Source organism: Nipponia nippon, unplaced genomic scaffold (assembly GCF_047370975.1).
Source record: "Nipponia nippon isolate SJK-2023a ecotype South Korea unplaced genomic scaffold, ASM4737097v1 scaffold_2, whole genome shotgun sequence".
Taxonomy (NCBI): domain Eukaryota; kingdom Metazoa; phylum Chordata; class Aves; order Pelecaniformes; family Threskiornithidae; genus Nipponia; species Nipponia nippon.
In genome coordinates, this window is record NW_028262336.1 from 97,802,868 (window position 1) to 98,091,225 (window position 288,358).

At 39.4% G+C, this 288,358-nt stretch overlaps 2 protein-coding genes across 17 annotated transcripts; both read left to right on the plus strand.

Annotated features, from left to right (window-relative positions):
- The first annotated feature begins 17,247 nt into the window (after nt 1-17,247).
- DGKH (diacylglycerol kinase eta) lies at nt 17,248-190,119 on the plus strand. Of its 3 annotated transcripts, XM_087757192.1 has the most exons (32): nt 17,248-17,366; nt 25,038-25,217; nt 106,883-106,993; nt 108,778-108,858; nt 126,278-126,382; nt 126,710-126,842; nt 133,919-134,025; nt 135,140-135,265; nt 136,459-136,561; nt 138,258-138,420; nt 140,872-140,980; nt 141,275-141,414; nt 142,987-143,071; nt 145,458-145,543; nt 146,211-146,310; nt 147,604-147,880; nt 148,332-148,460; nt 152,948-153,082; nt 154,576-154,650; nt 154,806-154,923; nt 156,391-156,501; nt 156,647-156,743; nt 158,589-158,696; nt 161,828-161,941; nt 162,231-162,365; nt 163,893-164,059; nt 165,629-165,734; nt 167,309-167,401; nt 171,045-171,164; nt 171,527-171,635; nt 173,041-173,171; nt 179,237-190,119. In XM_087757192.1, exons 1-32 carry the CDS (start codon nt 17,310-17,312, stop codon nt 179,324-179,326), a joined length of 3,801 nt encoding a protein of 1,266 aa, XP_087613318.1. In that variant the 5' UTR covers nt 17,248-17,309; the 3' UTR covers nt 179,327-190,119. The 3 variants fall into 3 exon arrangements, with proteins under 3 accessions (XP_087613318.1, XP_087613315.1, XP_087613316.1); XM_087757189.1 differs by lacking the exon at nt 154,576-154,650; XM_087757190.1 differs by lacking the exons at nt 154,576-154,650; nt 173,041-173,171.
- Nucleotides 190,120-207,373: 17,254 nt separating this feature from the next.
- On the plus strand, nt 207,374-263,480 carry AKAP11 (A-kinase anchoring protein 11). Of its 14 annotated transcripts, none has more exons than XM_087756746.1 (14): nt 207,374-207,505; nt 214,212-214,319; nt 220,048-220,164; nt 223,888-223,935; nt 225,440-225,574; nt 226,566-226,830; nt 227,294-231,956; nt 234,322-234,477; nt 239,149-239,262; nt 240,006-240,052; nt 242,541-242,701; nt 249,132-249,251; nt 253,658-253,813; nt 258,933-263,480. In XM_087756746.1, the coding sequence occupies exons 2-13, from the start codon at nt 214,260-214,262 to the stop codon at nt 253,724-253,726; spliced, it is 5,955 nt and encodes a 1,984-aa protein (XP_087612872.1). In that variant the 5' UTR covers nt 207,374-207,505; nt 214,212-214,259; the 3' UTR covers nt 253,727-253,813; nt 258,933-263,480. The 14 variants fall into 14 exon arrangements, with proteins under 14 accessions (XP_087612872.1, XP_087612859.1, XP_087612858.1 ...); XM_087756733.1 differs by lacking the exon at nt 258,933-263,480 and adding an exon at nt 254,731-254,956 and having other exon boundaries at nt 249,132-249,453; XM_087756732.1 differs by lacking the exons at nt 253,658-253,813; nt 258,933-263,480 and having other exon boundaries at nt 249,132-253,603.
- Nucleotides 263,481-288,358: the final 24,878 nt, after the last annotated feature.

A 288,358-nucleotide genomic window follows, 5' to 3' on the forward strand; every position in this document is an offset into this window, starting at 1 on the left:
TCAATGTTTCTGTTTGTATCCTGCTAATCCTATTTTTTGCATTTTTTTTTGTTTTGATTACTTTTTATGAAACAACCTGAATTTGGAGTCTGTTCTGTACTAAAGGTTACTGACTTCCAATTCTCCTCCACCTCAATGAAGTTTTTATTCCTTCAGGATGAAAATCTAAGAATTGAGTCCATCTGTGGTTGTGTTCAAGATGTGGATGTGACACACAGCAAAACCTAATGGATGGATGCTAGGCATGGGCAAAGAAAGAACACAAAATAACAAGATTGGATTGACCATTATCCATCAGAAAGTTGTCTGGCATGATTCCTCTGCTGCCTTTCATGTCTCTCTAATTTTCTTCTGTCTTGAACAAATAAGAATGGGTATAATAACTTTGCTTGTTTTTCCTGTAGTTTCTGGGCTTACACACCTCTACTGTATTTTTCTAAGCTATTTTTCCAGCTTTCTTCAAAAAGAGGTACTTTTTAACTTTGATTTTATCACTCCGCAGCTCTTTTCTACCGTTTTTTCAAAATAATTCTCTCATTGTACTAAAATTTTCAATCAGATACTTCCTTGAGCTTGCAGAATAACCATGATCTAACAGAAGTAAACAAACGAAACACCTCACCCTTAGGACTGAGCATAAACTATTTATACTGCATTTTATGGATGCCTAAAAATCACTATGCAATACCGTAATCCATGCATGAAGGACTAATTTCAGCTTCATTGCCTTCCATGGAGCTGCAGAAATGATACATTTAGTCTCACGATTGTAAGAGTGTGAAGGAGTGTGTCTTTCTTACATTCTCATTTATTTCTGTCTTCTTGTATCCACTTGCTTACTTGAGGTGGAAAAGAATCGGTATGGTTGAGTGAATTAGAAAGCTGTATGTGAAAAAGAAACCTATATACTCTGTTCACTTCTTTCCTGATGGGAAGGCACATAGAGCATGACACCAACTGTAACATATGTATAGACAGCGTGATGACTGTTGGATACATATGCTCCTCCTCTGTTCAGCTCCTGTCTTCCCTTCCCTAGATTCCCTTCAGTAGATTCCCATTTGCATTTTTCCTCCTTTGAAATGTCACCTCCTTCCTGCTGCTCAGTTCCACCAGCATACCTCTCCTCATTACTTCCACTTCCCTTCCCGTAAGGGATAAATATAGCTGAATAACTGCATGCCTTGGCCACTTTTACATTGTAGTTCCAGTCCCCTGGATAACTCTCACCGGCTCAGGCATAGGCTTTGCCCTGGAGAATTCAAAACCACTGGCTACGTGGAAGCAGGAGGAAGTATGAAAGGAGACGCACTCTGCCCAAGTACAGAAGGTGAAGAGTAATAAAGTCTGCTTTATGGCAAAACAGGGGTTGGTGTGTTGGGACTCATCTTCCTATGCACACCTATGGCATGAAACAGCTTTGAATGGATGACTGAGGTCTTGGACTTCTCCTCCCTTCTACACTCAATAGGAGAGTCGATGATTAAAAAAAAAAGGAAGCTTGATGCACCCTTGAGGGAAAGTTAGCTGAATAAAATCAGTAATGAAGTACCTCTCTCTTGCTGTTTGTCCTCATTTCATTTGCTAAGCAAGAATTTTCATGGGTCCGTGTGATGCCTTAATTTAAAAATGTTCCCATTTTTTTGGCAGCTGCCGCTTCCTCAGCTTCAACGATTCAACGTGTAAGATTGATATCAGCACTAGGCAGGCTCTGCATGCTTTTACCCCGTGATCTCAGAGGGAGCTGATCTTATCCCTGTAACTGCGGATTACTAAGGCTCCCCAAGAAAGTGGAGGCTACAGACACAGGTGGATAACCTTTTTAGACAGGTCCACTTCAAAGGAGTCGTATCTGAAATAGTAAGATGCAAGTAAGCAACACGTTTGATCTCATAGTAAACAACCAGCTTATGAAAACAGAAAAAAAAAATCATCTTACAGCTTCTGCACAACCCTGTTTGAAGTAACATTAGGTAGAAAACACCGGCTCAAGGCAAAGCTGGCAGCTCTCCTTCCCTGCTCTGAGAAGCCTTCCCTCTCTTGAAGGCACTGGTCTTGAAGAAGCCTGGTAGGGCTTGTCTTCTTCACCCCCCTGGAAGATGTGAGTAAGGGTTCCTTCACCCTTCCAGAGGCCAAACAGAAAGATTTCCACAACCGGAGCAGAGTGCTTGAGGGCTGCTTGGAGCTTTGGTGCTATTTTCTTTCTCCCCATTAGCCTAGCAGGGTTTTTTTTTTCCTGTTTTGATGGTAAGGGAGGTTCTGCAAAGTTCTGCATGTCAGTGTTGTATTTGTCCCTGAATCTGTTGTTGCAACCCAATGCAAAATAGGCTATTTGTGTGGCTTTCAGGAAGAAGTGAAATCCTACAAGTTCTAATTATACACCTAGATGAGTTGATGAAAGGGGTTAACTGTATCCCAAATACTTGGAGTACTGTGTTCAGTTTTGGGCCCCTCACTACAAGAAGGACATCGAGGTGCTGGAGCGTGTCCAGAGGAGGGCAACGAAGCTGGTGAAGGGTCTAGAGAACAAGTCTTATGAGGAGCGGCTGAGGGAGCTGGGGTTGTTTAGCCTGGAGAAGAGGAGGCTGAGGGGAGACCTTATTGCTTTCTACAACTACCCGAAAGGAGGTTGTAGCGAGGTGGGGGTCGGTCTCTTCTCCCCAGTAACAAGCGATAGGACGAGAGGAAACAGCCTCAAGCTGTGCCAGGGGAAGTTTAGGTTGGATATTAGGAAGAACTTCTTCACTGAAAGGGTAGTTAGGCATTGGAAGAGGCTGCCCAGGGAAGTGGTTGAGTCTCCATCCCTGGAAGTATTTAAAGAACGGATAGATACGGTGCTTGAAGACATGGTATAGATGGACTTGGCAGTGCTAGGTTAACGGTTGGACTTGATGATCTTAAGGGTCTTTTCCAACCTTAATGATTCTATGATTCTATCATTAATTATTGCATCATTAATAGCAGCAGCAATGCTTTGCACCCCATTAGACACCTGGGTTTCCAATGATTTGTCAAACAGAATGTATTTTCTTCCCTGTTCAAAGGGTTTGGGTGGTGGGATTTTTTTCTGCAGTCTGGTACTGATAGGTGCCTGCTCGTGGAAAAAATGCAGACCTGGCATTTGGATGAAAGTCTGCTTCTCCCTGGGACCCATTGCTACAAGTTTCAGTTCTCTGAAGGCAAGAAGGATGATGGAAGGAGGGACACTCACCGAAGAGCTTCAGTGCATCGGGAAGCAGGATTTTGTACTTCCCCCAAGAAAATAACTCCACCCAGTAGTTCAAAGGTGTATGGCTCATGAACAGACACTGCTGATGTTTTGATCAAGTTTTCCTTCCTGTGGCAGTTGTGAGGGTGATGCTATGTGAGGCAGAAAAAGAGGTAGTAGCATCTTTGGGCTTGGCTTGCATAATGCTTTCCACTGTTAGGGATACCAGGGCCTTGTTGTTTGAAAGGAGGTGTTTGGAAACACAGCAGAGAAATTCCTTAAAAAACAGATGAGTTAATTTGCATGTCCCATGAAGAGGAGGCTGAGGGGAGATCTTATTGCTCTCTACAACTACCTGAAAGGAGGTTGTAGTGAGGTGGGGGTCAGTCTCTTCTCCCAAGTAACGAGTGATAGGACGAGAGGAAACAGCCTCAAGCTGCGCCAGGGGAGGTTTAGGTTAGATGTTAGGAACAGGCTGCCCAGGGAAGTGGTTGAGTCTCCATCCCTGGAGGTATTTAAAGAACGGATAGATACAGTGCTTGAAGACATGGTATAGATGGACTTGGCAGTGCTTAACGGTTGGACTCGATGATCTTAAGGGCCTTTTCCAACCTTAACGATTCTATGATTCGATGATTCCATGATCTGAACACAGCTTTGCCACACCAGAGAGGGAAGGTATGCAGAGAGGATCAGAATCAACGTGGTTCGTTAACTAAGCCATGTTCACGCTGAGTGACTTCTCTACTTTTAGTCCATATGGATGGGAAGTAAAACATAATGTGTCAAGCCACTGAGAAGGGTTACTACAAATGAAGAATATAAAGCAATATCAAGTAGCTTCCCATCTGGTGAATAGCAAGTACCTGTAGTTGGAATGAATCAGGAGTAAAAAATAGGCCCTAATGAGAGAGTGGCTCAGACTGGGCATTTGCACAACAGGACCATATTGAGTTTTCACAGACTGCCTTAATTTTGGCATTTCTCACCTCAATGACTGCTTCCTTTTGTAGCGTCAACATTCTTTTAGGGCAATTATTCCACCATATGCAATGCACAGCTCATATTAGGAACTTAGGCAGCTTATTTATGGATGCACAGTCTGTCACTGGAAACATTGAATACCGTGTGGGTTAAGGAATGTTAAAGAAAAGTCTCTTGAGGGACACATGGGTGGTATTCCCTGGAAAGCATCCTGAAGTATTTTTAGCTATGTATTTTCTCAATGTGGGATGAAAATAAGCCAAAAAAAAATAGGCAAGATGTATCCTATGTACTGTATGACTGTATGAGAGACTCTGCATTCTGAAACTACATGAGAATGGGAGCCCTTGGACCTCCTAGGAAAAGAAGAAAAAGACCATCAGACTTATTGTGTATTTTTATTAAGTGGTGCTTTCAGGCGTCTTCAAAACAATGCTCCAAAAACTACCCTGTAACATTGTGAATTTTGTGCTTTGAGGACTTGGCACGCAACTGTTCTAGCTACATGGAGGTTAATGCCTCTTCATAAAGACTTGAGCCTTTGTGGATTCACACAATAAAAGCCATGTGAAGTTCAGCAGATCTGAAGGTGACACTCCCCTGTCTGGGACTGTTCCATGCCCTGAAACATGTTTTTAAAATTCTTTTTCAAAATGTAGAGTAATGAGATAGAACCTGATCTGGCTTTCGCAGGGGCAGGTTCATCTACTACCATGAAGATCAGTGGTCTTGTTCCAGATTTCCGCCACAAAGACTGCGCTCCTTATCTGTCCAGACTTCTTGAAGTCCTTGTTTCTCATGCCACCTACATTGTAAATTCTGATACTATAATTGCAGACTGTCCAAGGCATTCACCCTTAAAAATCAGTCCACCAGAATTCATTCATATACTGACCATACGGATGCTTATATTGCTGGGTTTTATGGAATATTCCCTCCCAAGCTAATTTCAAAGTGCACCTTTGTCACTGTGCCTCCTTCTGGCTTTGAAAAAATAATATAATCATTGTGGCCCAACCTCCAACCAACTCACCTTTATGGTTTCTAAAATTGTTCAGCCAGTTGACAAAGAAGTTATTCATTCTTGCAGATCATTCATTACTACGACTACTGCCATCCTTAAAATTAATCGGCGTGCCCAGCTCACACAGCACCCTCCCAAAGCCCAGAACTCAATGTAGGTCAAACATGAGGAAATTTAACCTCTTCCAAATAATGGCCTACATCTAAAGAGACACAACTTGACTTTGAAAGAGGAAGTTCAAAGTAAACCATCCTTACCTCTGGCTATTTTCCTGAAAGTGTTCCTGTTTTGGCTGGAGAGTTTTGTTTGCTTGTTTTTTTCTTTTCAGGAATCACTAGCAATTTCAAAGGTATCCCAGGGCTTGGCAGTACTACCAATTGTTGTTGGAGAGCAGGGACAATGAGATTACTCTTTGGTGTCTCCGTTTTAACTCTCAGTTCAGCTTGGCTCTCAAGCTGTGGTTTGACAATACAGTGAATCTGTTTTTTGGGGCACTTGTGTCAGATCTCAAAGCCACTGTAATCATAAGAATGCAATATACCGGTACAGAGTCACTCCACTGATTCAGATTTGTTAACAATATATTGAAGAGAGAATTTTGTCCTGGCAGATTTAATGTAGAGCAAGTATTCTCTGTCTAGGCAACTCTAACTTCATGCTGTCTTCCTGCAGCCAGCATAAAATCAACATAAAATTATAAAGTGAATGTAAACACTGTGCTGTGTGCTCTGGCTAAACCAACCGAAATGGAATCATATGCTCTTCCCTGATTCTGATCAAATTTGTACTGCTACATGACGTACAACCGCATAGAGCTGGTATTAAATGATCACAGAACTGCTGTCTCAGTAGTCTACCAAAGCAACAACTCTGTGGTTAGGAAATTAAAGACATTTCATCTTAGCATCTGGTCTTTGCTTAGAATTACAAACACCCTCATCAGTGGAAGCTGTCATATCTAATAAATAGACAGCTTCAATCATTACCATCTAGGATGTCATCGGGAGCATAAGATGGAAGATGCAGAAAATGTGCCTCAGCTACAGGATTGTTAATGCTCTGGTTTTTATAGTGACCCAGACCTCCTCTAATGACAAAAAAATATTGCTTTTGGGGCAGGATAAGGATAAGGATATTTGTATGCTCTAATGAAATAGATTTTTTTCTAACCTACAGAAGATGGATCATATTTCCCTGTTATAAACTCAGAAGATTCCCTGGTGATTATCTAGTCAGTAGAGATTGTACACTATATATGCTATAGAAGATTTTACATGCGTAGAATAGTGGTCGTTGATTATTTAATTCTCTATAGAGCAAGTCATAAGATACACCTGAGTTTGAATGAGAACTTCTTTTAAAATAACACCCAGTCTTTTGTTTAAAAATTTTGAACAACAAACCTTAGTATGTTATTCCAATGATTAATTTATCCTTCCTTTAAAATCTGTCTTTTTTTCTAGCCCTAATTTTAAACTTATAGTAGGTAGAGTTTCTGATAGCTCATATGTAGAATGAAGAACGCCCTTGACCTCTTTACTATTTTGGGATCTCCAAGCTTTGCTTAAGTCATCTCTCAACTTCTCTTGTTAATCAGAACAAACTCCTTGAGTCTTTAACTATAAAGAATATTTTGTGGTCTTTCAGGTGCTTTGCAGGCTCTTCCTTGCACCCTTCCTAAACAATAATCATCTGTCTCGCACTGTGGACAACAGCACCAGATGCCATACTGCAGCTGCATGTACCTCAGTACCAAGCACAGAGGCAACATCACTCACTTACAAGTACCAGAAATTCTTCTGTTCATAGGTCCAATTCTACCTGTAAATCCAATCTACCATTTGATTCTTGCTGTAGGTCTGACACAGCTGATTAATCACCATGGCCCCTAAGACCTTTTCAAAATCAAGACATCCCCTAAAGAAACCCTCATAAAGATAAGTGTTTCCTACAGACTTTTTTTTTAAGTGCACAGCTTTGCATTTGGCTGTTTAGGAATGTAGTTGCTTATGTTCATCTCACCAGCCAATCCAAATAACATATTTCAGTGATTTGCCCTTTTCATGATTTACCATCCCCTCAGTCTTCATGACATCTGAAAACATTATCACTTAAAGGCTGCCTGTCTCTGATTCCTTCTCAGCTTTTTTCCATGGGATTGAGATGCTTTCATGTCATGGTTTAACCCCAGCCAGCAACTAAGCCCCACACAGCCACTCGCTCACTTCCCCTCGGTGGGATGGGGGAGAGAATCAGAAGGGTAAAAGTGAGAGAACTCGTGGGTTGAGATAAAGACAGTTTCATAGGTAAAGCAAAAGCCGCGCACACAAGCAAAGCAAAACAAGGAATTCATTCACTGCTTCCCATTGTTCAGCCATCTCCAGGAAAGCAGGGCTCCATCACACATGACAGTTACTTGGGAAGACAAACGCCATCACTCCGAACGTCCCCCCCTTCCTTCTTCTTCCCCCAGCTTTATCTGCTGAGCATGACCCCATATGGGGTGGGCTATCCCTTTGGTCAGTTGGGCTCAGCTGTCCCAGCTGTGTCCCCTCCCAGCTTCTTGTGCACCCCCAGCCTCCTCGCTGGTGGGGTGGGGTGAGAAGCAGAAAAGGCCTTGGCTCTGTGTAAGCACTGCTCAGCATTAACGAAAACATCCCTGTATTATCAATACTGTTTTCAGCACAAATCCAAAACACAGCCCCATACTAGCTACTGTGAAGAAAATTAACTCTATCCCAGCCAAAACCAGCACATTCTGTCTTGGAAACTGGTGCCTAATAAATCTAGTTGACCAGGAGCTGCTCAGTCTCTTTTAGGTTCATCAGGTTTGTACTTTTCCATTCAAACCACAAACATTTCCTCCTGGCATAGCTTCACCCGCAGGTCACAAACATGAAAACCCCTCTAAGTTTCACAAATCTCATGCAGGAAAAAAGGTTGGTTGTAAATCATATCCCTGTTCATACACTGTATGAGTGCAGAAAAACATAAAGCAAAAAGCATCTCCAAACTTTGTCCTTAATTTACCCTTTTGCTATTCATCTGGTCAAAAATGTATTTGCTAGTCACCATTGCCTTGCTCCACCCTTCCTGGCAAAGGAAGAATTAGCTCCTTAGGTATTTCACGGCCCGGCGGATCCGTTCACAGTGACACAAGCAAACAGACCTATCTCCCACCTTGTGCAGCATCCCAGCTGTACCACACTCCCAGCAAACAGGGAGGCCAAAAACGCCTTCCCCATCATCCCACGCCCTCTGCGCACGGGGCTGGCAGGACCCACCAGCAGGCACGCTGCTTCTTCCATCCAGCCACGACAGATTTCCCTTATTGCAGGAAAAATCTGACAGGTCTTACTTCACCTCCCTGTGTAGTAAGATTTTAGGACCAACCGAATTCCCTAGAATTTGGTTGGTCCTAAAATACCAAGGAGGAGGGAGAAGTATACATGCCTGGATATGCAGTAATGCGGCTTGGTAAATTCTATTGATAAACTACTTACACCTGTAAGCCCTAGTTGCAATACATACTTGTTCATTACACCTCACTGTAGTACTAATAATGTCAAAATTTTAACTGTGCAAATCTTCAGTAAGATAGTAAAATGTTTTTCCCTAAAATCAAAGGTAAACATTATTCACACGTGAATTCTGCAGTAAATGACAAGATGACGATCAACTTTGGAACATACTATTTTTAACATGAGTCTTCAATAAAAGTATTTATAATATTCAGCCCTGTACATTTCAGCTTTATTAATGTAAAATACACGGAAATGTCCCTTTTATTTACTTTTTCATTTATCTAAACTAGGCTTGGCTATGTCTAGCCAATGTTAATTTGGAGCTCTCCCATATGATATGGTTGTTTCATGGATTAAGACTCCTTCATTAAATTACAAATACAACTTGAACAAGGTTAAAGTAGCAAAAATGTATTTTCTTTTCTGGTAAGTCATGTGCCATCCTCTCTTTACTGAAGAGTGAAAATAGCTATACGAACCATCTGATGGGATCCCTGGAAAGTAATGTAGGAACACTATTAGAGCAATGCCAGAGTTTCAATTCCACGTTAAGCAAGTTAATAGACTCTATGAAAAACTTTGTGGAGCAATTTGTCCCTGAGATAATTGAATTTAAATCATAGGAATTATAGTAAGAACTAATTTAATCTTGTTACACTTGGCTCAATTACTAAAAGCATCAGTTTTACTTAATGTTGGTATTTGTGGAGTTACTGACTTACTTGATTTGCTACTGTCAGAAACATGTATCATCTTAGAAAAGTAAACAGACACATCCTTCATTCTCTGCTCTGTTTCTCATAGCCATCTCCCGTCCTTCCTTTCATGCTTTCTCTATAGATCAAATATTTCTCTTCTTAAATCTGTCAATTTGCAAGGTTCCCCACGGAGAGTATGTGCTTTCAGCATGTGCTGGAAGTGAAATAAATAGGACAAACTGCGTGTTTAAAAGTAAGCATATACCTCATTGGCTTGGCCGCAAGAATGCTCTGCGGTTTTCAGCACTACATCCACCAACTCCAGTGAAAACTAATTATTTTTTTGCTATGACAACAATATTTGTCTCACTATTCTCTATCTCATCTTCAAAGAAGATCAGGACCATGGCCACGAGTCCACCGTACTTATTTGAGATGACCACACGGCTGCATTTATACTCTCCCCCCCCACTTCACATACATCTTGTCGGTTCTTCCTTTCACTTGTGCAAGCAATAAAAACTCCACTGGGATAAGTCTGTCTCTTTCTCTTTCCTCTATTAAGCAGGGGTTTTTATGAAAAAAGGTCTGGTTTAATTTTTATTTGAACATGTACTGTGATAGACTGCAAGGAGAAAACTGACCAAAATAGGAATTTTATATATTGATTTGCTGTAACTGGAAAGCTCCCAAATATTGTGCTTAGTAGAACACATAAAAAGATAAAAGGAGCGGCTCCATCTCAGTGCCAAGTTGTTGGGTGGGCTAAATTCTTTCCATTTTCCATACAAATAATTTTGTCACCTGGTTTCTCCTTTTTAAGCATCAGGAGGGAGGCAAAGCTCTTTTCTCCCACCCCAGTTTTGCCATTATAAACCTTTAGTGGTTTAGAGACTGTTTGAATAAAATGTTTACTTTTGTTCTGAGCATTTCAGAAGTGATATATTTATTAATTTGTATGTGATTTTAAAGTATCACATTAGTAACCCTTATGCTTTATTTTTTGTTTCTCTTTCTCTTTTAGAATAAATGTTTGTCAAAAAGTTGCATCTGGAAGGTCTGAATGAATTCAAAGAAGCAGATACTTAAGTTTGTGCCAGGCTTCCCAAAGTCTGTAACCACAAATGCAAAACTCCATCAGAGGTATTTGGCTCACATGTAAAAATGAGGTGAAGATACATCCTGTGTTTAATCAGTTCAGTTCTTGTATTACGAAGTGAAACTTTAGAAAAGAAGAAAAAGGAGGAACTCGGGAATTACTGATCCATCACATAGACTTACACCTAAATTCTCTCCAAAATAACAATAAACTATTTGTAAGTACTCAGAAGATAGCAGGGAGGGGTGTAACAAATACAGGTTTTTCAAGGACAAATAATGTCAAACAAATCAGACCTGTGGATGAGGTAGATGCCACGTACATCAGTTTACTAAAGCTTTTGACACTGATGTGACATTTTCCTAGGAAACCACATTTCAGCTGAAATATTCCCTGGAGCTCGCAGATCCAATGACACACCGTCGGGAGGAAGCCCTGCTTCACATACAAGCTGGAAGAACGTTTCAATACCCTCATTAACGGTGAGGATGATCAACCAAGGAGCACGTTCATCACACCTGGACAAACCCAGACTGATGTTATTTAAGGTGAGGCCTCAGCTGGAGCGTGGTGCCCAATGGACACTGCATGTCAAGCGAGGCACAGGCAACACCTTTGGAAGTGTGAGCTGAGAGGTCAATGATGAGAATGAAACTGGGCTGGTTTAGGGTAGAAATGTGTGACAACAGCCTCCAAATGCACCAAAAGTTATCACTGACGAAGCGTGGAATGGGTTCTCCATATTCATGGGGGATGAGATGAAAAGTGCAGCACAGCAGATTTAGGTTGTTCACTAACTACATCCTCTAGGAAGGATATAAAGCCCTGGTCATCAGGGTTTGAACAGGCAATGCCTGTTGAGGATAGTTTGGATACAGCTGGTGCTGCCTTGGGCCTAGAGATCGGAGCGAATGACTCTTTCCAAAGGTCTTTTTATGAAACCATCCATGGCAAACTAGACTGCCTTAAATCTGGCTCAGCAATATCCTTAAGCGAGAGGGGATCGAGTGCACCCTCAGTAAGTTTGCAGATGACACCAAGTTGGGTGGAAGTGTCGATCTGCTGGAGGGTAGGAAGGCCCTGCAGAGGGACCTGGACAGGCTGGACTGATGGGTCGGGACCAACTGCATGAGATTCAACAAGGCCAAGTGCCTGGTCCTGCACTTGGGTCACAACAACCCCATGCAACGCTACAGGCTGGGGGAGGAGTGGCTGGAGAGCTGCCTGGCGGAAAAGGACCTGGGGGTGTTGGTCGACAGCCACGTGAACATGAGCCAGCAGTGTGCTCAGGTGGCCAAGAAGGCCAATGGCATCGTGGCTTTTATCAGGAATAGTGTGGCCAGCAGGACCAGGGAGGTGATAGTGCCCCTGGACTCGGCACTGGTGAGGCCGCACCTCAAGTACTGTGTTCAGTTTTGGGCCCCTCACTACCAGAAGGACATCGAGGTGCTGGAGCGTGTCCAGAGGAGGGCAATGAAGTTGGTGAAGGGTCTAGAGCACAAGTCTTATGAGGAGCGGCTGAGGGAGCTGGGGTTGTTTAGCCTGGAGAAGAGGAGGCTGAGGGGAGACCTTATTGCTCTCTACAACTACCTGAAAGGAGGTTGTAGCAAGGTGGGGGTCGGTCTCTTCTCCCAAGTAACAAGTGATAGGACGAGAGGAAACGGCCTCAAGCTGTGCCAGGGGAAGTTTAGGTTGGATATTAGGAAAAACTTCTTCACCGAGAGGGTGGTCAGGCATTGGAACAGGCTGCCCAGGGAAGTGGTTGAGTCCCCATCCCTGGAGGTATTTAAAGAACGGATAGATACGGTGCTTGAAGACATGGTATAGATGGACTTGGCAGTGATAGGTTGATGGTTGGACTCGATGATCTTAAGGGTCTTTTCCAACCTTGACGATTCTATGATTCTATGATTCTATGATTCTATTAGTACGTGCCTTCAGCCAGGAGCAGAGGCCATTAGTGAAGGTTAGCAGCAGTTTAAGAAATCGCCAGCTGTGGCCATCTGTGCTTTCACGTCATTTTTCTGCTGACTTTCAGGGTACCTGTTGTAAGGTCAGGGTGGCCAAAGGGGTGGGATGACAAACACACCCCACCCAGATGTCTCTGAATGAAGTCCATAAAGGAAAACACACTTCGGCCCTGTTAGCCCCCGATGCTGCCACTCAGAAGGAGGTGTTGAAGTGGTTATCTGTGCCAGCAGAACAAGCAGGAGATGCCGACACTGGAGGTGACAAAACCGAGAAGGGAAAATAAAACTGGTGGGAGGGCAATGAAGGGGATGGTGGATTGTCCCTCCACAGCTCTGCTGCTGCTCCAGTAAAGCACCTTTTTCTCCAAGCTTTCTTCTCACTGTGATTTCTTTCTTCCTAAAGCTCTTTGTTTAGAAAGTAGACAAATTTCTGCCAGCTGCATAAATAATTTCCCCCCTGTGAAACCCCAAACTCCAGGGAACTGTTTAAAAGCATCCTGTCTCTTACAGGTACACGCAGAAGCGGCTATTAAAGTAACAAGAGGAATAATAATAAAGAAGAGAGAATGCACATGGTGGAGAAAGTCTACGAACAAAAACTGTAGGCTAAAAACATTTCTCAGGTCCCACGTGCAAGACAGTCCCAAGCAGCAGGCATTGTAAACTGGGAGAAATGCAGAATTTCTACAATAACTTGGATGCTCTCACAAACAGAAAGTAGTGGGTTTCAAGGCAGCTATCAGGATTTTGCGTATAAATGTTACTGAAAAATTATACCTTTATTTTTTAAATGTTTTCCTTAACTCATTCTGTTACTTTAGTTCTATCTGAAGTGTTACCAGATTGAGAAGTATGTGCATTTTGCTCTGCTTTTAATACATTCATCATTTTAAGCACTTACTGTGGGTTGTTACTACCTGTCTGTCTGGCAGGAACTACCCAGCTACCATGTTGATGAAATCCTACCTTCAGATGTTATGCAAAATTATTTAACAGAAAAAAAAAGGCCAACTGGCATGTTTACAATGAAGAGAATGAAGAACAACATCTCCTTGACGAATTTACTCAAATTAGGTTTGCATACCATGTGCCAAGAAAAGAAGGAAGTTTCATGTTAGCATAAATTGATGAAAATTAACGTACACTCTTTATGTGATACACGCTAAAGGCAATGCTGGTGGAAAACTACAGAAAACTCTAAAAAATCTCATCCTTTTAATGTCTTTCTACCTCAAATTAGGAAAAGAAAAAAAAAAAAAAGGGAAGTTCCTTTTCCTCCCCCCAGGGAAGGGAAATACTTATGGAGGTGGGGGCTTTCTTGCGAATGTCTAAACACAACACTGGAATCAAAATGTATATGTTTCAGTGTGTCCAACATATCCAAAGTATTTTTCTTAGAAAAGGCAGGCATGTGTTACTATTTTCAATGTGCTTCATGTAAAAAAATGTCAATAATGAAACATTCGCTTTGTTGATCCAGTTTTCACTGAGTCATTAAGGGCCAGGAACAGAAGAGACAGAGGGAGATGAGGCATCTTTGAACAGAGTAGATAAAGCAGACTACCAAGAAATTCAACCCCAAATGTCTAGACTAAGTGGAAAAACTTGAAAAAAAAAACCCAAAGAACCCAAACAAACAACATGACTTGGAACAAAATCAAAAAATCAGAATGAAATTAAACCAGCCCCCAGGCTGTGTTGGAGATGTTTTGATGCAGTTTGGTAGACCAGCTAGGAGAATCACTGTCTGTTCCCAAGATGGTTGTGAAGACCTGCCTCCGTTGAGCTCTTCTCCCAACCCAATGTCCTCATCTTCTCAAGGGGACAGTTGGTCACTCCTTGTTTTAGCAGGCAGCTCCTCTACCCCCTCGCTAAAGAAGCTTATCCTTGCCTTGGGACCGACTTCAATTCCCTTCCCCCTCTGTAAATGTGGCAGCACGCCCCTGAACAAAGAAAAAATAATCTTGTGATTCTGACATCTGTCCTCAAATTCTATGTCGGCTTTGACAGAATTACATTTTTAGCAAAATACATTTACATTTTTAGCCCATGGTTTTCAGCCAGTTCAACCAAGCAGCAGAGACTTCGGTCTCGGCAGAAACTGTGCTCTTCGACCTGGTGAGCAGAGCTCACAGCCAAGGAAATCATATGGGGCAGGGCTCATCAGCAAGGGCTGAAATCTGCCTCCTTCACAGAAAGAAGTGAAAAATCAAATTTGGCATTCAGGAGTGTGAAAGGGCAGGGCTGAGCTGAAGTTGCATTGCACAGTTTTCATTTAGACCTAGCAGGATCCGTACAGCGGCTGATGTCTGTCCTCCTTATCCAACAAGACCTCCTTGAAACGTACCTTCAACCTAAGTAGGTTGTTGTAATCTTCTGGGGCCTATACTAGCTTTCCACTTATGGAAACCAAGCTTTGGACTCCAGGGGATGAAATGAGGTGAACGTAATTGCGGATCTAGTCACAGGTATAAGATTCAGGGCACATGAAACAGAAAATGGGGCTGAAGGCACAGCGAGAATCTCTCTGAATTTCAGGGCAAAAGGGTACGGATAGCGCTTGAGCTGAAGAAGTAACTTCAAGTCACTTCAAGTTCCTGTATATGAGTTTTCAGTTTTTGTGGTTCAGCAAGCAAGGAAATGCACGGCGCTAGCATGACATATATTTAATGGCAGGCCACTTTCACCACAAAGCCCCAGCATGGCCAAGGCTAAAGAGGCCAGATGTCGAGAGGTACAAACAACCGTCATGTGAGATCCTCCGGACCATCATCATGAGGAAAGGAGGGGAGCTGACTAATCTTACTCTGACACTCATTCTTAGGGTAAAGCCCTTTATAGTATGACATTCCTCAGCAGTATCTCACACTCAAGGGACAAAGGGAAGGAGACCAGACATCCTTGGACAACTGTTGCTCACCATCAGCTTCAGAAAGCTGCCTTCCAAAAAGCAAAATGCTCTAAGTCATCTTGTTTGCCTCCTTCTGAGGTTACACTCTTACCATCAAAGCAGTTCATCAACAGACCACTGATAAACTTATTATGAACAAAAATAGTTCCTTTTTCTACTGCTGGAAGAAATGCAGCAATTTCGGTTCCTCAAAAGAGCTGTGGCACTTCTTTGGGCCTGGCATAGGGGCACACCGTCTTAACTTAATGGGATTTTTCTATCAGCTTAGTTAAATGCCTAGGTAAGACTTCGTCTTTTTTCAGCAGTAGTGCTACTTTTTGTCAGTTGCCAATGTAAATTTTGCAAAAGCTAGAGCTCAGGTGGCAGTGTGCCATTTTTTGATATGAAAAAGCTTTAAAGCACGAAGAAAACGAATATATATATATTTAAATAAAACTATTAGAAATACAAGTTCCTTTCTTCTTTCTTGTGAAATCTAACTCCTTTTCTGATGTTTGCACTTACCAAGTAGATGACCCAGAGATTACTTTTTGTAATCAAGCATGATAGCTGCAAATTCAAAAGGGCAGGCTGGAATGAAAAGGAATATAGCAAAACTGGGGTGAAGAACACCATTATTTTGGATGGCGACTGAGCTTTATTTTCGCACTCTCTCCCCTAGTCCTACTCTTTCACGTATCCCGCTATTCTGCAACAACAGGGAGAAACAAATGAGTGAAAGTCTTGAGTTTGTAGGAGATACAACATCCACTTGAAGAGTCGTAATATGTTGGCTGGCGTTCAAGGGTATGCTGGTAACTAGTAAACTGAGAAGGCTGAAGCATACACACTGTGTATTAATAAAAGGCGTGATGGAGGGCAGAGAAATCCTGCTACTCCGTAAGGCAGGAGTGGTGGCCCTGGAAACGGAAGGCGCCCCGTGTCAGACATGGCCTATACGTCCGTGCTGTCTTTTCCGCAGTGGCCACGCCATGTCCCAGCTCCTGCTTGTCTTAAGGTACGTGTGGGACCACCCGGCACCTCTGCAGGGGAAAGAGGCTGTGCAAAGGGGGTTAAAATGTGCGGTACTGCGTTCTCAGGAGCTTGGTGGGAGGGCAGAGGGCTGCCTCAGCACCAGGGCCCTGACCTTGATGACCCCTGGCCCCCAGAAAGGGGACGGCTTGGGGCAGGGTGATGCGAGGGACCCCCGGGGCGCCCCGGGACACCCAGCCCGGCCCGTGGGGGCCGCAGACCCCGCTCTCCGCCCCCGCACCAAGCCCGCAGGGCCGGGCCGGGCTGGGCCGGGGGAGAGGGAGGGAGGCATAGCCCCGGCGGGGCATGAGCGGCTCCGGCCCACCGAGGAGGCTTGCCCCCCGCCGGCCCCGCGGGGAGCATCCTCGCCCGCCGGCCCCGCCGCGACGCCGACAGCCGAAGCGGCTGCAAACCGGCTTATGCCCAAGGCGATTTGCCCGTAAATCCCTTGGGCTTCCCGGGACGGGGGTGCAGGGCGCCCGGGGAGCCCCCGGGGCGGTGCCGCGGGCGGGCAGGGGGCGGCGGGGGCGGGCTCCGCGCCCCGCACCAAAGGACGCGGCGGCGGCGGCGGCGGTGATGATGTGAGCGGCGCGGCAGCTGCAGGCCGGCTCCCCCGGGAACCGGGGCTGAGCCCGGTGGCCGTGGGAGGGAGAGGAGCCGGGCGGGGAGGGAGGAGGGGGCCCGGACGGGGCCGGGGGAGAAAAAGGGAGGAGCGGGGCCGGGGTGGGGGGGAGGAAGAGCGGCGCTGGGGAAGCGCTGCCGGCCGGAGGAGCGGCGGCGGCGGCGGGAGGGAGGGAGGGAGGGAGGCGCAGCCCGGCGTAACCGGCTTGGCTGCCCGTCGGCGCTCGCCCCGCGGAGGCAGGGGACCTGCTGCGGGGGGATGGAGGAGCACGGGTACCCTTCCTATAGCGCCCGCAGCCCCGCCTGGGAGGAACTGGTAGGTACATGCGTGCCTTGCAGTTGCACAGGCATTTCCTACCCTTTTTCCTGCCTGTATTGTTCAGCCGGGGGGTCGGGCTGTCATCCTTATCGGCGTCCCCCCTCCCCTTCCCTTCTCCCGACCCCGCTCCGCGCCAGAGCCCGGCCGCCGGCTCTCGCCCCCTCCCCGCGGGGCGCGGGGGGGTGGGAGCCTTTCGCCCCCGCCGTGTCCGGCCATTTGCTGGCGGGCCCGTCCCTCGGCGGGACGAGGAGTTCATTGCCCTTTCCGAGTTTCACTGCCCGGGTGGAAAGCCTGGGATTAGCACCGAGAGCCTTGCCTTTAACTTTGCCGAGGGGGGTTGGATGTTGATACCGTTAAACGCCTTCTCTTAGCACAGCAAAAGCAACGTGTCCAGCGTTGGGAGGCAGTTTCCAGAAAGAAAACACTCTTTTTTTCCCTTCTTCTTCTTCTTCTGTAGCCAAGCTGGGCATTGCCCCCGTCGCAGCGCAGCGGCAAAGGGGGCCGGGGCCGGGGTACCCCACTGCCACCCTGCTTTCTGGGGTGCGGGGAAAGTGCGTGCCTTTGGGCTGCTCCGAAGGGAGGGGAGCGGGGAGGAAAGCTGCGGTGTGGTGGCTTTGCGGTTTGTTTAAGCAACTTGGAGACCCTCCTTCCAACTGAAGGAAATCATGTCATCGGCATCCTCAGCAGGCGATAAAATCAGATTTCCCTTTTCAGGGCCATCTGGTCCCGCTCTTGGGCTTTTCTCCATTGTGCAAACACACACACACACACATCAGGCAGGGAGGGCTAAAAATAGGCTTTGGGTAGCTGCTTGGGAGATTTCAGGCTGTCTGAGAGGTCAAGGCTAGGCTGTCTCTGGTCTTGAACTTGGTGAGGCGACATGAAGCACGGACCCATGCCGCTGCCAAGCTCCCCTTTAGTTGGCTGTGCCGTATTTTGCTAACGTCCAGGGCCCCTGGTTTTACTTGTAAACCCCGTTTTAAAGAGCAGCTGGGGGAGAGCCACGCTCTGCCTGGCTCAGCGTGCTCGCTCCCAGGAAAGCAGCAGCCCAGCCCTGGAGATACCCACAGTGAACTCAGTTCACCCCCTTCCCTCTTAGGATTTGTAGCCCTCCCAAATACATTTTTACTAGCCTCGTTTTTGTTGTGAAGTTGAACATCCCCCTTCACTGCCCTCTGCAGTTCTCAAGCCCCGAAAGCTGCTGCCGAAGATGCAGCTGTGATAGGGAAAACAGCTGTATGCGTGTTTCGGTAACATGGAGCTGACACCGAAAGGATCAGGCAAGGGAAACCCGAGATTTTGTTGCCTGGAGAGATGAAGACATCGTGGGAGGAAGGCGACGGAGCCGATTCCTGCGAATGCATTATCCTATTAAACAGTGACATTTAAATTGGCTGCTGTCATTCGAAACTCGGCTGAAACTTGGGAGGCAGATGGATTGCAGCCCCTCCGCTTGGAAATGCGGAGTCCTGGCTGAAGCATCCAAGCCCATTTCCTTCTGTGCACAGGGCTCAGATAAACAAGGAGCACATCTTTTTTTTCTCCATTTCCCCCTCCCCCAGTAAGGGCCAGGATTTGGGTCATGTTTATCATTTCACTGCTGCATTTGTTAAAGAGTACATCCATGAATGCAGTTTTAAGGTTAACCACTGCACTGATTTCCTTTACAAGACTCTAATTTCAGCTAAACCACTCAATCCTTTACCTGGTAACCTGCTGATAAAATACATAGTCTTTGTGGCAAAAGCCACATCGTTCTTCTTTGTATCTGCTCATAAGCAGGCTTTTTATTATAATGGGGGCAAAGGGAGATTTAGGTGAAGGGAAGTGATGAACGGAAAAAAAAGTGCCCAGACCTCTCCCTCACTCTCAAAACACAGAAAAAGAGCAGCAGGATAGAGGAAGCTATTTATTGCAGGTTTTGAATCTGTGCAAGTTAATTATCTGTGCAAATTGTCAGAAGTCATTGGGAAGCGCTGTCCCTATAGCTGTTCTGAGAAATAAGTGATGGATATCAAATGGAGCCACAACTTCTCCTTTGCCTGTCAGGGTTGGACTTGTCTGTGTGCAATTTCAAATTTCTATAAAATCCTTTCCTTAATTCACAGCTCACTTTTGAATGGAAACCCTCTTCCTGACTCCAGTAAGGATTGCGTTAAAGCCTCCATGGTGGAGCTAAATAAAAGTAACAGAAAATGTAAGGCTCATCCTGCATTCTCCCAAGAGAGATTTGGTGGCTTTGTACTCAAAATATACACAATATATGTCTTACAAAGTTCTAGACCTGACTTTCATATTTTATATGAGACCTCAGTCTTGACTTCACCTTTCCCTTGAAATGCATAGATGAGTCCTAACACATTTGCAAAGTGACTCTTTATTTTGATGACCTACACTGGTTTATATCTGTTCACTCCAAAGCATACAACACATTTTTGTAACCTACAGGTTACAGGATTGCCTCAGCTACCCCTAAAGCAGCCATGAGCAATGCAGTTACTCTCTTTAACAGTGGTATGCATACATTGTGTTATATTTTGGTTTCCCTTTTCGTAAGTAAGGAAGCCAAGAAAGAATAACATCGCTAACTCGATCTGCAGAGGGAGTTCAGACAGGCAGATCTGAAATTAATTTGCTCAGTGTGGGGAGCCCAGTTAAAAACTATAGTTACCACTAACCATCAAAATTAGGAAAGATTCAATAAAGTCTTTTAAGCATGATGAATTGTTAACCTGACACATACACCATTATTCATCCAGATCCCCTCAGAACAACTTTTCAAGGTGGAGGAAAAAAAATGTATTACCCTTCAGCTTATAGATGCCAAAGTGACCTAGAGAAAAGGAGGTAAATACGCTTGTTATGGAGGGAATCAATATTAGAGCTGGAATCATTTATGTTCCTGGAATCAAACAATGCATTAATCTGCATTATAAACTATAATCTCCAGCCCAGCTAGAGCGCGTGTGTATTTGGTTTTTTTTCCTACATTGCATATTAGCGACACATATTCTATTATTGGGACTGGATGTGGTTGAGTTAAAACGCTCTCACAGTGCATATATGTACCCAGCACTTTGGGATTCTTTGAATATAAAGGGCAGATCATCAGCTGATATCAACTGCCGTAGTGCAAATGATGTCAGCGGAGCTGTTTTGTATCAGTTGAGCATCTCCCTTTAAATGCCAGCCTTTCTTTACGCTTTTCACCAGTCTTCCCTTGCTTCAGTTAGGAAATTCAAGGCAATTACTAAGAAGCGTGAAACTGAGTATGTTAAATGAAAGACATAGCGCATGCAAATATCGTATGTGTTTTTAATAGCTGCATATATCCCCATATTCTTCAAGAATTCTTCATATTCAGAAGTTTAGGGGATTTTAGTGGTACCACTTGTACCACAGTATTCACAGCTATATTCACTGAGCTGAAATGTGCTATTCAATATTTCTCATACCGAGTCTGACATTGATCACCTGGAAGAATTTCAGCTGTGAGATGAAGGGATGGAAGTCAAGTTGGCAGTCTTCATTGAGGCAAAGCTTCATGGCTATCTTAGGCAGCTTTACCTGAGTGAAGGCTGGAACTGGACCCTGATTATCTATTAATGCCTCTGAAAAGAAGAACAAGTGGAAATGGTGAGATCTTTAAAACTGTCTTTGTGCATGGACAACGTATATGTTTGTAGAAACAGCTTTCTACGCTAACATAAATGAGTAACTCGGGTACTTTCAACAATGCTTAACACTTGCTTGGTTTCTCCGTTTGGAAGAACTCTGCACACATTAGGTGATTGTGGATTTTAGAACCCATAATTTTACAGATTCCAGTACGCACTTCGCCAAAACCATAGTCTCATTGAAGTGTACTTGTGGGACACTTCCTACCACGTCCAGATTTAGGTTATCATTACTAAAATCTTCACATTAGGTGACCTGAGAGAACATGCTTAGTACTTCAAAATTTTTTCATAGCACTCTGAAGTTTATCAAGATATGAGGAATAAGACTCGCTTGAAAGTGAAAGGCTGGTGGATTCCCTCCTTGTAACCCAATTTTTGTGTTTGGGCATTCAGGAGAGAGGGAGATGACAATGGGGTAGCCCACACGAGGATGCATGATGCCCTCTGCATGGTGCAGAAAGCACGCAGAAGCTAGGGTTGATAGTTAAGCTCTGAAGGTGAACAGAAGTTGAAGAATTGTATTTATTGCCCATTTCACCTACACATAGTCTTTTACCAGAGTTTATGTGTTTGAGATGAAATCTAGATCAGAGGGCTGGAACACCTCTGCTGTGAAGAAAGGCTGAGAGAGTTGGGGTTGCTCAGTCTGGAGAAGAGAAGGCTCCGGGGAGACCTTATTGCGGCCTTTCAGGACTTAAAGGGGACTTATAAGAAAGACAGGGACAGACTTTTTAGTAGGGCCTGTTGCGATAGGCCAAGCAGTAATGGTTTTAAACTAAAAGAGGGTAGATTCAGACTAGATATAAGGAAGACATTTTTTAGAATGAGGGTGGTGAAACACTGGAACGGGTTGCCCAGAGAGGTGGTGGATGCCTCATCATCGGAAGTGTTCAAGGCCAGGTTGGACGGGGCTCTGAGGAACCTCATCTAGTTGAAGATGTCCCTGCTCATTGCAGGGGGATTGGACCAGGTGACCTCTAAAGGTCCCTTCCAACCCAAACTATTCTATGATTCTATGAAATCTGAGCTGTCCATACAGATACCTAAGGAGATCTCCAGCTCCTCTGGAGCTTGCACTGTAATAACCATTGGATGTCACGGGAGCTGTTACCTTTAAAAACCAAATTATTAACTTGTTTCTATTTTTCCATGTAATATATGATGAAACAATGTATTTACATCCATTGCTAAAAGGCCCAATGTTTTATAAACCTGAAGACGAGTTTTTAAATTAACTTGCAGTGTAAAAGCAGTGTGAAAGCAGTTTGAAAACAAACCAAATTAGTGTTTTGCTTTGGAAGATACCGGTGCTGTGCATTTATTATTCCAAAACTTCAGTGGAAGGTGTTTTTGAAAATACACTTTAATCACCTACTGTATCTAGGATCAAGGTCTAAATATGTAAGGAACAAGCAACCAGATGATGTTTTATTAAAAAAAAACCCCAAACACCCAAAGGTGCAAATCTGGGGTCATCAACATAGTCAGCTTCATGATCTCCCCGAGTTCAAACGTCCTAATCCCAAATTATACACTTGAGGCCTTTGTGTGCCTTTCCCCCTCGCTGTCTCATCTCTCCTCTTCAACTGAATTTGGAAAGGTATTTTCTGTGGGGGAAATGTCTACTTGTCAACAGTTTTGCATGTAACTTTGCACAGGATCCTAGTCCTGTGATGCAAATACATGGCAGTCACATGTGCCGATATTTTGAATGCTTTTTCAGTATGGGAACAAATCTAACAGTAAGTAGTGTTGTTCAGCTAGCGCTGTTTAATTTAGTTGAATTAAATGGAGTTAGTCAATCTTGCTGGCATTCTGTTAGCACTAAGTGTTCCTCAAATCATAGTCACAATTACGTGTAATATGTGTCAGCATTAATTAGCAAACTCTGTCTTGTCGTCCTCTTGCAATGTTTAGTTGTCATTTACCTTCAAAAGGCTCAAGGAATTGCAGTGAGACGTGTTCTGGCGTAATTTGCTATTCCTGAAATTAAGGAGGAGAAGAGGAAGAAAGGAGGGTGGAAAGAACAAGTGTCCATAAACTTTGTTCTTAACCTATCTTTCTTCCTAGCCGTGCCCTAAATTAATTCACTGAGAGCAGTACATACTTGTGCTTGTCCAAGTTTGATCCCGTGTTTTTGAAAAAGGAGAACTCTTTCTCAGGTGAGGAGTGAGACAAGGCAGAGTCATCCCTTAGTTTCACAATTAGCCTGTAAGGAAAAGGGACTATAGGAGAACTTCATCTGTTTTGAGATGTGGTATTAATGGTAGGATTTAGGCCCTATTATTATTCTAATAGGGAATGTAGGTAACATGACCAAAATTCCTTTAAAATATAACTTAATAGAAATATTGACTTTTTAAATGTAACTTTTGAAAATTTTTTAATATAACTTAGTAGAAGCGGTCCTATGTGGAGGAGAGTAGTAGAATCTCATTTGAAGTACCTGATGCAGTAACACAGAACTAAGATGCAAAACCTGCGAGGCTTCATGGAAATATTTAATTTCACCTACTACGAATAAGTCCCAATAAAATAAATGGGGTACGCCAGAGTGTATGAAATTAAGCTCGCGGCAAGGTGTCTGCAGTGTGCGATAGGTTGTACACTATGGGTTTGTTTTTCTTTCTCATTAACTGCTTTGTATTTAGGTACTGCGGCATTATATTAGCATATTAAGAGATGTCAGTTCCCTTTCTAGAAATATAAATAGAATTGTGGGAATATAGAAGCCACAAGTATTGGTTGCTTTCTTATGTTTAATCCGGTCCATGCAGCTAGGGGTTGTGTGTTTTATTTAGTATTGCTGTGATTTAAATGCTTATTTTGAACACTGACTACATACAAGCCACAATAATTTCAAAGTCCCACAATTCAGAACATGTGGTGACATTTCGAGACCGTGTGAGCTGCCAGATCTGAGATTAAAAGGGAAAACTGACCCTTTCTTTCCCCAAAAGTAAAAGCTCCTCTTTTACAAAGACGAAAATGAAGAGAGCAATAAGAAAATTAAACTAAGAGGAGAAAACAACTGGAAAGCAATGTATGCGTTTGCCGAAATTGTCCAGCGCTTTGATGCTGAAGGATACCACGGGATTGACTGGGTGAAGGCGTGGATAAGGAGCCCCTTGCATTAGATGCCACCTATCCGGTCCCCAAAAGACACCCAGTGGTCCCAAGGGAGAGCAACGCGGTCCTCAGCCGTGACCGGACGGCACGGGCGACGGCCACCCGCGTTCAGAGCCGGACGGCTTCGCTGTGCTTGCGTGAAGACTCGGTTTCCCCCCGCCCGCTGACGGTCACCGGGCTTTACACACCCACGGCGGTGCTCACGGAGGGCTGTGGGGGGAAGGCGCTGGGCTGCCAGCGGGCCGCTCTCCGCCGCTGCCTCGCCCCCCCGCCCGCACCACGCGGGCCGCGGCGCAGGCGGGACGCGGGGACGCCCGGGCCGGTGCGGGGGCGCCGGGGCCCTCCCCCCTCGCCTTCGCCGCTTTCGCCCCTCGGACTCACCTGCGGCGCGGGCCCCCCCGAGCCGGCCCGGCCGGCGGGGCGGCACCGGCACCGGCACCCGCCGCCGCTGGGCGCCCCCTGGAGCCGGCGGCCGCTCCCGGCCGCTCCCCGGCGGCTCCCCGGCGGCAGGGGCGCAGGGGGCCGGGCCCGTCCGCCCCGGCTCCGCCCGCCGCCGGGTGGCGGCACCCCAGCCCCCGGCGAGCGGGGAGCGGCGCCCGCCGTGGCCGGGCCGGGCGCGCCGCCCTTCCCCGTCAGAGGGGGCGGCGGAAGATGGCGGCCGGGCGGCCCGCTCCGCTCCGCCAGCGCCCGGCTCCGGCTCCGTCCCCGTCCCCGTCCCCGCCGCCGCCACCGCCTCCGTCTCCTCCCCCCCGCGCCGCCTCTTTCCCCACCCTCCCGCGCTGCCTCCTCCTCCTCCCCGGGGAGGGGAGCGGCAGCGGCTGCCCTGGCTGAGCCGGGCTTGTGTGCTGTCTCTCGGCAGGAGTCCGGGAAGATGGCCGGGGCCGAGTCGGGGATGAGCGGCGCCGGGATCCCGCAGCAGCCCCAGCCCGCGGCGGCGGCGGCGGGGCCGGCGGACGAGTCGTCGGACAGCGAAGGGGAGCAGGAGGGCCCCCAGAAACTCATCCGGAAAGTGTCCACCTCGGGCCAGATCCGCAGCAAGGTAAGGGGGGCAGGAGCCGGCGAGCCCCGCTGCCTCCGGGGCGACTTTGCCCCATGCCCATCCAAGAGCGGGGCCAGCCCGGAGCCGGGGGCGGCCGCTGCATCCCGCCCGCATCCCCGGGAGCGGCGGCGGCGGCGGCGGCGGTGGTGGTGGTGGGGGAGGCAGCCGTGCCTCTTCCTTCCTTCCCTCTCCCCTCCTCCCCGTCCAGCTGTTGCGTCCACATCTGTCCCCGGCTGGCAGGAAGAGCCCCCCGGGGCTCCGCGGGGCCGGAGGGGAAGCCGCCTTCCCCGGCGGCCGGCAGCCGCCCTGCCCTGCCTGGAGTCCTGGGTGTGGGGGAAGCGGCGGGCTGCCTCCCTCCGGCTCCTCTTCCTCGGCGGCGGGCACCGCTGCCGCGGGGATCCCGCCCTGCCTCCCCACGGCGCGGCTGGGCTGCTTCAGCCGGCCCTTCCTCACCAACTTTCCTTCTCCCCCCCCGCCCCGCTCCGTCTGCTTCACCCCCGGCCCCGGGGGGCCGCCGCCGTGCGCTCCGCCGGAGCGGCGGGCAGCGGCGGGCAGCGGCGGGCAGGGAGCCCGCGGTGGCGCGGCGGGCTCCCGTTTGGGAGCGGCGGTGGCGCGAAGGAGGGAAACGCGGTGGCCGCTTTGAAAGGCACCTCGCGGGAGAGGAGGGAACTTCTGTACATCCTCGCTCCTGGGGCTGGAGAAAAAGCAGCTGTCAGAATTTTAGGTTAATGCAGTTTTTTTGGCTGCCGAAGTCATCCTGGTGGAATTAACTTTTTGATGGATGCTGTATTTATATCACGTTTTTTTTTTTTCCTGTAAAATGAACTTCAACAAGCACGCATTTAAAAGTACATAAATAATGAGACCTGACTTACTTTCTCTGTAGAAGGATCCCATGACTTTCTATAAAGCGTGGTCCACATTCAGTGATGTGGTCTGCAAAAAACCCCGTTGGGGAGAGCCTGTGGGTGCAGTGACATCAAGATCAGGGTTTTTGCTGGAAGCGTCTGGTTTGAGGAGCAAAGTGACTCCATGCAGGCCCAGACAGATCACACTTAGGGTTTGATTTGTACACAGTAGGTCATGTGGTGTTGTTTCCTTTACAGAGCACCCATTAAAATTAGTAAGGAGCTGTTTGTGGAGTCCCGTCAGATTGTTGCTGTTCTTCCTTTGAGCTTTCGCTTCACACGGTACATCCAAAAGGCAGCTGCCTTTAAACAGAAAGCATTGGTTGTTAAACAGTAGCAGTATCCCGTTATGCGAGGTGGAAAGCAATTTTTTCCTGAAACTTCCTAAACATGACGTGTCATCCCATTTTATTGCTAAATGTTAATTTTGCATTTGCAGATGTTAGGCCTGGCTGAAGGGTCAGGATAATAAATAATATACAGCTATTGCATTGTGTTGAAAACATAGCCCTACACAAACTTTCAGCTTGAACACCGCTTCTGTGTGGCGGTCTTCAAAATGTTTTAAAAGTGACGGAGCGTGATGCTTTATTAGCTGTAGTGGTGTTAAGTGTATTCGAGAGATTGCTCTCTTGGTTGGTACTTGTGCAAGGAAGGCATGTGGATTATGAACGTTATTGAAACAGGTCTGTGAGCATGAGATCTCAGCCAATCCTTACCAACTGTTACGGGTTGGTGGGATATTCTGTATCTGGGGGCTGTGAATGAGCGCAAAGCTGGGATGGCCTGAAGTTCTAAGACAGCTCTGCAAGTGATGCTTTTGCTTATCTTAGTTAGCGTCTCAGTTCTATTTCTGTGAATCAGATATATATAGGAAAAACTGGCTGCTGACATAATGGGAGTCATAAAATGTTGCTGTACTGGTTGCAGTTTACAATAATGTGCAACCCCAAATATAAACATCTTTCTTTCCATTTAATTAAAACTGATATATCTTTGTTAAAGATGAGACCCATGTTAAATAATTCAGTAGCACTTTATTTTATAACTCGCGATGCATTATTTAAAAGTAGCTATATTTAGACAGACAACTCCCATTTAGTTTAAGGGTGTTGTATGTTTGCTGTTGTAGTAGTTGGTGATCAGTGGTTACATGAAACCACTAGAGCAAGGAACATCAGGGAGCTACTCTTTTACCCAGCTAGTCCCTTTCATTCAAATTAGATTTCTTAAGCTTCACTTACTCAGTGAATGTGTTTGTAAGCTAAGGTTTTAATTAAATGGATTGGGTTGTTCTTACAGCTAAGAATAGACTTTTGAAAGAAGCCAAAACATGTATATTACATTTATCATTGATGCTTGCGGGCCGTTTAACGCTGTGCTATTTTTCTCTGGAGGTTGCTTATATACTTACTTGAAACATTTCAGCAACGTGGTATTGATTCCTTAGCTCAGAACTATACCCCAAAGTCTCTGCTGGTAATTGTTTTTATTTTACTTAAGGAAGAGGTTATTTTTAGATGTTTTGGTACAGTTGATCATTTGTGAAAGCTACCATATGGTGATACTTTGCAGAGAGAATCATTCAGGAGTGGGTTTTTTTTAACGTGTGTACAATAAGATTTAGCGAATGTATGTATAAGAGCAAACCCCTTCCGCTAGCACAAAGAAAGTCCAAAGATTTCTAACACCTGTAGTGCTCAAAGGGAGTTTTTAAGTTTTGCCCTCTTCTTCCTAAATAAAAACAATTAATTATTTGGCTGAAAACAGAAGTGGTGAGAAACAGAATGGGAAAATGAAAAAAAAAGGATACTACATTGGCAGATGTAATTACACTGAAGTTCATTGCTTGTTTGTGATACGCTAATCATATGCATACAGTTCTACTCAGAAATCTGTTGTCCAGTTTTACTACCACTTGCCCATGTTGAATAGCAACTGCCTCTGCAAATTGCTCGCTTTATTTCAGTGGAACTACTTTTACAGTAAATCGCTACGTGAAATGGATGGGTGATAGGGCCAGATGTTTATGTAACTTCTCTTATGGGTGTATTTTTAATTTATGCATATGTGTTCCTCACATTTTTAGAGTAATTTAAAGGCCTGTGTGTGTCACAATATGGCCATTATTAATTTCCCAAACAGAAAACTTGAAGATCAACGTGTTTTGGTGTCTGCAAACCTGAGGAGGAGAGAACAAGTTGCAGCGCAAAGGACTAAACTATTCTTTGGGCCAACACCTTGTTTGTACCTAGGAGCTGTTTGCTCAAGCCCCGTGTTTGGTTATAGAGTGGCACTGTGGCAGTAAATGGCTTTAGGGGAGTCAGAACCGAAATTAATTAGTAATTCTGTGAGATTAAAGCCAGCATCTATAAACCTCATCCTGGAAGCTGTGGCATCTGTGGAGCTTGTATGTGTTCCCTGGAGGAAATGCAAGGGAATAAATAGGTAGCAGGTACCCTGTGAAGTTCGAGCAGTTTTGAGCTGAAATCCCCAATGGAAAGCGTTGAAACAATTCTTGACTTCATGCTGTCTACCCACAATTTCCCCATCTCTGGGAGACCTGAATATTTAGTACACAAAAAATGTCTCGGTAAAACCATTTTTGGAATATGCATTTTGTTCTTATGAAGACTTTGGAAAACTGTCGTCAGACAGTTTTGAAGTAGTATATATCATGCTGTACAAACAGTGTTAGATTGGGGATTGAAGTCGTGGAAAGTTCTCCATGCGTCTGTGTTAAATTTGTCTTCTTAACTTTTAAAGATGCTGGTTAAGACAGGCAGCATCGGTGCCTTTCCTAAATGAAACAGATGACTTCAGATCTTTGGGGCTGCAGCCTGAAAACTCTGCCTGTCATCAGCTGGGTTGTAGTTTCTTTAAAGTTAATCACTGTAGTGCCAAGTATGTTCCTTAAAAAGATGGTCTTGCTTCAGTTCTTTATAGCTGGGACCTGTCAAGAAGGGAAGGTTCGAATTAGAGCTGGCACTTTTTCTCTTTAAATTCTGCTCATCTTGGGGGCAACCACAAGATTAATAAATAAAATGCTCCCTGGATACTTGGAAGTAGGGTCATCAGATGAGCACAGTTACAGTTCCTACTCTTGTCTTGAGTACTCTCTGCTAAAAGTGGATATAAAGAATAGCACTTTCATCGCTGACCTGGCTGGATACGTGTTTTGCTCTTAAGTCTGCAATTGGGTGTCATCTGGCCTGTGTTTATTTTTGGATGAAGCAGACATTCTGGAGCAGAAAGTATAAATCAGGAAATGCAGGAAAATAGGGTGTATTGAGCGAGATAAATACACTTGTAATGTATCTGGGAGAATGGTGTCTTCCTCTCCTTCACCCCCAGTGGTTTTTGTTAATAATTAAATTACTGTAACGTGGGAGATGTTCAGAAACACCCGTGTGTTATAATTAGTGGAGATGATACAGTGTTGTTTAGTTAAATGGCAAGAGTTGTTACTACAATTATCTTACCTGAAGTCTTAATATGTTTTTTTAGATATCCTAAATCATTATGGAGTAATAAAAGTAAATTAATTCACTTCCCCACTGTGTTTTTATTGGCCTTAGTGGGTAACACCAGCCATTTAGGCACTGAGCCTTCGAAAAGTTTCTAACCTCTTCCATATGGTGACATTTGCCGGTGCCAAGCCCCTGCAGTCACTTCCTGTTTGTTTCTGGCATACGTTTCTCTCCGGTGACCATAGCTTGTTAATTCACCTAAGTGTAAAGTGCTGTGGTCGGTACTGGTGTTAGACTTCACGAACATCACGCTCTGCAATGTAACCTGCTTTTTCTAGCTTTGATAGTTCCTGATTTACTCAGCTAAGTAGTGGTTGATTCCTTTCTGGTTAAGGAAACACGATTTTTATGTACCAGAAGTTCTCAGGAGAATGCCACGGTAGCAAATTTAACCCCATTGGGGATCCTGTATGTGCATTAAGGTTGTCTGAATCTGCATAGCTTCAAAACGCGTTGTAATTTGCAATTTTGCAACAGCAGTAACATGTATAGTGTCTAAACTTTATCGCTGTGTTCACACAGCATGGGGCAGAACTAAAGTGACCAAGTGCATAGAAATTGTCCTTGAGTTCTTGGCATCTGGCAGTGCTTACAGAAAAGACTGAAGGGTGCTGCAGGATATCTGTCTGCAGTATTCGTATTTTCCATCATTTTCACTCTGCGATTAAATTCGTTATTCAGTGAATGCATTGTATATCCATCCTTAGTAAAATGTTTCACCAACTTTTCTCCACAACTGTTGTAAAATCTCTGGTAAATTTGATTCCCTCCCCTCATCCCGGGGTCTTTAACCTAACTTTAAAGTGAAATATTCAGAATCAGTTCTTCAGTGTATGCTCCTCATACATGCAGACACACATACTCATGCACAGAATAATATATTTAAGGTTTCATATACTTATATATATATATTATTCAGTTCTAGAGTAGGCCTGGATGAAGCAAACCAGTTTTTAGGGTGAAGTGGTGTGCAATATTTATTGCTTCTCGTACTTGCTGTATCTTTACATAAGCTTTCAGAAAAGTGTCCATTAATGGAAAATTTCAGCCAAAGACATGGTAGTTTTGGGAAGTTAAAAATGACTAAACGCGCTATGTAGAAGCGAACAGGCTTAGAATGGAAAGAGTTACACCATTTAAGGCATAGTGGTCATTACTACTCCAAATCCTGACACATGTTTGTATAAAACTGAAATGAAATCTGCTAAGGCATTTTAGTGATGCATGTAGTGGCAAAGCTTAAATTGCTAGCGAAGTACCAGAAAAGAGGATCTTGTAACTTTTTAGTAGATATTTGCAAGCAGGTCTTCGAAGAAAATGTTGCTTTTGGTCTTTTTTTTTTTTTTCTTTCTAGAATCTTTAAAGGATTAATGCTATTTTGTACTGAAAAATAACAGGAGTTATACTTTTTTTCCCCCAGCCAGCTGGTGAGCTGTGAATGCGAAAAAAGACAAGATAATCACACTCTCATCTTTAATATAAAAGATGTTGATTGTTTTGTGTTTTGTTCCACGGAGCTGAGGAATGCTTTTCTGCCAAAAAGATCAGGTGAAACACATTGAGCTTCTTGTTTAGTTTAGAGAGAATTTCTGGTTTTAAGAAGCACAAGAAGAGACTAATTCAAGAACAAATGACAACTGGGAATCCCTTTCTGAGATGCCTTATCTTGTGAACTTCATGCGCACAGTCCCGAAGACACGTAACAGCCATGCCAGAGCTCAAGAAAGGACTATTCTATAGCTGGATCTTTATCCATGTAAGGCTATATAGATAATTTGTGGACATTTTGAATTACATCAGAATCCAAATGCAAGACTGCTGTATGACTGCTGTATGACTAGCTGGACTAGCCAAGTTAGTTTGGATGTCTGTAGAAGAACATGTAGAATTAGTGATTTTATAATTGAAGTAGTGATCACAAGAACAGTCTGACTATCACAAAGCCTTTATCCGAAGGGAAGTTTTGAACCCTCTTGACTTACTAAAGACGGTAAAAGGCAGTTTAGACCAATGTTCTTGCTGTGGAACGCTCCAAAAGGCTAAGTTTGTTTTTAAACAATGTTACTCTCATTTTCTTTGAACTTTGACCAACCGTGCTTCTGGCAAGGGATCTAGAGAGCAACATATAGAGTCTGGAGACCTCGAAATCTAAAGCGCAGCAAGAAGGTAATGTGCAGTGTTGTGTGTTTGTGTGTGGATTCATTGAAGGTCAGAATACGGAGTTTTGGGTATAAAAGAATGCTTCTGTAGTCATTCTGATGTTTTGGATGTTTTCCTTTGATAGGGATAGTTAAGACATAGTTTGGTGTCTTGCGAAGGTGCTTCAGTAGCTCACTTGCAAAGGAACCACAAGACCAATATTTTGTTCTTCCAATATTTTGTTCCTGTTGGCCATTAGATTTTTGAGATTCTTTATAGTTATTTGTAACGTAGGTGGATGTGATGTTATAAAGTTATTGACAGCATGGCTAGCTTTGTTCATTTTTTTCAGTTTGATACTTTGGTACCCGGACTTTGTCTTCTATGAAGAGAGATAACTGTTTCTTTCACTTTTGTATTTGCTGCCATCTTACGTTACTGTTTTATCCTTTCCCCTCCTGCCTCCAAAAAGTAAGTTACATTCTCCAAAATCTTATTTTAAAAACCTAAGAACAGGCTACTAAATAACAGTGCAGTAACCGTAGCTCTATTATACTAAGTTCAAGCCACAACTCTGAATTCGCTAGCAATGGCAAAAAAAGCCTAGCTTGGGGACATCCATAACTTACATCCTCCACATGATAATGAAAAGAAACCTCATTCTTTCTTAATGTAAACATTGTATTTATCACAGCAAACAAGCTTAACGCTGACCCAAAATAAATATTATTTCATTGATATGCTAAAAATAAGACCACTGCATTAGATGCTATTTAAAATGAAATAAGAGATTTATTCTAGTAAAACATTTAAGCACATACTGAAACACTTCAGTTGTCCTGTACACTTTTATATGATTAATTACTTCTTAAAATTAAGCCGGCACTTAAGTGCTCGTTGGATGTGGGCCATAAAGGTTTTGTACACGAAGTCAGAACATAGTTGACTTATAAAACTTTTGCTGTGTAGGAATTATCCTGATATATTGCACAATTATGAAGAAAGAGCAAATAATTTTTTTTTTCCAGCTAAGTTTCTCATTCGACTGATGTTCCTGTTTAGGAATATTTCAGCGCTTAGAGACTGAAAGCACGATCAGAAAAAACCTGAGCTATACTCCTGGGAGAGTTAACATTATTGTTATGAATTCGGCAAGGCTTTACACTTGATGAGAATTTATTTGTTTATTAGATGGGCGGTGTGAGATTTATGATGATCTGAACCATTCATTTCCTTGCCTTTAAACGTTTGGGGGTTGCAAATGGTGTGAGATCGCGCTACGTTATTGTCACTTAGCAACCTTAGTAGGGTTTTGAAGCTGAACAGTAGCTTGTGGGTGGTGAGTCTCCCGATGTATTTGCCGGGTGGGAAGCAGCACGAGTCCCTCTGTGGGCAGCCACTGGGAGGATGCATGTCCAGCCCATGCCAGGGTCTGTCTGGATGTGCTCGCTGACGAGAGCCGGCCATGCCCTCGGTGTCGTTTTGCACTTCTGGCATAGTTTCATGCTGGGAAGATCTGCCGAGGTTTTTCATGCCTGTGGAGATTTAAGTGGATCTAAAGGGCTGTCATGCTGCTCTGGTCAGTTATGTCCTGTTGTGTGGTTGCTTAAATTTAGCAACCGAGTTTGACTGGCTTCAGTTTGACAGCTGGTAGTCCTTATTGCCGCTGTGATGCTCCGGAGTGAGAGGGAGGTCGGTGTCTTCCCAGCTCTTGGTGAGAAGGGTGGCTTGCTCTGGTTCAGCTAAGGATGCCAGAAAGGATCAGCGTGGCTAACCAGCAGTCCTGGCCGCCTGTCGGGCAGAGACTTCTTCCCTCCTTGTGCACACTCTGTTGATCGTGAGGACGAGCACATACTTCTGTGTTTGTTTTAATGCTCCCATAGAGACATCTTGCTTCTTGTTCTCTCCCTCCTTTCTTGCCTGCTGCTGTCACGTTTTTTTCAGGAATTTGAACAGAGGAAGGGTGACATCCCTTTTCCTTTCAGCCTGTAACTCTGCAAGGTTTCTCCCAAGAAAGAGAGGACCTTCACACGAGTTACTCTATAGACCAACATTGATTGGCCTCAGTCTCAGAGGTCTGTTAAAGTGGAAAAAAGAGAGAGCACAAAGGGTAAAAAGGGGTTTAGTGAGTCAAGGATCCCATCACTGAAAGAATATGGTGGTGTTCATGGTGTAAACAGTAATTCTTTCTATTGTATATTAACTTGATATATTTATAATACGTGGATTCTGCCTGGGAGGAATGCTGAGAGGACGCAGGTCTGCAACAGGGACCTAGTGTAAGTGAGTTACTTGGGTGTGAGCTGAAGAGCCAATGTTTCTGATTAAACCAGAGCTTTTAAGGAAATAAAAAATATTTTTATCATTTACACAGCTTCTCATTACAGACAAAATAAGCAGGAATAACCTTCAGAGCCATCTATCTGATGTTGTTAAACTTTATTTTCTTTCCCCTGAGTGAGTGAACTTGTTCAAGCAAACTTTGCATGTATCCTGGAAGTCTGCATTGTAATGCTTTTGTAGGGGGAAAACAGAATTTAAGAAAACTTCTTCATGTAGCTCAGTTGACTGCATCTTGGGGTTTTTTTAGTTATGAATGAATGCTGGGTTAATACACGTTTGTATGCTGCTTTTCGTCTGCTTCTGGAAGCAGGCAAGCTTTAGGAAGCAAAGAAAAGGGTTTTACCTGTACTGAGTCCACTGGTTTGCATTTTGTAGAGAGAACATTTTGGTCAATGTGCCTCAAAACTATGTGCAGGCAAGATAAAATTTATACCTGAGACACTTTACTGCTTAGGCCGGTGGCCTCCAACCTTCCCCAATCCACGGCAAATAAGCTTTCAAAAATTGAAAGGCAGTTACACAAGTTAGGGTCTGTGCTTGTATCCTGTCTAATAGATGACAAGCTTTTTCCCTTGCCCTACTTGGTAATTTTATAAAATACATTAAAAATAAATACTCTGGGCTTCAGAGGGTTGTCAGATTTCTATCTATGCCCCTGATGCTGCATCGCAAAACTCTGTTCTGCTGCTTCTTCAGCATTTCAAAGGAAAAGATCCTAATAAGTACAGAACTTCTGACAAGCTCTTGTCAAAAGCAAGCTATTAAATGTGCTGACAGTGTCAAGCTGTATGCTTAAAAACCCATCAGTGCTTTTGTGTATTATCTCATGTTACCTGGTGTTGCCAGGTAAATGCAACTAAAGTGAATAGCTTTTTTTTTTTTTTTTTTTTTTTTAAGGAATACATAATCTTTATTCCAGCTTCTTAAACTTTGCATTTTTCCACAGTTCTGATTATATGTACACTTCAGATGATCTTACTTCTTACATAAAGAGATCAGTAATTCTGTGCACGTGTGTGTGCGGGTGAACCAATACTGAATTTTTTTTTGCTTACACTGTTTAGGGTAAAAAAAAATTTAAAAAATCAGTTTTTCACTTGATCGGTGTGTGCACCACTGAGGAGGAGATAAAAGGAGTTAACATCACAGGTTCTACTCCTTCCCCACCCTTCCTCAGCCAGGGATCTGCTGCCAACAGTTTTACAAAGGGCTCCTATTTCAAATTACCCTTTGAGCCCGTGATAAATCTGTGTCCCTGGGAGGTTGTCTCACAGTGAGGAGCTGGAAATGAGGGGAAAATCTTATTTTTTTCTATTTGAGTTAAAAAAAAAAAAAAAAAGTCACAGCCAGGGCAAGAGGCAAATGAGCTGCTGCTGAATTTTATGCTAAGGATGATTATACCTTTTCTTTGAAATATACACCAAGGTTATTTATAGCTAATCCACAGTTTAAATTACTGTGTGTAGGTATGAGAGGTTATAGAGAGGGACTTTTTCTAGAAAAAAAAATATTTATGGGGGTTGTTACAGGATCATAATAGTAATCTGGGTTGGAAGAGACTTTGGGAGGTCCCACCCCCATGCTCAGAGGAGGGACATTTTCAAAGCAACATTGGGTTGCCCAGAGCCGTGTCTCTCTGAATGTCTTACAGATCACTAGAATATGGTTCCTGATTGATTTTGAATTAAGTATTCTTCCTTTTGCACAAGTGTCAGGGATAACCTGTGTCTGCTGAGGAAAATTTGTCAGTATTTAAAGGCCTGGTTAAATACCTTCAGAAGCAAAAAAAATTACTTCTTTTCAATGGTACAACTTTAAGAAAGGTCTTACAAAAAGGAAAGTGCCTTTCTTCTCCCCCCCACCCCTCCCCATACCTTCTAACATGGAGCAGGAGTGAAATGTTGTGGTTGCTGTCTATTTATAGATTCAGTAATGTGCCAGTGTACACTTATTATACCTAATTAGGAGTATTCTAAATAACTTTCTGTTTGCATTACAGATAAAGCTATGTGATTGCAGATCAATGGCATGGAATCATGTCATGTCTTATCAAGGTCTAAAGTCTTTCTCCTCTCTCTAATTAAACCTCCCTGGACTGTTTGCTATTTTGAATACTCTCCCTACTATAGCCATGATTTATTTGCTGTAAGACCGTTTGTATGCTGCTTTAGTTAAAATTTGAAAGCTAGAGTTTTAAGAGGCACTCAGGGGAACTGGGAACTAAGCTAAATTAAAATTTCCTACAAAAGGAAATTGCAAGAACTTAAGTTATTTCCACGTTTTCTTTTGTTTCTGATGTCATTCTGCATCATGTTTGATGACCTAGGGTTTGACCGAGATGCAGTTGGTCAAGATGCAGTTGAGGGTGTCTGGATAGCGCTGCACCTTCTTCACCATTCTTTCCACATCACTGGAGGTGGTTCTGCACCTCTTGCAGGTGGTGACAGATGACTCAGAGGTCATGAGTATGGTAGAGAATAGGACCCATCTAAATGCACCAAAGGAACGCTTGGCAGAGGGACTTGATAAAATGTAGGCTTCTTGACCCTTTGTGTCCTGGATATACTTTCGGTGCTTTCCCTCTGGTAAATTATTTGTTGTGGAAATGATTACAAAACTTCTCAAACTATGCAATTTAGTTGAAAGATTGTATGTCTTTTGTTTGAGCCCAAGCTTGGCCTTCCCTTTTACTTGACCTTGGACCACTTAAACTTTGTCGGTTGCTGCTAATAGAGTTTTACCACAGCATATAGTGATGGAGAAATACTGATTCCAACTCTTCTCCCCAAGGTGTTAAGCAATACTAAACCTCTGATTCTTGATGTGTGCAGAATTTTGCAGTATACAGAAAAGCACTTCTGTGTCTTTCTTTCATCGGGGAGGTATGTAATATAACTTACACAAAAAAAAATTTATACTAAGCTGTATGACAAAAATAATATGCAGTATCCACAGAGAGAAGTGGTTGGTAGTGCTGAATTTTGCTTGAAAAATTTGATCATTGACGAATGCCTAAGAATATGTGCAAGGCTGTAGTACTGCTGTCTTAGAAACACATGCAATAGAACTTTTGTTCCCTAGCTAGCTGCACAGTGTATAAAATTATTCATCTGATAGGTATAAATAAGGAAAAATGTTCTGACACCTAAGGTTTAATGGTGGCTTTTGTTTTAATTGCAAAATTACCTTATTTTTAGTTGGAAAGGTTGAAAATCACTAGCAGTATCTTGTTAAATGGTATAATAGGCTGAATTTTTCTGTTCTTTAAAGCCTCCTAAATTTGACTGAATCTGCACTTAATTTTTACCCTAGGGAATGGAGGTTAGAGGGGGAATTTCTATACATGCTATTTGAAAATCGCTTATTCTCAGATTTTTTTCTTTATTTATTTATTCTTAACCATTTTCTATAGCTTGGTCATTCTCATCTTCACAGATGTTTCTTTCAGGTTTAAAATTCAGGAAAAGCAGTGCCAGGCATGAAGCCTGAAGTTCAGGCAGTTCCCTGACAAAGTTCAGAGTAGCGCCTATTATAGAAGCACTGTTTATATAGTTCCAGTTAAGAACATCATAGCATGTCTATTACAACTATCTCCTTTTATATATCGGCTATAAAAACTAATTCTAAACTGAAACAAGAATGTGGTCTTGATGTTTTATTGCTTAGAGTTAATATACAGTGAAAGCCCATTTGAGAGTATTCAAGAATAAATGCTGCTCATCATTGCAGTCTCTTGGCAACCTGTGCCGGGTTCATTGCATCTAGGCAAGCAGCTGCCTGAGCATTGGTGGGAGGTTTTTATCTTCTTTGTTATTTTCACGAGTTGCATAGAGAAGAGTACGATTTGAAATGTCAGCATCCTGGGATTTGGACAATGGGGATGGATACGCTTACTGTTCCTAAAAGCTTCTGCGGAAGAGAGTGAAGGATGGAGAGGACACCTAGGACGTTTCATCAGGGCAGTTTAAATGGAGTTTAAGGTGTGGGACAGCTTCCTTCTGAAGCTAGATCAAAGCAGAGGTAGAGGATTGTTTGCAAACAGCAAAGTAACTTGGGAACAGCTTTTTGGGCAATGTCTTGGCGACCTGGAACTACACATCCCAGTGAATGCTTAGCTTGACTGTCTCTTTCAGTGACCTCTAAGTCCTTTTTTTTTTTTTTTTTTGGCCTGGACGTGGGCAAATATAACTGTTGTAGCTTCTAGGGTGTCTTCATGTGTCGTCACAGCCAACAGAGGCTTAAATGAAGGCTCAGTGGAGGAGAGGGTGTTCAGTGCATCAGCAAGGAAGGATGTAGTACTTGATCCACTTGTGTGTAAGCTCCTGCTCTGGACAGAGAACCAGATGTAAAGAAATAAGGAGTATCTCTGGAGTAGGAGAGAGTGCGTGTGATTTTAGTGCTTTGTGCTCTATGCTTAGTGCACACCTAACCTTCTGCGTACATAGTAAGCAGGTCACACTGAGGAGGTTTATAGCAAACAAGAGACAGGATTTAAGTGCCTGTAGATTGTGCTGGCTGCTGCATGCGTGTGCCTAGAAATATTGTGGGGTGGCTTGATCAGTAAGGTGGGTGCTCCATCTCTAGCACTGTATCAGGTATGGCCTGTCATAATGGCTTTGGAACAGCTTTTCTCCTGGAAGCTAGTGATGCTTATGGGACATGCTTAATTCTGTGGGTGGATCTTAAAAGGGAGGATGTTGCCTGCAGGGCAGCGTTCAGCCTATGAAATCGTTCATAATTTTTCTGCAATCTGTAGCTCCTGAGGCACTCCATTTTTTGTTTTCCTTATTTCTACTCAGGTGGGTCCCTACCCATGAATTCATGATGTCGTTTCAGTTAAGAGTATATTTTTAATTGCTGCTGTTGGAGTCCAAATAGTGAAACATGACTGCCTATCTTCTTAAATATCCAGCTAACCCTTTCCATCTTTCAGGAGTGAAATGATGATGTTCTAAGCCTTGTATGTCTCCTGAAGATAAGAACTTATTTTAATTTAAAAACATTTATTTCCCTAATTGTCTGCTACGCAAACGTGGAAGGTGTAGTAGGCTAGTGGGATCAAAGGACTGCAATGCGGATGCAGGTACTAGAAGCCCTTCTGTAACTATTATGAAATTTTCATTTTGCAAGGCATATGTGTTCTGAAATGTGTATTCGCATGCCATAATTATCTGTACTTAGGACATGAACTTGTATTTTAAAGCCTATATGTAAAACTAGAAAGGCCAGATTCTTTTTTTTTTTTTTTCTTTTTCTTTTCTTTGTCTTCTTTTTTGTTTCCCCTCCCAAATGAACTTGGGGGTTCTTCAGAAAACATTTTAATTCCTGAGGAGAAAGTTACAACTCCTAAGCTGAGACAGGTACTATGGAATCTATTGAGCACTTGCTTAAAATGCCTTTTAATTTTTTTCTTTAGTCGAATTGCATACCACTTAGCCATTATGTCAAACGCCTGTGAGGTCTGTTGGTTACAGTGGTGGGAGGGGGGAGTGGCTGCCATGAGTGAGCTGTTTAAAGTTGCTTCCAGTTCTTGTGGCTTTTCTTTTCTAAAGCAACTGGATAGCTTCAAAGGACTTGTGTGTTGAAGTGGACACCAGGGTAGGGTGCTGGGCCATAGTGATGATCAGATACGGCAGAACGCCGATCAACAGCTATTTTCTTGGCTGGGATAAACATCATGACCTGTTGTGAAAGCAGCAGTGTAGGAATCTGGGCTCGCCTGCTCACGTGTCAAACAGAGGAGTTCGCTCCCAGCTTTGGTAAAAAACCCAACATTTTGCGGTGTAATTGTATGTTCTCACATTTCTTTTTTAACAGCATGTACTTCACAACTACTTTTCCAGTGAAACTGCACCTCTTCCTGTGATGGTGATGATGATGATAATGATAATTACTATTATTTTTGTTGTATCGTGCTTTACATCTTCAGTTGGTACATCAAGGAGGTGTCTGTCTGGAGGACGGTAGTGCCATACTGAGGTGCCCTAGCTAGCTCTAAATGAACTTGCTTGCCCTCTGGATCCAGTGCAGCTCTCAGGCTTTGTTCCTAACGGAGCTAATTAGCTGGGGTGTTACATCATGCTAAAGCGGTTATCTTGCTTCCAGTTCCAGTGTGCTTCGTTTAGCGATAGCTCACATATCTCTGCAAAACACAGCATTGTATTGTTTAGGCCTGTCCCAAAATACTTACGAGGAGAGATTTATAACAGGGTGCTCAGTTCTGCTTCCTTATTTCTTTGGTCTTCGCACGGTCGTGAATTAGCTCCTCAGTTTGGGGTGAGTTCTTCCACGCTGCTGAAGGCCTCTTTTTGCACGCAGGGAGCCAGTCTTGTCTTGTTTGTCTTCACGTGCCTCACCATCAAACTCACCTTTCCACATCCTAACCGTCAGGGCTTCACTCACTCAAGGTAACGATAGCCCTAGAGCAGCCTGCCTTCACTTCTCTCTGTGCTTCCTTAGGAGCACGGTATCTGAAGGATTACGTGAAGAGGGAGGGGGAGTTGTGTGCTTCCACTTTACCAGGAGAGGAGAATCCAAAACCTTGCCTGCTCGCTGTAGGGACATTATTTGCTTTTTCCCACCTGCATGGTGCAATAAAATACTGCTAACTGGTGTGCAGCAAAACTCCAGGAGCATCCTGGTAATTGCCTTAATTCATTCAAGGACCTAGATCAGTGGATATGGAAAATGCTATAAGGACGAACAGTCTCATGTTTTCAACCTCTTCATTTTTTGTGATCTCTGTCCCCAGTAAACAGTTAATGTATAGCTGAAGCAGAAAGAGATTCAAAGTGCCCTAGCCCAAGTGAAAATGCCGACACTATGAGATGGTCTAATCAGGATCAGAGCTTCCCCAGTTCAAAATTTTCCAGCGTGTGTTTGTTGCTTTTTTTTATTTGTTTGTTTTTTTAATCATCCATTGACCTAAGAAATACAGTTATTGTAGTTAACAATACTGTTATAACACACACTGACAAAATCCAGATAACTCGAAGTTGGGCTGACACTTGATCCTTTACTCATACTATTGTTCCATAATATTTTTTCCTCCATGACATCATGAACTATGAAAGTGCCAACATTTTTTTTTAAACCGCCTAGCCTTTTCTTCCTTCACGCTGTAACCTTTATGTTTAAAAATAACTTCTTTATTTTTTTTTTTTTCTTGTATTTAGTGCACAGTTTCAGAGGAACCTGATGGCCATGTGAGAATGTTTAACATCTGCAGTGGTTTTCCCACCGCGTATTCCAAGCAGTTGGCACATGCATTTATCTGCAGGGGTACAATGACATTTTTCTCAGCAGCTGTATCCATGACAACAACTGGGAATGTCCATGCCTCCTCTTTAGTTTTCAGAAGAATACGAATTCTTACCTTCCTAACGAAAGGCCTGGAAGCAAATGCTGTGCAATTTTAATCATGGCATATTCCCTTCAGCCATTCAATAATAGCCTCTCCCAAGTGTTTTAGTATCAAGAAAGTATCAAACAAGCAAAATTAAAACACATGTGCACTGAGAGAAGAGCGAGTCTGTTCCATGATCACCTGCTACAACCTAGGATGAATTGTGCAAGTGTTTGAAAAATGAGGGTACTTGGGAAGTTAATTTTATTTTCACTGTTTCACTGTTGACACCTGTACAAAGTATGTAATTTAAACACTTAAGTTCGGAGATGTGAGGAGGAGTGTATCATTATGAAATGCATTTTTGTACCACGACAGAACCGTTCTCCCTGTGTGCCTAACAATCAAAGTTACTCCTGAGTAGTGCACTGTCTGCCTATTGATGTCGTCTTTAAATCCAATGAGTGGTATGTGAAGTGGTACAGAAGTAGTAGATGGGGCAGCTCTTCAGGAGCACTCAGCATCCAGCAAATCCAAAGTGACTTATTTACATGCCTAAATGGGAGTTGTTGATGCTAAATTCTCTTAAAAATCTGATGGTGTTTAAAGCAGTCTCTTATCATGAACAGAGCAGAAGTTGGAGAATAAAACAAAGGGCCTGGGTAACTTTATTTTCTCTTAAACAGAAATCTGAATTCAAGGATGAGGCCAATACACACATCCTGCTAATATATAGGCTGCCAAAAAGCAGTGATTTCTTAGGAGCTGAGATTTGATTGCTGTGAAAATGAAGGTACAAGGCTTATTGCTCTGGGAGACTTAACATCCGTCGTAACACCTCTTCTGCGTACTCTCTACTATGTTCTCACGAGTAGTTTCTGGACCTCCAAGAAGAGCCAACTATACCTCATACCAGGTTTTCAGATCTTTTGTTGCTTTAGGAAACAAGAAACACTACGGCAGATGGTAGAAGTATTTAAATTGATTTATTCATAGTTACCTGTAGAAGTGTTGTCTATTTTTTCTTCAGATGAACAGGAGTGTGGGAAACGGTAGAAGACAGCTTGCTTACCATTTTCTGCCCCTTGCTCTCTGGCAAGGAGAGGAGAGGGAGGGGGAGTTGGTCCCTTTAGCTTTTGGAAATTTGCAGGAGAACAGGGGAGCCATAGAAGGGATGGAAGGAGAGACTTCTTAGAAGCCCAGAGGGGCTTCTGAAGAACATGTTCAATTGAGGAAAGCTCTGAGAGCTGCTCTACAAAGCAGGGACTTGGCCTCTAAGGCTGTAGGTAGTTAGGGGGAGGTTTGTGTGCAAAGCTTTCACTTGGCAGTTCTGAATTTTCACTGTTTATAGGTATATTATATGTTATAATAAAGTATTAGTTCCAGGGTTCAGAGTTGTTTGGTGACTTTTGCTATGCCCACCTAAAGGGAAAGAAGGTGGAGGCCAGATGGCTAACGGCTCTGTCACACCACCAAGCCTCTGTTTATGACTGTTTAGGCTAAGATCAAAAGCTTTTCCATTCCCAGGCAAGAGGAAGCAGCTATGACAAACTCAGGAGTCCCTAAGGACCACCTGGATTCCCCTCCAGAGAGAAACCGTTCTCCGAAAGAGAGAACAGCATGTCTGGAGAGGCTGTTACAGAGCCATTACATGGAAGAACTGTTTTCCCATCAGGGTATGGACAACCCTGGCTTATCTGATGATTTCTGAGAGAAGCTGGAGGCAGGATAGAAGCCCTTGGGAGGGGGAGAGGTAGCCAAATGTACGTGGGTTTTGGCGTGGAATAAAGAGAGATCTTCTCCGCCTCGTTGCGGAGCTTCTGAACTGTTCCACGGGAGGAAGATCAAAAGACTTCTTGCTGGGAAGGGTGTCGGGACGGTTTCTATTTTGTTTTGAGCTCCCAGACTCTCAGTGAAAGACCTCAGTAGATCTGACCTGGTAATTCAAACCCTGAAGCTTTAATCCTTTCTCAGAAACTGCTTCTTGTGAGTTTAGTGAATGGAGTAAATGGAATTTCTCATTCTGAGCAAAATCTTGGGTATGATAGAGAATATGGCCCTTTTATCCTTTCAGGAAATGAGGAAAGCCTTGGAAACCAATTAATTGGAAAACCAACTAAGAAAAGATCGCTTATGTTACATGAGCATAGTTGCCTCTAAGAGAACTTTGATTTTACAAACAAAGGTGGCACAATTAAATGTTTTATTGTACTGGGGTAAGAACTGGCTATCCTTTTTGAAAGCTCAGTTGCTGAAGTAGCTCTTTACCATGGGCCTTGTGAAATGTCTGCAGTCCTGGATATGCATCCACAGACACCTTTTCTTATCTCACGTGTTTAACCAGAAGAAAAGGATGTACAGAAACTGTCGGTGACTTTTCAAGAAGGTGACCTTGGAGAACGACCTTTGGGTGCAGCACGTTGGCTGGGTGTCCACCGGGCACATGAAGTTTCTCTCTGTTCCTCAGCTATGGGTGGCATGGCTGGAGGGGTCACCTTCCCTTTTTGCGGGGCACGGAGGGGGAATTGATGGGCAGCACCTGCCGCGGTGAGTCAGCAGGGCTGGACTGGCATCGGCCGCGGCGTTCCTGCACCTGTCGAGAGCGGGTGCCAGCCAACCTTTGACAGTGTCAAAAAAAAATAACGATTCAAGAAACAGCGGCAGACTCCACAGTTGGTATTTTGTTGCTGTGCCCAGAGTTAGTGCCCTAGAAATCTCCCATCCCTGCGTTATTGGGAGCGCCGTGCTTGATTCTCTTTCACAGCTTCTTTTTCTTTTCGCTTTTACATTTGTTACATCATTTCGTTGCCAGTGATGTTTGGTTTATGCTGAATACATACCTGATGGAACTACTCATTTGAGCGCTTGGTCTCTATGCCAATAAACAATATACCTTGGCAGCGCCCAGCATTTTTTCCCAGTGAATGTGTCAATGGTTGCAGGGACTGGATGGCAATAAAAACTCATGGATGATCTTGAAATAAGATGCATATTGTTAATGGTTGCACCACTTTTTTTTTTACACTTTGTAGCTATTGTGTCCAACAATTTTACCAAAGCCAGTACCACAAGTTTTCTCAGAAAAAACTGTATGCGGCCATAATTCAGCAGTTCAATGAACTTCTTCATTTTAAACCTCAGTATTAGTTTGGTGAATCAATTTATCAATAGAACAGGCTATTTCACTAGAAAGATCTAAAAGAGGGATAATTAACTCTGTGGCTTATTCTGTCTGTCTGTCTTTTGTCCAACGGAGTCTGGAAGCAACTTAATAGAATATAAAGTATTTAAAATTTCATTATCTAAAATTGCTTTCCCTAATTCCATTCACTTTGCATGTTGCAACACCGAATTAGCGTGTATTCTCTTCAGAGCTGCTAATGAACTACGTTCCATTTACCTGGTTACTCCTAGGCTTCTCTAATAAAGTCACTAACTAATAAACTTCAGAGTTGAGGTACAGCAGATGTATCTGGAAAAGTGTCTGGTAATAATGGACTGATCTTCATCTGTTTTGTTACGACAACATGGAAAAAGCGTATAAACTGTGGGGTTTTTTGAGGGAAAGGTATCTTTGGTTTTTGATATCGATACAATTTTCTAGCTAGATCTTGTTGCCACTTAGGTTCACGTTGTCCAGGTATCATGCCCATGCAACGTTTATCAAGCAATCTTTGAATAATTACTTCTAAATACTTACAGTTTCATAAATACAAATATTAATACCTCTTTCATTAGAGAATTCATGCTTCTTTTATCATGCTTTGCCTTCAAGAAACTTCTTTGTGATGCAAATAAATATAGATGATATCTGTCATCTGAAATGCTTTTAACCATCAGTCTGAATATAAAATCCATAGTGCTTTTTGAGGGGAAAATAGATTGTCAGAAAAGCTATATGAAAAATTAGTTAAAAAAAACTACTTTGCTGAGCCAAATTGTTTTACATAAAAATTTTGCAATACATACAGCTAACAGGGCATAATAGAGGGAAATTTAGCTTTTGTACTGTGAATATAATCACCTTTTTATAACCTCTGAAAGCAGTAGGTAAAGTGGTATTCACGTCACTTCATTTCACTGATACCAAGGTTAGTCATCTACCTTGTCACCCAAACTCACTATATCCAGTGGAAGGGAAAAGCTGCCTCTCCAAAGGAATTTGTCCCATTTCCCCATCATCTTTTGGGTGTCCCTTTTCTTTTTTATCACTTTCTATTATCTGGTCAGATTTTACTTTATCCACATGACAATCAGTCAGCAATGGGACTTGCTAACACGGAGCCCAATGGAGTAGTTTGCTGTTGACGCCCGAGGTTTCTGTAGGATATTACTGCATTCCTTCTCCTCCCTCTTCCCAGTAATTTAGTTTTTGGGTGTGCATTAGCCATTCTGGGGTGCATTCATTCTCTTCTGCTGTAATATACATAATTTCTCCGGATAGTTGGGGGTGATCTGCTCTGCTCCCAAAAAGGTGACTGTGTTGGTGCTCGGTACGGAGGGAGTTACCAAGTCCTACCTAGCATTTAGGTCAACTGGTGAAATGCTGTATTAATTACCTTAGAAGAGCAGGTGAAATAAGAACCTGAACAAGGTAGCTGTGTATTTGGATAGCAAGAACAATTCACTCACAAATAGCTCTCTGAATGCTCATGGTTTCACTCACTGTTCAAGGCAAATCTCACAGATCTAATCTTTCCCGTGCCCTTTTCCACTACATGAAAATGACTTTCGGTAGGGCAGTTCTACCAGTTTAAGACTGCTGTGTAGAAGTACAAAGTGTCGAGTGTTTCATGATTGATTTTGTTAATATCTTCATGGAAAGTATGAATCAAAATAGCATAGGAAAGAGAATTGTATTTTCATTCGCGAAGTATATCAGTGGATTGACTTTACACGAGACTTAGGAGCTCAGCTGGCTTTTGCAGGAGTGCACACACTGTGTGATAGGCATTAAAAAAAGATGCTTGCAAAACAGGGAAAATGCATCTTGTAATGAACACCTGAGCCATTTCACTTCCCTTACAGATAACTAAGTAGATAATATGTGTAGATGAGGTGCATTTGATGAGAACAAAGGCAAGTGCAGCTCTTTGATGCTGGAATATAAATAACTGATTTTTCCTTATTAGAAGATTGCTTTAATCAACTGCTGTTTTAGACAAGGAAAAATGATTTTTTTTTTAATATAGGTGTTAGTTAAATATGTTAGTAGAAGTTTTTAGGATGTGTAGATGAGTCAAAAGGTCAGGTGTCAACTGGTTGAGGTGACCTTGGGAGGTGGAGGGCTTTTGTTCAGTAAAGGTTCCGGTATTTCCACTTCATGTTTCTTCCATGCTTTTTCTCCCTCATCCTTCACTCCAGTGCTTTTGGACTTCAACCACCTGTGCCATTGCATCCACCCCCCATTTTTCTTTCTGTGTCCCCCTGTTTCTGTATTTTGGGTTCCCACCTCTATCACTTGTGCCTTTCATGTTTCAGTCCTTAGAGGTCATCCATTGCAAGAAGGCTTTTGTGTGAACACGAAAGGTGCTGGGAGATGGGAGGGGTGCTTTCTTTTTTGTGTTTCATTTCTTCTCTTCATAGCCCCCATCTCTCACCTGACCCTGGGCAGGCAGCGAGGAGGAGCAGAAGGAGTGGCTGCTCCCTCCTTTGAGCTCCGCACTGGTTCAGTCTCACGTTTCTCTCCAGTTTGAACTGCACTGATGCTGATAAGAAACACAGATGTTTAAAAATATCTCAAATAGCTGCAAATATTTGGAGTGTAGCTTTCTATTTACTCGTAGATGGAAATTTTCGTTTCCTTCATAGTGTCGTGCTCATGGAACATCCCAAACTGGAAGCTCAAAATATTGCTTTATATAGAAACATTTTGCTGTGCAGTTTAGCCAATCGGGTGAATTCTTTCTATATTAGATTATGTGGGGAGTAATAAATCTGACTGAGGGCAGTGGCATATAAAAGCCTTGAGAGGCAGAATAGCCACAGTACATACTCAAAATCTTGTGTTTAGCAGATTTGTGAGGAAACTCCTGGGAAATAAGAGTTAGACTAGACTCTGGGTTTTGTCGAAGACATAATTCTAGAGAATCAGTGAAGCAGTAAGTATTGTAAGAAAATTAAGCCTGCAAACTATAAATGTATATCTGTAAAACCAGATTTCTACGTAAAGGCAAATATATCTAAGAATGACGGATTTTAACTGAGCTGATTTCAACAGTAGCATTTAAGTTCAGTTGTGCAGTGAGCATAGTTTCTTCTAAAATAGATTTGTTCTGTAATCGTCAGTATATTGGAGGAAATCACATTGGTCTCAGTATTTCTCAGCTCTTTCTGGTCTTGTGTCTATTTATGCTTTATCTTTTGTTTAATTTTAATTTTTTGTTATTTTTCAATTAATCTACAGCTGTCTCTCTCTCTGTAATATATGCTGTTATCTGTAACTGGTTTATTTTAATAATATGCAGTGGATACCTAGTTCTTCGTGCAGCACCTGTGTTCTTAAATTTTCTTTAATTTGAGGTATATAAATGTCACTTACCTGAAACCATCTTCCTCCCTTCCTTATAATGTTTTCTTCTCAAACTTTTCATATTCACTGACAATAGCAAAGATCCAGAATATTGCTGTGCAGGAATCAAACTTATGATTTTGTGTTGCTGCTGAAGGTACAAAAATATTATCCTAGTTTTATTTTGATCCCCATTTCTGTGAAGATGAAAATCGTTAGTTATGAACACTTAGTGTAAAACATTGCATAATGAGTTATTACAAGAGAAGCGCTCAGTGGTTTGTGACTGCCTTCATACTAATTTTCTTAATTATAATGTCAATTTTAAAAAATACATTTTGGGAACAGCTAGATCATCAGCTTCCTCTTGAAGCTTTTTACTCAAAAGACAAGATACTTGGGAATCGTATTTTACTAAAATAACTATGTACTTGACATTGCAGGAACAGGTATTTAGACTCTGTCAAGGAGCACATTATACCGTGTTGCTGAATACTTACTGATGTGTACTAGTAGATAAATTGATAGTTTAAAATGCCTTATTTTCAAAGCACAAAGAAGCAAGATAACAGTTCCCTGTTGAACACACAGCTGCTTTCTTCTTTTACTTAAGTTACTTTTAAATGTCACTATTAAATAGCAACTTCTAGCATTGCATATAGTATTAAACAATTTAATAGGTTTGATTTATTGATGTTTCTATTATAATCTGTATTGCATTGTCTGCCTTGCTATGGAGCAGAAGTGTTCCTGGATATCACCATCATCAAAAGTATCTTCTTTAAATTGTTCATTTCATTAAACGGTTCTAGTAAAAAGCTGTAAAATACTAAACATAAAATTAAGTAAAAAAAAAAAAATCCAGTCTCAGTCTTGACTAAGTTTCCCACTTAAGTACTATAAAAAGTATTATAAAAATAGGAAGCCCATTTGGAGTCAGTGAGTGTGTTCTGGAAGTTACTGGCAGCACAGAAGTATCCCCACAGGAGAAAGGGGTTATTTTATATTGTCTTATCTTCTTATATATTATCATATACATGATATGACCGATTTCTCAAAGATTAAGGTAGATTAAGTGCAAGGGTTGTCACTGGGATGCTTAGGTGGTTATGGCAGATTAGCTTACTAGGATGTAGAGTGAAAACACAGGTAAGGAAAAGAAGGGGAAAACCTGAGATGAATCCATCAAAAAAGTGCACGGGTGAATGCATTGCATTTTTTGCGGAAAGGGATTTCAGGTAATTCAAAACTTGTATCAAAGCTATGAAAACCAGCAAGCTCCACCATGGAGCTCCTCCTAGTCCTGTGTTTGATACGTCTGCCTTGCAAAAGAAGTTACTCCAGTGTTGTTAACTAATGTCATTAAATGACTTGCTAACATGTTTGAAAATACTATCTGATTTTCCCTCATCTCAGGTTCACTGAAGAGGATACTTTAATCAGAAAGCTTACCATTTTTCCCTGGTTTGGGCAGAACTTTGCAAAACCACTAGGAATTGCACTTTCCTCTGATTTGAAGTGAGATTTTGCAAGCTCTTTCTCTTTTGTGTCTTCATTACAGTGTTTTTCACTCAAACCACTAGTATGGTGAAGCCATGCTGATTCTATTCACCATTGGTATCACCATTGAGACATGAAACCCTGTTAAGAAATTTATGCCTCCCACAGTGGTCTCCTTCTATGTCTTTTTTTTTTTTTTGGTGTTGCCATTTGCTCCTTTTAGTTACACTGGTGCAGTTTCTTGGTTCGCTCTATAAATAAGATTCTTGACATGATCCGGGCTGAAAATAACTTAAAAAGAAAATTCTTTTTTTTTTACCTCAGTCATTTCATTGATCCAGGTTGCATCAGCATAGTTGACAGGGGGGTGAGATACAGGTCAGTATATGGGTGATGGGGAATGAGAAGGAGAGAATGAGCATCTTTAGGCTGAGTTTGCATGCAGGAGCCAACCTGTTGTGCAACCAAGTGAAGTTTCCTACCTTGTCAGGAGAGAGAGGAAGATGCCTCTGAAGGCCTCCAGAGGGAGATCCTGTCCACCTCAGTTGAGGTGCCTCAATTTCAAAGGGGAATTCAGAATAAAGCTTGTAGTATAATTAAGATTACCAGTAAATTCTGTAGCAGCTACTGCAGCTCCGTTGTTAAAAAAATATATATCTAAAATTAAGTGGATTGATTTCCCATGAAAAAAATCTGTATAAGTTGCCAAGTCATAATAATCAAATTTTTAGTTTAACCTTACGATGCTGAATTTCACTCCTTCTCAGTTCAGATATTTCTATTTATAAACTTAAAATTCCATGGCCCTAAATGTATGTGAAACAGGGAATATGTTTTATTTTTCATCTGCGTAGTTCTATGTCGATATCCAGATTGCTATTTAAGGAAATAAACTGTAAAGTAAGGCAAAACAGCTAAAAATAGGACCCACTAACTAATACACGCTCATCCAAGTAGAACATGTGGAAAACTTCCGTTGAGTGTGCTGGAGATTAATTTTACAAAAAAAAAGAATTATGTTAAACTGGGGATAAACACAGGCCTTTTAACAGAGAAGGGGAGCTATGTCAGTCTATTAGTTTAAAACTAGAAAGGAAATGGGGAAAGGAAGAGGGAGGTTTATGCAGCCCGCGTGGTGAACTTTTATCTGACTCAGAAATAAATGGGAAAAAATTGGGAAGCAGAATCAAGTGAGAAAAAAGCCGGGATGTTCGCTTGGCTGTGTCTGTATATCTATCATTTTCGTGCTGTCTCAGCCCAGCGGCAAACTTAAACAGAGTATCTCCAGTTGAGCAATTGGAATTTGGGAAATAAATTGGAGATTTCATGACGCCTGTACAACTGCACCATCAGAGCAAATACCTTAATTCTGTTTTTTATGCATTTTGCACACACTTTTTGTTTTATCCCTTTTTTTTAATGTCCAAGCAAATGTTTTCATCTACATATAGCATTTTCTGCCCACTCGTGCTAAGAAGTATTTTCTTGGATTAAGTGTAGTTAAAAAAGGTCGGATAGAGAAGAAACAATCCATTTTGAAATGAGAGTGGGAGAAAAAAAAAGATTAGTAAAAAGTAAATATGCTTTGTCGAAAGGGCAGAAGACTAGGGGGAATGAATAAGAGGGAAAGGCATGATCTGCCCTGCCAGCGTTGGTTGTTACAACCAAGCAAGTTGGGACAGCCCTGCCGTGCACCAGGAAGTGAAAACCAATTGTTTGTAGAGCATGAATTGTGTGGGAAGGGGAATAAAGTCCAATCTTTCCGCTTCATTTAACCCGAGCGCTGAAATTTGTACAAAGGCCTGGTTTAACTGCCATCCTGCTCTATCACTCGAGCAAGGATGAGGTTAAGATTTCCATCATAATAATGGCAATGGAGTAGATTCCAGTATCTTGAATTCTGTTGTTAATTTAATTCACAGTTTAATAAGCATACCTCCTTATTTTGGGGCTCTTGATAGTATAATCAGTCTTCACCACTAGGTTCAGTTCCGCTTGTATAAATGCGAGCAGTTTTTGAGATATAAGAAAAAAGGGAAGAATTTTTGCCAACAGTTTTAATATCTCTGATTCTTTCAGAAAACTACTTTTGAAGAAGGTTTCATTTATCCATTTTTATAGGATATTGACCTACTGTTCAGGGGAACAATTTCAGCTTGTATATGACGTAAAACATAGAGGGAAATTTATTCTCTAATTGAGAAAAAACTGCAGATTAGATGACTGTTACACATTGAGCAGATGATGTTTGGGACTGGGATATTTTATTTCTCATGAAATTTTAAGTTTAAAACTTTTCCTAACCGGATTACCAAGGACTGTTTGCTCATTCGTCCAGAAGAACACCTGTATGCATGGGACCATACATATGGTAACTGTACCTAAAATTCATATTGTTCTGAGGCATTTTACAGTGTATGAAATTCTGACGCACAGAACTGAGCCAGTTGACCGTGCTGATCAATAAAAACAAGAAACACGGATCGCTTGAGATAGAACTGAGAGTGTTTACAATTTGTAAAAAAAAAAAAAGTGATAAATGGATGCAAGCAAAAAGCAGTAACTTGTAGGAAATAGAGTCAGTCACTCTGGAGACAGGGAGCTCTTGCTGTTTGTTGTGATTACTCTGGTTTAATAATTATAACTCCATGTTAATTCAGAAACCAGATGTTAAGCTGATGAGAACGAATCCATTGTTATATTTTGCCAGTTCTGTTGTGAAGTTTTTGTTCAACTTCAGTAAATAAAGTCCCAGTGCAGTTAGTGGAAACCTTAGGGTAGGATTCAGATGAAGCCCCCAGACTCTGCTCCACTTCCCTTAGTGCATTACACAGCTGGGTAAAAGTCCGCATCTGTGAAATGGCCGTGATAACCCTTCCATCTCCCCGCGGTGTGGGAGCGCTTTTGAAGTGCATCAGATAGGATGGTCTAGTGAATTGGAGATAACCTGGTACTGCGCCCTTTCCCCAAATCCACTGCTTATTTTCATTTTTTAAAATAGTTTATTTATGCTCTTCTTTTGCTCACCTACTTCACCTACTGCTTGTTCATGATAAAAAGTAGGGGGTCAGCACCTGACGTGGAGTAAAAAGCTCATGTTTTAAAGAAACTGGTAATTTTAAAGGATGAGGTGGTGAGTGTGATGAAGGGGTAGAATCTGAGAGCTTAGTTTTCTTTGGGTGTAAGTAATACTTAAAGCTGATGTTCCTTGTTTTGTAAGCACTTTTAAGTTTTGAGGTATTTCTCATATGGTTCGATAGCTTTAAATAAATTTAACAGTTGAATAAAGTAATACAATATAGAGGTTAACTTAGAAATGTAGAGAGGCCAGTGTGTAAATCCTACAAGTCAAAAAAGGAAGAGTTTTTCCTTTGCTTCCATTAAGTTTCAGATACCCACTTTCATAAATTTCTAAGCTATGGCCTATGAATTAACTAGTGCTTTTGGGGTTTTGGAGGCAGGAACACAGTGTAGTAGCTCTCCTCATTTCCAGGCTTGTCAGTACAGAGCAGCAATGTGAAAAGAGAAGAGAGAAAAAGACTGGAAATAAGAGTCGTTAATGCGCTCTGCTGTGGAAACAGGTAACAGTCCAAATTATATTAACTATATAGTAATAGATAATATATTATTTATTATCTGGTTCTCTTCAGCCAAACTTAATCTTATTCTTGGGATGCAAATTTTGAGAAAGAGACGTGGCTGAGATTTTGTGTGTGTGCACATATATAAATATATATACAAATATGCGTATTAACAGATACAGAAATATATACACAAATATACATACTTCTAATATAAATTCATATGTTTTTGAGATTTTGTTTATTTTATATACATACATAGCTATTTTTATACATAAAACACTGTACACGGACACATCCTCACATATGCATGTGTGTATGTATATATGTCTGTGCACACTATATATGGATGTTAGACATGCATGGAAGTTTTTAGGGGTTTTAGAGGTTTTGGACATGTTTTCCCAGCAGAGGAGCATAGGTTTGGTTTTGTTTCATGTTTTCCCCATTCTTCTCTTTCACCCAAAAGCCATCAAGGTGAATCAACACGTAGTGGCATCCCTGCTTTATCTCAAAGAAGGGAAATTGTTTGGACATTCATGTTGGTTTGAAAGGCCATGTCTTCACTGCAGTTTTTAAACAGATGTGTAATTGGTGGATAGGGTTGCTGCTTTCCGTCAATATTCTGTCAGTCACTACAGCTGCAAGCTGGCAGCATCTTCTGGATCATGGTTGTTTTCCAATTATCCATTTCCAGCATCTTCTCTTTTAACTTAATTCAATTTGCCTTTTTTTTGTGTGTGGTTAGGACTGAGTTGTTAGCCGTGTAACTGTCCCCTAAGTTTATTAATTTTGCTTGTAGATGCATATATTTTGTACATAAGTATCTGCTTAAATACTATTTAGTAATAACCCATTTTCCATCTTCTTTGGGGGGTTGCATAGCTAGTTACGTATGTTGATATGAGAACCTAGGGGTAACTTTTCCTTTGAGACTGGTCGGGAAAGAGTCAACAGAATCGTGGCTTTAGATGGTCTTACTGTATTAACTGGGATGCTGTCAGTTCATTGTAAGGAAATGTTAAAGCCAGTAAAAAGGGTCTGAGAGCAAATGCCCTTTCTTAAACAAACTGCTGATGAATACCTATACAAGATCCAGTGAAGGAGTCAGTGAAGTAGGGTAATCAGACTGACAAAAGGATGTTTCCTTTTCATATACCTACTTGATTAAGGATCTCAAATAATTTTAATGGTTTTAGAAGCTGTAAGCCTTTAATGTAGTATTTTTGTCAGATTGTTAGTGCAATGTTCCACCATAATCGATCCAATTTAACTATTCTTCATAGTTTTGCATAATGCCTGCTTTCCATCTACAATGCCTTTACCTCCAGCCCACAATCCTTTCCAAAACTGGTTGTGTGCTAAGTTAAAAGATATGCAAACCTTGGTCTGATCTCTAGCTCCGATTTAAACTTAAATTTGTCGTGCAATATATTCTGGATGGTGTGAGAAGATAATTTGTGTGGTATATTTTTGATCATCTCATTTAATTTTATTTTGCTCATAATCTGCTGAATAATATTGCTCATAATCTACCTTGATTTTGCTCATTTATTTTGCTTATAATTTACCTTGATAATTTTTAGGGAAAAAAAGCTTTAAAAACTTGGTTTTATCTGCGCCTGTTTTTGTTTGCTTTTTGCAGTGGTGTATTAAGAACTGCACGGCAGTACATAGACTTTTAGCATTAGTCAGAGATGGTTCACCTAGTTTTTGCAATTTTGCATCTAAATTTTCATATTTAATCTAAATTTCTGCTGAAAAGCTAATAGAGCTTTATAAGTCTCCATTTACCTTGCTAGGGAGTTTTTATGCACTGAGACTGCAGTTAAGGCATGTTTGTCTTAGGTAAAAAAAGAGGTGTACCTTTAATACCCATAACATTTGAAATTATCTATTCTCAAATTACTTGTTTTGCAGTTTACTTACTTAAGTTGAAACGTGTTGCTGAAATTTAGCTGAAACTTTCAGTGATTAAAAAAACCCTTTAAATTTCCTCCCTTTAGTAGCCAGTACATCTTAATTAAAGTGAAAGCAAGTTGATCTCCCTCCTGCTCAGTCTCCAGCCTCAGAGATTTTTTTATAAAATGTAAGGCTGTACTGCCAGTTATACTTAGTCTTTGAGAAAGGTCAGGTTAACATTTTCAATAATAAGTAATTTTTTTAATATCTCCCATTTTCCCTAGAAGTACTGGAACCCACTATCTCAGTTGTTAATTCATAGGATTTGTAGATGTTTAACATCTCTGTTAAAAGTGAAATTAGACAAGTGAATTAGAAAGTGAACTAGACAGAAAAGTATTAGCCATAAATCTCTTCATATGTGGATTTTCAACTGATCGCTAGACTGCATTAGAACAACTATATGAAGTTTGAAAACTGTCTTTGGGTACAGCAGTTTAATAAATGATCTGTTTGTCAGTTATACTCTATATCAGTTTTGTGTCTTCTGTGTTACGTTTGTCTAAGTACAGCAAGAGATACTTTTACCTAACAACTGGTAGCGTATGGAGGAAAGTCATCCATGTAATATTAATATTACTTTTTTCTAAGAAAAAAAACATGTCCAAATTGCTAGAATAATCTATTCAAACGGGCTTATTTTTTTAATTAATTTCTACTCACCGAAGCGCAGTGATTATTTCGTGTATCATTCCTTTGATATGCGAGGTTTTTTAACGTCAAATTGATGTTTGGGTAGAGAAGCTGCTTGTAAATACAGAGTGACATAGAAATGTAAATTCTGGAATGATAGAAAAAAAATATTTTTAAAACTCTGCTTTAATGTTTCAATGATTTACTTTGAGGAACAAACACTTCATTTTTAAACATCCTGCTAAATGTAACTTTTACCAAATGAGCTGGACTGTGACTCTACGTGCGTCTCCTCGTTGCTCTCGTATGCTGAATGTCCAGATACCTTCTCTCTAGAGCGTACAACCGTATTTCCAGCTTGTGAGGGTATGTGAAGGCTGACATATTTCATAAACTTGCCTGCACTGATCTGAAGCATGAGATTAAAGGCCGAGTGTCCCCAGTATAAGTATTTGATATTCTAGACATTTCACTGTACGTTTAGAAAAGAGTTTAAAATCCCATTGCTTTAAATAGTCAATCCATCAGCTCATTTGCTTGGTCCATGTAATAGTTCTAATGAAGAAAAAGTGCAAGAAATCGGAGAATATGTTTTTCTTATCGTTGACCAAGTTAACCTGAGATTTCCCGCTCTTCAGAATTATTGATGTTAAGATTTTTACAGATGATAATTTTTTTTTTCATAAAAACAATTCAGACATATTTGATTTAAGCACTGAAGCATATGTAGAACAGCAGAAAATACTCCTTTCTTCAGAACAGTCTAATTTAGTCCTGTTACTTCTGTGTGTGTGTGTTTTTGTGGGTGACCATGATCATCATCTCTTCCTGTTCTCTCTGTCTTTACTATTAACCAACAAATGTGTGAATTGATATAGTCCCTCCCTTCTGAAACTGAGAAAACAGCAGCTCAGAGAAAACAGCAGCTTACAGTTGTTGTTAGCAATCTGCTGAGGCCTGACTGTTAAAATACATATGAAGACTATTTCAGCTGCTTGAGTCCTAATCTTCATATGCTTTATTAAAGCAGCAGAATGTGAGAAGTAAGTGGTTCAAGCCTGATGTTCCCTATGGAGCATATTCCTTATTCCTGTCCAAAGGGAAGAAGTAGCTAGGCAAGCTAGAAGCAAAAGAGGAATGAACACAGTGATATACACGTATAATGTACACATGCAAAAATCCCAGGAGTATGAAAACTAATGATGAAAACCTACAGTGGGTAGTAATAGATAAAGCCTAGGTCTTTATGTATTTATCACCCTTTTGCAGTGACTCTAATCCCTGCATTGGATGCATCATCAAGCACTTTGGCAATTTGTATGCAGACAGGATTCTGCAAAAACAAGTCATCTGCTTGGATTTTCACTGTCAGGATTGGCTTTCATCTGCCTTGATCAAAGTAAATCCCAAAGTTTACCTGTAATCAAAACCCTAAATCCAAATATTACATTTATAATTAGCTTTTGTGTTCATTAGTTGGTTTGGGGTGTGTGTGTTTGGTTCGTGTTTGGGGTTTTTGTGTTTTGTTTTTTGTTTTTTTTTTTTTAACTAAGATACAGTGGTTTTCATGCAGAGAATCCAACTGACATTTGGTAAAAGTGAATCTCTGGTGGTGGAAAATTGATATTGGAGTTGTAACCCAGAGAGAGAATTGGCACAGAAGAGCAAACAGAAATGAGAAGTGTACAGGTTATGCTATTCACTAACAGGGAAAAAAAAAAACCAAAGCAGAAATGAATCTAGACCAGGAAAAATGACAGTCAGAGGTAATATTCATCTTACCTAATAGTGAGCCGGTCACTTCCACTTTATAATCAGTGGAGAGAAATGGGCACCTTCAGGTTGATGTCTGGCCTGGTTTAGATGCCTGCTTCAGGATAAACTGCATCAAACGGTAGAAAACGCTTTTCTCCGCCGTCTGCCCAGGCAGGCTAGGGGGACTGGCTGGGATGGATCCCACAGTACTGCCTGCCGCTTGCGTCAGCTTTTGCAAGGATAACAAAAGGGTATCAAAAAAGATGCTTTGCTCACAGAGGATTTTTACTGTGTCTCTTGAAGTCAAGCTTGTGGTAGGATCACAGGTAGGATTCTGAATTACAAAGGAAGCAGCCTAATGACTCACAAAATGAAACTCATTAGAGGAAAAAGTCTTATAGCCTCCAACAATAGGGAGAAACCTAATGAAGTGATGACAGAGGGTGAAATAACATTTCCCAACTTCATCTTGTTAATAGAGTTCATCCCGTCCTTCCAAAAGAGGATCCAGCTGTACTCTTCAGTGTGTTTACCAAGCCCATGCTGAAAGCACAGTTAAACATCAGCCAGTTTTTTTCCTGAGTGCATTAGACTGGAGAAAGACCTTGTGCCTTTTTTTGTGACGGAATAATCTATTGACTAAATTATTCCTGTGCTTGATTTGAAGGATGAGAGGTGGTTTCCTCTTGCATAGTGTTGGGTAGCTTTTCTTACCCGTACCACTGCTGGGGCAGATTTACAAGGGGGACAAAGGACATACTCATCCCCTTTTTTGCCACTGTTGGTGTGTGGACCACTGATCACCATAGGGGAACAGCTATATAGTGGTTCTCCATGTCCACATTGTGTCCGCATCCAGCTGTGTCACTTCTGTGCTCTGCAATTCCTATTACATGGCCAACTGGTTTTTAGGGACAGCTGAGAACTTGATCGCAGTTCTCAAAGATGCTAATGGACCAAGTCACAGCTGTATCAGAGACTGCCTTCTGTCTACACTTAGCAAAATAAATTTCATTCTAGTAGCTAATCGGCGATTGGGGGGAAAGTGCTTGAATTTCAAGAAGGAGTTTCTAGGCTAAGGATGTGCATTTTGTCCTCGTCCCAAGAGAAGACTAGATGTGTGGAGGAATGCAGATGTAATTTCCCTGTTGAGTCATTAGCAACACGGTGCTGGCTGTTTTAGGACAATCTAATGGTATATTGATGTTTCAGAGCAATGAATCTCCTACAATTCAGAGCCAAATCAAACCTGTTGAATACATTTAAATAATGAAAGTTTTGAAGAAAGATGCCTCTATGTGGATGTTTTGTGAATGCCAAGAGAATGATTTGACAAGATCACTGAAAACTAAGCCATTCACACAGCTTTGAAACAATTAGTCATAATCCTATATAGTCCACATTTTTAGACTTTAAAAACACTCCTTGATGTAGTTCTGCTGAAGGAGGGCTGCTTTTTCACTGGATTTAATATTTTTAGCACCAGAACAAGGAGATTTCAGTGTTGTAGGATAAACAGAGTTTGGGGACTTTGGTTTTTTTTTTCTCCCCACAGCTATAATAAAATATCCTGCATTGTAGGATATTTTCCATAGAAACCTCCATGGAGATTTCTTTGTACAGTTTACTTTGTAGTTCAACACTTAGGATCAAAATTGTGATGTTTTTCTGTGGCAGCAGCTGCGCTTTTAGTAGCTACTGATTCAGAGGTGGTGTCTCTCTTCTCTTCTGAATTTGAGCTCCTAGCTGGTTCCCTCTTGTTTCCCTGCCTTGTCTTTGGGGAAAAAAAAAAAAACAAAACAAACCCCCAAAAAACCCCAAACCCTATGAAAGAAGTGATACAGCCTCAGGCAACGTTATTTTAATTGCACATAGTTGGTAGACCAGGAAGAGTGTGGGATGGGAAAGGAAGAAATGAGGTCAACGTTGCATGGATGCGGAAGTATCATTTCACTGAGGTGAACTTGGGATTTGCACATTATCTAGCCCTTGGCTACTGCTGCTGTCTGATGTACTGCACTTTTAATTATTTTTTAAGGGCACCAAGAGTCTGCTGTTCATGTCCTTTTATTCTAGGCTAGGTTGCCTAACACTTTTCATTGTAAAAGATTTTTGTACCTCTATTATTTTTTAAAGGACATTCTATTAAGCCTATTAATTACTGCAGGTCTTTGGAATTCAGCAGAGATAACTGCAAAGCCAAAAAAAGTGCTTTTTCTTTCTTGCTTGAAATCCTAGAGTGTTTTTTTAGCTCAGTTACGAAAGATTGAAAACAGATATTCTTTTTCTCTTGTTGCTTTTGTTGTCTGCAGAATTTTGGCAGCTTGTCAAAACACTGCCTGAGCACAAATATTCCTATCAAAATCTGGTCCTGCACTGCTGTCAGCAGTGCACAGGGAAGCATTACTGGGAAGGAGTGGGTAATGGTGGCACTGGGAAGAAGAAGCTGCGAGAAGGGCAGATTTTTTGTTAAATAATACATGGTTAACAGATGGGCAGGGCTCAAGAAATTTGGTAAGGGTGAGGGCAAGCCACTGGGGCTGTAGTTTGTAGGTCCTGTGTCTCACCTGATAGGTCACCATGTGTGTAGGGAGTGAAGCCGGAGATTACAAGGACAGGTAGGCTGTTCTTATGAATTAGATGGATGATATACAGAAGAGGCTGTATATAAGCCTTGCTTCCTCTTTAAAGGATTAGTTAAAGCAGTTTTAGGATGGATGACCACTAAATTTGCAAGTCATCCCCTTTTCGGATGCTCTTTATGACAGAACTGGACTCTTCTCACTTCTCCTGAGGTCCATGGGAACATTAAATGCTAAGTCTGTCTGTGACCTACAGGAATGAGAAATCTGCGAATCTGTGACTGGAGACAAGTTCGGAAGTTCTGCCCTCAGCTCCATCAGTGATTCATTGTCCTTATTTATAAAAGGAGAAAGGTAGCATGTTCTTACTCCACAGGGCCGATAAGAAGATAACATGCACTGATGCTTGAATGACATGATGGTGAAAAGTGTCTTATTAAAAGGAAATTAAGAGTTCTGAAGCCAACGTAAAGACTGAGTGGCGTGGCATCCCCAAATGATCAGGATAAAAATTAATACACATTTTTTTTGCTCTTTGAATATCTTATATCCTGCTCACTGCCTCACCTGCCTGGAGTGAGGCTCCAGTGGGAAGAAATAGCGTATCATTTTGTAATTACAGGTCTTTAAAAAAATGTATGTGATTTAAAGAGCTAAATTATGATTGCTCAGCCAAATTATTCTGGTTTTGCTTAGTTTCTGAGTGCTTGACTTTGTCACTTAAAAAAGTGTTCAGTGAATGTAACATGATCTTACTTTTGAAATAAAGATAGAGCCAGCATAAATAGTTGTTTCTTTGTTCCTCTTTTCCCACCTGTGACTGTAAAATGCTTCTCTTGCTCTGAATAGGAACATTTGTGTTGCTAATGCTGATTGTATAATTAGGGCTTTTAATTTCCTGTATGAAAAATGGGAGTGGTTTTTATTTTGTTTGTTGTTGTTTTGTGTAAATAGCAAAGTGTTACAGAGAATAATTAGATGTCTCTGATGGCCTGTTTTATTCCAGGCAGTAGCTTCTCTATTTGTTTTTGGATAAAGTTTGGCTAGAAGTGGATATTTTGCTGGTTGCAAGGGGATCATATCAGACTTTCTCTCAGGCTTCTTTCAGCTAAAGCTGTTTACTGAGAAATTCTAGCAATAATTTTAGTAGGAAAAATTTCTATTTATAGCTCAGCTCTCTGTTAGTACTCCTGTGTTTTTTTGTTGTTATGTTCCTAGAGAGCTTTAGGAATGAAGGAAAGTACATCTACCAAAGTATTCCTTATACAAGCTGCTTAATATACTATGTACAATATGGTGAATGTTTAAACAGACTTTTTTCCTCCTGTTTATTTTGAGAAGACATTACCTGTTTTGAGGTGAATACTTGGCAGAAAAAGCACTATCGGCTGCTAGTAGGGACGAGCAGCTTCCAGTTATAAACTCATGACCTCCTTACTCACAGTTTTGTGGAGAATGTGACTGGTGTCATTAGTTTAGGATTTTCCAGAGTGTGCCCTGTATTGTAGGATTGATCCTCTTTCTCTCTATATTTAGTTTGTTCTTAGAAAATAAATTCTTTGCTTAGCAAAACAAAAGAACAGAAAATTTCTATGGAAGGGAAAAGATATTAAATACTTGAAATCATGCTCTGATTTAACTCAGTTTCTGCTCTTGCAGTGCAATCTCTCTGTTTGGGACATTGCACTGTGAAGAATTGTTCTCCGAGGCAGTTCTCCAAGCTGTACATGCATATCCAAACCTGTTTGGCTGCTGAACCACTGTTTATTGTTTGATTAGACTAAATTTGTTTATAAACCTCTCGGAGTTTGGTTACTTATTATATAATAAGAATGATCCAGTAGCCTGAAGATGCAGAGGGGGGAGAATATTATCTTTATGTGTCTTGATTTCTTTGGTGATTTTTTTTGTTTAATTTTATTTTTTACATTGTATTTAGAGGATAAATGAATTTTAATCTGATTTAAAATAGAATTTGATTCTTTACATATGCCCTTGTCTATGACACCTTAACTGAACATTGAATGAGTTCCTCATTGTAAGGGGAAGTGAGAGAGCAATTAATGTCTTTCTCTTTAACGGTTTTCATGTAATGATTTCCCATCTGTGAAGCCTCCAAATTCTTTCGGTTTTCTTGGCTGAGTTAGAACTTTCTTTCAATGGAAATTTGGGCATTGAAGGGCAGTTGGCAAACTACACAGTCTGGATGTGGGAAAGGAAAGAGAAAGATAGAAAAGTTTTAAATCTTGCAGTTTGGTAACCAAGAGAGCTTGTTCTTTGGAACTGAACTTTTGATAACATCACTGAGCCACAGAAAAAAGAAAAAGTGTATTAATGAAATATGTTTTGGACTAGGGTGATGTCCTAGAGCTTCCTTTTGTTTAGTAATATTCTACATTTTCCGTCTTTCCTTGAACACTTGACCCACCTTGTACAAGGAAAATTTAAGTAACTGTAACCTACTGGGTGGACTTTATTCAAATTTCTAAGCTCTTTTAAAAAAAAAAATTAGTTGGTTTTATGACCAAGGAGATCTGGAAGATCTGCTTCACGAGAACACAAAACTCTTGTGGTGCTTAACTTGTTCCAGTATACAGGCTTCAGACTTCTGTTGGTAACAGCTACATGTGTTAAATTTGATATACATGACACACATACATGAAACTTCTATCCAATAACCTAAAGCAAAACTTTTCAAAGATGTATCCTACTCTGGCAAAATTGCTGAACCAGACATTACATGCAAAGTAGCAGTAGTTCTAACAACCTCCCACTCGAGTAACTACTAAAAGTATAATTCTTTTTAAAATCAGCTGTATTGTGGCTTGGGTTATCAGCTGTAAATAGGAGAGGACACCAAAGAAAACAGTTTAAAACACAGATGATGTACCACATTTTGCTGATGTAATATAATAAGTCTCTGTGTCTTAAGAACCAACGGCATACATCAGGTGAATAGGATCATGCAATCTCTTCAGTTCCTTCTTTTAGTGCTTAACATCCTTAAATTCTTTTGCAGTCTCTGCAGGCACAGCTTATACTTTGCGTTCTCAGGCAAATCTGTAGAATTATATACCCTATAGTGTATTTTGCTTATATTTAATAGTAAGATTGACATGTTTATCAAATACCCACTGATACTTGCTATTGTGAGAGCACATCTTTCAATTATGACCTTCAAATTCATAAAGTTTGTAAATAACCCATATTACTTTTTTAAATGTCATGTTTCCATTTATATTTTCCCCAAGTAAAGTTTCCCAGCCACTTTTACAACCATGCAAGACTAACTTCATATCTTGCAAGAATGTCACAAGGGATTGCCAAAAGGTTTTAGAACATGTTGCGTTTGCTGTACCCACAGGTTTGTTACCCTATTGTATTTTTCAATACTTTCCTAGGAAAAATACCTTGACCATTATTCTTTGGCTCTTCCTTCAATCTCTTTTTAAAGACAGAGATGATGTTTTTCTCTTTGGTCTTCCTGACGTGTAGTTCCCTGACTCCCTGACTTCTCAAAGGTTATTGCTGATGTTCTGGCATGAATTCTGTCAGACTGCAGCCAAACGTTGAGAACTGCTGTCTTTTGCCCGTCATTTTTGGGAAGGTGGGAGAAGGGGTTTGGAGTCTGTACTTGTGCAACTGCTGCTTGACAACTTTAATTTTCCCTCCTGCGCCTTCTCCAGCAAGAGAAATCTTAATCTCCCTGGGGCAAAATAAGATCTACAGGTTTTTTTTTCCCTTCATTGCCATTTTTTCATCATGTATTAATTTTGTTTTAATGACTTGCTGCAAATAGAAGAAAATGATACAGTGGAAAAGCTTTCCATTTGAAGCAGAGTCTCGGTTAGAATCAGATTAAACGATGAAATGATTGTTGTTTAATGGTCAAATGATTTCAGGAATAAATGTCATGTTGCAAAAAATAACCTCTTCAGTGTCCTTTGGTTATCTTAGGGTTATAAGCTCATTTGCCTATGTCTCTGTAGTCTGGAAATCAGTGTCAGTGGAGATAGCAAGTATGGGCTGTAATAACTGGTTCGTGGCAGGATGTTGAGTGTGAAAATAACTGGGTGTCATTGAAGAGGTTAGATTAACTGTTAGAGCTGACAAGATATAATTGCTTATGAACCACTTTCTTTAACAATGGAAATTGTGTTACTTGAGGCTGTTTCTTCTTAGCATAGTGTCTGCGTCTGGCCGTAGAACTGGTTTTAATTAGAGGCTGAAACAGCTGAGAAGTAAGTGCTCACTTATTGTTAGCCAGGATAAATATCAACTAAACCAGATTGTCCTCAGATTTTTCCAATTATATGAATAAAGGGTAATGACAGACAAATATTTGAAAATGGAGATACCGGTAGCTTAATTGAGTTTGAAATAAATTACTTCAAGCCCATAATGTATATATAGAATGCCTGTCTTTTGATTGATTTCACCTTGATAGTGCTGAACACTGAAGTTATCACACTTTAACCTGAGTTTCTTGATTGTGTCAGTGTGTAGACTCTCAATAGACCTTTTCAGTTGCCTGGTCTTGAGTGGCAAGTGGGGGTTGTTGGTGGTAAAGTGTAAACCTCACCCACATTGTCACAGCTGTTTTCTTAGATGCAGGTTTGGGGAGGAAGGTTTTGTGTATCAGGACTGGTGGTGGATGCTAACAGAGTTCTGAGGTTTTAAAGTTGTGACAAATGACATATACAAAGAAGCCCCAGTTAATTTCACATATTGTTCCAGACTAGACTTTATCAGTAACTAATGCATGTTTCCTCCTTGATTGTTATTTTTCCCTTTTGTGGAGCAGTACTCAATTTGCTGCACTTCACAGGGGCTTGCGTTCTTCAGAGAGATCAATCACTCTTATGTCTCACTTTGGGCATCCAGAATGTGTTGAGGATTTTTGCCCATCTTCTGTTAGTGCCTTTGTATCAAAACTACTCATGCAATGGGAGAGAATCCCTGAAAGAACGTAAAAGCCCTTCCCATAGTGAGAGTGGTGGCCAGAAGGCAGCTTACAACACAGAGCTGACCCCATCAAGCTGGGTGCTACATGAGTTGTTCTGGAGGGTTATGCCTATTTCTTAGACTCAGGATGACTGTGCCTGGTCTACAACATGAAAACTTCAATACACAGCCCCATCCTGTTTTGTGGTCAGCGCTAATGTGGTGGGTCCCCAATTCTTGAAACGTTTCATGTGACGGTCTGGAGTACCTAAGAAAGGCGGTGATGTGCAGTCCACCATTTCATAGTCCAAATGCAAGTAAGCCTTGTGTTTTGAGAAAAATGTAGTATGGGAAGAAGTTCTGTCGCTCCTTCTTGAGTTGACTGATTTTTAGATGACTCTTTACAGATTGGTCAGCTAACTGTAAACATTCTTACATGTTACTTGCACTAATGTTTCATCCTGTAGACTCGACATATTTTGTTGAAAAGTAGCTCAACTTTCTACTGTATTGTAAAGAAAATTTATCAAGGCTTTTAAGAGAAAACATCAACTTTGGGCTCATTCCTTTTTTCCTCAGTCTTTGAAATGACCAGTGGATCCAGCAGCATCTTATAAAATATTTGCTGGGTTCTCAGGCCTGACAGATTCCTTGGCCTAATCTTTCCATTTCCCTTTCTTCCTCTGATCTCTTTCTTAATCTCCATGTATGTAGATAACAGAACTGCACTTCCCATGGCTATGTGTCTTGAAGGAGCTGGGCAGGTCTTGAACCAGTTTTAGGAGAATCATAGAGTCATAGAATGGTTTGGGATGGAAGGGACCTTTAAAGATCAACTAGTCCAACCCCCCTGCTGTGGGCAGGGACATCTTACACAAGATCACGTTGCTCAAAGCCCTGTTCAGCCTGACCTTGAACACTTCCAATGATGGGGCATCCACAATTTCTCTGGATGACCTGTTTCAGTGTGTTACCACCCTCATCGTAAGAAATGTCTTCCTTATGTCCAATCTAAATCTACCCTCTTTTAGTTTAAAACCATTACCCCTTGTCCCTTGTACCATAATTTTTTCAATATAACTTCCTTATAACCAAGTCTGACCCCCAATTTGTTTTACTTTTGTGCTTAAAAAAAAGAAAAAGAAAAAAAGAAAAAGGAATCACAGAAGTCTAAAGTCCCAACGTCTGGGCTTGCAGACAAGTTGTACAGATTAATGCAAAACAGCTTTTCAAAACAATTTAGTTGAACTTGAACGAATCCTGTGTGACAGTGCTCAATTAATTTTAAATTCAATTCATTTCAGTATAGTTTATTTTAGTAAAAAATACTGGTGTGAACAGAATGGATATGTTTTAAACTAGTGCGCATGCTTGGCTAGATCCAAATTAGGGGCTACCCTGCACTTTAAATGAAACTTCACCTTTAAAAATGTCAATATATGCTCAGGACATCAATGTAGCATATGTTGGCTGGCAGAGGAAGAACCTAGAGTGGGTAAAAAAACATCAGGGCTGAAAAATTGCCAGACATTAATCTCCTCAGTGCTGATTTTAACCAGGCTGCTGTGAGTCCTAGTTCAACTTCTGCAACACAAACCAGAGTGGCAGGGGACTGGCAGAAAGCATGCAGTTCGTGAGTGGATGCTGCTTTGGAGTTTTGCTACTAGCAGTGAGTGAGAAAATACGAGATGACTTTCACAGGTATGAGAAACACTTTCCCAGAAATCTGAACTTGCCTTGGAAATACAGAAGCAGGTTATCTGTTAGTGCTCTGAGGCAGGCAAGGAGCATAAAACTTTTCACCTTGACATGTCTAGTTTACTTCCCATGTGCTTCTGATGAGTAGCTGACCAGGTTGGTGTTCGTAGGTGGAAATTCAGAGCTACTGTATTGAGGAAGTCTGTGCTGTTATCAAAGGACACTTTTCTTTCCTGATCACAAGCTGGAGTACCATACGGAAAGTTTTACTGGTAGGATATTAAGGCTGAGCTTTCCGATTCTGTTGGCGCCATCGGCATGTCTTTTCCTGGAAAGGAATCTTAAGGTGAAATTTTTGAATGGTTTAGATTTCTTTTGTAGTGACAAAATTTTGCTTCTGTGGCCTTTTTGGGAGGACACATGGGTGGGAGAAAGGTGCTGCAGCTATTTTCTGAGTAGTTATGGAATTAGAACAGAATGTGCATTTGCAAAACTGAAAGGTGAACTGCAATATCTGATGGCCACGCTCTAAGGAGAGGGAAAATATCTGCCTTTCCCTGGATGCCTTCTGTTTTTTGTTCTGTTTTGGTAAGACTTCTCTGAGAGCAAGGAATCCAAGCCTGTGGATATTGGGAGAGATGGGTAGCATAATGAGCTGTTTAATGAATGTTTTGAGCAGCTGGAGGGACTCTTTCTGATGATCACATGCCAGGAAATGTCTTGCTTTGCTTTTGTGTGAAGCCTTATTGGCAACACTGCCCACGCTGGTGTGTGTATTGTGCAACGTTGGAACGCTTCATGTGAGATTTACACAGTTCTTCACGAACTGCTCCAGCATGGGTCCCTTCCATGCGGTGCAGACCTTCAGGAACGGACTGCTCCAGCGTGGGTCCCCTGCAGGGTCACAAGTCCTGCCAGCAAACCTGCTCCAGCATGGGCTCCTCTCTCCACGGGTCCACAGGTCCTGCCAGGAGCCTGCTCCAGCATGGGCTTCCCACGGGGTCACAGCCTCCTTTGGGCATCCACCTGCTCTGGCGTGGGGTCCTCCATGGGCTGCAGATGGATATCTGCTCCACTGTTAACCTCCATGGGCTGCAGGGTGACAGCCTGCCTCACCATGGTCTTCACCACGGGCTGCAGAGGAATCTCTGCTCTGGTGCCTGGAGCACCTCCTCCCCCTCCTTCTTCACTGACCTTGGTGTCTGCAGAGTTGCTCCTCTCACAGATTCTCACTCCCCTCTCCGGCTGCAGTTGTGCAGGTTTTTTTTTCCGCGCTTCTTAAATATGTTATCCCAGAGGCATGACCACCATAACTGATGGGCTCAGCCTTGGCCAGTGGCAGGTCCGTCTTGCAGCCAGCTGGCATTGGCTCTATTGGACATAGGGGAAGCTTCTAGCACCTTCTCACAGAAGTCACCCCTGTAGCCCCCCTGCTACCAAAACTTTGCCATGCAAACCCAATACACACAGTCAATACACTAATACAGTGCTTCTTAAGATCCATGAGGGCAGAGCCTTCTGTGAAAGGGAAAAGCATTAAAGCAATGTAGGAATGGATTAAGGGAGGAAAGGGAATTTCTTGTTGCCCACAGCTGTAGAAGAAGACTTGTTTGGAGAGCATTAAGGGACACATCTGGTACCTCAGAAGTGTTGAAAGACTGAGGACTGCAAGAGTACATATGAAGTATGTGACAATCATTAACCACGTGATCTTCTTGTTATCATCCAGCCAAGCTTTGCCATTTCCAAAAATCATGTCTGTGAGATCATCTGTTCTTTTGCCTCTCCTTAATTTGTCTCTCCTTATCTGTTCTTTTGTCTCTCCTTTGGGAACCCATCCCTTCAATGTTTCTCTCCTTCCCTGGAGATCCCAAGAATGGAACATGTTTGATTCTTCATAGATGATTTACCTGATATTAAGGAAGTGCCAGCAGCTGTAGGAAAAAGAAAAAGAGAGGGTTGGAAACTGATTCTACTTGCACTCACCTGTCTTACGACAACAGAAATTATGGCTCTCAGGAGAGTGTCTGACATCATGACTTGGAGTTGATTTAATAAAAAAATGAAATTTGGATCCTACTGCATTAGTCTGGTGACCCTTAAGAAGTATGCTTGGCCAGATGTGTGAACTTTATGAATGGTCTGCCTCACAGTCTCATCTCTTGATATTGTGTTATATCATCCAGCATTTGCATTGAGATTCATGGTCTTCATAGACTTATGTCTCGTTTGTCTTGGTGATAAGATCCAAGAATTTTGTTGTTGTTGTTGTCACTGATGGGGAATTTCCCAGAAATTGCACTTGTTGAGCAGCGAGATGTTTTTACAGTAAATACTCTCATAGATACTGCAGCCCCAAGAGCTGTATTGGAAATTGGAATGTTATCTTCTAGCTTGTTGGAGTGCATTTCTCAAAAACCAGCATTTTTTAGTTTGTGTCTAGGGACACAGGCTTCCAGAAAGTTGTAGAGAAGGGCAAGCCTATTGTCAGACAGTGTAAAACCGCTATTCAGAGATCTATACCTTTGTTTTGGGGGCCTTCAGGTAAAAAAAAAAAGGTTGAAAACCGCTGAGATGGAGCTGCACTTGAGTACACTGGTCCTACGCAGTGATCTGGAGGTTTATCAACAAAGCAGGACAGAATACAGATGGACTTTAAAACACTTCTTCCCAATGGCATGGTGGTCAAGAAGTCCTGTTGATACTCAAATAATAAAGGATATAATGCTGCATATGAATTCTGCATCAAAATGGTCACCGACTATATGTGCTCGCACTTAAATTGCAAGCTAATGTTGGGTCCATGATGACCTAATACAATGCATAAATTCTCTAGCTTTTATGATATTCAGATAAAAAGCTGGGATGTCCATGTAGCCAGAAAAGCATGAGGACTAATAATTGGAGGACTTGGCAGATAACCAACCATTACTTTAGGATAGTTAGACATACACATTTACTTTGCTGAAGTTGTTGGCGAAGGTACTTCAGTCTCAAAATACACTTTCAAAATCGATATAATGATGTGTAAAAAGTCAGATGTTTTGTAGTAAAAAAATTGTAAATTCAAATGACTATGTTGCAGGTTAACTTGAGTGATTGTACTTTTGAAGTGTAGATAACCCTTTAATTTAGGCTGTAAGTACTACTGGGAACATCCTTAAGTCAGGTACTTCATTTTGATGCTTTGCTTTGGGTTAAAACTCTGTTCCGAGATTCTGCCTATCTAGGCTTCATTCCATCTGTTACGTATGTTAGAGTATCTGGCCTTGTTATAATTTTTAATTTCTGATTAGACTTGAACAACTTTGCAGGTATTAATCTAAACAGTCTCAAAACATTCTTTCTAGGGTTCCTGCAGCTAAAATCATGCTCTCCATCTAAACAGTTCAGATGAATATTGTCTGCTTTGTGTAAAGTTTTTTAAACATACACAGAGAAAGGTTTTATATTTAGAAATAAACTGTGTATTCTACTCTAGAAAGTCCCCGATTAGAGTTATACTCTCTCCCTTGCGTAAAGGTAATCAATGCTTCCACATTGGTAGGCTAGTGAAGTAAATGAAGAAGCTGTTGTCATCTGTGCAGGCATTGAACTAACTCTGGATGCTTCCAGAAAATATAAAACCACTTTCTTAAATTATTTAGGAGGATGTATATTAAAAACATTTAATAGGACAATGTACTATTTAACACTGTGTTAAATTCATCATGCCATACAGTCTTTTCACTTATCTGGAAATCTTATATGAATGCTCTTTAAATTAATAGATGGTTCCTTTCTGATTGTTCGATAGACTGCAGTATAATTTGATATTGCATAAGGATTATTTGAAACTTCTGCCAATAACACCTGCCTGTCTAACTTATTTTGGATATTAGAATGACTCCCATGGCTATTGTATCTGAATGAATCATCAAAATAACTAAATTTATCTTTTCCCTCTTCTATGAATAAAAACGTATTTTTGCTATTTCCAACTGTGAAATGAAAGTAAAAAAGAGAAGTGAAAACTTGCCTAATGCAATCATCATGAAGTCTGTGGCAGGTGGGAATTGAGTCTCCATCCCTGATTCACAAGTCATGCCTTTGCCACGCTGTTTTTCCTGGGCTTCTTGTAGTGTTTTGTAAAATTCATAATTTTTTTCAGTACTGTCTATATTCCGTCAGAATTCTGTACTTGTTAATTTACTTTCAGTTTTGACATAAGATTGAGCAAGGCATAAATTGCATTTCCATCCACTGTGTCTTTCAGGTTCCTCTTTTGTGAGATGTTAGCAAAGAGACCTCGAAGCCTCTAGACTGACCCTAACGTAGTTGCCCATGTGAGCATTTGTAAGAAGTGTTTGTTTTTTAGAAATAATATGACAAATACAAGATAAGAAAAACAGGCGTGAAATACAGAAACCTTATTTGCACTTGCAGTCGATTTTTGATGCAAAATTTGAAACCTTAATCTCGATTGCACAGGCCGGTTTTGAAATTTTTGTTCTTTAAAACCAAATACCATAGCATATCAACATTTGACATTCTCATGGGCTCTTGGATCAGGTCTGATTCTGATCAGTATTTTATTATCTACAATATAAGTGAAAGCCAAGACACCGGGGTCCTAAATGGTATCACTGTATTTTAGTGCTAATTTTTCTTTCTTCTTTCTGGCAGAAATGTTAATGAAGTAACATAATGGGTAATTGTGTTTACTAAATATTTATGATTGGCATTTCAGTCTTGGTTGCTTACAGTTTAGAAGGAACTAAAATGTATTTCAGGAGCTAGAAATTACTTCTTAAGAGTTAACACATGTGAACTGCTATTAAATATGCAGTGCGATAGGTCTATTGTCTCCATTTAATTAAAGAAAGAGTAAAAAACATAGTTCTTTTAAAATACAATTATTTTTACATTTATTCATTGGTCTAATGCATAAAACTTAATTTTTATTCAGTTCTTGCAGACTACAAATAATTTAACAAACACGATTTGCAAACCAGTAAGTTGCCAAAGAAAACATTTGTAACATTGTCTGAACAGCAGTCCCTATCCCAAAGTATAGAAAAATGTACAATTTTAGTCTCTCGCATTGTTTTTTGTCACAAAAAATCATTCCGACTTTAGGTGGCAAGAAAATGAGATGTGCCAAACTGTGTTCTGGGCTGCTCTGAAGTGCAGTAGGCAACAGATGGGGTAACACAGACGGTTAATTCTTCATGTGTGTCTGAGTTAGCATGAAGTTCTGGAGGGCTCCCAAATTTGCATCTAAATGGAGTATGCACCCCATTTGATTACAAACATGCATGGAGATTTGTCTGTTCATACAGCTGAGCTGAGAATAGGGAGGGGGAAGATGAGATAGGGTGCTGTGAAGAGCCATGTAGGTCCTGGGGTGAAAAGGTACTTAAAAGGGAAGCTGAACTGCAAATTCTTTGGGAATCTAATCCTCCTCCCATCAAAAACAAAGGAATTTTTGCTGTTGAATTGGAGGGGACCTTGAATCAGATCCGGGCATAACAGGTTGCTGCGTCTGCCTTTGGGACTTCTGTATCAGTGCAGAAAAGGAAGAAGCTGTGCTCCCTGTTGGAAGCTCGTGCTGGAAAAAAAATGTAATTTGGCAGCCGTACTCAGAATTGCTTCCCTGTTCATGGCAGTAGTATCCGGATGTACAGCACAGGATATCATGTGCTTTTGTTGTGTCTTAAACAAATGTAATCCTCTCACTTGCCTTGGCGCTAAATGACTCAGTAACTCATGAAAGCATCTATTTAGGATTATCTGCAGCCTAGATATTAGAGCGCTAACCTGGTAGAAATGAGTTGTTTTTTTCTGTGATAGTTCATTTTAAATAAATCAAAATTTCAGCAACCAAAGTACTTGTAGAGATTAAAATAGACTTGAAAAATTGTAAACTGGCGTGCTAGAACCAGAATATAAATTGGTGAATAGACTGTCAAATATAGCATTGCACATTCAAAAATAGTTATTTTTAGGTACTGGTGGTTATTTTAAGGTAATTGTCTTGTTGACAGCATAAGAACAATAATGACAGGGCACTCAAAAAGGTACAGATGTAAAACTGAGATGCTAATGTACAAGATTTTGTGATCTAAATACATCTGTAAAACTACATTTTTATTATTTCAGTCTGGAAATATAACTGTGCTTTTTTTTTGTAGACTCAGTCAAAGTTTGTAGATTCAATAGAGGTCGAGTAGCATTTCTGGAGGTACAGCACTGCCCCACCAATTCTGGATAAAAAATACAGTTGGAGGTCGTATTTCTGCAGAAATAGAAGGAAAATAAGGACAAAGCCAGCAGAAATTACTGGCTTTCTTACAACTTCAGAGATGCAGATTTTGGTTTAAAAGTTTTCTCTGGTTATGTTTTAGACATCGAGCTCACTTCCCTCAAGAGTTAAGTGGCAAAAGATGTAATTATGATGTTATGGCCTGAAAATCATAGTATTAAATCCACAAAGTGATGCATCCAATGCAAAAAAATACATAGCTGTGTTTATCCCGTGACTGTATAATATACACTGCATAAATGCTCAACAGAGCAGAGGTCAGAACCTAGGTCTGAAGTAGCTGTTGGTGCATGGAGTCACGCTGATTTTTCAGAAGCCCTTTGAACATGGCTAAGTACTTTTTACCAAGTGGTGCACATTACTGAAGGCAATTGCTTCATGGCTAAACAGCTCCTAGTGAAGTCCTTATCTTCAAAAGGGATGTATGGGTTTGGGCCCCGTCCAGCTGAAAAACAGAGTGCAATCAGAGGTTTCTTGCATCATGGACCAACACTTTAAACTGTGACCTACTGGACCATCAATGCTTTTGTGTGTTCCTCAATAGCAGCGATTGTGATGGCTCTTTTGTGAAAACCTCTTTCCTGGTGGTATGGGGTAGGTTTTGCACACATTTGTGTTGACAACACCTGCCAGATCAGACACTTCTGGGTTATTATGAGAATTCCAAGCACGTTTCGATGTGAGGGAGCATCTGGGCCGCTCACTGCTGCCAAAGTGAGGCCCAATCTGGACACTTGTAGAAACAGAGCTTTAGCTCCCCCAAACAGTACTTTACTATTTGGAAACTGAGGAACCTGAAGAACCAGGTGGTGTTTTGTGCAGTCATGTTTTGGTGCTTAAGTACTTCATAAAAATTGTTTTCTCCAAAACCAGAGAAATCAGCTTCTTAGTCCACCAGCTTAAATGTCTGTGGAGGGTATTTGTCAGCTATCAGGATCATGCTCTGGGTTTGGTTTTGGCTTTTGTTTTCTTGGGAGAAGAACTTCCACTTTTTGAGTACTTTTCACCTAAAGGCACAGTTTCTGTTGAGAAAGGTTTGCTTCTCTATGTCCCTCTCCATGCTTGGTGGAGATGAGAAGAGCAGAAGGAAGGTACTTATTAAAACTTATTTTGGACAATGTGTTTTAATGAACGTAGATATTAGAAATGTATGGTACTTAGGCTAAGACGATTTAAAATTTGTGGGGATGTGCTCCTTATTTATCTTCAGTGCTGATTGATGGGGTGAACTGCAAGCAGGCACTGTACTTTCAAAAGTGCAAAACAGTACCTGTATCAGTTGTGGTATTTATAGATAAGTTAAGGTAGCAGGTACACTTTCAACAACTGTAAAACTCTGTTCCTTTACCTCTTGCACTCCTGCTATTCTAGAAAGAACAATAAGCAAACAAAACTTTTGGAACATAACCTCTTTGCTTTCCAGCATGGTTCCCTAGTTTGTCATGAAATTGCTAATTTTGCCTGTCCCCATGAATTGTTCTTGTGTGTGGTGAGCAATCGGACATCATCGGGATGGGCGGCACTGCAGACCTGTACAGTGCACTTGCATCCTTCTGTACTATTTCTTTTTTTTCACTCCTTCTTTTTGATAACCTATGTCTTCAGGCTATTACTCACCTGTAGGTTGAGGTCTTGTATAAGATTCAGGTCCCCTAGGTTATGTTTTCTGTAGTGTTACTACATGGAAAGACAAGGATGGAAGACAAGGATGTCTTGAAATTATGTTCATGGCTGAGAGTCCACCTTTTTACTCAAGTTTTCCATATTTAGGAAGCATATGTACATGAGGTTTGTCTTAAAGTGTGTTCCAGGCTTGGACTGTTGGCAGTATGATTATATGAACTTTGCTCTTGCCTTTGGGCATTTTTTTGAGAGGGTGTCAATTCTCCGTCTTTCTTGTATGTCCCCATGTTTGTTAGCTGTTCACATATCTTCCAGACCTATGATGAAGTCCAGTGTCACATCTGTTGTTATTTTCCTTCCCCTTAGAGAGATGTATGCATGTAAGGTATGTAGCCTCTATACTGCTGCTACTATATAGTTCCTATGAAGAAACACTAGCTTTTCTTATGATTATTTTTTACATTTATCCTTATCTTTGATCTTTGCTAAATGGGATCATGATTCTTGTTAAATGCTGTGGCTGTTCACTGATGTAATGTTTCCAGATATGTCTGTATGGGACAAGTAGAATTCCTGGAAGAAGTGTCCCCAGTGATGTACCTGAATATTAAGCTCCGTTTTGTTAACTATGAGGTTTTTCTGTATATTTCTTTACTGAAGTAATTTGTGTAAAAAATTCAACTCCTTTTTCACCCCCCCCCCCCACTTTTATTGGTACACCCACAAAAAGAAAGGATCCGTATTAAACACTGAATTCTTCCAATAGAAGAATAGGTCGTGGTGTACCTGTTTTTCATGCTTGGATTTCCCAGCGTACAGTAACTGGGACCAATAACTTGTCCAGTTTATCACTTGAGAAAGGAAACCTTGGCACATCAGTGTAATCAGCAGCATGATTATGTGAATCATGAGCATTACATAGACTTAAGAGGTGCTTAGGGATTTGGGGGGAGATTTTTTTTTAATTTTACCTTTTTTCACTTTACCTCTGGCATTTTGCCTGCTTGATCTATAACAGTGTCAGAATTTTGCCCGGTAGGAAACCTCTCTGTATCGCTAGTGACAGATTGTTTTTATTTTGCAGTATTTATACATGCTGTGCATTCTTTGGAAGCGCAGTATTTATGATTCCCTTTACGGAGCCACGTTCTGTTCGTGCTTGCCCGCGCGTGCACCTTTGGTTAACGGCGTGCTGGGAGCAGCACAGCTGCAGAGGAGGAATGGTTTTCGTAAAGTGGAGAAGCGGAGGTTTTGGCAGCTGCCTTTTATTCCTGCCTGCCAGCCTTCCTCTTTAACTCAACGCTAGGCACGAACTCTGCTGTTTCTCCAAACTGTGCAGTGGGGTTCCTGCTCCCCCATATCCCATGCTAAATGAATTTGTAAATGCCTATAAGCAAACACTTTCAGGTCCTCTGTTGAAAAGCTTGGTATTAAGCTTTAAGCATTACTAATACTTCTGTTAAAATGCCAGCTGTACATCAGCAGCAGGTGTTTTCATACGAATGAAAAAATCCCGTTTCTAAGAAATCTACAGTACAGTCTTTGCCAGTCAGTCGTGAATGGAGTGGTGGTTTCTTGAGGGTGTTTGCTCTTCTTGAGTAACAAAGTTCAAAGCTACATCTCAGTTCTGATTGATCTGTCGAGGGAATGTACGTGAGAGAGATGCACATCGTTCCCCTCATGGAAGTGTGGCATGGAGAGTGCGAGTGGATATTTTATGGTTACTAAACAAATATAGTGTGACCCGTGTACTTAATTATCGATGTCTTTTTTTTTTTTAATTTTTTTTTTTTTGTAGAAAGAAATTGCTCCACTTAAAGCCTGAGATTAACTAAATCCTCCCACAATGGGTCACATTTTAGCCTTGGCCTCTGTTTCCTGTGACCGTGATGCTTAGAGATGTAAGGTTGGGTTATTCCATCATCTTGACATAGCCCTGTACTGCTGGCTGTTATCCAGAAACCTTAAAGAAATATTTTTTCCTCTAAAAATAACAGCTTTTGAAATTTTTTTTTTCCATTGAGAGATGTGACAATACAATCTGGTTAAGGCCAGATTGCATCAGTCTGGTGAATAAATTAGGTTTGTTATAGCACTACTTATCCCCATTTCTTTTGTGCTGCGAGCTAATATTCTTTGTTGTATCCCTCGGAGTTTAGTTTACTAAATGCTCTTGAAAAAACTCCTTATAACTCAGTGTTTCATGCCATGAAAAATTCTAAATTTTACTTCTAATCACAGTTTTTATTGCGTTAAACATTTGTAGCAGCTATTGAGTGTGTTGACTGTCCATTTAGAAATATTCTGAGGTGCCCTTTAAACTGCCTCTGTTCTCTCTACAAAAGTTCACCTCCCACCACCGAACCAAGTAGATTATGGAGTCTTGCCAGTGAGAAATCTTAAGGGAAAAACACTGTGTTCAGAAAACGCTGCTGTATTCGGAATCCTAGGACTTGTTCTAAAAATAAACTTAATTGAAAAGATTTGTTTTCTTTTCTAATGTGGTTTACATCACTGTTTTATTAATATTTAAATAACAGAATGTTGTAACCCAGAGTACAGAAATACTTCTGTACAGAGCTCCCACCAGAATCTCGGAAACCTTACATGAAGCATTATGATGTTTATTTTGCCACTGGCAATTTTCTTGGTTTAATGTTGCAGTGCAAAGGAAGATGAAACTCTGGGCTTCCTCCAGAATGAAAACCAGATGATTAATGGGTTAAAAAGGAAAGTAATTAATTTTACCAAGTCATTATGCATACTCAGGAATAAGGCTTTATTTGCCAAGGTTATCACTTGTGAGAATCTCTTTAGAAATTACTTGGAAATTTTTGCATTTTTCCCCCAAGCCACCAAAAATCTGATGCTTGAATACGAAGAGTAAACCTGCCATTTTTCTTTGTATCCGCAATATTGCAAACATAAATGACAAAATGTGGATGTGATATGGTCTCATGTATACCTGCAAAAGGGAAAGTCATGTTTGAAGAACCTGGCCCTACATAGCTTCTATGGGTGTTTTGGTGTAACACGTTTTTAATGTAGAGCTACCAAATTTTAGCATTTTAGTTGAGTAGGAATCGATAAAATTATACTTCTTTTTGTGTTAACTTTTCTACAGCAGACAGCCAACACTAAGCAAAGCCCTCTGACTTTAGGCACGGGTAGCAACAGGCAGTTTTAGAGTTTCCGATCTCTATGCAAGAAGGTGGAGGGCTGCCGACTGCTTGTCTGATTTGACTGCCGAAAGCTGTATCAATGTGATACAGCCAAGGTTTCCTTACAGGTGTTTTTCCTGCGTATGTGGGATAGAAATAGTGGCATAGAAATTTTGCATTGCAAAAATTCATTAAAATGGCTTCTGCTTGATGGAAGAAGTCGTTTTGCCTGGCTTTTGGTTCCAACCCCGGTTTCACAAGGAGAGTATTTAGTCTTCAGAAGCCTCTTTTCCTCCGAGACTTGGGTCAGAAACTGGGATGTTAGTCAGGGGTGGCCACCAGCAGCGTCCCTGCCTTGGTGTATGCCCTTGCAGAGGTGTTGGGGAGGGGATGGGAGCAACAAAGAAATATTTTTCTCTCTGAACATAAATACTTTCATGTGATCAAAGAAGGGCACATCACTGCTTGAGTGAGCTGGGTCTGGATGGCAAAGTGGGCAGCCAAATCGTGTGCTGGCTGATGAGCAAGCTCATGGTTTGGTAAATCTCAGCTCACCAACTGAGCAATTGATCCAGATCTTAAAATAAAACAGCCTCCTGCCTCAGTTTCTTGAAAAATGCCACTAAGGGATAGAAGAAACAGGTTTTTCACATCCTTCCCCCTCTGGCCCTGGGCTGTGCTTTGAGAAGAATATGTTCAACTGTCTTCAGCCTTTCCAAAGGTTTCACCAGCTGTTTGTCAGGTAGTTGGAGAGAAACTAAAATGGGATATTTTATTTTAAAATATAAAAATGGATGCTCTACTTGTCTATCAGGATCACAGAGTCAATATGTGTTAATTTTTTTGTCACTCAGTGTGGTTAGAAAATAATATGCATAGTTATCTTAACCAGATTTTTTCTTCTTATATTTAAAGGATGGAGCCTTTTAAAAACTCTTTCCTCTCTGCAGTTCTGTTTTAATGTGAAGACTATTGAACCAAACCTTGCACCCTGACAAGAAGCTGAATATAGATAAGGCAAATTTTGATAAATTATATTTTTAGTTTGCAATTATTTCACTATATTAAACACAAATTGCCTAGCTTCCTACCTGTTTCCAAATAATTATCTTTCTATATTGTCTTTCAGTAATGTGAAATGAAATAATTGGATTGATGCAAAACTACAATGACTAGCTTGTAAATGAAAATCAGTTTTTCCAAAGGAAAACATTATTTTTAGTAACTTCCGAGTTGCAGCTTCTGCTGAAAGCTTATGGCAAGCTGGCATCTCTTCCAGTGGCTACCTTGGATATATTAATGTGTATCTGTTGAATGCACCTTTTTTCCCTGCTGTATTGTCCTCCCATAACCTGGTATGATTATTATAAATGTGGTCCTGACAAAAATAGGTGCTCAATAAATTCGGATGCAATGAATCTAAGGTCAGTTTAACATCATCAGGCACTTGCTTGTGAACAGGTTTATGACAGAGGTTTTATCTTGCAAAGCTTGAGAGAGAGTACAGAGCAATTTGGGGACCAGCCAGGGATTTCTATTTGTCTTTGAGTACTAAAATAACAGTAAAGCGGTGAGCAGTGGTGCTTTATAGTCACTCTTCAAACAATTACTTTGTATGTGTGTATAAAAGTTTCAGTTTTGTTATTATTTGATAATTCGGTGTATAAACTTGAGGATTTTCTTTAAATCATTTTTAGCTATGTGAGAAAATAAGAGCAGACTAGAAATGATGGCAAAAGTGAAAGCTTTTCTTAAGGCCAAAAGAAATCATGTTCATTACTCTTTTTAAAGTAAATCATTACTTAAATGTGATAAAAATGAACCATTTGGAGACTGTATATTTGTTTCGGCTCCAGGCATCCATCGTTGACTGTTCTATTTGAAGCGATGTTGAATGTGGTTGTAGAGGTGAAACTTCTAATGGACATTTTTTTCCCATAACTCTCAGCTGTAATTCTGCTGATGCTGCACCACCCTATTATATTTTAAAGACTTTTAAACTGAGTTTTAAAATATTGAATTATCTAACATGGCAATGTAAGGTACCAGCAGATGGAGACAGAAAGTAAAGCAGACTGTGGTGAAGCCAAGTTTCTTGTGTCTGAAGTCACCTCCACTTAAAAAAACAGTACATTTTCATTTTTCAGCTGTCTAGTGCTTCAGATGAGCTGCTATTTTTAGCAAAATATAGCAAAATTTAGCTGTTTGCCAGAGATCTTACCTCTTGCCATGATAAGATCACTTAGCTAGAATTAATTAGATGATGGCCTTTCTTTTGGTTTTTATGCTCCCCCTCTTAGGCTGTGTGGAAAACTCACTGTCCTCTCCTGTTCATCTGTCTTTTTGGAAGAGGGTTCAATGTGAGTGATACAACGAGGAATGTTCTAGCTCTGATTTTTCCCTTCATCCCTTCCCTAAAAACATAATTTCCCTGCTTTCTCTAGCAGTAGCATGTACGTGGTGTGCAGTTCCTCAGACTTCCCATGAAGTTGTCTACAGATCGTGATTTTTGTCCCAGTTCCCACTTATGCTTTTTTGTTGGGTGGTTTGAACCTGCTGATCCCAAAGACAGGTGCCACAAAAAGAAGATATTGCTTCGGCATGACAGAAAAAATCTGGTCTCTCGATGTCACCTACAGAAGAGGAAATGGAGATGTGGCCTCTCTGTATGCGGATACGCTTGCAGCATAGGAAATTTTTGTGTATCACTGGCACTTACGAGCTCACACTCATGTATCCGTATGAAAACCTCTTCTTCTTCCATAGTTCAGTGACACTGGAAACTATTCTGTATGTTCACCTCATGTATACATAAGAATTTTACTTAAGCCTTTTAGTCTGGGTGTAAATGTTCAAAAAGACTGTATTTCCTTAGGAAGCTATTATAACGTTAATTTTTAAATGGTCTTCTGATGAAGGATATTGTGAAGTTGAAGTAAAACCAATGTAATTGGCCAACAGCATCCTGGCTTGCATGAGAAATAGGGTGGCCAGCAGGACCAGGGAAGTGATCGTCCCCCTGTACTTGGCACAGGTGAGGCCGCACCTTGAGTACTGTGTTCAGTTTTGGGCCCCTCACTACAAGAAGGACATCGAGGTGCTGGAGCGTGTCCAGAGAAGGGCAACGAAGTTGGTGAAGGGTCTAGAGCACAAGTCTTATGAGAAGCTGCTGAGGGAGCTGGGGTTGTTTAGCCTGGAGAAGAGGAGGCTGAGGGGAGACCTTATTGCTCTCTACAACTACCTGAAAGGAGGTTGTAGCGAGGTGGGGGTCGGTCTCTTCTCCCTAGTAACAAGTGGCAGGACCAGAGGAAATGGCCTCAAGTTGCACCAGGGGAAGTTTAGATTGGATATTATGAAAAATTTCTTCACCAAAAGGGTAGTCAGGCACTGGAACAGGCTGCCCAGGGAAGTGGTTGTGTCCCCATCTCTGGGGGTATTTAAAAGCCAGGTAGACGTGGTGCTTAAGGACATGGTTTAGTGGTGGACTTGGCAGTGATAGGTTAACCAATGATCTTAAAGGTCTTTTCCAACCTAAACGATTCTATGAAGTACAATTTCTAAAGTTTTATTAAAGTAATAATTTGGCATAAAGCATCTGATTAATGCAAGTGTGGGGTGAAATTTTCATTTGAAATTCTGACAGAAATGCACACCTAACATCCAGACTTTTCCATTTTTAACAGGTTACTGAACTCTAATATTCTCTACTTCACAACTGGAAAGGAGTAATTAATTGAAGTAAAACACTTTTGTGAATTCGATTGAAAAATAGGAAGAAATGTCAGAGCCTTCAGAATTTTCACTGTGCTTTTATACTCATTTTCCAAATCACTTTTCCCTGCCGATTCTAAATTTGGGGACAGTTATTTGTTTTTAATTTAAAATGGCCTGATGAGTTGAAATTAGCCAAGTTACACAGAATTGCTTTTGGTTTCCCGGTTGCATAAGCCTACCAGGAAGGTTGTGAGAGGTCATGCTGCTGGGGAGAGCGTGGCTGCAGTTTGGGTGTGCTCTGGCTGAACTAATCAGAAAAAAAAATGTTTGTAAAGCAGGGAGTGGTTCTGTGTTAGTTTTTGCATGAGGAGAGGAACTACTTGCATCTATTTTCCTTTGTTTTCTAAGGCAACTGGAGAGGGCTCAGTGGATGTGGTTACTGAGTGTCTTTTGCATTGCAATATGACATTAATTTAGAGGCACCTATAATATCTGTCGTCAGGTTCTTGATGTGCCATAGGCACATAGTTTTATAAAATTGTCAAAAGCAGTGTTAGGGTCCTGCTGTTCCACATTATTGTTACGAGTAATGTAGCAATTTGAGAAAGTGGTATTCCTTCAAATGTAGTTCCTCCTTATCCTTGTCTTCTTTGCTGAAAAATACTTTCAGCAAACTTCATATAAAGTCCTCCGCAAGAAGGGATGTACTTGGAGTTGCCCTCAGCCCTTCCCTTGCAATCATCATTCCTTTTACTTGCAGAGAGGGAGGATGGATAACTTGAGAATATATTTTTTCAGCAATGAAAGGTAGATCTAATGCTATTCTGGATCAAGCAGAGCTAGAGGAAGCGATTTAGCAAAGGAGCTGTTGCACCCCTAATTTTGTTGTGTAGATGGAGATGCAAATTTCTGATGGCAGTAAATAGAATATACTGATTTGTATATTCCATAGTTAGAGACATGACACTTACATCAGTGGGAAAAAACCCTGTTCTTCACATGCTTGAAAGGTTTTATTAACTAGCTTTACCTAGTGCAGGGATCTGCTTTATTGAGGTAACTGAGAAACAAGAGCAGAAAAATTGTGCTAAAACCTGTCTCTTTAGATGTGCTAGAATATGGAGATTTTGCACAAATGAGATATTAAAATTACACAGTGATGACTGTATTACACCTCTACATCTCCTGAAATTAATATGTTTCAGTTAAAAAAAACCCCACACTTCTCATAATGTTTTCAGATTTTTTTCTACTTAGGAAACTGATCTTCCATTGGAGTTTGTGAAACATACTGGTCTTGTGGTATGAATAGTCCCGTTTTTAGAACATTTGATCATAAGTATTTTGAATGAGCGATAGATAACGCACATATTTTGGTAAACTGTGGATCCTAACATTCCTTTTTAAATATATGGTAGTGTTCTGTGTTAGAAAAACATAGAAGGAGAAGGTATAAGGATGATACTTCTGCTTCTGGAGGTTATGACTGTAAAGCTGGATCTTCTGATAAGCAAAAAGTAGTGCTTTCTCTAGGAGTTATGATCATTTGGTTTATATCCATTGCAGGATGCATTGAAAATAACCTGGCACACTGTAAAACGCGTGGAGATCAAACTGTGTACAAAGGCTAAATAAAGGCTTCCTTGCCTTCTCTGATGGCGGAGGCGTTGTCCGCACTTAATATCATGGGAAACTTGGGTGCTGGAAGATGTTAAAGGCTTTCCAAGGTTACTTAGTGAATCAGTGGGGAGGGTTTTTGAATCTGGAAAGCTTGATCCCAGTCTTGGTTTTCTAAAAAACCCTCAACATTAGTCCAAGATAAATAATTGGCAATACATAATTTTTTTAGACTTGTTTCAAAATCGGACCTGCCCAACCAATGAATACTGTAATCACATCAATACTTGGTTTACTGGTCTAGGGTATTTTGTGCTCTGAGCCACTTCGATTTCTTAAAACAGGTATGTATTTTCTAAGCATAGAGGAGTGCTTTTACCACTATATTAGTGGTAAAAGTATATATAGTCTTTAATTCACAAGTATTTTCTGTCTGTGTGTCAGAAGGCAGCGTGGAAGAGTGCAGTCTGGGCTAGCATTTTGTGGGGTTCGTTACTTCCATGTTCTCTCATCAAATACATTGCATTTCTTAAAGATCTGTGGACAGTTGATATTGGAGTTGTTCTCCTGGAAATGGAACATAAAGGTCTTGAATTTGGATACTAGCTCAAACTAATTGAAACCCTGTGTTCTGTCCAGCTTTATAATTATGAAGTGAGTGGAGTATGCAGTCTGATAATCTCTTTAACATGGATTTGACAGAAATTTGTCAAACTTGACAGTTCAGAAGACCTTTTTGGACTTGTTTCCTTCGGAGTTAGGGTTAGACAAGTGCTCTTGCAGAATTCGTTCAGGCAGTGTTTGTGCATCTGCAGGTTTGGGATCTGTGAAGCCCGAGAGAAACTTGTGTCATTGTGAGTGTGGGGTCAGTGATTACTCTTATTTTTTCATCAGGAGGCTAAACAAACTGTATCAAAGAACACCAAAAAGCATTCTAGTACAGTTTGTTAAAATTCTTTACTAGTACAGCTTATAATTCTTCAGACAACTGATATAACTTATGCTGGCAAAAATTCAGTTTGCTAATATGTCTGTCTGACTTTCACAGCATCTGTGAAAGTCTGTTGTCATACAGACATGTGTGTCATTACACCTCTACCAGTTTCTAATGCGATTAAAATGGAGTGGTTTTGAGATTGCTGTCTTAAAAACCTTGGTGAAAGCTGTCAGTAGATTTTTCTTCTGTTTCTCTTCTTTCTTTTGGGCTTTGAATGTTTTCTGCTGTAGTACCCATGAGTTCACATCCTTTTTCAAGGAGTAACCCATTAACACCTCATGTGCTCGTGTGTAGCAGCTAATTTTCCAGCTCTTGAGCAATTGGTAACAGAAAGTTTCACATCGGTAGCTTTAGGGGAGTGAAGAGTTCATGTGTAGGAAGGACGTCCAGTGGCCCCGTAACCGCTGTCTGCTCGTCTCTATTCCAAATATTGTGTTCTTTACCTTTCTTTGGTTTTATATGTTTGAATTTTCTCACATACTAGGTTTGCTTTAAATATTTTTAAATATATTGTCAAACATAAATAAATATATTAATTATGTTATTATAGTCTTTTAGGTACTGTAGAGGGCCTCATATTCACGAGGATGTTCTTAAACAGTGAAGTAACGATGTCATAGCCTCCAGACTGCTTAATGCAACCAGGTGTATCATGCATCTGATTTTTGCTCTAGAAATGTAACATACAGCTTAAGAAATCTTTGTGTGATGACTATCTCCAGGCAGAATTTCATGTCTTTCCTACTTTCCATAATGTGACTGATAGTCTATGCTGCCACAGCCTTGGGAGGTATGAGGAAATTGCAACAGAATGATAAGAAATTCAACTATTTCCTATATGCAGCAGTTAATATATTAACAACTGAGCTTTTTGTCCCTTCCTTTGTGGCATTTGAGGTAATGCCAGAAAAGGCTATCTGACTCCCCAGCGACCCTCAGAGTCAAGTTTTGGGTTCTTCCTTAATCTGGCTGGGCACGTCCTTTGGGTACTTACCAACCAAATGCAGTTGCCTTCACCTAGCCCTGAGACCTGCATGGCTTCTGCTGTACAGGAATGGATTCACTGCATTTATGACACTCTTCTTGACTCCCTCAAAACTTTCAATGTTGACAAGGGAAGCAGCTCTTACTTCTCTCAACGAAGTTTGAAATATGCAGGTTTACAACTTCAGATAAAGTGCGGAAGGGAAGCCCTTGGTATTTGCGTAGACTCTTGATCTATGTTGTCCATAACAGTTGGAGGCAGAGTAAGACACTGCCCTTTTTTCAGCAGATAACGCTGGAGCTTTCAGTGATCAGATCCAGGCTAAGCTGGTTTTCATTCAGACTTCTTAAGTGCTTTTTTCTGCAGGGACCTTTCATGAGATTGAGAGAGCGAACTTTCTAGGATCTTTGGCATCATTTATTAGTACCTTTTGACATTTTGAAAGGGTCAAGTCATTTTGTATGAAAAAATCTTAAGGTATGTTATGTTTTTCTCTAAGCCAGAGCAGTTGAATCCTGAAGGATATTGTGCATTGATTTACAGGTATGATGATATCTAGGTTTTGGCTTGTTTATTTTGTGATCACGGTTTTTGTAGAAACCTATTCCTAAGAAGGTGCATTGAAACTATTGTATATCAGTCATCCGGAATGCCCAACTTGAGTCATTTATCTAGCATTAAGCAAGGATATACAGTATGACATGGGAAGTGAGATCACAGAAGTTCATTAAAAAGTAATGAAATGTTTCCTTGATTGATTTACAAGAGTGGGCTGTAACACAAAAAATTCCATTTACAGAAGCAACTTCATGATTTGAGTGGGGTATTGCATAAAATACAAGCAGAGTAACTGGATGTGGGAAATGAGTCAATCCAGTAGTTTGAGAATGGGATTAGGATTTCGATTCACGGTTCTGTTGATGCTGACTCACCGTGACCTTACACACGTCAGTTAAGTTTTCTACATATCAGCCACTCAGCCTAAAAACACACTATTCCTCTTACCTTCTTTTACTGCCTGCAAGCTTTTGACTGTTGCAAATAAAAGGGCAGAAGTACTTTAAATAATTCTAAGAAATTTTCAATACTTGTCATGTTCTTAAAACGCTCTGTGTGGTTTTTTTAAGTTGCATTTTCCTGTTTTATTACTGTTTTGCAATGTCTTTCTCTGCTGCACTGTGGAGAGCTTTACAAAGGGGAAGAATTGACTCTTTACCATATTTTACAATTAAAGCAACTGTTTTGTAAAAGATTTAGCAAACACATGAAGTAAAAACAAGAATAGCTTTTCTAATCCCCTTTGATTATGGTCATTTTAAGCCTGTTTAACACAGGCATTTTAGTTACCAACATAGTTGTGCCCGCACAAACTACTCAGCCTCGTCTGGCTTCACAAAAAAAGGGTATTAACTAACAAATGAAGCCCTTAGGTATTACAGTGGTAATATTACATTAATTAATATTAATTAATTAATATTATATTATTATAAAATGGTAAAATTATTTAGATAAAGTGAGATGACATTGTATTTAACCAGTCAGTTGAAATTCCTGTTTAGAAGCAACCTCTTCTTCTTCAGAGAGAGTTGGTGTGGCAGATAAGTTTCATGCTCTTGAATTTTGTCGTGTTTAGCGGTAACTGCTGAAGATGATGCTGCCTTCACTTGTCCACCCTGACTTTTTCTGTTTTTACCATGAGATACCTTGCCCATTCTGACTTTTTTTCTCTTCCTGTGTTTTTCTTGGGTTGTCAGAGCTGAATTTGCTCTATTGAAGAATTATTTCAGACGTAGCTGTTCATTTAATGAATCATCCTGACAGCAAAGAAGTTCTTTATCTGGGGATTAAGCAAAACAGGAATGTGACGCTTTTGCTTGAGGGTAAGAGTGACTGCACATTGGGTTATGGACCAGCTATTAAGCTTTAGTGTCAAACACTCCCATAATCTGCATCAACTTTCAAGTCTGGGCAAGCCCTTAACAATACTTCTTTTGATTTTAGTACGAATGTTGCCTGTACACAGATTGTAGGAAGGCTGGAGTTTATTGACTTTGAACATATTACCTGCAAAAGCATTGGGGAAAAAAAGGTTGGAGAGGAACAAACTGGTGGCCTGTAGCTCAGCTTGGCTTGCCAACTTGAAGACTTCTTTCTTTTCCTTCCTTTATTCTCTCGGCAGTCTCTGACCATATTTAACAATGCTATCAAATGCATTTGGGACCCCTGTATATGTAAAACTAATACATCAAAAATAGAATATATATGAGTAAAATAATAAAAAGTATGTGAATCAACATAGCTGAGTAAGAACAAATCATATGGCACAACCAATTTGTTACAAGGCTTAGCTGCACTGTATGATCTTGTAAGTACTTAGAGCTATTTATATAGCAAGTAACCACTTTCGCCTTTTTTCTCCTCTATTATGTTTGCGTGCGGTACAAATCTAATAAATATTTATACACTTATCTTAAAAAAGACAAGTGACTTTCACAAGACCAACTCTTGTGAGTTATTTATGATCCTGGCTGATGTAACTAAGAGAAAAAAAGATAGACCCTATTTTACACTAAAAAGAGAATAGGAATTAACTTTTCTTTTTATAAGAGTAAAGCCCGAGCATCCTCTTTTATGTATAGAAAATTCAAATCTATATTTAAGGCCAGAAGTGACTAACCACTGATAACTTACCAACTTGCCTTAGCAAAAATGATTACTGTTCTGTAACTTATGAATTGAAAATGTCAACTTTCAGTAAATGACTGCCAAAACTCTTTTATTTATTTTCTCACTAAATGTTAATTTGTGACTGTTCTGTTTTTCTACAACAAATCCTTTTTAGAACGAAAGGATAACTTACAACACTTCTTCCCCGAGTCTCCCAAATTTCAGATTTTGATCCTGCAATTGCCCACATGTATGTACGTCCTATAGTTAAAATATGTGTGCTATAAAGAATCAAAACCCCGCTGCAGAAATGCACTTATTTCACACAGCCACTATGCTTGCGTTGCCGTGTGCTGCTGGGCAGAAGACACTGTACCTGAGCATTACCATCACACTACTACCCCCGCGTGGTCATTAGCTATAATCCAATTTTTATAAAAAGGAATAAAAGCTTTTGTGGATTATTTTCATTTAAAAGGATATTACCATTTTTAGAAGGACACTGTGTTTGTGTTTTATCTTAATAAGTGTTCAAGACATTAGGTGTAGAGTATTGGGAGATTATAAAAATCAGCATGTGCTCTCCTTTTCACATAATACTGTGACAAAGTCAGTGTTACTTAGGAAGTTGCTATAAGAACTAGCTTTTCCAACAGCTTTTATGGCTTGATTAGAGAAACAACACCTGGAAATTTCAGGTACAAAATCTACAATCATTTTAATCACCCGTAAAACATAAAAAAAATGGAACATATGTAAAGAAGATTAACATGAGATTTCATTGGCATCAGCTATTTTGTATGCAAAATATTAGGCGCGGTATTTACTTCCAAAGTAGTTTTTATGTCCAGAAACAGTCTATGCCTTGGAAGTGTCCGTGACATCCTGCTATGTAAAAGAGTAGTGTAAAGAACAAGAGTACTCAGAAGGATACGCAAGAGACATTACTGAAATAAATGCTTGCTTCAAAGCAACAGATAACTTCTAGGAAGGTGTGGAAGTACTCTTTGTTTGTATGACTTGTCTGTTTATTGTAGAAAGCAGAATTACTAATTATAAACCAGTTATCTCTTTTATTATCTCTTTTCAGGAATTATGCAGGCAGGTATTAATTATGCAGAGTGTGAAATGCTCACATTAAATCACAAAAATAATTTTTATTGTTTTCTAATAATTTCTTGTCATCGCAGTATGTAATAAATTTTAGAAATAATTACAATCTATTTTTTGAAACATTACAGGAAACTTCTGCTTCATAGCGATTTATTGCTTCAGAATTGTATCTTTTAGAACTTACAAAGGATTACATTATTTTTGTGCATGCTAATGATATACCTTTAAAGTAGAAATTATCACTGTCATATCTAAATTCTAAATTCTATCTAAATTCTATCAGAATTCCTTACAGTTAGTACCAAGTTGATAGTGGAGCTGTCTTTGTGTCTTGCATTGTAAGCTAACTGATTTGGTTATTGGGATTGTATATTCTCACCTATATGTGGGTCCCATGGAAAGGTAATATGTGGTTCCTTCATATAGATAGCTTCCATATTATCTTAATCCTCACTATTGGCGCAATTATAGCAAGTGATTTCTAGTCTTTGCCAACCATCAAGACCTGGAGTAACTCTGTTGCATCTTGTGCGTAAAATTTAGCATCATGTGGTGTGCTAGGGCAGTTGGTGGTGGTGAGGGCTTTTTATTCCGTTGGTTTCAAGAACCTGTCTCAATCTTCACTAAATACAAAAAGGCGGTCAGTGGTCATCATTTATTATTCAAATCCTAATTTGTAGATAACAATACATGAATCGTTCTTAAGAGACAAAAAATAAAAATTTTCTGTATTAATATTATCCAACATCTGTTCTGAAACAAACAGTGGTTTCCACTTTTTCCTTTTTTTCCCAGTTTTTGCTGTTAACATATCCAATTATACTCTAGTTGGACTCTGCTCATAGATTATTTCTCTTTCATACTAGAGGAATGTTAGTGTAATTTTAAAATTGTTTTTTCACATTTTTGTGGATCTTCGTCAGACAACTGGTCAGAACCAGTTTCCAGATATCCTTAGAACAAGAATATTCTACTTTGCTTACCAGTAGATGAGGAGCTGTACTTCATATCACTCTCCTGTTTAATACTGCTGAGGCTTGCTTATCCCAAAAGATGTCCCCCCTTCTGATAGCAATGTTAGGGCACATTCTCTCTGTGTTTCAATATTGATCCTATTTGCTCATTGAAAAGGTTTCTAGGTAGGTGAATTAATTCAATTGTATGTCTTCAGTGACACCATGTATCAAATGATAACAAATGTTAACAACTATAAGCAGAGACTCCAAAGTGTTTTTCTCAGTTGTCGATTATTCGTAATGAATATGATTATTCATTTGAATAATTCTTGATTATTCATAGCATATGTGAATGGTTACTGTAAATGAGAGGATGTAGGCTCACACTGCAAGAGACCGTTGCTGATATGTGTGTGGCTTTTCCCATCATTGGCAATGATGCTAGACTTAATAATCCTGTCTTTTTCTTCCTTGTCCTTTTTTTCTGCCAGTGGTGCTTTAAGGATCCTCTTTCTCACTTCATGCATATCTCACCACTTTTCTCTCTCCATTTAAATGCCTTCATCTCCTTTTGGTATTCAAACAGTAATACAAATTTTGTTGCTTCTTAGTTAAAAACTGACGTATTCCGTCCTCAGGGTGTCTTAGTGCATCCTTGTTGTATCTTGATTGTTTAAAGCTGCAGGCTCTTTGGAGCGGTAACTCCTTGTTTTGTGCCCTGGACCAGATTCAGCCCATTTTTTGTCCAAATATAAATGGCACCAAAAGGATGCTCCAGGGCACAGCAGCCTCTGCATTCATCTTTCATGATTAAGGCAGCAGAAAGTAAAACCACTGTAAAACTTCTTAAAAAAACCCCACCAACCTGCAAAGAAAACACTTCCCCCCCCTCCAGTCACTATGCTTTATGTGTCAGAATATTTATTTTTAGTTAAGTTTTTCATTAACCTCCCACCCCACTGAAGTTGAGTCTTAAAACAGATAGAGGATTACAAATAATAAAAAAAAGACATGTTCTGTATTGGAAATGTAAAAATTACAACATCCCTGATCTATGTCTCAAACCTGGACAGTCAATTTTTTTACATATAGAATATTAGTATTTTCATTCTGCTGACCTTAAGGTATATTAGAAAACACATGAAGAAACCTTCAACCTTCTAATTCAGAATTATAACAACCCAACCAGTTTCTAATGCAGATAAAAAGCAAATGGCCCGGTGCCTAGCAGGACCCATTAATTAAATGGGCTTCTGTGGCTCGGTGCTGTGTTCCGGATAGATGGGGTAGGCACAAGGAAGATGGAGGAGCCCATTAGCCTTCAGTAACCAACCTACCTCCTAACAAGGCCTCCTGGCGTTCTCATCATCTATTAGCTTGTCAGCGCCTGTCCGTGCGTTTTCCCCCACGGGCTTCTCCTGTGCATTTAAGACCTTCATTAACTAACAGGTATATAAATTAAACCATGACTTCCAGTGGAGAATAAAGCGGTTTAAGGCTGTTGTCGGCGACAGCGCCTGTGGTATTGTGTTGACAGGCCATTTACTATGCCAGTTGATGGAAGGGAATGTATGCCTAGACCTTGATATATTCTGCCCCTTCTGAGGGTATGGAGGTACATTTTGAAGTGCAAGTGAAAACCTCTGAGTGTTTAGCAGTTCCGATTTGTAGTTTAGAGAGAAAAGTCTGGTGAGAAGTATTTTCCCTTTTGTAAGTGAAATACCTTACGGTTTTGCTGTATGCTCATATTGCATATGGAAAACCTATTCAACGTCTTGAACGATAGTTTGAAAGCAGCAACTACAACGTCATTAGATGAATAATCCTCTATCAGTTTGGGTAACTGTAGAGCAAATGAGCACCCTTAGAGGCTGCTGCTCAGTGAAGCTTGATCAAATGCCCTCTTGAAATCTCTGGCTGCCGTTAACCATTTTCACTGATTGAACACCTTTCAATTGGCAACCTAAAAACTGGCTAGTAGCTTTGGTGTTAAAACACTTGCAGTTTCTGCAGCTGATGGGGTAAATCAATGGAATGCCTTTAAAATCAGCACTGCTGATTTGAAACTTGTCTTAGATTGTAGGAAACATCCGTTTTTTTGTGGTGTTAACTGCTGTGGCTCTAGAATTGCTAGTGAGGGTAGTTTCAGCCCAGATAAATAAAGCCAGCGTATCATATATATAAACAGGCAAGTGTAGTTCTCCTTCCGTTTCTCCAGATGAATCAGTGGGGCTAGCCTAGCAAGATATTAAGCGTACAGATGGTTTAACTGTTTGAGAAGCACCTCTTTAGTGTAGAAAAAAAAGGGGGGGGGGAAGGGGAGGAAAAAAAAAAGGAGTATTAATCACTTTATTCCCAGACTTCTTGCTAGTATAAGATCATATCAGTAATCTGGTTGGAAGAAGTAAGAGAGATAAGTTCAGGTGACTCAGAAATTACTCTTGATGTGGGTGCTTTGACTTTGTTGTCACCTTTCTCTCATCCAGGTCCTTGTGATCAGCACCTCTAAGTACTGTCTGCAACCAATTAATAAACTCACAGTGGCTTTGTGCAAATGAGATTTTGGACTAATCATTTTTTCTTAAAATATTCCATCTAAAGGGGTTTTCATTTTTTAGCAAGAAAAGCATTATAACAAATAGCTAGAATTATTTTTCTTGGAATTAAGATAGCATAAGACTATAATTACCTAGCCTTTTCTTTGAAGCCTAGCTAGTTTGAAAGACGATGGAAGATCATCCTGTAGATTTAAAATTGTCATCATACAACTTAGATCTGATTAATATATTTTTAATGATTTTAGCTTGTTTTCTATGACTTCCTTTGTGCGTGGAGAAAGTTCTAACATAACTCAGCCTCCAGCACAAGTGTGCAAAGAAAATGGGGGTGCTCTGACTCAGAGTTTTGGTGCGTTTAGTGCTAAGGAGCACCTGCCCTGCCTTCCTGCTCCAAATTACTGGCCCTGAAATATGTGTGCTTGTGCCTCAGTGATTGAAGCTCCTAACGGTGTTGTCTCAGCTCAGACTTACTGTTGTTGGCTGCTTAGCCTGAAACATTGCACAGTGGCTGCATCTTCCCTTCTGTGACTGTCACAGCATAGGAGACAGCATGGGAAAGATTTTCTAGGGCTTATCTGGCAAAGTCCTCCAGCTCTTATCACAGGGAAAAGATAGCAACTGCAGACGTTCCTTAAGTACTTAATGCTCAGAAATTGGATGAATCTCAAAAGTTTATAGTACCTGTATTAAACACAAGTAAGCTATTATGAGAATAAAAGTATTTTAAACAGAAGAGAGTAGATACCAAAGAAACATGATCAGGAAACATAAGAGGAAATCTGATTAACCACATCTATTTTTAAAAAATATTTTCCATGCTTTCTGATTTTATGTTAAAGGCCAGTGAAATAAATAGGACACACGATCTGCATCCCGGAGGAGAGTAGAGCTTCTTGCTCATAAATGCTCTTGAAGATGGCACTTCATTGAGAGGTTTCACACAGCATAATCATATCTACCTCAAGGGCTGTATGCTAAGCCTAATCTTAGTACATAGCAGGATATAAGACTTTCATAAGCTATACCCTCTGTGGAAAAACATTTGCAATTCTCCATCTTTGTTCTGTTTAAAAATACTTCTAGATGTAAATTTATTAGTTTGGTCAAAAAGCAGAACAACCTTATGACTCATTTAATAACTGCATGTTCATAATATTTTCTCCTGATGAAAAGTTAGTATGATTTGAACAAAAGAAATTTGGGGCATGCCAAGTGAGGAGCAATAATAGTTGTCCTGTCGAGTGATTGCTGTTCTCCCTGTTTTTCTCCTTCCAAAGTACTGTGAATTAGGAATGGCCTTTGAATTTTGAGTTCATATATTGATGTTTTGCATCTGTATCATTGTTCTACAACAGCACTTTATGGGTTTAAAGTGCAATAAGGGAGGTTTACACAAGGAAAAACATGTCAGTGGTAGAGGATCTCTGTAACTGCGGACTTTAAGAACATCTTAGGCAAATGTCTTATGGGAATAGTCTAAGGATGGCTGACAAAGGCAGATGTGGACCTCATTTAAATAGAAAGGGAAGAGGGATGGTGTATTTTTGTAATGACAGTCAGGTCATGTGAAAAGCTGGATTTTAGACCCCCCATTATTCTGTCTAGGGATTCTGTGATTGGGAGCTGGACATGTGAAAATTAACTCTGCAGAAGCAATGAATGCAGGCTTATGAGATACAACTCCTCTACTACTCGTGTTTCTGTCTTCTGATGCAGATGTTGGATGATAGTGGCCTTTTTGCCAACAAATGGGCCAGAAAAAAATTTCAAGTGAAAAAATGGGACACCTGAATAAGATGATAGGTAACCTGTTTCTGCAAGTCTGTATACAGTTAGTATTACCTTGGAGGAGAGTGGGGACTATAAGATCTTTTTATGCCTCTTCTAGGTCCTTTATGAGTCTCTGATTTTGTTACTGGGTATGGAGGATACATTGTTAAACAAAGATTTCAGAACATTTTTGAGGTTTTATTGACGCTGAAATACAATTTGCCTTTTTTAGCTCCCCTGGAAAGTAGCTTTTGCATCACAATCTGAAGGCAAGCACACTGTAAAACACATAAATGCTCTTACCTTCAAGGTGCCAAATCTTCTTACACAATGGATATGTAAAGTGACATGTTTTATAAAACTGAGAATTTACATGGAAAGTACTTTCCTCAATAAAAAAAACAATGACAACTATAGTCAAGTTTTATTCTAGCACATTTTTATTTCCATATTTCCAGTTTTACTTGGTTTTATGCTAGGACTGTTTTGTTAATAGCAATTTAAATTGTTTAAATGGAAAAAATTACCATCAAGCTGTTTAAAACTGAAAAGGCAAAGTCCATACTTAACTGCTCAACCACTGAAAGAAGAAAAGCGAGTGACTACTACATTTGTTATATTTTAGCAACAAGAGCTGTTGAACAGCAAGTGGAATGGGATGTGCTATGCTATTGTCTGATGCAGGGGTCTTTTAGAAAAGATTCCCTGATGGTCAAGCATGATTTACCTTTGGTAAGTCCACGCTAACTGTGTCCAGTTATCTCCTTCTCCTTCACGTGCCCAGAAATATATTTCAAGAGGATCCACTCCCTGATTTTCCCATGGACTGAAGTAAGGCATTGCGTTGTATTCTGCAACTCAAGGGTTTGGACATGGAGTAAAAGCCGGAGCCCATATAGGGCTGGAGAAGAGGTTCCTTGATGGATAGACAAGCATCAGCCATGCTGTATAAAACTCTGAGAATTACTGGTCTGCCCCGTTCCGGCCAGAGATGTGTGTTTTGGGAGAAGAAGCTTTACTGTGTTTGCTGAATGAGAGAAAATAGCATGTACATGAATGAGCCTGGTCACAAAGGGAATGTGAATTCAAAAGTAATTACAGGCTTTTATTTCCCATCAGTAAACAGAGGGGAAGGGAGGGTCCGATGTATGTTATTCTTTTGCTCTCCAGTCTGGTCATCTCAAAAGAGAGAATTCCCTCCTCTCATTGTAATATGAGAATTCTGCTTCCACCAGGATTGCTGCTAAATACTGGGAAGGAAAATAGGATTTTACCATGAGAATCGCTAGAAACAGCTGAGACCCTGTCCTTTACTAAAAGTGCCTTGCTGTTTTGGGGAATTTGTCAGTACTCTTGTAATAATCTGCTTCCTAAATTTATAGTGGTTCAGTAGGTACACATGTAATGTTTATATGTACACGCACACATATATGCACAAACAAGTGAATGTATCAGCATAACATCTCTTTGAAGTGAGGAAGCGTTATTCCTTTCTACCTGTTCAGAATTGAAGTGCAATGAATAAGCCACCTACCAGAGGTTAGAGAGGATTGTTAGTGGCCTGGGAAGTAAACTTCAGATCTGTTTGGCACTTACTCAGTACTGTATCACAAACTGTTTTTTTTATTTTCCTCCAAAATACACCATGCTAGAGAATATTTACCTACTAAATTTAATAACTCCAAATTAATTAAAATACAGTAACTGGAACTGGGATTTTTGGTGCCAATTTGGGCTCCAGACATTGTCTAGAACTCCTATATTTTCGTATAAGAAAATCCTGATTGGGAGAAATTGTGCAAGGGGTGCCTCAATAACATTTGTAAGGAATTATAGGAAAAGCAAACTTAGAAAAAAGGTGTGGTTTTGCTACAAGGATTTTCACTTTTAGAAGTAACAGAAGGTAGAGTGAAAGACTGAGTCAGAATCTGGCTGTTTGTGATAGTCCTACAATCTTAAGAGCAGTCTACTGCATGGATGAACAAGGCACTTCCAAAAAAACTCAGACTTAAAAAGGAAGCGTACAAAAGGTGGAAGCAGTGGCAGGTGACCCAGAAGGAATTTAGAGAAACAGTCATCCAGGGATGGGGTTAGGAAAGCCAAAACTCACCTGGAGTTGAATCTGGCAAGGGATGTGAAGGCCAACAAGAAGGTCTTCTACAGGTACATCCGCAGAAAAAGGAAGACTAGGGCAAATGAGGCAGGGAACCTGGTGGTAAAGGACATGGAGGAGGCCAAGATACTCGATGCCTTCTTCACCTTGGTCTTTACTGGTAAGACCAGCCTTCTGCAATCCCAAGCCCCTGAGACCACTGGGAAGGTCAGGAGCAAGGAAGACTTACCTTAGGTGGAGGAGGATCAAGTTTGGGAACACTTAAACTGCAGGTACACAAGTCCACTGGACCTGATGGGCTACACCTCCAAGTGCTGAGGGAACTGCTTGATGGCATTGCAAGGCCATTCTCTGTCACCTCTAAAAGGTCATAGCAACTGGGGGCGATTCCTGAGGACTGGAAGAAAGCAAATGTCATTCTTATATTCAAGAAGAGCAAGAAGGAGGATCTGGGAAAGTACAGACCAGTCAGCCTCACTTCAATCCCTTGGAAGGTGATGGAGCAAATAATCCTGGAAACCATTCCCAAACACATGAAAGACAAGACGGTGATTGGGAGGAGTCAGCATGTGTTTATGAAGAGGAAGACATTGGCCTGATAGCATTCTGCAGCGAAGTGACTAGCTCAGGGGATGAAGAGAGAGAGCAGCTCGGCAGAGAAGGAGCATGGGGCAATGAAAGCCAACAGTATGCTGGGCTGCATTAGAAGTATTGCCAGCAGGTCAAGGAAGGTGACCCTCTACTCAGCACTGGTGAGGCCATACCTGAAGTGCTGTGTCCAGTTCAGTGCTGCTCAGTAGAAGTGAGACATGGACATATTAGAGAGAGTCCAGAGAAGGGCCACGAAGATGATTAAGAGACTGGAGCATCTTTGATATGAGAAGACGCTGAGAGAGCTGGGACTGTCTAGCCTGGAGAAGAGAAGGCTCAGGGGGATCTTATGAATATGTACAAATATCTGAGGAGTGTAAGGAAAACAGAGCCAGACTCAGTGGTGCCCAGTGACAGGACAAGAGGCAATGGGCACAAATTGAAATACAGAAAATCCCATTTAGAGACAAGAAAAAACTCCCCCCCCCCCCTTTTTTTTTTCCCCTGTTTTGAGGGTGATCAAACACTGCAACAGGTTGTCCACAGAGGTTGTGGAGTCTCCATCCTTGGAGATATTCAAAACTTGACTGGACATAGTCTTGGGTGAACTGCTCTAGGTGACTCTGCTTTGTGAGGGGGTCTGGACTAGATGGATCTCCAGAGGTCCCTTCCAAGCTCAACTGTTCTGTGATTCTGCCACAACTATGCTCCTTAATTGTGAATATATGTAACCTGAACCTACAGTACCAGTATTAGTTACGGAGTACAAGCATTAAAAAAGTTCTGTGTTATTCCTTGTCTCAAAATACAGCTTTTTATCCTGCAGCTTTGTTTACAGTTCTGTGCTTTTCAACATTTTTTCTATCATTCTGACCATAAAGGATAGGGATTGTGAATTTTTTTAGTTCCGCTTTTATTACTTCTGAAGTCCTCATCGTTCAAAAAGTCAGTCATGAACAAATTTGATTAAAATGAAATGCCACTTCTAGTGAGATGCTTAATAAAATGGTAAGAAATCACAACCCGACTCTTGTGGAGGAGAATAAAGAAGGTATTTTTTGCAGTGTGGAGACCAAAGAACACACAAGAACTGATGTGCCCCAGGTCACACATAAAATCTGCGGTCAAACTGGGAAATAGATGTCCAATCTGTGGCGTATCTATCCTGTATTTCTGCTTTCTCTAAATAATTTTGATGATAATCAAAAGGATTTTTCACTATCTGTAATACATTAGCTCTTCTAAGTGCCTGTTGCTGTACATTGCTTTGTTTTCCTTGTTGCACATTTCACTAGTATGACTTTACCAGTCACTCAAATTAGATTCCCAGCCTTCTCACTTTTAATTCATCTTTAGATGAATTTCTCAATAGTAGGAAATAGATTATTGTTTGTCTCCCCATGCCTGAAAAGTTGTATAGGTAAGCAAGAGATCCTTGCTTTTGAGTTATTATGGAATAAAAGGTTTTATTGATTTAACTATTCTAGAAGTAGAGTATTAAGCTAAGACTGTTAGTGGAAAAATACTAGAAAATGTAATTCAAAACATGATTAATGTGTATCCAGGATTTTATGTGCCATCCAGTAAAACAAAATTGGGGCCAATATAAACTTGCAACAGAGTGCAGCCACTGAATTAGATTAAAGCGTGTAATCTCTGTATCTGCAGCAATCAGAAACACTGCAAAAATTCAGGAATGCTTGGGTATTCAGTTAATAAACTTCTCTGTAATTCTAAACATATCAGGAATCTGCAGATCACAGGGCTACAGCATCTGTGAAACTGGTGTCTCTATAGACTTCAGCATTGAGTAAGATATCAACTGCAATGACTGATCACTTTCTAACAATGACTGGTAATTCAGAAAAGGTTAAGGAGTGAATAGATGGCATGGTATTTTTACATTTTTCATCTCTTCGAAAAAGTGAATAAATATAAAGATTCTAAGAACTTACTCTTTTTAAACACATTTGTGTGATACTGAGATTTCTTGCAATTGTATGTTTACAATGTGTATGTTTTGGACTAGGTGATGGTTGTAAGTCCCTTCCAACTGAACTATTGTATTCTGTTCTACAACTCTTCCTTGTGTGAATTCTGTTGCTACAAGCTTTTTCTCTTTCCTAACTTGACCGGTGAAAGTCAGATAGAGATGTGGAAAAAGCCTGCAAGAAGGAAAAGAGTTGTTCCCCAGCTTTCCCCGGAGAGCCACAAGCTCTAAGTGGCTCTGCGTAGGCTCCTTTCTACCCAGCGTAGCTCCTAGGAAGGCTGACAGCACCACTGGAATTTGTTTAAACATTCTTGGAGAGGCAAAAATTAAAACTGCAAGAAGTAAAACACAGGTTTGTTACGACAAGCTTAACTTATGATTTGTTTTAAAGAAAGGATCACTTAAAAGTTTGTAGCGGTGTTTAATATATTTTTGTTATATGATGCTGTTGTAATTTCCTCAAGTAATTGAACAACTGTTATTTGTATGTTAACACTGGACAGAACTAGAGGAAGAGTTTGCTCTTTTCTGTGGAAACATAACAGGATTTTTTTTTCCGCATTTTGCTGTGTGAGGTGGCAAAATGGTTTATTTTGGACCTATACTGCATGTACTTTACAGACTGGCAAGTGTGTTGAGTGCTCCTCCTATTTAGTTGAGACCAAGACCTAAATAACTCTGGTAAAGAAAAAAACCTTGCCAGCTGAGTGCTTTGACTGTTTATGACGGGTTTTATTTTTTCCATTTTTTTTCTTCCTGAGATACGTACCATTTATATTCTTCTGTCTCAAAACCAGTTAGACTTAGTTGGTTTAAATCTCTTTGCTGAGAGCATGTATAATTAAAAAGGAACAGCTACTAAAGCTCCAAATGGTAGCTGTATACTAGTCTAAGACTAAGTTAGCGGAGTTGTGTAAAAACACCAAGACCCTTAAATCTTTGGCACTAAGTCATAGTCCTATGAAGTGTTTTAGCCCTTTTCAGTGTATTACAGCTGTTTCATGCCCTGATTAATGAGAACAGAGAGTGAGATCAACATGTTGTACATGCATGGAAGTTAGGAGTCTAAATACTTGAGCTGCAGATAAAGTTTCTTTTCCGGTTCTCAATCCAGTATCAAGTTTATATCTAAAATAGATTTTTGTTTGTTTCTTAATTCCCAGTGTAATGTTTCATCCTAATATGGCAATATCCTATTCATTTTTGATATGTGCCATAATCTCTATTTTTAAATGAATCTGCTAATTGACCTTCACCTTGCTACCAGGATATTTTTGTTATGGCAATTTCTCTGCAATTTCATTCTCTGCAATTTACTTCATGTTTTACTATACTACCATATATTCCAAGCAGAGGAAGCTGAAAGCTATTTTTTTCGTTATTTTAACAACAATAATGCAAAATCTGTTTCCTCAGCATAGGCTGGAAGGGAACATGAAGGGAGAACAAGGTTGAGGAAAAAGTGCACTGCATAAGCTGTATAATTGCATTTATTTGTATTACAGTTTCACTTAGGCTAGAGTCCATCCACACAAAGGACCCCAAAATATGGAATATAAGAATAACTTCGGAAGAACAGACTGTTTTATTATTACACAAAAATGATTATGCTTAATCACAGGTTAGTGTTGTGGTGGGGAGTGGGGGGAGTGTGGCTGGCTTTCATTCTGAGATTTTGGAAAGCTGTTTTCTCAAAGCTAGCTGGACTGTTTTTTTCTTTAATGGGACAGGGGTAGCTGTCATCAGCAATGACAGACTGAGCATATGCAACTTGCCACTTTTTCTGATTTCTCTGTCGCTAATGTAACGTGGAGGATGGGTTAGTGGCAGCAGCCTGGGACATCTCAGTTGAGGCAAGCATGGTGCTTTAGGTACCCCATGATATAGCTCCACATGTTCCACTGAGTGATCAGTTCTTGATGGTACTTCTTTTTATTAAGATTTTCTTGAAATTAAAGCAATGTTACATAGTCAACATGATCATATTGATTTTTGATCTTGTTTTGACCATTTTTAGCTGTATAAATTCATAGGTATAACATAGTTCTTGGTTTGGTTTTAATTTTCAGATGTCAGGCTCCCTTCACTGTGATCAGGGATCTTCAATAAAAATGTACCCTTGCACTGAGCAGCTGATGAAGTTTTTATTCTCCGTAGATAAAAATCTATTTTTATTTTGACATAGTTCTAATGAAAAATCTGTCAGCATAAGTGACAGTAATGGAAGCTGCTGTACAGAGATTGTCAAGAAAATCACAAGCTTGGAATTTCCGGGTCATAATTTTAATCAAAATCAAGAGTTTGATCATCACATTTTTTAATAATAAAAGTAATTTTCAATCTGCTGAACACATGGAATATTTTAAGGGGCTCCGAGTTAATATGAGCTGTGAGACTTTACCTTGTAACATAATGAAGACTCTGCCTTAAGCCGTATCTGTGCAGAAGGTGAAAATGTACCAGACTCTCCATAATACTAAAAAGAAGAGGGTCAGTTTTATTTCAGTACTCAACTTTGCGAAGTCATATGAATAGGAAGTGTCACAGGAGGGCGTTAAACAATATCAAATACTATAATCTCTTTTTTCTTTAATGACCTGGTCTATCAACAATCTGAACGTTAATTATTTTGGTAAATGAGGGCCTAAGTCCACTTACAAACACAAACATCAGACTTTAAAGCAAAAGAGATACTATCAACATAGTGGGAAAAACCAAACCTGCAAAATTTTTTGCTGGGTCAGACAATAATCTGTCTTCAACAGTGGAATAGGAAAAGCTGTTCAGGAGCAGCATGTGAGTTTGGCTGCAGTCCGTTCCCCTGGTACTTCCCCATGGTGGATTAAAGGGGCCACATGTAGAGGTGGTGTTCTTGAATTTGTCTAATCCTTTTTTTGTACTTGCTGACGCTGTCTGCCTTTACAATCTCTTGTGACAGCAAGCTTCATAAAATCACCACCTGCTATGTAAAGATGTGCTGCTTTTTTGTCTTTGTTAAGCTGATCTCAATATAGTTTCATCACATTCCTCCTTGTTATGATGTTGTGGGTAAGCAATAGTTCTGCATTCACCATACTCTGCTGTAATGCTTTTATAAATGTTGATCATATTACCCCCTCAGTCTTCTGCTCTTCAAACTGAAGAGTTTTCCAGCTTTTTTATTCCCTCTTTGTAAGGCAGCTGCTCCGACCTCTGAATCATTTGAGTTTTCCTTCTCTGTACCTTTTCTTAACCCTGTTTCTTGAGTTGGAGAGACCAGAGCTGTCTGGTACACCAGTGTTTTATATAGCAACAAAATGACATCCTCCGTCTTGGTTTTGTTACTTTTCTTGGTGACAACCAAAGTTTTTTGGCTTTTCTGGCTGTGGTTGAGCACAGAGAGCTGTGAACTGTGATTCCCAGATCTCTTCTCCACTCAAAATTGATATGAGAATGTTAGTGAGGTTTAGATTTTTTCCCCAAAGCAAAGCATCTTACATTGACCTGGGCCAAAGCTCATCTTCTGCCTCTTTGCCCTCTTGCTTAGTTTTATAACATCCTTTGAGTTCCTCACCATTGGCATGGAATTTGACTGCTCAAAAGAGCTTAGTATCTTCTGCAAATCTGAAGGTTTCGTTGTGTGATCCTTCTTTGGGTCACTGAATTTGAATAAACCTGATGCCTTGGGAATTCAGAAGAGAGAGTGACTGTTAAGCCCATACTTGTGCCTCCTATCCCTCGAGGAACTTTCAGTCCACAAAAAGCCCCGTTTTCCAATTCCATTCTAACTTAATTTCTTCAATAGTCTTTGGTGGAAAGCCTTGTCAAAGGCTTTCTGAAAATTTGAGTCCACTGGATCTTCATTTATCCACATGATTTTCTCTCCACCCTCTCAACTCCCTGCAGGTAGTAAGGCAGTATTTTCCTCTACAAAAGCTCTGTTGACTTTTCCCATCGGATGTGTATGAGCTCAGCAATACTATTCTTTTGTATGGACTCTACTGTCTTACCAGGATTGGAAGTTAGTATCAGTGGTTCTTTCAGGACCTTCAAGGCTCTCAGGTCCACATGACTCAGTGATTTGGCTGGTCTAGTACTTCCTGTGTATGTGCTTCATGTTGATGTAGCTGTTCTGATGCTACGAAGAACATGTTGTGTGAGATACCATCTCATCATCTTCATTGGTAAAGACAGATGCCAAGAATTTGATGAGCTTCTTTGTTGTGATCTTCTCATCCTTGAGTACCCTTTTCATACCTCTGTTGAAAAATGATCCTGCCAACCCCCTAGCTGTCTTTCATCTTTCAAAGTATTTAAGGAACATTTTAGTCTCAGCATGAGCATCTGTTGCAAGGTGATCTTAAAATTCTTCTTCACCCTCTTAATTTCCTGTTTACATTTGACTTGCCCTGTTTTGTGGCCTTTCCTGTTCTCATTTTCGTTCTTCTCACTTTCAGAAATTTCCTGATGTTCTTTTTTTCACTCTCCTGACACATTTTGAGCAGCACGTCCACTTACATACCTGAAAAGGAGTAGAGAGGAGAGTTTTATCTTCAGTCATTCAATGTTTTAGTTTGCAGTTGCCAACAATGCATCCATAGTCAGTTTACTGTTTTCTAAATTCAGAATATTTTCTCCTTTCTTTGGGTCTTTCTAGCAGCAACATAAGTAAAAAATTTGACTTCTGCACAAATGTGGGACTTACTTCACAAACTGAGTGAATTAGAAGTAAGGCAATGTGGTTGGTTATCTTTGAAATTAAAACTGTAAGTTTTGAATTTTCAAGTGTTACGTACAGAATATTTAAAAATCTGCTGATGGAAAAGAAGATGCCTCTCATTTTTTCGTGATCAAAATACCCACAAATCCCATTTATTTTTGTCATTTAGATTGTGACGATGTAGAGTTGCACTGAACATTCTTGGCTAATTGAACACATATGTACACCTTCTTAATTTTATGAAACGTGGCTATGATTTTTATACTTAGATTTCTTCAGGAAAATATACCACTGTGGAGCACTGTGATGTTGTGATTGTAATATTGTGAATAATTTTTCTATTTGTTAATGGCTAAAGTAGTAAAGATTGTTAGTGATTCTATAATAGTGATTCTATTCTGTTCTGTTCTGTTCTGTTCTGTTCTGTTCTGTTCTATTCTATTCTATTCTATTCTATTTCTATTTCTATTCTATTTCTATTCTATTTCTATTTCTATTCTATTCTATTTCTATTCTATTCTTTTCTGTTCTGTTCTCATTATAGTCCCATACTTCTGGAGGGATGCTGTATTACTAGATGATACAAGATGCTGTATGGGGAAGCCAGAGGTTTTGGCAAGCAGATGAGAGGTGATTCTGTAAAAGTGAGAAGTAGCGTGGGATTGTGGGATGTGCACTTCTTCTTTCTCCTAAATTACCGTAGGAAAGTAGTTAATATAACTGGCAGTGATTATTGCTTATGCTTCAGATTTAATGTCCAACTGAGATTAATTAGAAGAAGGTTTCTCAGAACAGCAAGATCCTGGAGCACTGTCTTAATTGCCGTTGGGAGAGGAAAAGGTACCGATCGCTTTCTTAATGTGTAGCTATAGCTTGATTAATGCTTTTGAAAAACTTTGTATGACCTGGTTGTAGGCAATAATGTGGACCCAAATTCAACAACCTGAAAGGTCCCTTCCAATCTCAAATTGCTGTGCTGTGACTGTGTGTAGATTCAGGAAAGCATTATTAACAGATTACCTAATGACTCAGTTGGCAGCTGGAAGTTTTTTGCACATTTTAAAGGCTAAATGAAGTTAATTAAGGATAGCGGGCCAAAGCTTTATGCTCAATTTTGATGCCTGCAGCCATGGAAGTGTCTATTTAACATGCTCAGACCTCAGCCCAGTATCTCTCTTTGTGGTAAAATGTAAATTTCAGATGTATACTTCATGAAGTGCTTACATTTCTTGGGTAAATTTTTACCAGTCTAGTATTTTTTCAACATTTTGATATAAAAATACATTCTGAAGAGCCTGCGTAGTTATTGACTGCCAGCTTTAGGGAGTTAATTTTAAATGGCTGATTTACAAAATAGATTTAATTTTGAAGTTATTGGTTTGGTATTAGGAATACTGGTGTTTTAAGGGGTGAGTAGAAATAGGGGGAAATTAAGCAAAAAATGACATGAAAGAGTTAATTCTGTAGTGAGTAATAGCTCAAGGTTTAGGGAGATTTATGTTCTTTGAACAGATTTTGAAATTCCTGAAAATATTCAGTAGAATGTATGTTCTGTGTCTCCTAGTACACATAGCGCGTTTCAGGGAACATGGATTTCCTTCCATTTCGGACATTTTTCCAGTAAGGCAGTGCCTGCTGTGTATGTGGAGTACTGTTTCCTTGGAACTGAATTTCTCTAGTCTTACATCTTCTGACCCTTGATAAACACACAACTCATCTACTCCCATCCCGTGCGATGAGCTTCCAAAATCTCAGAGAGCGATATGAAATGGCTACAACAAATAGCTTTGAATAAGTGCTTGTATTCGTTAACTGATTCAATCTATTTATATCATGTAAAATTAGCTTATCTTAGGGTCTCATCAGCAAACTGCAAGCAATCTTAAAATGGTGTGCGGTGAGCAGACCCTTGCAGCTGGGAATTGCTACCCTTAGCTAGAGCAGGAGGGCTGACCGAATGTGTTGGTCCAGGTTGTTGGCATGTGAAGTAAAATGAGATAAATCCAAACTTTCAGCTGCGACCTTTCATCTGAGAGGGTTGCTTTTTCAAGAGCATTAATTCAATTGCTTTGTGATTGTTGGACCATATTCTTAGTTTGTGATGTTAGGAGTATCTAAATGAAGGGTGTGATGTATGAATGTAACAGCGATGTTTCTCATTTCAAGGAAATGGTAGGAACATTAAAGTGCTTTCTGCTTTTTCTGTATTTTCATTACTTGCATTAAAGTTAAGGAGAATTTGCCATCTGATAACAGAAGGAGATGTTTATGAACTTCAGGTCAGGTCTTGGTTAAGTCTCTAAAAGGTCTAGAATAACTTCAAATGATGTTCATATCACATTGTCTAGAAATTGTGTTATAAAAGATTTGCATCACATTATTACAGTACAAATTGGAAATATTCTGGAAACATTAGAGACCATTTTGGAATATAATGTCCAAATCTACTTGCTTTTTCTCATACCCTTTGTGTGTTTCAAAGCTGAAGAAAATGAATTGCGAGACTCATGCAATTAGTATGCTGTGTCATGTCATTTCATCTGATTAAGTGGAGAATTTCTGTAATCAGTTGGATGAATCCCACACACGCTGGCAAAAGCAGCATACACATTTAAAATATACTAATTTGTGTCTTACTCATTTCAAAAAATGGGCTTTATGTAGGCAGGGTTCAGTCTGCAGTGGAAAGGTTTGGATAGGCGAATCGTTTTTTGACTAAAAATATTTGCCTGGTAAAAATATCCCTAGCTGTTACTGTTCTCACACTTCCCATATAATAATTATTCTTAATGGTAAGCTGATTTCATGCTGAAGGCTTCAGTTCAGCAACGCATTTGAAGTCATGCGTGACTTATATCATACTGGATCATTCCCTCTATGTTAAAGGCATAATTCATGTGCTTGAATCAGACACACGTTTAAGTACCTTGTTGAATTCGTGTCTATGTGGAAATTGTTTTTCTCCTCAACATAATCAAATTTGGAACTGGAAATGACCTTGTGTAGATGGTTTTTAGCATTTTTTTTCTGAATTGTGGCACCATCAGTTGTTGCTTACTTTAATATTTGTGGGTTTGCAGCTGTCCAGACAACTGAATTATTTTGTGTTCATCTTCACAATAATTACATGCCTCTCGACTGCCTTTTCAGTTTACATGTAAAATTAGCATTTTGCCAATATTGTCATTGTTTAAAAAATAGCAATGCAAACTCTGGTTGTCCAGAGAATTAGTCTCAATTTAATGTGAATAGATACAAATTGAAATTCACAGTTATATGAGGTGTAACATAAATTTAAAAAAGCGTAACTTTCATCTATATGCGTAGCTATTTAGATATGTATTTACCTTGTGTTCTGTATTTTAATATTTTTCAGACAAGTATAAAAGAAGGATTACTACTGAAGCAAACCAGTTCTTTTCAGAGGTGGAAAAAGCGTTATTTCAAACTTCGAGGTCGTACCCTTTACTATGCTAAGGATTCAAAGGTAATTCTATGCTATTAGTGTCTAATGCCATATACTTGTAACTTCAATTTTGTTTAGATTTGTAAGTGCAACAACAACAACAACAACAACAATAATAATAATAATAATAATAATGATAATAATAATTTAATGATTTGTTAGTGATTGTTTAATTTAAAAACTGCTGTATATAAGGTGTAGTGTATTAAATTAACTTTAACTAAGGAAGACTGGTGATTTCTCTTGATTTTTTTAAAATGAAATTTATCACAGTTATTTTAACCTTTTTGACTATTCAGACAAATAATAAATTAATCTTAAGGAGTTGTGGGGTTTTTTTGGGGGGTGGCTCTCAGGCAGTCAAATCTAACTTTTAAAAAAAAGGTAAAAATGGGATAATGCTCAGAAGTTATCCCTCAAACTGCATTGCATTGAAACTCTTCTAGCTTAATGCCCATGTTGCTGTTAAAGAAGTGGAAATGGTTACGTGAAATCAAGATAGGAAGATTTTCTGCCAAAACTGATACATAAGGGAAAAAGCTGTTTCCCATCAATCGAAATTTTTGGTGGGAAAATTGGGGGTGGGCAGAGGGGAATATTTGTCTTCTTTCCGAAAGGCGTTTCCTCCCTCCTCCTCAAGGCCGGGACTGAGAGCACTTTGGCCTCTTGGGCTGGCTCAGATTGTGCTGTTCCATAGCGGGGGGCATTACTTTTCTGTACCCTGCGAGGTTGCAGCAACTCATGGGAGCTGTAGGTGAGATGCTTCAGGTCTCTATCATCTTCTATAGCCTGGTCTTCTCAATAGAACTATTACTAAGGCATGGAGACCTCTCTTTCTAGGGCTGTATGACTATAATTGCACAGTTGTGTCGCTGTGATGAATCAAGGAAAACATCGTCTCTCCAGGGAGCCTGGAGGTACTGCAGTACCTCCGTTGTCACGGTTCTCTGCACATGGTGCTACCACGAGCAGTTTATATAAAGGCTTAATAAACATGGCAGATAAGAGTTCTGAGAATGGCAACGTCATCTATGCCATAAAGATGAGAAAAGGAGGTGTAACGAGTAGGCAATTGTACAAATACTCTGTAAATCCAGAGTACAAATAATCTGTGAATCCAGAGATACTGAAACTCCCCCAACATTGCTTCTCCTTCCCATGGCATGGAAGAGGAAGAACATGGTACGGCTTAAAAAAAAAGGGGGAGGCATTTTTGTTGGTCTCCCCTTCTGTGCTTCAAAATCCATCATGAGTTTAACAGAACCTAATTAAACCTTTGTTAGAGGCTGGGGTGTTTAAAGAAGACATATATTTCTCTTGCTGGAATATAAAACAAAGGAGTGGAAGGGATCTCTTCAGGCCCTTGAGCTCCATTTTCTCATATGAATACCATATCATAGATTCCCCTTCATGAATTTAGAGTTCCATCCTAAAGCTGATTAATTAATTTATATTTTACTAAATGTGAATCTCTTTCCTCTGACACCACATTTATGCTACACAGTAGACACCCCAAAGCTGCATCTATTTAAAAAAAAATCTTCAGAAGAGATTTTAGAGCAATATATATTTTTGGAGCCACTTTTTTATGCTCTCATGTAGCACTTAGCAAATAGGACTGTGTTTAGGGGTCAGATAGGAAGTTTCATCACATTATCAGTGTTTTCTATTTTTTCACCACTTTTTTTTCCTATTTTGATTTTCCAATTGGAATGCACACAAAGAAATGAAAGCACAGACTGTAAGCATACCTGAAAGTGGACTCCGACTATATTTAATGTTTTTATGTTCTTTTCCATTCACAGTCTCTAATATTTGATGAAGTTGACCTGTCAGATGCCAGCGTAGCTGAATCGAGCACAAAAAATGTCAACAACAGCTTCACGGTATGGAACCATTATAATACTGGTCTTGAAAGCTGTGGATAGGCTGTTACTAAGAAAATCAAGAATCCTCTGAATTTCTTCTTATTTTCCTCTATTTGGAAATAAAATGTCCTTTATTTGGAAATGGTATAACGTATCAGAACAATATCACATCAGCTATTGATAATTTTGTTTCTGTGAGTTTTTTTAGCAGAAATTAGAAAGATAGCAGTTGCTTCAAGAGCAAGTCATTAAAAATTTAGGAAGATTCAGTATTAGTACTTCATTAGTACTTATTAGTACAGCTTGGGTTTATGCTGTAGTTTGTCTTTCAGGTGACATGCTGAATGGATTAAAATGTAATTCTGTTATTGTTTTAATTTCTTATAGTAACATTTTTGGTTTTCTGTTGTATTGAAGTATATTTTATTTTTTTCATGGCTGGTTATATCCCTATATGTTTCCAAGTCATGTGGAAAAGCTGTCTTCACAGTCGTACCTTGATTCTGATACTGGTATAAGAAACAAAGAATATTCATAAATCCCTGTTTCTGTAAGTTCACAAGTGCTTTTCACACACAGGTCTTGCCATTTATTGTTCAACTGCTCTGTTGGAACTAAGTGATAGCATCTGACACAGTTCCTCTGCTGATTCTTAACCTCTGGAAAAGTAAATTCTTTGAACAAGAAGTAGCTATGAGGAAGATTGTGTGTAAAGTTGTCCTTCTGAAGGTCTTGAGTTCTCCCACTGACTGCAATGGCATAATTTTTCTTAACCTGCAAATCCCGCTATTCTCTATTAAAATGACGATTTTCTGTTTTCCTGAGGATTTTGGTTTCACACATGGTCCATGTTACCAGTGTTGGTTGTTCTCCAAGGCAGTCCAACGCAAGCCTCTTGAAAGCTTCATCAGGTCTTCCTTGCTGTGGTACCTCCCAGGCAGCTACTGAAGTAGTCAGAGCACTTCAAAGATGTGTTCACGTTGGCCCGGACAGTCCAGTGTGTTATGTCAATCTAAGTTTCTCTACTGACTAAGAAGGCAATTAAAAAGACTACTTTGACGGAAGGTCCCGGATGAGGGGGTGACTGTGTGAGGTACCAGCTTGCCTTTTGAAACGGTTCTTTCTGTTGCTTAGAAGCTCTGCTTCTGCCTTACTCCGGGCCAGAAGTAAAGCTGTCATGCAGGCATCAGGATAGCTGAGGAATAATGAGGCATACAAAGATGTTGAGTTGAGGATCCCAGCAGTCATGGTTGTCACTTATTCTTCAAGATGGGATATAAAGCTCAGCATCTCCTAAAGATACAAACTTCCTTCACTGTAGCCTCCATTATGGGAAAAAGAAAATTAAGAAAACTCTGGCTATAATGTTATTACTGATCACTGAATCATGAAATAAGACATTCATCTAGAGATCTGGATAGACCAGAGAGCTGGGCAATCACCAACTGTATGAAATTTAACAAGAGCAAGTGCCTGATTCTCCACCTGGGACAGGGTAATCCTGGTTATATGTGCAAATTGGGGGCTGAGAGGCTGGAGAGCAGCCCCTTGGAAAGAGATCTGGGGGTTTGGATTGATGGCAAGTTGAATATGAGTAAGCAGCATGCCCTGGCAGCCAAAAGGGCCAGCCATGTCCTGGGGTGCATCAAGCACAGCATAGCTAGCCAGTCTTGGGAGGTGATTGTCCCACTCTGCACTGCACTGGTGGGGCCTCACCTCGAGTACTGTGTGCAGTTTTGGGTGCCTCAGTATAAGAAGGACATCAAACTATTAGAGTGTGTCCAGAGGAGGGCGACCAAGATGATGAAAGGTCTTGAGGGCAAGGGGAACAGCTGAGGTCACTTGGCTTGTTCAGCTTGGAGAAGAGAAGGCTGAGGGGTGACCTTATCGCAGCCTACAACTTCCTCAAGGGGGACAGTGGAGGGGGAGGTGCTGATCTCCTCTCTTTGGTGACCAGCGATAGGACACGAGGGAATGGAATGAAGCGGCACCAGGGGAAGTTCAGATTGGACATTAAGAAAAGGTTCTTCACTGAGAGGGTGGTCGGTCACTGGAACAGGCTGCCCAGGGAAGTGATCATGGCACTAAGCCTGTCAGAGTTCAGGGAGCGTCTGGACAATGCTCTTAGTCATATGGTTTAGTTTTAGGTAGTCCTGCGAGGAGCAGGGAGTTGGACTCGATGATCCTTATGGGTCCCTTCCAACTTGAGATATTCTGTGATTCTGTGATCTTGGTGTAATTTTGTGTAGGGAAGAAAAATGGCATGGGGTTTTTTTGTGGTTTTTTTTTCCTTTTTTTTTTTTTTTTGTTTTGCAATGCTTGGTGGTTTGGTATCCTTTATAATCCTTTAGGCCCACTCAGTATCTCATTCTTCACCAAAGGCATGTTTTGTATCTAGTATCAAGATTTCTAGGGGAGATGGTAGTGAAAAAAGAAGTCTCAGGGGCTACAGCTTTAACAGCTTTGGAGACACTATTTATTTTCATGTCCTGGGTAATTTAGGGCAAACAGTGTTTTCTCTAAGGAGCCTTCAAATTCATTTTGAAAAATTATTTGAATTTATAGCTCTCCTGGATTGAAGTGTCATCTGACTTGACTGTGAAATATGGTAATAGTCGTCATCTCACTTAATCTTTTGGCTTCTTTCTTTGTGTTTGCCTAACCCAGTCTCCCAGCAACATAGCTTAGTGAAGACAGACATCTCTGGCCTTGCCTGCACTGGTTTGGAATTGGTTAGCTTCCCAGCAATACTCCTTATAAATAAAAACCCCCTTTTTTTTTGCCTTTTTTTTCTTCCATCTTAAAAAAGATAATCCAGCCTTTCTTAAAATTACTTATTTTTTTATGTTCTAAGTGTTCTGTTAGCATTCTTTTTGTTAAAAAAGCAGAAATTAAATCCTTAACTTTAGCTTTCTCTAGTTAATGTACTCCTCTTGTTTCTTTGTCCCAATAGAGAATATTTTTAACACAAACTTCTGTAGATGGAATATACACCAAATGACCATTTTTCCAGGAAAACACACCTTTAAAAATTTACATTGAAATTAATTTTTTTTTATAAATCCCTTTGTCATTTCACTTAAATACTTCCCTCCCCTCAGTCTGCCACCCCCAGCTTGTTGAAGCTACTGGTTTGCCTTCTTTTGCTCTTTCCAGTTTGTCTGTTTGGAGACAGAGGTGTGCGTGTCAAGATTTTCCATGCTCTTTTTTTGGATAAAACTCAAGTCCTAAAATTAGTCATAACACACAGATTTAAGGTTGAGTTTATTTGTAATGCGCATGCTTGCAGAATATTTTATGTAACTAAATATCAGTGTTTATTGACCAGAATTACTTTTCCTTTCTTACTACAAACAAATTGAGGTTAAGGGGAAAATTGAGATAAATAAATATCTGCTAATTAAAATGAGAAGCTGCTAAACTTGAACCAGCTCATCTGTTTCAGTTTTTTCTTTATTGCTGATATTACTTTTCAATGAACAACCAACTAATTTCTAGCAAATAGCTCCTAGTGCACAAGCTTGCACTAGGGTGCATTGCAATAGATTATAGGCATTTTGAGCATCCTCATCTAGAGGCTATTAAAGAGAGGAAAAGCTGTCCCTTGACTTCAGAGTCTTTATATGAGCCCCTCAAGGCCAGATTCTTCCTACTTGCTTGTTAGGTAGCAGTCTCCTAAGTCTGTGGGAAGAGAGGGAAGAGGTTCAAGAAGTCAAGTCAGCCCGTCAAAGATGTGCATCACCCTCTCCGTCAGCCACATCAGGAGCCCACGGGGGCTTTTGCACACCCCATGCCTGCAGTTCAGTGGTGTGGGTGGGCACTGAGTCCTCGTAATGTTCTTGGGTACTCTGCTGAATGTTTTTTCCACAGTGCTTTGCTTCTGCCTCAGAGGGTGGTTTTGTTGTCTCAGCAGAACCTGAGGAGTGTAGTTGCACAACATGTTACCTCTTTGGGGAAACTTTGGGGATGAATCAGTCTCCCATCCTTATTGCACGCAAGCAGATGGGCCAGTGACCAATTCTGCTGAGAGCCGTAATTCCTTATGCATTTTGGTTTGCAGTGATGGCTTGTTAATATCAAGTGCATTTAGAAAAATCTCTTTATTGTTCTCAAAACAAGACTTGAGATTGAATGAGGCTGAATAGTGCTCTGCAGCATGCAAGCATGGGCATGTAGAACATTGGTGGCATGCTTTTGTTCTAATAGGTATAAGGAACGGGAATTTTAAATACTAAAATGATTCTTGAACAGGCATACTCAGTTAATGAAGTTCCTCAGGGCAGGAAAGGTGATTATGAATTGTGATTTAAAAGGAGATTTTGACAGGTTAGCTTTTGGCTTAGGTTTCTACTTCTGCCTTGCTTTTGATGATGAAGAACTGATGCACATTGATGGGGGAAAAAAATCTGTAGATGTTAACCATGCTGCCTTTCAGTCATTGACCAACATGGATGTATAAAATGCCCTGGGTTATTATAAATCTGTCCTAGAGTTTCATGTAAAATGCACATGCATCGTGAGGCAGCACCTATATTTAATCCATCCGAACTGATGTTTGAAACATTCAATTCAGTTATGGGTTTTTGTGGTAAATGTGAAGGAAAATAATAATTTTAGGGTGGAGATACTGGCTTTGAGGCATTACTTTGTGTAACTGGCTTTAGACATTTGATTTGGGTTAGGTCAACTTCTAGTGCATCTAAGAATTACACAAAGCCATGGACACTCAATTTCTTACTATATATATATTCAGAAAAGTGAAAATCCTGGCTAGATTAATTCTGTTATCTAATTATGTCTGAGACTAACAGAGGAAGTAATTTCACTGTCGTTCTGGAAGGTGCCCTCCAGGAATATGAGAATTAACATGCTAGATGATACTCAGGATGGGGATTCAGCTTGCCCTAACTTCATGGTGGGGCTCAATGATGGGTTTATAGAACCCTAAATTTAGATATCTAGGATAAGATTAATAGCTCTTTAAAGCAGAGTCCTGTAATTGCTCTGTTCAGTATAATTATATGATTATTAACTAACTCTTCCTTAGCTATGATAGGAGCTTTGTCATCCAGGGCATCTAAAATGTAGACCCCTGCTTTCTGATTTCTGAATCAGGTGCTGAATCAAGTACTTTTTGTTGAATATGCATCTTCTGAAAGGGGTCATCTTGAGAGGGAGGAAGCTGCAGTAGGCAGATCTGCTGTCCTGGAAAGCCTACTGCAATTCTTAGTAATTAGAAATTGGCTGGAAATGAGACTTTATATTCCAGCCAATAACATTGATTACTAGGATTCTGGGTATGCTTGCAAAAATGTTTAATATCATAAATTTTTGCTGATTTCTTGGTTTTAGTGATGCTATAGACCATACAGACCACAGAGTCTAATTATTTATTCTGTGAAAAAATACTTCTTTGGAGAACTCTTAATGTGCTGGGCTTTAATTAAAGTATTCTCACCTAGTGTTATGAGGCAAAGGCAGCAGAAACCTATAAACCGTCTGTTCTTCATTTTATGGTTTTTATTACCTCCTTTTGATTTGACTGTTTTCCAAGGTAAATAATCTTTGTAAATATTTTTCTATACTCTTATCTATTCTTGCTGTTCCGACTTTTTCTGCAGCATCATCTTGTAAGTGAAATGACTAGTTTGGCATTCAGGGAGCACAAGTCACGGATATTTGGGACTATTTCCTAAATTAACGCTCATTTACATTCCTTATGGGTTCCACATTTTGTCTGTTTTCTGCAGCACCAACACATTATGCATTTTTTAGTCCTCTGTAATGATGCTAAGATCCTTTTCCTGTTAATTTGGAGCTGTCTGTAATTCACAAATACTTCTTCTATGCTTCTGTGGTTTTTCTCTGGTGTGTATTTCTTTTTTTTTGTTTACTAACACTGAACTTTTTCAAGTCACTGTACCGTCTGTTTAATGCCTTGCTTGGCTCTCTCTGAAGTGCCTTGATGATCAAGGGGAGGAACTAACTAATCAAAATTCTGTGCTGTCTGTAAATGTTCCCCTATCACTACTCCACTCACACTTCTCTTCCAATTTAAGAATTGCATCACAAAATTTTGTAAGAGAATAATAAGGTGCTTATTATCTATTAATCTTTTCCCATATTAAAAATTCCTATTATTCCTTCTTACTTTTTTTATGTCCCTTAGCTTTTCATCTCATCGCATGATTGGGACATAAAAATAATCGGTCTTTTCAGTTCAGTGACTAAACTAAAGATAATTCTGGGTCAACCGGATGTTTTAACTTTTTGAGCAAAGTACTTAGTTTAAATTAAAGGGATTAAATATTGTTTTAAAGTATTTTTTTCATATTATATAAAGAAAAAAACAAAACATGAATGGTATTTCATTAAAGTTAGTTCTTGAATGTATTTTGTTACAAAAAGTTAAAGGTTTTTTTTTTTCTCTCATTTCCACTTTTTTGGTCAGACTTATCAGTTCACTTTGACCTGAGAGCAGATGGTTCTGCTTAATATGTTTTTAAACAAAAAAATTTTTATCCAGTTGTCTGCAATTTCCTTGATATTCTGTAAATTTGGATAGATTTTGAAAAACTAAACATTTATATTTGCTGATTTTCCTTTGACCTATTATTTTGAGATGGTTAGGTATTTTTTATAGGTTAGTGAGGCCAAATACTCCACTGGAGCAACTGTGCTTGAGCTGTGGTTAAAATTTATATTGTTTTCTTCCAGTTTATATTGTTTTCTTCCAGAACTCTGATTACCCTATTTCCTATCCATATTTCTGAATGTAGCATATCCTACATCTTGGCTGGGGATGTAAAGTTTACTGGCATATAATTTATGTGGAACCAGCTTAAAGCATAAACCAATTCTTTTCATCTTTGAATCCTCCTGTACAGCCGCTGTTTTTAATGGGAGGTTGCCCAGCTGTATTGGAAACTCAATTCTTGCGATTCATCAGAATTTCAAGTTGAATATTACAACCGGGCCTGAAGGCATATTGCTTTTTAGCAGTTTATTTCAGCCCTGCTGCTTCTGACATCAGTCAGCTCTTTGCTCATTGTTGAGATTAGCTGCTTCTAATTGATTTTAGAAAATTAACTTTTAATATTCTTGATGCACTTGGAAAACAGGATGCGTTGCCAGACTTTTGCAGTATGTTTGAGAGTGTTAATTTCTTAGAGTTGGACGTATTTTGCTTCCTTTCTTGCCACCCAGATTTTTTTCAGAGTTGTTACTGAGACTTTTCTTCAGGGACTACAAGAACTTCAGGGAATGTGAGAACTGCTTAACCTTCCCCAAGCCACATCAAGAAGAAATGAGAAGAGCCTTTTCCCAAAGGAGTTTAAAACCTTTCATCTTTGGGCTTGGGCATTTCAGTCTTCTATCTGTTTGAATATCAGAGACAAAGAGAGATAGTACCAAAGCTGGGAATAATTATCCTAATACTGTTTTTTTCCTATTTAAATAATCTACCATCAATTCAGTTTTATTACTGACTCTTGATTTGCCCAAAGTTCAGGGCCTTGAGCTTTATTTAAGTGCAGAAAAGCTTATGGATGCCAGTGGAGGTATTTCTCTGATGCTGTCCCGCTTGTTTACAAAATCCAATTTACTGCAGTTCAGTCTCCGTGGACATCAGGAGATGGCTTCTTTACTCATAGCCTCAAGCCTCTTTCAGACACTATTCTGCTTCAGTCTGTTTGTTTCTGAGGGCCACTCACCTGAAGATTGCACTGACCTTTTCTGGGCTTTCTGCTGCTTCCCTTTCAGTGTCTTTCTTATTTCTGTAGTTTGGTGAAATCACTTGCTACTCCTGTATTGCGAGACTCCTGGGATCACAGGGTCAGCAACCACCTTCAAGGCTTTGGCTTGTTCCATACTTGAAGTGGTTTCCCCTGGTTTCAGCTATTGCTAAGCAAACTTTCTTCACTGCCTTGTTCTTAGCCTGGGTGATTAAACTTTCTGGTTTGCTCTGTAGGAGTACTCTGGAGCACAGCTATCTGCAACTTTTTTTCTTTGTGAAAAATGTATTTTGAGTAAGTTCTACATATAGTCTCTGCTGATGTTTCCTTGAAGGGAGACACTCTTGGTTGACTTCTCCTTTTAATAAACCACAGGGACACGAAGGGAATGGATTTGTGTTTGGAAACATGTTTTTGTTTCTTGATGAATTTACATAAACCACATTTCAAATAGTTTACACATTAAATTTGCTTAACTGAACACAATCTTGCGTGAACACTCTTTAGTCTGCATGAACCTCTGCTATAGGTGTTCTTAACTCAATTGCATACTAATTCTAATAATAATAATGATAATAGTGATCCAGGTATGGATAATGAGCTTATGTTAGTACTATGAAATTATTTGTGTGAAGGGTAACAAAAGACATATGACTGAAGTGCTATGTACTGTGTGTGGTACTATCTTTAGGATTCCTCTCAGCATACTTTACATCAGATTTATCCTTTAGATGTGCAATAATTTCCTGGGTTTGGGTATACTTTGAAATTTCCTTTGCATTCCAGTTGAGTGTTAACATTGCTAACAGTGTAGACTGATGATGGTGGGAGTTCAGACACATTTATAGATGTCTTTCCTTAAAGTGCCTTCCTCTCTGAGCTGAATCCCACTCCCAGAAACATGGCATTTTAAATTTTGCCCTTGGTGTTATCAGAAGGGTCGGTGCATGGCACCATTTCAAGATGGGAGCTGTGCTCCATTTGCAGTCTAGCACAGGGCTGACAGAGGTGCTGGAGTGATATCCGTGAAGATCTTGGGGCCTCTTGTTATCTCCGGGGGGTAGAATATGTCTGGAAACAGCTTAAATTCCTGTGCTGGCCTCACCAGTGTGACTCAGCTTTGCACGGGTAGCTAACTCTTGGGATGGATTTAGTTTTTCCCTAGTTGTGAACTATCTGCTGTTTCATACAGATACTGATTAGCCTCTAAATGACAAAGGCTTTTCGATGCTCCCAGCCCGAGCAATACCCAAACCACAGAAGGACAGGGGAAGTGCTTTGAATTCCATTTTGTTCAATTTTCCACTCATGGTTTTATTTTTTTTTTTTTTTTCTATATTCAGGCAGCTTAGAAACAAAACAAAAACTGAAATAGCAAATTAATATGCTGAGGAAAAAAAAAATTAGACAAAAGCAATTAGTGTGCACTTGCGATGCACTTAGGTTTTTTTCCTCCATTTAGCATTTGCTCATTTTCCCCCGCCCTCTTACAATGACAAAAAAAACGTAATGAAGCTGAGAGCTCTTTGGGTAGCTTTGGGTGTGACTTTCAAGTTTGAAGCTTCTTATCTCTGACTTGATGCACTGTCTCCCTTTCCCTAGAGTGTCTGGAGATGGTGAAGCTTTAAGTTTCATTATGAAAAAGCAATAAAGCATTTCAGCTGTGAGGCTAAAATCCATAGATAAATTGCTTGGGATTGAGCTATTACAAGAAAGCTGCACACTTTTCAGAAGAGGAAAAGAAGGGCATGCTTAAAAATGTGAGCATTCTGGGCTATATTTACATTTGCTTGGAGCTTCTTTTCCACAGATTTTGAGCTTAAGCAGAAATTTTTCAAAAATAGCTCACAGAAAATGTCTCTTTTTCTTCCTTTAGTTTTCTAAGAGGTTCTTTAATTTGTGAAACACAATAAGAAGATTTGCATAGAAGCAAATGCATTAAAAATATCTTTTATTTCCTTGTCTGAACTCATGGTATAGCACCGGTGAAGCAGTTGGGGTCTCTGGAGAACAACCACTGAGCATTGCCAGATTTCATTCTTCCTGCAGTTTTATACTTACCTGTTCTCTGACATTTCTTTCTCTTCTTGCTTTAAAAGTGATTAAAATACCTGGAGAAACCTTAAAAAGTATCCCTCAGTGCAGTTCCTGTATACCAAATAATTTTGTAAACAAAGCCATTGGTGTAAACTTTGAATAAATTTCCTGCTTCTAGTGAACAAGGATCCTGGGCTTCAAGCAGCTGGATCATGTTTAAACAGGCATCTGTTATTACAGATGAAAAAAAATAGTCACTTACTGTTTTATTTTGTATAACTTTGCACCTAATGCCATTAAATATATAACTAAATGTTTTCCTTTAAGCACAGAAGCCATCCCATCTGATAGACATGGAATGAGCTGGTGAAGCAGTAGTGCAAAGTAACGTGCTTAACAAATCTTTATGTAAAGACTTTAAAGAAGCGTGCAGCCCTTGAACTATATAAAGCAGTTTCCAGTTTACATTTACAAGAATGGTTTATTGTTTTTGCTATATTTAAATACTGATTTAAGAAAGATTTCCAATTCTTCAGTCCAAATTCATGAAACTTTCCTGCCCTGCTTCTTGTAACTGTCTCATTATAAAGTTATACTTCTGAAGGAATAATATTTTTCTGTTAGCAGTTGGTTGATGGTGGATACATGAGGTCAAATTTGGGGAACTGTAAATTTCTGACAAAGTGACCTTTGCTGGATACTTTTTGCATCTGTTTTACAGTTCAAGGCTGGACACGTCGTAACTGGATTACTTGATTTACCTGAATTCTGTCTTCACAGATTCACAGAGTGATTTGGGGGTTGGAAGGGACCTCTGAAGGTCATCTGGTCCAACCCCCCTGCTAAAGCATGGCCACCTAGAGCAGGCTGCCCAGGACCATGTCCAGACATCTTTTCAGTATCTCCAAGAATGGAGACTCCACAACTGCCTTGAGCAACCTGTGCCAGTGCTCAGTCACCCTCACAGTAAAAAAGTGTTTCCTGATGTTTACACGGAGCCTCCTGTCTTTCAGTTTGTGCCCATTGCCTCATTGCTTGTCACTGGGCACCACTGGAAAGAGCCTGGCTCTGTCTTCTTTGCACCCTCCCTTCAGGTATTTACATATATAAATAAGATCCCCCTGAGCCTTCTCTTCTCCAGGCTAAACAGTCCCAGCTCTCTCAGCCTCTCCTCATATGTCAGACGCTCCAGTCCCTTCATCATCCTTATGGCCCTTCCCTGGACTGTGTCCCATACGTCCATGTCTCTCTTGTACTGAGGAGCCCAGAGCTGGACACGGTACTGCAGGTGTGGCCTCAACAGTGCTGAGTAGAGGGGCAGGATCACCTCCCTCGAACTGCTGGCAACACTCCTTTTAAAGCAGCCCAGGATAATGTTAGCCGCCTTTGCCACAAATGTACATTGCTGGCTCATGTTCAATTTGTTGTCCAACAGGACCTCCAGGTCCTCCTTTTCTGCCAAACTGCTTTCCAGCTGGGTGGTCCCCAGCATACACTGATGCCTGGGGTTGTTCCTCCTCAGGTGCAGGACTTTGGGTTTCTCCTTGTTGAACTTCATGAGGTTCCTCTCAGCTCGGTTCTCCAGGCTGTCGAGGTTCCTCTGGATGGCAGCACAGCCCTCTGGCATGTCAGCCACTCCTCCCAGTTTTGTGTCATCAGCAAACTTACTGAGGGTACACTCTGCGCCATCATCGAGATCATTAATGAAGATGTTAAACAGGACTGGACCCAGTATTGACCTCTGGGGTACACTGCTAGACACTGGCCTCCAACTAGACTTTGTGCCACTGATCACCAACCTCTGGACCCAGCCATTCAGCCAGTTTTCAGTCTACCTCACTGTCTGTTCATCCAGCCCATACTTCAGCAGCTTCTTTATGAGGATCTTAAGGGATAGTGCTGAAAGCCTTACTGAAGGCAAGGTCGATGATATCCACCTTTGTCTCTTCATCCACCAAGCCAGTCCTTTCATCATACATTATCAGGTCGATCAAGCATGACTTCCCCTTGGTGAATCCCTGCTGACTACTCCCAATCACTTCCTTGTCCTTCATGTGCCTGGATGTATTCTGGGAGATGCTCCTTCATTTTTGCTAGATGTGGTATAAGGAAAATTACCACCTAAATTACCCGGGCTGGATTCTACTGCAGAATGAAGTCAGAGTAGACCTTATACCTGTTCCTGTGATGTAACCGCTTTTGTCCTGCCTTTTAGTTAAGCCCACTTGTCCTAGGGTACTGGTGCAGGAGATGCTGTGTGGGAGTAACCCTTTTCTTGTCCCTCCTAAGAGTTTTTATCGTGGTGGCCAAAACCACACATTACTTCATTACTTGTGAGCTTGGCAACACTGAAATAGGAGAAGGCCAGCAAAAAGAGGGAAGCAACGTTTTAGTGGAGTAGACAGAGCTAATTGTTCTGATTATAAATTCTGTATTGTACTCAGGCAAATATAATAGCCATTTATTACTTGCCTTGCTTTTAAATCCTCTGCTCCCTTTGTAATTTATACTTTTGCCTGGCTTGGCTCATCTTGAAAAATAATAGTGACGATTCACTATAAAGCACCAACTACACCTTTGACGGTGACACTACTGTTATAATTAATTTAGCATCCTGAATCCAAGAAATTAAAGTACTGTAGAAAGCTGCCCAACTGTTTGCACTGTGATTTTTGCAGACAAGTTCTGGTAGGGACGGGAGCATCGATGATCCCAGCAGTCTACTCTCACCACTGTGATGGAAGTGCATTCATCCGTTGCATTCATATGGACCCACCTGCATGAGGACAGGGAAATGGAGGGGCAGACAGAAAGCAAGGGAGGCATAACATGTTATCTTGGTATTTGCCAGAACTCAGTTGCCAAGGTCTAGAAGCACAGAGAAGTTACAAAGAATTAAATCTGTTACATTCATGCCCCAGGCTTTGGGTGTGGTCCCTAAGAGGGGAGGTGGGGATGCTTGCTCTCTTTACATCACGCTCTCTTCATTAGTTGCAGAAAGATATTTTAAAAATATCTCTTCAAAGAAGAGGAAAACCATTTCCCCGCCTGTTTCAGATTCCAAGTGATGTTTCTACATTACTAAGTCAATTCAAGATCGGCCATACAAAGTGCTATTAGTGGAATGCCTGATAATAGTTTAGAGCAGCAGAAGGTGCTTTAATGCAAATATCATGTTGCAGGAAGCGGGCTGCTTTACAATAGCTGCTCTGTTGCTGCTGAGATGTAGACCATTATTTTCTTGATTAGCAAATGTAATATCTGCATTTTTTCTTTGAATCAGTAAAGGAAACCAGAAATGTAGCCACCAAGCTTTGGGAACTGTATTTTCTTATATATTGCTGATATGATAAAATATGTTAAAAATCAAGCTCTCTATGATTTTATTTTACAGATCATAAGTCTAAACCCATTGGTTTGAAGGCATATAGAATGCTATCAGTAAAGTTAGCCCCTTTGAAAGCGAAAGGTGCTTTCAAATTTACACTGAATTTAATGGCGATTTTATTTCCTTTCAAAATGTTAAGCTTGTTCCTAATAGGTGCTGTCTGAAAGAAATGTTGCAGTAGTGGCCCAAGACTTGACTGTGTAATTTTCATCGAAGTAATTTCCAGATGTGTATGTACATATATATGAGCATGTGTATATTTCTAGAAGCCAAATTATCCTAGAGTCAACATGTGTGAAAATCCCAATTTATGGCAAGACCTATGTGGTGGCAGACTGAACAATGTCCTCTTGTTCTCTGCTTCATTCCCCACTCAAAAAGCTCCCTGTTTTTCTGAACAGAACATTATCACAGTAATGGGCCATTTTTCTTCCTATCCAGACATTCTTTATTCCCTATGATGTTTTAGGACTTGTGTTGCTTGCCTTCAACTTTTAAGACTCTGTAGGCTCACTCTTTCCCTATGCCTACTGCGTTAAAAGCGTTTTTTATTCCCACTACCTCAATTTCATTAGTTTCCAATATACTGCAGTATCTGGCTTTGATAACTCTCTCTTCCAAAATCAGCAATGACTTCTTCTTGGCTACTTGACAACAGTGAAAATTTTGAAAGTAACTTAATCTTCTAAATTAAATCTGGTTGATTTATTTATTTTTAAGGCCTTTTGTCTGTCTTCATCCTCCTTGATTTGTCTCCTGCTTTGTCAGCGTGTGAACCATTAGCACCTGAGTTCCTTCAAGATTTAAGAGTTTTCTTATTCTTATGTTACCTCAATGGTCTTCCAGTGGTTCCTGTCACACTTCCTTTGTCATTGTATTATACGATTTCTTCTTGTCTGTTGAGAGTTTAGCATATTCAGAGTGATATATAAACAATAATATCTGGGGCAGCAAGCATTAATTTAAAAAAAGGGTAATATGTAATAGAAGAAAAGATACTGACTTTGGTCAGTAGAAGAAAAGATACAGGACTTTGAATATGACTACATGCAATGAGATAAGATTACTAGTAAAATCCAAATTTATATAGCTGGAAAATAGTTTTAAGGACAATTAAATCCATTTTAATTTTGATTATGCCAGAATACAGGTTCAACTGTCTTTAATGAATGTACTCTAAACATCCCACTGAAGTTAGTTAATCATAACTTTCTGTAAGCACCCATAAGAAAGCATGCCTTCTGTGTAAATGCAAATAAGAAGGTATAGGAAGTCATTCTCAGTTTAGGACAAGCAAGAACAGCTGAACTGAGTTAGCGTAAAGCTCATAAAACCATACTGAATCAAAGTAGTATAACAGCAGTAGCAGGCAGTCAAGAAAGGAGTATAAGGAGCAGAGCACGTACAGTGATTCTTCCTCTTGCGTAGCTTCCCAATGTTCACTCACTGTTGGATTTTGAGGACTTGCTAAGTTGAAGGTTTCAGATATTGTGTTGTCTAGTATATGATGCATCTATTCATGATGAATTTGTCAAATACCTTTTTAGACATTTATACTTCTGGTCTCCTCAACATCCTTTGGGAATACTTTTCAAGTCTAAATAATGCATTACATTTAGGAAAAAACACTTCTTGTTGTTTGCTAATAATTTCCTTGGTTCACTGAGTTCTTATGTTACATGAAATATCTAATAAATAATGAGAGTACATCTTTTCCGTGATTTTGTAGACTGAAATAGATGAGAACCTAAATGGACTGCTTAGTTTCTCTTTTTTTTTTTTTTTTTAAGAAAAATTCCAAATGTCAATATTTTTTGCATATAATGCGTTTTGTCTTTTTTCATGTTATTGTATACCTTCTTTAAGTTTGTTGTTAAAAATATGTAAATCGAAAGAGAATATGTAGTTTAATCATCATGTTATAGATGCTGTATTTACAAATATGTATGTCTTTCAACTTTCCACTTTATTTTTATAGCACTAATAATAATTGATCCTACATTCAGGTGATCGTCAGTATATGATTTAACTTTTAGACTGTTGAAATGCTCTGAACTTTATTAAGTTTATTATGCTCTGAATTTAATAAGAAGTTGGGATATAGGAATTTCTGGTATGTTTACATGCATTAGTTAGCAATGTTTGGTGACATGATTTGGTTGCCAACACGTGGGTGTGTAGTACCTGTTGAGATGGCCTTTGGTGTCCCACCTGGTTTATTTATAGCTGCTGTTCTGGGTGCTATGGTCCTCTGTCATATTTACCTGCCCCATGCCGATGCTTTGGGTACCAAAGGGCATCTCCATTGGCACTAGATAACTATGTATGAACAACTGAACTGAGACCTTGATTTTGGGAGGGGAGAGTGGGGGGATGGACAGGGGATTTCTGTGATCAGTAGTATTAAAGACATGAGTAATATAAATAAATATTACTCAAAAAGATCAAGATTGTCAGGAGTCTTCAGCAATAAATGGAGCTGTTGTTGCTTAACGGCATTTCACAACATCTGGTTACAGGTTAGCATCAGTAATGAGCATGGGGGAAGGATGGACGCAAAGTGCAGAATTTTGGGTGGACTTGTCCTTACTTAATCCGTATTATAATGCCATACTATATAACAGGAAATAATCTGGTGTGTGTATTTGCCCAAATAAGATTCATGAGTCCACTGAAACCTGGAAATTCCAGCAGAATGCTGATTGTTGTTGGAGCCAGGGTTATATTATGATTTAATGGCTTTTCTGGGCTTCATTTGATGACCTGGCCTAGAAAAACATTTTGAAGTAATAAAGCGTCTGTTTGGCTCCAAACTAATGAGAGAAGCATTGCTCTTTGCATTAACTGTTCTTTAGGAAGAGCCACGGAGAGCTACTAATAAACCTTATTAAAAACCTTAAGCACGATTGAAGGAAATAGAAAACAGAGAAACTATTCCATTCCATGTGAAGTGAGTACATAAAAAAAAAAAAAGGGAAAAAAAAAACCCCAAGCCCACAGGGCTTTTGCCTCCCCTCCATGTGACTTGCAGCTTGCTGCACTTCAGTTACGTTGCCTCTGAGATATGTTAAAGTGCAGCTCAGTTTAATGAAGAAGTGGATAGGACAAATCAAGGCTAGAGACTATTTACAGCAGAGGTTGGGTAAGTAAATGCAGCTGTAGATAAGTGTTTACTATTATTGTGCAAATGTTACAAAATATCTAGCCTGTAGCATTTAATACAATACTCAGAGCTATCGGGTTTTGGTGGTCCTTTCTTTGTTTTACTTAAGTAATTTGCAAGTGTGGGTAGTACATACTATGCAATAGATTTATGCATAAGACTGATAAAGGATTTAGTTTTATTTTTCAGACTTCCTACAACAAAACAAGTAACTTTAATTTCAGGTACTTATTTTGTTTTAAATTCTTTGCTATGTAAGTAACTGCTTTGTCTATTTTAGAGCAGTGCTGAAAATAATTTCAGTGGGAGTTAGCTGATAGTTTCTGGTGCCTTCCTGTTATTTTAATTATTTTTCTACTGGTGAGGGAAAGGGGAAAACAGCTTATACTCTGAACCTCCTAGATACAGCATTTTCAGATTTCTAGAATCCAGCTCCATACCACTGAAAACTCCCCAGCATCAACTTGTTCCAGGAATTCATTCAACCATCCTAGTAGGATATGATTTCAGCTGTTTGCTTTTGTTCTCTGTATCTTTTTATAAAGAGTTGTATGTGTTCTTATACTGAGTTTTACATAGAAAGTTCTGTTTTAAATTCATATATGTTTAAATTTGTGTAAGTTTAAGATCAATATACAAGATAGAGAAATGTGATGAAAGCTTTTGTTGTTTAAGACTTCCAGGCTTTAGATTTTGACATGTTTTTGTCTCTAGCAATTGGAATTGACCTTGCAGTTACTATAATGCTGTTATGAAATAGGATTGCAATCTTAGTCAATTAGTAATTTCCAGAATGGTTGTTTTAGCAGTTTCAGTGCCTGCCATTTGAGTATTTAAATCTCAGTGCGTAGACAAATTGCTGAGAAGGAGGAATGATCAATATAGAGTGTAAAGACCTATACCAAAGCCTGATTCGAATCTTGGGAACTGAAAAAGGAAAAGCAAACTCTTTCTTTGTTGGTAGTGTATTAAAGACAATATTTTTAAGTGTTTAATAACTTGTGATCCAGGGTGTGTCTTCCTTTTGCATCATCTTGCAGGAAAGAATACATTAAATATTACAGTCTATCATGATTTTTACTATCTGGGTTAATCAGAATGCATTATCATTTTCAGATAATCACTCCATTTAGGAGGCTAATATTGTGTGCTGAGAACAGAAAAGAAATGGAGGACTGGATAAGCTCTCTGAAGTCCGTTCAGTCCAGAGAACACTATGAGGTAAGTTGACATCCCTCTTGGTGCAACCTGTTTTAGCTCAACAGATCAAGCTACAGGACACAGAACTGGAGTATTCACCCTCCTTAGTGTGAAAAGTGTGTCTAATGTTAGAGTGAAGCTTCATGTTAAGACCTTTACTAGGAAAATGAGAGCTTATTATCACACTTTTGTTTAGAAGTTTGGAGGGAGAGCAGGCTAAATACCTCTTGGAAAATACTTTTGGTGAACATTGCATTGTCGTCCCCTATAATATGGAACCATAGGTAATTTCAGTCACCGTAGCTGTGTTCTGTACTTGCAAATTTGTCTTAACTTCTCCTTTACTAGACCGCACAGTTTAATGTGGAACATTTCTCAGGGATGCATAACTGGTACGCCTGCTCCCATGCCCGACCTACCTTCTGTAATGTGTGTAGAGAGAGCCTCTCTGGAGTCACTTCTCACGGCCTGTCTTGTGAAGGTAAAATAAACGCTTTCTTCCCTGTTTATAATGCTGCATATGATGACAGATGCCTGAAAGTTTAAGATGAGTAATGATTCTGAAAATAATGTGTAAGAAAAAAGCCTGAAGGGAGAAATCTATTCACTAGAGTGACTTTCTTTTGGGCAGAGGGACTGCTAATGATCTGGCTCACCTTCTTTGTGCTCCAGGTGCCTTCTTCTAACTCATCTCAATAAAACGGTTCCTTCTGGAGCGACCGGTTTGGAATGTGCTGGGTGGACGGTTTGCAAGAAAAGATAGGACTTATTTGATTTGCCTGTCAAAAATGTGAAACAAAATAGTCTTACTGGTTTGCAGAATCAGCATTCCTAAGGGAAAAAAGCATAATGGTAGTTTCTGCCCAAAATCTATAAAAATTCTTAACACTTTGCTCATCGCTGTGACCAGTTCTTGTTTCCTCTGTTGCTGCTGCCTGATCCTGCAGTACAGGCAGGACAGATGAGGATAGATTTATTGCTTTAAAAATTCTCTCATGCAGTGACAAGGTAGAGATGTAGATGCCTTTGCATCTTGATGGTTCAACGGATGAAATCCAGCACAAAGAGAAAGGAGGTGTGGCTAAGACTTCAGCATTAAGCTTATCTGGAGAAATGATATTTCACAAACATCTATTTATAATAAACATGAAACAGCTTATTTTCTGCTGCAAGTTCTGTGAAAAAGTGGTAACAAGTCTGCTTGTGTTAGAATCCAGCAGAAAATAAAGCATCCATGTGACCTTATGTTATATATGAAATGTAGAGAGATTTAATTACCGAAATAGCTAGCTGTCCAGAAAAGAGTTACAGTTACACCATTCAAAACTTGATTTCTTTGGATGCATGTTACCCAGCTGCAAATGCATTTCTGTTATTGATGCTGTTATAATATTTGAGGTCTGAGCATAATAATGTGTATTAAGGAAATCTTACAAAGGAAACATTAACCCACTGTCCTGAATTGTCCATGCTTTTAATGTAGCTAATGGTGCAGTTGCCAAGGAACGGGACGAACCTGTTTCATAGAAATTAGAAGTAGCATAGTTACTTCCAGCTTCTCTGGTGTATGTTTTCCACTGTGTATAAGTAGTTTGGACAGTTTTAAGGCAATTATGGTATTTTCAATGTCCGATATTGGCAGATGGAAGTATCATGTGCTTAACTAAAACGCAGTTGTATTGCCGCTGTGTACAAATACAGTTATATTTGCTCAGGCAAAGGAAAGGAAAGACTTCTTTCATAAAGAATTTATGCTTTCATAAGTTAATATTATAACTATTTTAAAAGGCTGTTTAGCAAGAATTATTCTTGTAAGATGATTATCAGTGTTAATGGTTGTAGTTCATAGTTTTCTGCTTTTTCAGTGTCTTACTTTGCTTCTAAGTGTGGTTTTAATTTCCAATGTGTTGGCGTTACCTTTACGTTAGAGAAGTTTCCTTAATTTCCAGATTTGGACCTTTCTGCTTAACTTATTATGAACTAATGCTACATTTATCCACATTTCTGATGCCAGTTGATCTTTCAGCAGTTTTTATGAATAACTCGTGAAAGTAGTTTGGATTTGCTTTCACTGGTCCACAGTTTAATAAACATCTACGACCTGGATTGGTTTATATGTAGATACTATGATATTCTTTTATCTCTTAATAAGTTTACCTCCTCTTACTTCTTAGCTACTAGTTTATATCTTTTTTCTTTATTTTTTTCCGAGTATTTTTTAAAATAAAAGGAGAACTTTAATTATGCATCTAATCTAAATCACTTGACAGTTGACTCTTTTACAGGAATACTCATACTTGTCCCTAATTCTATATACCTGTAAAAACCTGTGTTAACCATCCTTAATTTCTTCATCTAAGAAGTGTATTTTGGTTTGATACTACTTCTTTCTCTGAAATTCTTATGTGACTGAGTTCATATTTACTTGCTTCTGCCATGTGCACTTCTAATGCATTTCACCATCTGTTTTTTTGACTTACCCTGTGTTAGCAATATACACTGTTTGAGGAGATGATGGAGGAAGTATGGAGTCTTAAGATTCCCCAGACATGTTCTATGCTACTTTTTCTCATTACATCTTTAAAAAAACTGTTTAAATATTCATGCCTGACATCTGAAACCTCCAGCACTGCTTTACACTGGGAATCCATTTATATCTATACTAAATTCAATTATTTGTGTGGTCATTGATCCTAGGCTACTCCATTATGTCTTGTATTGAGAAGCATGAGAGGCTGCTTCTCAAGAGATATTGGAGCTCTTCCTCCTCTCAGTGGTTTGGGTTGCTGGCACACCAAGTTATCTTGAAAGTAGCTTAGAGTCTTTGTACTCTTTGTGGTCTGATTCTTGACTGTTAACTGTAGGTAAAAATAAAAATAAATCCCATTGCTGATATTTTGCAGCTTGCGATACTTTAGAAGATCAGTCCTGTAATATTTTATTCTCTTAGACCTGCTGGTCTCTAGCAGTGCTACACAACTGTTTTTTTCAGCCTGACCACACAACAAGCCTCATTTCTTTTGGAGATAAGATGGGTGCCCTCTTTTTTCAGGGCACCTTTCCTCCCAGTAGCCTTTGGCAAAGGTTGACCAAATTAATTGCAGGCCACCCTGAAGATACTCCTGTAGGTTTTGTGGAAGCCAGTGTAGGAAAAGAGGGTATGTTAATACCTTTGCTAGGGAAACGACTGTAGTGTGAACTTAGATCTTTTTAGAAGTCAAGGAATCAATATGTATATCAAACTGAAGATGTAAGTTCATATCAAACCAGGCTTCATTCTTTCTACTGCTAAAAACCTAACTGACTTTCAAAAAATATAATCATACACTCCTTTGAGATGCAATGCTGTTCCTCCCACTAGTTCCTTCTTTTGTGTCTTCTCAAAAAATAATCTACTTTTCAAATGTTGTCCGTGTGTTGTGTTGCTCTGGCTGGCTCTAAAGGAGTGATCTCTGCAACATTCATCCACAGTCTTTACTAGGACAGAGAAATTATAAATTTTTTGCCTTGCTTTGGAAATGACTCCAAACTAGCTGGATCAAGTAAGGCTTTTGTTCTTTATGCTCCTCAAATGTTTCTCTTATTCAGAGTTTAGCTTTCTGTATGCTCAGGAGTCTAAGCCTAAGAAATTGTCAGGTAAACACAGGGATACATGGAATGTTTAGGCAAAGAAACCTAAAGAACTGTAGGTCATTATCTACAGAATCTCTTTCAAAGCTCTCTAGCCTCAATTATTCTGTATTAATACCGCATTTTTATCCAAGTCATTGCCAGTGGAACACTGCCTTTATGATTATTCTCAAAGATGTATTTCTTCATGTAGGGTTTTCATTATCATGACTGAATCTTGATTGTTGAATATCAAATATACCTAATAAGCTGGAGATAGCAGTTTAAATGAGATGCTTTCTCCTGTGATGAACTGCACAAACAAACTACTGAAAGAACACTTTAGGATCGTGAAGTCAAGCAATAAGAAAATACTGGGATTAAATTGCTTCTGCAAATGTACTTTGTGCACTTGGTCTTTTTTCATTATGATTGTTTTTTTTTTCCCCCCAAAACCCTGTTCTTCTTACCCACTGCACAGGGTACTGTACATGCACTACTTAGGTAGTCATTGTCTCCAGGATTTTTGCCACATTTTCTGCACAGATTGGAGAGTGAATAGTGAATGAAGCAGTCAGGAAGAGAAGGGATGTTCATTGTTGAATTAAGGAGTAATAGAAAACTGTGTTCTGTGACTTTGTATCACACTGTGCCCCTCTGTAATCCCGGGGAAATCACTTAAATAAGTTTTTTGATCAAATCAGTAGTTATGTGTTGTTTATAGTCTGGGACCTGTATTACAGAAATGCTGAGTTTTCTATAACTGTAAAAATCAGTTGAAGCTGTTCTGAAGTCACTGATACTTCGAAGATATACAGTATTGAAAAAAAGCTCTTAATTGTAGTAGTACCGAGTGTAATAATAATAATAATAATAATTTTAAAAGGCCAAGAAGAAATGAATATTGGTGTCTAAAAAGCAGTATTTCATTAGCTTTTGGTAAATAAGGCAAATACCTGAAAATTATTATGAACCAGAGTATGGCTCAGCTGGATTCTTATCAAGAACCATCCATTGCATGCAGTGAATGAGGGTCCTATTCTCAAAAAGTGTATGGTCATATAAGTGAAGACTTTACACCTGCATACGGAACCTATCTTGCAAAGCTGTATTGCAAAGTTAAGTTGCATGAGTAACTTAACTTTGTAGTACTTGACTTTGTGATATGAGTATTCTTTTAGCACTCTGTAATATTAAAGTAACTTAGAGAGTTATTTATTTGGGTGAAAATAGTAAAAACTACCAAGAGACTGCTGAATTTTATCCTTTATAACATAGACATAAGCTTCAAATGGGAGTGAAGTTAGGTTGCTGTTTTCATGTGAGTCACTCCGTTTTCTCTGTGGCTTGTCCATCTGTCATGTGATAGTATTCTTGGAAAAAAACCAGCAGGTTTCTTGGAATACCTGAAGACAAATTCTTCCATCTTGACAACTTAAACTATAGATACCAGCTCAGGGATCTTCAGATCAGTTTCAAAACTTTGGCTTTGGCCTCTGAAGTTGGAAAAGAACAGTCTGAGCCAGTTCTTCTTTGAAGAACACGGAAGAGAAAACTCATCATAAAATAGGTGGTAGAGTGGTAACTTTGGGGGAAAAAAAATCGAGTGTCCTGCCAATGTAGTTGAATTAATTGATGGGTGGTTAGAACGAAAGGCCTTTGAGACAAAAGTGTTCTATAACAAAGGTGTATATTTTCAGTGCAAGAGATCTTATGATAACCTTCAGTAATGTTGACTTTTCTTCATTATAGATAATAATAGCTCTAGATTTAATCACCGTGTCTGACAGCAGATGTTGGCACCACTGTGACAACTGTTTGCTTATTAAGTGGTTCTCTTGGTTGGCTTTCTGAGAGACCTGCTTCATATTCCAGCTAGAAACTTTTACACAGGAAATTAAAATTTACAATAACATTCTATGAATATTCTAGATTTGGTTTGGCTAAATTTTTCCTTTTCTCATCTTTTAACTTTCATTGGTGAAGTAATGGGAATTGATGTCTAGCAGGATGTCTGCATGTTTCCAAAAGATTTCAGATATCAGACTGATCCATGAGTGGGATGCAGTGTCATCTGAGACAAAAGAAATTAGGGGGTAGTGGTAGCTAAGGTTGAGATTTAATTTAAAATTTTCCTTTCTATACCTGTCTCTTCTGTACTGCTATGTATTTTTCTCGAAAGTTATATCTGTGTCTTAAGGTCATTGGTTTTGGTAATGTTTAATGCTCAGAATAACATGAATTGTTGTTTTGATGATATTGGGGTTGCAGAGGGTGACCTACAGAAAATCTGATCTGAGATTTGGTAAGTTATATACTGTACCCACAAAGCAAACATTTGCTGTCACTTGCCATCCGTGGTGTGGCTTGCTGCAGCTCTTCAGATCCTGGGTTTGAATTTGTCCTTGCCTTGTTGAGAGAGCGGAGGTTGAATATAAGGCCCTGAGATCTAGTTGAATTGTAGCTCAATAGGATTTGAAAATTCCCTTATTTGTTATGCCTTCATAATTTGGAATTTTCTATTGCCCATCATCCCTGATTTGTTGTATTTCGATCTGTGTGGCAAAGACAAATAGGTATCATTTATGAGTAGGAGGCTGAATTCAGTGGCATATCTTCTCCAAAACATTCAAGTGGCAAAACTGCTCAAGGTCCATCACTTGAAAATGCAGCCTTTATTTCTGTGCTTCTTGAGAGCTGACTTCTTTAGATGCTTGGAACTAGCTAAGGTTGGCAAACATACAATATGATGCTGAGCTGTTTTGAAAATGTGAGCCTACCCTGTTAGTTGAGGAATATGGGATATTTGCACACTTTGGGTCTATGAATGCTGCCTTTTTCTGTTTCCTTTTCTTTCTTTGAGCTAAATGCATACTTTCACACATCTCCCAGAACAGTGAGGATTGCTCTCAAACTCAGATGTTGCTTACATAGTCTCAATTCACTTTTTAAATTGATTTGGCAATGGATCAGTGGAATTAAAATGAGAAATTTATGATTCACAAGACCTTTTGTACCATGGCTTAATGTTTTTTAATGGTGGACAAGCGATGGGCCAAAGCTTTTGATAGTTTCCTGACAAATATTTGTTTGAAAAGAGACTACTACTTCTGGTCTGCTGGCTAGTTCTCATAAACCTTTAATGGTCTTTGCCAAAATAATTTGTATAATGCACTCTAAATAGAATGATGTCATGCACTTCCAGTAACAGAAATCCCCACAGTTGGGTGCATCAGTGTGTTTGGTCTAATACGATATCATTAACTAGTCATATTAATTGAGTTGAACAAAATACAAATAGTTATTAGATTGTCAAAATGTCTGCTTGTACTACACACCTGTGCTGAGTATTCCAATTAGTAGATTTTTAATAAATAATCCAGTAAGAAGTCAGGCTCTTCCTCACTTAATGTAACCTCTTGGAAAATATTGTACCACCAGTATCCTGAATAAATATCACCACCTAACCCTTCACTGTCTCAGCTTCTGGAAAAACAGGCATAGTATGGTGCCCAAAATGGATCCTTTAATCAAAGAAACAGAGCTCCTGAAGCAAAATATTTCTCTAAAACACTCTCCCATCACCCCTTGCAAATTGAAACCAGATATCTGAGTTGTGTCACTGGAGGAATAGAAAAGGCAAAAACACAGTTAAAGATATATTTGTAGCTTAGTACCTTGCATTGCACCTGAAAAAAACGGGGACCGATGTGGATTTGAGGACACTCTTAACATGGGCTACAGCTAAGCAGTTATACCCAATTTAGAGAGTTAAAGCTGGAGTGATTATGAACTGATTTTTCTTTTAGCTGTGTTGTGTCATGTGTGCAACACTAAGTGACATGTACTTGGCTGTTTTATGGAATATCTGTGTTTAATTTTTTTAAAGATACATATCACTGAAATATAGCAAATAACATAACATACATGTTTATGTGTGCCTTCCAGTGTGTAAGTTTAAAGCACATAAAAGATGTGCTGTCCGCGCAACAAATAACTGCAAATGGACTACATTAGCCTCAATTGGAAAAGACATCATTGAAGATGAAGATGGTGTAAGTACTATTCATATTTACAGTATTTTCCAAAGCTGTTTCTTCTTTATGGGGGAAAAAAAAGGCTAAGCATAGAAATACTGCCACGTGACTCATTGAAGTGAATGGTAGGTGGCTATATTCCTGAACACTTTTCAAAGATCAACGTGGTATTTAGAACAAAAGTTATATTCCTGTTTCACAAGACAAGTTTAGTATCTGTGGGCACTAGATTGCAGCCGTGTTACAAGATTTTAAAGGCCACACGCAGAGAAAATCTGAAGCTGAATTGCTCCCAGAACTTCCTACTGCTCTTAAGCAAAGGTGGTATTTTATACTGTTACCATGCTGGTTTGGCAATCTATTCTGTGTCCTCCTTACCGATAGCTGTTCCCCAGGAGGCCTGTTTGGAATTCACTGACGTGTGGGGGTGTTTTACTGATGAAAGCAGGAATTTTAAAATTAGCAGGAGAAATTACAAAAGCTTTTCAGAGGTTTATTGTCATAGATGGGTTATTTTTACAAACACAACTATGTATGTGCCACTGGTGTGAAACTTCTTCCTAGAAGGTTAGTGCTAATTTGCACACCTATGAGTGTCCTGAGTTGCCCGTGGCATTAACGGGACAAAGAGTGCACTGAGTAAAGCTTTGCACTGCATTTAGGGACTGCTTTATAGAGCTGTGACTTACCAGCCATGGTGAGGGGGTACGCAAAGCCACAGAGGTAGTCTGCTGTTCTGCCTATTCTTCTGAATTTTAGTTATTTTAATTGGTTTGTGTCATGTAGTTAACATTAAGTGAATGGGTACTTACTTGTATTACAGAGTCTCTAAATTCAACTGCCCCATTGTTTTGTGGTTAGTTGCTACCATAGTACCATGAATAGTTGAATGAGATGTGTCACCCTTCTTCAGCTGTCACGTTTTCTGCCTAGCATGTGAAACACCACCATAGTCCACATTCATAGCTGTTGCCTTGCGAGCATCGGTGTCACTTATTCTGGTCAGCCATAACTGCTTCTTTGCTGAAAGGGTAGAGCTGTGGGAAATAGTTTAAATTCACCTGTATTTGAGAGACAAAAGCCTCCAGTTTCTATTTCTGAGTATTTAACTTTTATGACTCCTTCTTCACAGATAGCTATGCCTCACCAGTGGTTAGAGGGTAATCTGCCCGTCAGTGCCAAATGCGCAGTCTGTGACAAGACTTGTGGCAGTGTTTTACGCCTGCAAGATTGGAAGTGCCTTTGGTGTAAAGCTATGGTAGGTGCAATGAACCACATCCAAGCATCTAGGATTTTGCCAGCTTTATTGCTCACCATTATTTTTATTTTGTCATTTCATAACCGTGCTTTTGGATTAAGTAGGAGCAGGCAGCTTGTGCAAACTTAGGTCTCTCTGACGTTCATAATTTCTCATGACTGTCTTACTTGCTTCAGTTAATTTTTAATATGCCCACAGATGCAGTTTTTCTTTAATAGATGTTGTCATCCAACGCGTTTTCTCTGCCTTCTCCTAACTGATAACTGAAGGTTCAGGTGCCTGTTCCATATGCCTGATAATCATGTTACTTTCTTGTCTCTTTTATTGTAGATATTGCTGTAATAATATTTTAGTAATATTTGTAATATTAATATTTATTAATATTAATGTAGTAATATTTTTATTACTTCAAAATCTTGATGTTCTCTTCTTTGGGACACTGTAGGTTGCTGACTGAAATTCTGTAACATACTATTGCTGTTTCCCCAAAACATAGTTTTCTCTTAATTTTTTTAATGTGTCTAAAAAGATGGGTTTAATATGCTAGGGTATAGAAGTGGAAAGTCAGCAGGTTTTTTATTGCTGAAGCTTTCGGCATATAGATGTTCAAGGCTCTGTGTGTAGACAGTGGGAAATGATTGGCATCTCCAGAGATGATTTGAAATTCAGGTGGAGTGCAGCACCCTCTGCATGTGCCTGTTTTTCCAATAACTATGGAAGAGACCTCTACAACGCATAGTTTATAGGACCCACCTTTGGCGGGTTGGTTTGGCTTGGTAGGTTTGCTAGCTTTAGTGCAGATACGTCTTCCAGAACAGCCAGGTGGGCCAAGCATGTACAGAGCTATTGCTTTGCATGTGCACAGTGTGCCTGCTGCCCCCAGCACAGATGCTGGCTGCTGGGAACTTGGTTCTGCCTTGCTCATGGATGGAGGTAAATGATTCCCTTGAAAGGATGATTCGTATCTGCTATAAGGGTTGCTGAAGATTAAGTACTCCAAACTTACGTTTTGTGGAATGAGTAACAAGCCTTTGTGGTTGAACACTTACATGTCTTTTTTTTCCAGTCCCACTCCTCTTCCCTCTACACCTAAATGTTATTTGTTAGTCCCTTTTTCTTACATAGATAATGTATCAGTTATACTTTCACCATGAAATTCCACTGTAGGGAATTAATTTTTGTTTCTTTTGTAGGTTCACACTGCCTGTAAAGATCTGTATCCTCGTAAATGTCCACTTGGCCAATGTAAGGTATCGATCATACCTCCAACAGCACTGAACAGTATAGACTCTGATGGTACGTAGTATTGTAGTGCGTTCAGTGGTAGCTCTGGACTTGCAGTGCCTAGTGAGATGTGTATAACTAAAGAAGGCTAAAATCCTTCTGCTGAGCAGGTGAATGCAGTCTTCAAATTTAGGGAAAAGTATAATTGTCCGTGTAGCTTTTTAGAGGATTATTTAACCAGCATGATTTAAAAAATGTTTTTGAAAGTTTCTCCCGTTTTATTTATGACCCTTGGAAACTTTTCAAGTGAATGACCAGAATCCTCAGATGAAGTGGGCTGATGCCTGCCTGGCATGCATCACTCATTCTGTAAGTTCTGAAATTTTGGATAACGTTGCCTTATGCAGAGGTAAGCTAGCTGAAAAGCTCAGGCCCAACAACTACTTTACGAGGCTAAAGAGAGGAATTGCTTCCATAGCTTCTCTAAATTTCTTTTAAATATAAGCAATGTAAGAATCCTGCAACACACAGATAAAAACCCAGCAAATGTTCAAAACTCAGAGGTGCTCTTTGGTGGCTCAGGATAGAGACGCGTGAGCAGTGGGAGACTGCGCTTAAAGGCAGGGAGTGGATTTAATAAGGAGTATCATGAAATCTAATTGCTTTAATTTTATAGTTTGTGTTGATGGGAAATGTCGACCAACAACTTTAACACAATTTAATGAATTTTATTGTATGACATTAGTAAAAGTGATTGTTTATGCTGTATATATTCACTCTACTTACTTGCTATGTGGTGTCTTAGACCAGAGTGTCATGCTGCTATTTATTATTCACGCTAGGAAGATTGTTCCATATGTGAAATTATTTTTCTTGGTATTTAAATAAATTAATCAAACCTTATTTTAAATTAGACATTATGATAATGTGGAATTAAATTAGCATCCTTTAATGCCAATTTTTTATTTGTAGCTTTAGGAATTTTTTTAGTAATTGAAAACGACATAGTCATTTTAATATTGCCTGAAACAAATGTCAAAACCTATACCTGTGATGTCTGATTTTGAAGTGTTGCTGAGAAACCACTACTTCCATGGACTAGTCATGTTAGTGACAACAGTGTCCATTAGTACTACTTACTAAGGGCCTTATAGAAAGCCTGCTGTAATTAGTTAAGACCTGCATTGACTTTAATAAGCTTTGGATCACAGCTGAAGGTCTGTTGTTCAGTGATTCTATTATAATTAATAGTATAACTTCAGACTGAGAAAAAAGTTCTCATGCAAAGTCTCACCTGGGAGCAACTGAGTACAGTAACTTTTAAAGTCTGTGAGTACTCTTAGAAAGCTCATACAGACGTGGGTGATCCAGTTCAACACAGTAAGGTTAAAGAAAAATCAGATTAAAAACCAAACACTTGTAACTGAAATATATATTTAATTACATGATAATCTGTGAAGATGAGATTTGAGAAGTATTCTAAAAGGTTAATAAACTTTTTCACTGTGGAAAACCAATAAAGCTATTGTCTTCAGGATTTTACTAAATCTAGACACTGAAAATACAGGAAAGAAAAAAATGAACTGGTAAATCTTGAGCAATTATGTTTTCCTTGCAGGGCTAATATTCAGTTTAGCATTTACATTATGCATGATAAAATGTACTCCCTTTGTCCTTCATCCCTTTCTTCCTCTTTCCCATGATTTCTTTTTGTGTTGTTCATATTCGAAAGCCTTATTTATTTCATTCTTTCTAACTATGTTCACAGGTTTCTGGAAAGCCACATGCCCGCCATCCTGTGCCAGTCCTCTTTTAGTTTTTGTTAACTCAAAGAGTGGAGACAATCAGGGAGTAAAGTTTCTTCGTCGATTCAAACAGTCGTTAAATCCAGCTCAGGTGTTCGATTTAATGAATGGAGGACCTCACTTAGGGTAATGACCTTGGAAATCTTGAGCAATCCTTTCCACAAGGGAACATAGTGCAAAGTATAGTGTTGTGTTGTCCCCTCATTGCTATAATTCTATCACCAATATCTACTGTGACTTCCTAATTAAAATCTAAGAGATAACAGAATTTCAGGATGAATTCTGGTGGGTGAAGGGATTGTAGGATAATATTTTCTTTTTAGAAAAACTCACTTGAAAATTGAAACCCAAAACCTATCAGCCCCAGTGTTTTGTGGCTTTTTGGCTAGCTTTGACTTCTGTTAACTGGTAAGGTTTAAAACCATTACAAATTTTTAGATGCTTTCTTGAATCAGGGCCTTTATGCACAGTTGTCTGGGTGCTTTTCTTCCATTTCATATGCATAATTCAGATACTCCTGTGACTTTGTTGTGAATAGCTATGGAATAAAACTGTTGCCTAAATGTACTCTGTATCTTTTTGAATTCTGAACACAAGTGTCAGCGGGGGAGTCTGCAGTGGCTGATGGACGAGTACACTAAAACTTTTGTCATCTGAAGACTACATTCAAAATATGCTTTAGGCACACATGCAAATGGTCAAGAAAATGAGCATCTCACAAAATTTGGAGCAAGAACACAGTTAAAACCATCAGGCATTCTACAAAATCTAAGGGTTGATTGTTGGAGAGATAGGGATGAAATTTGCATAGCGGTGGCCGCAACCCAAGCATCTTTGCACATTCAATAAAGATTAAATTCATGAAGATTTTTCTGTTGCCTAAATTAATTCCACTCAGATGTAGCATTGTGGTTAAACGAGCTATTAATATCAGTTACAGCAAGTAGAAACACTAATTTTTTTACTCTTAAAGATGCAGAATTATGCTTGCATGATATAAAGTAGACAAAACAAATGCACAAAAATCAGTTCAAACAGTGGGCAAATAATACAAATATAATGGAATACAAATGTGGATTTTTATAGTTAGTACTGTGTTATGGACATGTTATATTAACTCTTTCACTTGTAATATTCTTTTCATTATAACCCTGATTTAAATCTGAATTTAATCAAAGTGCCCTTCGGCTAACATTTTGTACATGTAATTATAATGACGGATAAAAGTAAAGAAGGTTCATCTCAATTGGAGAGACAATTTTTGAGAGAGGACAGTCTGAAAAAATATGTTTGTCTTCAAGTTCTCTTGTTTCATCTAGTTGTACCTAGCAGCAGCATGGTTCAGGAGGCTCACTTTGGTTTTGCACAGTAATTGTGGGTCAAGTTGGTTGCTTTTAAATATTTTTCCTAGTTTCCAAAGAGAGGTCCTTAACAGTTATTTTATCAGGCCGTGCTGCTGTCTTCTTTTTTCTAATTGATCTAAAAAGCAGAGTTGCATTCTTTGAGATAGTGTATTTCTAGGTTTTTTTCTCTCTTTTGTCAGGATAGGAGAAATTGTTCTGGCATCAACATTTTTTTCCTTAAATATCTGCATCTTTTGTTCTGAACAGGTATCTGCCTATCATATACAAGTGACATTATTTATCATATATAAGTGACATTCTTTTCTTTAGAAAAAATATAAATGCTTCAGAAATTTGTGATCTTAATGTGTTGCTTTTTAGAAATAGTTCTGAGATTATACATATTCTGGAAAATAACATGCATTAAAAATAAACATCTTTATTTTTATTATTTTAAGAGTTTCTACTTTCCTTTTTTTTTTTTTTTTTTAGTTTAAATCCTTGTTGTTTTTACCTCTTGGCTGTTTCTTCACATCTCATTCCCCTTTTGTCTGTGTCTCACCTTTCTGCTTGTTCTGTCTCTCTCGTCCTCCTTTTCTCTACTGTCCTAGTGTTGTATCCTGTAGGTGTTAAAAGTCAGAGAACAGGAGGAAGAGCTATAGGAAGCGAAAGCAGGATAGGGCTTTAAGGATTTAATATGAACTACTAGTGTTATTTGTCTTATATTGTTGTGATCACCTTACGTGTAATAATTGCCTCCAACTGTCCTTGCGCTTGGTTAGTCACGTGTTAGCAAAAGCCCACCCGTATTGTGGAGCACATCTTGTCGTTGTGTCTTAACCTCCTTTCGTGAAAAATTCACCGTGGTGCCTTGTCCTTCTGGCTGAAGTGGGAAGCATAGAGCAGTTGCAATTCCATAGCTCAGAAATATTTTTTTAATATTAATAAAATCAATAAAATAATAAAATCCTGAAAACAATATCAAGGGAATTTTTTTTAAGTAAAACTCAGCATGTTATTTATCAGAAATGTCAGTATAAGTGGAATATACAGCAATAGATGGGTTGAAAATAGGTTTATTAAGTAATTGGTTGTATCCACATACCCCAGAAGAATAAAAGAACCACCATAAAGGTGTCGTGCACCATATTTTCATGTAACGGTTGCTAATGAATGTAACTGCTCTCTCGCTAATGGACATAACTGGCCCTAACAGGCTGCATTTTCTCTGCAGTTTGCGGTTATTTCAGAAGTTTGACAACTTCAGGATTCTTGTGTGTGGCGGTGATGGAAGCGTGGGTTGGGTCTTGTCAGAAATTGATAAGCTCAGCTTGCACAAACAGGCAAGTGTGTATACTTACTTTCCTCGACTATACTTACTAGACTTAATTTTGTACCTTTACTTTTCCTTGACTTGGTTCTCTGTCATATATGTGGATATGGGCCAAACTCTTAAATGAAAATTTTCACTGGCATAAACAGGACAAGTTGTATCAGGATTACACAGTTTAATTTACAAGCTTTAGACATTAGCTGTATAATTAACATTTGTTGCTTGAAATAAGAAGCATTTGTAATAGTTTGTACTTTTTCTTTCTGGTTTTCAATAGTAGATTTGCTTCTGTGTTGTGTTTCAGTGTCAGTTAGGAGTGTTACCCCTTGGTACTGGAAATGACCTTGCTCGTGTCCTTGGCTGGGGAGGATCCTGTGATGATGATACACAACTTCCTCAGATTTTGGAGAAACTAGAACGAGCCAGCACAAAAATGTTAGACAGGTAAACCTAAATGTGCATATACATGATTTACCATGAGATTCAAATTGTATTTGTCAGGGTTTCTGATGGCCTAAATCCATCCTAGAGACTTAATGTTCAGTGGTTTTGGTTTTTAGATCATAATCATGAGGGAAGCCAAGATAATAATGGGGACAGCTCTTCAACATCCTTTTTAAACTGAAGAGTCAGAGGGGAGAGTGGTTGATGAATCTAGGAAGAGTGTTGTCCAGAGATGAACAAAGGAGACAGTTTATTGCATAACTGATGAAGCTGCATAACTGCCTCTTGCAAGAAGTTGTAGGCCTTAAGAAATTGTATAGATTCAAAACCATTTAGGGCAGTTTTATGGATTCCATGCACACTATTAAATACCATTAAAGGTAGCATCTTTATTTAGGAAACACCTGAGCTCTCTGCCCTTGGATGTGGGGACAACTCTCATCGTGTGCTTTCATCCTTCATCTAATTTCCTGAGGCATCAGCTGTGGACAAGATGCTGGGCTAAGTGGATCTTTGGCTTGATCCACTACTAATATTTTTGATGGAGGCATTTTCTTAGTCAAAACCAAAAAAATCTTCCCACTCCTTGTTTTGTGTGGTTTCCATCCATAAAGCAAAGGAGCAATCTCAACGTAAAAAAAGTCAGAGAAGGTGGTGGTCATGGCATTCCAGTGAAGGTGTAACACTGTTTTTGAGAGGAGTATTTCTTACTCTGTTCCTTTCTCTCATGGTGTTTCTGTTCTTGCTCTAGTTACAAACACTTGAATCTGATCAAAGAGGATTTTATTTTAGTTTTTTTTAAATGAAATAGAGAAACAAGTCCTTTTTATTTTAAGCTTTTCTGCAGACTACTTGATCATTTTACAGCAAAGTATATAGGGAAATGCTTGTTACTGATCCTTAGAAATAATTGTTGGCCTGGGCATTCTGAAAGATTCGTAGATTAAATCACGTTTGTCTTTTTCTGTACTGAAAGTGTCATTTTTTTGCTCTAATTTCTGTAGACTTGCTTCCAGGGCCATCTGCAGTGATTACTTGTTCTTTTCAGCAGACTTTGAAGGGTGTTGCTGTTAGCGGTTTCATGCTACCTATGCTGTCCTTTACCAGGGGAAAAAAAAATATATATATATGTCAGTGAAGATACTTCACCATTTGCTTTGTTCTCATGCCTCCCTCCCCTAGTTGAGATGGAAAGCTAATGTTACCTTGGAGCTTTTTCTCTAGGAACACATATATTTTCCTTTGACTTCTGCATTTAGTTTGCCCAAATTCTTTTATACTGTGAATGCTTTGCTAGAAAATCTTCGTTGCCTGCATTGAATGTCCCATGATTTGTTCACAAAGAAGGCTCATCATCAAATCACTAACAAAAAATCTAAGCAATAAAACCAATTATTATCTTTAGTCTCAATTATTTCACCCATATTCAGTTAGCATACAATTAAAAATTAAGATGCTTTGTTTGTTTTTTGTTAACAATTGGTGTGACACTGAATTTTCTTTTTGTTGATCTGTTGGAGAAAAGATAAAACTAATAATCTGGAAACTCAAAAACTGTTATGTTTCTTTTAGATGGAGTATAATGTCATATGAACTGAAATTACCAACAAAGCCTTCTATTCTTCCAGTGACTGCAGAAGAGTCGGAGGAATGCCAGGTGAACTTTTACTTTTGTTTTGTTGCTTCATGTACTTAACTTCGAGCTTCTGGGATGACAATATTTATAATTGAAGCACTTGCATGAAAAACAGAAACAGATCTTTTGTTATCTGCTAACTGAACCGAGTTAATGTCTGTTCATGGTATGTATCTGAAATAATTAGGGTTTCCAGTTCTGTATTATTTGCCAAAAATTAATGAAAGTAAGGAGTCTTCAGCAGAGCAGTCAGAAAAATTTCTTCCTGAAAAATATATTTTAAAATATATATATCTTATATATTATTTATATATTATAGATGTAAGAATATAATATCATATTTTATTCTTACATAATATAATAATATCCTTTATTTTATCTAATTATTTTAATGTAAGGATATAGTTATTATTTTCTATATCGTTATATAGTATTATGTTATTATATAATAATAGTATGTATACTATAATAACATATATAAATATATGAAAATATATTTTTAATATATAGATACAAGCAAAATGTTTGCTGTCTTTAGTTTGGAATAAGCATTGAAAAAACCCAATATTTCGAAGGCAAGTGTTGTATTCTGACAGAAAGAAAGAAGCTTTTTGCAGCTTGTAAAAGTGAGTTAGATCAGGTGATACCACCCAACTTTCTCTTTGTTTATTCAGAGAGCTTGAAATCGTAAGTGACCTCAAAGAAAAGCTTAGTCTGTTTTTCAGACTAGATTTGTGCTTGTACTATCTGATGAGGTTTCGATTTTGAGGGAGAGGGAGATGCTTTAATCAAATTAATTGGCATGAAAAGTCTGACTAAAACTGAGAAAATAATATATTCCTAAGAAAGTTAATGCATTGAGCTTTAGCTCAAAAGTACTTGAGAAGCAATAATTAATCATCAGGTTCTTGAATAATTTAATAATTCAGTCTGTTTTAATTGGCAAGGAGGTTATAACCTTTGACAGCTTGCTAGATCTAGAGATGCAAAAAGGCTGTGGCTCCATGGGCTGGGATTTTAACAGGTTTGCTTTGCACACAGCTCTGTTTCCAGTGTCAGCAATACAGACCAAGGCTTTATCTTCTCTAATTTTGCAAGACAGTTATAATTTTTAAGTGCATCATCATCTTGTAAAGGAAAAAATATACATTTTGTTCTAATTAGTTCTGGCTTTGAAATTGTGTTTAGCCCCTCCTGAAAATGGAAGGAACTACTCATACAAAACCTCGTTTTTGGAAAATCAGCTCTGTAGTCTGTAGTTAGCTGCCATTACTCTGAGTTGGAGAAAGCTGTTTTCTTTGTACCTGTACCTGTTGAACAGGTTGTTGAACAGTACCCTGTTGAATCTCTATTTCAATGTTTTTTGCATAGTTTATTTAGTTATGATATTTCAGAAAAAGAATCATTAACCTCAGAGTTGGTTCCAGAAGTCTTATACTGACGTTTGAACAACAGTAGTTCATTCTTACAGATCAGATGGTTACATATTGTTTTTTCCCTTGAAATGAAAACTGATTTTCTGTCAGAGTTCTACAACTCAGGATGGGATTTAGGAAGAAAAAAAAGTGGTATATCTACCTGCTCCATATCAAGGGCAAAAACACACTAAGATATTTTAAGAGATTCTTAAAGGAAACCATCAGAAAATTGCAGAACTGCATTTATTTTTTTCATTAGATTTGGAATTTGGTTACAATTTTCTTTTAAAACTGAGGTCTGGATCCATGCCTATTTTAAGATAGGATATAGCATGTGAAGATGTGAATCTGATCCATTCCAAATCTTTGCCTGAGTATTTCAGGATTTATAATTCTTCTGTGCAAGAAAAACGGACAGTGCACACATTCATTCTCCCAAACATTCTCGTAAAGACTAAGCCCTAAATGATTTGCTCTTTAAGGATTGGTTTAGATAACATTATACCAGTTCAGCAGCCTTTGTCAGTAGGGGTACTTGGAGAGTAAGATCCCATCGTGACAGTAAAAAGAAAATTCAGGATTATAACTGCAAACTTTTGTTTTATTCTTAGTTGAGCAGCTTAGTTTGAGGGAAACTTTGTTTTAGAAATAAAAGATATTAGATTATAATAATTTAGTTTGCTATAAATCTAAAAAGAAGGTAGATTTTTTTCTGCCTCGTGGACTATTTTTAGCCTAGAAATAACTTAGTGTTTCCTCTACAGGAGGAAAAGAGGAGTGGATCAAGTTCTCAGATGCAGTGTTACTTTGAATATTAAAAATCTGGTACATAAAATACAGTATGCAGGTAGAATCTGCATTGCCAGCTGCCTGTCTTTGTATGAGATCTGAAATGGAAATCCTGCTATTTTTGGAGGTGTTTTAACTCACTAGTAGGTGTTAAAATGCTGAAACGTGTGGAAATTGAAGTCTTTTTTCTCTGTTTTCAGATATCTGCTTATGAGGACTCAGTTGCTGCTCATCTTGCAAAAATTCTCAATTCTGATCAGCACTCAGTTGTCATATCATCTGCCAAGTGAGTTGATCCTTTTTATGTACAATGTGTGGGATAAATCCCCTGTGTAACATCATCACCATAATAATCTTCTGTGTGAGCCTGATTTTCTTATGGCTGGCCTGTCTTGCTTGGCTTAAGATATCATAATTTATGTATTTTAGAGTGGATGTTTTTTCTGCAAAATTTTTATATGGTACAAATGTAATGGATGGATAGCTTAATTCTAAATACATCACCATTTCAAAAAATATATCACATAATATTAATATAAAGTGATTTTAAATCACTCCAAATCAGTGTGCAGCTTAAAAATGAAACTTACTGTTGCTAAGGCAAATATGTGGTCTACTTCACATGCCAATTTTTCTGTTTTGTTTTATGCATATCCATATCATTAAGAGGACAAACAGCTTCACCAGTGTGAAGGAGAACTTCAGGCTGGGTAGCTTTGTCATAGCTCTGTCTATATCAGTTCAATAAACAGTGGTGTCAGACAATAGTTTTTTTTCCCCAAACTGAGACACTTAAAAATGAGGGATAATTACTTGGCAAATCACAGACATCATCTGATATCGGAAGCATTCTGTGTATACCTTCTCTGTGAAAAAAACATCTTGAATTTAATATTCAGAACATATCTATTTCATTTCATTTGATTTCTCCTCTCTCCTGTTTTTATCTGAAGAATATTATGTGAAACTGTAAAGGACTTTGTTGCCAAAATAGGGAAGACTTATGAAAAACCGATGGAAAATGCAGAGGAAGCTGATGCCATGGCCATTAAAGTAAGACAATGACTATTTTCTGGTTTAAAGTTGTGTTTTTGTGTTATAGCTCATGGGTGTTCAATTTTTAAACCTCTCCAGGATGCCCAGCTTGGCTTCTATTTCAACCAGTGACTTCAAATTTCTTCTCTTCATAGTGCATAGAATAGTTATTTCAAAACTATCTTTAAACTGTAAGATCTCTATAAAGTCTGTTTACACTTTTTTCCTTCAGAAAGGATAAAGTACATGGTAGAGAAATGGAAATATTCTGCATTAGGAGTTACACTTTTCTCTGAAAGGGATTATGTTAGTTACAGGAAAACAATGAGATAATGAAGAGACACTATGCTGGGAGAATGAAGGGAAGAGAGACTACAGTGTTAAAAATAATGGTTTAAGCTGTAGATTGTAGAGATAGTGTTGCAAAAGCATTGAAAAAAAACAGAAGGATTTGGTATGAGGCACAAAATTTACATGAGCTGAAAAGAAAAGAAGAAAACAAAATCACTGACAATCCCAGAGTCAGGAAATGTACTTGCTAAATGCCAGTACCTGGTTCAAGTTTCTATTCAGTGCACATTTTAGAAAATTAATTTTCTTTTTTACTCTTCCAGGGCCAAACAGTGTTGGTTTCTTTTCCCTTAAGCACAGAATATCACCTCTTTTCTAGTGTACCTAGAGAGCAGCTGCTCAGTCAGGGGTAGAGGCGTTTGACAGTGTTTGGTTCTGGCTTGAGCTTCTTTGTGATAACTTACTTGCTTGAATGTACAGCTGTGTTGCAAAAAAATCCAAAAACCCCAAACCCAAACCACCATGTGTTTTCAGTCTAACAGCTAGGCATGTCCCTGTATCTCTCCCCATGCCTCTCCAAATTGGGGTACTGAGCACCCATAATTTGTTATAGTGCATAGTATGGGCAAATCTGTGCTGGTTCGCTCTGTGCTGCAGCCCATCTGAAGAAGAGGGAGATCTAATCTGTACCACAGTTATATGCTAGGCTGAGTTTAGCACAGTGTGATATTTTAGTCTGAGTGTAGGGTTTTTTTTGTTATAATTGCTCTAATCTGGTTGGGTGTCACAGAGTCTGCAAAAGCCCATGCAGACCTACTCATAATCTGATATTATGAAATATTGAACCTGGGTTTGGATTTTACGTAGGCAATGACATAGACACTTAGACACAGACAATTTTAAATCCTACTACATGGAGAAATTAGATCCCTCCCTATAATCTGGTACTTAATTTCCTGAAAATGTTCACACGTTCACTGGTTTTTGTGTGTGTGTGTATTCTTTATCACTTTGTCTTAGTGCTCTGAGTTAAATGAGAAGCTAGACCTATTGCTCCAGGCCCTTCACACAGAAGCCCAGGCTGCTCCCATTCTCCCAGGCATCACTCCCCCCATTGTGGAAGAAGAAGCAGAGGAGTTTTCAAGTGAAGAATCCTTGTCTGAAAGTAAAGAGCAATTAGCGGAGTGTGTCTCCAAGTCTTCCACCCAGAAACTCTTCAAACCGAGGGAACAGTTAATGCTTCGGGCAAACAGCTTGAAGAAGGCTGTGAGGCAGATCATTGAACAAGCAGAAAAAGGTGCACATCAGCAACATTTTGATCCTGATAGAATAATGATGCCTTTTTTTTTTTAAACTAGTGTAAATTTTCATTATTAAAGCTTGTTTTCTACATTCTTATGTAGATAAAATTATGTGCTTATTACAAGCTGCAAGGAAAAGAAATGCAGCTTGTTTAGATATTGATGACTGTCTGTCTGCATGTATGAATACATATGTATGCATGTGCATGCACATATAAGTGTGTTTCTTTTGTAACTATTATTCTCCAAAAAATGAACATTTCTGGCAGTAAATCTCTATCAATGGGCAAAGGATTGCTAGACTCTTTTTCACTGAATTGGCAATAGAAATCTTTTGTTAATATTTTTAAACTGAAAGACAAAGCTACAGAAAAAGGAAGCTAATGTTCCATTTTTCCAAATTTTCCTTAAATATCTTGAAACTTTCTGTCTTTTCTTAATAAACAGTTGTGGATGAGCAGAATGCTCATAGTGAAGAACAAGTGAACCAGTCCCCAGTAGAATATAGCAAAGAATTGGATGAATCCAAAGAAGAGGAAAAAGAGGAAGATACAAAGGAACTTGAGTCCCCATCAAGTGAGTAAATTAGGAATAAAATAATTTAAAATTATGCAGTTGTCTTATAGTTGCATTATGGAGCATAGTTGGCTCCATAGTTAAAAACACTAGCATGCTGTTTCACTGGAAACTAGTCACAGATTTTAATAGACTTGGATAAATAAAAGCTGGGGGAAAAATGTGGGAGGTAAGATGAGCAGTCTTTTGGAATGGATTTACAAAGCTGAGAAGGTATTTGTTGGGGAGAGAAGTGCCTGCATTTAATCCAGTGTTTACACTCACCTTTCTATGTGAACCTGAGCAGGGACTAGAGCCTGGGTAATGGTGGCAACAGCATGTCTCACTCGTAGGCATTTTAGGGTACATTAGAGGAATTTCTGTCAGTCATTTCTGTTGAAGGGGTTCCAAATTGTGTGAAACAGACATATTTATTCATTGTATTGACAATGAAACTCTGATGTCTCAGCTGGGAACTTACCTTGAGACAGTTATTGGAACCGAGAGAATGAAATTTAAGTCTTTTATATGAAGTGGAACAGTGTAAAGCAGGAAAGAATATAATGAAAACCGGAGCACGGAAGCCTCCTGAGAAGTGGCAGTACTAAGGTCACCCCCTCTATTTGTCTAATCCAGAGCAGAAATTTGAAGAAAAGCTTTCGGTATCCTGGGGCTCCTTCCCATGAAAAAATTCTTGCATTGTTGTCCCAAATACAGGTCATTAGTCCAGCTAGTTCCTTGCAGTTATTGGCTGCTGTATAGCAAACAGTATAGCAGGCCTCTATACCAAGCTGCTCTTGCTTTCCAAGGTGTAGAGCCCCCTACTTGCTCCGTCCTTGGTCGGATGGACTTTATCAGCTGCTGCTGTCTGAGTGCTCCCACTTTCCTGTAGGACCATCATTCTGTCCTCACTGTGGGGCTCTGCAGGTTACTCTCCAAAAAAAGGAAGACAGCGTGGGTAGCCCATGCTGGGTTTTCAAATGCAACAGAAAGAACCCAGTTGTATTGTCTGTATCAATAGCTGTACAAAGCAATCAGAATATTGAGTGATCTGAGTTTAAAACAGCTTGCTTGGAAGGTAGCATTTTCATAAAGTAATAGCCCATTTTGTCACTCAGCTTTCCTTTTGGCTATTCAGAGTTTGGTTACTGTGCATAAAATGATATTTAGGAATAGTCATCTCCTGAGATAGCATAGTACTAATTCCCACATTCAAATGATAGGGTAAAATTTCTCCTTCATGTGTCCTTTATGAAATCTGCCAGTGAGTGGCTGCAGTGGAAGAAAGACAGACAATATGTCTATAAGAGACCCTCGCTTACCTCCTCCCTTGCTTGGTTTTGTCACCAAGCCAATCCAGCCAGAGGTCATGTTTGGACATTTTCCATCACATACTGCATTTTGTGTGGACTGGTAGTTCATGTGCCAGGGTTGTTCAAGAGTCTCAAGCTGTGTAGTAATTTTAGGAAAGCTGCTTCTTACTATAGGTGGAAATTTCAGTCTTTGCCATATTGTCAAAGTGGACAGTGATGCACTGCAGGTGAGGTCATGGAGAAACAGTGGTAGCTGGTGGACAGCAAAAGCCGTTCTCTAGATATTTGGTGAGCAACTTCCTGTGGCAAAATGAGCAAAGTTGTTTGGGATTTGCATCTCCTTCTGTTACCCTAACCCACACCAACATCCTCAAAAGGTGTTGCCCTCACGAGGCTCTGCTCTGAAGCTGGTGCCTGTGTCAGTAGCTCCTACCTTTGAAATACGATGTTAGTCTCTTGGGGCTTCTGTTGATTAAGAATCTTGCGTTTCCTTTTCTCCAGGAATGGATTTCAGACTTTGTCCAGTGATTGTCTCTTCATTGGCCCCTTTCCTTTACCATTGATTATAGGAATCAATGTTTGTTGGTTGTGCAGTTTCAATAGTAGCTCATAGAGGATGCTGGCCCTACGGATGACCCAATCCTACTGCCATAAATATATATAATAAAATAAAAATATGCACATACGTATATCCATGTAGAAATATATATAAACCGCTTGTTTCTGGGTGATACAATTTCTGTGTTTATTGGGGAGCTGTGTTATTCTTCATACATCTGATATGTGTGAAATAGAGTGCATATTAATGCTGTCAGTGGAAGATAGGCATTTAGGGACAAAGCATGAAACATGAATTCAATTATCTTCAATGAAACATCAGTTTTATTCACTAAGGCTCTGATGTTTTTATCAGAGCATGAACAGTAAAAGTTTATCTTTATTGCAGTTATCCCCATGAGTCTCATCTGTCAAATAAAGAGCAGCTGCTCTGTTGATTTTCCTATTTAATGTAACTGCCTTGTTCCCAAGTACAGAGAGAACAGACTGTGTGAATAGCATTGTGAATTTTTCAGTAGCATTATGAAAAATAGATGTTAATTTTGTTCCGAATATTATATTTTACCCTCCAAGGATCCTTCTGGTCATTTGATGAAGATAGTATTTTTCCATATATTAATTACCTTCATCTAAATATTTAATAACTCTTGTCAGATATCACTTGCAGTTTTTATTTCTTTTCATTTTTTAACTTTATATTACAGTGTTTTGTCATGCACAGATACAAATCATTGTGTTGTATTGTTATCATGCAATACTATAGCATTTTGTGATAATTGCTAAGGCTGTTATACAGATGTTAAAGTCAGACCACTTGGTCAGACCTTTCATATAAAACAGTCCAGAAAATTTCACCCACTTATCCCTGTCCTGCATCTAATAATTTCTGTTTGACTTAAGCAAGTCACCCAAGAAGGTGTGTAATCATATTCCCAGGATACAAGACGGTGAAGAATTTGCCATTTCATTGACTGTTCCATGCTAGATTATAAACACTGAAAAAAAAGTGAATGCCCAAATCCTTGCCTGAATTGATTTGAACACGATTTCTAAACCCTGGTTCTTGTTATTATCTTTGTCTCTAGATTTTCCCACTCTGCATTTTCTTTCCATTAATGTCTTCATACAGTACACCCACGTTACTCTCAAGCTGAGTTATTATGATTGATGTGAACTGATCTGTCCCCCTCTTGCCACAAAAAAGGGTATATTTTATCCTTCCCACCACATTCCTGGCCACGTTTTTCTTCTGCTTTCTTGGTGCTAGTCCTAATCATTCTATTTTTGCTGAATTAGTTTTCAGGTTTTGAGAGGAATATATCAGCTCACTTTGAAATCTTTTCATTTTTTGTTCTGAGCTTCTTCAGATGGTCAAGGTTGAAGTTGTCCTAAGCTGAAGTAGTTCTGACATGTGAGATAATTTGGAGCAGAGATAGCCAAGAAATGTCTATGATCATCTGGTGTGCAAAAGCTTTCTACATGCACATGGAAATGCTATAGCAAAGCATTCGGTAATACCCAAACTTTCCTCCCTGGGGCACCAGTTTCTGGCGATGTCTGATGGGGCTGAATGTCACAAAGATTAACTTCCCCAGGCTAAAGCAGGCACTGGCACATTCTCTCAATCTGCATGAAACAAGTTCTGCCAGGAAAGTAACTTACAGCACCTGAGGTGTGCGCTCTGAAAAGCCTATCCTTCTTCATCACCTCCAGAGGCAGCCCCAGGGATAACTGGCCTCACTGAGCTACCAGTTCCTCTTTGTGAACATCTCTTTCCTCTTGATTTTTTTCTCCTTCTTTTTCCTGAGCCATTAACTGCCTTTACCACCACCAATTTGGTCAGCTACCAAACTTTGCTCTCTGTCACAAGCTTTTATTGATCCATCTTCTGGAGAATTTTAACAAATAAGTTATTTCAATTATTTTGGGGATTGCTGGGTTTTTTTGTGAAAATGGAAAGATGATGGTAAACTGATGTCCCCCATGATCTCTCTAACTGCAGAAGACAAGAATGTCTGAACATGACTTTCCCTTCCCTTGCAGTTTTCAGGTCGGCTGTAGATAAAGATGTCAGAGTTTTGTCTGAGGTCTTCAGTAACCTGAAGCAGGCAGGGGGTCTATTTTAGCTGCTTGAAGCAAATAGCATGGCTGTCAAATAGGTACTTCCATGGCCTATGGGTTAGAATAGCTATCTGTATTAAAATTGTTATAAATAATAATGAACTATATAATATAGGTATATTTGTAAGTAAATATACATTGAATTTAAGTTTAAATTCGTATTACTTCATTAACATGTTTATCAGAAGCTTACTGGAGCATTAAATACTTATTGCATTCTAAGGTAGATATCATTCAAATTTTGCTAGTAGCTTGAAGCATAAGTTGGGAACTCGTCACATTGAATGCCATGTACATTTTTTCATTTTAATTTGTGCTTGTCACTTGATCTCTTTCTGAGTTTTCTTGCCTGTATTTAGGAGAAAAACTGTGGTGTGAGGGGGAAGAACATTTGTCACGGAATTGTAACAGATTAAATTAATGCTTTTGAAATATTTTCAGGGCTGTAAAAACTATGTATTTGATAATGTCATAATAGGTCTAATTAGTGCTCTTACTTTTATTTCTTCTGCACAGTTAAAACTGCACCAAGATCTCCAGATCGACGTACAAGCCGAGGTATCCATTCTCAGACAGGCTCTTTCTCTGCTCCAGCCTTGGCTGCAAGCAAGGAAAACCTCCCAGTGCTTAACACTAGGATTATCTGCCCAGGTAATTATGATTTTGAAATCTGCTGTTTCTTACACTACTTTAATATTGCCTTCTGTTCCCCTGCTTGCTGTCAAATAATGATTTTTACTTCATGCCAGGAGCTCTGAATTTGTTTGAACCAACATACACATCTTTGTGTTGTATCATATAGTAGGAAATGCAAAATAATGTAGAAGGTTCCTGATCGTTTGGCACAACACCAGATGTAGCAGAAGGGTTGCGTTTGATTCTGGAGGGTGAAAAATGAAATTCAGGATCTTAGAATCATAGAATCACAGAGTGGTTTGATTTGGAAGGGTCCTCTAAAGATCATCTAGTCCAGCCCTCTGCCATGTGCATGGACATCTGTCACTAGCTCAGGTTGCTCATCACAGAAAATTTCTTCCTTATGTCCAGTCTAAACCTCTAAACTTCTTTCAGTTTAAAACCGTTGCCCCTTGTCACTACAGGCCATGGTGAAAAGTCTCTCAGTCTTTCTTATAAGCCCCCTGTATATTTTGAAAGGCCACAATAAGGTCTCCCCAGAGCCTTCTCTTCTCCAGGCTGAATAACCCCAACTCTCTCAGCCTTTCTTCATAGCAGAGGTGTTCCAGCCCTCTGATCATTTTCATGTCCCTCCTCTGGACCCACTCCAACAGGTCCATGTCTTCCCTGTGCTGAGGGCCCCAGAGCTGGATGCAGTACTCCAGGTGGGTGTCTCACCAGAACGGAGTAGAAGGGGAGAGTCACTTCCTTCAACCTGATGGCCACGCATCTTTTGATGCAGCCCAGGATACGGTTGGCTTTCTGGGCTGCGAGCACACGTTGCCAGGTCATGTCCAATTTTTCATCCACGTGTACCCCCAAGTCCTTCTATCACTCATCCTAGTCAGTGGAGGCTATGAAGGGGCTGAGGGACAGAGCCGTGTAAAGTCCAGCCCTCTGAATAAGAAGCATCTGTAGATACCTCTTAGGAAACAGGTAATTGAAACTACACGAAGCTGCTGTGCAGTAAAAACAGTTGAAAGACACATGTGTTCTTATCCAAATACAATTAATACTAGGGGGCACCAGTAAAACACTGTTTTAATTAACTTCATTAGTATACTTAAAACATAATGGAAGTGAGCTTACGTTTTTCTTTAGGTCAATTTAAGTGAAAGCTTTTAGAAAGTACTTTTCTTTGTTTACATGCATTACACAGTGTTTTGTAGAGTGACTTCGATATTAGTTAAGGAAGGCATGTCAAGGCTGTGAACTTTCCACAAATTAAGTTAAACTATGACTCTTCCAGTTGTAAAAAAGGTGAGGGTATTCCTTAGGAATATTTCCAAAGGAAAGGACCAAAAGAAAATCACGGACAGTTTGGAGGTGAAGATTAAACTAAATATAAAGCTCTAGTAGTCTTTTTGGATGGTAGCTCACCCATTTGGTTACTATGCCAGCTGGTAAATGTTGGCCTGAAATCCTGAATTTTCTTTGTTTTTTTTCTTTCTCAATGGTGGTACCTGAAGATTCAGCCACCGCACCGCAGCATAGCTGCCTTTCTGCTCAAGAGAGCCAGAGACCTGAAAAGATAACGAATATAGGTAAAAACTGAGATAGAAACACAATCATTCCCTATACAGATTTAATGAATATTTTGTCTCTCAGTATGTGGCTTATATTATGACAATATATGTTTCTTTGTTTATCAAATACAAATTGGTTATTTCTTTTTTTTTTCCTGTTTTTTTTAAATCAGGTTTGAGGGCTGGTCTAGCTGCTTCTATTGCAGGAAGTTCAATTATTAGCAAAATGTTGCTAGCAAACATCGATCCATTTGGTGCTACGCCGTTTATTGACCCGGATCCAGATTCGCTGTAAGAATTATTTTTTTTTCCAAATTTACTGTTTTGCTTTAGTTTGCTTTTCTTAAACTTTTTTTTTTTTTAGTTTTTTGTAATCTTTTTTTTTTCATTTTGAAATTCTGTTTTGCTGACATTTGGCAGTAGACTACCAGGTTGGATTGTGCCATTTTAGTCATGAGTAGTGCAGAATTGCCTTGCAGCAGCAGAAATAACAGGAGACATATGCTCACTTACCCCTTGCCCACTGGGTCTGAGAGGAGGAGGCCAGCAGTCCTTCAGAGCTGGGTTTTCCTGCCCGAACCGCTGGTCTGAACCCAAGTTCAGCCACCAGCAAGGTGTTGAAGCAGGTCTGGGCACTTCATAGTGGAGGAAGAAGAGTGCTCCCATAAGGACGGGAGCAATGAAGTGGAAATTTTGTGTCCTAAGCTGTCTCTGCTTCCCAGAACTGGGTGTAGCATTGGCAGAGACTTATGGATAGTATCTGAGTTGTGGGCCGCAGCTTCCTTAAAACAAAGCCCTGCTGTGCTAGCAGCATCAACCAGATATCTAGCACCAGCGTGCCTAAACGCAGCCTGGATGTGTCGTGGTTTAACCCCAGCTGGCAACTAAGCACCATGCAGCCACTTGCTCACTCCCCCCACACTGGGATGGGGGAGAGAGTCAGAAGGGTAAAACTGAGAGAACTCGTGGGTTGCGATAAAGACAGTTTCATAGGTAAAGCAAAAGCAGCACACGCAAGCAAAGCAAGGCAAGGAATTCGTTCAGTACTTCCCATCAGCAGGAAAGCAGGGCTCCATCACGCGTAACAGTTACTTGGGAAGACAAATGCCATCTCTCTAAACGGCCTCCCCTTCCTTCTTCTTCCCCCAGCTTTACATACCGAGCATGATGTCATACGGTATGGAACAGCCCTTTGGCCAGTCTGGGTCAGCTGTCCTGGCTGTGCTCGCTCTCAGCTTCTTGTGCAGCTGGCAGAGCATGGGAAGCTGAAAAGCCCTTGACTAGTGTAAGCACTACTTAGCAACAACTAAAACATCAGTGTGTTATCAACATTATTCTCATCCTAAATCCAAAACACAGCACTATACCAGCTACTAAGAAGAAAATTAACTCTATCCCAGCTGAAACCAGGACAGGTGCTCAGCCCGGTGTGGTGCTACTGTCTCAGAGCTGTGCCCGGGGCAGCTCTGTCCTTATATTCCACTGTTAATTTTGGGTATGGTGGAGCTAGTGATAGGATAGGGGTGTGTTACAGTTTCTCCTTTGACCTACGGGAGGTAACTTGCACTTGCAAAGGAGCTAGCAGCCCATCTGTCTCTTTGACTGCTGTTGGGTTTCCTCAGGGAGATTCAGAGGAAACATCTCCTGATGTCTCTTGGTTGATGTATCTGTTCTGACACCAACCACAAACTTGGTCAAAGCTCTGTGTGTCCAGGTACTGTACAAATGTACACCTAATGATCTCTTTTCTTCTAACAGGGAGGGATATTCAGAAAAATGTGTCATGAACAACTACTTTGGAATTGGATTAGATGCAAAAATTTCACTAGAATTTAATAACAAGCGAGAAGAGCACCCTGAAAAGTGCAGGTAATATAATTGTCAGTAACAGAGCCAAGATGTTTCCATTATTTTCTTTTCCTTATCTCTTTATTTGTATTTCTTAACTTTTTCTCATCCTACAAATACATAATAATGTATTTCAATATGTGAATCTTATTTTACCTGTTTTCAGAAGTCGGACGAAAAATATGATGTGGTATGGAGTTCTTGGTACAAAAGAGCTACTGCAGAGAACTTACAAGAACTTAGAACAAAAAGTTCAACTTGAGGTAAATTTTATTTATGAGCAGAATGAGTATTTTTGCTTCCGCAATCTGTAGTGAAGAATTTGGGCTTCCTCTTGAAACCTTTTAGAGTTCTTATGTCAACCCAAGCTGACCTCAAAGGCACTGTCTAAAGATGTGCTATGCAAGAGGTGATTCCCCAGGTGTTTTTTGGAGTAAAATGTCAGTACTTAAATATTTTTATTTAAGTATTTTATTTATTTATTGGATTTTGACCAAGAACATACAGAATTTCTCTGTTTACTTCATGATAACCATTTCATATGGAAGTTCATGATATTTATATGAAGATAACTTGTTAAGTTGAAAGAATAATTTTAACTTACTGGAACTCTTTCTCACTCCTCTGAGATTAAGGCAGATTTTGTCTGGTAGTGGCAGATTGCTGTTATCTAAAGATTGAGTAATTATCAAGGAATTATGCAGTAGTTAGTGAATATAATGACAGGAAAGAACATTATGTATGCTGCAGATAGAATTCTAATTTAAGGATCTTTTGAATAAGATTCAAATAAGATTCAATAAGGCATTCAAACCTGACCTTTCCATAATTGTTTTTGAATATTTCTGGAAGTAAACCAGCAAGTAGAAATTTCATATTTAGTATTGCCTTGCATAATATTAGCCTTATGCTAATGTGTGATGAGGTGCTCGGCATTGGAAAATTAAAAATATCAATTTCAGGAGTTGGAGGCAGACCTCTACTATAATACAAATGGCTGTGCAGCATCTATTAATATCACGGCATATTTTGGATACTGTCACACTTTGATTAAAATGTTAAATTCTGTCTTGTTGCTGAGGTTAAATCATAAAAAGAGAGCACTAAGCACATTCTGGAAATAATTTTGCATCTCTTTCTCCTCTTGATAAAATTGCTACAGATTTTGTCCTTATTTCCTGAGGATTTTTTTTTTCATTTGTATAATTTTAAGATCCTTCTGTGGGACTGGTAACTTGCAGTACTGTAGCAATCTTCTTTAAAGGCAACTTTACCCGCAAATTCGTGATCCCCAAAGTGACACCTGAATCTAGCATTTGTGACCTTATATTTCCAACTTGCTTCAAATCGATGCTTGTGGCACTGCTGCAGGACTGCACTTTTGACTCCCAGTTGAATGGTTTGAGATCATTGGGCTCACCTCTGCAGGCAGCTGTACTTCTGTAAGTCAAGAGTGATTTCACTGAAGTCTGTAAATTTACTCTTGGCCATAAGTATGGTGAGATTGACGTATGTTATCCCATGATTGTGTTAAGTAGGACTTGGGGTTGCTTATGGGTTTTGGAGGATAAAGAGGTAAGAGAGAGAGAATAAATGTTCTGTCATAGGAGTGTCCTCTTACCTGCAAAATCAACAACTCCTAGCCACGACCAGAGTAACAACTGTGGGGTCATTCCTAGATTTGCTTGTACTTTTGGGAGGAGAGTGTTATTTTTACAGGAAGGCAAGTATACAAATGCTAACAACACGTAGATTTAACTACATGTTTGTGGCTATGCCAGAAATATTCTTTGATTTTTTTGCGCCCCCCCCTCCCCTGCTTAATAGACTTAATTAATGTGGAATTGTGAAACTCTGTCTTTGAAGAGCCATGGAACACCTCTGCTGCAGATACTAGTGGTTTTTTCAGCTCTGCAAAAATTGGTGCTAAGATTGGGAAGAGGAGGTTTGTATTAGAGCTGCTTCACAGCATGGATGGAATAGGCTTGTGTCAACCTATTAATGACTCCATCCTCCCCTGCCAGCTCTGTTGAATCTTCATGTGTTAAAAATGGCTGATTACTTTTATCACCTTATTTATACACTGAATGAACTTTTATCCATTACAGTGTGACGGACAGTACATCCCCCTTCCAAGTCTGCAGGGCATAGCTGTGCTGAACATTCCCAGCTATGCTGGTGGGACTAATTTCTGGGGTGGAACCAAAGAAGATGATGTGAGTATCATCATTAAAGAGAAGTAACCTTCTGGCTGAAACCAGCAATAAATACTATGAACTGTTCTTCTCATTTAATTTTAGTAGTAGTAGCGTATAGTTTGGACAGCAACTCTTATTCAGGGAGGCTGTTTGAGTTTAAACTGTATTGTCTTGTATTTGATTTTTTTATTGAAAATATATCACATGATTTTTCACGCTCTGTTGCCTTCTGTGTGCCCGTTCCAGCAAAATGTTCATAATAAGGCTTAATTACTTTTTTTAAAAATGTCTCTATGAGGTAGTATTTTTAGAAACTAGTTTTATAAACAGAGACGCGAATAGTTTCTCTCTATATTGTTTTACAAACTCCTGTAAATAAGGTTTCTCAAAGCATAGATTCCTCTGTTTGCTATATTCTAACAATAAACAAGGTGGACAAGGATAATCACTCACAGTTTATACCTGAATTTTCCTCCTGTTCTTCAAGCAGCTTTGGACTAAGGGATGGTGATTCAGAAAATGAGGACTGATGCATTTAGTGACTTATAATTTAGTGGGGGTAGTAATCTGTTTTTTAAATATTACTTTCAATAAGCTTCTCAAATATTTTAGGATACCTTTTTTCCCTTTTTCCTCACATCTCCTAAGAAATGTTACACTACTCGGATATCTAAATGTCTTACAACTTGGAGCAGTCTTACTGCTGCCATCCATTTCACGCACAGTGCAACGATTGTAATTACTAGCAGATTATCCTAATTCTGCATGTCCTGATTTAGTGTGTGTGAGGTCTGAATCATCTAAAACTGTAGTTGCAAATTAGCTTGTGATTTTAATGTAGACTTTTTTTTCCAAAATGCTTTTGGTTTCTTGTGAGTTACTATCCTTTGCTTATATACATATATTTATATACACACACACACACCCCGCCCTATAAAAGTCACAAAAAATATTTAAACATGTTTCAATGTCTGTTCTTATTTTTGGTATATGTCAGAGGATGGCAGTTGTGTTTATATTTGGCTATGGATATCTAAAGTTTTTATATAGTCCATGTTCATATTCATAACTTGAAAGCATCTCTAACGTCTGCTCAGCTCATGTTCAGGAGTTTCATTTTCTCCCTGGACTGCCTCACTGAGAGAGATATGTCCTAGCAGTCATACCAGTATAGAGCAAATGTGTGTGTCTTGGAGCAGTTTTTCTGATATTCTTAGTCTTCTCGTGATCAGATGTGCCAGCAAAGTGACATGTTTGTTGTGGACAGAGGAGCACAATTCACTGCTTTGGTGCAGTCTTGAGTGACTGATCATCAGAGGTGGTGGTGGTGGTCTGAAGTGCTGCTGGTTCTGCTTATCTGGATACAAAAAAGATGTTGCCTTGACAGCTGCAAATATTCCTGAAACATTATCAGTACGCCAAGCAGGGCAGCTGCACACCGACCGACTTGAGCAGGTCTTGTTTAGGCATGCTTTTTTCATGTCCAGAAGACAGGCTGGAAACACGACCTGCAACAGGAAAGGAGGGAAATGTTTCTTGAACGTTGATCCGTAGAGATTTGTTTGCCTTTATAAAAAAAAAAAAAAAAAAAAGGTGTGATTGGTTTTCAGTACAGATATGTTTTACTGGTGGAGAGACACAGCAGACTGGGTTGTGGTTGCCCATCCTTTTGCTAAAATCGAAGCACAAAATAAATGAAATTTTACAACTACTTTTTCTTAACCCATGCAGAACTGGCCTTGTAGATGTCAGTTATACTCATTAAAGCTGGATCAAGGACTCTCCATACTTTTTCCTTTGGAATAACAAAACCACTGTCTTTGCTTTTTTCAAGACATTCACATCCCCATGTGAAAAATGGAAAAATTTCCATGGAAATTGGAAAAAATCAGATGGAGAAACCTTTTGCTTCAAAACAGTCTAGACCCAGTAAAATTGCACTTCCGTTCTTTGACACTCATCTGCTCAAGACATATCTGTGCAATCCTGCGATGCTCTGAAGCGAAGTGCCACCTGGATGTGGCACTAAACTATGGCAACTGTGCTGGGCAGCCCTTTCCCTGAGGAGCCTCCTCAGCCTCCTGGCCAAAGCCACCGCTCACTGCGCTGGGGTGAAGGCTCCTGCTGGCCTGCTGGGCAGCAGGGACCAAAGTCCCTGACCCTGTTCCCCATCCGCTCCCTCCCTGAGCCATTGCTGCAGACACTATCTGGATTACACAGTCCTGGATCTGCACCCTCTTATTCTTCACCTCCAGGAAATCCTCTCTCAGGTGCCTCTGATGCAGCTTACTCTGCCCATGGTGCCAACTGAGTACCACTCAGAGAGGTGATCTCTCTACCCGGTAAACTCTTACTGGAGTGATTTCTCCTGCTGTTTTTTCTCCCTCATTGCTCCCTATTGCATATCAGGATGAAATGGTCAAGCTTCAAGTGACCTTAGTATGGTATCTCCTGCCAGACCCAGTTGAATTCCAGCCTAAGACTTGTCCTGTGGCATGGCTGAATTCCCCTGCAGCACACCGTGTGGCAATGGCACGCATGAGACTTCGTGCGCTTTGTTTAAGCTCACGGAAATTCAGCGTCTTGGCTGGATATCAGGACGTTTGTTCCATACAGAAGCATTTTTCATATTTACAGCAGATAACTGTATACAGTGCAAACAAGCTCCTCTTCAGTATGAAAGCTGTGTTTAACAAAGCAAACCATGGAGTCGGATGTTGGTTTCCAGAGAATTCAGAACATAAAAAGATATGCACTTCTGAGAAGAAAACCACCGTTATTCCTCTTAACTTCAAGAACCTCTTAGATACTAAGTATATTAACAAGCGGAGATTTGAATTGGCCTTTCATCTTGCCTTGAAAAACATTTCTTAGTGTGCATGCTGAAACATGCCATCCTTCCTATATAAGGATATGCCTCGTCATTCAGATATTTGAGATGCTATTACCATTGCTGTTTTAAAATAATATTTGCCTATTGTCTACGGTATCTCACTCCTACGACTTTTGAGAGACAGTGTAGTTATTCTACAGTAAATAAGTTAGAGGATTTAAATGTTGAAAACGAATCTGTAAATGAATCTGTGTTTCATTGAGCATGCAATCTAAGCACTAGATTTATCATCAAAAATGGAATATTTTCCTTTCAGATATTTGGGGCTCCATCGTTTGATGATAAAATCTTAGAAGTTGTTGCGGTATTTGGCAGCATGCAGATGGCAGTTTCAAGAGTCATCAAACTGCAGCACCACAGGATAGCTCAGGTTTGTTTCTTACTTGAAAGTACGCAACGTGGTTGGCAGCAGTTTGGGATGCTGGTAAGTAGCGGTACTCTTGATGACCACCACCCTATGCATTAATAAAGCCCTGACATTGTTTTAATTTTAGCGGGTAACAAATTGTCTTCAATGATGAATGAAGCATAAAAGTGCTTCATCCTTGAGACAAACCTGGAGGGAAGCCACAGCTCCTAGTAATCAACATATTTCAGGTGGTCCGTCAGTTTCATTACTATTTCTTGCTCTGTAAAATAATGTGTTTGTTCTTTTCCAGTGTCGGTCAGTAAAGATCACCATACTTGGTGATGAAGGGGTTCCAGTGCAAGTCGATGGAGAGGCATGGATCCAGCCCCCGGGAGTGATTAAGATCATACATAAAAACAGAGCTCAGATGTTAACACGAGACAGAGTATGTTGCAGAAAGTGCTATGAGATATTGTTACTAACATTGTTTCTGTAATAATTTGATTCAGTTATAACATGAACTAAACAGTGCTTATAAAAATGTTTTATAACTATCTATATAACTTATATGATTTCTTGCAGTTGCATAATTTCTGTAATAAGCTGGATAGACAATTGTTCTTTTGTATAAGTGACACAGCTCTTTGTTAGCTTTTATCAGTTTTATTAGTGCTATTTCTGTATTCTTATTAATATATAGTAAGAAGAAGAATGGGTGTGGGGATGTACCACCATAAATATTCTTCCTTCCTCCCTTCCTTCCTGCTTTCCTTCCTCTCTTTCTTTTTCTTTCTTTCTTTCTTTCTTTCTTTCTTTCTTTCTTTCTTTCTTTCTTTCTTTTCTTTCTTTCTTTCTTTCTTTCTTTCTTTCTTTCTTTCTTTCTTTCTTTCTTTCTTTCTTTCTTTCTTTCTTTCTTTCTTTCTTTCTTTCTTTCTTTCTTTCTTTCTTTCTTTCTTTCTTTCTTTCTTTCTTTCTTTCTTTCTTTCTTTCTTTCTTTCTTTCTTTCTTTCTTTCTTTCTTTCTTTCTTTCTTTCTTTCTTTTCTTTCTTTTCTTTCTTTTCTTTCTTTCTTTCTTTCTTTCTTTTCTTTCTTTCTTTCTTTCTTTCTTTCTTTCTTTCTTTCTTTCTTTCTTTCTTTCTTTCTTTTCTTTCTTTTCTTTCTTTCTTTCTTTCTTTCTTTTCTTTCTTTCTTTCTTTCTTTCTTTCTTTTTTTCTTTCTTTCTTTCTTCTCTTTCTTTTCTTTCTTTTCTTTCTTTTCTTTCTTTTCTTTCTTTCTTTTTCTTCTTCTTCTCATCTAGCTGTATTATACACAGTCACATACTGGAAGTTCTAGCACAGTTGCATAAATAGCAAAGTTCTACAATGATGTCCATTTTTCAGAATAACTTTCTGTACATTTCTCTCCTGTCTCTCTCTGTTCTACTAATCCTCCCTCTCCCCCACGACCCCATCTCAGTCAGAAGAGACACAAGCAGAACCTAGTGACAAAGCCACTGTAGAGTTCACGCTTCTCTAGGATTACTGTGTGAAATGTGTAACTGCCCCTCAGTTCTCCATCCACTAACTGGATGGTGAATTTAGGTTGCAGTTAATGGCATTTGAACGATATTTTAGTAAATTTGTTACTGTTTTCCACCATTTTTTAGGTTTGAATCTTACTATTCATGCTTGTATTATCACTGTCTTTGTGTTCTTATTGTTTTGAAAGACGCTAATTGAGGGTAAAGGAGGGAGAGAGACAAGTCACTCAGAAGTGACTTGTTCTCTATACTAAGTTTTAAAAAAAATAAATGTAATTACGTTATTTATAGAGCTTGTATTATTTATAAAAAATTAAAATGAAATTAAAAATATTTGTTCAATTAATTTTAATTAAAATATTATAGAAATCAAATTTTATATGAAATTAGATTTTAAAATAAGTAAGAATACTCCAAGTGCTGTGAACTGAATGTATAATTCATTTTGATTAGGCCTTTGAAAACACCCTGAAGTCTTGGGAAGACAAACAGAAGTATGATTCCTGTAAACCTGTCATTCGATCTCCCTTGTACCCTCAGCAGGCTGTTGAGTTGGCTACAGAAGAAGAAGTTGCACAGATCCAGCTGTGCTCACAAGCTGCAGAAGAACTTATTACTAGGTACAGTAAAATTAATAAGTTTGGATTGGCAACCTAGACACCAAGACTGAATTATTCATGCAAATGCATACATAGACTTAGAAGTGTATATTTTCCTGTTTTTTTTAATTAATGTTTAGTTGCTACTCTATGGATTATTTTATTTTTAAGATTTTATTTTATTTTTAAGGCTCGACTTGTTTATGTATGGTTTTCTTATGTATTTCTGTAATTTTAGTGTGTTTATCTATTTTTTTCCTTGTGAAAACTGACTTTCTGAAGGAGCAGTGGAAATGGAAAACTGGAAAGCTTCTTTGCAGAGAGGCTTTTGATTGAAACGTCTGATTTTATGCAAGAGCAAAAAAAAAATTATTGAAAAAAACCCCTTAGAAGTCAACTTTAGAAGTCAACTTTAGAAGTCAACTGTGTGGATGTATCCACCTGACCTTAACTTCTCCTGACCTTATTTCTCCTTAAAGCCTTGTTACTCACAATTTCAAAAAGATGAGCACTTTTCAATAAACTGGAAAGTTTGCTTAAAATATTGTACAAGTAAGCAGTTAAGATACCGACATTCAAGGAGTCCAAATTGCCAGATAAAATCTTCATACCTTTTTGCATTCATCCACTCATTTGTTCTTATTGCAGCTTTCTATTTCATTCCTAATGCTCAAAATCCTCATCTCTCCGCCCCTGGACACTTCAGTAATTTAAATGGGATGAGATGATAGTCAGCTGATGGTACAAAATTGATCCCACAGCCTTGCTTATTTTCAAGAACTACTTTCTTCCTGAAATGCAAGTATTTTAGTAAAGAAGGCACTTCAATTCTCAGAGAAAAAAAAAACCTAGATTTTTTTTAAAAAAGCATTTTTTTAAAATCAGAACATTTTATAAAGCTGCTACTCAGTTCATCATGATAACAAATTATCTTACGCATCAAAATCAATTCTTGGAGTATCTGTTGAGTTGCACTGATAATATAAGAAAGGAGTTGATGAACTACATATTCTTTTTATACTGTACTGGTGACTTAAGTAGACATAGAAGAATAATTTAGGTTATAAATTACCCAAAGTGAAGTTTAGCCAAGACAGCTTTAAAACTTTACTGTTCTAGAGATGGTCCTGAGGTTCTAATTACAGCTGGACCTCCCATAATCTCAAATGACTGCAGCCAATTTTAACATCACATCTGAAGGATATGCCTTGTGAAATAGGTGTAATGGTTTTTAAGATAACTTCAATTTATCTTAATGTGCTAGGGTTTTCCTCCATAGTTTATTTGAATTAATAGCCCCAACATTTTTGGTACAATTTTTGCATAGCATTTGTGTTCTAAGACAAATAAATGTGTCTCAGTATTTCATAGCAGAATAAATCTTCTGTGTTATGGATATCATTTATATGAGGTGCTGTATTGCTTGAAGAGATACTTGTATTTCAACTTTTATTATAAAGGACTATATTTGTTAAAAATGTTTTGTGAAACATCTTTGTATATTTTCTCATCTGATAATGTTGTGTACTTGGAAGAATTATTCTGTAAAGGAGGTAAGAAATATTTTTCTCTTTTTTTATGTTTTTGTAGAATCTGTGAAGCAGCAAAAATACATGGCCTCTTGGAGCAGGAGCTTGCTCATGCTGTTAATGCATGTTCACATGCATTAAATAAAGCCAACCCAAGGTTTCCTGAGGTAAAGAAGAACAGAGATTTATGTATAAGTAAATAAGCTATAATATCTGTGTGCTTAAGCTTGTGACACAGGAGCTGTATTCTACTCCCTGTCCCCACATTAAAACAAGTTGGATGATAATTCTTGAAGTTTTTGATAAACAAGACTTCTAAATACACATACACATGCTCAGATTTAAATGAAGTTGCTTAACAGATGAATGGATGCTGTATCTTCTCCCCTTTCTTGCCACTTTTTCTAAGGTGAAAGTAAAGGGAAAGTTACTTCTGATTCTGAAGGTGCCGCCCTGTATAGCAGTAGGGAGTCTCAACCCTTCACATGCATAGGAAAGCACCCCATAGCTGATGAATTTGGTAGAGATCATGCTCAATGATTCTGAAATTTATTAATAATACCAGGAATGGGAGTTAGGAGAACTGCCTTTTTACAGAATAGTATTAAAGAGGAGAGTCCCCTTCTGATGGTAGATTGATATCATATCTGAGAAGGCAGAAGATGCAGTTTCTGCATTCATCAGTGTCCTCCCCAGCTGATATTCTCTTGTGAACGTGGGACATTAGAAAGGGACATTAATGGCACTTAAAATGCGGACTTTCTGCGTGTTGTTGTGCGGGGCACTGAGCACTCAAAAGGGAGATAGGGAGTTTGGATTAGGGGGATGGTAAGAGTATGCCTGTTGCCTTTTGGAAGCAGTCAAGAATTCGCTCCACCTGCAACAGAGGTCCACAGCCAGGGGTGCTCATCCTGAAGTGATGCAGCAGTGCTTATTAAATCAAGTGAGGTGTTGTACTTATGTAGCTCCGAGCATGAATAAACCAAACTCGAGTTAGCAAACAGCAAAAACAATAGGCAAAGTAAGCTCACATCTGCTTGCAGAGAACTGTGTAGGCATGTCCTCAGACACAGAGTGCAGGCAGGACAAAGGCTGAATAAATGCTGTTACTACATACAGGTCAATTCTCGTGGGTGCATTCATAGAAATTTTCATGCTTAATTGTTATCCAAGTGCTATGCAGAGAATGCAAAGGGGGTGAGGGGAAATGAGTTTCCTGGTTTCTCTCTTCACACTAGACAAGCTGGGTGTTTTCAAGGACTGGACCCCAAAAACATTAATTAGGTAGAAGCTGCCTATATCTAACCTAAATTTACGTATGGTAAATATATTAGTTAACCTTTGCTTCTTAAAATACGGCTAGCAGCTTACTTCTGCTAAGGATAAGGTGAACAATTCAGATCAACAGTTGTTACTACATGAGGCCCACAACTTCTCTGCTGGCCTTTGTCATCCATAAAAATCGTGGATTCGTCTCAGACGTGGCTGGTCACTTGATGATCTTCAGGATTGTATAAGGTCATATTAAATGAAGTTGGGGAAAAGACTAATAAGACTAATAAGTAAATAGATACTACATTTTTGTTTTCTATTCTCAGTGCTGAAGAAATTGTCAGCATAGAGCTAAATTGATGTATTTCTCCTAGGAGAAGATGCTGAGATCTGTGCTGTAAGCCCAAAGTACTTACTCTCAGTCTGACTTAAATCACTTCAAATAATTTTTATGCTTCTTATTCCCCAGAGCCTTACCAGAAACACTGCCATGGAGATAGCTGTCAATGTGAAGGCCCTACATAATGAAACAGAATCTCTGCTAGTAGGAAGAGTTCCTTTGGTAAGGTCACAAAATTGATGGTTTTATTCCCTCATTCAGATTATCTGTGATTCATTCTTTGCTGATTTTTTAAATCAGCGCAGGATTTATGACCTGCTACAAGAAGCTCTGTAAGGCCAGTTGGAGGATATTACACTGCATTTGTGGTGTGGATCAGAATGAGTTACGGATTCTTGTCCTAGGTTGTCATCCATCTTACCTCACTTCAGATATGTAAAAGGTCATTGCCTGGGCTCTTCTTTTTAATAGTCAATGGAGAGAAATAAGTATCCCTGTTGAGGCTGATTCACACTCAACTGTCTTGGAGGCCTATCTTAGAAAAAGATAAATCATCTTCTGGAGGTTTAGCATTTAAGAGAACTTCTGGAGTTTTATTATGTGACCATCTTCAGAGTTCAAAGAGAACCTGGGGTGAGAGCTATTCACAATCATACATTCAACTTCTACAGATCTAATTTGGGCAAGTAAATCTCACCCTTGTTCTAATACCTGTCAGGAATTATTTTATAACCTTTAACTGGTAAGTGTTCAGTAGACCTCTGATGGTACTTGAAGACTTTGCATCTTCTTTTTTGGCTAGTGTTTCCCTGCCTAAAATGATGAAGACTGCTCAAGAATTGTTGTACATGGATGTATAATTAGAAAATTTCTATATGTGACATTGGGAAGAGAAGAAAGATGTCAGGTTTTCTATGCTGGTCCAGTTTTACATTAAGAAAATACACAGCAGGAACAGTTACATTTCCTTTGGATTCAAAAGCAGATTTATTACTAACTTACTGTTTATTTAAGTGTTATAATTTAAAATGGATATAAATAGGAATGTTTTCATTTAGCTGAGTTAGGGTATGAAACTTACTGGTACAGGTTCAGATACCTTTTTACACAAGTGATAAATGGTACAAGTCTGTTCTACAATAACCAAAAGTTAATATAGTCTAAAGGCTCATAACCATTTAAGTTCTAGAAATAGTCAAAGATTAGGCTCATATGATCTATTTTATGAGTTTTTAGAAGGGAAAGTTATTCATTAGGTGGTTTTGTCCAAGAAAAGGGAAAAATATCTGCTGTTTTTTTCAAATTGCTATTACTAATGCCCCATATTTCAGATTGAATGAGGAATCAAAACAGAGAAATTTGTTTAGATTTTAAAATAGTTTAGGAAGAGGAATTAGAAGAAAAGGTTTAAGTTGGTGATGCCATACTAGGACTAGTGTAATTTATCAAGGCAATCTGGAATTAATTATGGAAACCTTCCCATTGAAACATTGCCTTTTCTATAGCCAGTTGTGATCTCATTGTGTTGTCGAACTGGTCCCTTTTTCAGGCTCCAAAGTTTAATTTGATTCATTTGTCCATTTCTGATTTTTACATGTTTACTTCTGCTTCTCATTATGGTCTGTGCAAATGTCTTCATGAGTCTACATCAAACCCATTTTTTAATAAAAAGGCTGTTTGGAAGATACTGAGATAATCTTCCAGAGATGTTCATTACACTCATTTGACATCATGCTTGTTTAGAACAGTATTTCACAGTCACAATAACAAGGCACCCTGGTTAAGCCTATTGCCATGTATTTTATAAATGCTGAAGCTACAAGTGTGTTGGGCCCTCACTCTATTAAAATAGAGACCGATGAAATGTAAGGTGTTGCTTGATGCATCAGCTGCTGCCATCATTCACTGTTCTCCAAATTATCTTTCTCCTCTGACGAAGACAGACATTCTTTCTTTAATGTCTTCCTCTTTGGTTTTTTTTTTTCCCCTCTTCAATTCTCCCTCACCCCTCTCTTTTGTGATCAAAGCTCCTGATAGCAGTAAATTGATGCCTTCGTAGCATATACTACTTGGTAAGCTTTTTCTTTGGTTGCCATTTACTGGCTCTTGAGTCTTTCTGTTATGGCTCCTAAAAGAGACAACAGAAATGTAAATACCTATACAAGGAGACTGTGATTCCTGCCACCTCCTGTGAGATATGATTAACAAAGTTCACACAACAGTATTAGCTAGGTGACATCAAATGGTGAATTAGCTATAAATACTATTTTTAGTGAAACGATAGGATGGGACAATGAAGCCGATTTGTGGAATCTCCCAGATGGTTATGGCTGGAATACAGTTTGGAAAAAATAAAACATACTATATTTTGTCTAGATATTTTTCCAGAGGCATTATTTCCATTTTTGCTTTTTAGAAAGCATTTCCAGTCTGGAACAGAGCACAATTTTCCAATGTATTAAGGGAGAAGTATGGCAGAATGTTTCATTTCAACTGAATGAAATTATCTGAGCTCACTGAAATAAAATATTTTGATATTAAAAATTTCCTTTGGGAAGGAATTGAAAAAATCCTTTATTTTCATTGTTTCATTCATAGTGTTAATTTCCATCTTGGAAATAAGAAGCTTTTCCCAGATGTGGTAGGAGGATAATTTACCCTATATTGATCACTCTTCCTTTACCAGAATTTCACTCTTGTTTTGGGTTTATTTCAGGAGCAATATTGCCAATGCATACACTTTCTCACCATCAGATGAGAGGTTTTTTTGTCCCCAAGCAAAATGTTTTCCTTTGAGAATCAAGCAATTAGATAAGTGCTTGTTGAGAAAGAGATAACTTTTTGCTTCATTCATGTACATAAAACAGATGACTGACTTACTTAATTTTTAAAAATGAAAACAAGAGAAAAGTTGTAACTTCTTCAAAGACAAATGGGTCTTCCACTGTACTCCAAATTAACTGAACTGTTCAAATTGAAAAAAAAAGGGAAGGCAAAAGAAAGATCAGAGTCTGCTTATGGGCACTGAATTCTGTGAGCTTTAGAAGAGAAAAGAACACGATAGCAAGAGGGAGCTTATATTTCTAGTATTACTATACTAAACAGCAATATCTTACTAAAGACGGTCTCTCCTTTGAAAGGTGGTAACATATGTAAACTATTGAAGCAAAGGAAAGAAGTTTTTGTTAGGTAGGATAAATCAATGAGGGCTTGTAATTTATCACCAAACCCCAACAACGTCAAAATCTTTTTCCAGCACTAGAGATCAAAGATTCTCTTACAACTCCATTTTAAAAATGCATTCACTAGAACTTAATTAATCCTTTCGAAAGGATATTCTGCACTGCTTTGGCACTACTTTTACTTCAAAGAGAGAAATAGATGTTCAGATTGCTTTATTAGTGATTCCAAGCAACTCGTTCCAGGATTCAATCCTTTGCCTGAAAATGGTGTTTCAGCAACCCCAAAACAGCTTTGCCAGGGATCAGCGGCCTGCCTTACCTCTTCCTCACAGGTTTCACTCACACAACAGCTGCAGAATACTTTTCAGACCAGGGTTTTAAGGCAAACTGGTACTTCCATGGGGTTGATAAGTGATTGACAGTTAGGTCCAGCTGGTCTGCACCAAAAGTCTCAGCTGCCTCGGTCATGCCTTTGTGGTTGGGACCATACTAAATGTAGCGTCAGGGTGGTCTTACACATCTCTGAAGGAAAATTTAATTTGGTAAGTTTATTTGTTTTCACCGTTGGTTTACACTCACCATGAAGCAGTCATCTGTGTGCATGTGGTAACAACATATCTAGATTTAAATGTTATATGTTAACAAAACTAAAAATACTATTTTTCTGGCCTGTTTATAAACAGCAGTTAGAAGCTCCCCACGAAGAGCTGTTGTCTGATGCTTTGCACAGCGTGGAAATAGAGTTGAGAAAACTTGCTGAGATACCATGGCTTTATTATGTTTTCCAACCAAATGATGATGAGGTGAGTTTGATTAATACTTCCTGCTTCTAACTGAACTTAATTTTCTTTTGATAGGGAAGAGTAAGCTAGAATCCCTCATCATCTGGAGAGGCAATTTCAGTAGTGATGCTGGATCATTTCTGTCTGCTGTGAACAAACTTCTAAGCTTAGGGCTTTTTTTGTGTTTTGTTCCCTTTTGTGAATTTAGAGGTTTTGAATGATTCTTTAATAAATGAAACAAGTATAGAATTAAGTCCTGAAATTATTCTTTATGGAAGTAAAATTTGGTCTTAGCTTTTGAGATTAACTATGAATTACTGTCTCAAGCATGTAATTTCACTGTTGTTTTCTGTTGATTAAAGGTAACTATGTCTTTCATGCAGGATCCCCCCCTGGATTATGCTAAAAGAAACAACAGAAGTACAGTGTTTCGCATAGTGCCAAAGTTTAAAAAAGAAAAAGTTCAGAAGCATAAGACCAGCCCTCAGCCTGGTATGTGTTTTGACGTTACAAGAAAAATAGTAGCATTTGGGGAAATGTGGTTTTATGGGTTTTTTTTTTTGATAAGAGCTGAAATGATGCACTCTACCTAAGAGTAAAGTCAAAGTGAAAAGCAACTGAGCTAACTGGCATCTTCATTAGGATGAAGATTTCTTCCAGTGCATTTAGAAAGCATTCAGTAGGACCCCAAGACTTCCAAGTGAACCAAAGAACTACTGCAAAAATATTTAGATAGTTTTATCATCCGACAGGACCTGTGTCTTTGCTGGTGGTTACATTTGATTAATTCATAGCAGTACAAGTCGTAGGCAAACACATTGTTTCCCTGTGAAGCTCCAATTCAGGTTTTTCAGGTTAGTTTCAGAAGGTGCACAATAGCTTTTATCACACTGGTTTAATTAACCAGTTATTCTTAAATTTCAGATGGGTTTTAAGTTCAGCAAGTGAGACAAATCAAACAAAGAGCCATGATAGTCAATATTGATTTTTTAATCAGAAGAAGTTGAACAAACTCCACTCTCCTCTCTTCCCACTCTTATCCATGAACTTACTTCCTTAAGATTATGTCCAGGAGTTAATCAGTGATCAGATGGTCCTAAAACTGTTTCTGCATCTTTGTCTTTTTAATGCACAGTTGGTCAAAATCTGCAAAATCTTGCAGTTGTTGATCAGACTTTAGATTTCAGATTAGACTTCAGATCTTACTTCATTGTAAAACTAATCAGCATTGTTTGTAAAAGTTGTAAAATTACAGCAATAAGTAGCATAACTATTTTTTTTCAATAAATGTGGTCTTACTAGGACTAATGTGGGCAACTAACCTTAGAGAACAATGTTTTACAGAGAGCTTATTAATGGCCTATGTAACACAGTAGCTTAAAGAATACTTGTTGCATTAATTAAGAATACTAGAAAATGTTAATTAAAACTGGACTTGCTTGCTGCCATTGCTGTATTTGAGGTATGGTTGATATTTTAATTTTACATGTTAATTAGTTTTTGAAGGCTTCTCCTCTCCCTGGATGACTACTAATAAATTAATGGTAGAAAGCAGAACAACATTAGACTTTGCGTCACTGATCCTAAGATGGTTTAATGTGAATTTGTCGGGACATGAGGTTTTAAAGGCTTTACTGAAGAAAGTGGAGTAAAGCTGAAAGCATGGCTGCAAAGCAAAGAACCCCGACTTTGTTTAGATACTTTCTCATGTTAACTGCTAACCTGTAACCTGCATGTAAAAAGTAAATTGTCGGGTTTTGTGGAAATGACACCTCTAACCTTTCCCTTCGCTAGCACGGCAATTCTACTCTGTTTTCCACTCTCTTTGGCCTAACCTTTGCTTGTGATGCATTTGAGCATGTAGAAATTAAGGGGGTTTTGCTCTTAACTTTGGTAGTTCAAAAATGGGGCACAGATGAAGTTGCTGCTTGGCTGGATCTGCTCAGTTTGGGAGAGTACAAAGAAATCTTCATCAGCCATGACATCCGAGGCTCTGAGCTTTTACATCTGGAAAGGCGAGATCTTAAGGTATTTCCTTTGTGCTACTTTTCTGCTATTGACCATTTTCTTTGACAAAACAACAACCAACTTTTCTTCTTTCCCTGCACTTGTTATGTGCTTGTAGCTTGGCTTACACTGTGCAAATATGCAATAAACTAATACACGCTGTCCTTTGGCCTGAATTTCTGAAGTGCTGACTTGTACTCGCAACCAAGAATGTCTGTGTTATCCAAAATTCCCTTTTTTTGCACCTTACCTAGTATGATAGCATTATAGTTTATGTCGGAAGGCATAGGAAAAGCACATTTGATATCTTACTGACACCAGTGTAATATAATGTTATCTTCAAGAGTTCATCATTTCCATTAAACAGGATGAGTATGGATCAGTTGAAGGTGGTGATAATAATTTTGAACCTATCTACTGCAAGGTCAGCAGTTATGAGCAGCTGACCTGCTTCAGGTGATTTATTGTATATATATTGGATATAGCGGGCATGAGAGAGATAAGCAGCTTAATAAGTTGCAGCATTGGACTTACATAGCATGGGTATTTGTGTGTCAAAACAGACCTTTGCAATAGGTTTTCTCATCTCTGACCAACCTCTGCCTCATTTTAGCTGTATAGATTTAAAAAAGAGCACTTTCTTTTGTCTCCAGAATTGTAAAACTTTCTTCCTCTGAGGTCAGATTGATAAGTTTTGCAGGGAGGAATGTTACCTAGGAGTCTGCGGCTGTTATCTGAGCTTGCTGGTCTTCTTCTCGAATGACTTAAGTGCATCCATTATATGTAGTAGAGGCTATATCTTTGGGGATTCATTACATTACTTTTTCCAGGAACTCGGTAGTAATGAGTTCTTGATAATGTGTTTTGCAACTGCTTTTAGCACATAAGAGAGCAAATAGGATATTGTATAAATCACAAACATTTACATTTAGAGTGCAAGTCATTGCTCTAGCCACAGTGCAGTAGTTTGCAGACAGAGGCAATACTTTCATACAAATGTGCCATTTTTTGTAAAGTTTCTTATATAGTATGAAATCCTGATGTTATAAGGTAGTGCTTGCATTGTGTGACTGTTGCAGTAGAATGCAGCTGCTGAAGACAGCTGTGTTTGAAATGATCTGTTGGGCTGTTGTGTATTATTTTACCCTTTGGTATTAGATCGCCTCAGCTTCTTTCCATGGAAGTTAAATTCCTTTCTTTCAGGATAGTTCCTGACATGGAGGGACAGCTTCAGGACAGTCCCTCCCTTCAAAGATTTAGAAATAGAAAACTGTCCAAGCAATGCACGACAATGTTCCAGTGATGGATGTTGCAAGTCCCTGTTCTGAATGGACACTGAACAAACTTAAAATTTAACTGGGAAATTCAGCATCACACAATGCATAGGTTTGCTAAAATGTTAAGAAATCTTAAAAAAAAAAACCAACAAGATGTCAAATTTGTTGGAATAAATGATGGTGGGTAAGATCAGTGTCAAACTAGACATGGCTTCTGGCCACGCCTCATTCTGATGGGTACCAATTTGACTGCATGCCCGGAAGACTGGCACTTCAGCCAAGTAAACATCTGCAGCAGGGTAATCATCAACCTATTATCCCTTGTTGCTAAGACTCATGAGGATTCAGCATAAATAAAACCTCATCACAAAGGCCTATGCCCTGAAATATCTAAAAGCTTATCTTAGAGCCTACAGAGAGGCAGACTTTTACTGTCCCCTCTATCTAGTGCTGCCTGGAAGCACATACGAGGTTTTAAATTGCTCGGCATAGCTGGATGAGGAGTTGCTCTACACAAGTTGCCAAGGGTATATCCTGTCCTAGGAGAAGTCTTGCTCTAGAATCGCCCCATCTGCTCATTAGCAGAGCTGAGGGCTTCCAGAGCAGTGCTGTTCATCAGGTAGGCCAGGCTTTTGGCCAAGCATGGCTTGCGCTCTATGTAGCAACGCTGAATTTAAATATCAGAGTTTAGCACTCGTCCTGTTCATTACATATGGGGCATGATCTCTACAGGGAGCCAATTAAGGATGGCTCAGAGAGCCTGCAGTTTTCTGACCAGTGACTTGAACTGGTGTCAAGATGTGTAATGTGGTACCTAGGAAATGAGGAACACGCCACAAGCTGCCCTGTTAATTTTTCCTCCCTTTGGCTATTGAGGTGTGTGGATGAGTCTTCAGTGCTCTTGCAAGCTATAATCTGTCTACAGCCTCTCCTCCAGTGCAGGGCTTGTGCTTCCTGCCAAACTAAATGGGCTCGCCATTGATTCACAAGCTTTTAAGTCATGTGCAATAGATTTACCTCTATTACCTCTCATGTCAACAACAGGAAAAATCGTTGCCCGTTTTAATTGAATCCTCTGGACCCACCTTTCTTTTTGTGGTCAAAAGTAGAGATGAAAAGCAGTATAGAAAAGGATGAAAACTCTCTTCCTTTGCACGCATCACTGAAATAGATCAATACGTTGACTGAAGAATTGGACACCTCTAATTATATTTCTGCGTAGCTTGTGGATCCCATTCTCGGTTAGCTCTGTGTGTGGCAACTGGCAAATGGAGAACGCCTCCAAGAGGAACCAGATACCTCTCTCCACCCAGCCCCTGCAGTAATACCCTTTCTCCAGCCTCCTATGCCTGATTTTACTTAGGGGAATCTTAAACTTTTACACCTATGTGATTATCTTTCCCTTGAGGAAAGGCTGGGCAGTGAATTGCGAACTGTGCTGTAGAAACTGTAGAAAGCAAGCTTGTGATTTATTTTTTTAACCTTCTTTTACAAGCAAACTCATTGAAAACCAGACTCTCACGTTTTCTGAAATAAATACTGGCATCTTAGCATTGAAAAGCTTGTTCCTATGCACACAACTTAGTGATAATCAGAACTGCAACACATTTGGCAGGACTAGGGTGACATCTCCTTAGAGCTCCATAGCAATGTTGGTTTCTTTGGAGAAAGGGTTTTCATGCCTCATGTCAGCTTGATGAGCAGTGCCGGTCAAGCTGAAGTCTGTGCTGAGGACTGCGGCATTTCATCTCTGTGTTTTGCAGTAGCGCTTTTGCATGGAAAATGTTTTGTTAGATTTGTTAGACTTCGGGCATGCTAGATGGCTTTTGACACTGGGAATGTAAGTAGGGTAGGTTTCTCATCTGGAAGATGTTAATCTTAAGGAGTGTTTATATAAATTGTTCAGTAGTATTACACTGGTGGTATGCTTGGCCAAAACCTGTGGGGCAAACCTGGAATAAATGGGTTCTTGGCTAAGCAGACAGGCAATCACCACAATATAATGCAGACAAAGAACTCCTGAAAGCTGTTGCAAGAATTTTCGTCAGCTTTTTTTTGCCCAACCTTTCTTTTTTTTTAGGAATCTCTTGAGCCCTATGTGCTGAAGGCCTAGAGATGGCAAAATGGGTTGGGAGAGCAGAAGGAGAGGCAATCCTGTAGGTTTAAGGCCATAACTGGGCAAAAAAAAGGACTATTTTCTTCCTTAAACTCTGGCTAGAGTCTTGTCTTCAAAACCACATTTTAGTCAAATTGAATTTTTATTAATTAGATATCCATTAAATATGGACAGACTATGTAGATCATGATGAAACTCATGCATGCACAAAAATGCAGAGATCTTTGTGGATCTTGCTTTTTGAATGATGCATGATATGTTGCTGGTTTAGTTTGAGATGAGAGAATTTCTGCGAACTTTCCTGCATCAGTAGTAAACTAAGAATACTAGATAACATCTAGTGTCAGGAATGTATAAATTTTAATTTCCTCCAAACCAAATTATTACACAAGCATAAAAATTCAGAGTTTATTTTGTTGGTTGGGTTTTTTTTCCTCTGGAAATGTAGCAGAATTTGTCAAAAAGGTCCCAAAAATTGTGATGAGGCTCTTGAGACTTGCTGTCATGATCTACATTACAGCAACTTCAGCTGGAACAGAAATAAAACCAAATCTCTTGCCTCTGAAACATAGGCGTTGTTGATGATACTTTGTAAAGGTTGGTGGAAAAAGTGGCTGAGTTTTCTGGGAATTTCATAATGTGATTCTCTCCTCTGGTCTCTGAAGTCTGGCCACATCTTGCTATGTTGCTTATCCAACAGAAGTTCTACTCATGAAAGATGTTTGTTCTGAAGAATTTGCAAGTTCTTAACCTTTAACACATGTGTGGCTTCTCGTGGTTTGGAAAGTATCCTTATGGGTTTTTCTTTACGTAAAATTTCTTCCACATAGCAACTAGACTATTTCAGTATTTTCAATAGTTGTGTGTATTTTTGATACATTGGAAAATTAAGTTTAGCATAAAAAAGAAAATAGTCTCCAAATCTAAAATGATAAATATTACTGTCATTGTGGGACAAGTTTAACAACTACTACCTACATCAATTCTCTTAACTTAAAAATTAGTACTACATTTTTTTGTAAGTGAGATGACCATTAGCAGAAACAAAATATGAATTGATGTGATGTGGAAAAAGCAGAAGTTTTTTTTCAGATAGGTTTATGGACAGCACTTGATTTGGGGACTTTTATGACCATATCTTGAATTCTTTAATGCTGACACTTTTGTGCCAAAGTGCTATAAAGGATGGTCACGTATTTATAGTACTGGCAGTTTTCAACTGAAGAAACAACCAGGGTTTTTTTCCCATCTCTAACATAAACAGAATTCAATCTTAACTCTCTGAAAATTAATCCACCTGCTTAATCTGTGCTGTGCTACATTTACAATAAAATAATCAATTTATGACCATTTTACCACCCCTTTCTTCCTTTGGAGAAATGCAAAATTAATTGCATGCTAACACTTCTAAGTAATACAAAGTGCAGATTTTCTGAGGTTTCTGTGCTGTAGAAAGGTGGATACAGTCTTTGTGTAGAGTACGTACAGAATATTATATATGGTTTTGTTTTTCACTCTGTATGAGAATTATTTCAAGCTCCTTAATTACACCCCCTTTTAATGTCTTTGTAATGGAGAATCTTCCTATTAAAATGAAAGGATTTCTATTTCAGAAAAATAGTGAAACTTTTCTAAGGTTTTTTTACTTAATCACGATCTATTTACATAAGGTTTATTCTGCAAATAACTAGTGTTTGAATCTGCCACTTGCTCAACATAACTAACACAAGGATTTTAAAGAGTTTTTCAAAGCTGGGCTTTACAGATAAGGGAAGCAGATTTCATTAGCGCAGTTGGGGATCATTAGCACAGCTGGGCATCCCATTCTGCTCCACTGACCATTGGACCAGTCAAAATTGAAAAAGGATGCTGTTAAATCTGTTATTAATGCCGGAAGAGGTTTGCTGCAAAACTTTCTTGTCTGTTGTCACTCATACAGAGATGGGTCCCCGAAACCAACATGAGAAACATTTCATCTGATGTGATTGCTTTAGTGGGGGCTACAAGGAGATTGACGCTTGTGGTTTTTACATTTTCCTTTGGGATGTGACTGTCATGTTTCTGAGAATTTTTCTTCCAGCTCTCTAATCGAGAAGATCCATGTTAGGAGACATAACCTTTTTGGAATGAAAAACAAATGCTTACCTTTTCTATTGCTCTCTAAAGGGAAGTTGTCCTACATGCCTGTAGCCGTTACATCCATTTTCCCTCGAGAAACTGGGGATGTGTGTGTTTGTTGATTAAAACAGACATCATAGGGCCTCAGATCAAGTGACATTGCTGGACAGAAGCTCTAATCCATCACATCCTACCAAGCATTTGATCGCTGTATTAGAGAGGAGGGGGAGATTGTTCTTTTTTTGCCAGAAATTGTGAAAGGTTTTTGTACTTAGAAGTCAAGCGAAAGATGTTTTTGACAGATATTGCAGTGCCTTGGGTTGTCATTATTACAGGTAAGTAATTTTCTGGCTGCAAGACAGAGAGGGATTCATTGTATGCTCTAAGCAACGTTTTTGGTAGGCAACACTTGCTAGTGCCATAGAATCTTCTCCGGTTAATGTTGATTGCAGTGAGCACATTTCTAGACATTTGTTGCATGGCTAGATCATGATAATGGGTTATTTTTTTCCTTTTTGTAAATAAACTTTCTTCTTTTTCTCTTTTTTTTTTTTTATTTTATTTTATTTCTGTAGGACCTGGGGATAACGAAAGTGGGGCATATGAAGCGAATTCTCCAGGGAATTAAGGAGCTTGGCAAGAACACCCCTTTGTCTGAAGTGTAATTATGCTGGTGCTCTCCCTGGAGAGAGAAGGGAAAGTTGCTGGAGAAGCAAAGCTGTTGCAGGCACTTAGCTGTCTTTGTAGTTTACTCTATGGAAGAATAAGCACCGGTGTGTTTGTACAGGCTAGTATCTCTGAATTCTTGTATGGTGAAGAGCTTGCTGCAAGAGTACAAAAGGATTTGTGCCAAAAAAATGGAAAAGGTGACATGTTCTGTGAAGACATTTTCTTGGTGTACAAACTTGGCCAGTTCGGATAAGCACATTTTGGTAAATCGATTGGTTTATGGTGAACTGCACTGACTGGAAAATATAAACAAGAAATGATTGCTTTGCTTACATGCAGCTCAGTATGCCTCTCTTTACACTGCAGCAAGATACAACTGTACAGCCTGAGGTTGTCCGGTTATCCTTCTGAGGCCCAGCTTCATAAAACCTCCTGTGCAGGAGACCGAGAGGTTTTGGAGGTTCAACACATGAGCCTTACAGTGCCGCAGGTACCCAGCGCTCGCTGGCCACACAGAAGGGGGGAGAGATACCTTGTGATACCATGAATGCAAACTATAATGCATGGTGTGCCTGCCTGAATCGTCTGTTGTTCTGTTGCATGACACATCTGATACTTTAAACACTTGAACAACTTTTATATTGGTTTGAATGAGATTTAATTTATTACTACTTGAGTGTCTCTTTTTTTTTTTTTCCAGGCACTTTTCTATTCTTCAGTGTTGTGTTATGCCTAAAATGTGTTCTACGGCAAAGGATGTGTGGGTGTGGAAACTTAGCATTTGTGCCATATTCAGCAGATTATATGCATTATATATGATTGAAACACTGTACAGTTAGATTTTTAAATATACCATGTACAGAAGGTATATCAGGTAACTAACTTACGAGTATTTTTGAAAGACCGGTACCTCACAAAAATATCAATTGGCTTCCTGCATGGAAAATGATAAAGAATTTTATCATGGTGCATTTTAATGTAGTTATTCAGTTATCTTAAATATCTGTAGCACATTGGAACTTCTAGGCACTAATGGTTTTATTTATTCTATTGTTCAAAAAGCAGGTTGAAAGATTAATGAAAAATTTTTGCAGGAAAATTCATTTTATTTATCATACATAAGAAGAGTTTTAAAATGTAGCAGCTGATTTGATTTTTGTGGGGTAAGCTTTTACTCATTACTAATTTACTATTAATTTAAAAATGTCTCTGTATGCATTTCTTTACAAAGGCATCAATTTGTTTCTTGTCAGCACTCCTACATCAGTAGATCATAAAAATTTAAAAAACAAACTCTAAGGTTTTACACTATGCATGCAAAGATGAATCACATGCAAGATAGTAATCCATGAGTGTAAACAGGTTAAAAAATGAAAACCATCTTTGTTTAGAAACTGTGTTAGACCACAACTTATAAGGTTATTTACAGTTTGCTTAAACAAAACATAGCTTCATAATTGAATTTCCTGGTAAATTTTTCGCAAAAGTATTAATCTAGTAGAAAAATAATTTGCATAGATCTACAAAAAAACCTACTTAAATGTTTGAGATGAGATGATATCGCACCACCTGCCAGAAAACTTGCACAGAATCGCTGTCTCCTTGCTGTTCCTAACAACGTGTCATTGAGGCACGAGGAACACTTGACTTTTACTTAATCGAGTAGCTTTGACATTTCTTACAGGTTAAAGAGTATCTTAATACCTATTTATGTTTTCCTGATAGGCAGCAGAGTAAGGTTTCATTTGTTTTTTCCAAAGCTTATTTTCCCCATTAAAGGGGCCAACGTCAAGTACTGCATGCTGGTTTTGCCCTCCCTTTCTCATGAGTATGATGGGAGTTGTCCCTTGGAAAGTAGATGGAAATTGTCCCTTGGAAAGTAAAATCTATTCCCCTCATTGTTTTATTGCAAAAAAAAAAAAAAATCAAAAGGAGCAAAACAGGCTTTGTTTATATCCAATTATAGTACTATGTGCTTTTGCTGCTCTAGGTTCAACAGGCACCACCCTGGGAGCTCTGTGGACATAATTGATTATTCTGGTAAACAAATAAAAGTAAAAGGCTATGTTCCATTAGGTTTTCCATAAAAAAAAAAAAAAAAACAAACAAAATCCCTTTGCCAAGTGACATGATTTTCATGCTGTTGTATGAAAAGTGTATGCAAACAATGGGAAGTTATGCAAACAATGGCAAGATTAGATTTTTTTTTTTTAATGTACTTGACATTGACCCCTTTAATAATGTTCAGATGGCATCCGTCAAGTCTTTGCAAGTTCCTTTTCTCTTTGTTTCTCTGTAAGCTGTGCTATATTTTAACGTGTGACAGCATTCTAATATATCGATGTTACAGTAGACTACGTAGTTAATCTTCCTGGTCGATTCAAGGACATAATACATGGAAGAACTTTCCTTTGCTTTCCTGATTGTAGGATACACTCTCTTTACAACTTTCAGCCTTGCTATATGCAATGTGTTAAGACGGGCTATGGAACAGGATCTCTTCAGGTCACTGTAGAGGTCTACGCTGAGTATATTAAAAAATGGGAGTTGCTTTTAGGCAGGGAAAATGGGCAAGTGGTGTTTGTAACGCAACGTTCTTATGGCACTCCTCAAATTACCTCAGTATAGGACAACTGATCACTTGTCTTTGTATAGTTTGGTTTTTTTAAATGACCACCAAAGAATTTAACTTTGATTGTCCTAAGCAGAAGTTTTTTTTTAAACGTGCAAGTAGAAAACAATTGTAAGCATCATTTATGCTGTATTTATTACACGCCCAGGAGAGCAAATTTTATGCAACTCTATGCCTTAGACTAGTGTTGGCTATCAAATCCAAATGCGTGTGACAAGGAGGCTCAAAATATTTTACGGGGTTTCTCTGCCATGGTCATGGGTCGTAACTGTGTTTAGTGATGTGGCTTTTCTACAGAAAGACTTTGAACACAGCGTTACTATCTCATGATTATTGTAATTTCCAAGTTTGGGTTTTTTTTTTCCTTACTGCTGTAGAAGTCCCAGCTCCTAGAACTAAGGACATACATAGCTACGTTTTTAGTGAACTGAAGTATTTATAATTTAATCCTGATGTTTAAAGTGCTTCAAAGCATACATCCCAATATTTCAACAAAAATAAGGTAAACACATCCCCTAAAGTAGTTAGTTTTTTAGAAAACAAGTTATCCCAATGGAACTTGTGGAGCCTGATTCAACATGCTAGATTCATCAAGAGAAAAAATCACTGTACAAAGTTTACTGGATGAATTTTTTTCCCCTAGTTGAATACACTTAATTTCCATGGCCAGTCAGTGTACCTTAAAATCTGAAAGGAATATAGAGCAATTGGCATTTTTTTGAAGTGGCTGGTATTCATATAGATGAAATGCCCTACACCTCAGAAAGAGGAAGAGGAGAAATGCATGTTTTAAAATGGCAGCAGATTGCTAAGTGCATGTTTCTGTTTTGTCTTTTTCAAATAGGATTTTTCCAATTCACTGTATTCAATTGCTGTAGCAACCTCTGATTCGGGTCATGCAAGTATTGCCTTTATAATGCCTAATGCCGTCTTCTTAGAAACAGAATGAAATCAGGCAAACTCATGGTTGTAGGTGTTGGGGGTTTTTTTACAATGCTTTAAAGAAAAAACTTGTTGAAAAAATGAAATTTTTTATATGATGCAGTTGCAAATTTTCTTTATGATACATTTTTATGTGTTTCCCCTTAACCACTGTTTTTTTCTCCTGAACATCTCTTTCTTTCAAAGAAAAATATTTTAAACTTGCAAGAACAGTAAAATGTAAAGTGTGTGATCAAAAACCCTCCCAGTTTCAAACTATTTCAATCCAGTATTTCTTACTTTGGGACTGGAGTAAACATGCTTGGTCCTGTAAACAATAAATAGAAATCATCTTTCTCTCTCCATCCCTGCCCAAAGAAATTCATACTGCAATGCTGTATAACTGTAATTCAAACAAGAGGAATTGATTTTTTCTATAATGGCCCATTTCGTATTTTCCTATGCTTTTTGTAGAGAAATAGATAACCTGCCAATTTTGACTTTTTAATTGAACTCAGCGATGCTAATTCACTTAATGAAAATTTCATAGTGCCTTGATAATGAACAGATCTTATTTCAAGGGTAAAATTATCAGTGTTTTTCAATGCATCTAGTCTTCCTTTCGGGAAGACTGGCAGGAGACCTTTTTCACATGTAATGGAAAATTAATATATAGAGCAAATATGAGAGGATGTTCCATAGTCCTACTTTAAAAATAGATGTAAAACGACATATTATACATAGATAATGCCACAATGGACATGTAATACAAAAACCCCCGCAGTGATTCCATTTTGCTTGATGCTTCCTATTAATGATTGCATTACTAATGTTTACTACTGTTTCTCCATTGCTGCCTCTGTGCCCCTAAGTATTAAGTTCTTACATATAAGTTTGACAGCTCTAGTAACTAATAATTAGCAGTGCAAAAAGTCTTTGTGAAAGGTAAAGTCACAAGTGATGCATATTGTTGAGGACAACTGAGCTGGAGCAATATATAGCTTACAACCAGGAGATCATCTTGTCACTCGTGTGAGTAAGTGAGAGCCACAGAAAATTATATGAGTAATTATAAATTTATTTCTTCACCCCAATAACATAAGTACCTCTCAACTGCAGCGTCCTGAGTGTTACATTTATACCACGGGCTCTCCCATTTTTTTGATCCTGTTTTCATAGATTGTATGTTTTGTGGTATGATATTCATATCATCCAGGTTTGATGCTGCTTATTCTAACTGCAAAGATTTAATGTTTGCAGGAACTGTACATGACTGTATTGCTGTCTTAAGTAAAAGGAGGAGTTTTTGATGACTTGAGGAAGCTGAGGAGTTTGGACAGGACTTAAAATATATCTGCTGCCTCTTCAGAGATTAATGGTAGTGTCAGCAGGATTGATAAAGCATCATTTGGTAATTATCAATAGAAGATCTTTACTGGTTGTATAAATTCCTGTATTTATATATAGAATATAGTGTGGAAATGGATCTTTTTTACAAAAAGAAAAAAATTTTCTAGTTCTTTTCTACTACTGTTGCATTAGGTTTAAAAGCTCTGTTAATGGTTAGCTTGTGTACTTGAAATGCTCGTTTCTGCCATACAGAAGCCCAGTCTGTTTCTCAGAAATTATATTCCATTTGGAAGCCATCTGGAGACTTCCAGGAGACTATTCCTGTAGCCAGTTGGAGCTAATACCAAAATTCATAGCAATTTCTGTAGGCATAATAGTGATTGCCCTCAATATTTTAACTGAAAAAAAAAATGGTTTGGAAGTTGGGGTTTTTTTCAGCCTGTAGACTCAAACTTCAAACATCATCCCCTCATCAACTATAAAAAAAAATATATTAGCACTGTTAACACTTTGGCAAACTAACAAAATGCTGGCAATTACAGACCTGAGAGTATTCCTGGACAAATTGTAATGAATTTAGCTGCAGTGGTTAAAGACCAACCACCTTCAGAGCAGTCAATACAAAATTCCTATATTTACTTGGTAGAATTATAAACATCTATGTTAAATAATTGAAGACCTTGTCTCCCAGTTGACCCAAGCACTTTTTATATAAGCTCTTTGATGGGATTTTGAGTTCATATAACCTGTTGCTTACATTAGCAAGGGCAGAAGAAACTGGTGCATAATTTATGTTTAACACAGGTCACGTCTCTACTAATGTTCTCACGCTGCTTCCTAGCTCCTGTCTCTGGATGACTTCCCAGCCGCTTGGCAAGATGAGACCCTCGCATGTCTCCCCCCGTTTCTGTTCAGAAGAGCTGGACCCGCAGGCTAGGAAAAAGCTCTAGGATGCTCCAGGAGATCTAGATTGACCAGGGATTCAGGCTCTGAAGTCTAGCCTAGCCATGGTAGACTAAAATCCTTTAAGTTATACTCTTGCAGTCCCTGCTGAAAGCTGTATTTAGCTTGCCATACCATTAACAAGTAACACTAGCTACTGGAATGCCCTTCGAAAGACAAGTGTTTTGGCTAACTCCACCAGCTGTATATGACTTTTGAAAATACTAGAAATTATGGTAGCTATTAGTAGGACAATTATGCAAGTGACTGATCTATATTTTATTCTATGGAACAAACACTTTGGAAAAATCTATTTCTGGTATGATTGAAAGATTAGTGTTAGGATTGAAAAGATACTGAGGGTAAAAGCACTATGGTACAAAGTTTAAAGTAATTTGAAATGATCTTTTTTTCCAAATTCATTGGAAACAATTCTTTTAGGAAGCTGTGTTTGATCCAGGTATAGCTATGTTATACTAGAGCATGTGAACTGGAAGATGAAACCAGGAAGAAAGGAACTAAAAGTAAAATTGGCTAGTTTGTTTTCATGATGGAAACCATGTGAAAAGCCAAAAATAAAATCCCCCACAGTGCCCCAAATCCCTACTATGAATATTTACAGTGAATTAGCATTTTAAGCCCTACTTTTAAATGAAAGTATTAATTGGATAAAAAACTTTTTAGTTTATTTAATAACCTGACAATGTCATTAACAGGGAAAGAGTTACAGATATGACCATGTTTTTTCTCCCCGTGTCAACTGAAGTAAGCTCTGTTTGGGACTAATTCTCTTTGCAGTTACAGTCAATTCTTCTGTGAACAGCAAGGTTGAGGAAAGCCGTTCAAAGCTGTTTGCTCTTGCTTTTCAGGGAGGGAGAGCACGTGTGCTGACAAGTAGGGCCTGGGGGCTCTTAATGAGAATTTTAAGAATATAAGGTGTTCTATTTGGACACTTTGTGAAGGTTTACGAGCACAGAGGCATGCAGATAGTCACCGTGAAGGTTTCTGTCCTGGATTTCTGTCTCCTTAAAACGTGCACTTTCAAAAATGCAGTCATCCATATCTGACAAAAATTGCCATTTTTCCCCACAAGGAGCACAGCTTGTGAATCTGTCCTGAAATAATTTGTTTCATTAGCCGCTCTCTTACATCACATCCTTTGAATCCCAAAAAAGCTGAAACATGGGACCTCCCTAAAGCTGCCAGTTACCTAGTAATTTAGTTCGCTGAAGCTTGTATGTTGAGGGCAAGACAACATTCACAGCAGAAGATGAGATGTGCAATAGATGGGATTTGTACATAAAGCGTACAAGCCATTGAGGAGCTTCTGAGAGGTGAAGAGGGCCTGATCTCTGCACCTGAGATCTGGTCCTTCTTCGTTGCTGTCATCACACACAAATCATTTAATGACATCTAATAGTAGCAGCTTCCTGTCTTAATTCACGGTGACGGCAAACATATCAGTACTAACAAAGCTTCTCACTGTCACAATTGTACATCGAGAGCAGGTATCTTTAAATGCCGAGCACTATGGAATTGCACGAATGTATTTGTAGTGTATGCTCTGGCATTTAAAAAAGCAAATTTCATCTAAAGGTATTTTAAAGGTCCTGAGAGGATCCCAGCCCAACATGGATCGTTTCTCTCATTAGCCAGGCTTGTCACTTAAACTAGTATTCCAGTCAAGTACAGCTGTTAGTGAATTCTGCAGTAACATCCACTTACTTGCATGAGTGGATGCATAAAGTGCACGTGGAAGTGTTGCAGAGATGTGACACTGTCTAGTTTTCTGCATAACTCATATATTCGGATCTGAATAGCATTTTGTAGCAAAAAGCTGAAACACATGATTTCCACCCAATTTGAAAACATATTCAATAGAAAATGAAAACATCTAATATGATTTGTACTGGTCTAGGTAAAAATTGCTGCGCGCTCAGTAGTTTCTGCCCTTCGTTTCCCCTTGGTCCTGTTCAATCCACAGGAAAATTCACCGTCTTTGCAAACATATGGATCTGTTGGGACTTAGGCATGTGCTTAGCTTTAAACAGCGCTTTAGTCCCCCTTGGAGATTGCTCACGCATTGCAGTTTTAGCATTTACGTGTAAGCCTACAGAGGATTTGGGTAGGTAGAAATTGCTCCTCACATAAAAGTTATCGTCAGATTGATCATCGGTAGAGTTTTAAATGCCATAGCTATGAATGTTGTTCTCTTGCCAGTATTTGTGTGTGCATGTGTATATATGTAGGACCTAGTTTGTAGTGTGTATGTGCATGCACACCTGTACATATATATGTATATACATACCCTGGTTTTGCCCAATATAATGGCGCCAACTTGTGTCTAGAGCCAAAAAAACTTAAAACTATACAATGCTTGAGATGCTGCATTGTTTTTATTATAATATTTTTTATATCAGATGAATTTCAGGATGTTTACAGATGCTTATTAATATTTAACTTATACAATGGAGTGGCAGGATGTTTATGATTGTTGTCGGCTAAAGAATTTTATACGATTCTGGGTGAAATTTTGGCTTTGTTGAAATCCTTGGCAAAACTCCCATTGATCTCACTGGGGCCAAGATTAAACCCCTCTGAATTTATTGTTTACTGGCTATTTTCCTACTGTGATTTTTTTTTTTTTAAATGAGTGAAATGTATTTATTTTTTCCCAATGTGAAATCTGCAGTTGCTATTTGGATTTTTCTACAGAACCTACAAACTATAACACAGGTGGGAATATATGCCTCAGAGAATGTACAGAATTTTTCATTGATCTGGTCCTTGAATATGTCTAAGAAAATACCTGCTAAAATAACTTTTGTAAGATTTAATACAGAATCTTCTAAAAACAGATCACCTTTCATACCTCTCTCCACAAAGAGGGCATGCAGCATGGCAGGTGAAAATGAAGAATTATTTATTGATTAATAAAAAGTAGTCCCGTCTGGTTTGTATACCTGCTGATTTCATACAGCTCACCTGGCTCTGCAGATCTGGAATGAGACACTTGAAGTACCTTATCCAAAAGTACCTTGTTGAAAAAAAAGTATTATATAGTATATGTCTTTAAACTTCTCATCGAGACATGGAGGTACCTTCAGAGCCACTGTAGAATGATTCTTTTAATATTTTATGGATGAATAAAATTATGAAAATATTAAGCGGTAAGGCAAATCAGACAACTGCTTGACGTTAGAGAAATCCCTTGTTCAAGACAGAAAGATCAGTTCTTTAATGGCACCAGGGAGGAAAAATACCATAATGCAGTGCTTCCTAAATCCCTTTCCAGGGTATCTTTTAATTGTGTATGCTCCAAATATATTCTTCCTGTAAAAAGACATAAGGCTGTGAAACAGCTAAATAGATGCATCTTAATTTCTTCATCTAAGGCTAAAAATATCATTTTCAAACGAGCTATCATGCACTTTGAAATGTGTGTTCGGAACAGGTAAGTTTGTATTCATCGTAGATAGTCATCCCAGGGATACAGTAGGATTTGTAAAATGAGGTAGTTATGCCAATGTTATCAAAAGCGGAAAAAATAGCAAGCCAGCCGTATTCTCCCATGAGGCTCTTTCTGAAGACATCTGTGCAAATGCCCACCACTCCCAGGAATCTTTTCCTATAACTTTGATTAAGAAAGGATCATATTCAGATTCCTACTCTTCCCCTTGCTAATAAGGAAGGAAGTATGCACCTTGGTTGAACTTTCCAGGAGGTCGTTGGCTATAGAAACAGACCTCAAAAGAATAAGCAGTCAAGGCAATCACTAGGCTCGTGGACGATACAGAGGGCTCTGCCTGGGCTCATTAGTCTGCTAACGTGGATCCCATCAGAGATTTGGGGGGAAAGAAGCGCCTGTTGTGCTCCTGCTGCGGTCAGTGGCAAACCCCCATGGTTATTAGTGGGAGCAGATGGGCACCCAAGCGAGCAGACAACTTTCCTTTTGCATGTTCGTTATCTTTCTGTAATTATAATCAGGACTGGAGTTCAGGACACACCATTATTTGTCTGAAAGGCCGGGACGAGTAGAGGATATGCGAGGAAATGAGGAGGAAGTGGCTGGAAGTCTGGATTCCGCCTTTAGTTTCCTGCCGCGGAGCTGGTGCAAGACTGGGGGCAACTCAATTAACCTTTGTGTGCCTCACTTTCTCCACCCATGGGAGTAAGGATGCTTACCACCTTTATACAGCTCCCCCCGCCCCCCAAGTCCTAGAGGAGACCAGTGGTATATAAGCGGCTAAGTTTTACTGACACTATTATATGTAGTATAAATAAATGACTTTTGTCCGTAACACTGCAAAAATTGCTTTTCCTAGTTTCAGTTCTGACTATTTGATGACCTGTTATGTTCCGGGTAGTCAGTTTTGAAGCTTAGCGATTGCTCTAGTACTTACAATTACACACATAGCGGGCTCTGTTTGCTGCAGAAAAGAGTAAAACTTAAAACTGCCTGACAAAACTTGCCAATGAAGTATATCTAACAGAGCAGGGGTGTAACTTTTGGCTTTATTTACTTGTAATAATGGTAAGGAACAGTGAATTTTGTTTGTTTACATACTGTTTACAATGGCACAGTTTTATTTTTAATATATAAAAAACAATTGAGGTATTTATTGCATATACTATTTTAAAGATGTTTTATGTGTTTTCACCTTTGGAATATATTGTTACATTTCCTTGTACAGATAATTTGGGTGGCTTTGTTAATATAGTTAGTAATTTTTATGACTACTAAGTGACCAGTTTTCCGTGCCTTTTTATTGTTGGATGCATGATTATATATTTATTATTGTATGGAAGTCACTGAGATGATGTGTATTTTTGTATTCTGCTGGAAGCAATGGTTGATTTTATTGTACATGATAAGAGATGCCTTCCATAATGGGCACTCGTATGAGATCTTCCTTCTCAAATAAACAGAATGCATTCAATGTATGTAAGTCTTTGAATTTTTTTCTGTGTCTGGAAATCAGTGGAAATCGTTCAACATCATGACACTGAATTTTAGATGTCACCCACTCAAAATGTGGGCTGCTACCGGTGTCATCAAGTCCAAAACAAAATTCCCCATTGAAATCAATACAATGGCAAGTCCTTGGCACAGTGTAAGCCTTTGTAATTTAAAAGAAAACTCTGTATGTTAAAGCTAAATAAAATTCGGATGAATGACTGTCAAGCATCATTTCTATTCAGTCTGCCACACGCTGCACGAAAATTGTTTTAAATTACAGGCTTTGAAGACAGCTTTTAAAAATACTTTATATGGCTACGTGCAAGCCCACATGTAACTTGTAAGTAGGTCACTGTGCATGTAGGTGTTTACATTTGCAGGGATCTTCCGCTAGATCTTGCTGGCACGCAGCGTATTAAATGTAAAAATAGATTTACATTTGCATCCCTAGTAACAACAGTCGTTAAAACAGAATATACAGTAGTGCCCATTTTTCCAAGCTAAGTGACAGTAAAACAAACATATTTTTCCTTAGTAGTATATACCGAACCTCTCTAACACCAACCCAGATAAACACTCATTTGACTTGACTCCATGGCAGGACCTGAAGACAGCGCAATTCTGCAGGCAATCATCAACAACCGTGTTGTAGGTCAGTGAGCTCCTGGGCTAGTACTTAACACAAGATGTGATGTGAAAGTAACTACAATCAATGGCATATACAGAAAGAAAAATACAGTGTATAGGAACCCAAGTCAGTTGATGAAGGCAATGACCTTGTGGTTGATGAAGGCAATCATCTTGTGGTTGGGATCCTATTGTCCTGAAGTGATCATATGTGGGAGAGGCATTTTTATGGATAATCCGGAATGCTTAAAGGTCAGTGCTGGTGGTTTTAACACACAATGAATTCCAGGTGCTTACAAATCTCTTAGGATTGAAGCCTGTACTTTAATTTTAGGTGTGTTTCGTGTGCATTCAATTTCTTTAACTAAACTGAAACGGTTGGTTGTAATAAGCAAAGCTGTGGCATAAATGAGAGACTGTATTAGGAGAAATAGCTAATGAGGTAAAGTAGGGGACACCACTGAGGACGGCACTGCAGTATATGGGGAGACTGGATATGATGGTGTATCGACACCATGAACTCTCCAGAACTGCTTTTAGCAGTAAGACTTAACAAAAGGTAGGCTTCTCACAGTTCATCTTGCCTGTATGTTAGATTTGTGTGAATAAGAAGCCAAAGAATGTGGAAAAAAAAAGTGGCTGCATTATAAAACTTAACTTGGGAGATGCACTTAGGGAAATTTTTAATAATTTTCAGAAGAGTTTGATAAATGGGTGAACTTCATACCACAATATGTATTTTAGTACTTGTGGTGTATGATCAATCCGTTCATGCCAGTGACACTGAACAGCTGATGATAAAGACTTTGAACTTGTGCTAACTTTTAACTCCCATGACTAAATTCACTAAAATCTGAAAAAAAGGTGGTGGTATACAGGAAAAAGTTTAAATTAAAAGTCCCAAAGCAAATCGCTAGAAGCAAATCTAATAGAGTTCTTGCCTGGACAGTTTATCAAAAAGGGCTGTATAGGTGTCTTGTCTAAAACACAAAATCAAGTAGTGAATTATTTAAATACTTTAGTTGGGATGGGGTGACAAACAAGGGCAAAAATGAAACCGATGGCAGTATGAGCAGCTCCCTCATTTCATGTTAACATTAGAATATTAGAATATTCAAATACTAGAATACTAGAATATTGGAATAGGAGAACAGTGGGCATGGTAAAAAGTGGGAAAGAAAATTATTTTTAAATTTTGCCATTCAGGCCACTGAAAGTTTGTGTTTAGATTAAAATCTGCCCCTGTCCTGGAAGCAGTTGTGGGAGTATGGTGTTAGCCCGAACGGGTTGTGTATTTAACTAGATGTTCATACCATTTCCTCTGGAGTTATTACAGGCTATTTTCTAATTATAAAACCGCAATTCTCATCATATTTATAAGCATACTTTTAGGAAATAAAATAACTGATGTCAACAGAACCATGGCCTTGATGGTCCCCAGCCATCTAATGGCAGGAAGACATCACGGATCGAATCCGTACCCTAGGCGTGACAAAACATAAGGTGGGTGCAATAGCTTCTGTCTCAGCCAAACGCACAAGAGATGAATGAGAGCAGCAGCTGGCCTGAGTCCTCCTCTTGTAGCGGAGAACCGAGGGGATCTACACGGAAGTGCATCTTTCTTTTTATAGAGGGAGAGATGGATAGATGTCACGGTGATGAAATGGGACATCCTGGGACGTGCCTCGTTGAGGCAGCAGGCTTTCTCCTCGGGCTTCAGTTCCCATTCCCTTTCCCTGACAGCAGTGCGCAGCTGTGCCCGCGTTTGCCCCTCTGAACTCATTCCTCCACTCTGCCCTTTAGCAGTTATTTGCCTCTCCCGGACCTCAAAGCTTTCAGCCATTCTCAGGTGCCTGTCGTCATTTCCCAATTACACATTGCCAAGTGCAATTTCCTTTCTTCAGTTTCATTCGGGGAAAAAAATCTATCTGCTGCCCAGGCATGTTAGTGTAACAGCAGATATACGGTCTCCTGGCAGTCATGCTATCCTCCGAGTAAATCAGTTCACTAATTAAAAATCACACATCAAATACCTCTGAATCCCTAACACACTGTCCCTGGTAATAATAATCTGCTAATGGCATAACTATCCAATGAACGGTATGTTTTTCCCTCACCCTGAGGCAACGCCGCTTTGCTGAGGCTTCCTGGGCACAGCTTCTCCGCCCTGCTGTTGAAGCCATCAGTTCTCTGCAGGGCAAGTCAGCACGTTTTCACGCAAGACCCTGCAAGCGGTATAAAAGTATGTGCTTCTCATTTATGCTTCATGACTTATTTCCCAGCTAACTTTAAAATCATGAATTCAGCCAATCAGAAAGATTAGGGGGCTATTTTCAGATGAATAAAAATGAAGAAAATGCAGGAGTGTTTGAAGATGCCATGGAGCCGCTTCCAAAACACAGTTTGTTCGGAGTGGGGGAAGCCACTTACTTAAGCGTAGTAGGTTCACAAGTTACTTCAGAACACCTGCACAAAGAGCTTGGGGGGTAATGGTTTCAGGCCATCCTTTCTCCTTTCCCAGCTTCTACAGACACTGGGAGGAGCAGGTAGGTTCTGGTTCTAAAACCCATGCACTTGAATAAAACACTATGTTATGAAGTGGGTTTCTCTTCTTTAAACACTGACTTTCTAAGGAGGTCGAGCTTTACGTGATTCCGCTCTGTCATTCGGTCTTTCTCGCTTCCTCTCTTCCAGGCCTCCTTCCATGTCACCATGTTTTGAGCCCCTTCTCTCAGGTAATCCGCACACCGTAAACCCAAAGAAGTGTTGGTACACGTGGGACACTTGAGATCACGAGGTGGGAGAGCACCAGACAGCATTGATTGCCTCGTAAAATCCAGTTGAAATCTGAAGTTATTTTTCCAGATACCAGTTAAAGTCACATCTGTCATTTGTTATCTTATTTAGCTTATTGGAAGAAAATAATTGAATGAGTTTATATATGAATAAAAATCAAATATGTTCCTTAAAGAGTTTATAAAGGAATTAGACAGCTAAGCCAGGGGAGATGGAGTAGACAATACCTGTGCCAGCCCTGCTCCGCCACGGCATCAAGAACGAACAGCATAAATTTTACAGTTTCAATGTAAAACCTTCCCAAAGTTGTATTAGGAAGTATATAGTGCTTTAGAAACCAAAAGTCCTCAGTATTAAAATTTTCAATATAATTTCATCTCCCTGTAGCCACTCAGCCATGAAAATGATTACTATGTAATTCCTAGAATCTTGAGCCTATTTAAAATATTGATAGGAATATTAATTAATTCTTCTGAACGTTGTGGAAAGAGTAGCCTGGGCAAACGAGCATAAATTCCTGAAAAATACAATAACAATTAATTACGTCCAGACAATCAATCACCATTTATTTCTCAGTCAATAAGAACCATAGCTAATGGCTGACTAAGCTCAATTAAGGTTTGATGAAGTGCTAGTTTTTAAATAGAAGTTAAATTATTAACCCATATCGTTTGCTAGCAGGATCAGCAATAGGTCACGGCTTATTTTTTTCAACATAAATCCCCTCTCAAAATGTATATATTTTGAAAGCACGATTCAATGTCCTATGTTTTCTTAGATGGCCGGTCAATCTGGGATTTTATTAAAGACTTTTTCCCTTGCTAGATTAAATGGAGAAAAGCCTGGAACATAAACCCTTGCGGTTCTTTTACATCTGTTAACATAATACCCAGTTTGAATGCTTCTGATATCCAGACTAATCCCTGGGGAAGTGGAAAGAAAAAAATATTTTCCCTTCATTTAGAGGACTCCTATCCTCAGTAGACCTACTTGCTTTGTGACTTGTGGGAGCCTGACCACCAGGCTACCTTTGGGTTGGTAGAAGTGGTTTGCCTGGGAGGAAGCACCGTGCTGGGAAGATATTACATGACATTTTACTGATCTGTTAATGTTCCTATTCTGGCTGCCAGGCTCACTTGTGGCTGCTGTCAGGTTCCCACCTCCCACATTAAACAGAGAAAAATGAGAATTTTAGGGTCCGTGCCATGCTAGAATTCTGCTGCACCTTAGTTTTGGGCACTGGGTGATTCTCACGCCTAAACCATCACTGAGCATTAGGTGTGTAAAATGCTGCTGCTGCAATTTGTTAGAATCTCTTACTATTTCACCAAAGCTTGGTTTGCTTTCAGTATTAACTGATTTTTTTGTTTGTTTGTTTAGTGGTTCAAGACCTTTATAACAAGTTGAAGTGTTTCTTATTGCATTGACTCTTTTTACTGGTCTAAAACAGAAGTGATTCTCTTTCTAGAGATACACAAATTACTACTGCTAGTAGGACTTTCCCAGAAGACATTCAATACCTCAGCTAAAATGCAGTTTCTCTTTCTGAATCCCGTCTTTTTCTCTTGTCCTCCCCTTTTGATAGTCAAAAATAAAACTGGAGCAAAAAGCCTGTTGATACCACCACACTTTGCAGGGCAGCTGCATCTCTTACATTCCATTCTCCTTTGGCCCTCACTGTCTTTGAGGGCATCCAACACCAACACTGGTGGTGTCTCTTCCTTCAAGCAAATAATTATAATTTTACAGAGGTGTTGAAGTTTTTTTACTGGATGGAGTATGAGGATGGGGAAATGCATGTCTGAAAACACACATGATATTGTTTCAGTATACAGATTTAATCCTTAATGGCTGCCATGGCTGTTGAGTTGAAAATACAGTCTCCAATGGCTCATACTCATGACCATGTCATAGGATACCATGTTAGCTAAGCTGTGGTAATTGCATCTGTCACAGCAAGTATGAAGTAATTCAACTACATTGCTATGAAAGAAATTTAAACTAAGGTACAGCAAGAGCTTGCACACAGGTAGTTTTCATTTATTGACTTGCTCCAGTGTCTAAACAAACTGATAAATCACCTCTAATATTTACGGAGTACAATATTCTATAATTTCACTGCACCACAATAAATAAAAACTGATATTCCCTGAATTCATCACAGAATAGCATGATTTATAAAACAGATGCGTAACTTGTGTAAATTGTACTTTTACTCCTCTCTTGCACACTGAAATGGATGGGATTTCTCATTTCCTTTAAAAGCAGGCCACCTAGTGCTTGCAGAGCTTCATCACAGTGAGGAACCTGCTGCAAGCAGCTTGGTTTGCTTCCTCATTTGCACTCCCCATGGAGCTGCTCACCTACTTTTCAAGACATACTATGCTACAGTGCAACTTAAAAGAATAGAAATTTTAGGTTGTGATTACACATGCCTGTTCCCTGTCTTGCTCTCTGCTACTTACTTAGCTCCAGCACTGTTTTTTGTCAGACCTCTCTGTCAACCAGCGTAACTCCCTAACATGGTCAAGAAGAGTCAACGACCACAACAACATGGTAGGGATCTGCTGAGTTAATACACTAAATCAAGTGATAGAAGGATCTCGCACCGGGACTGGCCCAAGGAGGAGACAGTACTGGGAGCAAAGAGGAATGACAAAAGGGAAAGAGAGCACGATCTTCCCCTTTCACCACCAGCAAGCTGGCAGAAACTGCATTCTCAGGTTCACCAGAGAAGAACAGAATTAAGGTAGAAACACTGACAACTTCCTCTCCAGAATGACACCAAGGCACTATTAGAGGAAAGAAAAAGCCTCAGTCCTTTACAAGTGCTATTAAAAAATCATGAGCTAAGTAGTTTCCATACCGGAATGTGACATCTTTGCAGAAAGATGAAAAGCATAGCTTGGAATGACATTACTAATTTGGTAGCTGTCTGATTAGACATGCAACCAGTGTCCCGGGAAGATACTTTACCCCAGCATTTTGCTGGAGCTTTCCTTCCTCCTCCCAGTGAGACAGAAGGACTCAACCATCTGCCATCATTAATGAGCCTATGGCACCCCTCACAGTGTGTCTAAATTCTGGTGATGGTCAATCCTGTCCGAATTTTGCATTGCAGAAATCATCTCTCTGTGATCTCAAGTGAGAGGTGAGTTTGGGGCTTTTTGTGCATATGTAAGAACTGTAAATACTGAGCTGTTCAGCCCTGTATATGTTATAGCACAGCTAAATTTAGCCTTGTATGGCTGCCAATGTATTTGACAACATTTTCCTTTTTTGCATGGATTTAGCCTTTCAGTTAAAGTGAAAAATCAGTAATTTCTCATTCTAATACGCTTTTAAACAAGTGCAGAGCTTTTACTTTAATTTAAAAAAAAAAAAGAAAATTTAGTACTAGCTAGAGGATCAAATCTGTATCACTAACAAGAACATTTGTAGAAATCCAGTGTCTCAGACTGTAAAACTTGAGAAAATCATTAAATGTCAGAAGTTAAAAATGAATTTTTTCTATATTTGGTCTTCATTGGATAATGGGCACTTTCATGTAACACATCTTTTGTTAAATATTGTCAGAGATGGAATACGGGCTTGCCTGTTGGATCTGGGATAGAAATGCTGACATATCTATGGTGGTAGGAAATTTAATAGAAGAAGAGGTCTAAACAAGCTTCTTCCGGTCATAAATTTTAGAAAATTACAGAAAGACTCTGAATATTAAAGCAAGCTTTGCACTCTTCAAGAGCAACGTGGCAAACTGTACTATATGCTGCTGCACGTGTGCTTTGTGCAGTTTTTTGTCAGGTATTTCAAAGGAGATGTGTTATGTCACACCGACTGAATATTTTGTCACTGGCAAAAATAGCACATGTATAGATGGACAAAAAAACCCCTGTAATTGTGCTCCTCAGTGCCCTGTCCTATTGGCAGAACTCTAATTGTGACTTAGGATCATCTCACATTAGTTTTGTATCATCCATGGTAAAAGGATGTTGAATGAAAAGAGAGGTGTGTATCATCACACTTCAGATGAATGTCAGAGAGGTTTGGGTTTTTTTTTAAATATATAATGAATAAAGTCCAAAAACCAGCAGTCCTTTATGTACACACAGTATAGCAGTATTTTTAAATTAGGTTTTTCTTTCTAACGAATCAAGATGTACTTTACAAAGAGCTGCACAACGCTGCCTCGGGCTTGCTCTAGAGATCACTGCATGGGGAGAATTTATGAAGCACTTTGGGGCACAGGGGGAGGGTGCAGTGCACGGTAGCTTTAAATTTACTTTCTGCCTTCTCCCAGATGCTTCTGAAGACTGAGGGATCGTAGTGGTCTGTCTATATGGTACTCTCTTCCTCAGTCCGCAGTGTGAGCAGCACTCCTAGCTCTGACAAGCCTTCTTCACCTGCAGTGTGCATCATTAGCTTTCCTGAACAGAACTGGAAAACACCCACATTAAAAACTAAAGGCATCAGTGGAACACTTTATTTTAATGAATATAAGGTAGTTTCTCTAGCACAGTGTGTATTTTTCTCTCACATACACATATATACTGCCCTCAAATATACCATATAGTCATGCTATGTTGCAATTTATTATTTACATTAACTATAAATATTAATTTCAATTTTTTAAATCGTATCTTAAAACTTGTCATCTATGAAACTGAAATTAAGTTTACTTAGAAACTCAGCCTTAACATCATCAATATCTATCAGGTTTCTGCAGTCTCTTCAAGTGCATTTACATAGAAAATTATCCTCCCCGGCACACCTGAGATAGAAGGGGACAAAAAAATGCCTTGAATTAAAAAGAAAAAAAAAAAAAAAGGAGGCTATAATCTGTACTCTGGATCCTCGCACATTTCCCATTTCTCAGGTTTAGACTCTTCCCCCATTGCATACCAGCTATCAGGAGTGGACTTGTTCTAATGCTGTGCCTCATAAAAAAAAAGCTCTATTTTTTGTGATAAGGAAAATCAGCCATTCAAAGCTGCAAAGCTCCAAAGGGTTCCCCCTCCCTGAATGATGAAGGAGGCAGGAAGAGAAAGCGTGCCTTCTGGCAAACCTGCCTTGCCAGAGCTTGAGAACTAGCATGGGAAGACAAAATATTAGACTATTTCCTAACAAAAGCCACGTGCAAACTCCTCAGTGATTCTTCTGAAACCCTGAAGTTCTTCCTCACACAAACCATTTGTATCAATCAGCTTTCAACCATAAAAAAATGCTTTCGATGCCCTGAAATCAGCATCATTTTGCCGATGAATAAGCTAAATCAGATTAATGTAACTTCATTTTCTGACATAAAAATGGTAAAGTTAGGCTTGTAGGGGAAATGAACTCCATTTCCATTTTTCTCCTTTGGTATGATGTGTTTTAGAGGGTATATTACTAAAGAATCCATCATCAGTACATTATTGTAACTTACCCTTCAGTGACTTTATTATACTATTAACTTCAGCTCATAAAAGATCAGATGGTTCTACACTTACAACTATCATAGACTTCTTAGCATAAAGAAATAGGAATATTATAGAGGCTTCAGACACTAATTTCTTTCCTGCACATCATCTTCACTGCCTCTAAAGACCAGAAAATCACAGTTGGTCAATCCTTACCTAACTTCTAGTAGCAGGAAAACACTTAAGAAACCTTTTGACTGCGATCTCTCAAGATAACCATCTTGCAGGGACAGGCTTCAACAGCTCCATGTACTCAAAGCCGATGAAATGAAAGGCAGCTGGTAATTCTGGAAACTTTTTGGCAGATAAGGAAAAAAATATTTTAATACTTTTACGACGCAGCTTTCAGGATCAAATTCTGACTTATCTATAGCACATCTGCTTTATTATGCAGCATGTGACCTGGGCAATTATCTGAAAGCAAATATTAATTCTCATTTTTCATTCATTTATAGATAGAACAGTGTCTTATCAGTTGCAAATGATGACACATGGTTACAGTTCAAACAATTTGATTTTAATATACTTTTTTTTATGTTTTCAAATATTCCTAACGCAGTTTCTTGCAACTGAGGAAGCAGACGATGGATTAGTCCCCTTTCAGCCAGTGAAAAATGTTTTGGTTTTTTTTGTATGTATATTTCCATGGCTTTAAAGTATCAGTGACCACAAAGAAGATACTTTCCTTTCAACAAACTTAAAAATTATTTTTCTTCATTAAAAGAATAACTAATACATCATTGGTACATGGTCTAAAGTACCCAGTAATACATGGTCTTACCAAGATGTATAATTTTAAGCTATATTTGACTCTTGAAAAACTCAATTTACTGTCACAATCAAGTGAGCTGTATCTATTGATAATACTGTGGAACATTTTTGTTGCCCTGCAACAAGTACTGTATTTTCTGTATGTCTCATTTTTGCAACAAAGAAATATGAAGACTTGTTCTTAGAAGCTACGATCTGTTCCATTCATGTGCTGGCTTACTGGTCAAAGCAAAATCATGGAGCTGCTTCTTCCACAAAGTGCCATGCTTGCTTTTTGTCAAGCTACACCTTGACGTAATGACAGAATATTATAGACATTACTGTGGTCATTATCCACATATCTCTAGATGCAGAATTTTTTTAAATTATTCCTATTTAGACTCGGGTGTAGTTTATCATTACCCTGCCCATTCCATTACTGACCCAACAGGCTCCAGATGCTGCACCCCATACATCAGGCGTACATGGAGTAATCATCACTCCCAGTACTTCACCTAAACTAGACGTATTCTGGAAATACATGTCAGAGATTGTTTACATTCTACATTTCAGCTCTGATCGGCCTCAGAGACAGTTGAAAAATCTAACTTATTTGGTTCTCAATAGGCCATGTAAATGTAACATTTCCGAGTTGAGAAATTTTCCTGGAAAGATTTCCTTGGGAAAATGAAGTAGCTTTCAGCAAGGTAGCTTAGAAACAGCTACTCAGACATCTTATGGTGGTAGGGAAGAATGCACAGTATTTCTTTCAGGTATTTCTATTCCTTGTCTCACTCTGGCCAAGATTCTCCATCTTCAAACAGTGATTTGCAAAGAGGTCCTTGGAAAGGAGTGTTACAGTGGCCATTTTTCACAATGGCAGCCCCCCAGGGTAATAATTCCCCCTCTCTGCCATAAGGCTCTTTGGCATTCTTTGTATTACAGTAAGCCTTTATATAACCACATGGATGGAGGAGTGAGGCACTCCTAGTTTGTCTTAGGCGATTGATTCCTTGTCACTCCTAGTTTCTTTTTATTTTTTTGAGATAACTGAAAACAGACTTTGGGAGAAGCTATGAATACTCCTATTATTGCTGAAAAGGTGTCACCAAGCAGTATAAGGATTTGGTAGCTTCCCTTCAATATTTTGATGGAAAAGACAATAACACTTTCATTAAAATGCGCTCATATTTAAAGAGCATTTCTTTTACATACTGAATCAGGGAGGAAATGAAATAATCTCTGAGTATGTGGCAACAGTGAGGAAATTAAGAATCAGAGATACTTAAATGACACGACAGCAGTTATTTGTGTGTGTAATATAAAACCAGGCAATCCAAATGGACATACTGAGACTGACTTAAACCTTAAACATATGCTAAGTTATTGCATCTGAGATGAAGAACGTATTTTAAGATACGTTGCAGCAGCACAGAGCAAACTGCATAACAAATCCACCAAGAATGAAGAAGAAAGCACATCATGAACAGTACATTAAACTATTTTCTTTGTGGGAAAAGACTCACAATGCAAACGATTTCCAGCTCAGGAATAAACTCTGTAAAAACAGCAATAAACTGGGCCATGCATAGAAAATACAAAGGTCAATGAAAAGCGAAGCAACTGCCATAAAATTAATTTAGAATCCAGATGGTAAGAGGATGGGATTCACCAAGACTGCTGTAGCATCTCCGCAGTAGTTGAATTTGAGAGAGAAAATAAGAGTCGGGTTTATTTACATGTGGAAGGAACAAGATTTGAAATGTAGCTCAGTAAAGCATCTGTTGTTCCTCTGATTTCACAGCAGGAGTATTAGAGACTACTTAAATAGATGACATTGCAGAAAATTTAATTACCACTAAACATTTACAAGGGAATTCATTGTTCCCTGGAGTTACCACAGTTGAAGTAACGATGGTGTATGACATCTCTGGGCTTTAAAGAGGAAGTATGTGCAGCAACTGCTTGGAAACAAATGAGAGAAGCATACAGAGTGTACAGTAGCTGCAGATTTAAGGAATTATGAGATTTATCCTACAGCAGAAATTATCTAAACATTTGAAAAAAGCAGCTGATACCTTTTACAATGATACCATAACCGTAAACATCAGGAAGGCAAAGATGTAATTTTTTCACAAACTTGTCCAATACCTTTTCCAAAAAAACACCAAAAGGGAAAGATAACTGGAACACTGCCAAAAATCTGCAATAATATTTAAGGTTACGTTCAGCAAACTTAGCACCTGAGCACGGCTAGTTCTGACAATGAAGAGGGCTCTCTATATCGGTGTTGACCTCAACATGACCAATGTAAAGATTGGTAAAGATCAGTATCTTTTACCTAGTTCACAAGATATATTTGCCCCATTATTACATTTTTGGCAAGTTCATCCTAACTTAATATCATCCACAAATACGGACTGAAGACAACGAGACAGCGTGCTATCCAATAGCAGACATAAGAGTTTATTTCAGTCTAACAGTGTATTGTCTGCAGTAACCGTACCTTCTGGTTCGCAGGCATACCCAAGCAGATACTATTAGGTATGGCTGGTATGCAACATTATTTGAATAACAATAATCACAAAACTAGCAATGACGGACAACCTGAAAACTCCCTCATGAGCTGGGGTATCATCATTGATCCTTAAAGAAAAATTCATTGATTTAATCGGCTCATTCTAGCAATAAATGTGTGTATAAATCACAAGGCAAAAGCTGAAGAAATCCATAAGGGATCCAAAGCGCAGTACAGTTACATTCTTTTCTGACAGCAGTCAGTTATTTGAGAGGGTGTTTGAACATTTTCTAATTGAACCGATTGGCACTGGAAATGCTGAATCGTCCTGGTTCCATCAAAACTTTCTACAGAAGCTTAAGCCGTGATCTGGCTGTGGCTGCTGGCCAGAAACCCAACCGAGCTGGCTGCTTACTGTAGCTCATCTGACTGGCTATCTAGCTCCCTAGCAATACGCCGACTGCTCAGTTGGTTTCTTGGCTCTCCAGGCTTGTCAGCTGGCAAAGAAATAGATTGTTCCATTTTTGCCAGGAAGGCTGCAGAGCCAATGCGTTTTGTTCCAGCACTCAATGAAACAAAATATTGACAAGCTGGAATTTCCTGTAGAATAAAAATTTTGCTTCCCAGCCAGCTCGTTATTATCGTACGCTCTTGTGTAACATAGCGACGGCGTTATCGCATCCTCTAAGTAAACACAATGTGCAGAAAGGATGTGGATCCAGAGAGCCTTCCAAGCCTTTGGATAACAATCTCGTAGCATCTGAGACCGTCTCTATGCAGTACAATGCATCTTTTGATAAGGTTAGTTTGTGATGCTTTCCATTTTGCATTAAAAGGCCTATTAAGTTGGCTCTGAGAACTCATTTGTCAGCAGGACATAACTGGCCAACTGAAGGATTAATTCAGTATATAGTCTGTGGATTAGGCCTTTTATGCATTTGTTTTGGAAGATGACTTATGTAGGTTACAGATCAAACTCCAGGGAAAGAAAAAGCAGTAACAGCCACAACATAGTTACATATATAAAGATTATCAGGTTTTCACTGTTGAAAAAAGGAGTCAAAATATCCATGAACATGCAAATAAAAATGACTTCTCAAACACGTCACCGGAAACAACAGATTCATGAAACATTCAGTGAAAAGAAATCAGAAAATGTCATCGCATTATACCCTAATGCCATAAAACCAACCCTTGTCAGAGACAAACGCCGCGGTCCAACCCAGGCCAAAGATTCATGACAGGATGACTAATGAAATTACACATTCATGAAGAGTTCCAGTTTTGTAGCTAGTAGGTGTGTCAAGAGTGTTTTCAAGGAGACACTGAGCAGGGTCCAAATGGCAAAGCAAGCCAGCACATGGGTATGCACTCGGTGGCAGAACAAGCCCATTTAAGCTGTTTCCGTTCTCGGTTGTCTCTGTGCTATCCCCACTGCCACGCTGACACGTTTATTGTGTTGCTGAACTGCATCAGCAAAAAGGAAGGAAAGCAGGTTGTTTTCTAGACTTCTCAGTTCAATCTAATTTACTGCTTGATTTCACAAATGTTCATGCTGGCACAGTCCACAAGCAGTGCAGACATAGAAGCAGGTAGCTGGGCTGGGGAGCAGGAGGGTATGATATAAACCGATAAGCCACTAAAAGTCATTCATGAAATTATTACATTATGAGCTTTAGAGGTTTCTTTTTTTTTGGAGGGGGGGAATAGTATCAACCATGGTAGATCCTTCCCAGCTTGCTGCAAGGGGAGCAATGGGAAGGCTTACCCAGGTTTTCAGACAAGAAGTGTATGCTATGCTTCCTGTTAAAGGTAGGAATACAAAGACTGTAAATTACCTATCTGCCTTTGAGAAGGCAATCCGTATTATTATAAATTACATCAGTGTGGTTTATTGGATGTAATTTAAAGTCTTGCCTGAACTTAATAAAGCTTTAGTTACAGAGGGACATTTTTCAGAGGTAGTATCATTAAAAAAAAAACCAACACTGCACAATCATGCAACTGCATAGTTTTCATGTACAGAGGAAAAAAAAAATCTAAGGGACTAGTAAGAAAATGACTGGAAAACGGCCATAAAGTCACAGACTAGTTCTTCATCTCCTTTTATAGAGCTGGCATTCAATACCTTAGAGAGATGACATACAAGTCAGTCTGAGATAATCTTTCAACAAGTTGCTCCAAGCCAGTGATCCTGAAAATATCAAGCTTAAAAGACAGGTGCAGACAGTGACTCAGGATAGTTCCAGGGACGTGACAGGATTTCTGACAAAAAGATTCTAACGATGCCTATTTTTGATACTGAAAGAGCAGGCAGAAAACAATACAGGTGCGTAACTCCAGCCAGCCAGCTTTGCCTGATGCAGGTTCCCCTCACCAGGCCTCATCCTGACCCCCACACATGGACTGTTGTCCCAGCCTGGCCTTGACCCGTCCCTGTCCCCACGGAGGTGCCCAATGCCCCGGGCTGGGGCTGTCCCCGGCTTCCCTGTTCCCTGGCTGGGGGTAGTGGGACAAGCTCTGACTGGCCCTGAAAAATATAAAACTGAACAGGACACAAAATACCAGAGCCCAGAAACTCCTACTCTATTTCTTCATAATTAATGCACATTTTAAGAAGTGTTGGCTGACCATGTGCTTTTACGTGGGCAGTCCTTAAATCAATTGTAAAAAAAATATACACACCATTATTTCAAAGCTATCCCCATTTTTATTATTGTATAAAAAAACATTTTTTTCTGACAAACAATGGCGTGCTGTGGGTTATGTTTCATAGTTTCCTGATGAGGGTAAATCTTGCTTTTTGTCAAGGTTTTGGCAGGGAGCCATAGAAACTCATTATTCTGAGTAGTCTAAGGGGAATTATGAAACAAAGGGAATAAAAGGCTTGAATTTATTTTTAAAGCTTACTTTCTCATGTTTACATTGCTTCCAGATCTATTTTGTTTTGGAATTTTTTTACTTACTGTAAGTCTTGATACATGAAGAACAACAAAACTCTCACAGAATTTTTAGTATCACAAAACTGAAAAGTATGTTGAATGAAGGAGTCGGTCAAAAAGAGGTATTTTTTTTGGTTAACCAAAGATGTGCAAAAACTGTTAATTTTTTTTTTACTCAAATGACGGTGTATTTCCAAGCCAGTCTCAATAGGCACTGAAATGATGACTAACTTGAGTTAAAATTTGATTCAATTATTAATTTACTTCCTCCCCATCCCATAGGGACCTGCAGTCCCTGGGAATATGAGAAACCTTTTATTTGTCCCACTTAGCTAACACTGTGACATACTTTAGAACCAGTAATCCTTTGTTTCTTTTACCTACTTACTCTGTGCATGGTTTGTGGGCTTTGACGCACAGCTTATTAGCTTTTAGGGTAAATTAAAATGTAGTTTATCTACCTGTTGGCAAAATGAGTAAGTGAATACGCATCCTCTGACTTCTAAAGTGTCTAAAATGATTACACAACCCAGAAACAGCCTATGATCAAGGACTAAATAGAAATAAAAGCCACAGCTTAAGTAAAAACAGAAGTTAGGCAGAAGCAGGAATTACCCGGAAAAGTAATGGGGATCCAGTAGCATAAATTCTCATATCCTTTTTATAGGGCTCAGATGCTACCCAGAAGAAAAATGCGACTTGAAAGGAAGTCAGAGTACTCTCTCTCTGTTTGTCTGTCTTTCTTTCTGTAAAGTGGGCAGGTTAGGCTTTGAAGTCCCCCAGTACTGAAAAAGCTACAAGGCTGGCATGTTTTTATCATCTTTTTTTCTTCCTTTTTTTCTTCCCTACCCCTTCCCCCAGTATACAGTTTTGGGTTCTTGCTTAATTCAGCTTTGGGGTCTCTTGCTTTTGTCTTCCAGAAGCTGTTGCAACCACATGCTGCCTTGTCTGCGCCTGTAGCCACAGTGGAACCCTGGTTCTGTTGTTCCTCCTCCTGAGGTTCGCTCTCGTATGCTGAGTCTCAGAAAGACCTGTCCAGATTCTGGGAGTCTCTCTTTTGGGGAGGGACAGTCATTAGCTGACAGCATTAGACTACCCATCGTGTATCATTCAACACGCTTCCTTATTTGTGACCCCGCTGTTGTCAAGTTAGTGTCCGAAGGAGCTGCTGCTGAAAGTCATGTTGGGAAGCTACAGAAGACTACTGTTTCCATGCAAATAGAGAAAAATCCCAGGCCCCAACAGCACATACAGTTAAATACACGTCTCCATCATAACTCATAAGGATTTTAAAATCAGTTGCATATTTGCTGGAGTAAATAGCACACCTAATGTACAGGGGAATCTGGCAGCATTGAGTTTAACAAGGAGTGGGAAGGGAGGAACGGCGCAGGAGTTTCAGACAGGGCTTGAGTCTTCTGTCTGTGCATTATCTGACTAAAACCAGACTCTAGCCTCTAACCCATCTACCCTGCTGAGTCAGCCAGCCAGCTGGAAAACAAGCCTGGCATGAGCAGCTTTCATGAGCACCCAGAAGGCAGGCCTCCAGTCCCGACTGAGGAGGCAGGAGCGACCCACCTCGCAGGCATGCAGCCTTCCGAAGGCTTTGCAAAGGCTGCAACTACCGTGCCAGGCAGGGAGGGGAGGGCCAAGCTCCGTGCCACACCACACATCTGCCGCGGAGCAGATCCTGGTCCTGACCGTGCCGACCCACGCCGCTGCCGTGGATGGGAGCGAGCGGGACCGGCTGCAGAGGCTCCCCGGCGGAGGGGCGCAGTTCCGCCCAGCCTACGCCCCCGACGGGGAGGCGCGGGCTGTCCCTCTTACGGCCAGGCAGGCACAAAATGGGCTTTGCTCCCGTCAGGGAGGCACGGCCCAGTAACGGCCGTAACGGCCGGGGACGGCGCGCGCGACCTCCCCAGCGGGCGCGAGGACAGCCGGGGCCACACGCAACCACCCGAGCGCGACCCCGCCCTCCCGGGGCCCTTTCCGGGGCGGCCTCCAATTCCCGCCAATGGGGGCGCGGCGGAGGCCGCCACGTGACGCCCTCCCGCCTCCGGCGCCTGCGTGTGGCAAGGAGGGGCGGGGTCGGTGGGAAGCGTCGCGAGAGCGGAGGCGCGCGCCGGGGGCGGGGCAGGAGGGGGCGGGGCGGGGCGGGGCGGCGGCGGGACGCTGCGCCGCGGCGGTGACGGGGGCAGCGGGGCCGGGGCCGGGCGCTTGCTCCGTCGCTTTCGGCGGTGAAATGGCTGCGGGCGCCGGGTACTGAGGAGGCGGTCAGGTACGGGGCGCCCGCTCTTCTCCCCGCAACGATCCCCCGCTGCCTTGCCGGGGGGCGAGGGGCCCGCCGCTCCCCTCGCCGCGCAGGGCGGGGGGCAGCCTCCCGGCCTGTCAGGCGGGGCTCGCTCCCACAGGTGTCCCGCTCCCGGGGGGCGGAGGTAGGGGCCGAGCATCCCCCGCCGCCCTGCCCCGCGGGCAGGAGGCGCGGCCGGCGCCACCCCAGCGGGCTGCGTGTGGCCTGGGGCAGCGCACCTCCTGACGGGCCCGGCGGCGGCAAGCACGCAGCGGAGGGGAGGGCGCTGGTGGGGCCGGGGGACGCCCGTGTACCGCCGCGGGGAGCGGGGGGACAAGGCGGGTAACCGCCTGCGAGACCCGCGGAGCTGGGCGGGGGGGCAGCGCCCGCAGCATCCCGCCCTCCCTCCCTCCCTCCTTCCCGGAGCGCCCCTCGGTAGGCGCGGCGGCCTGCGCCCAGGGCCCGCTGGCGGGGCTGCCCGGTGACCGACCCCCCCGTCCCCCGCCCCGGCTGGGCTTGTCTGCGGTCTCGGCTGGAGCCTGGCTGCTGCTTGTGTTGTTGTGGTTGATGCGTGGAGGCTAAAGAAGTTCGCGTTACCTCCTGCCTTGGCCGGCTTGTGGTTGATGCCCACGGGTTAAGCAAGTTCGCCCCATTCTCAACGTTTTGCTGTTTAAAAGTGTCTCCTCCCCCTCCCTCCCCACATCCTCCTCCCAATTCCTTTCCTCCCTGAAGGGAACGACGAGTATTGCTCGTTTACATTCTTGGCTTTCTTTATTACCACTGAAGTACCCTTCTCTGGTTTCCCCCAATATCCAAAGGGAGGGGGGAAGTTATGAACTGTAGATCCGGTATTATAGCCTTCTTACTGAAGCTCTGAGATGCTACCAGAGTGAGACAGGGAGAAAAAAACAGAAGTTCTGTTGTATCTGGGTAAGATCAGTGGTACTAAAATCAACGGTAACACAATACACTTAATTTATCCCTGTTACACTTGGGAAGAGTCTTAAGGTACTTCATATTTGCAAGATTATTTCCAACTTGTGCAGTTAGCCTTTAGTGATAGATACTGCCAATATTTAATTAATTATTGAGAAATTAAGTATTTTTAAATAATGTTTGTCCAGGGGAATTTCTTGGTCTGCGGGCAAGATGATTTTTTGAGGCATGGTAATTGAGTTATGCCATTTTGGTTGATGTCTTGTCATTTCTTATCCTTCAGGAGTATTTTAAAATCTGTTGACAGTTGAAGAAGTATAGTGGTGGAAAGTCTTACTCAGTGTGGGAAAATAATAGATTAGATTATTCCCTCTTTCTGTTAATCATTTGGTATGATATAATCTAAAATAAAAAAAACAAAACAAAACCAAAAAATACCTCCTAAACAAGGTATTCTCTGGTGAAGTTTTCTCCGGGGAAATAAGATCACTTGAGCAAAAGCTACTGCTTAGAGAATAATACCCCCCCCAACTTAATTGGTTTAGTTGTGTTATGTACGAAATACACAACAGAATAAAGTACAGAAACATGATGTTAATTACACAAACCACAAAATCTAGACTAATGGATATTTCTGGTACATGGAGTAGTATTTTTTTCCCAGGGCGTATTTGAGAATCCAGGCCCAGGACTGGGGGGAGGGTGGGAGTGATGATTCTTAGCAATGATCTAGGCAGAGAAAATGAAGGATTCTTTTGAAATTGGTGAAGCTTGGTATTCACGTCATGCTTCTATGTGACAAAAATACAATGTAAAACAATTAGATCCAAAGAAGAAAAAGAAGATCCAACCTTTCATAACTGTCGTTAACACTGACCGACAATGATGTATTCCCCACCCACCCCCACCCCCCCTTTTCTTAGTGTGGATGTGGCTGTGGTCAAGACAACTTCTCATTTTATAAATGGACTTTTTCAAGACTGCCAGCCCAATTAGTGAAAGTGATAAATCATTAGAAATGAGAAATAGAGAAGGATCCATTGGACTATTCTGCCTGCTTGTCAGTGTAGACTTGTTTGATTTGGTTTTCAACAGCAGTTGTTTTGCTAAGGTTATAAAAGAGCGCATATTGTTGTTTTTAAGGTATTTTAAATTTCATATTTGGAATGAATCTTTGAAAGCTCAGTATTTGGTTAAACTTGGCTTTTGCAAATCATCAACAAAGTTCTTTTGGCTGCTTCAGGTCATTGTGCTTAAGACAAAAAAAAAGTACTTTTTCTTTAAAAGAAAGAGGTCTTTTTTTTAACAGTACTACAGCAAAAATACTTTTTTGAAACATAATCGTAGATATAGTGTTGTCATCGTCTAGAATCTTTTATTGGAAATATAATTTATTAAGAACATATTACATATAGTTCAAATTTATTGCCTATACGGTTCAAATACCTCGTGTCCTTGTATACCTTTGACATAGGTGTGCACATGTACACATATGCCCGTATAGCTATTTAAGAGATTTACTCAGCACATTTACTCTTTACAGACAAAAGATAAATTTTCTTCCTTTCTGTCAGCTAGTGATTGTCAATGCACACTGACTTTTAATAAATTTAGGCATAGGATAAATTTATACAAAGAGATGAAATCCATGGTAAAATTCTTGCTGGCTTCCCTTAAGCTGATTATTTAATTTTGCTCCTTATGTATATTCAAACAAGATTAGAAAAGCTAACGAAGTGCTTATTACATGGTCTGATGAGAAGGGTGTTCATCAACAAAACACTGGAAAGGTGGATTTAAGGTGATCCAACTTGCTAGAAAAGTAGAGATGATTAAACTTGGTGTAGGTATTTATCAGTTATTTGCATGATCAATTTTTTTCTTTTTTTGGGTGTCTACTGATAGTTATTCAGTAATAGGAAAGTCCTGTTCATCTTACATCTGATACTTCTACCATTTATTCCCCCTTTTTTTGAATTTACAGTAGGAGGAAATTAAATTTGATAATCAAATACAATATGCAGAAGTAAAAATAATATTAAGTGATAGGTTTTATTTACACAAGAAATGAGCTATTTCCAGGCTGTTTTGTTTGTCGGGGCTTTCACTTCCCTTCCAGTTAGTTTTAGTTTTGGTGCTTCTCAGATGATTGGACCATTGTTCTTTTGAAAATGGATAATAATTTTATATATTGAAAACAACACTTTCAGGTTTTGTTGCATTGTTGGACAAGTGGGATGTTTCCGATTTCTCTGAAATGGATGACGGAGAGCTGAGATGCTGTAGGTGCTGGGGAGAACCTGTATAATTCAAGTACTGAAAGACAGGATGCAGGCAAGAGAAAATGGTTATGGTGGTGTGTTGATAAACCAGTACGGTTTCTATCCAGCATTTTTCAGAGTCTTTGTACTGTGATTTACAAGGCTGTTGGTTTCATGAGGTAGGTGACACTGCAGGTGGCTCTGTGTTGATGTTCATGCCTCCAGAGTTTGCTAGCTGATGCCACAGGAAAATACTTAACCTACTGCCTGAAGGCAGTGTAACTGTAGACTACTGTGCCTGAGTAAATACTGCGGGACCCAACAGGGTTGTGAAGTCATCTCCGTGATTTTGCTGTGCCGGGCTTCTGCCGCAAGGAGCAATCAGTCCAAAAATGTAGAGCTCAAGTAACTGACTTGACCCTGTGTGAGAAACCAGCTTTTTCCGTGGAGGGCTCTTCTTAGGACAAGGATATGTCTACGAGTATTTCCCTGATACGATTAGATTAACAGAGTGGATTAGCCATTTAAGATAGAGCAGTAGGGACCAGTGAGGTGGGATTCTTTTTCTTTCATGATATTGTTTCATGGCTTTTTTTTTTTAAACACACGAGTCTCAACAGAAGCACTGTTGCATTTTTTTAATCTTCCACCCATAGAAGTTTGCTATGATTTGAGTTTTTTGCTTGTATTTACTATATTTATATGTAATATATATAAAGTGTAATGCATACCTAGCTCCTTCATGGCATTGTGTTAATTTTCCAAACTTCAGACATCCAGTTAAGAAAGATTCTGTGCTCCAGTGAATAAAATGTTGCAGTTTATTTACATAAGTGTAACTTTTTTTTCTAAGATTGTAGCAAGTTCATCTTCATGAAAGAAAACAGAAATCAAGTTGGAATGTGAATAGATGTACCTAATAATCTCTTGCTATTGTATTCTTGAGGAGGTTTTACTTCTATAGGTGCTGGGGGAGGGAAGATGAAGAATGCAATTACTTGATGCCACTACTCGTCATCTTCTTTAAATTACATATACTCAAGAACAGACCAATATAAAGATTTCATAGAATTGTTAAGGTTGGAAAAGACCCTTAACATCATCAAGTCCAACCGTCAACCTAGCACTGCCAAGTCCACCACTAAACCATGTCCTCGAACACCACGTCTATCCTTCTTTTAAATACCTCCAGGGATGGAGACGCAACCACTTCTCTGGGCAGCCTCTTCCAATGCCTAACTACCCTTTCGGTGAAGAAGTTTTTCCTAATACCCAACCTAAACTTCCCCTGGCACAGCTTGAGGCCGTTTCCTCTCGTCCTATCGCTTGTTACTTGGGTGAAGAGACCGACCCCCACCTGGCTACAACCTCCTTTCAGGTAGTTGTAGAGAGCAATAAGGTCTCCCCTCAGCCTCCTCTTCTCCAGGCTAAACAACCCCAGCTCCCTCAGCTGCTCCTCATAAGACTTGTGCTCTAGAGCCTTCCCCAGCTTCACTGCCCTTCTCTGGACACGCTCCAGCACCTCGATGTCCTTCTTGTAGTGAGGAGCCCAAAACTGAACACAGTACTCAAGGTGCGGCTGCACCAGTGCCGAGTCCAGGGGCACTATCACCTCCCTGGTCCTGCTGGCCACACTATTCCTGATACAGGCCAGGATGCTATTGGCCTTCTTGACCACCTGAGCACACTGCTGGCTCATGTTCAGGCAGCTGTCAACCAACACCCCCAGGTCCTTTTCCGCCAGGCAGCTCTCCAGCCACTCCTCCTGAAGCCTGTAGCATTGCATGGGGTTGTGGTGACCCAAGTGCAGGACCCAGCACTTGGCCTTGTTGAATCTCATACAGTTGGCCCCGGCCCAGTGATCCAGCCTGTCCAGGTCCCTCTGTAGAGCCTTCCTACCCTCCAGCAGATCAACACTTCCACCCAACTTGGTGTCATCTGCAAACTTACTGAGGGTGCACTCGATCCCCTCATCCAGATCATCAGTGAAGATATTGAACAGGACCGGCCCCAGTACTGAGCCCTGGGGAACACCACTTGTGACCGGCCGCCAACTGGATTTGACTGCATTCACCACCACTCTCTGGGCTTGGCCGTCCAGCCAGTTTTTAACCCAGCGTAGAGTGCACTTATCCAACCTGTGAGCAGCCAGCTTCTCCAGGAGAATGCTGTGGGAGACGGTGTCAAAGGCCTTACTAAAGTCCAGGTAGACAACATCCACAGCCTTCCCCTCATCCACTAAGCGGGTCACCTTGTCATAGAAGGAGACCAGGTTAGTGAAGCAGGACCTCCCTTTCATAAACCCATGCTGGCTGAGCCTGATCCCCCGGTTGTCCCGCACGTGCCACCTAATGGCACTCAAGATGATCTGCTCCATGACCTTTCCCGGCACTGAGGTCAGGCTGACAGGCCTGTAGTTCCCCGGATCCTCCTTCCAAGTTTAAATACGTGCTTGAGATGAGATTAAGAAAACCAAGCTGGTCAGCTCTGCAAGGGAGACCTGTAATTTGATGTCTTGGTGCTTATTTTTTATTTTGCAGTCATTTTTACATGCATTTGCTCCTTACCTGGTTTATTTTGAGTCTAGGAGTTCTTTTTCCTGGCTACATTGTGTGACCATGGGAAAAGATGAAGTATTAAAACTTCCATTGAGCTTAAAAGCTGACCACATGCCTTCTGTCTTTATTAATACCCTGTAGTTATTGCCTGTTTTGGAGGATGTAGAGATGAATGAAACAGACTAGATTATTCTGTTTCTTTTCATTGCTGCTGATTGAACAGGGAAACTTGAAAAACTTGTTTTGATTTAATTGCTATTTTTTTTTGTTGTTGTTCTTGTTGTTAGAATTAGACTTAAGATCAGTAGGGGGGTAGCTGACTCGAGCAGAAACTCTTCTGACCTGCTTTGGTGAAGTAAGAGTGCTGGTAAATGCATCTTTGGTCCCTTGTGTTTTGCCAGCAGAGACAGGACTGTCCAGAGTGGTGCCAGAGAACAAGACTGTTGATACATGTTAGCCTAAACAGGAGTCACATCTGTTTGTCTGTAGTACTTATAGTTGACAGAAATAAATAGGCCAGTTGGTTGAGTGGGTAAGCAGTACGTTTTCCTCTCGAGATTGTTGAAGGGTACTTCCAGTGCGTTGTATGGTACAGGAATCTGCTGATAAACTTCACCAGAATATCAGTGATAGGGAAACAATATTTAATGTCATGTTCCTCCCCCCGGCCAGTGCAGCCTTGAAATCTACTTAAAGAAAAATGTTCAAACTAACTGTAAGGTGGGTGTTTTATGTTTTGTGCACTGTTTTAAAAATCATTAAGGCAGTACTTTTTGAAAGGCAACAGTCATTATGGATGGTGTGCTGTTTAATCTTCCTCAGTTTTAAAATGCCTTTAAATTGTTTTTATTGGTTCTTGTTTTGTCTACTTGCATTTTCAAAATGTATACAAACTAAACAGGGTAACATAAAATAATCAAGTATAAATGTTTTTCTTAGGTATTTTTGAGGTGACTTCTTTCATCGAATACTAAGTTTGGTAAAATCATGGATATGTACGCCAGGGCTCAGGGAAATCGAATGAAACCAAGAATATCTGTGAAAAAGGTAATTATCTGTATTTTAAAAAAAAATTATTTTGGAGCTTTTCGCTTTTTATCAGAACAGTCTAATAATGAACCAAGTGAACTGGTAGGCTTGTTGCTTTTGGGTTTTTTTTCCCTTATATGTTTTAATTTTGGTTGTCTAACATTTCAAGGGGGCGAAGAAATTGCCTTTGCTTTATGCTTTGGCATATTTAGCATAGTTGAACTGGGACACAGTATAATTTAAGAAAGGGGTGCATGGTTTTGCCTTTTGTCTTTGCCTTTTGTTTTAAGGTGATACGAAATAATGATGTATTTATTTGCTAAAATTTGCCTTGTTTTATTTTGAACACAGATTTTTCAAGTTTATATGTAATAAATTAAAACATAAATATGTAGTGTTCATTGAAAACTGTTCTGTGAAGTCTGTGTTAGGACTTACTGTAATATCTTTATCTTTAGATCTTGGTTTCTTGACTGGCTTATCCTTGTGTTTACATGAACTTCTAGACAGTGCTTTAGTGAAAAAAAAAATATGTCTAACACTTATGGAAGATATTAGTGGTTTGTGGTTTTTTTTTTCCCCAACAGCATTTATTTATTTATTTATTTATTCTTTTAAATTTTGTCACTTTAGCTTGGAGAACGTAAATACTCTTCCTCAAATTTTCTTGCAACTTCTATAAGCATTTACTCAAATGAAAGTTGCAGTTTATCCTGAAGGAACAAATTTATTTATCCAATCATATTTCTCAAAGTAGTTGAATACAGATGAGTATTTTTCTAGATCTTTCTTGGTTACTAATGAATTCTTCACTCGCAAGTGTGTGCAACGCTTAAGAGGAGAAACTGAGCAAGGAAGTGTATTGTCACATGAGAATTCCATTATTTTATTCCATAAGCAGATTTTGTTGTTTTAAGGGAACAGTGTCAGTGGTATAGGTCCTGTAGTAATTACTTGAAGGCAAAGGTAAGCATTATGGGACTGCCAGGCAGGTAATCAGTTGTTCCGGTCCTGATACAGAATGTTAACTGCCATACATTAAGCAGTTTGTAATTATGGGTGATAGTCTTTCACTTTGAGACACACAGTATAAAAACTTTTATTTTATTGGTTTATGAGAAATCTTTAGCTCAAATAGAGTTCTTTAACTACAGTCAAGTCATTTTGTATTCTTAACCTGAACATAAACTGGATTTTTGGAGGACTTTTTTAGTCTGCCCTTAAATAAAAAAAAAAACAACAACCCCCTAGGTTTTTAGACCTTTGTGTTGCAGAAACATCTTTCTCATAATGACAGTGACCAGTGATTTCTCCATGATTCTAATGGTTGCCTGAAACATTAGCTCTGTGAACTGCTCTGTTAATTGCCATTGAGCATTCTGGACTGTGTGGTTCTAGGAACGTGAAGTCGACCCTTCTCGGGTGTCTTGCAGAATTGTACATTTTCATACAGCCAGACTCCAGTGTTCTGATCTATGGCTGCCTTCTCTTGATGTTTCCCTGAGGGGCAGCTACTTAGATTATAGTATGGAACTTACTTTCTTTCTCACAGAGCCAGGCAGTAGGGTGGTCAGAATCGCACTATGTTTCATCTTCTGTTGATTCACAGCTTGTGGTCTGATTTGTGTCCTCTTTGTAATACTTCACAGGAATTGTTGCAGTACTAGCTCTTAAAAGTCAGTGCACGGTTGTGGTATGCACATTTAAAGCCTGAGTTTCCATTTTTATAAAATTACTTCAAAATATTCAGTCCATTTAAATCTTACAGCACATGAAATCAGGAAGAGCTGTTTTGTTACTTAAGAGCAGAGTAAGCATGATTCTCCAGCAGTGGACTTGATTTCTCCGCAGATCATGGCATCTTACAGGTTTGTGGGTTATTTGAAATGTTAGAAAGCAGTTGTGTAAAATAGTTCACGAGACCGATAGAATTTCCTCCGGTGTACTGTGAAGGATCCATAGATAATGACTTCTTGATTTGCTGACCACAATGCAAAACTTTGAATTGCCCATTTGAGCTAGAGGCAGGATGAGGATTTTCATTGTTCAGGTGTGTCTTGCTCTGTGCACATTTGAGGATATTTGTGTTTTTCCCCTAGTATGACTTAGTAGGTCTGAAATCTGTGCTCGCTCCTATTGAAATAGGATTTCTCGCCAGATGTGACTTTCAGATTTCTGTGAGGAAGGAGTATACAGGCCTAGCAAGTGGAGCCTTATAGATTGCTTGGGGTTTTTTGCCCGTATGTCTATGTATGTTGGAAGTAGTTGTACTATTTATAAAAACAAATGACATCCTCTTGTTGAAGATGACCGCTTGTCCTTATCTAAACTGAGTTGATAGTCTTGGGAACTTGCTGGTTTTCAGTTGTTGATGTAGTTGCGTGTCTCCTAGACTGGGGTTGTGAGAGAACTTGCTTCCATTGTCTGTTGGATAGGAGGATTTCTCTGAAATTGAGTGCAGTCTTTTGCAGTCACAAGCACAATTTTGATAAGAATATGAAAAAGTTATTAAATATAGTCTCAAAATTAATGAGGGGAGATTAAAAAAACCCCAAACTACTGTTTTTAAGTCTTTTTGAACCACACTGCTGTAATAGCTAAGAATCTTATGAATTTCAGGCTGAAGCTATTCACAGCAAATTTATACCTGTTTGTTCATGGATGTCATTTTTCTTCAGCTTTTATAGTTATTTTTCTTTTGCTGATGTTCACCCTCGTGATGTTTTTACAGTTGGTGATCTGTCCTCTGGTAGCCTTGTTTTTTGGAAACTCTGTAAACTAAGGTTTTAGTCTACTTTTGTATGAAAGCCTCTGCATTCCAGCGATTATCCTTCATAGTCCTACTTTCTGTGCTTGTTGTGAGTTAATCTTCTTTTTACATGTGGATGATACTGTATGTGCAATTACACAGGACTTGTAAGTGACTCTGATGATGTCAGTTCTTTTACTAAAGGATGTGTACTAGGGGCATGTTTGCTCTTTTCAGTGCTGTATCATATTGACCATTCATTGCTGTACCATGATCAAGAAGTCAACTAAGGTCTCTTATTTCCCAACTTGTGAATTCGCAATTCTATTTTAAAGCTTGCTTTTAGTTTTTAAGGACATTGTACTTCATATGGTTGCATTTTAAAATACTTTCGCATTGAGCAAGTTCTTCCTGTATGATATGCTATTCTTCCTCTTAACTGATGACTCCTGTTTACTTTGACTTATCATCAGATTTCATCTATATATTTACTTTTTTTTCCCATTATATTTATTAATCATGATGATGCTTGACTTCAGTCTCAAGATAAATTTTGAGGAAGTTGGTTATTGGCTTACTGACCTACATCTCCTATATCCTCAAAAAAACCCCTTTCCTAACTCCATTTAGGCAAAATTTTCTTTTCCAGAAACAGCTCTTGAAGTAAACCCTGTCTTTTTCTGGTTTTGTTAACTCTTCATATATTTCAGTGTAAATAATATGTGGAAGTCCAGATAGATGAGATCTTTTCTCTATGTCTGTATTGTGCCTGTTAATCTCCATATCTTTGTTCTTTCCATGTTCTGAACTCTTACATTCATTAATATGATCTTAAAAACACACATCACTTCCTTCCTCCTCCTTTTTTAAATATGGTTATTTTATCTCTTCAGTTATGTAGGGCCACCATCAGTGTGCTACCAGACCTACATATAGTCTTGTATGCTGATTCTTCCAGACCTGAAGGAGATCTTTCCAGTTGTTGCATCTTTCTTCTTCTTCAACTTTGTATTCTCCAAAATCTTGAATTTTCCTTCGCCTCAACTATAGTAGCTCCTAATACCTTACTCCTGTTCTAGTTATCCATCCTGCCTTTTCTTTCAGGATGTTAAACTAGGGAAAAATACTTGCTTATAAATAAGGTATATGTAGTAATTTGTAGCCTTAGAAAACCTATCTACTAGAGAATAATGATAAGCCCTTGTCAAACTGGATCACTGTTGATCTGCAGAAAATTAGCAATTCACATTGCATGACTCTTGCTGTGACTGATTAAGCTATTGTAGAAGCTGAAAATGAGGCATTTCAATGTGCTTGCTTGACTTCACAAATGACTTTTGTATGAGATGAATGGGGGATCTACTGGGGGGAGAGTCTTTGAGCAATATTGGTATTATAGCCCACCTGTAAATCTGGAAGATCCAGAGAATCAAAGAGAAAGACACTGCCAGCATACTTTGGAAAGCACAAAGATAATAGTACTGAAGTGTGGAGGTAAATTGCAACTAAACGTGGGGACAAAGGAATAGATGAAAGTGGAAATTAGATTAATAGTTCATTAATTTATTTTGTATGACCCAAAAACTGCCTTAAATGAATTTTAAAATAGTTCAGCTGTTACTTTTCCACAAAAATTACTGTTTTGACTGCTTTAATGTTACTTGGCCTTGGCTGTAAGAGTGGTAGTCTGGGCCTTGTTTGTTAACGTTCTGAAATATATTTTGGTAATGTCAATGATCCCAAAGTGAAGTTTCTATTTTGCTTTTGTCTACGCATTCTAGAAATACTTTACTAATTTTGTATCACTATGAGCACAAGGATGGTGATGCTGGCCATGCTATAATAATTGGGCTTCTCATGCAGTAGTACTTGATACCATATTTTTCTACAGGGCGGAGAATCTTTTTTGAGGTTTAACTGTAATAGGTAAATCACTTTTTACCATAAACAGATTGTTTTTGCTGTGGGAGTATCAGAAACGCAAAACATTCTCTGACTCAGTTTGGCTATCTAGCACTTCTAATATTGTTTAAGAAGCTATGCAAATTTCAAATAATTTGTCGTAAGTTGGGCATACTGATTTCTCATTTCATTTTTAACAGGACAATCATATAGGGAATAAATAACTGGATTAACAATTCATAACCACATCATGATCTTATTTTTCTTCTTAATCTTACCACTTGCTAGAGAAGATGACAATTTTAAAATAAAAAAAAGGTTGCTAACTTCCTAAAAAAAGTGAGAGGATGTTTTCTTTTTTACGAACTGAGTGAACCAGTTTTTGTTGTTGTTCTGTCGTCTTGATTTAGTTGACTTCAGATACCAGTGAAGATAATTCTTTTGTTCTGCTGCACTTCGTTACACTGGGAGAAGTTCTTAGATTCTTAAGCCTTTTTTAGCCATCTGTGGGCGATTGCATGTCACCATAAGTGTAAATAAAAGAAATGTTACAAGAAGTAATTACATGGGGTTAAGTTATAATTCTTTCATATTCTTCAAGGAACAGGGACGGAGAATGTGTGTGGATTTTCTTGGTGGCTTTGTTTGTTTGTTTGTTTTCTTCCCCTCTGACTTTTGAAGCCACCTTCATTACTTTTCTTGGCTCAATGTGCTTTTCATCCTTTTTAAGGAAAAGCTGATGGAAAAGTTCTATATAAAGGCTCTGATGCAAGGAATAGAAGGGGCTTGGATTTTTTCTTGGATTCATCTGTTTCTTTTTTCAAAGTTTGCATGTTCTCATCTTTTTTTTTAAAATACAGAACGGTCAACTTCTTTTGGAATAAAAGTTTTGCTTGAAGAAAACAACTTACCCATTTCAATTCCATGTCCTGAAGTAAATTTCAACTTGAAACCTGGTGATTTATATACAAAGTGATTTGAAACAGTATTTAGAGTAGGGAAACCTATGGGGGGCAGGGGATAGATGGATGGGCCCTGTATCCAAACCTGAAAATGTGTTTTCTTTGTCTTATTTTTTTTTTCATTGTTTTTCAGAGTTTTGGTGAAGGTGTACTGCGCTCTATGAAGTCACTGCTACACAGCAGAAAAGAGTTATGCAGTGTATCAGCAGACGAATGTCTAAATCGGGATGAACAAGATAATTTTATTGAGGTTTGGCATAACCTGACCATTTATATATATTTTGTGGCTATGATAGTAAGTAGCTTGTAGCAGTATGGGAAGTTGCAGGATAGTAAATGTGAACAATGCTGCAAGTTTCTGTCTGTAAAATCTGTACCCCCTATTGTCATTCTTGAATTCACTCACTGTAGTCTTGAAAAGAGCTGTAACATTTCAAGGTGACATTTCTCTGCTTTGTAGGATTTGTGAAACTAAAAAAACCCAAAGCGTGTAGATGGATGATTCTGTAAGAATTGTATAACTGGGTGTACTGGATTTGTGAGCACTCCTGTGATGCAGGTGGTATGGATGGTACCCTAATAAAGTAGCAGAACATCTTGATCCAGGTCTGAAGATAAGAGTTTGCTCTTGTTTGCCCTGTGCTCCGCACTAAAAGCTGAAGCCTCAACATTGCAGATCTGGACTGCCTTTTACATTAATACAGATGGGCCAAAAGCTGAACAAGGTCTGGAGAGAAGAGAAGTAGACCTGGACAGAATGCAGGACTGTCTAGGTAAATCTCAAGCTGTGAGGAGGAATGGCTAGAGCTGTTTGAGTTAGAAGACTAACAGCAGCTTCTCCAAAGGGAAAAAAAAAAAAGCAAGAAGCAATGTGTACCATGTATCTCATATTAAATGTTTGAGAAGACTACTAAGTGGTAGTTGACAGGCCTGACAAGGAGCTTAAAGAAGGAGAGGGTGACCTGAACTGGCCAGGCAGAGGAGCTGAGATAGGGGAAATGAAGCAAAAAAGACTCAGGAAGTGGTTGGAGAAGACTGATCATTGGATAAGGAGTAGCAGTTGGAAGGGAAGAGGCAGATTGTGTGACCAGCAGAAATGAGTTAGGATTGCCTGGATAACACCAGGGTTTTTGGGACTGGCGAGGATGGTGAGGCTGTGACTGTATGAAACATTTGGGGAGCAGGCCAGAGGCTGAATTTGTGAAAGATGAAGAGCTGTGACAGATTAGAGGTAAGGAAGAAGAGTTAAGCAGTGGAGGAGCGGGCAAAAGCTTGACTGTGTCTGTTCAGACAGACCATGCTCTTGAATCTGCGACACCCCTCAAACATCGCCTTCCACCTCCCTTTTTTTTTCTTGTAGCAAATACCTGGCAAATAGCTGGCAATGTGTTTTACATGCCTGTAATTATGTCCCTATGGAGAAAGATTGCTGACTATATTTAGTTGCCTTATTAGCTCAAGCAATTAAGAGCCCTCTGGTTGAAACGTAAGAGGGTCAATATCCTGCCACAGAACAGGTATTTTTTTCTTATAAAAATATAGGGAAAGACACCTATATGCAGAGTAATGTTAAAAGAACATTATTAGGACTGCGAAGATAATTACTCAGACTTACAAAAACCAGAATTTAGGTTTCCTGTACCATTTAAATTCATTTCCTCTGTACCCATGGGTTATGATAACCTTCAGGTACAGCGTCTCATACTATTTTTAGTTTAAAGAAAAGGCTTCTGTTACCAACTGTTGGCCTTTCTATTTCCCTGGCCTACTCCTCAACAGCTTTTGACCTGGTGTACTAATTTCAGACATGTTCGAGATCTTAAAAGGTGATTATTTTTCTGTGAAAAATGGAGTTTGGGCACAATAAAGAAATCCAAATTAGTGTTGTCACTGAGGCAAAAATAGGCAGACTCAGTAGTGGTGTGGTCTCTTTGACAGCGATCTGCTGGCCCATCAGTGTACATGTGGACTCGTTGGCCTTCATTTGTATGAAGCTATGACTCCTGCATACTGCCTGTCTTGCACAATGAGTTATCCCATGGGAGAAGGAAAGGGTTGGAATCATTATCTCGCGGAAGAGGAAAGGGCACGTAAGAAGACAAAAGAAAAAACGCCCACTAAAAAAAACCAACCTACCGAAAAAACCCCAACAGCAACAAACCCTAAAGCCTCCCAAAATGTTCTTCAGAGAACTTTTTTTCCAAGTCCTTTAAATTGTTTGCTATTTTGCCCCTTCTGTGGAGGAATTCAGTTCATATTGTAGATACTATACAGATAAAAGGATGTAGGAGTTGAAAGGTGTCTTGCAGATACTGTGCAGATAAAAGATTTAGGAGTTGAAGAAAAGATGTAGGTGTTGAAGGGTACATTGCTCAAACAGGGTTGTTTCGTAGTTAACACAATGAATATGGTGTTGGAGACCTGTAATTTGTCGGGAGCTATTTGGAATGCTACTGAAAAGCATTGTTTCATTTATAATTTTGTCATAATTGAAATAAAGATAAGTGGATGTAGACAGGAAGATCTTTTCTGGGGGCACAGTAGCTTCCCAGCATGAGACCCCCTGAAATAAACCAGTCAGCATTTTTAATATTAGTATGATTTCATTTTAAAAGAAAGTTTGCGGGTTTTTTTTTTTGGTCACACATTGAAAAAACACATTCAAAACTCAAATATAGTTCAAAACAGAATTGTTTTTCAGCCATTTTGTTTTCTAGATTTGTTCCATTCATAGATTCTATGTATGCACAAGCAAGTAGCTGAACCAGTTAATAATAAGTGATTATAAACATATTGATGTTCTTTACTGTTTTTAAACTTGAGAACCGATTACCTTACAGTAACGGAGTAGCTGCTATAAATTTAGTGTGAGCTGTGACTTCAATGCATAAAATTGTCTGTTGCGTAGTGCTCTGAAATAATTGAATCCAAGTCATATCAAACTTAAGTCGAAACATCAGTGGAAGTATTTAATTTTTGTGCTTTATTCCATATCTACAAAATGGAAGCAAAATTTATTTTCTTACAACCTTGTTTTGAAAATAAATGCTTTGAGATTTTTTTGGAGCATGCAGATACACTATTGATTTGTCATTAGGAAAATACTAAATGAGAACTGACAAAATCTGATGTTTGAAACAAAGTTTCAGTGGTGGATGTAAAATAGATCATCATCTGACACTGAAGAATGAAGGTAAGACAAAATACTGACTCTCTTTGGTCTGTTTGTGTTGAATGATACAAGACACCTGTAAACAGAAGCGAGGGAGAATATGTGATAAAATATCTCCCCTGTCCATAAGCACAAAAACCTGAGGTAATGCTGACATTTCTGACATATTCCAGGTTCTTGAGCCTGACAAGACCTTTTTTATTTGAGGTTGAATATTTCTGTTCTTTTACTTCAGGGGTTTATCTGCTTGCATATTGCATGCAAACATGTGGCTTAAATAATCTGTTTTGGTTTGGCCTTAGGCTAATCGATTTACATGGTAGATTGTATAATGTGTTGACGTTATGCTCACTTCAGTATATCCAAATGCATCACAGTTAGTTAGCATGGACAGATTTCAGACTGGAACTGTTTTATGTGTGTCCAGCTTGAAGCAAAGACAGATGAGCACTTATCTTTGCAAAATCATATTTATTTTAACAGATGTAGTGAGACATATGTGTGTTGCTCAACGTACACCAGCCAATAGGCCACTAGAAAAATTTCTGTGTAGTGGGTATTAAATGTTTTATATGCTCTTTAGTTTGATCTGACCTTTCATAAGTCAAATAGCATAGCAGTACTGTTCTTTGTGTAAGACTATGTGCTACTGTTTGAGCAAGCTATGCTACCCTAAGGTACGGTTTTCACAGCAGTAGAATGAAGCTTTATGGTAAAGCTTGCTGAATTTTTAACTCTTAAGTACCTGCAGAAAACGAAAAATTTTCTGTACTTCAATATGTTTATGTATTTATTTTACAGATTACATTTATAGGTTTTGCTGAAGAGATGGGCACTGCTCATTTGCAGGTACAGTATATATCTATCTATATTGGAAAATAATGTTCTTCAGCACTAGTGATTTCTTCTAAGTAGTACATAATTTTTTAGATAGAGTAATTTTGGTGTTCGAGAAATGAAACATTATTTACCTTAAGCATTTAAAAATCTAAGTTTTAAATATAATTGAAAGGTTGAAAAGTAATTATTTTGATATGATCATCAGTGTTTTATATGTATTTAAAATATTACCTGGGCCAGTCTTTGTATTGGAATAGTGTGGAATAGCTTACTTAAATTGGGAGGGGAGTGGATTTTTTTTTTGGGGGGGGGGGGAGTTTCAGGAGGGGGGAATGGGGTGTTTTCTTTTGTTTTTTGTTTTTTTTTTTTGTTAAAAACCTGTGTGTATCAGTATTTTGGTTTGTAACCTTCTCCTTAACAGAGTTGTGCTTATTAATATCATGCAGTTATCATCTGCAAAGCTAAAACTTTACTGAATTGACTGCTAGCTGTGAATTGCTGGTGGGGGACCAGGAGTCAGTATTATGGTTATGCCTTAAGATATTATTCTGGAGAGTTAGATAAGGAAACATTGTTTTAAAAGGGGAAGTGTAGCAAACTAGGGGGATTGTGCCATGCCATTTTAAGAAGTTAAGGATTTAATCTTCCTGTGCAATTTACACATCAGTATAACCCATAACATACATGTTTTACAGTGCAACTCCACACTTGTACTCTGCCTAGATCTTGGTAGACAGAGATTGCTGTAATAGTTTTCTGATGTTTAAAAACCAGAAACTCTCAATCCATTTGTGTTCAAAGTTGTATCAATGTTGCTAATTAATCAAATTATAATAGTGCTAGACATTCTTTCAAGTATGGGTGAGAACTATCTGATTGTCTAGTTAGATGAAATTTTGAGAAAATTGGGCTGAATAGGTTTATGGAGCCTTGCTTTGTACCATAAGGATCAGTAGTGTTTAGATTGCTTAAAAAAAAAAATCATAATTCTTTCATAGGCCTTTTCTATATTAGGTAATTCTAAAAGTTATCCAAGACCGTGCTTAAAGAAGTGCCTTGTCCCTGTTTTTGTAATAGTGGGCTAAAACACCATTCCAATAAAGCACGCTAAGAGCATGTAGAGATCCATTGAGAACCATTGTTAGCTGAGTTCAGCCTTCTCTTTGTAGTTGCGTACCTTGTAGGATGTGCAGCTGCTTTTCAGTGCTTACAAGGTTCTCCTTTGTGACTTTCAAGCCTCTTCTGCCCCCTGAGAAACAGTGGAATTTCTTCTTTTGGTATAACAGTGAGCTGGAGATGAGTGTGGACTGAATTAAAGCTTGTTTACAAGAGCTTTACACCACAGTTTGAGAGAATGAGTAGGGGATGGGACAAGAAATAGGGGAAAAAAGAGAAGCTTTACCAAATTTAGCAGCTGTTACTTTTTAGGAGGGGATATGAGATCAAAACCATTATCATTTACATGTTATTTTTATCACTTTGTATTCTCAATGTGTTTGTATATTTAAATCAGGAGTTGGCAGCTGTTTCTACAGAGCTCCCAGATGTTGTGAAATCGCTCCAGTTGTGCAAACTAAAAGAAAATGAGGTTATATTTCTAAAAGATGTAAAGAAAACCTTGGCAAAACCTTATGTCATGAAACATCAGGTAAACACTTCGTATCTTCTTGCATGTCTTAATTACAGAAGCATTTTATTTGGCCTCATAAAGAATTCAGGCATAGCACACCTTGTCTTGCTTGTGTTTTTGGGCCGTCTTAGCCACAGTAGTATTAATGTTGTTATATTTCTATGGTTTCTTTAAAATGAATGTTAGAAAATCTAAAAATAAACTTGGAGCTCTCAAGTGCTGTGTTATTAACAGAAAATATTTAACAAATATTTAATTATGGTGCTGATCCCATGCTTCTGCTGGACTATAATCCCTTTTAGTACCAATTTGGAAAGAAGATGAAACTTGTCAAGCTACCTATCTCTTCTCTGCTCAGATATAGCTTTCATCCTCAGCAGACTTTTCTTCTTGAAACAGAGGTGCCAAAACTTATGAGAATGTCAGGTGTTCATAAAACTCAGTGGGCTCTTTTCTTATTTAAAAATGACTAATTACAATTATAAATGTTGTTAATTATATACTTTCCATTATTTTATTTCCAATATTATTATTATGTTTTTAATTATATTATTTCCACTTATAAATGTTGTTAAAGCAAACTTCTTAAAGCCATATAGACTAACCATGCATATTAAATTTAACTATGTTGCATATAAGGTGAAAAATACCTTGAAGAAACAAATATCCTATGAACTGAAGTACTATTCAGCGTAAACATGGCGTTGAAATACTGTCTTCCTCTACAGATTTTTAACATGCAATCTTTAATTAATAGATACTTGAGTATATATTATCGGGGTTTTATTACACAACCCTTTGTTTGGTGTATTGCAATGATTTATTCAGAATGCAGAAGTTAGGTTTTAACTATCACTCTACACAAGCTGTTCCATTCATTTTCTTATCTTTAAAATATTTGTAAATTGTTTACTGTTCATAAAAATGCATTGAAGGAATCCCTTGTTACTCCTGACAGTTGAAATCATTCCAAGGTTATGTTTGTTTTCTTGTTGCTCTCTTTTTCAAGAATCAGCTTCCTGAAGTATTTTGTGTGATGAGACTGTCTCCTTCATTCCCAAGGATCAAAGTTGATTATATATTTACCTTGCTGAGCAAGTATACCACAGGCATAAGATATGCAGTGGAAATAAACTCATCGCAAAAACATCAAACAGAGACATCCCATGGAGAAGATGATGACACTAATCAGTCAGTTTCTTCAATTGAGGATGATTTTGTCACTGCTTTTGAACACTTAGATGAAGATGAACCTTCAAAGATACAAAGTGCTGGTAAATTCTTTCATGCTGTTGACTTGTAGAAGTTGTTATTTGAAATTTAGGCTGTTGGGATTTCATGAGAAAGTAAATGTAAATAAATAGTTATTTTTTTACATTAATCATGTTTTGTAAAGGAGTATTATGCAATTGAATTTTTTTTCCTGTCCTTTTCACAACAGTTTATCAACTCATAAATCAAAGATTCTAGTCTTGTGTCAGATGCAGATCAAATAGAATCTTGTTCTACTTTGTGTGCTAAAAAATACATTAATTTGTCAGTGATTAGATTAATATAATAGGATTTGAAAAAAAAATGAATGATTGCTTTAATCATGAAAGATCAGCTAGCATTTTGCAACAATAAAAAGCCCAGCAATTGCCATTAAAATCTGTCCTCAGTTTTCTGTAGTTCTGTGAAAATTCATGGTTTTGAAGCAATCCCTTTTTTTTTTTTCTCCTTTTCTCCCCCTCCCAGGTGCATGCAGCTTTACTTCTCGAAACCATCGAGATGCTGCTTCACAGACCATCCCTGCTCAATGTTTAGAAGCTGTTGACTCAAAGATCCTTGTGGGTTCTGCACGTCGAAAGTCATCTGCCAGATCTTCTACTTTGATTGATATTTTGGGACTTAAGGAACTGTCCTCAGTAAAAAATTCAGTTACAACCTCAATTTCTGATCCTTGGATACAAAGGAGTTTCTATAAGCCATATAATCCTTCTGATCAAGGTGTTAATTTTTTACGTAAAACATTGTTTTCCTCCTCTCCAGCTGAATCCTCTGAATCAGATTGCTCCAGCCCAAGCCCCATCATCTTCTTAGATGAAGAAGGGTATCAAAAAAGCTTGAAGGCAAAACTTCAGCTGCCAAAAATTCCAGTAATGAAAGATGGTATAGAGGATTCAGACTCAGAAGTAAGTGAATTTTTTGATAGTTTTGATCAGTTCGATGAGCTGGAACAAGCCTTGGAAAACTCTTGTAAAGTTATTAGGGATCCCATCCTAGGGAATCCCTCCCAGAAAAGGAGGACTGCACATGAACAATTGTCTTCTGCAAGCATTACAATGAATCCTCAGAAATTCAAGTTTGATCGTCCCACTCTCCCAGCCAATGTAAAGAAACCAACTCCTCGTAAACCAGAATCACCATATAGCAGCGTCTTTGATGTCCCGGATTCTCCTCGCCCAGTTAAAACATCAGGGGAAGAGAACGGAGTCTTGTTCAGCCCTATTAGGTCATCGGCTTTCAGTCCGCTAGGGAGCTGTGGTTCTTCTGAATGTTTATGTCGTGTTAATCTTGGTGGAGATGGGACAGGTCAAAATCACCATGATGCAGTTTATAATAGTTATTCAGCATACGCTGATAGTGTTTCATTTGAAATATTGGGTTCTGTTTTTCATTCTGAGTCCTCATCAGAACAAGTATGTGTAGGAAATGATTCGAAACACAAAGGGAGTGCTTTGAAAGAGAAAAAAGGTCAAGGTGCAGATCTCAAAATGAAAACTGGTAAGGAGCCAGGTAAACAAGCAAAATCTAAACACAAGTCATTAATGATTAGAGATAGCATTCAAAAATTTGCAACTGAATTAGTTGAAAAAAGTTTTGGCAGTGCATTTAAAGACCTGCAAAAAGGCGTTTCTTCATGCACGAATGCACTTTGTCATTTAGCTGCTAGGTTAACTTCTTCAGTCTTTCAAATGGCTTTTTATGAGATCGGAAGACGTAGAGCAATCTCCCTGAAGGAGCGTGCCATTAATGGGATAGCAAGCTTTTTGGTGAGTGAAGCTATAACTGGTGCTTTGAAAGAACTGCGGCACGTAAAGAAACAAATATTTACCAACACGGTTGCACGGTTTGCGGCAGACCTTGCTGAAGAACTTGTGTTTGAAGGAATCATGGAAGTATGCCAGTTTTCGTATCCATCAACACCTACAGCTGCACAGCCTTCATCATTTGATTATGAAGACAAAGTGGTGAGATCCTATGCCAGAGATTTGTCTGAATCTGTCATTCAGGAGGCTTTTATTGAACTATCTCAGGTTGATGTGACCTTCACAACACAAGCAGCCATTAGTGTTTCCATGGACAACATTAAATATGTGAGCGCAGAAAGTATGTTAGAGTCAACACGGACTTCCACAGTTTTTCCTAATTTTAATGATAAGGTAGCACTGAAGCCAATCCAAGATTCCAAGAAGGAATATACAGTACAACAAGCTCTGTTTTGCACCTCTGGGGTTGTAAGTTCAATACCTGTGCCCTTAGCTGGAAGAGCTCTTTGTCAACATCAGGTTTCCTCTGATGCCTGTAAAGCAAAAGTATCCACTGCTCCGAATTCTGATGACAGTATGAAAATATACAAAGACCCTACTCATCCATTTTTCACAAGCAGAAAGAGAGAGGAGGAAGTTGCTTCTTTCAGAAATATATACTTAACTTCAGATCACAGTCAAAGTGCTGAAAATACTCCATCACTCTTACATAACCAAAACGATACCAAACAAACAAATAACAGATCTGGAATGAACAATAATTCAGAATTAACAAGTGGGTCAAAAGGCATTAATACTTTCTCTGGAACTATGGTAGATATGATAGTAAATGAAGCTTATGAAGCCATAACTTCATCTAGAGTAACAAAAGCAGTAGAAGAGTATACAGATTTTTTCACAAGAAAGATAATAGATAAAAAACCTTATGTGCAATGTATTGGTGAAGATTTACCCAAGAATGTGTTTGCAGATCACTTGGCCAAGTATGTCGTAAAACAATCTGTGGATGAAAGTAAAGCTGTATTGTGCAACACTAGTGAGAAGTTAGCTTGTAATGTGACCTCACAGACTTACACAGATATCAGTAGGAAAGAACAATGTGTGATAAAGAAGCAAGAGGCTGAGAAACAAAGTAATGTTTCTATAATTGTGGAACAACAACAGATGCCTTTGAATAATCCATGTAAATTTCTTCTTACTCCAACTCATTCTGTTCAGTGTTTTTCAGAATCTAAAGATTGTTGGCTGGAACAAAAAGGACACAGGTTTTCTTCAAAATCACCGCCTCCTTGTTCCACTGTGACGTTTGCTAGGCATGTTGTAGAGGACTTTCCTGACACAGGAAGCTGCTCAATAACATACTTAAACAAGCCCTCAAAAACTCATGATACTCAGAAACCATCATCAGGACTTTTGACTTATAGGCAGGCTGATTGTTTTCTGCATGCAAATAGCTTTTCTTCAGTGATGTTTGGCAGTGAAGATGCTTTGCAGATGGAAGATAAATCAAGTCTCAAAGATGGAAATACCTGTGTAATGCCTGACACACCCCCACCAACTCCTTTAGTACCATGTCAAGGTAGTTCTGAAAGAAACCTAAGAAAACTATCTAAGAAACTCAAGGGGGAATTAGCAAAGGAATTTGCACCCGCAACACCACCTTCTACACCGTACAATCCGTCCGTTACTGGTTTGTCTGAAACTGAACATGACTCTTTGGAAAATGAGGAATTTATGCTGAAACTCATGCGGTCACTTTCTGAAGAAGTGGAAAGTAGTGAAGATGAAGATCATTCTGAAATGCCCCTTGAGAAAGAAGAGCATTCCGAAAAAACAATTCAATATGCAGATGGCTTAGCTAGCCATATAATTTCAATAGCAACTGAAATGGCTGCTTCCCATTTAGGTGGTAAAACAAATGACAGAGAAGCTGATAGGCAGGTTCAGTTAGGTATGCAAAACCAAAGATGTGGATATACTGCATTTATAAATATCCCAGAAGAGACATGCAATTCTTTATGGAATTATGCAGGGGATATGGCAGGAAAAGTCATCAGTGAGGCCAAGAAAATAGTGAAATCAAGGCATTGTAAACTGTTGAGGTTGAAGCGGGTTAACTGTCAGGTGGATTGCCTTTATCTGAGAAAAGGCGATAAAGATTATAGTTCAAAAGAATGGTGTGGTCCAGCGCGGGACCAGTGGCCAGGGGAGAGAGATTCATCTGTACTTCCTTTACCACAAGGTTCGGGCATGACAGGTTTGACTTCCAAATACCCAAGCTGTGAAAGTGTGACTGACGAATACGCAGATCATATTATTCGAGTTTTGAAAAGAGAAGGTGGTAATGCTGAACTGTTAATGGATCAGTATGCTAGCAGACTTGCTTACAGGTCTATCAAATCAGGCTTACAGCAAGCTGCTAGAAAAAACAAGTTGAGATGCAACAGAAAGACATTTCCTGGGCAAAATGCACAGGTAAATGGTAAGCTGGAGCTGATCAAAGCAGTGAAGAAAGATGCAGTACAGCAAGTGAAAAGCAGCATTCATCGCTGTGAAGACCAAATGTATGAAAGGAATATTGGCACACAGAGAACAGAATGCACAGAGCTGTTACATTTTTCAGACTCCCTTGCTCGCAGTATCACTTGTGATGTCAGGAAGAAATTGAAAATGTCGGGACCATGTTTGCCAAAGTCTCTAACAGATTCCTGTCTATATAAAAAGACTGAATTTGATGAAGTCACAGGGGATCTTATTAAAACAAGGTTTTCTAGGGCATTTCTTCCTTTCTCCCCAGATCATAAACTGTATCATAGTACAGGCAGTTTAAATGAAAATGGCTACAGTGAAGGCATAATTCATGCTATAGAACAGTATGCTAGGAAAGTAGCAGATGATACTCTAGAAATGAGTTTAGAGTCGGCTGTTCTCCATGTGCCTGAAAACAGAAGAAATGGGGATAGGCTCTCATATACTGAGAAACTGTCTCCTTTTTCTGGAACTGTCTGTAGACGCTGCAGTATGAAGGAACACAGGTACTGTACAGAAAGTACGTCTCATCATCTACCCGCGCAAGAAACCTCCAATCCAGTGAGGCATTTTCTTCATTCTGGATTAGGTGGCGCCTGTCAAAAATCAAGAGTGTTTCAGCTTGATATTCCTAAAATTCACGTTGATGTAGAACAGAAGACAGTGCTTTCTGACAAGGGGGCTACTGCAGCCATAGAGAAAGCAGAAGGAGAGCTGAGTTACACAAGTCTGACAGCTGACAGTGGTATTGGACAAGATGGAGTCAGTTTTGCTGAAAGCCTTACTACTGAAATAATGACATCAGCTATGACTAATATTGGTCAGGCAGTTAACATAAGGTAATATTAATTTTCTCTTATCTGTTGCATTCTGTACCAGAAAAAGAAGGATTGTTAATACAAATATGTGCTCAGAAGGACTTCTTATTTTTTTTTTTATAAATACACACTTTATGTTCTGCATGTTTTCTTTGTATTCCTCTGGTAACATTTAAATGATTCAGAACTAGGAAAAAAAAAAAACTTTTTCCACCTGTGTGAGCTTGATACCAAGGTTTCTATGTGTATCAGCATGCGTATGTTCCAGTAGGTGACTAATAAGTGAAACTTATTATTTCTACTTGAAATGCTGTTATTTTTACCTACAGTAGAGAATAGTACACCTTACGGGTTTTGTTGATCTGTGAGCCATGACAGAATCCAGGTTTGCTCCCTACCTGTATTTCCTCTTCTGTGCTAAAAAATAAAAGTAATTTATTTTGCTTTTGTCAGTAGGACCAACATCTGGTACTGGCCTAACTAGCCATTGCTTTATAGTAGGAAGGCTTTATTTTGATTATGGCTGTGTTGTGATAGTGTCCTTATTATTGGAAAAAAAAAACCCACAACCTTTCCTTTAAGAAAAAACAACTTAATAAAACACACTTTAGTTTATAAAAAAGTAATACAATAGACAAGGAACTGACTTTCAAATTCTTGTGTATTTAGCAAAGGCTAATATACTGTTTCCTTTAGTAGACCTATAAAGAGGAAATACATGCCACAGTAACTTTGAGGCAAACAGCAGCTGTTTCTTAAAACAGACTGTGCAGTGATCAGAGTGACTTGAAATCTCTTCTTCAGGTCGAAGAGCAATCTTTACTGTGTTGTTTTTTCCAATTTACAGTAATATTTATTTTCCTACTTTTTTTGTGTGGGAATTCCTCACACTATCTACAGGTTTCTTTTCCTCATTTTTAGAGGGGCATCATGATGAATAATAAAATTGATTTTTATATGTTCAGTGGCTAAGGGCCACAGTCGGACAAAACTAAATTTTTCAGGGTTTGATAGGAAACACGTACATACTAGCAGCATAAAAGTGCTTGTAAGATATATATCGTGGCTCTCTGCACAACAGGGTTGAGTCCTTATTCAGTGTGGGACAAAAAATAAGTCGTGATGTTTTTCTATACCTACAGTATCAAAGATGACACTTTGTTTCTGAATCACTTCTTAAAAATATTATTTAAAAATTTTAGTTAGAATATGACAGCAAAAAAAATGTAAGGTTCAAAGAGATATTGTTTATTATTATATCTGTGACAAGGAGGCAATATTGGGGTTTTACTATGACAAAATTTATAAATGTTTCTTACATTGTCATCTAATGTATGATATGTAATGCACATGTTTCTTGAGAAGCTGCCTTGTGTGGTGAAAAGAACTGCTGCTAGTGCTGGTATAACTGTAAATAAAAATGGGGAAAAAATCACCATTGTATTACCCAGATGGGTTCCGTTCAAGCTATGTGTTTGTCTGCACAAATTTGTGCTCACTGGAGCAAGGTGTTGCCAGTGATGTGGTTAAGGTTGGCTTTTCAAATAGTGAATGTTGCTGTGGCTGCTTGCTATGGTGGTAGTAGGATGTTCATTTTCCTGAACTTCCTACCACTTCATCTGTATATAGATAATCACAGTTTGCCCCTGAAACTTCGTTGACAACTGCATGTTCTCATATTGTAACTTCTTTATAAGGAGTTCAGACTTCTTTAAAGTTATCAAACTGGATCTTTTGAAGTGTCTTCTAAAGACTACCTTTTATTGAGCATACATGCTTGATTGTTTTTTGGATAAAAAATTTAAATTTATTTCCTGAGGGAAAAATTCTGTACAAGTCAGGCATTGCTACACTTTCTTGAAGCAGGAAGACAAACCTTTATCTACAGAAAGTAATTTTTAAAAAATTGAATCCTGACATTTAAAACACTAGCATGTCCTTAAGCACTTTGCCTACAATAGCAGACCACATAGCTGGTTGTACCAAAAGCAGGCAGGGGACAATAGCCAAACTGTCCTGTCGTGAACAAGTTCAAACATGGTAAGTCTTCTGCTTGAAAAGTGTACCTTGATACACAGTCTGTAAGGCTACAATGCCTTCTATGCTTTATAGCAAATAATCTTCCAAATGAGAGAATTACTTCTGCTGCTCCCTTTGTCTTCTAGTGAAAGAATTCCAGATAGCGAGACCTGACCTAAACCTGTTGAAACTTCAAATTCATTTGGTTGCTCCATTTCCTGTGTTGAGAATAGTGTACAAATTAATGGATTCCCTTTTTTTCCCCCTTGGAATTTAATGTCTTTGAAATGGTGTTAAATTGCTGTAAATGAACTAATAGAGATTGGTATGAAATGCAGTGATGTTCTTGTCTTAAATTTTTGTTTAGCTCTGTTGGAAGAGAAGGATTTCACTCTGTTGAATCTGTTGTTAGCCAGCAGATGAGTCTTAGTATTGGTGATGATAGCACTGGGAGCTGGTCCAATCTAAGTTTTGAAGATGAACATCCTGATGAGAGCAGCAGTTTTCTTCACCTCAGTGACAGGTAAGTATAAAGATGTTAGTATAATTAAACAGTTACCTTGACATCAAATAACTTGGCATCAAGTGGTTTTCTCCTGGGGGTTGAGGGGAGAAGAGATTATTTTGTCTTCAACATGCAATGACTTTTTTTATTAAAAATGGCTCTAATGTTATGTTTGTGTGTTCTTACAAAATGTTTTTGCCCACGAATGTTCATACTATACACTCTGTAAAATATGCGGGGTATGCATTGTCATTAATGTCAGGGAGTCACATCAAGTAAAACTGTACATATATAATTTAAATATTAGCAAAAGATGCAGGTGTTTTAAGAACAGCTGCCATGTATAAAATACAGCTTGAAAGTACTGTTTATAGGTTGTGCTCTGAAATATTAAAACTTAACCACTGAGAATGTGTTTTATGTAAATTCATCTATTCTTGAAAAGAAATCAGTTTAATTTGCATGAGGAGCTTTAGCAGCTACTTTTGTCTTTTTTTGGGACTTGAATTTATAAGCTGTTCTAACTGATATTGGTGGAGTATTTATGTACTACTAACAATGAGCTAAACAGGTGTGTAACATTGGAACTTACCTGTTCAGGGTAGTAACTTCTTCCACAGAGCTTGTCACTGTACTTCCCCTGGCTGATTGATGACTAACAAAGATTAGAATGGGAATTTTAAAAATCTGCAATGTCTCTGCCTGTTACCAGGAAAATTATATTGAGAGTTGTGGCCCAAGCTTCTATGTAAGGAATATATAAGGAATGAGTAAATTTAGTTTTTTTATGATTGATATACCACTTACGTTACTGTAGAAAGTTCAGTGTTTCTACTGAAGAACAGCAGAAATGGGGGAGAGTTGTGGGGTTTTTTTTCTCTTTTTAGTTAGTACTTCCAGCATCACTGAGATTAAAGAAAATATGGGAGATATGCTTCCTTATGTAATGTACAAATAGGCTATTTGGTACCGAAGTGGAACTGCTTACTTAAATGTCTACAATATTTTTCATGTTTTGCTTAACTAAATATTTTAATAAAACCACTACTATAATTTATCACTCATACAACTGAATAATTTTGTCAGAGAATACATTGCCTTGAAGTTATTTTAAGAAAACACCTGTTGAATGAGTGAAAATGAGTTAAACTTACATGATGAAATTCAGAGTATCAGGAAGAATATTCAGCATACTGGCAGTTAGAAATAGTGAATAAAATATAGGTTAGTTGATGCTGGAAAAAAAAAGTACAAAAATTTGCTGGACCTGTAGTGCCCATATTGTATTTGTTGTTGGTTTTCATTTAAATCTGTTTTGAGGATGGTAAAGAAAGTAATTTCTGTAACTTGCAAGAAAATCCGTGGCTCATTAGAGGAGAAATGACCTGAATTAGCATTTAACTCAGAGAAGTGGAGGCATAATTTGGATAGCAAGGTGTTGGCAGAAGAAACTAGCATGTGCAAACTGATCAGCTAGTTTTACAAAACTAACTGTGGACTGGTAACAGCACATGGGTTCGTTTGTGTTGCTGAGGTTTAGCAGGTGGAAGTGACAGGATCTGGGGTTATTGCCCTGAGTAAAAAGATACGGGGTGGGAGAGACCTTCTGTAATGAAACAAGATTCAGTAATAACACTGTTTGTGGAACAGTGTTAGCATCTTCTAAGGAAAGAAAAAAATGCATGGCATTGATGAAGATGTATTGCTTCTATCTCCTCTTTTTAACATAAACTGTTTTATTAAAAAGGAAAATGCCATTGAGTCATAGAGGGGGCATTCACTATGCAGTTACAACAGTTGAAAGTTTGGGGTTTTGTTTTGGGGTTTTTTTGTCCTTTTTTTTTCCTTATGGTCAGAGCCATCTGTTTAAAAAATATTGTGCTGACTATATGTAAACTATGTCAATTTGAAGCATTTAAATATACTATCAGGTAGCATTGTTCTCCTAGCAGCTATTTCTTAATGCAAGTGGCTTCCTTGTGTCTAAGAAGCTGTCAGCAGTCTTGCTTGTACCATCTTTGAGGTACTAGGTATCATTAGACCAATTTATTTGTAGTGTTGGTACAATATCATTAAGTGACATAGTTAACATTAAGCACGCTTTACTTGGTGGGGGAGGACCTCTCCCTTCCCCCAGTATTTTCCAGGCCCTTTGCAGTATTTGATGGATACTGGTACTTGAGACTCCTTTAGCTGACATCTTGGAAATTATCTTCATAATAATAAACCTAGAGATTCCATTAATGGTAGTTGAAATTTTTTTTGGAACACAGCATCACAGTCCCCAGAAAGCAACACAACAATCCAAGCTACAGTGGTCTAGTTCAATTTACCTTGCTTTGCTTTACTTCAGGGAAAAAAGACATTTTTGTAGTAGCTCTGTTGAAACGGTACATGCCCTCTGCGTCTCAGCTCAATATACCTCAGTACTTCACAGAGGATTAAACTCTCTGTAAACAAGGGAGCAAGACAATTTGGAAACAGTTATCAAAGCATGATCCCTGCAGTTCCGTTTGAATGGAAATAGGAATGAAAGTTCTTTAGCAGACTTGGTAAAGTTAGTTAGGCAGGGGAGTGCTTGTATCATCTGCTTTGCGTGCCTAACATTAGCGACTTTAAATTTAGAAATTAAATAGTCTTAAGCTTTCTCTATAGTTAATGTATAGGTATAGGCATAGACATAGACATAGGCTTTTCCAGGGGAGGAATCAGAGCATCCAGGTTAGGTTATAATTCAGAGCAGAAGCCTCTTGCCTTTGACTGTATGTACGTAATGCAGAATCTCAAAGCAGATGATCTGAGTTCTAATTCCCATATATACAGCGTGTGTATATATATATGTAGAAGTCAAAAGCTTTTCTTGTAATTCTTCTGCTGGCTCATGTTGAAGAGCTGCATGAAGTGTCGTAGAAGCATTATAATGCCTTTGTTTATTGCTTGTTCTGTGGTTGCAGGACTTTAATTTCAAGGCTGTTAATTTGGCATCTTACAACAAAATAAAGGTCACGTTACAAAAAAGTCTCATACATTGCTATGCATTGTAATCATATGGTTAAATATATGATTATTTCAGACCAAGTTTGACCTCTGTAAAATATATTAATCTCTTACCTAATCAGAATAATAGTATGCATGAGGTCATTCTGTTAAGTTGCAAATACTTTTTCCTCTAGTCCGAGAACTGGGGCAGCTTTTACTTCCGCTTATGTTATGCATCTATAATTTTCAGTGAAAGAGGCTGTTTGAGTGCAAAATATTGGTATCAATAGGCTATGTTAAATCTTTTCTGTACATGTAATTCAAACCAAATTTAATACTTCATGCATACTGTGATAGTCTCACACAGTAGCTTCAGAAACATTCTTAAGACCAGGTTTGCATTTTCTGTGCAAATCAAGTTGGTTTCTTTGGAAGCTTCTGCTCTTTAATTTTCTTTTTTCTTTTCTGCATGATGAGAGAAAGAACATGTAGTCTAAATAAGCAACAATCTGCTGAATGAAGCACCTGCAACTTCTTAATTTTTTTTTCCTGTTAGGGTGTGTTCATATTGCAGGCTTGCTAACCTGCTGTTACTGTTTTGAAATTAGGATCCAAGCAGGCGTACTGGAAAGCAAAGGACACTGATAGATGATGCTGTTACTGGCAGGCTCTTGAAAGAGATTAATGTCTGTCTCTTGAAATGTTTCTTTCCACAACTTGTGGTTTTAAATTTTACTATTTGCCTTGAGTGGAATGAGTGGAAAAGAAGAGCTTTAACAGTCACGCAAAACTTAGGTGAAGAAAGCATCTTCTTGCAGCAGTTGTTCTCTGGAGTTGCTTCATGGCTTGTCATACCATCTACAGTAGACAATCTAGCTTTATCAAAGAATGCTGGTTATCTTGAAATCCTGTTCTTGGAAGGCTTCCAGACATGTTGTGGGGGAGGTATGAAGTTGGGGAACAGAGATTTAATCATATGAGTAGCTCAATCTTGTACATAAGCACAGGCTTAACAAACTCTGCTAATTATAATGCCCAACGTGTGCGAGTTTAAGGACATGCTCAATTTTTTCAGTTTTTTTGCATTGGCTTGAATGTAGTCATGGAATAAATGCAGTATGTTTATGAACTGTGAGTGAAGTAATCTTTTTAGTACTGTTTTCACTGATCTATAAACCCCCCTATTTTTAAAAGATCAGCTTGTAGAACAATACTCAGAATTTAAAAAAAAAAAAAATTAATTTGCTCTGAGAATTCCTTCTCATCAGGCTGTTGGAGATCATTACTGGATTGTTGGAATGAGATGGAAGGATTTTATTTGTGCAGTTGTCTTCACACTGTATAATTCTATGAACTCCTAGCTAGTCCTTAAGCGAATATTATGGTTGTAATCCATATTCCTATAAGTAATCATATTGAAATTATTGAGCTTGTATAAACAATGAGCAATGTGCTTACAGCTGAGGACAGAGTTACTGTTAGCACTGATCTGGAAGGAAAATTAATGAGTACAAATTAATACTTTTACCTGTGTACTGAAACTTACCAGTTTTGCGTTATTGTGCACATTGCTGTTCTGAATAGCACTGACAATCATGTTTGTACTCTGTTCCAGCAAACCTGTTTAGGAAGTTTCAGTGCATTAAATGTCTTGACAAAACAGCTCTAAGGAAAATGAAGGTTCTAGTTTGAGCTATTGTTCTTTTCTAGTTCAGCTGTGTTCTCTTCTTCTCCTGGCAGTAATGGTAACAGCAGTAGCTGGAGCAGTCTTGGTTTAGAAGGGGATATGTATGAGGAGAATTTATCCTTTCCAACATCAGACAGGTTGGTTGAGTTGAGAAATATAAACTAGATGGGTTCCTCATAATTAATGCATGAAATCATCATTTTGGAAAATAAAAGTACAGTGCATTTTTTTCTTCTGATACACTATTCACACTCTTCTCACTTAATCACAATATGATTTTTTCATTAATTAATCCATACTGAATGGTTAAATTTTGCTGTGCTAAACTGATGAATGTGTTGTGCTTGCAAAATGAAAGGTCCCTTTTGTGCATGTTCTTGCTTGCAGTTTTACAAGTCTTTAGATTTACTTTTTAATGCAAACTAGAGCTTGCTTCCTACAGGATTTCTGTTTTTTCCTTGGTAATTTATTTTTGTAGAACACTTATGACTTACAGCTTTGAATAACCTATAGCTGTTCATACCTGTGACATAAGATGGCTCAACCTTTTCACATACAAAGCAAAACTAAACTGTCCTCCTTAAGTAAAAACAATAAGTTTTCTTCTTATTTTAAAATGTCTTCAGATTACAATCCTTCTTTTTAACACCATTCTCTTGTTTCTCTCTTCTCCCTTCTTTCCCTAAGAGCAAATCTTGTGAAGTTCATGATAAATCTGTTTCCAACATGAAATGGTGTGAGAAGCAAAGCTTCTTTTCATGATCACTTCTTAATTCTTTTATGATCTTCCTGTCCTTTAACCTTCATTACAGTCTTAGGATTGACTACATTTATTGTGCATATATTGTATTAATATTTTTGTTTTATTTTTAAAATACAGTGATGGAACAGAAGATAAAGATGAGGACTCCAAGGATGCTGTAGAAGGTAATAGCAGTTCCAGCATATACCACTGTTCTTGACCTGTGCGCTCTACATGAATTATTTTTCTTAATTCGTTGCTTCTGTAGTCTGCAAAACAAGGTGACAACCCTATTATCCCTATTCATCATAATGCATGTCAGTCAAGTGTCAGAATATATTCTTAGATTAATACCCTACATACACCTCTTAATGCACTGAAATTTAAAGCCTTTGGGAAACGCTAGTCTCTGATGCTCTCACAGGTACTTAATAATGTAAGTAGTGAACTCTAATCAGCTTGTTGAAAGCATAAATTTATATGCATAGAATAACTTCTTTGTAAAATATGTGATAGGGAGCCATGGCAATGCATCTGCATAGCTATGTTCGAGAACTGAAGAAGTTCTTCAAACTGGCCATATTAACCTTGGAAGAGGAGTCATGAGAAACAATGAAAAAACTTGGATTCAATAAATTTGCTATAATTTCTTTCTTAGTGAAATATAAAATAGGGTCTATCCAGAATCTTGTTACAGCTCTCTGGTTCGTAGAAGATCTCTGCACTGGTTCCAGTCTGATTGAAGTGCCAAAGGTTGTTAACTCAAATGAGAACAGCCTGAATACACAGCGTATGAGGCTGATTTAAAATGAGAGGATGTTAGAGTAAGTTGTAACAGAGCTTTTCTTTGTGTCGGGTATATTCTGAAGACGAAATAAGCATTTCAAGAAACATCTGCTACCCACTTACAGAGGATATTCAGCCATGTTGCACATCTTCAAATAGTCTTGATGTAAGCAGAAAGATGTGTGGTTATTTCTTCTTTTTTTTTTTTTTTTTTTTTTTAAACTCCTGGAAAAACGTATGGAAATGAACCAGATCTCTAAATTTTTTTTAAATCAGATCTGACTGTAAATTTACAAGGAAATAAAACTAAACTAAATTATTTAGTATTTTTCCTCAGAAAATAATTATAATTAAAATATTATCTGCTCTGTAGGTTTTATCTAGGTTATCAACGTACCATTGCTTTCTTTTGGTCTCAACTTCAAAAATTTCTAGCACCTCAAATGTTCAAATTGCTCGATTAAAATAGTGCTTGATGTACACAGTTTAGGTGTCTCAGTACACAGGTGTCACAGTACACAGTTTAGGTGTCTCCTGGAGTGCAACAGACTGCTTTTTTATTAAGGATCGTCTAGTGAAATATTTCCAGTTTAATTCCTTCACTATCTCACTATTGTTTTGAAAAGACTCTTTCTGTTACTTTCATTGTAGGACCATTTAAATAGTATTCCAGGTAGAAAACCTTTGTACCTGGTCTTGTACATTTGGAAATTCTGTTCATGTCATACCTAGAAACGTCTATCTTTCTAAGCCGTGACTGCACCTTGTTCACCAAAGAATTTGAAAGAAAGCCTTGTTATTAAAAAACGTACATCTGTTTTATAAAACTAAAAAATACATCAAAATTTCCTTGTGATACCTTACCACAGTGCTTTCCATCCACTAAGGGTCATAAATTTTTTTATAATTGGTTCTTTCTCCTATAAAGATGTTAAATTTTGGGGCTCCTAGACAAATGTTGTTATCCACCAAAAGCACGCTTATGTTTACAGTTCCACTAATTAATTTTCTCTCTCTTTTACCTCCTGGGAGAATCTATTTCATCTTGCTTAACTTTGCCAGTTAGGAATTGATACCTTACATACCTCAGTTTTCATAAACTTGATTGGAAGAGTAGTGAGATTGAGGTAAACTGCACAGGAACATACGTTTTTATTGCAAATATATTCCTTGTTTCCAGAGAATTAAGTGTAGTGGCCTGGAAGTAGAAACTTAAAGAATAACTTGGAGAGCACTAGACGTATGCTTAGTTGGTTCTGAGAGTGTGACAAAGAATTACTGTGATAACTGGATATAGAAATTCAGAGTGGGAACAGAAGATGACGATACTGTAGTTTCTCTATGGTACTAATGCAACTGCTCTTTCAATACTGTGTTAATTTTTGGAGCTCATGCTGTAAAGGAAGTGTTGAAAAATTGGATAGGCCCCAATAAAAACAGCACTGTATTTTGGAAAAACTCAGAGGCAGTCTGATCAGTCTGCCTGTACAGGAAAGAATTCTGAAATACACACTTTTAAAAAATTTAGTAGATGAAGGCATAGCAAAAAATAGCAATTGGAAAGGGAAATTACTGATGGACAATGTGAGAACTAGTGCTGTTCAGTTTATGAAAGGGTGTGTTAAATTCCTTGTGATTTGGAATATACATTAAAGCTTAGATGTCTTTTAATACTCAGCTATGTTTGCATACAATTGTAAATGGCATAAACAGTACTTCCTTATGTGAAAGTACAGAAGCACTTCAGACCAGCATGATTTTTTCCTTTCATACTCTCTGTGTACTAAATTGAGGTTTTTAAGATAATATAGTCTGAACAGTGAACTACAGAGGCTTTTTTTAAACAATTTGAAGCTATAGATTTGATGATTTTATTTTTAATGTTAGGTTTGGAGCAAGTACGAAAGACTTTAGCAATAGTGAATATTGATCTGGAACCAAATCTAGTGGACCCCCAGCTCCGAGCAGCACTCCAGTGGCTGTCAGCTTCTGAAACAGAGGTGTCTGATCTTCACTTTCACGACACTGCTACAAGGGAATTTGTCTTTGTAAGTACTTGGATTTGGTGGGTGGTGGGGAAGGGGGAAGGGGAAGGATTTGCTTGATTTCCATTTGCTGTGATACACCAGCTGCTACTACTTTATTTGTCACTCAATAATAATAAGGTATTTGCTGTTGAGGAAAATCATTTAAATCCTGAGAGGTCAAAGTGGAACAGCCTCTTTAGCCTCTGTGTGTACCATAAATGAAACAGTATTAATCAAAGCTAAGTTAACTTGTTTCAGAAGTTGTCTTCCTTGTTTTACTCCAAAGAGGATACAATTACAGAATTTTTGTTTAGTGAAAAATATATTTTTTCAAGCATTTTTTACTTACTGTCTATAAATTGAATCTGAGAACTTGCTCATGCAAATTAATTTCTAACTTAATATTCTCATGTTCTACCTCAGTTTTTTTTTTGCTAGCAAATGTACTTTTTCTTACCAGAAAGAAGTTTAGGTTTTAATGAAATATTAAGTATGTTTTTATTCTGTAAGCAACTGCAACCAAAACTATTAAGAAAAAAGGCTCAATAAAACTGTTTCATTTTTACGTGCCTTTATTTTGGTTTTATAGATTGAATTTAATATGTGACCAAAGAGAAAGTGCACGTTTAAAGAATTAGGCTTTAGAATCCACCCAAGGCTACTGAGGGAGCTGGCAGAAGTGCTCACCAAGCCACTTTCCATCATTTATCAGCAGTCCTGGCTAACCGGGGAGGTCCCAGTTGACTGGAAGTTAGCAAATGTGATGCCCCTCTACAAGAAGGGCTGGAAGGAGGATCTGGGGAGCTTCAGGCCTGTCAGTCTGACCTTGGTGCTGGGGAAGGTTATGGAGCAGATCATCTTGATTGCCATCACGCAGCATGTACAGGACAACCAGGTGATCAGGCCGAGTCAGCATGGGTTTGAAAGGCAGGTCCTGCTTGACCAACCTGATCTCCTTCTATGACAAGGTGACCTGCTTCATGGATGAGGGAAGGGCAGTAGGAAAGGCTATTCTCTACCTGGATTTTAGTAAAGCCTTTGTCACCATTTCCCACAGCATACTCCAGGAGAAACTGGCTGCTCATGGCTTGGATGGGCGTACTCTTCACTGGGTAAAAAAACGGGCTGGATGGCCAGGCCCAAAGAGTTGTGGTCAATGGAGTTAAATCCAGTTGGTGGCCAGTCACAAGTGGTGTTCTCCAGGGCTCAGTGTTGGGGACAATTCTGTTTAATATATCAATGATCTGGACGAGGGGATCGAGTGCACCCTCAGTAAGTTTGCAGACGACACTAAGTTGGGCAGGAGTGTTGATCTGCTGGAGGGTAGGAAGGCCCTACAGAGGGATCTGGACAGGCTGGATTGATGGGCTGAGGCCAACTGTATGAGGTTCAACAAGGCCAATGGGTCCTGCGCTTGGGTCATGACAACCCCATGCAATGCTACAGACTTGGGGCGGAGTGGCTGGAGAGCTGCCTGGTGGAAAAGCACCTGGGGGTGTTGGTCGACAGCTGCCTGAACGTGAGCCAGCAGTGTGCTCAGGTGGCCAAGAGGGCCAATGGCATCCTGGCTTGCATCAGGACTAGTGTGGCCAGCAGAACCAGGGAGGTGATCGTCCCCCTGTACTCGGCACTGGTGAGGCTGCACCTCGAGTACTGTGTTCAGTGTTGGGCCCCTCACTACAAGAAGGACATCAAGGTGCTGGAGCACGTCCAAAGAAGGGCAACAAAGCTGGTGAAGGGTCTAGAGCACATGTCTTATGAGAAGCGGCTGAGGGAGCTGGGGTTGTTTAGTCTGGAGAAAAGGAGGCCGAGGAGAGACCTTATCGCTCTCTGCAACTACCTGAAAGGAGGTTGTAGTGACATGTAGGACATGGTTTAGTGGTGGACTTGGCAGTTTTACGTTAATGGTTGGACCTGATGGTCTTAAAGGTCTTTTCCAACCCAAATGATTCTATGATTCTAATTAGCATCTCTTAGGGAAGGGTCAAAATTCTGGTATGTGTACTGACCTGAGTATTTGCATCACAAACATATAAGAGAAACTTCTTATTTCTATAAAATCATAAAAATTATTCCTTTGGGCTTACACACCAAGCTGCACATGATAATCCAGCATTTATTACATTTGAGCTATTTTTTTATAATCTTTTACCAAAGAATTATTTTAACATTACCTGGCTACTGGAAGGCTAACCTAAAAGATATATAGGCATTGTCTCTAATGATGAAGTTGATAGGAATAATAAATTACCAAAGATTTTTATTTTGTGACCTGGTAACATGAAAAAGCATTAACATGATGCCATTATTATGGTTTTAATAATTAAGATCTGGCAAAAACAACTTAACATGCATATCAGTATATTAAGGAAGGAAAAGCTTGCTCTCAGTTTTCAGTTTTGAAATTTAGTATTGAGTCTTCAACTTGGTGCTTTCCAAAGCAAGAATCATCATTTCAGGAGAAAAGGGGAGTGACCAGGAAGTAGTGTGACTAAATTGACTCCCAAATGTAGATGATGTGTGCACCTGTGGTGCTTAGTTACTGTAGGCTTGTATTAAGAGTGTGGAAGGTACCTAGAGGTCAGTCCAGATCGTACCTGGGCTGAATTTTCTTAACAGTGGCTTCCCCCTTCCTAGCCCAGAAAAAGAATGCTAGTTTTGTTTTTCTTTGGCCTATGTAACTGTGTGGTATATATATTCAATCCTGAGAGTAGGAAGTCTTGCATTCTTATTTAAAATAACCCAGAGGATTGGGAAACGTCTTTTGGGCAAGTTGAAATATATCGCCTTTTCTGGAGGTTGATATGTTTGATTTAGAATTATTTCAGAAATATGTTTTGTTGTACATTAATTCTGATGCTTAGAGTGGACTTCATGCTTTCATAAACTAGAAGGCAGTTTGAGAATACTTTTCTCCATTCCTGTTTTTATTTGAAACTGTTGGTTTAATCCTTACATTTATATGTTCCTTCCCTGTTACGGTTTATAAGTGTCTTAACATGAAGAAGAAAATACTGCACTTTTTCTGCCTGCCCCAGCATGCTCAGAAGTTCTTTTGATGTGAATGAGTCGAGTTTAGTGACTACAATCATTCTGACCTCATGAGTCATTTTTGTCATCCTTTGAATTATCTATCTATCTATTTCATGCTTGTCACATGGGGATTGCAGTGTTGCAAATACTCAGACAGAATAGTGGTAGGACACACAAGTGTTAATAGTAATACCCTTTGTGTGTGTATGTGAGAGAGACACCTGTATCTTACACTGCAACATAACATGTAAGACAAAAAATAGATGGCAGGTGCCTCTTCTTTTTTTTTTTTTAATTTTTCCTCAAGTCTCTCATTCTTGTGCCAGCTCTGACTTCATAGATTTCAAAATTGTGATGCTACTATTTGAGCCAATGCCTGAAGACACATAGGAAAGATATTATTAGCTGGCTGTGTGTCTGAACACCACTCTAGCTAGCCTAATAAGAGAATATGCTGAGAAGAGCACTCTTGAAAATAGCAGCGTCTATTATGTATGCACTCCTAAAAAATTGTAATATTTTTCTACTTGACACTTCAGTCATAAATTGATATTGAGTTGACACCTAAAGGTAAGACCTTCAGGCAGGCAGTAGTCATGCAGTCCTGAAAATGTTAAAATAGTTAATTGATTCACTTAGTTTCATAGATTAATTTTTAGTTCTCCAAATGCAGTTATGTTAAAATTCATTGAAGTTCTGTTCCCCCGCCCCGGAGGCAAGGAAGGATTACCTGCTTTTTTATTCCATCCCGTTTCCCAATTGGAATGTATAACACTGTCTCTCTACAGACTTGTGCCCTTGTCCATTTTGTGCTGTTTGTATCAAAACTGAATTGCCAAACCCCAGAAATTCACTTGTGTCAGTCTGACTTGGCGTCTCTCACCGTTTCTTAGAGTTCAAAGGAAAGTACAGAATTTTCAGAGCAGTCTCCGTCTGAATAATCTTGTGTAGGAAAGATTAGAATGCATACAATTATCACTTGATTAGTTTCTGAAGTTAAAATATATTCAAAAAATTTTCAGATTATAAATTCAGAGAAAGAAGACTTTCTGAAAGGATGCTTGCAATTGTATTAAGGTCCTTTTGAAAATAAACTGTTCTTTCGGGATTGTATTAATAAAAATAAGATATTTAGTAGTACAAAATAAGAAGTCTTTCAGTTAGTCCCAGCCTGATCCTGGTGATCTCTGACCCAAACTGAGGGTCTTAAATTAGCAATAGTCATTCTCAGTTCTGTCACTAGTAAAGCTAGACAAGCACCTCCAGAGGGCACTACAGCCCAGTAGAAGACTAAACTGACCTCTCTATACTGATGTCTCGCCAGTTTTGATCATCTCATAGGTACTTTGGAAAGTTACCTCAGTTACATGGGGAATGAACCTGGGCGTTAGATCACACTGAAAACAGTAATTTTCACTATAAGCAGTTGGTGAGTTCTGGAAGGGAGGAAAGGCTTGCGTTAGCTAATCACAGCAGGGTAATGAGCCACTGATGTGATGCGGCTGTACAAAAGACAAAAATACTCCTAGCATATATCAGGCAAGGTATTACTTGCTGCAACTGGCTATGAACTCTTACTTAAGGATACACATTATGCTTAGCAAGGCAGAAAGAAGTTGAATACCTATGTATGAAGCAAAATACATTTCTTTAGGAGCTAGAACAAGAAGCCGTAAATTAGAATAGATAGTTCTTAGCTTTTTTGAGAAGTCTTACAGTGTGGATATGCAAGTGCCTGGATTAAAAAAACATATATGTTCAACTTTTAATCAGACCTTATCTAGCTGGTTTAGGATTCCTGGTGTCTGTTTTGAGTAAATGCCAATATTTTGCTTGGCTGACAGTAAGAAGCAGATCAGTTGGCTAAAGAAATAGTGGGACTGAACTTTGTGCTCTAAATTAGAATAGAAAGATTAGTGAAGCCAGGTGCCAAATCTGTCATCTTACCATGGTGGTATCTTCTTCTTTGGAGAGAAATTTTACACTGTATTTGCTTAAGTAGGTCTTTGGACATTAGCCAAACTTTCCTCTGGCATAAGAGAAATGACCATTCTTTTATAAACCAACAAACACCATTCACTAAATTGCCTGTTGTAGACTATAAAACTCTTGCTTCCTGTGCTCTATTTTAAAATCCAGAAATAATTCACAGACATAACTACAGATTTCAGTCTCCTTTTATGTAGAAAATATGTATTTTTTTCAGTGAAAAAAGTTTCAGTGTTCAGGATATATTGTGCTCAAGATTAGAGGGGATCTTTTTCACTTGTCCAAGTTAATTGTTTTCTCAAGAAGTTAATTGCTTTATACATGATTTTGTACCCACACTTCCTGTCACTTCCATCTCCCGCCTTGTTGCAAGTGGAACATCACCTAGGTGAAGAAGCAGAGAGAAATTGTTTTTTCATTTTTTTTATAGGATTTCATATTTCAGTTTGATAGGTCTCATAGAAGAAATGTTATGAATTTTTAATTTTGTAGCTGTGGAAGCTATTTCATTGAACGCTGTTTATGACTTTTTTTTAAACTTAATTTATAGAATATCATGGTAAGGACTATAAAAGGCAATAAAACTTTACAGTTCCAAAGAATAAGTGGGGTAAGTGTCTGAATTGTCTTTATTAAATGCAGCATTGACAGTTGTCCAGAAAGCTACAGAGAATAAAGTCTGTTTGTGTGAGTGTTGGGGGTTTTTTTGTTTTGCACTTGGGTTTTTTTTGTTTTTTGTTTTTTGTTTTTTTTTTTAAAACTAAAAGATTTTTTTACTCCTGGGCAAACTGGCAAATTATTCCTTGTCTTTGGGCAGACTTTCTTCCGTATATAGCTGAGCTTGACACGTAAGCAAAGGGAGATTGTTGCTTGGACTCCTGGGTGAAAAAAAAAATGTTTTCAGCTACACTGATCTCTGCTCCCAAGTGGTAGTTTAACTTAACCCTCACCTTTTCCTCTTCCCCAAGATGTTATAATTTCCCAACTCTGAAGACATTGTTTACATTGAGGGTAGCATCTGTGCCACCCAAACCACACTATATGTTGTGAAAGGAAAATCCACATCCTTTTATTAAGACTGAGTTTTGTCTTTTTATATGTGCATTATTGGCATGGGAGGGGTGGCAAATGTCTTAATCTTGTGTTCGGAATTTCCTGTTTTCTGCAGTCTTGATGAACCACAGCCCTCATACCTGTGGCACCACATCATTTGAAAATGTTGCTCCCTCCAGAAGAAATTTTGTGAAAACTGCCCTAAAGAAAAGTGCCTGATTCTTGCGGAAGTTTTTGTTTTTGTAGATGTGGGAATAATGATTAACTCATTACAACTGATCTCTTGAGCTAATGTTTCAAGAATAACTTCTGTAACTGTTAATCAGGATGTGCCGGTCAAAATATTTTGTTTTGTGTTCCCCTGTCTCCCCTTCAGCTTTCCAGAAGACTGCGAGAAAGAGATTGGAAAGTTGGAGATCTCTTGCAAGCAGTGCTGAAATATTGTGAAATGATAGAGAAGGCGTCTGATGGAGAGCAAGCTCTAAATAAGTCTTTGGTTGGCTGGCTTCTGGAAAATGTCTGAAAAATCCAAAGATGCAACACTCTTCACTTCATTCCTCTTTTGAAAGGAGATAGGAAGAACACAGATATGTAATGTAAAATTCAACTAATGAATGTTCAAGTAATTGTCAGCATTTAAAAGACTTTGAGGCGAAAGTCAAAATAGCTGTGCTGTGCTTTGTGATACTGTGCACATGGTATGTTTATTCAGTCCATAATCGGTATCGTCCACCCATGCATAAATTGTATTTACTGCTGCGTTCAGACCATGGAAATATTTGTGAAAAAAATACCTTGTCTATGATAATAGGTCAGAGGAGACAGTCTCAGGCGTGATATTCAGGATTCCCGCTGTGCCAGGATAGCTCTTTTTCCCACTTGTATGTGTACTATATTCACAGTGGGACTACGAGCACTGATGTTCTGCAAAAATCTGTTCTGGAATACCTTGCTGCAGACGATGGAAAAAATTACCGACATTGGCCAGGTGTTATGTGCCTACGGGCACCATTGCCAGGAAAAAAAACGTGACCTGCCGAAGTAGCCCCTTAATATGGTCTGGCTTCGTAGCCACCTTTATCAAGTTTAACTTTATGTGAAGATGTGAGAGTCTGCTCTGAAATTATTGAGGTGCAAATACATGTTCCCATGTCCCATGTTGACTACTATAGAGCTGGTAACTTCTGGTAGAAGGGCAAACTGGGTAGCCGAGCATAATTTCATACATACTTCTTCAGCAAGGTTTCCTGAAGCTTGCCAATCAAGTCTAAATTGCTCAATTTCTTATTGAAGCTTTTTGTATGCGTATACTTGGGTGACATGAATTCTGTGTCGAAGAGTTTGTACGTTAGTCTCTCACATAGATGTGTTAAATGTAGCAGATAGAAGCTTCTTCCTCTGAGGATCTTGGCCATCTTTTTGACTAGTCTAATTCTTTGTTTCTTAGCCTCCATATATGAATTTTCTTTTCAGTAATAAAGAGAATTTTGTTACTCAGTGGGCACTTAAGCGTTTAGCAAAGAGAGCTAATTAAAACATAAAGGGGAAATTTCTTGCAAATTGATTTTTCATTTTTCTTAACTACCTTCACTGAATTTTTTTAAAGGCACTTTTAATCAAGTCTTTTTTAGCAGTCTAATCAGGTTTCTCACCAGTGCTGCTGACTTGCCTTTCTGTCTGAAGGGAAATTTGGACCTTTACATATCCTGTGGTTTGAAAATGCTTTTTGGTTTTTTTTTATTTTGGGTTTTGTTTTTTTATACATCCTTTGAGAGAAAAAGGCACATGCTGGTAATTACAAGGTTGCCACCTCAAAAATCCTATCACCTGCAAGAGAATCATGGAGTCGTACTTATTTTGGATGAAAAGAAGAATCTTAATAGATTTTTCATAGAAAAACATACTGTTGATATGGTGTGGAAGTTTCGGATCCCAAACAAGGAGAGATAAAGTCTCTAAAGCTATTCATGAATTTTATTGGAATGTGTGCAATTCTGATTTCCGCTACCCCCTAAATTACACTGGTAAACTCAAGAGCACTCTCCTTGCAATGTCCTTGTTTTTCCGGAGGGCATTTCACTGGTCTTTTTACAGAGACCTGGTTTGTTTTAGTCCTCATTCGTCATCTGGATTTCTGCCTTGGATCTCACAAAGTTCACCTTTCTCACTGAGTTAAAGATTTTTAACATTTTTGTATATACACATATGTGTGTTCACACATGTGCATACACACATAGATATGTATATGTATTTATATGTATCTATATTTGTGTAAGATCTCACCAATATGAATTTACAATGTAAATTTTTACCACTAACTTAAAATTCTGTTATACTCATAATTTATTACCTCACTTCATATATCATTTCACTGATTGAAAGATCTATGTATGCCATGTGACAGAAAGACCAAAAACCATTACAAGGTCTTTTGTCTTGTTATTAGTAATATAATACCAAGCGTCAGGAATCATTTTTCTCTAGAGCCCAAAGCAGGGAGGGGGAAGGTTATCTTAATTCCTGTATTTGGAAGATGGGGCTAGCAACAAATATTTTTGAAGAGTTGTACAAAAGTTGTCTGGATTTTTTTTCCTCCCCCATCCTCCAGACTCCTTTATTCCTTTTTTTTTTTAAAGTTGACTTTTAGACGTCATTTCAGGCAAAAATTTGAAACCATTCTCTGGCTGTAACATCTTCCCTTTAACACAGCAAAAAAGTACTTGTACAAATTTACTTATAAAATTGAAATGCCAAGAAAATAAAACACTGAAAACAGTGCCTCAGGACTAAATTTTGCTCTGAGTTTTGGACCGTTGCATTCTCACCAAGTGGAATTTCAGGAAATGAGGATATAGTAGTACTAGTACAGTGTCTCTGTACATGTCCAAAATCAAATTGAGAAAGATATTGAAGGCATTGTACAAAGCTATACATTTGGAAAAAAAAACCAAACAAACAACAAAACAACACCACAGGAACAGCCAGTTTTTAACTGATTTGTTCAGTATGTTGGATTTTATAAAGTTGGTGAGTTTTCTTTTTAATTACTTTCCTGAAGAAAGGCAGAAGATTGTGCGATTCCCAAAGCTTACAACTGTTCAAAAAGTTAAGTAGACGATAGTTGCACTAAAAATGATTTTTATAAATGGAATCTTGTTTTCAGACTGGATCAGATACGTTATGTAACTATTGATTGGTGTTATGTTAAGGAAGAAATTGATTTATTAGCCTCTGATGACAGTAGCATAGTTTCCAAATTTACATGAGAAAAATATGTTATAAAATACTTCATTTTCACTTAAACAAAAAACCAAACCAATTTTCTATACAAATTGTTTTAAATTTGTTCTGGATGACTTGACTTTTCTTCTTGGGTATCAAAATTGGGAAAGCGTTAAAGTAGCCTGGCAAAATTATTATAATTTAATAATTTTAATAATCTTTGGGAAACCTCGCTCTGACTATATCTAACTGGTGCTGTCTGCCATATTAGTGAGAAAGCTGTTCTTTGCTAATGCGAGTCTTAAATTACACTATTACTGAGTTTATTTAAAACTCCTGACCACAAATACAGAAGTGTAAATGAAAACTGTAAAAACATGAAGGGCCACATTTTGGTCCATTTAAACCAGACAACTCTGCTTTATAAAAAGACATAATAAGGTAGAGTTTGTTTCATCTTGCATTTTTTTCTGTATGGGAAACCTGACTTGGTAATTTAATTTTTAAGTTGAGGAAAATATATACAATGGTGGTGGTGTTCCAGAAGACACCCTGTTTCAAACACTTCATAAATACATTCGGTGTTCTAAAAAAGTGGAAGTGTTCAGATGTTTTGTAAGGTTCTGTAGAAAAAGCACTTTGCAAATAGTCCCTCTATAAATTAACAATCAAAAGTGGCCATATTTAAAACAAGTTTAAACATTCAGAATGGGGTGCATAAATAATACAGAAGTATGCATAAAGCCTTAAAATAAAAACCAAACAAAACTCAAACCCATATGCTAAAATTAAAGAGGATTTGCTGCCTCAAAATAAGGATGTTGAAAAGTAGCTAAGACAGTGTACTTGAATGCAATTTGTGTAGCATCTTTGTTCTTGAGTTTTAAAAGATTGTGTAACCTTTTTAAAAAACAAACAAAAACCAAAAACCAGGCAACCCACATTCCGAGACTAATTAGGTCTCTCAAAAATGGTATCGGATTTTAAACATTACATTTTCTAATGTAACTTTGTCTGGGACCTTTTCTATAAAGAACCACATATTGTTGGATTTGGGAACACAGTAAACACTGTCACCAGCGCAAAAAACCCTAGTTTTACACGGTTGATTTGCAAAGGAAAATATAAGATTCAGGAATGATTTTAGTGTAAGAATTTTGGCTTTTCAGCAAGAGCCACTACTGTCGAACATTTACTGTACTTGAGCTCTGAAGAGGCAAGTACAGAGCCCAGCCACTGTAGTCACTTTATTTTGTACCATCTTTGTACATTCCTGTTGTATAGCTGGAGTTGTAGTTTTAGAAGGCCTTTGTTCTGTTGTAATGTCTGAATAGTATTTAATACTAAAATTTATTATAATTTGCTGGAACTGCTGCTTATTTGTGCAGTGTTACAGTAATTCACAGCCCAGTTAGTGATGCAATTGTATACCAAAAGCAGTTTGAATAACTATAAATGTTTATGTAACTGTACTCAATGAATATGAAGGTCTTGTACTGTATAATGGTGACGAGTTTTGCCATTTTAGTAATTTAACTATATCCAGTTTTCAGATTATGAACTCCAGGTTGCACTAAATTTGTCCTTGTTTTAGCAGTGGCTTAAAATAAAACACATTTCACTGGCTTCAAGAGTGCTGTCATTTCTTGTAAATTCATGGAATATTATTTTTCTTTTCAGCTAACACAGCTAAGATTGGTCTTGGTCAGTGGTTGTGCGAAGGCGCTTGAAGAATGGTATAGTAAATAGTGCATCAGTAGATGGCATACTTCTTACAGAATTAAACTGGTGTCCAGGAAGAATGCGAGAACACTTTTACCGTCTTTGGGTTGAAAGGTAAACGCGTAGTTCCGGTTACATGAAGTAAAGCGTCGCATGGATTCTGCAAGGAGAGACTGGGCAAGAAATCCACTCTAATATGTCAATACAAGTAGGATGTAATAACCAGTCTACCTCAATCTCACCTTTCCTGAAAGCTAGGTTAGGGAGGTTGGCTTGATATTTTCGTGTGGACTGAGGCTGGTCTTTGGCACATGGTACAGTATTTGGGGAATCGATGTAAAAGCCAGGTTTAGAGTCTTCTGGACAAATGCAAGAATACACTGCTAATGAAAATGTTGTGTGAAACATGAAGTTTCATAGGCCTATTCAAAATCCTCAAGTGTTTTGGTACCTTGTGAAATCTACCAAAGAGCGTATTGTCAAGTACCCCAAAATAGTCACGCTGAGCAGAGATGTTGTGCACAGATACGGTTTGTAAGATTTAAAAGTACTGCTGGTGCAAATAGCTGTCTTAATGTTTTTTCATGTATATGTTGTGAATGTAATAGTCTCAGCAGGGTTTCATTTCAAGAATTAGGAAATTTTTGCTGAAGTTACTTTTAAACCAGTAAGTGTGTGCAACTTTCCTTGATACTTTATTTTTGTAATGGTTGTTTAAAGGAGGTTTCTATAGCATTTATGAGATGACTTCCAAAAGGAGCATTCTTTTGTTTCACTACCATATCTGTTTTGAAGATTTTTTTTTTGGGGGGGTAATGCCTCACTTTTAGTCATGTAGAAAATATATGTCAACTGAAGCAAGTAAACATTTAACTTATTCTTAAAATATTGCACAGCCAAAAAAATATGAGTGGCGAGTTTGGGAACAAAAAAAAAGATTTTTGTGAAGGGGAAGAAGAGGATATTCATGTGCGAGATTAGTCTGAGCTTTTTTCTTCCTGCCTGGACTTTATTTTTCTTTCTTTCAGCAGTCTGGTTCTGGCTGGCTTTATTCAACCACAGAACAGTATCCATGCACTTTGTTTAACCTTGGTGTATTAAATTGAGAGTTAAGTCTCCAGCTATTCCGTAGTCTTCGCCCAACATGTGTGCTACTCCATCTCCTGCTGCCGTTGCTCGGACCTTCCTCTCGCTCCCTAGCCTGAGCTTCTGGTGTGACTGAATTCCATGCTGGTTACTGCTCCGAGCCTCTGGTTGGAAGGTGGCTATGGAAAGTGAGTCATGCCAAGGCCGAAGAAATGTACCCCGGGCACTAACCTTACTGGTGATTGAGCACCATAGTAATCAAATGCTGTCTCTTCCCCTGCTGTTAAGGCAAACCACAAAGCGTGTGACTGCTTGGGGCAAGGGAACTGACCATGACAAGCATGAGACCTTGTCTGTGGTCAAGGTACTGGCTATCTAGTCCATGACCACGCAACACCTTTCCACAGGAATTGTGAAGACTGAAATTGGGCCTCTACGTAGTCAAAATATATAGTCTGTCTTGCCTTCATTCCTCCAAAAGTTGCTGCTGCTTCTAGGCCTGTGAAGGAGCTTTGTGTATGTTTGTTTGTTTGTTTGTTGTTCATTAAGAATGGGCAAAAGAGAACACTCGTATGAGTCACTTGACTTGGTTTCCTGAAGTTCCAGTGCTTTGGCCAGGAATAAGATGAATATCGAGAAATGAAATGGTGTGATAATATGCTATTTTTTTCTGCCATCTGTCCCTGTAGCCCACTTATTGCTAACCTCTTAATTTGTACAGTGTGCACCTCGTATTACTTCCAAGTCTCCTCCTACACTTTCTTTGTGGCTGTTGCTGGTTTCTCCCTTTTTCTGACCCTTGTCCAGTCTTGTAGTATGGCTGTCATCTGCTGCTTTCTTGACCCCACTCTGTTGTCCTGATGTGACTTCTGGCCTTCTCATTCTTGGCTGGTGGAAGTGGTTAAAAACCAGCAAGGGGAGTCTTCTTAGCTGAGAGGCTATGGAATAAGGCTTGCCTACCAGAAATCATCAAGCAGTGAAGAAGAGCTAAACTTGCTTTTGGCTGAGTTTTTCGCTCCTGTAGGAAAGTAATCTGTGGTTGCTTTGGTTTGGAACCCAACTTATTGCTTGCAAAACCCTTAGATTTTATGCTGATCTGAAAGTAACTTTTAAGCTGATACTGAAGTATAATGTAACTCTAACATCCTACGTTATTCATGCAGATGTATATTCAGTGTGCTGCATCACAGCAGCTTCCAGACACAGACAGGGCAAAACTCATTCCTGTTGAAAGCTGGCAAAATCCCAGTTGTCTTACCCACTTAAATCAGATCTCAGTTTAGATAGATAGTAACCTTTAATAACAAACAGTGGACATGATCCTCAGTGTCTCTGTTGCCGAGAAGAACATGTTTTCATAATTATTGCCCTGTAATATTGTGCTCTGAGCAGATGTTGCAGTTGGATTGATTAACCACACAAAATCAGACATACTATTCATGCTGCAACAAAAATGCTAACGTAGTATGGGCAGAAATACAACAAAGAACCATCTCCTCATGCTGGAAGTCGTAGGTTTAGAGGAGATGCATAATGTTTCTTTAGGAAACTAGAATATGACTCTGTGGAAAGCAAACTGTGAAAGCAGCTCGTCAGAATGTAGTCGTTCAGAGAAATTGTGTCAAGAGGAATGGCAATACTCAGCTGTCCTGTTGAACAGAACTCTTGACGGTATGTTATGCAGTATGTATCAGAGAAGAGTTAGAGTTCACAGTTAAATGTGTTGGAGTTAAAAGGCACTAGGCTTAAGAGAGGTTCCAAGCTAACTGTTGCAGGACTGTGAGATGTTCAGCTAATATTTCTGCAGCAAGAGATGATACACGTTTTTTCATCCTGTTAGCTTAGGAGGTCCGGGACTTGGCTTATGTCCTAATTTAATGCTGTAACGTACAATGTAGATCTTCAGGGTGGTCAGAGTCTTGAAAGGGTTAAGCCTGAGACATCTTGACCAGCCTAGTACACGCTGGCATCTTCAACAAAACCTCTTTTCCTGTGACTGCCTGAGAAAATAAAGAGGTGGGTGCTGGAAATTCCCCAAGGAGTCTGGAGGGCCCTCATCAGTATGATCAAAGTGCTTTTGAGAGGCTCCTAGAGACATGGTTTCAGAGAAAGAGTAACGGTAATTTCTGTTTAAAATTATTTTGTGATTTTTTTTTTCTTCTCCTTAAAGTGCTGGAATGCTACTGCTTATGGTATATTGTCGTGGTTTAAACGCAGCCGGCGACTGAGCACCGCACAGCCACTCGCTCACTCCCTGCAGTGGGATGGGGGAGAGAATCGGAACAATAAAAGTGAGAAAACTCATGGGTTGAGATAAGAACAGTTTAATAATTTAATAATAATAATAATAATAATAATAATAATAATAATAATAATAATAATAATAATAATAATAGACTTTACAAAGCAAGTGATGCATGATGCAATTGCTCACCACCTGCTGACCGATGCTCAGCCAGTCGCAGAGCAGTGTTCCCCCCGGCCAGCTTTCCCCTAGTTTATATACTGAGCATGACATCATATGGTATGGAAGATCCCTTTGGCCGCTTTGGGTCAGCTGTCCTGGCTGTGCCCCCTCCCAGCTTCTTGTGCATCTCCAGCCTTCTCAGTCAGTAGAGCATTGGAAGCTCAGAAGTCTTTGATTTAGTGTAAGCACTACTTAGCAACAACTAAAACATCAGCGTGGTATCAACACTATGCTCATACTAAATCCAAAACACAGCACTATACCAGCTACTAGGAAGAAAATTAACTCTATCCCAGCCAAAACCAGGACATATATGCCCAGCTTGTAGTTTGTGTGTTTAAAATTTGACTTTTTTTTTTTTTTTTTGTGTATTGGTTTGCCACAACTATTAAGAGAAAATTTAACTACATAAAGAAGTCATCCTTATTGCAGTAATCCAAATTACACTGGATGAGTGGTTTAGATTAATTGGGGAAATAATAATTAATCTGAATACACATCAGCAATGAGAAGGTTGTTTGTTACCATCATTCATTTTTAATTTTCTTTCTTGAAATGTGAACATTTTTTTGATGATTAGACTGGAAGTGCACTAAAGCTCTTGTAATTGCATCTAATTAACAAGGAGAAAAAGAAAGAGAATGAACTGTGGTCATAACACAGTCTTGACCCTGGCAGCTCACTTAATTTGAACATAAATTAATTTCCTGCCAACTGTCTTCTGTTTGCAAGTCCAATGTTCAAAGACACATGTCATAAATTCAACATCTGTTTTTATATTTGCAGTTTCTACAGTCTTGGGATGTTGAGAAGAGTAAAGGTTGCAAAGGTTTTCTTTCTTCTTCATTGTGGTGTCCTTGCTGGGTGGGACTTTTTCTCCAGTCCATCGTCCCAGTCCAACCCCCCTTGCAGCATGGGTTGTAGATTGCACTGACCCCACATGGTACTCTGCGACCTGGAATTTCTCTGTCTTTTGCTTCTCTGACTTGGCTTCAGTGCTGCTCTCTGCTGCTCCTAAAGGGTCTTCCAACCTCAGGTCCTATACTTGAGACACTTCTCCAACCCTGAATCTGGTCTGATACCCTCAAAGAAGGTGAAATCTCCCTTTCTGTGGACATGTGCACAGTGAACTGCCACTGAACAAGGCTTAATCACATGGCTGATAAAAATCAGTCTAGCTTACTGTGTCAGAGGAGAGACCAGATACGTGAGTCTTGAAGGGCTTTATTTTCAGCTTGCTTGCGAACATGGGTTTGGTACCTACCTCTGCTGATGCCTTGTTTTGACCCAAGGCAAACTGTGCCCTTCAAGAGCCCTTGTATGTCTCCCTCTGTAAAGTGGAACAATGATCCTGGGCTCTTCTGAAGAGTTTTGGACTTTCAAAATGAGGAACACTCCTTGTATTTGCCAAATACCTTAATAGTTAGCGTTTTTCTTATGCTCCCAAATATAATCAAATTAATATTGTACAATTTCAGATTCTTTCCTTTAAGAAAGCTTGAAAATTTCATGCCTCTTCAGGCAAATCCAGAAATCATTCAGAGACTGTCCCAAACTGGTTGCATGTAGAAAAGCCCTCATATTTTGGAAGCTGATGACATTGTAAGGCAAGTACCTGACTGTTTTGGAAACCTTTCTGTGGTAAGTCATAAGGATGAAATGTCTCTCTCTCTGTTCTAGATGATGACTTACCTTCAAGGTGGTAACAAACCCATGGCCCGAAAGTCTAGGAGTTCCCAAAGATAACATGAGAAATGCAAGGATCTGAAATTTCATATGATGTTATCCCCCTTTGTATCATTTTCCTAAGGGCATTACATTGGCATAAAAGCCAGAGCAGTAAAGCCCGCGATAAGGTGCGTGATGTCTATAACGCTGTACTTGGCTGGAATGAGGGAATTCCCTACACAGCTCCGACATGGGGCTCCTGGAAGATCTTTTGGGTAAGTCTCCCGTCTTATGCTTTTCTGTTTCTCATTTCGCAAAGCTGACTGACACTGCCCTTTGTGCAGGGAGCTGGTGGGGGTGGTCTCCCTCTTCGTGTGAAGGAGTTGTCAAGTTGCCAAGATTAATTTGATTGACGAGGCTCCAGGGAAACAAGTCATGAGCAGAGGATGATGTGTGGCAGAGGGATGTTAACAGGCATGTTAGGAGCTGGTCATGGATTAATTGAGCTGCACATACCTAATTCAACAGCTAATTAACCACCTCTCGAGAAGACCTGAAGGTAACCATTTCGGGATTGCAGTCCTCTCCCATTGAGAAAGTATTGGTTATGGATTGCCACAAAATTGCAGCTTAAAAGGTAAAAGTGTTATTTATGTTTGAAAGAAATAAAAAATACTGTAAGTAGAGTTATATAAATAACTGTGTGCTATTTCCTGCTTGGTGTATGGGAGTTCAGACTGAAAATGTTCCTTGTTAGCCTTGAAATTTGTTCTGAAGCCTGCAGCCCCTCCAGAGAATGGTTCTTCGTACACTGTATATACGGCTGAGCAGAAGGGGGTCCCTTGGAACGGTACTGAAGCACAGATAATGGCAACAAAGAGATAAAACCATCCTGGCTGTGCTACTCACCTGATGAATACTGTGTTCTCAAGAAAGCCACAAAAATGTTTTGAAGAAAGCAGCATAACCACTCTACTGCTGGTGGTTTGGTGAACCTCACGGGGCGGCCCGCAATCGGATGTCAGCCATACTTTCCAAACGGCAGTAGGGCTGGTCAGTGGTTTGACATGAAATGCAGCCAGCCTTGTGCTTTGGCTCCAGGTAACGCCACCACAACCTGTTTATAACATTCGCTGTGTTTTTATGGTTAGCGATGGATGTGTTGGCCTAGCTGGACCATCATAAGCACCTTCACGATGAACTACTTTACACAAATTGCCCTGAGCCATCTTGTTCTGTCTCGCTGAATCTCATGTAAATGCTAAACACTAGAATTTTTACCCTCATTGAAATATATAGTTTTGATGCTATGGGCTTGCATGGTGGCATCCTTTGCCAGGTTTTCAGGGAAGGCCAGTACGTTAAATTATAGTAAATGTAGTGCATGCTTCTTTCTGTAGCTTGATAGCTGTAATTTGTTAGCTAGAAATGCACTATTACATACATACTGAGGTTTTGTGGATTTCCTGGCTTCGTTGTTACTATGAGGACAAGTGATTAATCATGTAACATGTCTAGTGATGAGTGAGTACATCCGGTCCAGTTTTTATTGTTGTTTTATGTTACTCCATTTTTCTGTACCTCTCTAGCTTGTACATGGTTTTACACCAGTTCTTCTGCTTCAGCTTTAATCTTGGCACTCATCACTGACAATTCCAACAGCCTTTTAAGGAGAAGAATGACACAAAATTAAGATGTTAAAATGCTATAGAAAAATTGTCTGTAGTCAGGTTTTTCTCTTTGGAGTTATTATCTCTTAGTAGGTAGGAAGTTTCAAATGTACGTGTTTCTTACATTAAGGATGAACATACAACCCTGGAAGTCTAAGGTAAAAGCCAAACCTTTCCTATCAAATCCTTACGCACGAACCGTATCGGTGAGATAGATGCATCTTTATTTTCAGTAGCCTTAAGTGATCTTCCATGTCTTCCACCTGCCTCCCACCCTGTATTAGAAATGTTACACTTGACCTTGAAAAAAATATTTTGTACCAAAACAATATCACAGAGACTCAGCATCAGCCATGTCCCATGAGCAATATTCAGGGACCACATATCCTCTAAATATTGACCCGTTTTTAGCTCTTTACATCCTTCTGCACCTCCTTTTAATCACTTTGCTCTAGAAATGACAGTAAAACCTGGCTGACAACTGAGTTTACTTTTAAAATCCTTGCTTTGTTTTAAAACCCTGTCACCTTTCTCTTCACCACAGTAAGAGCGGCAATTCCAGATTATAGGAAATTGTTACAAATGTTATGATTAAAGTTGTGATTTCAATGCTAGATTTAAGAGAAAATGCACATTTACCCAGCTGTGAAGATGACAGAGGTGGGTTTCTGCAAAGGGGATTTTCCCGTTTGATTGGTGTTGCAAGAGTGAGAAGAGCAGTCAGCCGAGAGGTGGATGAGGTTACCCACAAGCACCAGTGGCGCACCCAATATGGCTCGATTGCCGAATTGCAGGGATATGGGTCAGCGAAAAGGCGGAGATTACTGGAACGACAAAGAGGTGTTGGAGCTGGGGAAATCTAAGTGACAGCAAAAAATAGGCCATATAACATGTCAGAGTTGTAACACAAAAACGAAACCAGACACCTTTGCTGTAAAGTGAGTGCTTGATAATGAATCTTCAGAGAAAGGTATGGATCTTTTAACTTGTACATGCACGCCTCCAGCCACTGTACAACTAAAGAAGAAAATGTCACAGTTTGTGGAACCAGAAATAAAAGTCCAGACAGAAGTTTTAAGTTAAAACTACAGGCCTAGTAAAACCCAATAGTAGTAATGGATTTTCAAAGATGAACATGCTTATTTATGTCATCAAATTTGGCATCATGTCCCTTATGCATGTCTGCTTGTTCTTCTGTTTGGCTATGAGCATAAGCTCATGTTTAGTTGAACGCCTGAATTGCTATGAATGCGCAAATACCCAGGTTTAAGCCCAGCTTAAGATGTGTGCATGGTATAAACACAGTTCTGCATATCTGACTCTAGAGTATAGACTCTACAGCTGGAAGCTTGGCAGTCCACAGTGTGTAGCTCTTTAGAGGATGTGTGCGGTGTCACCAGTTCCAGCTTTTGGCAGGATTTTTTAGATAGAGATAGAAGGAAGATAAACAGAGTTCTCAAGTTCACAGTTTCACAGAGCTTTTGGGTTACTTGGAGACATGCATTTGTGTAGACATCACAGATGGTCGCAGTCTACGTATTTCAAAGCTAAAATAAGATGCTGAAAATTTTGGTACTGATTTCTAATTAGAAATTATTTAAACTGTGAAATCATTCTTAGTTATTGGTAAATCTTTTAAGACTGATGGCATTATGTAAATAAAGGAAGATTTTTGGAAGTATAAGAATCCTATGGGAAGAGGACACCTTTGTTATTGACTGTTGCTAAGAACATATCAGAATGAAGCTGACAAGGCTTGTTGTTCCAGTAGCTATTCTTACCTTAAGCTTTTTTAAAAGCCAGTGCTTCTGACAAATCAAGATGACTTATGGATGGCTGAGATGGGAGACATCCAGTGTCCTTACTACTTAACAGTGAGGTAATTTTCTATAGAAATTTCTACATATCATTGGTGAATGTCTGGCCTCTGTAAAAGGGGTCAGTAAAACGCATTTGTCAAAATGAATGCCTGTTTGGAAAATGGCCACTTTGTTGCGCTAATGGTAAGAATCTGGAGGAAAATAAACAGCTAGGACTGCTTACTGGGTTATTGGCTTTCTTGAGGTTCAGAGTCACAAATAAACATACAGAGATGTTATCGGATTTATTTTGAGACTGAAAAATCACTAGCAGAATTTAAAGGCAATGTGTTTGTGTAGACAGAATCTGTTTCTTTTGCTAGAGGCTAATTTTACAACACTTCACCTTTACTTTCCAGTAAAATGTCCTCAGCCTGTGTATAAATATCAGTATTTGACAATATAGTAGGACTCACTGCTTCATGCTGAAGATGGCATTATCCACCCATTAGAGGAAAACAGACATATCCCAGCCCAAGGCACACCGCTGTTGTCAGTTCACTTCTCCTCAGGTATGAAGGCAGCTTGAGACCACTGATGGATATGAGTCCAGTTCAGATAGGCATCCCCACTGAAAACTTCTGCAGTGAACATCCGAAGGGCTGAGAGGCTGAAACACCTGTTCTGCTGCTGGATATTTTTATTTACTTATACCGTCTCCTCTTCATTCATTTTGGTATGGCTGACAACAGTGAAGCTCCAGCCAGATGAATAGTCAGGCCAAGATCTTTTTGCTAAGAGGGACAGGGAAAGACATTTTCCAAAGCATTTAAGCCTTATTTTCAGAAGTGGGCCAGAGACCGCCTTTTGGCAGCCCTATTACAACTGTTTATACATTTTCTCCAAAGCAGCTTAAATGAGAAGTGTAAAATTGGATAAGCAGGCCTAGAGGAGAGGCCAAGACATTCCCTGTCTTTAGGGAAGATGCCAGTTTATGGGGTTACAGTCAGATTGCTCTTCCTATTTCTGTTGCTTGTTCCATGATATCCATAGGATATTTTGCAGCAAGTAGATGAGGCTTGGTTAAAACTGTAAAGCTGAATTTTGCTATAGAGTCTAGCATTGAGGACCACCTCTTAGAGTGCAAGAGTGTGGTTTAAACTCCCCTCAGATGAGACAGGCCTAGTAGTAGGCATATACTTTCTGAGAACAATGTTCCTACCAAGAAGCAAGTATGTGAAAAGTGAGGGGCATCTCAGTTGTCTCTGAAAGGATGTCTAAGAGTCCAGGTCCTATAGGCATTGCTTGAGCAGACTGCATCTGGCCTCCCAAGTGAATTTAGTAGGGTTTTGGAGCCCTTCCCTCTCCAGTTTGGAACTGCATCAGAGATTTGAGGTATAGCTGAGACCCGGACCATAAAATCTGCAAGGTAATAAAAGACTCCTCCTTCAAAAGCAAAGTCCTATCAGAGCTGAAATGTTGTTTGTGAGAAATGTAGTCAGGTAGGGGGTGATTCAGCTTGCTGGAGAACTGCAGCATATGTTGGAATCAGTTGCCATAAGTTCCCTGTAGTAGTCAGTGAAAACAAAAACAAACAGAAAAAGTCTCCTTCTAGGGCATGATTCATCTTCTTTTCATGTAGACATTTGAAAACAGGTCAAATGAATTGGGCTTTATTTCTTTTAACCATAACGGAGCCTGGATTACTAGCTAATGTGTTGATATGTATCATAGAATCATAGAATAGCCCAGGTTGGAAGGGACCTCAAAAGATCATCTGGTCCAACCTTTAATGGGAAAAGGAGCCTCAATGAAGTTATCTAGCACCCTGTTCAGCCACATCTTGAAAACCTCCAGTGATGGGACCTCTACCACGTCCCTATGGAGGTTGTTCCAGTGAATGACTGTACTCACTGTAAAAATGATTATATAGTAGTAATTTCATGTTAGTAGAGATGAATCCTGTTCTGGGCATCTGGCCCTTTGGCTCAACTGCTCAGTCCCATAAGATATTTGCACTGAATTTCTGTCTATATGGCCTGCTTACAGGACTACTTTTGGGGCTAGTTCAGAGATCATAGAATCATAGATGAATCATAGAATCATAGAATCGTCAAGGTTGGAAAAGACCCTTAAGATCATCGAGTCCAACCATCAACCTATCACTGCCAAGTCCATCTATACCATGTCTTCAAGCACCGTATCTGTCCGTTCTTTAAATACCTCCAGGGATGAAGACTCAACCACTTCCCTGGGCAGCCTGTTCCAATGCTTGACCACCCTCTCGGTGAAGAAGTTTTCCTAATATCTAACCTAAACCTCCCCTGGCACAGCTTGATGCCATTTCCTCTCGTTCTATCACTCGTTACTAGGGAGAAGAGACTGACCCCCACCTCGCTGCAACCTCCTTTCAGGTAGTTGTAGAGAGCAATAAGGTCTCCCGTCAGCCTCCTCTTCTCCAGGCTAAACAACCCCAGCTCCCTCAGCCGCTTCTCATAAGACATGTGCTCTAGACCCTTCACCAACTTTGTTGCCCTCCTCTGGACACGCTCCAGCACCTCGATGTCCTTCTTGTAGTGAGGGGCCCAAAACTGAACACAGTACTCGAGGTGTGGCCTATACTCCTGGAAGAAATTGGGAGGAGGGAAAAGGCATCGATTGTGGTCAGTGCTTGAGGTGGACTTGCTTGTTAGTGCAGAGATATTGTCAAGCAGAAAATGGACTGGAGCCTTTTCTTGTGGGAGCGTCTTCCTGGAATGGCTGCCGTAGAAGGACTCTGTGTTGCCTTCTCTGGGGCAGGTGGTATTTATAGACAACCTGAATCTGCCTGCAAGAGGCGATATAGAAAACCAAGTGACTAGTCTTGGGACTGTTCTAGCAGGGAGAGGGTAGAGAATGAAATCACGTTAGAAAATGCAACTTATCTGGGCACTTCTGAAGAATGTACCTTTGGTTAGCAGACGACTCAATATAACTGTCAGCTCATCCTGCATTACTTTTTCCCCAACCCTTATGACTCAGCTGAGTATTTTGATAGAAAAGCCCAACTCCTTAACTTTATTTCCACCAAGAGGACAATTCCAGAAGTCTCTAGCCATAGCAGAAAAAGTAATTAAAACCAAACAAACACCAGAATGGATGTACTTGTGTTCTTTTCCATCCTGCTCAGTTATCAGTGGTCTTGAAATATTGCAAAACTTCTGTGGCTAACAAAGTTAATCTTAAAAAAAAATAAAAGTCATAATGTCTATCAAGGGAAAGACCTATTTATTTTACATTTGATGCTTAAAAAAAAATAAAGTATTCCGATAATGCGGAAGAACATGTCTTGGAGCTGGGAGAGGCTGTCTCACCAAGGAACCTCAGCCCCTAGCATCAGAGGCCTGGCATGAGACAATAAACCACATGTTCCTCGGGATGAAGGATTATTAGTGACAAACAAAAGCAGTTTTGGCAACCCCAGACTTTCAACACTCATGAGTCAGGACCCCAACCAGTCAAAACTGAGAGACGTACAAAGAATGTGTTTTGTGTTGGTTTTATTTGCTTGCTGGTGGTTGAGCATTCAGGGCTCACATTTTTGTTTTCTTTGTAAGATTTTGAGACAGTGAATGAATTCATGCTGTTGGGTGTCAGGGGGAAAAAGGCTAGTTATCATGATACCTATGATGAAACCGCAAAAGGTTGCAAACCCACATTGTTTGTTTTGAACCTGAGATTTCTTTCCGTTTGCTAACCAGCGATTCCTGATGATTATGGATATGTTTGTTAGCCATAGTTAAGAGTTGCTTGGAAATTCTATCTTAAAAATGGAAAATGTGGTTCTCGTAAAAATCAAAATTTACCACAGGAAAATGGTTTAATTTTCTTTTTCTGAAATGTTTCCATCAACATGTAACATTTGTTGCCTCAAGTTGGGAGGACGCAGGATGCTTGGTAAGTTGCTTGATAGAATCCAAATGAAAAAAATTTGATTAATTTAGTATTAATATTAATCCATGTCCTCTGAAATGCTAAAGGGATTTTTTTTTGAGTCCTAGAGCCCCATTGTTTTCAAAGGGCAGAGCTTTCCAGTTGCCATTCAAGGCTTGTGACATACTACAATTTGTCTTCTCTATGAGATGCACCACAGATATCTGTGGCTGTCACACAGCATGGAGGTATCATCTGACCTGATAGCCTAGATGGTTCCCTGAGCTGTAATTTCCCTAAAATACAGTTTTCATGCTTCTTCCTCTGTTTGCAAGTGTGAAGATATTTGGACATGTCCAGTTTTCTCACTAGACACAAATTCCTCTTTTTGGTCAGCTGTATTCATAAGTACTGTTTCATAAGCTGTTTGCATAAAGACATTTCTGCATATAGATTGTTGAAAAACTGTTTATTTTGCCTACTCACAATACGTGTTTGGTCATCAAAGTCATACAAAATGTTTCTTCTTCTGATTAGAAACACTTAGAGCCAGATAATAATGAAAACAAATAATGTATTTCTGGTTGAAATTTCAGAAAAGCTAGTATGTTCTAAAGTGCTTGAAATGTTATTGACTTTTTAACATCTTCATAAATATGTGATGGCTTTTCAAATATCTGTGAAAAAAAGAATTTTAAAATCCCACAGGAATCTCAGTTTGTTCCTTTCTTTTGTAAATGACTAGATTTACAAGAGGATTTAGTCATCAAATTGCCTCGGCTCCCACTGTACCCAATGGAGGGACAGAAGCATCTCCAAAGGAAGACAAGGCAACTTTCCCAAAGTTTGAATTGGCTTCTGGATGTAATTGTCCATTTCCACAGACAGTGGAAGGATTCTAAGGGTATGTCTACATTGCCAAATAAAAAAGAGCTGGGAAGTGAGCTTGAGTGCTGAGCCCCAGTCAATCAGCCACGGTGCTGAAGAGTTGGCTTGCTCTCCAACGCTGTTTCGGACATCCCTCAGAGGCTGTCTCCAGGGCAAACCTGCTATAAAGGGGGCTTAGATTTGTGCAGTGAGGACAAAAGCCCATCTGGACCTCAGATCCCAGTTAAGGCACTTGGCCTTCATTCATTTATCTCTTAAGACACAAAATTGTACAGAAGAGGTGGGAATCTAACATCGAAATGTTGCAAAACTCAATGCTCTTTGGAAATCCAGCCCCAAATACAAGCAAATCCCTACTTGTGCTGTATCAGCAATTCACCTTTTGTCATCTAATCAAACTGTACTAAGTATTTGTCTAATTTGTCATGTTGTGTAGTCCTGGACTGTTCATGAAAAACTCAACTGACAACAGTGGCCTCTAATTTTCAGTGCCTCTAGTATTTGGAGGACTGACTAGAGACCAAGAATTTAAAGGAATCTGCAATGAAAGTTGAAGGGAACTGCAAATAATTATCACCTTTAAAAGCATTGCTCAGGCTGTCACATGTTAGGTGGGCATGAGAGGCAAGGCACCTATATTTAAAATGCCCAAATTTTTAAAATCTTGGAAAACTTTGGCTACAAACACACACAAGCAAAGCAGGATGACAATGGTGATTCAGAAACCCATCTGCACCTCAGGGGTTCTGTTGGGAAGAGGCAACGCGATACATAATCCTAATCTTTAAGGTTTCCTATTGATTGGCCATCCCTAGAGAAGAGCAGTGGATGGTCTTTGACAGTATTTGAGATCAGACTCTTTCATCCTTCAGTCAATCATATTAGTCACAGTTCTGCTTTTACAGAACAGAACAAAATTACTATGCGGTTTCAACTTGAATTGTTTTGAATTCAGTTTTTCTGTTCCTTGGACTGGTCCCCGAACCCTTCCCTCCATCTCTTCCTTCTTATTCCTTCCTCTCTCTTGTTGTCATGTGCAATCTTGTTACAACAATTAGTAGGCAGCAGTTAAAAGTTGCAAATGCTTCTTATGCTTGGTGATTACACGCTGGTTAAGCCAGACCCTGCAGGACTCTGTCACAAACCCGTAACATCTGTGTCCTGCCCCATCATATCATTAGAATGTATATATTCACAGAGTATGGTGCGCTGTTGGCTGGGAGTCTGAACAACAAACCATAAATAGGATAATGGCTTTCCTCAGTACATTATCATTATTCAAAAAACAAAACCTCAGTTGTTTTTGAGGACCTTTTTTGGTTTCTCTAAATTTCTCCATGGATATGTCTTTCTACTAGGGATTGATGACAGAGGTGCGCATTTGTTGTCATCTTAACCACTAAAAACCCTGTGCCCTGTCTGCGGTACATGACATCCTCCCTGTGTCTCCTGTTACGTTTTCCGCCCTGCGATGCACAGTCGGTCCTGGCACTCCATCAGGAGGACAGGCAGTCGCTGGCAGCTCATCTCCTCTCTGCTCAGGCAAGCTGTTTAAGCTATATAAGGATGCTCTATAAATACAAACAAACCCTGTTACCTTGAGCCATGGGGAGGGAATGACTGTTATTTATCAGCACGTTTTGACTCCAACAAATTAAATCTCTGATGCAACCAGGCATCTGCTAATTCCAGGCCTAAATATAGCATGTTTTTTAAACTCACTAAATGGGAAGATGATGAAGAGGTTACTCAGCTTGTTAAATGGAAGCCATGGGCCATGGAAGTCTTGGTGTGGATGCATTCCCGTACTTTCATTGGTATGAGGTATTTTTAGATTTTGTATATACAGGAAGAGGTAGGTACATTGATCTCAACCAGGTGAAAGGAATCAAAACAGAACTGCAGCTGATATTTTTCTTTCTTTCCCCCCCTCAAAGGAAGCACAACGTCTTGCTTTTCCACACAGTTAACAGTCAAGTTGGCCAGTGCTTTTGCTTGCTCTGAAGGAAGCTGAAGGGAGAAATTCTTTTTTCCTACCCCTGCAATGGAGCTGCTGTAGTGATTCTGGATGTGGGAGACAGACTTGGGCTACAGCATTTCAAAACTGTTTTCCCTTATTTCTTATTATCTCGCTTTTCCATTAATTTCCTAGGTTTTAATGGTACTCAGCTTCTTTCAAGATTCATTTTATAGAAAGTCACCCAGTGTAATTATGGGGTCCACAAAATACTGCATAGATTTTAACTGCTGCAAATAATTGCAGTAGCCTAATACCAATGTTCTTACTGTAGTCTGCAATTCAGCTCTAAGCCTTGCATTGTAGTGCATGCAGCAGCCACTGAAAATCATATTGAAGCCTTTAAATATATATATTTTTTTCACTCCGGGAATCCAAGGGTAAATTCATAAATGTGTATCGTATCACTAAAGTAAAATGATGATAGGCGCGCTGTCTGATCCCTAGCATCTGGGTCCCAACCTCTCCCTCCTACAAGCAAACATCGCAGCATATATTGCCCTGTCTCATCTCGTACTGCGCTGGCATGGATAGCTGAAGCCTTTATGCAGATGAGTACACTGTATGCTATCAGGAAGATGTGATGCGCTCCAGCCTCCCTGAGCAAGAGTGGAAGACCTTGCTTCAACCTCAGCGTCAACCTTCGAATTCACAGACTGTGACTGAGTCTGTGCAGTTAGCTGAGCCTCTGTGCATTTGCCCTCCTTCCTCAGTGCATGCTTGGGAACCGAAAAATTTTGTCTTTGAGTTTCACACCTTTACTGAATGTAATAGTAATGATATAAAAAGTATATTGCCTGTGATTCCCACATGCGGTTAGTTGCTGAAATTAAAAAAAACCCACAGGGAAAGATCCACCTCTTTTGTGTGGAGCTTTATACTAGTTCTTAAGATTTGTTTTCATCACTAGCTATTGGCAATTTAGAAATCAAAAGAAAAAGCTTAAAAATATCACCTGGGCTCTCCCTACTAGCAACACCTGTACCAGTTAGCACGTACTGTCCAGGCACTGGAGGGTGGTATGGCCAAGGGACTGTTCCTAAGAGACAGTATGGAAGAAGCGGTGCTGTTGTGGGATGGAAGAGTTAATCTGTGCAGAGATGAATTGTGACGTGCCTCTTGGCTTTGGGCTGACAGAATTAGCAGAGATGTACCTGGGGATACAGTAATCCAGAGAAATGGTTAGGAGGAAAGATTTCTTTAGTATCATGGGCAGCAGATGTTTGCTATCACAGCCCTTACACATTTGGATTTTGAAGGAATATCCCATTTGGTTTTCCCTTCCTCAGAACATTTTAGAGAGGACGTTAACCAGCCACTATGCTGGAAATACTCTTGCCTGTGAGAAAAAAAGTATCCAGGAACATTTTAGACAACCCTATTCTAAGGATGGTGTTTACAGAAGAAGTGACATTGTTCTGACCTGCAGATTATCCATGTGCTTCTTGGGGAATTACATGTTTATATGCCTCACTTTTATCATTGTGTTCCAGTAACAACGGTTAAACTTGGTTCGTCATTGAAAACCCTCATCCTTACTCTTTCCTGCCACTAACATTGGTAGTTCCTGATCGTAGGCAGCCATCCCATTCGCTTGCGGATAAATATTGTGAGAAAGGATGAGCCTACAGTGCCAGATTAAAAGCAAATGCACATTTACCCATCTACAAAGATAAAAGAAGTAAACTCTGACGCAGGCAAAATGAATCATGCATAGGAATGATTTTTTTAAAAACTGGGATCTTCCCCAGTGCTCAGTCCCACAGGAGAGAATTAAAAAGCAGTTGGATGAGATGCAGAAAAGGCCATTCACTTACCTATAGACACCATCAGCACACTGGGCATGGCCTGATGGCTGATCACAGAATTACAGAATCATAGAATCGTCAAGGTTGGAAAAGACCCTTAAGATCATCGAGTCCAACCATCAACCTATCACTGCCAAATTCATCCATACTATGTCTTCAAGCACCATATCTATCCGTTCTTTAAATACATCTAGGGATGGAGACTCAACCACTTCCCTGGGCAGCCTGTTCCAATGCTTGACCACCTTCTCGGTGAAGAAGTTTTTCCTAATATCTAACCTAAACCTCCCCTGGCACAGCTTGAGGCCGTTTCCTCTCGTTCTATCACCCGTTACTAGGGAGAAGAGGCCGACCCCCACCTCGCTGCAACCTCCTTTCAGGTAGTTGTAGAGAGCAATAAGGTCTCCCCTCAGCCTCCTCTTCTCCAGGCTAAACAACCCCAGCTCCCTCAGCCGCTTCTCATAAGACATGTGCTCTAGACCCTGATCTGAAGGGTTGTGGGTCACAGAAAAAGGCTGAGCTTGCCAGGACAAGAAGTGGGGTGGGAGGAGGGGACTGAGGTACCCCCTGTCCAGAGCACGTGAGAGCAGTTCCTAGGCAGCAGCTGGAGCGAAAGACTGGCTGAGGCACAGGAAAGGGAGAAAAAGAGAGAAAGATGTTCTCAGGCCCAAAAAGATTGCATGTGGCTGTGGGGGCAGCTGCCATCAAAGGCAACAGTTGGAGAAGGAAGAAAAGACAATTGCATGACTCAGGGGAAAGGCAATGAGCTACTTTAAAAGGACCTCATGCACCCCTCCAGGCTGTGAGGACACCAGAGATGATTGCAATGCAGTGTGGGAACCCTGAGAGAAGCAAATGGACGGGGAGGCCTTTGTTTTATCCTGTCTTGGTCTTCTGTAGGGAGCAAATAGGTTCATGAGCCTTGGCAAAGCCAGCAGCGTTGTTGGCTCTGGTAGTGTGCCTGTGAAGAGATCTGAGAGCCTCAAGGACTCGCACAGTTGGTGCATGCAGATGGGGCGTGCTGGTTTAACCTGGGGAAGCTGTAAAGCTGGGGTTTCATGGTCAGTGTTCGCTCCTGGCACTCCTTGCCCTCCCTGCCAGACCCACCTCGGCCTCCCTGCACCCTCTCTTACACTGGCGTTGGTTCTTGTGGCCCTGTGGCTGCTCCCATCAGCAACCTGAAAATTCATCAAGCAAACATAATTGAAAAGAACCCGATTTGCCGTGGCAGAGCGTGCTTACAGACTGGTTTGAACTAAACATGCAGCATTTAGTGCTGGCCCAGTGCTCTCACAGAGCTGGGCGGGGGTCTCCTCCTGTAAAGGTGGAAGGCTGTTGGTTGCTGGAGAGGGAAGGGAACTTTCCAAAGAGAAACAGCACCTTTTGACTAATAAATATATGCTTCCAGTAACACAGCACATGCAGTTACTGTTAGCAGTGCAAGAAACCAAGCCACCAGCCAGGCAGACTTCTTAACTTTCCTCAGAAAACTTTCAAGTAGGTATTTTTAAGGCGAGGCATGCACTCTTAGCTCTTGTGTATCAAAGGGAGCTGCCAATAAAGCATAGTTCTCAAGACAGATAGCCCATTTGAGACATTGATGTCCATTTGGAGCACAAAGTGACAAAGTCTGCAGGACAGAGTGCTAGGTTATTGTTTTCCTTGAGGCTTTGAATGGCAAACCAGGGATTTATAGTTCTGTATCTTCAGTCAGCACTTTTCAGTACACCTGGAGGCAGCTATCAGTAAACCAGATGGATGGAAGAACAGATTGCTTAGGTAACCATTAAACACGCTGTCACTCTTCTCATGTTGCGAGACATCCTGCCCGTGCCAGGACACCTCTGTGCCAAAACAGCTGTAGACAGGCGCTAGCAGTTCAGGGGAACGCAATGCTGCATCCAGAAGGTGGGATGCACAAGGTTTCTTTGACATGTGTAAACGCCACCTGTCTCACACTCGATTTCTAGGTAGCTCAATTCCTACCCTAGCTGCCCGCCCCATCCCACTCTGCCTTGCCTTGAAACCAGCCTAGTCACAGTATCAGTCAGACTTACTCAGATTGAAAGCAAGCAGCAGGGGCGGGCGGAAATTCGGCAAATGCCATGTAGCCGCCCCCCCAAGGCAGTGGCGGTGCGTGGTCCCTCGTAGCAGGAAATCTGGAAACTTTCCGTCCTCCATGTGCCAGTTCGTTCAGCGAATGAGGTACGTTCGTAGCAATTCACGCTGATGTGCAAGAAGAGACTGTGGGTCAGCGAAGGAATCGTTCTGGGTAAGCAGCATCCAAACCGGTTTCAATGAAATTCATCTTTTAGATTATCCATGGATATTAATTTTAAAGAAAAGTTGGCTAATGTGGAAGAACATGTTTCTCAGGTGCACATCTTCATCTTTGGAGGCCTGGCAGAGGGCTGGGGCCCACAAAATCCTCAGGACTGGAAGAACCAGTCAAATTATTAGTGACAAGCAATAGCTCCATGTGCTCAAAACCTGAGTCAGCCTCCAGCAAATCAAGACATTTATTTAAAAATCATCAGGCTTCCAAAATAATTCCTTCTGGGCTACTTTTATTTTCTTTCTTTTTACTCACATGCTTTCCCCTTCCTCTGTTCCCTCATGGTTTTGCTTCCCCTGCGATTACAAGGGCTTTCAAATGAAAGTAGGTGAAATTCTCAGGTAAAAACCTGATTCTAGGGACTAGGGCTTTAAGAAAACAAACCAAATGTGCTTAGGCCCAACCATTAAACCACAAATGCTGGCAATACTTCAAGAGTCATTTAGGGTTTTTTTTTGTTGTTTCCAAGTTGTCAGAGAGTGATGTTGGAGCCCTCTGGGCCGATGCTCAGCAGGGCACTTTCTTCAGATCCAGCAGTGTGCTCAGGTGGCCAAGAGGGCCAATGGGATCCTGGCCTGTATCAAGAATAGTGTGGCCAGCAGGACCAGGGAGGTGATAGTGCCCCGTACTCGGCATTGGTGAGGCTGCACCTCGAGTACTGTGTTCAGTTTTGGGCCCCTCACTACAAGAAGGACATCGAGGTGCTGGAGCGAGTCCAAAGAAGGGCAGCGAAGCTGGTGAAGGGTCTGGAGCACAAGTCTTATGAGGAGCAGCTGAGGGAGCTGGGGTTGTTTAGTCTGGAGGAGTCTGAGGGGAGACCTTATTGCTCTCTACAACTACCTGAAAGGAGGTTGTAGCGAGGTGGGGGTCGGTCTCTTCTCCTTAGTAACGAGTGATAGGACGAGAGGAAACGGCCTCAAGCTGCGCCAGGGGAAGTTTAGGTTAGATATTAGGAAAAACTTCTTCACCGAGAGGGTGGTCAAGCATTGGAACAGGCTGCCCAGGGAAGTGGTTGAGTCTCCATCCCTGGAGGTATTTAAAGAACGGACAGATACGGTGCTTGAAGACATGGTATAGATGGACTTGGCAGTGATAGGTTGATGGTTGGACTCGATGATCTTAAGGGTCTTTTCCAACCTTGACGATTCTATGATTCTATGATTCTATGATTCTATGATCCTGCCACTAGGCCCATAATTTCTTAAGTCTGTGTTTGGACACAACATGGGGTGGTTTTTGGTTTATTTAATTTAATTTTTGAGCACCTGTGCCTCTACAATCTCTCTTCCCCCTTTTGATACAGATCACACATGTAAACCCAGCTTTGACTTTTTTAGTGGGCAAATGTAAGGGAGTTGCTAAGTTCACTCTGCCTCAGTTTTCTCATGAGTGAAATGGTCAGTGCCTGCTGTGTGTGTTGTAAGAAGTAAGTAGCCGTATAGTTACTATTATTATTCAGCAGTACTGCATTCAGAAGACAAGTCCAGTGGTCAAAGCAATATGCAGCCTTGAGGACCATCACTGATCATTCCCCACCGGTGTCATCCTACAAATCTCCTTCCTTGTTATTCCACAACAGGGGTAGGTTCGGTCTATCCACACCTTTCTGCTCCCCTCTCTTGCATTGTTTTTGTCACACTCTCATTCTGGCTGTCTGGTTACCAATAAGAGTCTTGGACATTTGCCCACGGAGATGGGAAGGCCTATCTGACAACAAGGTAGTATTTCTGCATGGCTTTTACAGCCAAGATGAGACATGGATGCTTTTCTTGAAAATAAGCACTCTCTTGGGTTCACTCCTTCCTCAACTTTTGAACTGGAAGACCAAGATGGAGAGGAAACATCCCCCCTGTGTTTTCTCTGCCTTCTCCCGAGTAGTGACATTGCACTGCCCTGGCATTTTTCCCATCCCTGGTGGGTATCACAAGTTTGGCAACTCTCTTCAGCAGTGTGCTTCCCATCTACCAGCATGGTTTGCCATCGCCATGAGTTTGTCCCCTTTGGCCACTGCATGTGGCCTGAGTGGGTTTGTATCAGAGCCATCTGAGTTTAACCCTATTACATCATTTCTCAATAACACACCAGAAGGACTCTCTTCCAGCGTTTTCACTGACAACATACCAGAGCGTTGGGGGTCATGTTGACCTGAGTTATTTGCAGAACGGCAGGGCTTACCTTTACTCACAGCACTGACTATGAAAATCTCCTTTTAATGTGTTTGTCCATGTCCCACAGGTGCCGTTTGACTGCCTCTTCCTCTGGAGGCTGACAGATTAGGCTTCAGTCAGCCACTGAGATGTCTCAAGCTGGGAAATGGTGACTTTTGCCTAAACAAATAAATAAAATAAGTCAATGAATGCAAGGCAAATAAGACCAGGTTGGGGTTTTTTTGTTGATTTTGCATGAGCAACAAATCAATGCTATTTTAGTGGCAGCTCAGTATTAATCTCCATCTGCTTGACTTATTGCCATCCTGTGAAGGAGCTGCAGCTTGAGTTCCTTACCTTTTCCCACCTCCCACTCCCTGTCTGTTCTCAATGGGTAGCCACTGTACCTGGATCACAGATGATATAAACTGATTGCTTCTCTAAGAAAGTCACTGAGGGTCCCTATGGAGTACTGTGAATGGGGAGCTCCACTGGAAGTATACCTTGGCCAGGAATTGCTGCTGAGAGGTAAGAGCGCAAGCCTGAACCTTGCCTCCCATGAGCTTAATTGGACTACGCTAGTAGTGTATTTTAAGCCATTGAAAGTTTTCTATCTTGACCTTTTCTCTCTCCCTGGACATGCAAATAAATGTAGTTATCCACATTTTCCCTAAGACATTCTTTAAAACTACCTTCACTCATAAATAGTCATGAAGACTGCACATGAAATTTCAGTTTGAGACTGTTTCTTTTTGCTTGTTTGCAACATGTTCTTGTAGTTGGATTTTTCTCAGTAGGGATGTTTAAAGCAAGGCAGTACCAAATAACAACAAAAAAAAGGCCTTCTGATTAAAAACCCCCAAATTTACCAGGAAAAAAGGACTATTCTGTGACAAGCACTGAAGGGCTGCCAAGGACTTAATGAATTTGCAGTGGCTGTTCTAACCTAGCCAACTTCTTTCACCCCAACTGTAGCATACTGCTACATGCCCAGCTCTATTCCCAGTTTGCCTGTACTATTGTATGTACAGTGCTGTGTCCTTTGATGTGTGGTATGATCCTGGCCTAGTCATATAACTATATATTTATGAGAGGAATCACTCAGTTTCAAAAGATCTGATGACTTCGTTTAGGACCATTTAAAAGCCATTGGGAAAGTCAGGGGATTGGCACATCTGAACTTTCTCTGGTTTTACCTTCCCCAAGCTGAATAGCCAAGAACAGATGCCATGAAACTTTTACGGTTGAGTCTTCATCTCTCTGCGTAGATTTCATGTTAGCAGGTCTCAGTCACCTTCACCATCACTGATTCCCTTTACGGTCAATGAAGAAGCACTTCTATGGAGATATGAATCTCAGTGATGTGTAAAGTAGGTCAGAAGAACAGGGTGGATGACTGCAGTAGGAGGCTAGCTCAAGGTGCTGATTACTACATGGAACGGATCTAAAGCTAGATGAGATGCAGGGCACAGTCAGTGTCAGTATTTCCATTTCTGAAAGCAAGTGAGAAAGCAGAGGATACTTTGTGTGGTGTTAGAAACACTGACTTGTTTCTTGGGTTTATTCCTGTTGTGCAGCCATGATGTGCTTAGAAAATGCCACTTTGCTTGTGAATGGCAATATCTGGTTGATAGTTGTTGATATGATGTGAGAATCTTGTTTCAACAGCCCTGCAGATACTACCCATCCCTTGCAGATGTTTTCAATAAAATTGATTAGCTCTTCACCTGCCCAGATGAAACACACTAAGTGCCCTAACATTTTTAGCTGCCATTCTCTTAAATTCGAGTTCTTGTTTCTTGGAACAGTTTTGCAAAGCCTCCTTCGGACTGTCTTACGGAACTAAAACACTGCAAGTCAGCTGACGTTGGCCTGGCTTTCATCAAGTATTGACCGATTTCTTACTCTCGGTGAGTACATCTCAGTTAAAATAAACTATACAGGACAAACCCATAGTGGTGACCCAACCTGTTACAACATTACAACCTGTATTTCACAATATATAGTACCATGTCCGCTCTGACCCTGAAAAACAAACCATAAATAAGATAATGGGTTTCCTCAGTGCAATATTATTACAGAGACAAAACCTCTGTTATTTTGAGGACCTTTTAGTTTCTCTAAATTGCCTCATAGGTACTTTGGTCTTTTGACTGTCATTTTCTGCTAAGAACTGATGACAGAAGTGTGTATCTTAACCACCAAAAACTCCCTGGCCTCTCTGTGGTACATCACATCCTCCCTATGTTTCCTTTTAGCAGGTTCACACACACATCTCGCCTTTCTGTGGACAGGCAGGAAGAGGCATGGCGAATGAATTTGGCTTCTGCTTGACACATTTGGAAAGCAGGCTACAAAATCATACTTCATGGAGAAAGAAGAACCTCATCCTTACTTATCTATTTCACCAAAGGGGAAGCAGCCATCACCTCTTTAGGTTCCTCCTCCAACCCATCCGTGGTTCACCAGCAGAAACCCCTCACTTCCCCTCAGCTGGGGATTAAGCCTTGGGAAAAAGGAGGTCTCCTCATTGGGAAGACATTAACAACCAGAAGTGGAAAGGAATGTAGATGCCTGTAAGCTTTTGGTCCTCAGGAGTGGAGCCCAGATCCTCAGGTGGTCACTCTGGACATCCTGTATTATGGAGTTACAGGCCTCCACCTGGGATTCAGGAACAAAGAAGCTGTTGGGGAGCCACTTCCACCTAGTCAGGAGGGAGGGCTGAGGGTGCAGGGGTGCCTTAGGCTGCCCACTCAGAGTAATTTCATTTTATTTTATTTTGTTCTAAACCTATGCTATTTCCCATAACACAGACAGAAGTTGGTAGAATGAATGGCTAAGCCAACAGATCTTCAGTCAGGGCTGGCAGTGGGCTGCACACAGTAATAATCATTGAGCCCTGGGTTGGGGAAATCACCACTACCAGTGTAAACTGGGTGATGAAGGGATTGAGAGCAGCCCTGAGGAGAAGGACTAGGGGATACTGGTGGATGAAATATTGGACATGAACTGCAAAGTCTGTTTGCAGCCCAAAAAGCCAACTGTATCCTGGGCTGCATCAAAAGAAGCGTGGCCAGCAGGTCGAGGGAGGTGATTCTGCCCCTCTACTCCGCTCTGGTGAGACCCCACCTGAAGTACTGCGTCCAGCTCTGGAGCCCTCAGCACAGGAAAGACATGGACCTGTTGGAGTGGGTCCAGAGGAGGGCATGAAGATGGTCAGAGAGCTGAACACCTCTGCTATGAAGAAAGGCTGAGAGAGTTGGGGTTGTTCAGCCTGGAGAAGAGAAGGCTCCAGGAAGACCTTATTGTGGCCTTTCAATAGATAAAGGGGGCTCATAAGAAGGACAGAGAGAGACCTTTTACCAGGGCCTGTAGTGACAGGACAAGGGGCAATGGTTTTAAACTAAAAGAGGGTAGATATAGATTGGATATAAGGAAGAAATGTTTTACAGTGAGGGTGGTGAGACACTGGAACAGATTGCCCAGAGAAGTTGTGGATGCCCCATCATTGGAAGTGATAGAATAGAATAGAATAGAATAGAATAGAATAGAATAGAATAGAATAGTTCAGTTGGAAGGGACGTCCAACAATCATCTAGTCCAACGGCCTGACCAATTCAGGGCTGACCAAAAATTAAAGCATATTATTAAGGGCATTGTCCACATGCCTCAAACACTGACAGGCTTGGGGCATAGACCACTGCTCTAGGAAGCCTGTTCCAGTGATTGACTGCTCTCTTGGTAAAGAAATGCTTCCTAATGTCCAGTCTAAACCTCCCCTGGCGTAGCTTTGAGCCATTCCCACACGTCCTGTCACTGGATACCAGGGAGAAGAGACCAGCACCTCCCTCTCCAAGTCCCCTCCTTGGGAAGCTGTAGGGAGCAATGAGGTTGCCCCTCAGCCTCCTTTTCTGCAAACTAGACAAACCCAAAGTCCTTAGCTGCTCCTCATATGACATGCCTTCCATCCCCTTTCACCAGCTTTGTTGGCCTCCTCTGGACTCATTCAAGGACCTTTGCATCCTTCTTAAATTGTGGGGCTCATAATTGCACACAGTACTCAAGGTGAGGCTGCACCAACGCTGAATACAGTGGGATAATTGCTTCTTTTGACTGGCTGGTTATACTGTGTTTGATGGACCCCGGGATGCCGTTTGCCCTTTCGGCTGCCGGGGCACACTGCTGACTCATGTTGAGCATGCTGTCAACCAGCACCCCAGATCACTTTCTGCAGGGGTGCTCTCCTGCCAAGTGTTCAAGGTCAGGTTGGACGGGGCTTTGAGCAACCTGATCTAGTGAAAGCTGTCCTTGCCCATGGTAGGGGCATTGGAACTAGATGTTCTTTAAAGGTCCCTTCTGACCCAAACCATTCTGTGAGTCTATGGTTCTATGAACCCTGATCACCTCAGCAAGTGCGTAGCAACTGGTTGCATTAACTGCTCTACCTGCTTGGGGTCCAGAGCCTTAAATCCTTTCCTGAGGGCCAGCTTCTCTCCTGGCAGCCATGCTGGGCAGGCTCTTTTCTCTCGGCCTGGTGACAGAGTTAGGACTGGGAAGTCAGGACATGGGCCTTGCTTTCAGACCTTGCTTTGCTATGTGAAAACCATGAACCTGCCTGCACTGCTGATCTCCTAGCCCTCCTGGTCAATGCTACTACACAGCGAGGCCCATGAAAGTTCGGGGAAGAGATGTCAAGGGTAGAGAGGACAAAAATATAACTCTGTAGTTCTTAAGCTATTGCTTTGTCTTAAGTGTCCTCTGAATGCAGCATACGGGGACCCTCGCTGGCTGTGTCCAAGGGATGAACTGCTTGCTGTGCTGGTGGAACAGCACCTCCTGCCCTGCCCCAGGTGACCCCTGGTGCTTGCAGGCAGGTCAGCAGTTCTCCGTGGTAACCTTGTCTGGCTAAGAAGTGGAAAACCCTCATTTTGCCCTTTTAAGACATGAGGCTAACAGAGAATACCGCCTCTCTGGCTCACCCTCCTCAGTCCGGGAAGAGGCATTCAATCAGCCAGTCATTTGGGTCATGGAGTAAAGCTCTGGCAAATTTTTTAATGAGCAAAAACTTGACAGATTGCTGTTGCAAACACTTGGGTTGGCTCCCTTGTAGGCTGGGGTCATCTGCTGAAGGCAGCAAGAAAGGAAACATTTTTTCTTTTTTATCGTTAAGCTACTGCCTGCAGAACATGAGACTTTTAGCTAGTGTGCTGACTCTGGCAACAAGTCAGCCCCAGTGTCTGCATAGCTGTTGGCAGAGAGCAACTGGGCTCACAAGTTTTCAAAATATTTTCTTTTTCTCTCCTCGTCATGATTTTCTTTGTTTACCCAGGAGAAAGAGATTTGTTGGTAACCTCTGAAGACATAATAGTGTCACATTTCATTTGAGATCAGGGCATGCAAGCCATTTACTCCATTTAAAGCTATTGTATTCCAAGATCTATGAAGTACTGTATAGATTATAATTGCCTCCAACAAATATGTTAGTGAAATTGCAGTGTTTCAGGGTGAACCATATAATCAGTCTTCTTGGACATTTTGGAGACAGGAGTTAATAATGGGTTATCTTCTCAATTACGCTATGACAGACCATTTCCTATCTGGAAATAGGTCATGTCAAATAGTAGCAGCAGTTATATTTTTGCTATTATTTGTAACACTCAGTAGCTGCTATCAAAACAGGGCCTCATTTTGCTGTGTGTATTGTACACGTGAGAAGCAAAAGCAGTCCTCAGCCTATAAACTTTGCTAAAAGTAAGATGCAGTAAGTGAATGAACAAAATAGTTAGTAGTGGATTAGACGTAAGAATAATAATAATAGCAAGAAAGGTATTATTATGAATGCTGACTGCATAAGCAAAACAGTTTGCCAGCTGCTCATCCGCTTGCCAACAGCTGAGTGGTCTGGTGGTACCAGAGCAGACATATGGCTGAAGAACATACGCACATCTGAATGATCATCTGTGGCTGGCAGAAAGCTCCAGCACCCTTTTAAAACTTTGTCTGATGCACTTTGGTTTTCTGCATATATGAAGGACTGGCTTGAAGTGACCCTTGCACTCCTAGGACTTAAAGGGGCAACAATTTATTGAAATGAATTTAGGATTGGGATGGTGTCTTTGGGTGGCATTTCCCACCAAGCATAAGTCAAGAGCTGTGGGACTCAACACTGCTTTCACAAGTCCAAACCTACACTTGTGACACTGAGGCGAGATATCTGTCCCTCAACTAGGACCCGTCACAATTCTTCCATATTTCTCAGAAATGTGACTCCCATGACCAGACAGCTTATAGGCTTTGCTGATAAATTTGAACTTGGTTGCTGGGAGATGAGCTCAGCTATAAATGATGCTATAAAATGAGCAATGTACAGTCTCTTGTTAAAAGTGTCTTTCTGACTCAAAGTCATATGCACTCTTTCACAAGCAGTTTTATATGCAATATGGAGAAGGGCGAGCACGTGCTATCACAAAGTCACCTTTACAGACATTTAGGAGCAGAAATCCTCTTCTCAGAAAAGTTTGCCATCCCATCTTACTGTAACTGTGTTCTAATACAAGACACACTGCTACAGATGGCATCTTCCCTTGAACGCCCTTGCATTGCTTAGGTAATTCCTAATGTTAGAAATACAGGAGCATAAATCAAATTACAATATAAAAACAAATGCTGATATACTAAGAGAGAAGTCCCACACCACCTACTGATGAGTCACATTTCATTGTTTCTACAAGCTTTGCGCACACCAGCAGTTAACCACAGCTAGCCACCTTTGCTGAGAGTATTTCCAGTCATCTCCCTGTACGAACTTCGGATAAACTGGATCCTCAGGAGGTTTCAAATGCTACAAAGGGCTGATATTTGATATAGTAGAAATGGTGGGGCAAATGCCAACTCTTTTGCTCACATTGAAGACCTCCTTACTTTAAGTTCAGCCAAATGAAAGAGGTATATTGCTGCTTGAGAAGTATATTCCTGCTTGACTTCGTGCTCTATGCTGTTATTGCCCTTCAAATTCTGTTGAGGGTGGAATTAAGACCATTCCCTCCAGTCATATAAGCAAACAAGTGAGTATTTTTTTAAAGACAATACTGAACAGGAAACAAATAGAGAAAACCACTATGTATTAATGCATCGTAGTAAAAATATAATACACAGTAGGCCACTTGTGGCTTTGTGCAATTCAGGGTTTTCTGATGAGTTCTGACATCTTGGTATGTGAATGAGGTTTTCTGATGCAAGTGAGTGCAATTTCCTAACTTGATGTTAATCTCTTCTAACAGAAGGTGGAAAATAGTAAAAAGTCTTTACATGAGCCTCAGCAGTCACTCTCTTGACTTAAGGAAATTACCAGGTGGAATACAGTAGATTTTTCTTGTACATATCAATACTTTATCAAAACTCCATTTTTGGTTATGAAGGAAGGGTTTTTTATTCAGCAAAATATGACGCTTGCCACTTCATTGTATCAGATATCCCCAGTTTGTCTTTTATAACAGGTCTTTTTTGGACCCCAGGATCCCATAGTGTCCTGCCCAAAGTGACAGTTCATGGTTCTAAAAGTTTAAAATGCATTTTTTTCCCCACTAAAGGAAATGACTTTTTCCCCAAGCACCTCTGTCTTCGTTCAGAAATGTTTCCAGCTGGAACACTTGAGGGCTCGTCTGAACAGCAGCTGGCATGCAGGTATTTAAACAAACTGAAATTGCCATTTAGACATCCTCAGCCTTGTCATTACACAGTTACCTCCTTCAGATATTCAGAGTGTATGAACTAGTCTCAAAATCCAGGATATTAGAAGTAAATGAACAAACACTGCTGTTGTTGTTCTGCCTGCCTAGGTATTGCTTGGGAAACATATCCACGCAGGTCCAGCCATCTCACCAGCTCTCTAGGAAAGAAGATCTTATTCACGGCTAGTAATTAAGATTGTAAATCTGTCATTTCTTCCTGCATTGCTCTTTCGCTCCGCCGTCACTCTTCAGCTGCTGCGGCTACTCGGTCCTGCCCCTACCAAATCCTTCCACTCGCTTCTTGTCGGAGCTCCAGCCGCTTTCCTCTGTGCAATCTGTTTTCTTGCTTCACACATCCTTGCGTCCCTAAAACCCGCTCTCTCTTTCCCAGCTATTTCCCTGTCCCCTCTCGGTTCCTCTTTCCTGCCACCCAGACGACACTTCTGGATCAAGCTAGCATCCAACCGCGGTTTTCTGCTGACTTTTTCCTCCTTGTCAGGAACGCACATAGAAAAGTGGGAAGAGTCGCCCTAACCAAGACAGCGGGATAGGATTTCTTCTCATTGGAAACGAGCAGACACGGCAACCCTCCTCAGAGGCAGCTCTTTCAGTTATTCCTTCAAAGGTTTGGGAAAGCAGGCAGTGGTCTTTCTCTGGACAGACTTACCCCTATACTGCAGTTCATGGAAATGGTTGACCATTGCGGATGAAAGTCAAAAAATCATGGGAATATTTTTGGATTCAAGACTATTAAAGGCTCTTTGAAAATTCCCACGTGAACAGAGCTGCCAGAAAAATTCGCTGTGTGGCAACTTCTGAGGTTTCAATTGTTGTTTCCATTCTGCGCTCACAGGAAAATAAAAGTCTTCAACAAAAATGGGAGGTGGTGGGTTATGGTCTGGAGACTGGCAGCTGATAGACAGCTCGGGATGAGGCGGACGCAGGCTCAAGTGACTCCTCTGTTTTAGTAAAACCAGAACTGCACGGAGAAGACACTAGACTGTGCCTCCCACAACAGGTCGGCAGCCGCCTCCCCTCTCCCTCCCCAGATGCAGGAAATTCCTGGGAAATCAGTTCTGCGGTAAATGTGACTCTTGGAAATGCAGGGTAAGGTGACAAGTCTATGGCAGCAATCATAAACTCAGTCCTTTTATCTGCCAGAAGGGCAGGGCACTATTTCTTGATAAATCCAGAAATATTGGGGAAAATTCAAGAAAGGGGTAAGATACTGCCAAAACTTGCAAATATCTTGCAAATCTTAAAAATGCATCTCTTTTTGCCTTTATAACTCTAATCATTCACTTGAGTAAACGCACAAAATCAAAGCTTTCATTTATATAAAAACAAAAGCACATTAAAAATCCAAGCCCTTACAGCTGCATAAAATATGTTTTAAACTGTGAACTCCAAAAGCCTGAAAGGTTGAATAAGGAGAACTCGAATAGATAACTTTTTAAAAATTTGATTTTTTTAGGGCTGTCATTATTTTGGGGTCCTGCCTTATAAATCTTGAACGCCTGAGGTTAACAGTAGCGTTATTTCACCAAATGGGTGCCCAGCGGAACGTAGCTTTACACTACAGCCGCGTGTCGCTGGGTGGGTGGAATATCGGAAAAGGAGAGAGGCATACACAAGGGAGTGAAACAGTGAAAGAAAATGCCATTGGTAGCTGGTAAGAGAAACTTCCTGGCAGTAAGAGCTGTTATTTTGTTGTTATTTTGTCTGACATTAGCAGTGAGATGAACTGGGTGATCTAGGAGTGTTTTGTTATCTCTTACTTCTAGGAACCCTGGAGCCACAATGCCACTTGGACTGAATTTATGGACAGCTTTTCAAAACAAGCAGATGAATATGCATCCAAAGGAAGCTTGGGCAAAGAATGGCTGGTTTTTTTCTTTCTTTTTGCTTACTGGTCAAAATTCAAACACTTGAGTAAATGAATAATTAGGCATCAATTTAAATTTCTCATACACTACAATGTTAACGTTTCATACACTACACACTCTTTTCAGTCACTTAAAAACCCCACACACTTCTCTGTAGTTTTTGAAAGGAAGGTGCCATTTTTGAAAAAGGAAAAAAAGTACAAGATAATGTTTTGAAAGCAGTGAAAAAAATTGTCAGAGTTTCTGTCAGTTCTTTGTCGCTTTTCTCAGAGGTAACTACTTTTTCAACTGGAGCTTAAATGATGAAGAGGATTGACTCCTCTGCAATTGCATATTTGAAAAAATCAGATTCTCAGATATGAGAAGAGGTATAAATGTGCCTGAACCGGACACTTTCTGTGCTCTTACATGTTTGTGTGTGCAATTATGAATGGGATAGAATTATTTTTAACATTTTTGCAAATGCTCCTTAGTCACGCTCTTTTTGCTACTATAACTGTTTGGTTTCACTTGATGTTTTACAGCTTGAGTCTCAGAAATTTAAAACAATTCACAAAAAATAACCTTACTGCTCAGTGACTGAGATTACATGGATGTATTTAACATCCATGATAAAACTTCGCTCCCATTGTCCATTACTAGTAATGCACACATGTACCTATAAAATTACTCACTGCCTTGTTTACGTCTTCTTAATTTTTCATTAAGCTAAAATTTGGACAAAGGATCAACAGAAGTGCTTGAATGGAATTCATCCACATAGGAAACACAGCCCCATTTAGATTACATGTCTAATTGATATTATATATCAACAAACCTATTCCATGCTTCCCAGTTGAAGCATGATGGGCTTTTTTTTTAGCCATGCATTTATTAATTTTGAAAGCCATAGGGACATGACATTTATCAAAATAAACATATTATCATTTGTATTTTAACTACACTTAAAAATATTTACACTTTTGGACTGGAAATCTTGCTTGCTGAGTTAGAGAATTCAGACTCATGGGATTTTTGGGGCAGACTTTTCCGTGTTTAATAGTCATGTCCAGTGGCTTGCTTTCAAGCCCAGCAGTAAATGTTTGCATGGGCTTCTTTACATTTCTTGATTTCTTGCTGTAGCTGTAGTTTGTTGCTTTTGTCTGTATTTTATTTGGCTCAGGAAAGGGGGACTGTTGGGCACTTGTTTTCCTTCCTTATGATCATTACCATTAAATCCTTGGAGCTTATCATGTTTCTTCAAAGCAATTTTCATCTCAGTTACAGATTTGATTGTCTTAAACACTTACCTATAGTCTTGGGGGGCTATTTTTTCAATTCCTTTTTAATGAATTAATACATTTACTTTAATACTGTTCTAACTGAACGTGTGGTTTATGTGGCATTCTTGCATCTAGCAAACATAAATGAGTAATTTTATATGTGCATGCAGAAACAGCTTAGCTTTACTTCTTATGGCGTTTGTGTAAGCTTCATATTAAATATGTCTAGGAAATTCAAAGCATGCAAATTATCCAGATTAATTGCTTTCCTATTGCATTGGCCAATCATATTCCTACTACATCCAGAATGAGCTTTATTGCATGTTGAGTATACTGCTAGGAAACTGCTGTATGGAAAAGACATCTATCGTTTGGCAGAGGAAAGCACATGCTGCATCACATGGGTTGGAGTAATTACAGTGTCTCTGGAGCTGTAGGCGTTCAAGATGGCCACAAGAAAAATTTGTGTGAGACACTGCAGAGTGAAAACCCCTGTGCCATCTACAAATATAGAATTGCTTCTTTTTTTTTCTTTTTTAAATTTAAAAACAAAAGAGAAGATTGTTTCCTGCATTTGGGGCCCAGTCCCCCAAAGCCTTTTGTGAATCATTCCACAGGCTTGGAAAACTAGTGTGTTTTCTGCTTTTTTTTTGCATTTCTTTTATCATTTAACATTCACATAGTAAATACCAAAGGACAAAATACAGCTTGCACAGACTGTGTCTGTGTTTTTAAAGTAATTACAGGCATAGGCTGACTGCCTTTGTGGCCTCTCATCTAGTTTAGGGGTTCTCCACATGCAGTCACCTGTTTCACACATGCAAAGGCAATTTTGTTAAATTAGCCATGCAATTTCACTTGGGATTTTAACACACAGCTGGGAAAGCCCTGGTTATTTTTGAAAAAATATTGATTCTAAAAGGATTAGTATGACGATTCAGTGTATTTAATACTTACCCTTCTGCACATTGGCAAACTATCTTTATATTTCTTTCTAGAAAGTCCTGGGCTCCAACGGTACCTTACCTATACACTTCGCATATAATGGAGCAATGACTAGAAACGATCAGCCTGCTGTGCCCACACACCTCTGTCCGTCATCTGGATCACACATAATTCTGTAGCTTTTGGCAGTGTGAATTATTCCTGTTTTGGAGTTACATGATTATATCACCAATCTGAACGCCACAAATACATGGTTCGCTGCCTCTCCTCTTTGGAGTAACCTCATGCTTCCTACCAAAATTAGGCAGTTGATGTTGGACTCGAAAATCTCCTATTTTTTAAAAGAACTTAAACTTTGTGGAGAGCTCTGCATTTTTTTTTTTTTCTGCCACTGATTAATCCCTTCCATTTGGTGTAATCTGGCAGAAGAGGCTATCCAAGACAGGAATCAAAGGCTTGTCAGTCAATAAAGCCAAGCCGAGAGAGGGGAGGCTCCTCCCTGAAAGGAAATCACCTCCCCAGACCTGTTCATCTAAAGCCTGGAACAGGATGTCGGAAGAGGAGAGAAAAAATGCTGAGAATTGGAAATGGCTGCATTCATTCTGGCATCTGGAAAGGGGATACAGAATACTACAGTGGATTATATCCCAAAGACTTTAAAAATAAGCGTATTTAGTGGTAGCCAAGGTCATAGACAAAAGCAAAATTGAAGCTTCACGGTCATTCCTAAGAGTTTAGTTCTCAGCAGGATGAGTTGCTTCAGTGCTGCCAAAATGCTTCTTGTTTCAAAGGCATCCATTCATCATTTCACTAGTCCTTTTGCAGTGCACATGCCATCAGCTATGGAGATATTCCCCACCAGACCCATCTTCCCTTACCTTTGAACAGCCTTATCTTTCTTGGCAAAGGCATTTGGAGCAGATGCAGGAGAGAAGGTCGTATCCTGAAGGTCGTAGCTACCTGATTGCATTCTAGTAAATGGGAAATACTTGTAGCTGTGGGTGGCCTTAGGACCCACACTCACTTGGGGATGTCTGGA

What these genes read in the sequence shown, in the direction of transcription:
- DGKH (XM_087757192.1), top strand. Translation starts at nt 17,310, where the DNA reads ATGGAGGAGCACGGGTACCCTTCCTATAGCGCCCGCAGCCCCGCCTGG. An exon ending in CGGGCCAGATCCGCAGCAAG is followed by an intron (nt 25,218 to 106,882) that starts GTAAGGGGGGCA and finishes AATATTTTTCAG; the next exon opens with ACAAGTATAAAAGAAGGATT. An exon ending in GAACAGTATAGACTCTGATG is followed by an intron (nt 136,562 to 138,257) that starts GTACGTAGTATT and finishes CTATGTTCACAG; the next exon opens with GTTTCTGGAAAGCCACATGC.
- AKAP11 (XM_087756746.1), top strand. Translation starts at nt 214,260, where the DNA reads ATGGATATGTACGCCAGGGCTCAGGGAAATCGAATGAAACCAAGAATA. An exon ending in TGGGCACTGCTCATTTGCAG is followed by an intron (nt 223,936 to 225,439) that starts GTACAGTATATA and finishes TATTTAAATCAG; the next exon opens with GAGTTGGCAGCTGTTTCTAC. An exon ending in TTCAAAGATACAAAGTGCTG is followed by an intron (nt 226,831 to 227,293) that starts GTAAATTCTTTC and finishes TCCCCCTCCCAG; the next exon opens with GTGCATGCAGCTTTACTTCT.